Raw genomic sequence first — 254,632 nt, 5'->3', positions numbered from 1 at the left:
GTTCTAATTCAGGAAATACAGAATTGGGTAAAGTGTTTTTAAAAAAATATGAATTAGAATTACTTGGCAAGAGCATGGTAGAATTTAAGTGAGAGTTGTGATCACTTGAGTCAAAATCGCCCTTGATGTGTTTTAATAATATTGAACATAAGCCCCATAGGATACTTTGTTTGAATATATGAATTTTCGCCCTCAATTTCCCTCTTCTTGAAATTGATCCAGTTTTGATAACTAAAAAGGATTTATTGGTGACATCTACAGGAAGATGACCAAAGAGATTCCATGTTCAATTTTCAGTCCTTCTGTCCCTGGAAGTTTGGGCTGTTACTGGTAATCAGTGATTCCATCCCTGGCCCTGGCTTACTGTCTTCCCGTGTTTCCTCTTGATCCTTCACGGCACAGCCAGATCTGTTATCTAGGTAAAAAGAGGCATGGAAATAACATGCATAATCCAAAAATCATTCAGTTGGCTCAGAAGTCTGTTCTCTGCTGGCTGAGACTGATGATTTTGTAATTTGTGGCCCTCTTTAGAGCCTCAGTTTAGGAAAAGCATGTTGGGAAGTGATAAACGAGTGAGTCAGCCAATAAGGGCTGTGTGTCTTTCAGGGTCCAGCACTATTAGGGTGTGGAAAGCATAACAGTCATCTTACAAAGCCTGTGGTCTGGTTATAGAGATTAAATTAGCCCACTTAACACCATAGAAAGATAATTTAGTACTAAAATGTATTCACACTAACCAGTTAGGTACAGCTGTGAGAGAACTTGTAGGTAAAATGGGCTGTGGTGAAGCTGGGGGGATGTGAATGTGCCTTCAGATAGTGGAGGATAGACAGTACACCACTATGTAAGGTGACATGGTCTTCATGGACTGCTACCTCTAACCTTGGGCATTACTTGGAGCTTTTTCACTTCTGAAATATAATATTTTAATTCAGAGGGATGTATGAAGCAAGCATATGCTATGAATTCAAGGCAATGCACTTTGATGTAATGCCTTTCTGCAAGAATCTTGACGTGAGTCCTCTGATGTGATGTATGAATTCAGTATTATATGGTGCCTGTTAAAGGCCACAGGCCTAGAAGACTTGCCAAAAGCCCAGTGAATCAAAACAAAAAGACAGTATTTTCAAAGTTCTGAACAAAGTTAGAAGGACAATATAAGAACAAAAAAATCTATCATTAGAGCTTCATGACTCATCATTTCCACATTAGTTCTCTCTTTTCTATCTCAGTGATTCTACTTAGAAATGTTCATGCTCAGATTTTCTTCTAGTAGGCAAGGACTTTTTAACAGAATGATGTGTCGAGCTTTATATACTAAAATATGTAACATAGGTAATGTAAGATTAAAAGGAGACTTGATGAATTGCTTTTAAATTTTAATATTTCTCCTAATTTCCATACCTCTAAAAGGTCTGAAATTGGACAGAGAGGAGATTAAATCTCATGAGTATACAAAGCACATATTAAGTAATGGGAACTAGAGCCAATTTATGGCGCGTAGCCATGTGCCAAGCATTGCAGTAAGCACTTTATGTACATTGTCTCATTTAATCCTTATTACTTTAGTACGAGGTGAGAATTTTTACTGTTCAGTCCATAAAGAAACTGAGGCTTAGGGATCAAGCAAATAGTTAAGATTATATACCTACTAAGAAGCAAAGCTGGAAATTAAACCCAGTCTGAATCCAGAGACCCATTCTTTTTGTTTATATTTTTATCTAAAAACTTCCAACATACACAATAGTAGGGAGCAGGATAATGACCCTCTGTTACTTAGTTTCTAACAACACTGGCTAATCCTGTTTCATTTAATTCCCATCCCCCAGCTCCCTACTGCATTACTTTAAAATCAATTCTACATGTTGGATTCATATTTCAGTATATATCTAAGAGATTTCTATTTTACATGTGTATAAAATGACACACCTTTAAAACTTTAATAATTCTTTAATATCATCTTCTCTACACTGAATGTTTATGGCCCTCCCAAGTTCATATGTTGAAAGCTAACCCTCAAAGGATGATATTAGGAGGTGGGCCCTTTGGGAGGTGGATTGGTCATATAGTAAAGCCCAGCATAAACAGGGTTAGTGCCCTTGTAAGAGTTCCCTCGCCTCCTCCACCATGTGAGGACACAGCCAGCAGACAGCTACCTATGAACCAGGAAGTGTAAACTCACCAGACACCAAATCTGCTGGTGCCCTGATCTTGGACTTCACAGCTTCTGAACCATGAGAGAGAAATTTCTCTTGTTGGTAAGTCGTCTAGTCTATGGTATTTTTGTTGTAGCAGCTGAACATCTAATAATACCCAACTAGTGTTCAAATTTTCTCAACTGTCACATATATATCTCATCATATTGATTTATTTGAATTAGGTCCTAAAGTCCATTTATTGCCTTTGACTTTTATATCTCAACTATTTTCTAACCTATGCATGGCCCCTCTCTCTTGATATTTGTCGGAAAAAACTGGTTGTTTAACAGTATTATTTTGTAGATTTTAGATTTTATTTAGATTTTATTTTATTTTAGAAATATGTCCTCTGTCTTTCATGTTTCCTGAAAACTGTGGTTGTATCTGAGGCTTGCTCACATTCTGGAGCCTTTTTTTTTCTGATTAAAAAAAACTTCATAAATGGTTCTGTGTATTGAATTCCTATTGAATCTCATTAGAAGGCACATAATTGTTTTTCTCTTTGTAACATAAGTCAGTGTTTTTTCTGTTTTTTTAATTGAAGTATCATTGATATACATTCTTATATTGGTTTCAAGTATACAACAGTGGTTCAAAAGTTACTCATATTATTAGATCCTCACCCCCACTAGTGCAGTTACTATCTGTCAACATAGGAAGGTATTAGAGAATCATAGTCTATATTCTTCATGATGTACTACTATCCCCATGACCAACTTATGTTATGATTGAGAATTTTTGTGCTCTTTTATCCCTCTCACCCTCTGCACCCATCTGCCACAACCCCTCCCCCATTATAATCACCAGTCACTTCTCAGTGCCTATGAGTCTATTACAATTTTGTGTATTTTGTTTTGTTTTTATATTCCACAAATAAGTGAAACATACAGTGTTTGTTTTTCCCTACCTGACTTATTTCACTTAGCATAATGCCCTCTAGGTCCATCCATGTTGTCACAAATTGCAGGATTTCTTTCTTTTTTTATGCCTGACTAATATTCCATTTTGTATTTGTGTTACATCTTATCCATTCAGCTACTGATGGACACTTAGTTTTCTTCCATAACTTGGCTATTGTAAATAATACGGCGATAAACAGAGAGATGCCTGTATCTTCTTGAATTGGGTTTTGTTTCCTTCAGGTAAATTCCTAGAAGTGGAATTACTAGGTTGTATGGTATTTCTACTTTTAGTTTTTTTAGGAAGCCCCATACTGCTTTCCACAGTGGCTGCACCAATTTACATTCTCACCAACAGTATAAGATTGATCTCTTCTCACCCTCGCCAGCACTTGTTACTTCTTGTCTTTTGGATGGTGGCCATTCTGACTGGTGTTAGGTGATACCTCATTATCTTTTTGATTTGCATTTCCCTGATGATTAGTGATGTGGACCATCTTTTCATGTGCCTGATAGCAATTTATATTTCTTCCTTGGAAAAATGTCTGTTCAGGTTCTTGGCCCGTTTTTTAATTAGGTTATTTGTTTTTATCAGTGTTTTTAATTTAAGTATTGTCAGCCTGATCCAACCATTATAAAGTTCATATCAACCGTTCATCCAGTGTTTTAGCAGCTCTTGATGTTTGTTTCCTAGATTCATTATTCATTAGGGCCTGAAAAGTAGAGATTATCCTATTATTTCTTTTGTATTTATTAGTAATACTTTATAAAGAAAAACCTGTATCAATTGTTTGATTATCTAGTACAACAAGATCAGCAACAAGTGTCTGATTTTTCATGCATCAGTTTCCAGAACGAGTTACACTCAAGCACTCTTCAGAGCTGATCAAAGAAGTCTTGCCCTCTCCTGATATTATCATGAACTCCTGGATTTTTAAACATATATCTAATGTGCTTCTATTCATTATAGTCCTTCCTAGTTTTGGCCAGTGAGCCCCTTCGAATCAGCTCCCGTGGGCTTCTGATATAACTCCAGTATTACTTTGTAGCTTCTTTGCTTTCTGGCATGTCAAGATGTCCAGCCTATCCTAGACCAATTAAACATTTCCAGCCCTATCCTAGACAGATAAAAGTTTTTTTGAAATACCAGGTTAAGATGTTTATAAAGTATATTTAATAACTCATTTATTGTGATACGTTTACTTTTCTTTAGAATGAAAATTTTAGGGTTGGAAATCTAAATTTACTTATGGAATCAATTAAACCTACACTCTTAGACCGAAGGACTGAGACCACATTCTAGAAAGATCCAGTCCTCTCTGGGATGAGACTGTAAATAATGACTGTAGTTAGGGGATGTGCAAGAGTTCTTGGAACCATGGCACCCACGCTTCTCTCCGTGTGCTCCCAGACTGCGTGATTCACCCAGCGTAAGGGACATCTGGATAATTTCTGCAAACCTCACTGAGGTCACCTTCAAGTGAAATTGCAAGCCTTTCTGAAAAGAGGTACCCAGTGGTGCCCAGCACTGGGAAAGGAGTCCAGCTGGCCAAAGGAAGCAATTTCTCCAGATAGCCTTGGTCTTTTTGAATAGGAAATGGTATTTAGGTACTGCAACTCTTCCCCGGGTTTTAGCCTGCCAGTCTGCCTTACAGAATTTGGACTTGCCAGTCTCCACAATTGCATGAGCTATTCCTTAAAATACATCTCTTTGTTTATGCATACATCCTATTGGTGCTGTTTCCCTGGAGCTGACTTACTGGATCTTCCACTTCTACTGAACATATAAGAGACACTGGATTCGCCTTCCCACCTGAAAGAACTAAAAAGCCAGATAAAATAAATGAAACAATGACACGAAGACAATGAATAACGGGCTGTGAAGGTCAGTGGTCCTGGGGAGACAGGACAAATGAAGTAAGCCCTGTGGTTGTCCAGCTTGCTGCCTGGAGAGAATTGTCAGGCTGTCCAGCTCAGGAAGTCTGGTAATCTCCGAGTTGAGGAGACGGAGCTGAGAGTTTGGGGATGCCAAGGGGCCCACAGTTCTTAGGGCAGAGTCCCGGACAGGAGAGCTGCAGGAAGGAAACGAGGTCTGCGAAGGTGTCTTGAGTATTCAGCTGAGTGTGACCAGCCCTCACTGTGTATTAAGAAACTGCTTGAGGCCAGGAAATAATCATCTGAAAGTGTCAAGAGCAGTGCCCGGAGTGGAAAGCCTCGTGATCCCCGGGGTCTTGCCTAGACTGAATGCAGTTCTTGTCCAGCCTAACAAAGCTTAAAAGCAAGACCTGCAAGGGCCTGTTTCCACGTAATGCAACAGTGTCTGCATTATTTTGTTTTTATTGCTGCAAACAACACGTGTTCGTTTCCTTAGTTTCTGAGGATTAGGAATCCAGGGAGTGGTTTAGCTGGATGGTTCTGGCTCAGGTTCTGTCACAAGGTTGCTGTCAACCTGTCAGACAAGGCAGTGGTCTGAAGGCTCAACTAGGGCTAGACAATCTGATGCTGGGTTCACTCATGTGGCTGTTGGCGAGAGAACTTAGTTCCTTTGGCATGTGGGCCTCTCCATAATAAAAACTAACTCAAAATGAATCATAGACCTAAATGTAAAACCTAAAACTATGAAACTTCTAGAGAAAAACAGGAGAAAATCTTTGTGATCCATTTATAGGCCAAAATTACTTAGCTCTAACACCAAAAGCATAATCCATAAAAGAAAAAAATGGTAAAAAAATTATTAAAAATAGAACTGCTATTCTTTGACAGACCTTGTTAAAGAGAATGAAAAGGAAAGCCATAGATTGTTAGAGAATATTTGCAAATACATATCTGATAAAGGGCTTGTATCCAAAATACAGAAAACCCTCAAAAGTCAATAATAATACAACCTAATTTTAAAAATGAACAAAAGATTTGAACAGGAAAGAAGATACATTGGTGGCAAATAAGCACATGAAAAGATGCTGAGCATCGTTAGTTATTAGAGAAACGGAAATTAAAACTGTAATGATGAGGTACCATGACACATATATTAGAATGAAAAGGACCGATCATACTAAAAATAGGCAAGAATGTGGAAGTCTTACACGTTGCTGGTGTCAATTTAAGATGGTACTGCCATGCTGGAAAATAGTTTGCCAGTTTCTTAAAAAAATTAAGCATATTGCCTAGTAAAAATTTTGGGAGAAAGAAGTCAGACACAAAAAGAGAACACACTATACTATTCCACTTATGTGATGATCAAGAATTAGCAAAACTAATCTGTGGTAATAAAGGTCAGAATAGTAATATCTATGGAAAGGGTATCTACTGAGTTAGAGTACATGGGAGCCTGCTGGGAAGTGCCAGAAAATAATTCTGTATTTTCACCAGTGGTGGTTACAGAAGGGTGCACAGCTGTAAAAATTCATCAAGCTGAACACTTAAGATCTGTTCATTTCACTTTTTGAAGTTATACCTCATGAAGAAAAAACAGATATCTTCCCTTTGCATTGTGTAGTTATAAAACACTTTTAAAAGTCATTGGTCAAAGAGAAAGTTTCAATAACTTACCTAAGTTTCCATAATTCAGTAGATGGCAGAGTAGGGATTAAAGTCCAAGTTTATTTGATTACTGTACTGTTTGCTTCCTGCCACATCTCCTAATACCAGCAACATTCTGAAAAATGCCATATGCACCAACTATAGCTTTTGGCAGAGAAATGAAATAGTTGTGCGTTGCAATTTTCAAGCCATCCAGGTTGAAGAAGAATAGAAAAAACTAGTAATTAAGGGAGAGCAATTGTTTCCAGCAAACTTCAGAATTAGTAATTCAAGTGAAAGACAACGTGGTAAGAGATTGGTGCAGCCTGCGGTCTCAAAGGAGGACAGTCATTAGCACAAGAGAAAGACCAGATGATGATGCGGGCCCGATGGCTGCTTCCTCGGCCACGCTGACACTAGTGTGAAATGAGGGGAACCATGACAAGGCTATGCTACACCAGCCCCAGGCCCACTACTCTTCTGGGCCTATGCTACATTTCCTCCTGGTTTATAGGAAAGTTGTGTGGGAGCAAGTGTGAGTCTATAGTTGAGGGGATAGCAAGGAGCAGTTCTGGGAATGACCAACGTATGTGAGTAGAATTGGGCTGTAAGCATAGCTGTTTCAGAGGAAATGTTTTTCTCATATTCCCCCCCGCCCCCGCCCTTATCACATCTTCAGTGCATGTCTGTCCACTGCTCATAAAGGACATACTGAGGGGCAGGGCATGTGGCAGGCTGAATTTGGCACTGGTCAGTCTCAGCAGAGAAAATGGTAAATTCTATTCAATCCCATTGACTGAGCTGCTGGGACATGGGATGAGAATCTTGATGACTTGCTTCTGGGGAGTGAGAAGAAAAAACCACAGCCTACAATTTGTGCCTGGGTTGCAGGTGCAAGTTGCAAAGTACCCTCGCAGAGAACAAAGTTGTAAGACTAACTGGTTGGCTCACTGGCCTGTTCTCAGTCAGATCAGTATCCCAACGGTGATCAAATTAAAGACCCATAGCCCTCTTGCCTAACACCTATTGGGAAAGAGCTGCTTTTCCCTCACTCCTCTAGCCTCTTGTCCGTATTTCATTGGCTTCCCAACAGCGACACTCCAGGGGACTTGTTTCTGTAGCTGTCTGGAGTTCTCAGGAATGTGACAGCGGCCCTTCTTCTCCTGCCTTAATCTTCTCTGCTGCGAGGAGGGGCGGAATAAGGAACACTGGGGGGTAATGATGAGTTCATATCTGAAGCCCTGAGCAGAAGGTATTTGCTTAAGCAGATTTTTATGGCTTGATTTTTCACTTGTTTTCTGAGTATGTTAGAGGCTAGTTCCTGTGAGTCAGCCTGCCTCCCTGGGGGCCCTGTCCTGGCTGGCTGTGGTTGGTGGAGGCCTCTGTAGCCTTCCTGATGGGGCTATTTCTGTGCAGTAGAGGGCAGCAGTTTCAAAGGCTCAGGCCTTAGGAGAAAACTGGAAACCGCAGGTTCTAGAATGTTGGGATATGTAGGTTTATGTCACAGTGCCGGCATGAATGCTCCACGAGCCCACTTCTCACTCCAGATCGTCATTTCAGGAGGGATCCTGACACAACTTGGCCCACACACACACGTCCTGTGGGCACCACTCTCATCTGTGGGAGGCTGGAGAGATTGCTTAGTCCATGTACTTCATTTTACAGACGAGGCCATAGAGGGCCAAACAGGACAATGGACTCCCTCAAAGTAGTATGACTCGCTAGTGACAAAGTTCAGAGGAGATTCTAGGTCTGAGATGGAGTAAAATTTAAGTGCCATCAGTTTATTGAGAATAATTAAAGGTCTAGGTGTGGGTAAAATGGTAGAGACTATGGAGTAAAGAAGAGCAGAGCCCAGGACTGAGTCCCAGAACTAATACTAGTGGTTCAGATGATTGAAATTAGTAAAACTTTCCTTTTTAAATATGTTTTCTCCAGATTTCACTTGAACAAAAGACCTTTTTGAAAAAGGGTCTGATAAATTCATTAACACTAAAACATAGCTTGACAGTTATGTTACCTCTCCTGATATGTTTAGAAAATTAGAAGATAGCAAAATAAATGAAAAAAAAATACCAATCTTCTGCCCCATCCTCCCCGCCTTAGTCCTGCTCTCTAGAAGTAAGCACTTTAAATTCTTGTAGCTTTTTCTTCTGGTATTTACTTCCATATAGCTATATATATATATCTATATGTATATTCTATGATTTATTTATCAATTTTAGATGTTATCTTTTAACTTTCTATTATGGTACATGAGGGCTTAGCTTCTGATACCTTCTCTTATCATCTGTCCTTCATCCTCCTAATATCCTCTCAGTATGATTATCATACAATATTTGGTCAATATTGGCCTTTACAGTATTATGATCATATAAATATAGTTGCTCCAAGTAGTATGCTGTGATTCTGCTTTCTTTTATATTCAATATTTTGCTGAACCTTGAGTTAATACTTTCCCCATTTTTTCCATTTGCTAGTTTTTATTTACCTTTTGCTATTTTATCCAAACGCTCCAAAAGGTGTGTCAAATGCAAAGCAATAGTATTTTCAAAATGCTCAAACACATCAGACATGCCTGCCACCGCTTCTCTCTATTCCCCCCAACTTGAACTGGTGGTTCTCTAAGTCTGCTTCATGGCTTTGTCCCAGTTCTTCCTTTTGTACCTTTTCTGTGTTGGATCCTCTGCATGTCTTGTTCATTAGTTTACTTCCTGGCAATGAGGGAGAACATATTCCAGTACCTTCCCAAGAAAGAGTGCATGACAGGTAGGCTTTTTGAGTCCTTGAATACTTTAAAGTAATTTGATTTACAACCGTACTTGATAGCTAGTTTGGCTAGGAGGAGTGTTCTGGGTTGAAAAGATTTTCCTTCATATTTGGAAGTCTTTGATTCCTTGCCTTCTGGCTTCCAGTATTGCTATTGAGAAATCTGATGCATATTGAGTCTCAGTATGGATGTCTGTGTGCAGTGTGTTCTCTGTCCAAGCTTTGAGGATCTTTTATCTCTGTTGTTCTGAATTCATGATAAAATTCCTTAGGATGAGGTGTTTTTTGTTAATTTTTCTCTTTAAGTTTGCTGGCTTCTTGAGGATGCTTTCAAACTTGAGATAAATGTCTTTCAATTTTTGTATATAACCTTTGATATTATTTCTGTGATAATTTCCTCCCTGTCATTCTCCTTGCTCTTCCTTTTTCTGAAACTCCAGGGAGATTTTGGACCTGCAGAATTTATCCTCTACTTTCTTAGATTTTCTGATTTTTAAATTTTTCTTCATATTCTATTTTCTGGGGGATTTCCTTGTATTTAGGCTCTAACTCCTTTTTTCCTGAAATTTTTTTTATCTTGCCTGTAATATTTAATTTCCAGGAACTTTTTCTTGATCAATAATGCTTCTTAAAAAAAAAAATGTATGTTGTTTTTTTTTTTATATAGTGTCATCTCTCAGCTTACTTCGATAGTAACAAAGTTTACATTGAAGGCCTTGTATGTTGTTGGTATTACCTCTTTTTTATGCATTATGTCTGTTTTCTCTAAATTCCTTTTTTTCTTGTTTTTTTTAGTCTATTTCAAGTTGGAAGCTTTCATCTAACATTTATATATAATATTAAACATTTGTTTTATTTATATATAAATTTATTTATTTTTAAGAGTATAGAGCTTGATAAAGATATGGGAAACTCCACGTGCACCATGAGGCTGGTGTCCTTGACATGGCAGGATCTTGAAGGGTTTTAGCTGGTCGTTTGTTTTCAGGATATACACCTTGACCAAACTTATTCCGTTTTCAAATCTATGCCTTCTGCTGTCTTATTCTCTGCTTGATGCTCTTGAATCCAGAGTCTATCTGGTTAAATTTCCCTGGGAATAAACTTTGGTTCTCCTGGCAGAGCAGGCACAATTTGGAGGTCCTGACTGCTCGGGCTGTGAAGGCAGTCTAACTCCCCTGTGAGCCCCGTGCATCATCGTTGCCCAGACGGCTGCCTGGGGCTTCTCAGTCCTGAGGCTGCCCAGGGCTCTCTGGGGACTCTCTGGTTCTGTGTGAGTTAACAATCTAGTTAAAATGAATACCAACTTAATTTTAATAATATACAAAAATTAGTATCCATTATATCTCTGCTTCTTGCTGACTCTTTTCTTCTATTATTATCTATATAAAAATGATATCTTTATGTAAGTCCATTAACATATTTTTATAATTATTGCTTTATTCAGTTATCTAAATCAATTAGAAGAAAAGGGTTAAGAGCAAAAATGCGTTTATACTGTGTTTACATATATTTGTGTAGTTGCTTTTACCAGTGCTTTTTATATCTTCATATGGATTTGAGTTTCTATCTAGAGTTCTTTTATTTGAAGGGCACCTTTTAGTATTTCTTGCAGAGTAACTGCTAGCAATGAATTCTTTCAGTTTTTAAAAAATCTGGTAATATCTTAATTTCTTCATCAGTTTTGAAGGACATAAAATTCTTGGTTGGCGTTTTGTTTCAGCACTTCAAGGATGTTATCCCACTGCCTTCCGACCTCCATGGTACCTGATGAGGGTCAGCACTTAATCTAGGTATCTTGTTATGATGAGTTCTTTTTCTTTTGATGCTTTCAAGATTCTGTTTTAGTTCTGAGCATCAGTAGTTTTACTATAATGGATCCAAATGAGTAGATCTTTTACATCATTCTTCTTGGGGTTCTTTAATTTTGTATGTGTAGATTAATGCTTATCATCAAATCTGCTTTATCCTCAGGCATTGTTTACTCACATATTCTTTTTGCCCCTTTCTTACCCCTTTTCTCCCAGGACTCCCATTAAGCATGTATTGGTGAGCTTAATAGTATTCCACAGGTCTGAGATTTGGGTACTTTTTCTTTATTATTTTTCATTGTATTTCTCAGACTGAGTAGTCCCAACTGACCTATCTTCAAGTCCACTGACTCTTACTTCTGCCAACTCAAACTTCTGTTGAGCCCCTCTAGTGAATTTTTTATTTCAGTTATTGTACTTTTTCATTCCAGAATTTCTAGAAACTTTTCTCCTTTTTATTTAAATCTTTATTTGTGAGACATGGATTGCTCTCATATTTTTAATTATTTGGTTATGGTTTCCTTTGGTTTTTAGGAAATATAACCCACTGATTTAAGGTCTTTGACTAGTAAATTCAACATCTGGTCTTCCTCAGTTTTTATTGGCTGCTTTTTTTCCTTTTGAGAGCCATACTTTCCTGGTCGTAAGCATGTGTCTTTTTTTTTTTTTTAATTGGACGATCAATACAGTATGGCAACCTAGAAACCTGGGTCCCCTCTCTCCCCAGGGCTTGTTGTTATTGTTTTTTTCTTGGTGCTGTTTGTTTATTTAGTGACTTTTTTTCAACTGCTTCTGCCATCTATAGTCTTTACATGTGTGGCCACTGGAGTCTCTGCTATATTAAGTTAGTGGTCGCTTAATGATTAGACAGAGATTTCCTTAAATGTTTTAAACCAAAAAGTTTCCCACTCTTTGCTGAGGGGCTTTGTCTTGGGCACACCTTCAATGCACTGTCCAATAGTTTACAATTCTTCCTTAGTCTTCACTTCCTACTTAGACAGACCCTCAAGGTTGGTCAGAGGTGAAAGCTCAGGTCTTTCTTAGATCTTCCCTTTGTATGCCTACAGAATTATACATGTGAGTGACCTTCTAGATTCCCCAGGAATATGTTGGGGCTTTTCAAAGTCCTCTCTGGACATAGCATATACAGACTTTCATTTAAAATTTCTTGCCCAGCCTCTTGTTTACCCCAACTGTTAATGCTTCCTTACATCACTGCAACGTTAAACCATTGACACCAGTTGTATTTGAAAAATGTCCCAGGGATTGGGTTACGGAGTGAGATTTGAATCAGATCAAGCCCTTTTACAGAGAGTTACCAGACAGGTAAATATAGTGGCAGTTTTCTGGAAATGTTGCTTTTTGGGGATCTCCAATCTCCTATGTCTCTTCTAGTGGCTGCTAGATTGCTTATTTTCATAGCTATCATGGTTTTTGAGGCTGCTTGTTTTCAAAGCCATTGCAGAGCTAGAGAGAAGCAGATAAGAATAGAACAAGTAAAAACTCAATAAAGCTCATTCTTACCTAGTTTTAGCCATTTTTCTTCAATAAATACTCTTCTGATTGTTGCAAGCCTTTGGTTGATATCCAGTTTTGAATAAGTTGATTTTGACAAAACTTCCAGTGTTCTTTTTGCTTTTATGGTGGAGTAGAGTTTGGCAGGCACCCCACCATTCTGTAAGAACTTTCGGTAACATCTGGATGAAACTCAGGTGGAAGGAGGTACAAATACATGTAAATATGTCATCTTGAAATGGCTAACTTGATTTTTTAAAAATTGCATCTCCACAATATTATTCCTCCTGTAAGAAACTGGCCACAAAACATTATTTTATAATCATGTCTCAAGGTATGTGACCATAACCTCAAAACCTGGCGTTTTAGCTTAAAAAAGAGCACACCTCATAAATAAGCCAATGACTTTGATTTTTAGAGAGAATACAAGCGGGCAGATGGTGATGCAGCCAAATGTCGTGTTTTTAAAGGATACAAATATTTTTCTTTCTTGACAGTTCCCTTAAACACATATAGGCATTGTTCTTGTAGGGTTTTATTTTTATTGGCAGACGAACTGAAGTCTCAAATTTCATAGTTGAGACCAGATTAATTTATAACCGATGTTAGCTAAGGACCATGGTTCTTTGGGCCTTTATTTGTCTTGATTAGGTGAATGAACTAAAAAAGATTTAATGAGTGATTAAGTTGGACCCCGAATTTTGGTTCACTTTATAGGAATGCAAGAGATGAGACCCAGAGGCCCCAGTCTCTACTGTCACTTAAAAAAAAAATCTCCCAATATATTCCTTTTCTTACTTCCCATACTCTGCAGAAGATTCTCTATAGGAAAAAGCTGTTTAACTCTTAGAGCAAAACCCTTCCTAGTATTTGAATGAAACCTTGATGAAACCATAATGAAAATAGCAATTTTAAGTTGGCAAGCCAAATAAAAGTTCTACTTTAGACATTTGTTCTCATTTTTTTTCAAGTGTACAACTGAAATTATGATGATAGTTTCATATTTCTATAATCCCTTTCTTTGGCCCCAAACCCAGAACACCAGTTTTATTTTCATTTGATTTTTCTTTACTCTGAAAACTACAAATTAAGTCCCTTTATATTTTTCCAAAAACGGGCTTCCTTTCTTTTTCCATCCCTGGTTTCTCAAGTAATTGCTCCTTTGTGAAAAACTGAACAATAGCAAACCACAGGTAATCTGTTACTGGTTTAAGTCCTATATTTACCCGGCAAATTGTTTAATCAGAAACATAATCTGACTTACTGGGTAACCAAATTGTGTTTACTATATCAGAATAATATATCGGCATCTCTGACTGAGACATTCTCATCTAGCTCTCCATAGATAACAGACTTTAGAACAGAGCAGGTCACACCAAAATTATATCATTAGATAGAATTTGAAAGTGGAAAATTAAGTTTAACTAAGATGTTATTTTTATTTTTATCATTCCATGAAAGGGTTTTTTTGTGTGGTTGCTTTTTCTACTTTTTTTCATTTATTCTCAAATGTACACTTTGGGATATGATTATATTGTTTTCAGATTTGGATACTTTGTGGGTTGTTTCTAGAGACAATGTCTTTTAAACTAATTTCAGAATAGAAATAAAAATGCTGAAGAACTGCGATGAAGTGTAGGAGGTCATCTTAATGCAGTTGGTCGTCCGTGACCTTCACTCCTTGACTTCTCTGGGTCTCTCTCTTATTCTTTTGATAAACCACTGCAGATTTTGACCAACTTGTTGGGTCACCTTTACAGCATTGTCTGTGGACTAGTTGCTCTACACTGGATTAGGAACTGAGATGCGTGGGTCCTTGTCCTGCCTTTGTTATCAATCAGAATGACCCGGGGCCAAGTTACTTATTCTTTCTGAGCCTCAGGTTTCCTACTCTATAGAGTGGAGCTGAGTGTGTGTTGGTGAAGAATTTGGGCTCAATGAGCTTCAAATATATTTTTCTACGACTGAAAAGAGAAATTTTCTGGTTGTGCAACATGAGTCTTACTTACCTAGTGATTCCGACTTCTGATTTTCTCAAGTCTTCCCCTTCTTAAGCACAGGTTTCCCCTGCTATCCAAAAGCAGAGAATCCTATGAAAACCTTCATAAGCTACAATGGAATAAAGTGAAGAAACAATTACCATTAGTTTATACAGAAAAGTTTTGAGCATTGCCAGTCCCCCAAAATAACCTCTCAGGCATTTCTGATACCCTGGGACACATCTTGCTAATGGATGCACAGAATAAATCAGGAAAATGCACCGATGCCATAGACACAGTTCAAGGCCGTGGAAACTGGATGCTGAGATACCGAGTGTGGCTCCTGGGGCAGGAGCTCGGCAGGGCTCCTCTCGCCGCTCGGGGTGTGTACTGCCCCCCCGGAGCGGCTCGCTGCAGAACAGACGCTCAGTGCTTCTTTCCTCTTCAGATTTCTTGCAGTTGGGAAACAGGTCCTAATGTAGGCCTCTCATAGAAGCGAACGTTTGAAAAGCTGGGGATATTTCCATATTTTATCCATATATGTATATATATTCTGTCTTCTGTCTTCTAGCTAGTTAACATTTATTGAGTGGTCATTATGAGGCAGATATTGTTGTAATGGCTTCACATTCATTAGTTCATTTATTCCTCACAGCAACCATCCACACTACATTACCAGGAAAATGGGGCACAGAGAGGTTAAATAAGTTCTTCAAGATCACCCTGATAACAAGTAGCAGAACTAAGATTTGAACTCAAGTAGCCAGGTACCAGAATCATGTTCTTAACCACTGCACAATACTACCTGTTGTGTAAGAATCCTATGTTCTCCCTTAATATACCTCCAAGCTGCTATCTTTTCATTCTTCAACTTTCAATTTTAAATTGTATAAATATTATTCCTCATTCACTGTTGTTCCTCTTCTCCACATACTCATTCCTCACAGCCTTGCACGCTGACTTCATTCCCGTCTTCAAGGATGTGGCCCCTGGCTCAGTGTCTCTCTCACATTCTGCTCTTCTCTTCTCTGACCACATAGATACCCGGTTTTTACCTATGCTCTGCCTTATCGTCCATAGTTGCCTTCCTCTCTGCTCTATTTCAGATGCACACAGGTACCAACATTTGGAAACTTGTCACCATTTTTTTTTTGTTATGCCTCTGGAATGGGGTCTTCACTTTCTGGCCTTGATGTCTTTGCTGGCTTAGTTCTATCTTACTGGAATTCCAAATTGTATTTGTTCTTCAAGACCTTGAAAAATACTATTTTTTCAATGAATCCTTTGTGAGTCCTCCAACAAGAAGTCCTCTCTTTCTCTAGACTCTTATAATGTTTGATCTAGAACTCTCTGATGGCATTTATTTTCTACCATGTATTATAATTCTGTTGACATGGATTGAATTCTGATGGAATATAGAGGACATTCCATCCAACAGTTGCAAAAAATTTCTCAGGCTCACACATGATATCGTTCTCTGTGAGCCGGAGATACTGATGATACAAAGATGGTACAAAGCTGAATTAGGCATAACACCAAGTTTCAAGAGGTCTTGGGCTGATGGGGGAGACACTTTTTTTAATATTTAATATGGAGAGGTGGGAAGAGAGGGAGGGGTTACTGTGCCAGTTAGGCTCTGAAACTGAAGCTTCACTGCAAATGTGACCCTCTCTACGGGAGGGTTTCCTGGAGAGACTAATGGATCCCAGTTTGTCATTATGCTTTGTAACTGTATAGAGAATTCTCTTTCTTTGGAAAAATTTCTGGAAGTAATGCTTGAGGCTTACTGTAATCATTTAGGAAAGTAACTGTTGTTTCCAGGTGGGAGCAGTTAACAATTGAAAGACAATTAAGACACTCTAATGAACTTAGATATGGGTGAGATCGAAGGAAATGGTGAATGGAAACCTGGAGTGATCAGAAAGACCATTAATCAGTCAAGCTTGCATTTAAGAATAATAATTATAAAGGTAACATAAAATGGTAATAATGACTAATACTAACTGAGGAATGCCAGCACCATCATAAACTCTCAGTGTGAACTAATTCCTTTATACCTGTTAATAGTTCCACAGGGTATCTCCATTTTACAGGTAAGAAACTGAGACACAGAAAGTTTAGTCTTAGGTGTAATGGCTTCCTCTTAAATTACGTTACACAGGACCTAGAATGGAAACTCACCTTGCTCATTCTGGGAATTTTGGTAAATTTTTGCCCAAATTCTCATGGCTAATACATGGCAGATGCAGGAGGGAGATTTGGGTCAAGAGGAACAAAGTTTCAGTTATGTAGGATGTATAAGTTCTGGAGATCTAATGTACAGCAATGTGAATATAGTTAATGATGCTGTATACTTGGAATTTGCTAAAGGGTACATCTTAGGTGTTCTCACCACACACAGACACACACACACACAGAGTGTATGAGGTGATGAATATATTATTAGCTTGATTGTGGTGATTATTTCACAGTGTGCACATATCTCAAAACATCAAGTCATGTAGCTTAAATATATATATTTTTAATTTGTCAATTATACCTCACTAGTGATGGGGAGAAAATGGCAGAAATTGATCACAATTCTGGAAGTCCCATCGATCCAGGGACCCATTGGGAAAATATCTGCTGAAACTAGTCTGTAAAGATTGGAAGAGGTATCCATTCTTTCAAATTCATGGACACCAATGCAAAACTACTTCATGGATCATGAAGAGCTAGGCGAACATGGCAGTGTCAAAGGAAACTAACAGAGCTCCAGTAGCCAACCCTAAAGAAATGGAAAGCCAGGAACTCTAATAAATAATTTATAATACTTGTCTTATATAATCTCAGTGAGCTACAAGAGAATACAGACAAATAAAATCAGGAGAACAATACAGGAACAAAATGAGAAGTCTAACTAACAAATAGAAATAATAAAAAAGAGCTAAAGAGAAATCCTAGAGTTGAAGAATTCCAAAAAATTTCAATAGCTTTAACAGTGGACTCAATCACGTTAGAAGAAAGAATTAGCAAACACAGACAAATAACTTGAAATTGTCCTGTTAGAGGAAGAGAGAAGATGGCCTACATGACTTGTGGAACATCAGCAAAATCTATGCAGTATGGGAATCCCAGAAAGAGCAGAGAATGAGAAAGGGGTAAAAAGCTTATTTAAATAAATAATGTCAGAAAACTCCTAAATCTGAATCAAAATCCAGATTCATGATGCCTAGAACTGTAAATAGATGACATCAAGAAATCTTCACTGAGACATATTATAATCAAATTATCAAAAGTCAGAGACAAAGGGAATATTAAGAGCAGCAAGAGAAAAACCAGTCATCATATAGAAGGGAATCCCCATAAAGCCGTCAGCAGATTTCTCAGCAGAAACTTTGTAAGCCAGGCAAGAGTAGGATGATAAAGTGATAAAAGTAAAGAACTAACCACCAAGAATACTATATATGGTGAAGTGACCTTCACAAATGAAGGAGAGATAGACTTTTTCAGACAAACAAAAGCTATAAGGAAGTTCAACACCTCTAGACTCGCCTTATAAGAAATGCTAAAGGGAGTTCTTTAAGTAGGAATGAAGAGACACTAATTAGCAATATGAAAAGTATACTCACTGGTAAAGGTAAGTATATAGTCAGATTCACAGTACTGTAATACTGTAATGGTAGTAAGTTACTTTTAACTCTAGTATAAGGGTTTAAAGAAAAAAGCATTAAAATAATTATAGCCACAATAATCTTTTAATGGGTACCTGATGTAAAATGTGTAAATTTTGACACCAATAGCATAAAATATGGAAAAGTAAAGTATTAAGATTTTGTATGCTAAGCTTGAGAGTAAATTGATATCAGCTTAAAATGGATTGTTATAAATATATTTTATGAAAGCCTCACAGTATTCACAAAGGAAAAACCTGTAGTAGCTACACAAAAGATGAAGATAAATGAAAGCATCTCACTACAAAATATCATCAAATCACAAAGGATACAGTAAGAGAGGAAGAAAGGAACAGAGGAAATACAAAACAGGAAACAAACAAAAAAATGACAATAACAACACCTTATCTGTCAAAAATGACTTTAAATGTAAATGGATTAAATTCTAAAATCAGAAGAAATAGAATCTGACCCAACTTTATGCTGCCTATAAGAGACTCACTTTAGATTTCAGGACCCATGTAGGATGAAAGTGAACAGATGAAAAAGATATTCCAAGAATGTGGTAACCAAAAGAGACCCTGTGGGGCTATATTTATCTCAGAAAAAAAAAGTCAAAAACTGTCAAAAAAGACAAAGAAGATCAAAGTATGATAAAAGAGCCAATACATCCAAAGGAAAAATCATAAATATGTAGGCACCAAACATCAGAGCATTAAAATATATTGGGCAAATATTAATACAACTGAAGAGAGAAGTAGGGCCACGATAATAGTAGGGGATTTCAATACCCCCTTTCAACAATGGGTGGATCATCCAGACAGGAAATCTATAAGGAAACAAAAGATTTGAACAATACCACAGACTAAATGGACCTAACAGACATATTCAGGACATTCCGTCCAACAGCAGCAGAATATGCATTGTTCTCAACTTCTCACAGATCATTTTCTAGGGTTGATTATATGTTAGGTCGCAAAGCAAGTGTAAACAAATTTAAGAAGATTTAAATCACATCAACTATTTTCTTTGACTACAACGTATGAAACTAGGAATCAATAATAGGAAAGTTGGATAATTTGCAAACATGTGGAAATTAAGCAACATTCTTGAACAAAGAATGGTTCAAAGAAGAAATAAAAAAGAAATAAAAATCTTGAGATAAATGAAAGTAGAAATACAACATCAGAATTTATGGGATGTAGCAAAAGCAGTTCTGAGAGGGAGGTTTATAGCAATACATGCAACATTAAGAAAAAAAAAATTCAAATAAACAACTGAACTTTATTCTTTAAAGTACTAGAAAAAGAACAAGCTAAGCCACAAGTTAGAAAGCATGAAATAATGAAGATCTGAGTAGAGATAAATGAAATCAAGAATGGGAGAATAATAAAATGTTCAATGAAACTAAGATTTTTTTTAAAGTTAAACAAAACAGACAAACCTTTAGTTAGACTAAGAAAAGACTCAAATAAATAGAATTGTAAATGAAAGATGAGACATTCCAACTGATACCACAAAAATACAAAGATAGAAATAAGAGATTACTGTGAACAATTAAATGCCAACAAATTGGATAACCTAGAAGAAATGGAAAAGCTTCTAGGATACTACAAGAAAAGAAAATTACAGGACAATGTCCCTGATGAACCTAGATACAATAATCCTCAGCAACATACTAGTAAATCCAATTCAAGAGCACATTAAAATCCATGATCAAGCGTGGTTTATCCCTGAATTCAAAGATTGTTCAGTACCTACAAATCAGTACATTACACGGCAAATGTGATATACCATATTAACAGAGTGAAGGATAAAAGTCATATATATGATCATTTCAATAGATAACAGAAAAAAAATTGACAAAAATTCAACATCTTGTCATTATAAAAACTCTCAAATCATTATATAGAAGGAGTGTACTTCAAAATCATAAAGGCCGTTAAGACAGCAAACATCATACTCAATGGTGAAAAACCGAAAGCTTTTCCTCTAAGATAAGGAAGCCTACTCTTGCCACTTCTATTCAGCATAGTACAAAGTAACTAGATAAGAAAAAGAAATAAGAGAAATACAAATTGAAAGAAGTAAAACTGTCTGTTTGTAGAAGACATGATCCTATATATAGAAAACCCTAAAGACCCCACCAAAAAACTATCAGGACTAACGAAAAAATTCAGTAAATTTGCAGGATACATAATCAACATACAAAAATCAGTTGTATTTCTAAACACTAACAATGTGCTAACCAAAAAAGAAATTAAGAAAACAATCTCGTTACAATAGCACACAAAAATAGAATATTTATGAATATATTTACTGAGCAAGTGAAAGATCTGGATACTGGAAACTACAAAATATTTAATGAAAGGCACCAAAATGCCATACTACCCAAAGCAATCTACAGATTCAAAGCAATTCATGTCAAAGAAACAAAAAACCTGATTAAAAAGTGGGCAAATGATCTGAATATCTCTGAAAACTCAGATTTGAGACAATTTGAGAATTCAATTTGAGACCTCTCTCAAAAGAAGACATACTAATGGTCAATAGTTACATTAAAAGGCGCTCAACATCACTAATCATCAGGGAAATTAAAATCGAAACCACAATGATATGTCAGCTCATGTCTCTTAGGATGGCTTTTATCAGAAAACAAGAGATTGCGAGTGTTGGCCAGGATGTGAAGAAAAGGAAACGCTTGAATACTGTCGGTGAGAATGTAAATCGGTACAGCCGTCATGGGAAACAGTATGTAGGTTCCACAGAAACTTAAAAAGCGAAGCACCGTATGATCCAGCAATCCCACTTCTGGATATACATTCAAAGGAAATGAAATCACTGTCTTGAAGAGACATCTGCACTCGTGTGTTCACAGGAGCATTATTCACAATAGCCGAGGTCCAGACACCAACAGTGTCAATTGGCTGATGAATGAATAAAGAATATAAAAGGGATGGGATATTCTTCAACATTTAAGAAGAAGGAAATCCTGCCTTTTGCAGCAGCATGGATGAACCTGGAGGTTATTATCATGGTTAGTGAAGTGAACTAGACACAGAAACACAAATACTGCGTGGTCTCACTTGTATGCGCAACCGAAAAAAAGGTGGACCCATAGGAGCACAGAGTGAAATGGTTTCCAGAGACTGGGAAGTGGGAGAAATGGGAAGGTGTTGGTCAAAGGTATAGAGTTGTACAGAGTGAATAAGGTCTAGGTATGTAATGTGCATCATGAAGATTATAGTTAATGCTGTACTGTATGTTTGAAATTTATGAAATGTAGATCTCATGTGTTCCCACCACACACACACCAGGTAAGGCTATGTCATGCTGATTAGCTTGACCATGGTAATCATTTGACATTGTATAGGTACATCAAAACATCTTGTTGCATACCTTAAGTATATAGTCTTTATTTGTCAATTATACTAACATAAAGCTGGAAAAAAGAAGCCCTATAATTCTCACTCTAGAGCCCCCGCTCCTTACCATATGGCCACTTCCTTCTATTGCTTTGTGGATTTCCTGCTGCTGGTGAAGTGAGGAGACTTTGTGGTGCTACGTAGTCCCACATACCAGCTTTTATTCCTCTTGGTCAGAATACATTGGCAGGTGGGGAAGAAAGGCGAAGTTTTGGGAGGCAGAGAGAGAGGAGAAACAGGGTTCAGTGGTGAGCCCCCTTAGGGAAAAACTAGGACCAGGTTGGCCCTCAGTTTGGGTTTCTCCATCCCCAGAAGTCTTAGTTACTGTCACAAAGAGGACATTTCCTAAGCATTGCCGGGATTTCAGACCCCACTAGCACCATGCTTTGCCTCAAGCCATTGTGACTCACCCTCCAGTGGTGGGGGCATACCAGGGCGAATGATGCCTGGAATTCTTCAGTCCTCAGTGTGAAAATCACATGTTCTCCACTTATGCAAAAACAACTTGTTTTGAGGTAAAGGATCAAAGCTCCTTGCTAGCCTGGGTCTGGACTGGGATTTTCTGAAGGATGGATGCCCTGTTGCCTGCCAAGCCCCCAAATCCCTGTCTCATCCACATCCTGATGTCCCACTGTTCATGCCACCTATATGCCCCTGTTTCATCTTTACATTTAACAATTTGTCTTTCTCCACTCATTTAGATGCCTTGTGCTGTGCTAACTACAGCTCCTCAGGTGCATTGGAGGAAAAGCTGCTGAAAGAACTGGGCACTCTCGACCCCCGTGTCTTGTCCTTTCTAGTTCTCATTCCAGAGTGGCCTCGAGGGCTCTAGGAGTTGTGGTGTCCGTCCCTGCCCAGCTGAAGACAGAAGTGACTTCTGGGACAGGCAAGGGATATTCTTTCAGGTGTCTTTCTATCTTCTTTCTTTAGGACACACACACTTCCAGCTCTCTTTAATCTTATTGTGAACATTCATTCATTCATTCAGCATTCAATGAATATTTTATGAGTTCCTACTGCATGCAAAGAACAGTTATAGACACTTGGAAATATAGCAATAAACAAAATAAATGGTGTTTACATTCTAGAGTGTATAAAGAAGTAAATACATAGTGTGTTTATCAGCTCTAAAATAAAAAAAAGAGAAAGGCAGATGGGAAGTGGTAGTATGGGTAAAATATTTGAAAGGGTGAAAATCACTGAAAAGTGGCATTTGATTCAAGTCCTTTAGGAAATTAGGAAGCAATCCGGGTGAGTATGTGGGGAAGAGTATTCCATGCACAGGGAATAGCAAATGCAAAGTCTGCAGGGCTGGCTGTCTGACCTGAGGAGGCATACTGGCACACTGGATCAGCTGGAGCATGTTGGCACTGAGAAAGGCCACGGTTCAGGACTTGAAATACCCTGTGGAGAGGAACTGCTGCCCAGTACAGTGCGCCAGCTGAAAGAAGGCAACTGAAAGAAGATTTGGGTGGCACAGCAAAGACTGGAACCTATGGAAGGAGGACATGTGTGGGTAGCAAATGAGACAAGAGGCTGGTAGTGGGTGGAGAGAGTGTGTCCAACAAGTGGACATAGAAATAGTTGTGGTGATTTGCCTGTTGTCTTTCAGCCCTGAATCCGTTCTTCCTTACTCTGCTCTGTGAATTTGGAGCTGGGTCTCTGCGAACCACATTGAGAGGTTCCTTTGCCAATGGGCTTCCTCCTAGATTCTGCCAACAGGAGGCAGAAGAGAGTTGAGAGGCAAGGAGCAGAGAGGAGAGTCATTTCCTGTTTCTCAGTGTTTGCGTGGTCGCTGCAGTGGTGGCACCTGTCCCAGCAGCAGCCTTTCACACCATGGCAGCCTGCTGAGCTTCCAGCCTCTTTCCGCACCCCAAAACCAGCTGCATCAGGCCTCGGCGGGGCACCAGCATACACCAGACTGCGCCCCACCTTGGAGATCTGAGCGCTAGTTTCACTGTGCCCTCCAGCTCCTGAATACTCTTGGCACCAAGTCCTCTCCTTTTAATCCCTCGGCCTTAAGGTGGGGCTACCTTCTGAAGTCATTCTTTCTGAATGGTCAGCCTCCCACACTTGTGTGATCAATTCCTTATAGGAAATCCCTTCCATTGAAGTATCTAGTATGTTGTCTATTTTTCTGAGTGCATCCTAGTTTGATACAGGGGTAGAGCTTCAGGCATGGAACTCAAGAGGTGGGGATTACTCAGGAATTCAGGCAGGTAAGTGGGTCAGGATGTAGCCACAGAGTTGCTGGGAATGCCCATGTGAGTGTCTGACCTGGTTTCTTTGTCTGTTATAATGGGAATAAGGATACCTATCTTCCTGTTAGTTTATCAGGATAGACACCTCTACAGAAACCTGAAAGGAATGTGACTTCAAACTACGGCCTGCTTGACACAGTTTAAACAACACATGGGGATTTATTATAAGGTTACAGAGTGTCTTATGGGATCTAAGAACAGGAAGAGCATCTTGACCTTGGGAAGAGCTTGGGACTGGGAACTAGAAAGCTGTCAGAATTCTCACTCACCTTTGCCTTTTTTCTATAGCATCTCCACCTTTTCTCCTTGCAGACCAGCTTTCTTTGCTTCCGTAGCAGCCATGTTATGCAGAGAATATTACCGTCTATGGTTTTAGAGTCGATATCTCTTCTTCCCGTGAAACTACAGTTGACCCTTGAACAACACAGGTTTGAAATGTGTGGGTCCACTTATATGTGGATTTTTTCCAGCATGTATATTGGAAGAAGAGTTTTTTAGGTTTGCAGCAGTTTGAGAAAACACTTGCTTTTCTCTAACTTACTTTATTGTAAGAATACACCATATAATATATATAACATACAAAGTATGTTCATCTATAGTCTATGTTATGAGTAAGGCTTCCAGTCAAAAGTACGCTAGTAGTAGTTTAAGTCTTTGGGGAGTCATAGGTTATAACACGATTTTTGACTGTGCAGAGGGTTGGCCAAGGGTCATCTATCGTGCAGACAGGACCTCTTGTTCCACTTTCAAATTTTATGAAGGAATTTCTTGCATTCTATTAAATAAAATTCAAACAACAGCTTGAATCAGCTATCTGTTCCTGATCCTTTCAATTATGGCCAAGGAAGTGGAGGTTATGTAATACGAGCATGGATTCTGGTGGCCCACCCCTCGAGGGGTGGGGGCAGTACTGATGTCACTGTGGATTGAGGAGACCTACAAGTATTTACTACCCTGGCCCTCAGGAATGTTGACAAAACTTGGAGTCGGGGCCATGACCAGATGTCGGTCTTCAATCCCAGACAGACCAGCCGTAACTGCACAGATCCTCCATGTCAGGCCTGGATGGATTCTGACAAGGTGGGTGGGGGGGGTGCGGTCTGCTGGTGAAGGTTCAGGAGCCTTCCTTATAGGGAGTGGGGGACTAATGCAGACCCAGGACCCATTTCTCCATCTAGCTCTGCCCGATGTCCCTCAAGTATATTACAGATTTCTCATGAAAAAAAAAAGTCTATCTTTAACCGTCATTCTATTGCAGAGACTGGGGCTCCAAAGAGTGGGCTGAGCAAGGCACGAGGGATTGCAGGGCTTGGTCTATGTGCTTAGAGACTGCTGGCATCCTGTGGGGTGGTCTTCTCCAGACTCCATTCCCACATGGCCACTCCCCTAACCTCAGTGGGTCTAAGGATGCTTTATGTATTTCTTCCTATTTATTTTGTCGGCCTCAGAGCTCTTAAATGTTTAAAGTAAAAGCATTGTGGGCAATTGCAATATTGGAAAGAGTAATGGATGGGGACTTAAGACATGGGGGTTCTATACTATGCTTTCCCTCCCTGTAATGTGTGGCCTCATGGAAGTCACTCAACTGTGCTGAGATGCAGCTATAAAATAAGGGAGCTAGACTGGCTGACCTCTGAGGCTCCTTCCAGTTTGCACTGCACCTGAGGCCGGGGAAGAATGTGCCCTTCTTTATGCTGTAGTGCTTGCACAAGTGACACATCCTTGTTAGTTGTGAGCACTCTGGCAAACGGCCACTGCAGAATCCTGATGGAGCCTGGCTTGGTATGAATGATTTCTCTCTGGGGCATGAGGACCCCAGAGAAGGCAGTTCCCATCCATAAGACTGGTATCTGAGCCTTCCCAGAAACACACAAGGATTATTACATAGAATCAGAATCTGGTCTTTATCTTGAAAGGCAACTTGAGTGCTTCTGGACATTCCAAACTGGAATTGCACATGGAAAAATAACATTGGTGTTATAAATTCCTTTCTGCTTTGAAATATGTTGTGTGTTAGAAACAGAGAGGTGGTGTCCATGGTGTAACTTAGGGCAGTGGGATGGAGGTGTGCTTTGAGAGCTAAGTGCTAGGACATCAGGCAAACAATCTCTAAAGTGGGAAGCTGTGAAGGATAAAAGGGACACTTAATCCTTATGTAGAGGCTCCGTCCCAGAAGGAAGTCACAGATACTAACCTCTCAGACGTCTCCATGCCCTCCTGAGACCACAGGAAGAAAGGAGGTCGAATCCCTAAATGCAAGACTCAAACTAAAAGTGCTTTGATTTTCCAGACTTCTTGGACCCCTAACAGGACAGTCAGTGGGGATTTTATTGCTTCTCTTCCAGACGCTGAAAAAAACCCAGCCCGGAAGCGAGGCAGATGAGGGTCTTCAAATTTCATAAGCAGGGTTATCATTATGTATAAGACGGTTGCTCCAAACTGGGCCTGAGCATGGAAAAATACTGCTGCTGCTCCAACTCCAGTCTGCCCTGAAATACATGCATATGAATGTGAGGAGCTGGAAGAGCATTTAACTAGCTGAGGGCTGTTTCCACTGAGTGCAGGCAAGGATGAGGCAAGGTGGTGGCAGGAGAGATTCTGGATGAATATAAAGCAGAACTGTTGACACTGAATGTCGATAAACTCTCAGGCTGTTGAGAGAGCCTGTTCCCTGGAGACTTTTAAAACTAAGTTGCTTTCTTATCAGACAAGGACAGTTTAGGTTTCCAGACGTTTGCCTGGAAAAGAGTCACGTTCCTGCAATGATGATGGGAAATACGTTGTTTTGAAAGCTCCTTTGGTGGCCCTCGCTGCCCTCAGAGAATCCAAAACCGAGTCACTTCTGAGTTTTCTGCACCTAGTTTTTCACCCCTCAGCTCAGAATCTCTGCCGAGGCGAGGATTTGCTGTGAACAATGAGGTGGGAGAGCAGCAGAGGAGGCAGGGAAACCAGGGGATCTGCTTCACTCGCACTGGGCGTGACTCGGGAGTCTGGCTCGAGGTCTGCTGATGTCAAGTGGGCAGGAAGAGGGCTGGGCATCAGCAGAAACGGATTCAAACTCGGATTCTGCCATTTACCTGCAAGATCTCTCCAAGAAGTTCCTTCTTCCCCGAGCTTCCCTTGCCTTATTTGTGAAATGAGGATATTAATATCTGCCCTGAGTACATATTGGGGCTGTCTGAGGATCAGATGAAGTCATGTCTGTGAAAGCGCCCCTTCAACGGTGAAGTACTATACGCAGCGTTGTTAAAACAGGCAAATAAGAACCTGATCTTGGCCATTCACCTCGACTTCCTCTTGACTTGACTTTTAAGCTCATCTATGGAAGAGTCACAGACAGAATGCTTTTAATTCTTAAACGAATTTCTTGTTTCTTTCTCTGGTGGAAGTGCTAAGAAGCAGGGCGCAAAGATGGGCTTCAGGGGGAAAAGGATGGGAAGGGAAATGACGTGGACGGTTCTCCACAGGCATAACAAGACTTGAGTCCCTGAAAAGCCAAGGGTTGACTCTTTGCTACCTGCCCTGCGTCTTCCCCGTTCACCACATAAACACACCCACTTTCCTGTCAACAGATGCACATATATCCATGCACGTGTTCTGGCTCTGCAGGTGTGATCATGTGTGTGAGCTTCTTTATGTGGCTGTTGGGGAAATAACAGCCCTTAAGGTTCTTGTGAGAAGAGAAATAATAAATGTGACATTCTTAAGGGAGAACCTAGCACATAGTAGGTACTCAGCAAATTAGTCTTTTCCAACCTCGTTTATCCTCACAACCCTTTGAGTTGTCAGTTCATATCATCTCCCACTTTACAGATTGAAAAGTTAAAGACTTATTCAAAGTGACCCTGCTCTCTCATTGTTTGAGCTTGGATAATTTTCCACCAAAGTCCATCAGAGAGAAATAGCATCTCGTAACATGCAGGCTCAGGACCCAGCCCATAAAGGGAAAAATTTGTTAGTGTTAAGATAATCTTTGAAAGACCTTTAAAACACTCATAAAGCTAACAGTCATTCTTTTGTGGATACAACTCCATAAGATAATTCTTAAACACACCAAGATTCTTGAAGCATGAGCTAAGCCCAGGAAAAAAAACAAAGTTTACGTGCATCGATCGGGACATTTAGACCATTCTGCTTTAGAGAAAACAAAGTATGTCTACTGCCTTGTAGAAATGTGGACTTCCTCCAAATTGGTTTAGGAAACTGTAAGCCTTCAAGCCTTACTGTATGTCAGTCGGTTTGTCTATTGTAGACAGATTAACCAGTAACAAGCCATCTTATTTTAAGGGTTAGGTTCTAAAATTGGTGTATGTTAAATATGTGCATAATACGATTCTACTGTATACAGCATTCTCTGGTTTTGTTTGGTGAGGTAAAATTTCTTTAAAATCCAGGATTGTCAGGCTTTGTTCATTATGGATGGAGCAGATACTTTTGGCCTGCCTTTCAATGTATGATGCCACTTTTCTGAGAACTGACCCCCTTGTGAATGTGATGGGGACATAGTCGTATTCCACGTTGCCCTCCAGTGTAGAGATGGAGGGTGAATCCATGAAACACACCTGGCCCATCAGATTCTTCATCTCTGGGCCTCAATTAATATTCTCTCCTGTTCACTGGAGGTGAGGAGATCTCATCTGAGAGCGAAGGTAACATTTTATTGAAGGCATCTCCAGTAATTTGTGAAAAGAAGCAGAAAAGGCTGGTCTGCTGAAAAAGAATAGGTTAAAGCAAGAGATGAGCAGAGGAGAAGAGAGACACAGAGAGAAGTAAGAAATGAATGAGAGAGAAGCGGGGGATTGGTCAGGAGAGAAGACGGTTAACTAGGCTCTAGGTTACAGTGGCTAATTTCCGATTTTAGTTCCTTGTGATGCTGACATGTACCGACTGGGTTTGGTTTTCTGTGTATATTCTTAAACTGGGTTAGTGACATTCTTCCCTTTTACTTCCTAAGGCATCACAAGGGTGTCTAACCCTGAGCCATTTGGACACAGAAATTCTATAGTTATTTTAATTCCTAATGCTGGTATTTACTGGAACTTTTGCTTGTAGACTGGAAAAGGTCTTGAAAGGTCATTTTGCACATTTCCTTACTTCTAATTAATACTGTATCTTGACCATTCCAGATAGGTCTATCCCATTTTCAGTGAGGTCCAGGGAATGGTATTCTGTACTGTTTGTCAGTCATTCATTTTCAGGGTAAAACAGTCCTCATAACCAGGACGTATTACCTCCTATGGAAGATAAATCATTCTGATCAGTGTGACTCATGTTTCCCAAGCCAAACCAGGGGGCAAAATTTGTTCATAAAAGAGGAACAAAATGAATGGTATTTCTCCACTTCTGTTACCACAATTTTAAAAATTCCAGCCTTACTCAAAACTCTATAGTTCTGAGAGGCTGCAGGAAAATTTTTTTCTGTGTGTTCCATGAATTACTCCTCTCAGCTTTGAAGTGGCCCTTGCCATTTTCTGTCTGTTCAACTGCAGCTTCAGCAGCCATGGCTGCTGTAGCTGAAGAAACATACCCTCTCCCCCAGCCAGAGCTGTCTTCTAACATGGAGGATCAAATCTGATGATTCCTCGTACTTGCTTTAAATATCCCTCAGATACCTTAGGAACACACCTCTTCCAGCTTTCCTTGCTCTTATTTTTTGGTAGCCCCTTTGTCCTGGAGTTCAGTGGTGGACCCAGATTTGGCTGAGAATAACCTGAGCGACAGAAGTGGTGTTTTTCTTAGAGCCTCTCCTTACTTGTGACACAGCTCGGTGGTGGTCCCTTGGCTCTCTCTTCCCTCGATGACTTCTTCCCAGGACCCTCCTTGGTCTGAGTACAACAGGCTGTTGGTAGAGTTGCCCATCCCTCCTCAGACCCCCCGTGAGTCCAGGTTTGGGAGTCAACATCCCTGGCTCAAGCTGGAGTGCCAGTTATACACAAATGCAGACAGACCCACAACCTGCCTCTGGGGGAGAACCACCTTGAATACTGGTGTTTTAGGATGCATGCTTACCCTTAACAGGTTCCTTATTAGATTCTGGTTTCATGAAATGAAACTGCCCCACCTGAACTATAGTGTATGAAATTATAGGTCATACTATCAGTACATTCTTTATGGGAACACCAAAGAGGTAAACTACTGCAGGCCTAGATATTTGGGGAGTGTTCCAGGACTGTCTGTCCCCTCAGGTGTCTGTAATTGTCTCAGGCTAGCACCCAGTACAGTGCCTGATAAATGCTCAATATGAGTTGAACTGAGTGTCCTGGCCTCTGTCACACTCAGCCTGACTTCAGATTTTCCAAGTTATTTGAAGAGTCTTCTTACTGGGTTTATGTGTGTGCTGCTCTCTTTTCTGTGTGACATGACCCCAACTCTAGTTTCTTCACTCAGGCCCTGTTTTCCACCTTGAACCTCTGTGTGGCTGCGCCCTGAACAGTCGCCAAGCTCCCCGTGTCCTCCTCTCGCTGGGAAGCACAGATGCAAAAGGCCACTTTCTGACTCAGCCTACGGGCCGCTGGGGACTCAGCGCCGACAGTTTGGCCCTTCACGGCCATCCCAGCTGGAGGCCTCCCTGCCTCCCTGTCCCTCTTCTACAGCCTCTCCCGCCCACACTTACTGCGGGAATGGCCTTCCGGCACCCCTTCGCTCTGCTCTTCCTGTCTGCCCCACCTGTTTTCTTGCTCGTCCCGATGGCCTCCAAGCAGAGAGGAGCTGGTGATGGCCCAGGAGCCTAGAGGAAGGAGGCCTCTTTTGCCCTCCACCTTCCTCCACAGATCCTCCAGGTTTGAGGCTTTGCTTGTTCTGCGTTTCCTGTGCTCACAGAGACTCAGGATCTCCAGGGAGGCGGCCCATGCTTGCTCAGGAATGATCCAGGCTCCAGGGGTTGAGGCCAGGAGCCTCGATGGACGGACGGAGGGGGTCATTCCTCATCATCTAGAGAGCCCGGGAAGGGTTCTTTCCTGTTGCCTACACTCCTCTTTCACATGATCTCTGGCCATGCCACGGATTGAAAAAAAAGGAAAAGGGGGGAAAAAAAGGTTTTTGAAATAGTTTAGAAAGTCCTTGTAAACGCTTGTGTTTTCATTTAGCGGCATGAATCCAGGACAGGAACAGACCCTTGTAGGCAGCAGCCACTGGGAACTGAGTGGAAAAAATAGGAATCCTAGACTCTCAAATTGTCCAATTTTTTTGTGGGGGGAAGGGATTAAATCAAACCTTTTTGAGGGAGGGCTCAGCTGTGGGCTTTTGTGGCTAAAACACCAAAGATCAGCCCCATGTGTGTGACCCAGCTGTCCTGGAAGCCTCAACTGCAAGAGACTCCAAGCCTGAAGTTGTGCTTATAGCTTCAGCTCAAGTAAGAAAAACGAGGTGGGGGCTCAGGGTGGGGACCAGGTCTTCAGGGGAAGGGGCGGGCTTGGGGATGGATGCGGTGGGGATGAGGCGGAAGGGACCTGTGTCTTTAAGTCTGTCCTATGGTTATACATATTTTTTTCTTCTATGAATGGGTTTTGCTGTAAATTATAGCTTTGCCCGTGGTCCCTTGGGTCAAAAGAAATAGTCTCTAAACAGAAAACAGCTCTGATTGGTGACTTTCCTTCTTCCCTCCCCAACCCCCTTCCTAATTGAAACCAAATGTGCAATATATTGGATGCTGGGATCCCTGGCGCTTTCCCAGGAATCCTCAGAATGTGAGGTTTCTCTCAAAGGCATCTTGCATCAGCCTGTGGATGTATGCCTACCACCGGGTTCCTTCACCGGCAAAGTGGAAAAAGAAGCGTTTCACAACAAATTCTTCCTTTTGGGTTGGGGGAACACCGTGGATTATAGCTCTGTTTTCTTCTTTCCTGATCTGTGTATTCCTGGATGAACGTAAGTTATGTGTTTTTTTTTTCTTTAATTTTCTTTCTCTTCTGAAAACGAAAGCTCTGAATATACTTCTGGTGTCCCAGGAAACGTTGTAAGAAGGAGGCAGAAAGTGGTTTCAAGTCAGGCAAGGAAGAGAAGGGAATGGGGTACCATAGACTCAAGAAATCAAAATCTCAGATTTTGGGGGTGTGGATTTATGTTATGGAGGAAGAAAGAACCCTAGTAACCAAAGAAGACTGAAGCCGAACAAACGAATCCATAGCAGCTGCAAGATACAATAAACAGCATTAGCAGGCTCGAAATTGTTGGCAGGCAAGACAGGCCGATTGCAGAGCTGGGCCCGGGATGGGTCGGAGGCGCCTGGCAGTACTGCTGATCTCCTGTGTTTCGGAAGGGACAGCTTTTCAAACTTGGGTTTTCTCAGCAGAGTTGCTGACTTAATTGTGAGAAGGGCGACTTGGGGTGAGAGGTGACTCAGCCCCAGGTTTGGGGTGGCCGGGCATGGGGCCGGTGGCCGGGCCTTTTCAGCTGGGGACAAGGAAGTGCAGCCGGCCAGCCTCATCTTCCCCGCCTCGCCGGCCCGGTCGCCTTTCTCTTTGTTATTGGATGGCTTGGGACTGTTTGTTGTGGGGACCTCTGAGTCCTGGCTGGGGTTCAAGAGCCCCATGGAAGGGGAAGGAGAATTTTTCCAAGTGGCTGAACGTCTCAGGCCGGCCGTTTGAGGCGGGAGTTGGTTCAAGCCAGGAGGGGTGCAGCACCATTTTGCCGACTGCTCGCCTTCTCAGCCCTTCCCTAGAGGAACAGAGCTAGCATCCTGGAATGAGCCGCGGAGATCGCATCCGAGCCCTCATTTCAGAGGGGTCAGAAATAACAGAAGCAGGAAGGACACGTTCAGGGTCACACAGCACACTGGTAGTGGAGTGGAAAATGAAATTGGGGTTTTCTTTGCTATTAATCCAGTGCTCTTTCCACCGGACACCTCTACATTCATGTGCACTTCATGGTTGGGATAACAGAGGCAGTGCAATTATGAGTCACTGCAGGGACGTTAGATACCAGCAAGGGAGGGTGCTAACGGTGGCTCATCAGAGAGTGCTGTCTATGGTCATACTTGCTTGTATGTGTGTGGAAAATGTTTGAAAAGCTAACATTTGAGGACTTACACACCAGGTTCCATGCTCACAGCTTTGCACACATTACTTGAATCCTTGTGGTTCCGTAAGGCATTTCTCCTGCTTGACAGAGAGGGATATTAAACCTTGAGAAGTGGAATGATTTGCTCAAGGAAATGTAACTAATAATTTTGAAACTCATGTATGCCTGACTCTAAAACCTGTGATCTTTTAAAAATGTTGTTTGCATTTTCTTTTTTTTTTTTAAATTGTGGTATAATTTTGATATGTAGTTTCAGGTGTGTGAATCATGAGTTGATATTTGTATTTGTTATGAAATGACCACCACAAAAGTCTACCTAACATCTGTCACCTTATATTTACAAAAAATTTGTTTATATGCAATAATACTCCCTCACCTGCCTCCACACCACACACTTTCAGATGCTTTTTGAGTCAAATCCCACATTTCCTTCCTTCTGTGACCAGAAGGGAAAGGCATCAGGTGAGAAGAACCATATGGATTCTCTCCTGAAGGCCCTTCTGCACCTGGGTGAGGATTTATCTGGATATCGGAAGGGTCTGCAGGCCGGCACCCCTGCAGGTTAATTTCTGGGTGCTGGGTTTAGACTTGCCTTTGCTACGCGAAGAGCCTGGGATTTGGATTCAGAAGACCCAGATTCGCGCTCTGGCCCTTCCTGTACCTCAGCCTCTGTAGGTGTTACGTGGGTGCTTCTATTGTGTTAAGAGATACTGGACATAGAAGCGTTCTGGAAGCTGTGAAGGGCCTAACCACGCCATTTCTGATGAGGACCAGCGCTCAGCATGGGGGTGGGGTAATGTGAGGTGGCCTCCACAATGCAGGTACCAGCCGTGTGTGTGGCTGCATTTGGCTGGGAGAGTAGTTGTATTTGGCTGTGGGTGGACTTCTGAGATGGGTGGCTCAGTCTCAGCGACCAGCTCCTTTGGGTGGAAGCAATCCCTCCACACGGGAAATGCCCCTGGGGTCTGTCTGGAACGCCTGCGGCGGCCTGGCATGGCCGGGATTCCTCAGCCCCAGGAGGTGTGGACCCTGGGCCATGCTGTCCAAGCACGTTCAGAGAGTCTGGTCCCTGAACAAGAGGGGCTGCTCAGGGTCAGTCCATCTGCTTCCTCTTGGAGACTGGCCCCTGAGGTGCTCAGGATACGTGCCTGTCCCAGGACCTTGTCGCTGGCGGGCAGGCACACCTCACCTCGTCCCTCACCTCATGTTCCCTGCTCTGTGTCTGTGGTCAGAGCACCAGCAGGCAGTGCGGACGCCCCTGCCTCTGCTTCTGGTTAAGTTCTGTTTGCTTTATAAACACCAAAGGTAAGGGAAGTGGGGAAGGTGTTTCCAAAATCTTTTATTTGAATCCTCGATTTGAAACTTCCAACAGCGTCTAGTCTGTGAGGTAGTGGATGGTGTATGTATTGGTCCCTGCCCCCGATTCCCAGCAAAGGGTTCCTAAGAGTGCCAGGAGCATCTTCTGTTATAGTCCTTAGTCTTTGACCCCAGTTCCTGGCTCAGAGTTCCTAAATCCATTGGAATTTCCTGGGTGACAGGAGCATCTTTTGTTCTAATGAGGCAACTCTGGGTGGGCTCCTGGATGGGAGCTGGTCCCCAGAAAGACGACACCATGATTAGAAGCTTGGCATTTGCAGTCCTGCCCACCAATCTTCAGGGAGGAGAGAGAGGCTGAAGGTTGAGTTAATGATTGATCATGTTGATGTGATGAAGCCTCCATGAAAATCCCGAAAATATGGGTTTGGGGAGCTTCTGGGTTGGTGAACACATCTATGTACTGGGAGGGTGATGTACCCCAGCTGCACAGGGGCAGGAGCTTCTGCACTTGGGACCCTCCCAGACCTCTCGCTACTTATCTCTTTGGCTGTTCATCTGTGTCCTTGATCATATCCTTCATTACATAATAAACCCGTAAACCTAAGCCTTTCCCTGTGTTCTGTTTCGGAATGGACAAAGCCAAGCAGGGGGTCATTGGGACCTCCCACCTGCAGCCAAGTCAGACAGAAGCCATGGACCTGCTATTTGCAGTCTGCTTTGGGGCATGGTCTGTGGAACCAAGCCCTCCACCTGTGGGTCCACACTAACTCCAGGTAGTTAGTGTCAGAATTTTCTTGGTGTACAAAACCGACAGCTGGTGTCAGAAGTATTGTGAGTGTGTGAGAAGAGGAAAGCAGTGAGTTTTTCCCAGGCAATGTCCAAGCACAGAGTGGGAGTGCCACCCAGAGGGCCTCGTCATTGCCCCCTTCTCCAACTGCCTCTCTGTTAACTTGGTTTTCTTCCCTTCTTGTATAGTTAGTTTCCAGACTTTAAGTTTTATGAATTATCAATCACGTGTAAGGAATCTAGGTCAGACCTTTCCATATGATTGCGTTTTTAATAGACACGCTAAAAGTTGGAGTGGCCACCCCTCCATATATTAATATCACACCATTTTAAAATTAACAGAAACCCTCAGACGCCCTTCCATGGTTCCTTTGTAAGATCCACTTTCAGCACCTCACATCATCCACACCTCGAACATGCACCCCAAACGCACATCTCACAGGCACCCAGAAATCTAACACCTGTCTAAAAATGGGCCTCCACAGACACGCTGAGGTCTTGAGCCAGCCAGCTCACGTCAGTGGTGTCCTGTCCATATGCAGACACACTGGATTCTTTATATGCCTTGCCCTGTTCGAAACTGTGCAACATATGAATTGACTCTCTCAGCAATGACGACTCAGTTCAGAAATGTGTCCAACACCCCCAGGCATCCCAGAGCTTCTCTGAACTCAGCAGCCATCACAGTGAGGGCTGCTCACCCATAAATCAGAAACCTCGGGTCGACCTCGAGCGTCCCCAGACCAGTTAACTCAGAATATCTGGGGGTAGGGGCAGTACTTGAAGTGTTACCCAGGTGATTCTAATGTGAGCCTCCACTGGTAAGTCTCTAAGTGTTGCCTCAGCTTCTCCAGTGTGAGTTGAGGGCAGGCTTGGGAGAGACACCCACGGTGGCCACCTCCTCCTCACGGTGTACACAGTGTTCCTTTTTCCCTGAAGTGGAAGCCTGTCCAGGCCTCAGAGGCTTCGCAATGTGAAGTCAGATACTGCCCTGACCGCGCTCTCACTGGCTGTGTGGCCTCGGGCCAGCTCTTAGACTCTCTGCACAGGAAGGATTGTAATTCCCACCTAATGGGCATTGCAGATGCCGCTGGCGAGGACTTAGCGTGATGTCTGGCATGTACTTAATGAATACTGTTGATGATTTTTGCTATTAGCTCGGCACTGCCACCTCAGTTCACCTCATTTACCCCAGCTCACCTACTTTCCATAGTCCATTCCCCAGTCCAGTGACATCTACCCACCAAAGTCCACAGCTAGCTGCCAGGTTGCTTCCTGAAGTACTCACACGGTGGAAAGGACACGGGTTTAAATTCCAGCTTGTCCACCACTTACTGGCTGTGTAATTTTGGACAAGGCACTTAACCTCTCTGAGTCTTATTTTTCTCATCTCATAGGTTGTTAGGAGGAGTAGGTGCCATTAGCTACGTGAAGAGCCCAGCGGAATGCCCCATACATAGAAGATGCTCAGAACAAGTGAATGTTACCTCTCTTACTTTTTCTGGTGAGATCTTAGATCTCTAATGGTCTAAAAGCCAATCATGTATGAGCCATGGAAACTGGTATCTTAAATCAACTCCTTTTCCTTTAAGCATTTTGATCATGGATGTGATTTGCTTGACCTTGGCCTTGTTGATATGAAAAGGCAGTTGTCATTTCATCTCCTCGCCTGACTCCTCATTCATCCCCACCCCACCTGTGTCTACCACCCCTTCCCTTAATGTTCATGACAGACTGGCGCATGCTATCATCTTTTAATGGGGAACCAAGCACAAGACTGGGTTCCTTGGCTGGGGGTCTACACACACCAGAAGGAAGAAGAATGAGCAGTTCTGGCAGATAGGGAAGAAGGGAGGCTGTGTTGTACATGGGGCAAGATAATCCTATTACAATGGAAAGATTCAGAGGGCGGTAGAAAACAGCATGGGTCACAACTGCAAAACGCACTCAGGAAAGGGACAGGTGAGCTAAAGAGGAATCTGGTTTTTGTGCTACTGTAGAAGTCCTTCAGTAACAAACTGGTCCTACCAAGGGTTCCGAGCTGGAGGGGCCACTGGGAGAACATTGGCCTTGACTTGTTATGTTTCTTGTTTTTCCCCCTTCCTACTCCTAAGGCTCAAGTCTCCACTTTGCCCATTCTTTCCCCATTCTGGTGTTTCTCAGAAGTTTCTAACCTGCTCCTCTCTCTCATGGTTCTGGGATCCCTCAGTGCCTCTATTGGGTTTAATTCTATTTAGCAAGCTCTTATTGACTGTCTGCTAGAGGAAGACACTCTTTTAACCAGCTTCATAAAGGAACTGAGAGCCTGTTCAGGGATGTTCACTGGAACACCAGCCTCCTAATCGCTGCAGTAATGGTCTCTCTAAACTTCCACCATCTCTTTTCATTTTATTTGTGTGCATTTGGCTATATTATGACTGAGCCTATGTTATTCAGATATGATTTGGTCGGAAATAATTCTCTTCCCCTTTTTGATTTTCTTTCCTATTTTTGCTTTCTGTCCTTCCCCTTTCACATAGAACTACTCGGTATTTCCAAGTTTCTGTAATTCTCCGAGCAGCGGCGATTCCCAGCCTTGGTCAGGTTATACGCTCACTAGCTGGACTCTCACTTTGGCTTCTGAGCACTGAGAAAGGTCAGCTCTGGGCCGTCCCAAGAATCCTGGAAGCCCAAAGTGTGATGAAAAGGCATAGATGTTCTGTAGTGGTTAGACTTCCTCAAGCCCCTGGGCTCTGCAGGGCTTCTGGAGACCAGCACGGTCTAGAATGGATTCACTCATTCAGCCGTCCTTGGGTGTACCTTGTGCTTAGAGGGATACCAAGGAAATGTCATCCACGGCTTGTTCCCGAACTTACTTAGTCACAGTTCCTCAGGGAGAAATACTATGTTACTGTTGAAAAATACATTCAACTCCATCTTTATGATGAAGAGGGTATTACAGTTTCTACTGCATGATTCAAGAAATGCGTAAGGAAAGAATACCCACCCCACTGATCGTGGGGTGTTGAAACACTTTCTGCTGAATAAAGGAGGGCTGGGGGAGCGTGGTGACAAGCGTGCTGATATCTAGTCATTTCCTGTGATCAAACTCAGTAATTCTCACCACCACCACCGACCACACTTCTTCAGGTGAGGTAAATGGCTCTAAGTGTAAGGCAAATGCTTTCCTCATTGGAAGAGGATGCTCTCCTGACCTCCTCCCTCTCCCCTCACCCCCAGATTAAGAGCTTTGCAAATGCTGATTTGGGTTGCAGCTGATGGAACACTGGCCCAAGACTGCAGGGAGCAGATACACTGCAAGGGTGGCTTCAGGTATGGGTTTCCGAAGGCGCAGATTCTCTGCTGCTTATCCTTGGTGGAAAGGCAGGGACAGGCTCCGCCAACGGAGACAGTTACAGACAGATAGACTGAGCTCTCTAAGCAGAGTCCTTTGGGATTGTCTAATTTGATGTTGCTCAAACCCACACAGTATATAGACCTATTTTATAGGGAATTTGTTGCAGCTCCATGGGATAATCAATAACTTGGCTGTTGTTAAATATGTACAAACCTAAAACTAGGGATATGCTTCTTATGCTTATGGTTCTTTTGTAACTATAAAGGCAAACCAAATTTATAAATAAAGTCAAATAACTGTAAATGCAGTAAAATAAACTAAAAAATTATTTTAATGTGTCAGATGGTGTGGTTTGCTGAAACTAATCACTAGCATGGAGGTGGAATCACGTGACCTCAGGGCCTGGTCTGTGTTTAGTCTGGTCTGTTATTTAAGTGTAATTAATAGTCATGCAGAAAATGCCCATTAGAGTATGTTAAAAAAATTGTTATTAATAGCTTCAAAGGTTTATAAGTCCAAGAAAATCTGGTCTCACAGTTAACCAAAATTCTGCTAAGTAGGAAATGTTAAATGTCAGTTTTAATCAGGTCTCATCTGATAATTTGTTGAATTGTCCATTCACTTGAAGATAAGATTAGCAATTGTGGTGATACTGAAACTGTTACTAAAGGAGTATCTAATCCATTACTAATAGATTTAGGGACAGAACCATTCTGCCTTGTGTACTTATGCCTCAGGTTTCTGTTTATGGTGCTCATGTACAAAAGGTCAGAGGCCACATCACATATCTGGTAGGTGTTAGTGGGCAAAAGGTGAGAGGCCACGTGACACATCTGCTTATAGCATGAACATGGCATTGACCTCTATGGCTGAGTAGATTGAACTTCCCCATGCCATTCACTGTTTCCTCTCTTTCTGGATTGGTCCTTGATTTGATCTGGTCTCATATGACGTTGGTACAATTCAAACACCAATGTGAAGAGAGGCGCTGAAATTGCACAATAGCACCTGGTTAACCTAGTATTAAAAAGGTCAAATTTTAGAATTGAAGATACAAAATTTAAAAAGTTCTAGAAATCTTGTGGGCTGGAGACAGCCTGCTTTAAAATTAAATTCAGACCACCTTTTTTTTTTTTTAAGAGGCCTTTCTGATCTGCCCCTTTTCCTTTAAATTTCATTAATTATTACGAATAACAATCCTGATGAGTTCAGAGTGATGAAGTGACCGAGATTTATGCAGGTATTTTATATACATAATCTCATTGAAATCTTGCAATAATTGTATGAAGTGGGTATTTTTCCTGCTTTATATATGTCAGACACATGACACCGAGACTGGGTCGGTCACTTAGCAAGTCAGTGGCAGGGGCAGGATTTGAATCCAGGTCATTCTGATCGTCACACTAACCTCTTCACACTACTTCCTCTCCTTGCACCTCTGTTATGCATTGTGAATTTCTCTCATTTTAAGTGGACACCATTGTTTTATAACTATCTATTTGCCTGTCTTTTCCATTGGGCTGGTGGGCCTCAAACTTGAACATGCATCAGAAGCACCCGGAGAGATTTTTAAAAATGCAGATTCCAGGCACCACCACAGGCTTAGTAAGAAATTTTCTGAGCAGGGTCAGGAAACCTGTATTTTAACAACCTCTCTCAGGTGATTTTGCTGCGGGTGTTCCTCTGAGCACATTTTGAGTAAAACTGCATCAACTCTGGGTGCCTCAAGGACTATGATTTTTTTTTTTTAATCTACCTTTTTATCTCAAGGAAGGAACAGTGGTCAATAGGGATGATGTTTTTGGGAAGAACACTCTTTTTGGCCAGATCCTTGGAAAATTTAGAGATACGTCTTTAAATATCACCTAATATACTCCGTCTAGACTCTCTCTCTGGAGGCCGAGTGTGGCAAGGAGCCTGCAAGAAGGTGGCAGAAAGCACAGCTCTGTCCACACGAAAAACAATGAGAACTTACTGGTCCTCCAGGATAGGAGAGAATCAATCTTCTTTTTTTGTAAAACTAAGATGAATTGAACTAGAAAGATCTACATGCCTTGGAGACCTAGAAAGAGGTTCATGCCTCCAATGTTCTGTGTAGACATGAAGTTTTCTCCCGAGCTCATAGTTCTGAGGTCAACATGGATTAATTCCTGTATTCAGCAAGGGTTTATTTGAATACTAAGTGCCTTGAACGTCATAAGGCATCATCTTTTTGCTTCCTGAGTTTGTTATCACTTGGAAAACTCAGGAGATGGTAAAGGAGCAATACAAGTAGATGTGGGGCTAGGGGCCCAGTGTCTGCAAGGAGCGGGTGGGGAGAGCTCCTGGCAGGGTCTGCAAAGTCAGGACTGGAGCTGGATGCTGGAAGTCAGATGGCTGGGCTCAGTTAACGTGAGGTTGGGAGCCTGGGGCTGCGAGGAATCTGCACTGTGGAGCACGGAGAGACAGCATGGCGTAGATACGTTTTCTTACCTTAAGGAGAGCTTCCAGGTTGTGGAATTTTATTTTAAAGCAGGTGAAACATTGTGTTTTAAGAAGGTTAATATGACTGCAGTGTGTAAGGTAAGTTACTGGGCAGAAGAGCTAAGTGGGGACTCATTAGAGGCTGTCTCAGTCATCCAGATGTGAAGTGACAGGTCGGATCAGGGTTGGGGGGCAGCTGTGGAGGTAACCTGAAGGACACTGACCACGTAGCAGTGCTGCTGACCATGGGGTAGGAGCAAAGCGAAACCCACGTGCTAGTGACGAGGAGTGCAGGAGCCCCTAAAACCCACTTTCCCATAAGAACACTCGGTTGGAGAGGAGGGCCCTCAGCTTATGACCAGGATCCCAAGTGACAATGTCCGAAATAGCTGTTCTGGTCTTGGTGCTCGGCAGAGCACAGGGCTCTGGAAGAGACTGGAACTCTTCCCTGTCTCTCCTTCTCTGTCCCTCATGGCCTCCCCACCCATTCCCACAGTGAGGCCTTCTGCTTGGGCCCCACAAAGGAAATCTTACTAATTAGGCAAAGGTGGTGTTTCCCAAAGTACAATCCTTGCAGACCACTGGGTTTTAAGTTAGATAGAGGGGCAGGGCAAGGGCCAGAGTTCTGTGGTCAAGTAAATTTGGGAAATATTCTTGGATAATTAAACACGTTTCTTTACTGCAAGACTTCCCATGGTTTTAATAAGGGAATAAGCATTTTGACTGTCCAAAAGAGGGTAAGACACCACGCAAACGATTCGGACCGTGGAGCTCTTTTGAGATGAAGCGTCATGAGTGGGGAGGGCTAAGTAGCGCACGTTTTGAGAAACCAGAGAGCAAAGAGCTTGTCTTAAACACAAGTCTCTTGCCCTGAAGGCTGGTGGTGTGATGGAGAGAAACAAGAGTGGACCCTGGGGCTGGGTCCTGCTACTAGCTGGCCACCTGGTCACTGAACTTTTCAGGGTCTGTTTCTGCCAAGGTCAAACTAATAGTAGATGAACTCTAAAGTTCTTTCAACTCCAAAAGCCTATGATCATGTGTGCACTTAAAAAAGGAAACTCAACTGTAATTTCTCTGCTCTGTAGTTGCACTGGTGGAGGAGATGGTGGTGGGAGAGTGAGGGTGGAGGGACAGAACAACAAGGTAAATAACAAGTGGTTTGAGGCCCTGAGCTGCTTACGCAGTCGAGCACAGTCACAGTGCTGGACTGATGCAGCAGAGAGAAATGGGGTTTCTACTTTGTTCTTGGGCTTCTCTGAGTCCAGCCGTGCCACATGAGGTCGTGCAACCGCGTTGCTAAGGCAAAACTAATTCCCAATGGTCACTTAATCCACCTGATCTCAGTTTTGCTGTTAAGCAGCTGTGAAACCTTAGATAAACCTGAGTTATTCCTTTGGGTCTGGGTTTTTTTCATCTGAGAAAAAAGGAAAGTGGGTGAGATCAGGGACTCCTGATGTTTTGTGAGAAGGAACTATTTCTGAGTTGTCCTGGGTCTTATCTGGAGATGTTCTTCTACCCAATCAAGGCGGATGGGCCCCGAGGTTCTGTCTTCAGTTCCCTTCTCTTCTTCCCTGATCATCTCAGCTGCCTTTGACCTCATTTCCTGCCTTTATGCCTTTATGTTCAGATAGGTTTCTGTGCCACCAAACGCTCTCTCGAATACTGCACCCATGTTCTCCTTCTCTGCCCCATGTGGTCACCTGGCCCCAGTTCCTTAAGTTCCAACCCAAACTCACGATGCTCCCTTGCGCGCCAGCTCCCCTCCTAGGGTCCCCAGGTCTTACTGATGGTGACGTGTTCCTGTCACAGCGGCTGCACCTCAGGCTCCTTGGGTCCCTTCCCTTTCCCTGCTCTAGCCAGCCGCTGGCCAGCGCTCCATCCTCCCCGCGTCATCATCACCGCACCTCCATGTCGTTTCTTTCCCCTTCCTGGTGTCATTGCTCCAGGTCAGGCTCTGCCCCTAGTCTGGCCTCTAAAGCAGCCCGTGTGCCAGGGCGAGCCTTCCAGGGCCTCTCTGAAACTGCCACCCTCTCCTGAAAGGCTCTCCCGGGGTGACCATGCTCACCCCTGGCTGCCCTCCCAGCTCCAGCCGTCCGCCTGCTCTCTCTTCAGGTACCTGGACATGCCTGTCCTCCGGCCGCTGTTTACTGACCTCATCACGCCGTCACTCACCTGTTCAAGTTGTTCCCTTTTCTTAGACTCTTGTCTTCACTTTTTCTGACAAAACCCTAGTTCAATGTCAAGAGTCAGCTCAAACAATGCCTTCTCACTCCTTCAGGTCTTGCCTGGACACTCCACTGGCTGATTGTTCCTCCTTTAGGACTTTATTCTTTCCCTTCTTACTCCCCCACCAACCCAAATATATATGTAGTTATATCCATTGTGTCTTATAATATGCATTATATCTTCTTTAAGGCAAAGGAATACCTTTTCTTCAGCTATAGCATCTATAGCTCCTGATATATACTGGGAGCTAGAAACCTTATTGGATCCATTAATATCAAATTATTAATCTATGATACAAGAAAATCTGTAAATTATGACATCCTGCTAATCTTAACAATTGGTCTAATCAAATCCTAAAAACATAAAATAAATAATCTACAACTCCAACACGTCTAAAATCTTGTTTGTGGTGTCCTGCCATTCTTACTTTTGTGTCTAGTTTAGGGATGGTTTTTCTGAAGAAATTTGATTTTGATTTTGGTTGTGATATTGGGTTTAGTAAAGTCAGAAACTTAGAGCGAGGGAGAGTTTGCCCATTTTGTGAGACCGTCTCAGGGAAGCCGCCAGCCTTGCTGCACCAAGTGGCGACGGGCTCAGATACCTGGGCTTCGGAGCAGCACAGGCCTGGGATCGGATTCTGACTCTCTTGCTAGCTGGGCTGCCCTGGGGAATTTTCCTGCCGTCTCCAAACATTAGTTTCCTCATCTGTGCATGGAGGTCATAATATATCTGGCCTGTAACAAGTACAGGTACTGATTTCTACTCCTGGGAATCGTTCACAAGCAAATTTCTCTTACCCCATTCTCACCTGAAGGGCTTCCCCAAACCTGGTGGATTTTCTGTGGGTTCTGTGGACTTGGGAAATGCAAACTGCGCTGGCCTGTGTCATTTCAGAGGTAGACTGGAAAGCTGAAACAGAAATTCAGGGAAGGTTGGGGCCTGTTTTCCTGGCCTGGGGAGGAGGAAAGCAGACCTGTGTCTTATGTTGAATCAGTCAAAAAATGACAAACATTTGGCAAAATCCCTTTTTGTTGGAAAAAATATTTCTCTGCCATCTTCTCTTGCCCCAGTCTCTTGTGTCTCCAGACTTCCTGAAAGCCTAGACCCCTGGGGTTCCCAGTGAAAAGCCGGCTCAGTTCAGGACATAAGACCAGTCTCATGTCTCATTTCTGCTCCTAGAACAAAAAGAAGGAAGAGGGTTAAAAATCACCAAGCACTGAACACCTGCTATGTGGCTGGCACATTTAATTTGTGATTCTTTTTCTTTATAACTTGGTGAGATAGGAATCCTTAACTCCGTTTTACAAGTGGGTAGAAGATAAGTAATTCTTGAGATTATACAGCCAGGAAATCTCAGGGCGAGGAAGTGAACCCTCACTGGTCTGCATAAGTTGTAACACTGGAAGCCTGCGATGTAATTGAACTGAACTAAATAGGGAGGGAGGTTTTCCTTTAGGTGTGGGGTTTTCTGTGTCAAGAAAATTGTCATCTAACAGCGTGAACCTTTGCTGCCTTACCAGCACAAGGGAGTGGTGCTAGGTTTTTGGAAATACTGTTTGGGTTGGGGGCCCTTGGACCCTGATCCCTCTTTCTTCCCCCACGATGCTGTGACACCGATGATAGTATGTTTCAAGAGAGGTTGATGTTCATAAACATTTTTGTAAAAATGGGTACAGATATTATTGTTAATGTGAGTTTTCTGAAACAGTGAGGTAAGCCCAAAGTCTGAGGACTTCAGCTGTTTGCCTCACTAGGGACTAGAATGTGACGTCTATTCTTGCTCTGGGTGGCCATTGTATTCCCATCCCGTCTGTACCCTTCACTGAAGAAATTCGCAACTTACGGTAGCTGTTCAGCAAGCCACCTGCACATGGTGGCACTGGGTAGTCATATGTCATCCTGTCCATTCAGCAGAATACAATACATAGACCATGGAGAGGAATGGTGCAACTCCAGGGGCTAAAATGTAATGACCCCCAGCCTGTTTGACAGAAAACCCAAGGTGAAACATACAGGATGCGGATGCTTGATTGTTTTTAATGATAAAAACTCTACATCCATACATTTTTATAGGAGCAAAGGATAGTTCTAGTTCTGATCAGGCAACTAGTTCCTCTTGTTCAGGCAACTGATAACTAGTTGCATCAAAGTAGGTGAATGATCGTCTGAGGTGGAGGTGAAACGTATTTCGTTGTATGGAGCAGCAGCTTTGGCTTGTCTGGGAGTTCTTGAGACCCTGCCAGGGAATCCGCAAGAGCGGAATTATTTTCAGTAATACTCCTGAGGTGTTCCTGCGATTTTCACTCTCATTCTCCCACAAGTATATGGTGGTGCGTTCCGGAGGTGACAGGATATGCGAAATAGCAACAAATTGAGTCCGTAAGCAGATACGAGACTGTGTTTGATTAAGCCAGATACCAAAGAGGTATTTAGAAACATAAAACAGTGTCCCTTTTCTCACTACATATTTTTTGAAAAGCTTTTTCATATAAAAATATGTTAACATGTAATTATCATTTTAATGAATTAATAAAAAATAAACATTCTAAGTTTTAATTTCTAAATCAATGAGTATGATAAGTACAGCCCCCAGATGCAGAATCTCTGAGATCCTCTGGGATACGTAGGCTCCTTCAGCGCCTGGGGGGCTTCTGTTAGATACTGAGGGAAAGGAGAGTCTCACAGGAAAGAAAATGTGGAGCAGCAAACGCTGGTAATAAAATACTGCTCTCCCTTTTCTCTCCCTCCATAAAGGGAAATCTCCAAGTGGCCTGGGGTTCAATGCTCCGGGAAGTGTCCGGGCTTGGGGCTTGAAGCAGAGAAGCTGCAGCAGCCGAAGAGAAGCACAGGCCAGCCGCTGCTGAGGGTCCTGCTCCTCAGAGGATGTGCTGTACCCGTTGATGTAAGTGAGGCCGGTGACTGGAGCCCTGCCACTGCATGGACGTGGGGGCGACGGCAGGAGGGGGCACCATGTGCTCCCACTCTGGGTCCCCTGAGCCCCTCGCTTACCTCTGCTGGGATCCCTGGGAAAGCTGAGCCCTCGGGTTCTGAGCCTGGAGCAGATATCAGATGAGAAGATGGTGTATTTGATGTTGAAGGGAACCTGATAGGAACTGCAGCTTGCTGGTCGCACGTCGCTGGCCCCGCTGTGGCTAGCCCCAGATGAGAGGCCGGTTCTGGGGCCTTGTGGCCCAGAGGAACCCGGGAGATCGGCACTTCCAGGACCCGCCAGAATCTCAAGTTCCTGGATCAGTCTGGGTCTCCTCTAAGATTCCAATGTCATTTTTTTATTTTTTTACAAGTTGCCTTCTTCCAGCAATAATCTGAGGGGGTTTAGAGAAAAACAGTACTTAATAGAACTACTAAAACCAGACTAAGAGAACCAGAGTCCCGTACAAAGGTTTAGGGAGTTAAATGTACAAGGAAACCCAGCCCAGGGATACTTAGCGTGGGTAAGCGCAGCCCTGAGCTCCGGGTCTCAGTGCAGAAGGAGATGCATGGTGCACAGCAGAACGTTCCTGAGGAGGCTAGGGAGCCGTTGCAGACGTCAAGGCGGCCTGCTGTAGGGGGACTTTGGTGCAATGGGGCTTCTCAGTTCATCCTGTAACAGCTCAAATCCCACCAGCAGATGGAGAACCGGGGGAGTCCAGGAACGTGAGACCTGCCTGGAGCTTCCTGCAGGCAGACACTGTGCCTCCTGCCCAGCATCGAGCAAAGGGTCTGGCCCACAGAAGGTGCTCAGGCAGGACACCCTGACCTGCCTTAGTCTTATACATCCACACAGCTTCCGTAGTGCTTGCTGGGTGACGGACAATGAAGTTAATAATGTGGACCTGCGGGTTCTTAGGAGTGAAGCATGAGGGTGGGAGGGGAAAGCGGCATTTTACTCGTGTTCCCCAGGGGAGGTCTGACTGTCAGGATGTTCACTGGATCATCCACTCCTTCTGTTTCTCATCTCGGAACCGCAGCCTCCCCACATTTCTCCTTAGCCTCCTTGGGTTGAAGGAGGTATCCTGGGTCCCCCTCTTCCCACACATTGCCTTGAAACTAATTTCCCCCCTCCCCCGCCTTTCTTCCTCCCAATAGACTCTTGGGAGTGCAGGGCTAAGCGATCCTCACGGGAGGCCTCATCTAAGAATGACCACTAAGCACAAGTTATTGCTGGGTTTCTCTGTCACAGAGATTCCTCAACCATTACTTATCTGTGCATCTTTACCTTCAGAAAGTATCACTGCGGTCTTTTCTTCCCATACCACCCAATCTTAAGTGACTATTTCCAGAAATTATTATTCCAGTATCCAAGGCGTGGGCTATACCCAACCTTGGCTGGTGAAGCCCACTGTAGGTGCCTCCCCTGACCCTGGCACAGTATTGCACCTACAACTGTCTCAAGCCCTTCAGCCCCCCAAGGAGAGTGTCTCAGGTCTCTCTGGTCACGAATCCAGGCTTTCCCCTTTTCTGACACTGAGAGACGGACTATTTCAGTCTGTTTAAAAACTTGAGTTGCCGTTTCCTGTGTCTCTTATTAATAGGAAGACCAAGTAATTTGGCATCTACACTGGAACACTTGTGAAGCGAAGGCAAAGCTATTCATAGATCCTCTGGAGCAGGAGCTTAATCTGTACGTGTGTCACCTGCTTTTCAGAGGTCTTGCATTTTTTATGAATACTGAGAACAGAAGGTTAACTATAGTCTCTGGAGATAAACTTCCTGAATTCTGTCCACTGGTTGGTTCTGGGCACAGGGGGCTCTGGAGTAGATTTCACAGCGCTGAGTATTTATAATAAGCCGGTGGAGAGCCTGTCCTCCTGTGGGTGTTGGAGCTCCGAGGGGACACTGTCGGGATTGTGCAGAGCCGGTGGCGGCGTTTTTGAGACCTGCTGCCGTCCCGCGCTTACCCGCGCCCCGCCACCTGCTCCTCCCCCTTCCGACCCTCATCCTCTCCCTCTGCTCGCCCTCCTGCTGCTCTGTCTCCTCCTGTTCCCTTTCTGTCTCCTTTTCTCCATTTGTCACTCACACCCCCTTCCTTTTCCTCTGTCTCCCAAAACAGCCCTTTCAACATTGCTGGAGGGCAGCTCAGCAGCGCTGCCAACCTTAATATCTCCTTTAAAGGAGAACTTGTATTTCCAACTGTCACTTGATTTTCCTTCATGAGTTGGTGGCTGTCTTTCTGCCATTGCAAGGGGCTGAGGAGGGGTCTGTTTCCCATGAGTCTCTGACAGAAGGTTCTGGTTTTCCTGTGTCCTGGAGGAGGTTTCTCTCTAGCCTGAAGGCAGCCCGGCCCACGGTGTTGGAGGTGGTGGCTGTGCTGATGGGATGGGTGCAAGGTGGGCTGTCGACAGAACAAACCTAGGAAGCATCCCCTGGTTACAGCACTGGCGTAAATGAGACACTGTGATTGCAGTGCTGTATAAGCCTCGACGTCTAAGATTTTGGAATTTGGCTGTGCCAGGATCATTTCAGAAAAGGCTACGTGGGTGTGCCAGTGCAGGAGACGAGGGACCTACTGGGAACTGAGGAAACCAGTGTGCAAAGGGAAATGGAGGTAAGGCGTGCTGGAGGTGGGCTCAGGCCCTTCTGGGTGAACAGGGCTCCAAAAACTATATGAAAAATGAAAGCTGAGAAGGGCCGACAGTACTGGGGGGAACCTCCGGGCAAGAGAACAGCATGCTCTTATTCGCTCATGGGGTCCAAGGATTTGGGTTAGGAGTTTATGAAATAATAACAATGCTTACTGGGTGCCTGGGGTATGTAAAGGAATCTGGAAGTGAGCTGAAGGGGTGCAGTTATAAATGAGGTGATTCCAGCCTAGGTTGCCCTTAATAGGAGAGAGAAGGAGCAGAACACAGATCTGGGCTCAGGTGAGGTAGGTGTGTCCAGGAGTGACGTGGACCCAAGGAAGGAGAGAGCACTTGGCGCTGGGGTGGTCAGTGCACATATGGGGAGCGTGGGGCTTGGGCCAGACCCAGGAGGTGAGGCAGGAATCAGTAGGCGAGAGAAAGGTGGGGGTCAGCCACCATCGGTGGAGCCGGCCTGAGCCCGCCTGGGTGGCAGGGATGCAGAGGGACAGGGACCGAGCGCCTCACTGAGGAGTGGGTGGTGGGGGAGGAGGAAGCAGCGACCCGTGGGGAGCCGAGGGTCAGGGTTGAGGAGCAGCAGAGGCGGAGCACGAAAGGAGGGCAGCTGCCAGATGGGGCACCTCTGGCTGCTGGCTGGGCGAGGGCATCTGGGCACTGTCTTAGGGACTCAGCATGTGCACAGACCCTGCTCTGGGTGGGAGGGAGGCCTTGGCTTCTGGAGAGGCTCATTTCCGGTGCCCCTCTTGCAGAGAGTGGGTGCAGTTCTGACCCAGATTTTAAGGTGCTGTAACAATACACTACCAGGGGGATATACTAAGGGACCTAAAACAGATGTGAGTGAGACACTCCGAGCCAGTGTTCTCTGAGGCTGCATCTCATTTTTGCTTTGATATTCATGGCTTCTAAGAGATTTCAAGGGTCAGCCACAAACCCTCAGAATAGATGTAGGGTTGCTAATGAGAGTCTTATTTCCATTGTTTGGGTCTTCATTGCTTATGACTTCTCAGATTACACGAGCTCTTTTAGCCTGAGATTATGGGCAGCAGGAATGATGCCAAGTGTTCCTGGATGGCGGTGTTCACTGCATTTCCTCCCGAGTGTGAACCTACGCGGAGTCCTGCTTCTTGGGGCTCGGCACTCCTGGTCCTCCTTTTATGATGGGTGGGAGGTGGTGGGCTCTCCCTTGCGGACATTCGTAGCGTTTGTCAGGATTTCTCTCTGATGTCTGACTGTCTTATAAGAGACATTCACACGCCTCTTGTATTGATTAGTTTTTAGGTGTCTGAGGTTTTCTCTTCCCCTCAGGGTTGTGAGACCCTCTTAGCCAGGGCTTCAGTCTCTGTCGGCTGTTTGTTTTTTGCAGAACACCGGGCACAGCATCATGCATGCAGTACTTCGGGGTAGAGAGACTGGTTGGTGGTGGTGGGATGCTGGACCCACCCACTCCCATGTTCCACCCCCTTATTGGGTTTTGTAGCTGAGGCCCTAAAAAGATCTTTGCTAATTGGAGGATCATCCACTGACAGCCTCATCAACCCCCAGGAGTTTGTTGAAAATACAGAATCTCAGCCTCAGACCTCACAGTCTGGAATTTGACTGGTATTTGAGACACACTGGTCTCCAGGTGACATGTATGCAGACCACCTGGGATCGTGTTAAAGGCAGGTTCCGATATTATCTGAGGTTACTTATGTGACGGTAGAACAACTAGGCCTTGAAGTTGTCTTGCAACAAAGCAGTGACCTCCTTCCTAGGGGTGCCACTGAACATCAGTCCCTCCTCAAGCTAACAGTCCTGCACACGACAAGGGGTTTATGCCAGGAATTGGCACACGAAAGCCTGAGGTCCAAATCCAGCCCATGGCCTGTTTTTGTAAATAAAGTGTTTTGCGAGCACTGCTGTGCTCATGTATTTGCAGATCATCTGTGGCTTCCTTTGTGTTACATAGGCCGGGTTGAATACTTTGGCTTGCAAAGCCTGAAATATTTACTATTTGGGCCTTTACAGAACAAGTCTGTTGGCCCCTGGCTTACGAGATGAACCCTAAACATTTTCTTGAAGAGAAGAAAATAACTACAGTCTTTTACCTCAATGGCAAAATTTGCAAGCCTTTCTCAATCCATCACAGAGAATCTGAAACATAAATCATGGTTCCCAAGTGGGCAGTGAAGGGTCTTGAGCCCCAGATTGGTTCCAACAACGGTACAAAATAATCAGAGATTTTTCAAGGCCCATTTCATACCTACCTCCTTAAAGAAATAATCGTAATTTTCTTGAGCTGACCACTTCCTCCACAAATGGATTCCACTTTAATTGTTCAAAATAAGTTTGACTTCCCTTGGAAAGTCAAAGCGTTGGAAAAAGCCAAGAGGAAATTCTGAGTGGAAATGTTTGGGACCAAGGAATAAAAGTGGCCTGATATGGGTTGGGTAGAATCCACGTTTGAGGCCTGAAGTGGTGGCGTCAGCCCAGCTCACCTCTGGGCTGTTCACCGGGCAGCCAGAGTCACACACTGTGGGCTTGTAGTCCTTTTAATTCCCCAGGAGAATCCCACACCTGTCTCTTATTTGGGGTTTTGAATTCTGAAACGATGGCACACACACGCTCCCAGCTTGCTGCGTGTGTATGCCAAGCACACAGAGGCAGAAGGCAGATGGGCTGAAGAGCCGGCAGTGAGGAAGGGGGGCTGCATCTGCTCCACACCCGTGGCGGGGCGGGGCGGCTGTGGGAGGAGGCAGGGCCAGGCCATGTGATGGCTCAGGGATGTGGGCGCACTCCCCTGACCTTCAGATCTTGGAGATCCTTTCTCTCCTACTTCCAGAACCAAATTTCAGAGGAGGTGGGTGTGGGAGAATTATGGTCGTTTTTCCTTTATCCAGCGTTACCTGGAGCCACGGGGGTTAGTGCAGGATTCCATGGGAATCTTGGCTGTGGGTCTGGGAGCTCTAGTCTTGTTCGGCTTCCTTTCCCACTGTCTGACGGCCTAGGATGCTAACAGGGTTTTTATGAGGAGGTGGAGTAGACAAAAGTGGGGCGTCCTCTCCTCAATTCTAGACTCTCTTACCTCCAGCCAATTCAGAGAGACTGTAGGAGTGAAGTAGGTTCCCTCATGTGACAGCCTGCTCTGTGGCCAGGAGGCCCTCCTGGCATTCCCTAAGGTGCATTAGCTAATTAGATCAGAAGGTAGGGAGTGGAAAGCAGACTTACAGTTTGGGCTGACATTCCAGTCATTCTCTGTTGGATGGAGTATAATGTATTCATTCATTCATTATTCATTTCTTCTTTCATTTCATGAATACCCACTGAAAACCTACCATGTAACAGGATGGTGGAAAAACATGAATTGGAGAGTTGGACAAACCTGGGTTCAAATTTTAGTGTCCCCACTCTGAGCTAATTATTCCTCACTCTGGTTTAGTCGGTGCGTTTCTTCTCTCTTCATCCCACTTTGCCTGAATCTTCCTGAATCTGAGACTGGCCTAGATGATCCCTTCTCTGCCATTGCTACGAGTTTGGCATCGTCTGTCCCCAAACCATACTACGTGGAATGTATCTGCTCAGGTGCTTGTCTCCCTCACCAGATGGCAAAGTCACTGATTTCATTAATGTTTTTTGCCCTTAGTTCCTGACGTATATTAGAAATTGAACGTTGTGCCCTGAAAGGAACTTGGTTGTATGATCTAACTTCCCTAATGCATGGTTTTCTCATCTGTAAAATGAATGTGATGAACACATACCTTGTGATCTTGTTGTGAGGATTAAATCAGGTATGTTTGGAAGAGTGTTCTGTGCATACAAAGTGCTCACAAATATTATGGTTGTTCTAATATCGATTGCTTGGGATTTGGTAGAAGATAAGTACAAGAGAATCATAAAAATGTATGAGGATGTCTTAGTCTGATTTCCTAAACTGAACGGTTGGGTGGGGGAGGGTCTGGAGGCTGAGGCTTGCATGCACGTGTTGACAATGGACGGAAGCTCCATGTCTCCCCCTGCGGTATGCTCACAGCACTGGGGTATGTCCTATTTATTTCTGTCCCTTTATGCTCCTCAGCACAACTCAAGGTGAATATAAGTAGATAACCAGATTTTAATGGCACCACAAAGCCCAAATCTCCTGCTTCCCCACCAAATCTTCTCATACTCCTGGCTTGTGTCTATCTTGTCTTGAGAACCTGGATAGTGGAACCAATGTATAGAGAAGCAGAGATTTGGGGAGAAGAGAGTAAGTCCAGTTTGAAACACCTCAAGTGTGCAACGTGGCTATCAAATATGCAGGCTTGGAGTACTGGAAGGGGGTGGTCGCTAGAGCCTTGTTTTTTACTTTTTATGGATCTGTTCTGGCTCTCAAAGTTAGACATAGACCTCATGATAGAGCTCCCGTGATACTTAATGCCCATCCATTAAAAAAACACATGAGGAATATTTATTGATCCATTGTAAATCATTGGACGTTGTTTCCTATGTAAGTAACACAGAACTTCTTCAGATGATCGAGCAGTTTTGTAAGATGATAAGAATTTTGCTCCAGGAAGACCAGATTTTACTGCAGTGCATCAGAAAGACTGGAGGGAAAGGAGGCAGAGGAGGGGGGACTTGTCAGCAGAGCAGCAAAAGAGCAGGTGGGCGGTGGAGGAGGTGGAAGCAGAGCTATGCCCCAGGAGTAGAGGGGAGGGGACTTTGGCTACACACGACTATACATGGCATTAGCCCTGGAGAAGTCTCCTTGCTCTGGGAGAAGCAATAACCAGCTTCATGTGGCTTGGGGACAAAAGCCAGTGATTGCGTCCAAAAGATGATGAGAAACACACAGGCCATGAAGACCAGGAAAGCACCATTCATCTTTTTGTTGCAAACTTTATTTTCCAAAGCCCTGGATAAGGGAGCAGAAGCCTCTGCCTGTGGCTGTGGGCCTTTTCTTAGGAAATGCAAGATGAAATTCCCCTTAGTAAACCATGGAACTGATAGTACCCAAGAATTTGAGAGTCTTGCAGTGGACAGAGGAGGAGGTTGTGAGGAGAGGGATGGGGACACAGAACTGATCAGAGACAGAAGAAAGCAACAATATAAAATGTGGTCAACGGTGAGTCCATGTTAAACTTCACATAAGCTGTTTTTTCCTCCACAATCTAATTTTATGGAGAATTTTTTTGCCTTCGAATATGAAATATTCTTGTAATGAAAGAAAAGCCATTAAAATGGAGAAACTACTTTTGGTTGATAAAAACTCTAGTAATTCTCTCTATATAATAAACCCCCCAGAATTATACATTTGACAAGATGTATGAGTGACCTTAAAAAAATGTCCATACAATTTGATGTACTAATTTCACTTTTATGAATTTATTCGTAAAAGGAAACACTGTGAAAGGGACAAAGTTTATACCCAATGATGTAGCATTAGGCACAAAAAAGAGATGGTTTAAATGGCCGGCACTGAGGGTATTGTTAAATATGTAGGTAATAAACCTTTACAATGATGGTTTTGAGAATTTTAGATAACACAGGAATGTGTTTGTGGTTTTATAGTAAATGAAATTAGAAGTCACAAAGTTTAAAAAGGTATTAAATTAATTATGTAAGAAGGCACAGAAAAAAATGAGTGAAAACATGTCAAAATATTAACTATGTTTGATTTTAGGTGAGGAAATTATAGGAACATATTTGGTTCTTCATACAATTGAAAGTTCATAAATAAGCATGCGTTATTTTTATATCAGAAAAAGAGATAGAAGTATGTAATCTTTTTTTAAAAAGGGAAAATATTATAAAGGAGTATTTGTTGTTTTCAGAGAGAATATATGAAAAATCTAACAATCTCTTTGCTTCCCTGGGATTCTGGGATGATTTTTATTCTCAGGAAGATATTTTCTTGCTCCGAGTTAAATTCTCTTCATATGTCAGTCTGTTCCTGGGACAAAAACATAGCAGGTTTGCTGTCTGAGCTCTGTTTCAACATGTCCAATAGTCCTCTGTTACCTACATGGAAAAAAAGACCCAAACCATTCTTTCAGAATCAAATTCCAACTGATTTTTTCAAATTTACTTCCCGTCCGTCCCTCAGTGTATTTTCTACTCAAATCAAACCCCCTCTCAGACTTGCTATTTCTTGTATGTGTCCTCAATTTCCATTTCTAAACCTGCTTGTCTCCGAGAGAGCATGTTCTCAGAGCATGTATGTATCAGACAGTCAAGTAGACAGGAGCCTCCTTTGACATGACCAGGTTGAGACTGCTGTAGGGTCTTGGCAAACCGTTTCCCCTTTCTGGCTCCCAGATGGCACCCCTGTAATACTGGCCGCCAAGGCCCCTTGCAGCTCTGGAGTGTGGCCAGGCTCGCCGCCTTACTGCCGAGCGCGCTCATTCTGTCTTGTCTCAGGTTGGGACCTGAAGTGTCCCCTTCCCTCCTTTCATCCTGCCAAATCCTTCACTTCCTGCCCATGTTGCTTTCCCTTCATCATGTGTTCCCTGTGGTTTGAAAGAACAGGGACTGTTTCTATCAGTCCTTTGGCCACTCAGATGCATTATCATAGCCGTGGTTTATGCCAAGGATGTAACAGATAATACCATTTCAATAACAACTCAACTCCATGGGGAACAAAACAGAACAAATCCAGTGAACTTTCTAGGTGAAAGTTCTAAATCCTTGGTTTACAGTTCAATACAGCCCAACCTGTCATCCCCACCTATGTCAGGGAGAGGGGTATTTAGACCATCTACAGTATTTCCAAAAACCCGAGGAAAAATCACACGTGGGCCTACTGCAGTTCTGTGTTTCTTTATTTTGAGTGAAAGGATTATTTTTCTTCTTTAGCCAGCATAGAAATGTGAATTTTACAGTATCCATCAGAGAAGGTTCTCCTCTTACCAACCACTGGTTTATTCTTCAGTTCATACGTAACTCCTCCTGCGACCAGAATCCTCCCCCTTCAAATTTCTAGCAGTACATTGCTCCCCTCCTTTCTGTCCATTACCTGCATGTCCACACTGGACAAAACTAAGAGGCTGGTTGAGAAAATGGAGCATGTACCAAAGTGCTGAGAGCACCTTCGCCATGTTGTGGCACGAGGGCGTTTTGGAGGGAAGGGGTCAGAGGCGTCTTCTGACTCATGCTCACAGGAGCAGCCAGAGCTGAGACTACGAAGTGCTTAAGGGCAGAAATCTTGCCTGGTTCGTCTTTGCGGCTCTTTCTGGAACCAATATGGTTCTAAACACAGGGGCAGGCCTTAGTAAGTGTCCGTGGAATGAGTGGACGAGCAGATGAAGGGCAGGCATACTCCAATGGCCAGGGGAGCTTTGTGGACTCTGGCAAGAGTACAGGGTCAGAGCCAGAGTGGATGATGGTCACCGCTCCGGCTTATGGTTACGTAACCCTTGGGCATGTGCCTTCGTCACTGTGGGGTCAGTTTCCCGGCTGTCAAAGAGCGTGTATACGTGTGGGTGAAACGGTTAGCTATTGAAAATGCGTGTGGATCATTCATAACATCACCTGGCACAGTGCTGCCTCTGAAGAGCATTTGAAGAGCATTTATGTAGCACTTTTTTTTCCTTAAACACTTAAATTAAAAACCCTGAAAATCACTAAGTAAATATAACCCAGAATCCCATCATTTAAGAATGATCTAAAATAAAAAGTAAAATTTCCCTTCCCAGCCATCTCTCTTAATTCCCCAGAGATAAATACTTCCCTCAACATTTAAGGTTTTGGTGCTTATCCTTCCCGATAGTTTCCAAAGTTGCATTAGGCATATGTATGTGCTTACATTGTCAAAATAAAACTACTGGTATCTATGTGTCTATCTGTCTAACACCTATCACCTCTAAGTCAATTATTTTTTTGGATGAGAGCAGAATTATTTATGGTTTGAATATACCATAACTAACCACCAGTCCCACATGATTCTGGTGCTCTGTGATGACCGACGACACTGTGGTGAACTTCCTTACACATGTATGTTTGTAAGCTTTAATGTCACACTTGCTAGCAGCCAGGCCCCTAAAGGTTTATTATTCCCTTGACTCAAGCACTCTGAGAAGGGTGAGTAGATAACATTACTCCGTTTTACAGATGCACAAACAGAGGGTGAAAGGAAGCAAGCACCTGGCCCAAGACACACATGGCTGGACTGTGACAGAGCCCGGGTTTCCCAGTGCTCGACTTCTAGTCCCAAGCTCCTCTTATCCCAAGGGCAGCGGATGAATGTCTCAAATCAAGCTCTAGTCAGTAGGGAACAGGCACAGCCAGGCAGAGCCGAGCGGGCCACTGAGCAGGCAGCTGCATTACACTATATTAAAAACAAACAGAAAAGAAACAGAAACACACACAAAAGGACAAAAAAACTCAAGGCCAAACATTTAAAAGCTACCATTTGGAAGAAATATGCCAGTGGTGAGTGGGGCCTAGCATCGGATGAGCTGTTCTTATCTAGGTACCACTTCTTGTGCGATGTTCTCAAGGTGATATCCGAATGGTGAGGCGGGCTTAGGATGCATATATGTAGCAGGAGAGCTACAAAGGACACCTTAACAATCCCCAAATAACACTGTCCCCCCATCCTGTAAGTGTCTAGAAAGGGCCTCTAGGCATCTGGTTGGGATTGGCCTTAATTGACATCTTCCTCAATTATTTACAGGAAATAGCTGCTATTAAAATCCACAGATGCAATCAATTGGCAGGGTCACTGGAGACCACGAGTTATTTCCCAGGCATCAAGAGCATTTGAGAAGGGCTGGTAAGAAGGAGAACAATTCAGCCTGGAAAAAGGCACATTCACGAAAACAGGGCGAAGTCTCAGGGGAACAGGACTGGGCCTGGGTTGAGACAGGGTGAAAACTCAATGATGGAGATAAATAATACTGTAATAGTATTAAAATAATCAGATTGGCAAATTACAACCCAAGGGCTGGCAGCCTGTTTGTAAACAAAGTTTTAGGTAATTTAATCATGACAGAGGTCAATCCCCACTCTACTTCCAGACTCCTGTAAATAGATAATGTGTTTTTGTTGCATCTAAATGAAATCTCTGCTATTTAATAGTGTAGTGGGTTCAGTTATGTCCCCCACCACCCCAACAAAAAGATGTGTTGAGGTCCTAATCTCTGGTACCTAGGAATGTGACCTTATTTGGAAATTGAGTTTTCCAGTGGGAAAGTCACTGGAAGTGAAGGTAGAACAGCGGGGGAGTGCCAGGCTGGGAGGACAGCGGGGGAGTGCCAGGCTGGGAGAACAGCGGGGGAGTACCAGGCCTGGAGGACAGCTGGGGAGTGCCAGGCTGGGAGGACAGCGGGGGAGTACCAGGCTGGGAGAACAGCGGGGGAGTGCCAGGCTAGTTATTGGACATATGAAAACCCTGGTTAAGCAGCCAATGTTAGACAGTTCAGACCGTGGTCTGTGATTTATGGGAAAAATACTTCAGAAGAGAAAGAATGGGTGGATTTGACTGTTTCTATTAGTCTCCTAGGGCTGCCTGAACATTTACCACAAGCTGGGCAGCTTAAGACAACAGACTTATATTCTCCCAGTTCTGGAGGCTGGAAGTCCAACATCAAGGTGCCCGCCAGGGTCGTGCCCCCTCTGAGGGCTGCAGGGAAGCGTCCTTCCTTGTCTTTTCTGGCTCCTGGGGCTCCTGTGGTCACTCCAGTCCCGCCTCTGTGGTCACATAGCCTTCTTCCCTGTCTGCGTCTCTGTGCCTGTGTCTGAATCTCCTTTCTCTCATAGAGATGCCAGTCATTGGCTGACACCCTAATGTGGAATGATCTCATTTTGATAATATCTGTGAAAACTCAATTTCCAAATAAGGTCACATTCCTAGGTACCAGAGATTAGGACCTCAACACATCTTTTTGTTGGGGTGGTGGGGGACATAACTGAACCCACTACACTATTAAATAGCAGAGATTTCATTTAGATGCAACAAAAACACATTATCTATTTACAGGAGTCTGGAAGTAGAGTGGGGATTGACCTCTGTCATGATTAAATTACCTAAGGAAATGTTTAAGGAAATACAGTTGAATTTCTTTGGGATTCATATGTTATAACCTCTGCTAATGGACATGGTGACAAACAGGTACAGGATTTTAAGGGTAGTCCTGATTTCAAATGTTCAGGTAACAGTGACTAGAAAACATTTTTGCTAAATTTTAAGTCTTTGGTTGATACTTTATTTTTTCAATACGTTTATTTACTAAGTAGCAATTTACTAATTAATTGCTAGTATGATAGACTGTGATACCTTTCAGAGATTTCGTTTTTGCATAAATTCACAATTTAGGGGAAAAATGTCCTCCGCCAGACCTGACATTATGACTTTTAGTTCATGAAATTTGCTGTTATGCCTCTGAGCCCTGCTAGAAGGTGGTGAAAGAATGGGGATTATTAGATGCTGTTTGAATTTGAAGTAAGTTGAGATGTAAATGGGAACAAAATCTGTTTTCTCCCATTTTTCAGATACATCACAGCCAAGTTCCAAAACATGAATGTGTCATTGTCTTTTAGTAAATTTTGTTGTTATAAACATACTTGCGTAAGTGTAGGCCTAATTAGTTGTACCAGCAATAATAATAATAATACTAGTTATTGCGATTACTGTATTACTAACCCATAATTACTATGTGATCAATAACTGCAAATCATTATGAAATTAATAACTTAATAATTATTAATATGTAAGAGGGCACCCTGATATCTGGGTGCTTGTTATGTGCCAAGCACAGGGGTTGATCGATCCCTTTATGTGCGTTATTTCACTTATTCGTGCAGTCATTCTTAGGAATGATATTCTGCTTACTTGGGTTTGAAATATCATACTTTTTTTCTTTGTCTTGGTTTTGGTTGGGGGCACCAGCCCATGTAAAGATAGTTGCATCTTTCTGTACATGGGCTGTTTTCTGTATGAGTACATTAACTTTAACAGGTGGAAAGCACGGCTGAAAGGGCTGCTAGCACAGGGGAAGGGGTCCTGCTTTAACGGGCAGTGAGGAAGTGATTGTCCCAAACATTATCGCCGACACATACATTAAACTACAGAAGCATTTTTTTTGGGGGGGCGGGGGGTTTTTTTTTTTGAGACGGCATCTCTCATATTTATTGATCAAATGGTCATTAACAACACTAAAATTCTGTATAGGGGACTCAATGCACAATCATTAATCAACCCCAAGGCTAATTCTCAAGAGTCTCCAATCTTCTGAAGCATAACGAACAAGCTCTTACATGGTGAAGAAATTCTTACATAGTGAATCAGTTCTTACATGGTGAACAGGGCAAGGACAGTCATCACAGAAACTTTCGGTTTTGATCACGCATCATGAACTATAAACAATCAAGTTAGATATGATTATTTGTTTGATTTTTATACTTGATTTATATATGAATCCCACATTTCTCCCTTATTATTATTATTACTATTATTTTTAATAAAATGCTGAAGTGGTAGATAGATGCAAGATAAAGGTAGAAAACATAATTTAGTGCTGTATGAGGGCAAATGCAGATGATCAGATGATCAGGTGTGTGCCTGTAGACTAAGTATTAATCCAAGCTAGACAAGGGCAGCAAAACATCCACGGATGCAGAAGATTTCTCTCAAACAGCGGGGGTGAGGTTCTGAGCCTCACCTCTGTTGGTCCCCGATTTCTCACCTGATGGCTCCCCTGCGACTGTGCCTGTCTTAGGTTGTTCCTCCCTTGAGGAATCTTACCCGTCTCTGGTTCAGAAGCATTTTTTAAGAGCTTGAAAAGAGTTTGCTTTTTAAAAAATGCTGAAGTTCTCCCTGTCATCTGGTTTGTGTAAGTGATTTGCTTTGTAAACATTTTTTATAGTAGAAGGTAAAATTGAATTTATTTTATTTCAGTTTATTCCTTATTATAAACTAAAATCAGTGAATCTAAATAAGTACGTAATTTTAGAAAGTGTCTAAAAATACACTCCTAGAATTTGACTTAAGTGACTAGAGGAGTTTGTGGATTTTTTTCATCCCTGTTGAAATTGTAAATTTGCTTAAATATCCAACATTTATCTAATTGCTCTAAGTATGAACTTGTCTAGGGGCAGGAGAATAGACTAAAATAAGGATTTTAAGTCTGATGTTTACATGAGAGGTCTGTGAATAGAATTTGGAGAAGTGGTTTATAACCTTGGTTGGGAAAAACATTATATACGTATTTTTTAAAACTGTAACCAAAATTTAGCATTTCTTCCAATTAATAGGAATCAGTGGTATTTTTATATCACATTATAATTGTGGCCGCTATCTCATAATATTGTATATACTCATCCCCACTTTGAAACTGTAGTGTTAGCAGGCTCTTGACCAGATCTTGTTACTTAATGATAAAGTGCACATATATTCCTGTACCATACATATTTTAAATTTTTGGATAACTGCATTTTGCATATTTAAAACCAATATCATTGGTTTTCTTTGTAACCCTATGTTCTTTATGTATTTGACAACATGATTCCTAAGAAAGGTTCAGAAGCTTCACCAGACTGAATAAAGAGTCCACAGCATAAAAAAAGGTTAAGAACTTCTGGGATGGAGAAACCCCTTGGGGCCCTACTCATTCTTTGGTTCCGTCCGTGAGCGCACGAGGGCTGGGGGTGATGCTGTGTTTGGAATGTGTGTGGCAGCAGGATGTGGCCATCACATGGCTGATGGGTCAAGAGGAAGAAAGTGAAACAGATAGACATGCTTCCATTGTGCGCCTCCTGCTTTAAGATGCCACTTTGCTGGCCGCCCTCGCCACGGCTAGTATGCAGGTGTCAGAAGGGCATCGACTTGGGATCACAGAGGCAGGGATCTTATCTCCACTTTGCTGCTTTCTAACTGTGTGGCCTTATCTGGTCCGTCAGCCCCTCTGTGCCTCATCTGTCAGGAGTACCTTTCCTCTTCCGGTGACTGATTGCTAGTGGTGATGAAGCAAAAGAGAGTGGAAAAGCACCCCTAAACTCTGAAGTGCCCTAAGAGCATGAGGGGGTCTTGTTGGCCGCAGGTAGCCTGGGTGCTTCTCTCGTTTGACCCTGACACCTAGCGCGGTGGGACAGGCACAGGAAATCGGGGCAGCTCTGCCTGGAGGCTCTTTGGCCTGGGATGATGGGGGCAAGGGGATGGGCAAGGGGCTTCTGGGGGGCTAAGCGATGGCCCCCAAGGACACCCTCGTCCTCATCCCTGGAGCCTCTGAATGGGCCGCCTTACAGGGTAAAAGGGACTTTGCAGATGTGGGTGAGGTTAAGGACCCTGAGGCGGAGAGGTCATTCTGGGTTACCTTGGGCTTGATGTGATCACAGGGTCCCTAAAAGAGGGAATCAGGAGGATCAGAGTCAGAGCGGGATGATGTGAGGATGGCAGTGGGGTCAGAGGGGAGAAGCCGCACCGCTGACCGGGGCCGGGGGACGGCGGGGCCGCCGGGCGCTGGAGCGGCGTGGAGGGGGTTCTCCCCGGAGCCCCCGGACGGGAGAGTCTGGCCGCACGCCGACTTTAGGGTTTCTGGCCACCAGGTCATGAAGCCATGTTCGGAGCCTCTGGTTGTGATGATCTGGCCCGGCAGGAACAGGACGCGGAGGCAGGCCCTCCAGCACCGCGGTGCGGCGGGGCGCCGCTGGCCGGTACGCGGCCCTCCTTGCCGCCCTGCTGGTGTTGTCTTAGAGTTTTTAACTGTGGCAGTTCAATATTTTTAATATTTTTCTCTCGTTTCTGTAGGCTGATTGGATAAGTGCTGAGTTACTGTAAAAGCAAAACTGTCTGCAACTGGAGAACGTCCAGCTCTTTCTCTTTTATGGCATTAAAATCCCTTCCAGTGGCTGCAGGGATTCTTGGGGGCATGTCTCTCATGCACCCCAGGCAGCTGCACTCTCTGCCTCCTTTCCTGGCTGTGGCCCCGGCCCCGTGTGCCGCTGGCTGCGGCGGCCGTGGGGGCCGGGCCTGCCGCCTGGGACGGGCCGGTCACAGCTGCCTTCACCGGTTCTCGGCAGCCGCCCCACCCCGCCGCAGGGTCTTGTCCATGAGGGTCCATCCCAGGCAGCTGCACCAAAGCCACCCTGGGACAGCGCTGCTGTGCCCAAGCTGCCAGGTGTGCCAAACCCTGGTCCTGCTGAGGCCACAGTCGGGCTTTTCAATGAGAAGGAGTATCGGCCTTTCCAACCTCCTGTATGGCCATGATTCAGTTCCATCTGGTATTTTCTATCTCCCTTGTATTGAAGCATATGTGACATACAACACTGTGCAAGTCTAGGTGTACAACACATTGACGTGGTACCTTCACAGTGTGACTCGGTCGCCAGTGTCGCCTTAGCTACCACTTCTGTAGGGTCACATAATTGTTCTTTCTTCTGTGCTGGGAACAGTTAGGATCGAGTTGAACCTTTGTAGCGTGATTTTGTCCAGTGACTGGTGTTTTCAGTGCTGTGTAAACAATATGTGTCGTTTTTCATGAAAGCAGAGTTTTTCAGGCTTACTTTGGGACCCCTCTCCCAAGCGCCCAGCCCCCAGGGTTGCCAGCGTGGCTGGCGCCAGTGAGGGCAACACTGTGCTGAAGTCATTGCCACCCTCTCTGCCAACACAGGACAGATGCTCAGCCCGAACTCATGACTTGATTCTCTCTTCCTCAGGACGAGCGAGTTCCCTGGGGGAGCCTCAGTCCCTCATTGGACAGACTTCCACCTCGGAATTCCTCCCCACAGGCTAGGATGTGTCTGCACCCACAGGGGGCCCCACCACATGGGCTTCACGCCGTGTGTCTGCAGGCGGATTCCACATCTGGAACCCCAGCCCCCAGCAGACCTCTGGTTTCATATGGAAAACCTGTGGGAGACCTAAAATTACTAGAGACATATTAGAATGCTGGCTCTTCTGTTCTTCTTAATTTGTCTGAGTGTCAAAGTGTTAGGGGTCCAAGTGCATGCCTCAGATTTATAACCTTGAAAATATTTGCCTTCTTTGATGCTAAAAATTGTCCAACTTTGCAACATATCCCCCCTGCAACAGTGAGAAGAACCTGTGAAGTTGTGTGGTGCATGGCTGGCTCAGGTTTTCAAAGGCCTCAGTCTGGCCTGGCCTGGAAGAGAGAAAGTTCATGTTAAGGGCCCTGTGTCCCCAGATACCTGCACTTTTCTGTGACTGCTGATCCGCTCCTCTGAGCCCTGTACCTGAAGGCTGCTCTCGGCCACCCCCTCCTAACTCCACTGCTTAGAAACGTGTTGCTCTTGTGGAGGTCTGCCCCTCTTAGGAGAAAGCTCTTCCTTTCATCTGAAGGTTTTACTTCTGTGAAATGAACCCTGTTTCTTTATTCCCTCAGTCTAAGTCTATCAGACAGTTGAGAGAGCACAATTCCAGGTCCTGTATATGCATTTAAGAGGGTTTGCAAGCAGCCACCAGTGCCTAAAGGCAGGTTTCCAAGCTGGGGGGAGGGCCCCCTGGTGAGGCAGGCACCTTGGTGCTCACACACCACCAGGTGCAGGCGGCTGGCCCTCCACCTGCCTTTACGCTGTTGTGTCTCTGCTGTGTAGAACAGGCCATGACACCTGGTAAACGCTCAATGAATATTTATGGAGCGGATCCATCTATTCAGGGGCTATCCTGGATTGTGTCATTCAGGGTTCAACCAGAAGAACAGAACCCATAGGAGATATATAGCAAGAGACTTATTGCAGGGACTTGGCTTAGGCGACTGTGGGGGCTACCTCGGTGAGTCCCAGATCGGTAGGGCAGGCTTCCAGGAAGGGCAGGCTGCACGTCCTGGATACAGGCTGAAGCTGCTGTCCAGGAATTTCTTCTACTAGGAAGTCTTAGCTATGCTTTTCAGGCCTTCCAATTGATTGAATCAGTTCCATCAGATTATCTGGGATAATCTCTCTTACATCAAGTCAACTGACTTTGGATTTTAATAACATCTATGAAACACCATCACAGTAACAGCTAGATTTGTGTTTGAATAACTGGGGACTGGAGCCCAGCCAAGTTGACAGATCAAAAAAAAAGACAGCCATGATTAAAGAAACTGCTGCCCTCTAGTTTCCCCGTGGGCACTGGCAATACAGCTGATTCAAGGGTCCGACAGTAATGCCTGGGTTCAGCTCTGTCACCGCCTCTGGCTTCAGCGGCTTTACCCAAGTGCAAACCCTGAGCCGCTTCTGTCATCAGTTGATACTCACAGGCTCACGTGGTCTGGAAGGGTAAGTGGCTCCTCTCTCATTTGCCAGAAACCTGTGGTTATGTTCGCTGAGGAGCTGGAACACTAATTTCAGTGATTTGACCCCGGAACACGTTCTGCGGGGCCAGAGGACGGGATGACACTTTGATTTCCCTTTGGCCCTGGTAAACATTTGATGCTTGTTGTGGTGGTTGAAATGCCGGATTTGCTCCTTTGTTTATGTGCCAGGAGGTTCATGTTAAATGAGGGGTGTGGTCTGTCGGGGGAAAGTGGCTGTGGCTTGGCCCCTGCACCCTGTCAGCACGCACACATGCTCTGTGACACGTGACTGCGCTGTGGGGCTGAGGGGGCCGCCCTGAGGAAATGGGCAGTGGTCTGGGGGAGGCGGAGGGGTGAGGCAGGCACAGGCCCAGACTGGGAACGAGTTCCTCCCACTGACTTGTCACCACGGAAGCTTCTGCAGCCCTACTCGCCCCTTCCTCACTCAGGACACGTCTGTTCTGTGCCCAGTTAGGCAGCAGGCTTTCAGTATCCAGTAGTGAACAAGGCAGATCAACCCTCCTCCTTCTAGAGCTTCCTGTTGAGCCGTTGCAAAGGGTACCCCTGATCATATCTTCAGTGTTTACTGAGGGTTATTGTGTCCCGAGCGTGCGGACTATGGTGGAGGAACAGGCATCAGCAGGGTCGGGGGAGCCTTCGGAAGGAGATGACCGGTTATCGGTACCTTCCCACTGGCAGTCTGGTCCTCGCTCTGACCCTCTCTTCCCCTCTGTGTCCTCTCCCTTGACCATCTCAGGCCTCCCCCTGAGAAGTCTCCACGCTTCAAAGACCTCTCTGATCAGCTGCTCTAGGCTGGCTTCTGACCAAGCTGTTGTCTGGAATCTCCAGCTGCCTGATGGGACACCACCTCACGGAGGCTCTCAGGTGCTTCAAAGGCGTAGTGTGTGGGCAGACTCATCATTTCCATTGTATTCTTCCTTCTCTTTTCTGTCTCTGATCATTTTATCACCATTCTTTTTTTCACTTAGATCAAAAACATAGTCATCTTTGACCTGCCCTCTTTATCATCCTGCCAGTCACATGGTCCTGCCCTTTCTGCGCCCATTATGTCTCTCATCTCTCCTTCCATTCATCTGTCACCCCCAGTGCCGGTCACACTGTCATGGCCACTTTCCTTGGCGATCGCTCTAGCTTCCTGACAACCTCCCGATGTTAGTCCCCCCCTCTTCAGAGCTACCAGAGCACACTCTCAGTGGGTCCCATGGTGTCACTCTGCGGCTCAGAGGCCTTCAGCGGATCCTTGCTGGGCTCAGCAGCCGGACGCCTGGGTTCTAAACCCGACTCTGCCCCTCGCCAGTGGGGTAACCTTAGGCTAGTTATTCACCATTCTATTCTGCAGTTACTTCACCCATAGAGGACTTTACCCCACCTTTCAAGAAAAATAGTACATCATTCAAAAGGCTGTGCATGGAAGGAGCCTATGGGCGTTTTCATGAGAAGGTCCCTGGTTTGGGAAGGACGTGGGACCAGACCCCGCCTGTGTTCCCCATAGACTGCGGCTTCACGTCGGAGAGACATCACTCTGTCTAGGGCAGCAAAGAGCTCTTCTCATTCATATAGAGCCAATTTCTCTTGACTAGAAAACTCCAAGGTGACATGAATGGCTAAGGAATCATGGAAGAAGAAAGATGTTAGAGCAACTCTGGCTTTTTGTTTCTTTTGTGACTTATTAAAAGGTGAAAAGATGAGGCATTTAGATTCATGAAGTTAATTTTTTATTGTAAATGGGCAGCTGATTATATCTACGTGAGAGAGAGAGAGAAAGGAGATCAAGGAGAGAGATTGCTTTACATTTTTAACAAGCACAGATCTTAAACTAGAAACCATTTTATAAATATGCCAAGTAATTCATGTTTCTCTTCATATTTTTTCCTATCTACAGCACTTTAGTTAAAAAAAAAAAAAGACCTAACTTCAGGGTTTTGCCCCATGGATCATGCTATGTCCATTTTATCCTATATGATTCTATTTAATTCCTATAATTCTGTATACAGAATACATACTCTATGTATTTATCTATTTGCCTCCTTTTATTAATCTAAGCAAAATGAGGCAGTGTGGTGGAGGTCCTGTCCTTCCATCTTCTCCTTTCTGCGCATATATTCTGTGGGTGAGATCTCACTATTCTCATACTACCAATGCTGTCTGTGTGCAATTTGCCTTCATGTTTATGTGTCCAGAGCTGGCCCCCCTCTGGGCTCCAGGTTCAGATAACAATCCGAACTCTTGCTGTTCCCAGTTGGATGACTCAGAAGTTTTTAAAACTCAATGTGTCCAAAACTGAATTTACTTCTCCCCCAAACCCTTTGCTCTTTTATTCTTTCCAAACTCAATAAATGCCAGCCGTATCCACTCATCTAAGTCAAGCCAGAACTCTCACAGCCCCTAACAGCTCCTCCTGGTCTCCAGAACAGACCTGAAATCTGTCCAAGTCCCTCTTCCTCCAGCCCTGTGGCCCCAGTTCAGCTGCCATCACCGCTTGCCTAGCCGATGGCAGAAGCTGCTGCTTTTCTCCTCTTCAGTGCTTGTCCCTCTCTCCATCTTTCTCCCCAGTGCCAGCAAAAGCAACTGTTATAACAAGTGAATTAGTTTCTGTAATTCCCTGGCTTAAAATTTTCATTGATTTCCTTTGTATAAACCTCAAACCTGTTACCGTGGTGTATCGGCAGGCTTCGCTGTTGTAACAAAATGCCGCAGGCTGGGCGACTTAAACAACTGCAAGTTCATTTCCGCATGGTTGTGGAGGCTGGAAAGTCCAGGATCAAGGGCCAGCCGGGTCTGGTTTCTGGTGAGAGCCCCCTTCCTGGCTCGCAGACAGCTGCCTGCTGGCTGTGTCCTCATGTGGCAGAGAGAGAGAGGATAAAAGTGGGCTCTCTGGTGTCTGTTCTAGGAAACTCATCCTATCGGATCCGGTGCTCACCCTTATGACCTCATTGAACCTTAACTACCTCCTTATAGGCCCTATGTCTGAATAAAGTCACATTCAGGGTTAAGGCTTCAACAAATGGATTTTGGGGGGATGCAATGCAGTCCACAGCCCTGGCTCCACTTGCCCTGGTCATCTCCAGTCCAGCCACTTGGGGATCTTTTTTGGTTCTTTGAATAGGCTAACGTGCTTTTGCTTAGGACCTTCATGCAAACGATTCCATTTGCCTGGAGCAACCAGCCTCACGCCCTCCTCCTGACTTTTTCCCCGGTGATTTCTTTTCATGCTTCCTGCCCGAGCTTTCACTTTCTGAGGAGGGCTTCCTGGTCTGCAGAGGCCCTTATTCTCAATCGCTGCATGCTGGCCATTTCTTTCACAGAACTCAGCATGCTTTATAATTATTTCCCCCAACATGTTTTAAATCCCACTAGAACAGCAATTCATATATTCTTAATTCACTGCTAGGTTATCCAGCATTTAACACAGAACCTGGAACATATTTGACACTCTGTAATATATATTGGGGAATTAATGTGTAACAGAGACTCTGCCTCCTAGGAATTAATAAATCAGAGCAGGATTAACCCACTTTCATAGGTAATCAATGAACATGGTACACTGTGACATTTATCTTTTGTTGAGAGCAGACCACCCCTTTTGCTTTAGTGTTTTACTAACAATTTTTTCCCTTTTTTTATAGTGTTAAAATACACATACAAATGTCATCTTAGCCACTTTTAAGTATACAGTTCAGTGATATTAAATACATATGAAATGTGCAACCATCCCCACCATCCATATCCACAGCTCTTTGCATCCTGTAAAACTGAAACCCTATATCCATTAAACAATAACTCTCCATTTCCCCACCCCCAAGCCCCTGGCATCCATTATTCTGCTTTGTCTCTAAAATCCCCCTTTTGTGTTTACCAGTTCTTTTGAACACACAATTGAGTCAAAAGTCTGAGTTTGAGCCCTACTTCTGCCACTTGCTGTATAAGGGCCAATTGATGTGGAGCGCTGCACAATGCTTATGTATCACTTACTATTTACATTGTAATTATCCTTAGTAAAGCTAATATCAATGTTGGAAACCCATACACTTTCCTTTCTAGAACCATTTTAACATGGGGAGGGATAAATAGCACAAACCAAGTTTTCACGAGTGGGAACAGAGAAGAAACAGATTCATTTAGTCAGACGTCCTGACTGCATCTCATGGTCCAGGCATGAGGCTGGTTGCTGCGGATGTGGAAGTGAATAATACAGAGACGCAGATGGGCTGGCATATGGGCATGTAAACAAATGGGTGGAAGAAAAGGATGCTGGTGCTGGTGTAGACCACAAAGGACATGTGGTCAGTTCTTTGGGGGAATGATGGTGGGAAAGGAGGGTTAGTGGCCATGGCGTGTTGGTGATGAGTTTACCTGTCAAGTGAAACAGATAACAAACGGTTGGAGATAGGCTGGGGCTTTCAAGGAACCACATTTTATGTGGCTTGCTGAAGCATATGTTTCAAAGAGAATGTGCCTGTTCCAAAAACTTGCACATAGTAGGTGATTAGTTAATATTTGCTAAATGAATGAGTGGATAAGAGTGGCAGGGGAGGCTAGAGGCACTGGAAGAAGCAAGGCCATGGAGGGTCTAGTATTTTGTCTAGGATTGTTGATGGCAGTGGAGAAGTAGCCGGTGGGGTTTCCTTTAAGCAGGGAAGAGACCTCACTGATTTGAATTTTAGAAAAACCCCTTTTGCTGCAGAACAGAGGATGGATTGGGGAGAATGAGACTGAATCCACAAGCACAGACAGGAAGAGTAACCGTTCATCTGGTGGGAGCTGAAAGTGTAGACAGGACGGGCATTCAGAGATGATATAGTCCAGGGTGAGTCCTGGGCCTGGCCTAGAAGTGCCCAGAGGTAGAGACAGGCAGGTGGAACATCCTGATCTGGACACCGATTAGGATGTGTGAGCACAATTAGGTTGAATGTGTGGGTTAGAGAAAGTTGAAAAGTGTTCGCGTGCCTGTGCAAGTTGGAATGTGTGTGTGTGTGTGTGTGTGCAGTGAGTTGAAAAGTATGCACTCAAGTTGGAAAGTGTATGTGCTTGTGTGAGTGAATTGGCATTGTACGTGTGTGTGCAAGCGGTTTGGTGTGTGTGGGGGGCGTGTGCGCATGCATGAGGTCAAGCGAGCAGGCAAGAATGAGTTCGACTAATACCTATTTGGCCTGAAGACTCATCAAGTACTCCTTATGCCTTACTTCTGATCACATGCTCTGAATCACATGCAGAAAAGGGCAGAAGAGCTCAGCCCAGTGATTCCATCCTGACTCACACTAAGCTGTTTCCAGTCAATTTGATTAATTGCTTCTTTCTTATGCGCACACAGCACTTTCCTCTGTAACACTTGTCATACCACTATTTTTATGCGTTTATGTACCACTTTCCTGTTGCTAGCCTGTCAAGTCCTTAAGGATGGGAAAGCATGTCATTTATCTTTCTATTTGCAGAGTCTAACTTCTTCAGGCACATAGTAGGTTCTCAGCTATTGTTTGCTGAATAAACTAAAGGAAAAGCAATAGTTTTGCAGCTTACTTACCAAAGCATGAAGTCTCCAAAGCAAACTATCATTATTGCCTCCTGTTTTTTGGAAACAGCAGTAAGAGTTACCAATTTTAAAGAACCTACCATGTGCTCGGTACAATGCCAGGTATACTATGTACACTGTTTTAAAAAATACTTGGAGTTTCAAAAATCCTAGGAGGTAAATGTTATCAACTGCCTTCCGCAGATGATAGAAGGAGGCTCCCTAAGGTTAAGTGACTTGTGACATCACACACCTAGAATGCAGAGAGCTCCAGTCGGAACCAGAGCCTGTGCCCTTAATTCCTGGGCCCCATGGCGCCCCATCCCTGGCTCTCTGTCTTTGGCACAATGGGAAAAGTCACTGCCCTTCCTATGAGAAATAAAAGGGTTTAATGTGGTCAAAAGGAAACAGTGTTTCCTCTGTGCTCCAGGGGGGTTGGCCATTCACAGAGAGGGAACCAAAAACAATATTATCCCAGAGACATGGCCAGTTTGGGTGAGCTCCAGCTCTGGGTCCTGGGAGCTGGTTCTCAGGAGCACAGGACCAATGATAATCGTTCAGTTGAGATCCAAGCTCCAGGAGGGCTGAGGGTAAAGATTTCCCTTCCCTCAAATGTTTGCCTTTTTCTTCTCTTCCCCAAGGATCCAGGCAGGATGCGCTCTACCCCAGGGGAGCCACTTCCAAATACTGCTTTGTTTCTGGGCTGAAAACTTAACTTTTCTCAGGGTCTTGTTATTTCCAACTGAGTTAGTTGCTATGGCAGACTTAAACAAAAAGGCGAAGACCTTCTGTCTCCAGATTGCCTTGCCTGAAGTTGGTAGTCTATTAATATTTTGTTTGTTGGTGGGACCTATCTGGCCGGTTACTCTTTGCAAGGATATCCATTCAAGAATGAATCACAGTTCACGTTTCCAGGCTCCTCAGCTCTCCTCCCAGGGGGCTTCTCAGGGTCATGGGTAATCCAGGGAGAAGCTGGCAGCACAGACTGGCCTCTGCTAACGAACAGGTGCACGTCCTTCATCTGTTTGCTTTCCGTCTGACTTTCCTACACTCTCCAGTTGGGACGGCTCTTCCATACAGTCTTTTTATTTAGCGTTGTAGAACTGAATAGCACTCCCAGGCAGCCCTCGGCCCTCGGCACCAGGCAGGAGTGGACATGGAGGTTCTGTGTTTCAGGGGAGCCAGTGATTTCAAGGCTCCAGGATGGTCTCCTGCTTCTGACACCACTCTCCCCATCTTATGGATGTTGGCTTCGTGCCACGGCTTTAGGTTTGCATCTCTACTTGAGATGCACTGCACATCGGCGTTGCCATCTCATGGTATTTATACCTACATTTTTGGGCTTGGCAAAGGTCTTTGTTTTTGTTTTTACATTTCCTAGAAGGGAAACCATGAAGACTTTGGGCATCTTGTAGGGAAGGGGAGAGTGAATTTGGTGAAACCCAAAGTCAGGTAAGATCACCCACTGGGGAGACACTGGGTTCTGCAGGCAGATCTTTCAACATAATAGCTGTTAAAATCATGGCCCAAACTGACTGAGTTCAAGAGTTGACTCTGTAACCTACTGGTTGTGGTAGGTGACCTTGGGCAGGTGAAGTAGCTTCTCTGAGCCCTTGTTTACTCATATGTAAATTAGTGATAACAATAATTCCTACCTCACAGGGTACAGTGAGGGTTGAGGCCAATATATGTAGAATAATAAGAATAGTGCATGACACATAGTGAACACTCACTAAAACGAGCTTTTATGTATATAAATACCTGGTTACTGAGGTTCTGTCCTACCTGAAGCATCAACCTGCCTCACATTAGTCCTCCTGAATTTAACACTAGAAGCCTAGGCTTGCAGACAGTTAGGGCTGGGAGGAACCTCAGAGATCGTTTAATCCAAATTCCTTTTTTGTAGATGAGAAAATGTAGGCCTAAGGCCACGGAGCAAGTCTTTGAGGCAGTAGAAAACTGGGTCTGTGGCCAGAATGCGACTTCCCACAAAGCTGCTCATCCTTGGCCTGTGGGGTAGATGGACCAGCCCTCCAGATGTGACCTCCTTTCTCCCTGTGAAGCCATCTCCCCTCCAACGGCACCACAATTTCTGTGGGAGTCCCTCAGGTAATGGAGTAGGTTGTGTGCATAGACCAGTGAGGCAGAGAAACAGCCCCAACCCTGGTCTCCAGGTTGACCTTGGGGAGGAGAGCTCGGTGGGGTTTGGGAACCCTGGAGACCTGTGGGTAAAGGAGAGGTCTTGAGGTAATTTGATATGAAATGAGAAACATGGAAATTCTCAAAGGCGCAGATGAACATTTTCTTTTTAAGTTGAGAACTTGGGAGACTTTCCTCACCACGGTTCCTGCCATGCTGAGGGGTGTTCATCGCGGGGGACACCTCCTGCTTCCTTCTGTTGTCAGTGGCGTCCGGGCACCGGCCTCAGGCACACCTGGAATGCCACTGGGAAAAACGGACTCCTTTGAAGAAAAGTGTAAAAATCTTACAACCCAACCTTAGAGAAGGTTTCTTTTCTGGAGGAGAGGACTTTACTCATAATCCCATCAGGTGAACACATTCCAGTCGTCCTGTATAAACACAGATTTTTATAAAAATTGAAATTGGCAAAGCTAGGTATTTTAAGAAAGCTCCAGCCCCGTTCTTGGTTCAGTCAGGGGCTTGCTGCCTCCTCGCAGGGAAGTCAGGGCGGCTTCGTTTTTGGGAGGAGCGTGCCGTCCTGACGGGTGTGGGCGCCGGAGCCTCTTGCTTCTACGATGGGGTCGGCAGGATGGGGAGGACGTTCCTCTGGAGCCAGAAAGTCTGGATTGAAACCCGACTTGAAGCCTGAGCTCTGCTTCCGCATTTGCTGGATGACCTTGAGAAAAGGTCTTGACCTTTCTGGATCTGTTTTCTAGCCTTTCTACACTAGATGACTGCCACATGGTACTTTACCATGTGCTGGGCTCGGCCTGGACACAGGGGAGGGTTTCTGGGGACTCGGTAAATTCTCTTCTCTGTGGTCGCTGACTGCAGTGTGGCTGACTGATCTGTACAACCTGCAGTCGTGGGTGGAGTGAGTCTCTGCTGCTGTTCCTCACGCTGGCTCCCTCGGTCCTCTCCTGTCTGTGGTGACAGGCGTCATTTACCAGAGCATTTTGTCCTTCTGTTTCCATTGATTAGGCCAGTCGAGCCCCCCAGACCCCAGGAGACCCTGCAGAGCCGGTGGGTGGGGTAGGAGAGCGAATGTCCCCAGCACAGGGTGTGCACAGGAGTTGTGTGCAGAACTCCGCTGCCTGGCCCTGAGTCATCTTATTAGCTGCTTCATTTCAAGGGAGGAAGATTAATTTTGGGTCCCCCTTGGAACATTCGGGGGACTCTTGCAAAATCCAGGGTAACCTCGAGCTATAACCTCCTGAGGCCTCCTGGCTGTGCCTGGGTGTCTGCTTTGGACCAGGCCCCAGGTGCCACCCCAAGCCCTGGCCACAGTGAGGGTGGAGGGTGGGGGTCAGTGTTTTTCTTGGTGGGCCTCCCCTGAGCTGGGCGCTGCTGCTTTTCTGGCTCAGGCTGAAGAATGCCTCTCCTTTTTAACTGGCCAGGGACTCTGTGCCAGGCACTTGGCCTTCCAATGATTTTGGCCTCTACTGCTCAGGCGCTTTGGGATCATAAGGAAAGCAGCACCTCCCCCTGCCTGCCCAGACCCAGCAGCAGGCAGTTATGACCAGCATGCACCGCTGCAAGACTGTCAGGCCCAGCGTCTCACCAGTGAACTGCGCCTTCACTGCTCTCCCTCCTGGGGCTGAAGCTCCCTGAGCAGGGAGACCTGTCGGAATATGCAAAGCCTGAGCCAAACAGCAACAGGGGCGAGACCTAGGCAGCCTGCTGGTGAGCAGCCAGCTAGCCTGGGCTGGGGAAACAGTGGGTGCAAGCAAGCATGCTGGAGCCAGACTGGGGGCAAATACCGAGTTCACTGCCACATGGGGGTGTTAACTCAGGCAAATGTGTCTCAGCTTTCTAATCTGTAAAATGGGACTATTTTGACGGTTTGGAGGAAATTGTGTTGAGGAGTAAACAAACTAATATATTAGATTGAAACACAAGTAATTGCTGATATTTTAACTGTTTTGAACTTATAAACATAACAAGGACTAGCAGACTGTTATGAAAACATGACCCAAAACTATATGCTGTCTATAAGAAAATCACTTCAAATATAATGATATAGACATGTTAAAAGAAAAAGGATGAAAAAGCTATATTATGCAAATATTAACCAAAAGAAAGCAGGAGTGGCTATATTAATGGATGTGAAAATCCTCAACAAAATATTAGCAAGTAGATACAACAATGTATTAAAAGAACTGTACGCTATGACCAGGTGGGGGTTTACTTTAGGTTTGCAATATGCAAGGGTGGTTCCATATGAAAAGTCACAAAGTCATATTAATTAATGTAGAAAATGCATTTGACAAAATAAAAAACCCACTCATGATAAAATCTCTCAGCAACTTAAGAATAGAGGAGAATTACCTCAACTTGATAAAGAACATCTGTACAATGTCTACAGCTAAGTGTATACTTAATGATGTAAAAGACTAAATGCTTTCTCCCAAAGACCAGGATAAGGCAAAAATGTCTGCTCTTGACACTCTTACTGAACATAATTCTGAAGTTCTATCCATTGCAGAAAAGAAATAAATGCAAGCAGTTTGGAAAGGAAGAAATCAAACTATAGTTGAAGATGACAAGATTGCCTACATATAAAATCCCCCCCAAAAAACCCCTCCTAGAACTAGTATATGGGTTCAGCAAAAATCATAAGTTACAAACTCAACAAGCAGTAAGCTTGTAAATACAAAATCAGTTGTATTTCCATATGTTAGCAATGAACATGAAGACATCAAAATGAAAAATACAATGCCATTTATGATCACTCAAAAATAGTTAAGTGTGAATCTCATAAAATATGTACAGAAATTGTATGCTGAAAATGATAAAATCTGAGGAAATAAAAGAAGAATCAAATATATGGGGAGACATACTATGTTCATGGATTGGAAGATTCAGTAATAGCAAAGATGCCAATTCTACCCTAACTGATACACAGGTTTAAAAACAACTCCTATCAAAATCTTAGTAGTATTCTTTCTTCTGTGAGTATAGAACAGATTATTTTAAATTTAGAAGGAAAGGGAAAGGAGCTGTAATAACTGGAATAATTGTGAAAGGATAAAGAGGGAGGAATCAGTTTATTCTGTTTGAAGACTTACAGAGCTATAGTAATCAAGACTGTGTTGTACTGGTGGAAAGGCAGACACAATAGACAATCCAGAAATGGACCCACACAAATGTGCCTCCATGTGGCTTGATTTTGCAAAAAAGCTCTAGACGCAAGAGTCAGGGGGCCCAAGATTAGGACCCAGGGCTTCTGTTCACTTGTTGTGTGGCCTTGGATGAGTGATTTCTTCCAGTTCTAGAAGTCTTTGCTTGTCTTTGTCTAAATCACTTAACTTTTCCCATCTCAGTTTCCTCTCCTATTTAATGGGGACATCCAGCCCTATCTTCCTTCCAGGCTTGACAAGGGATGACAAAATACCTTTCTTTTTTATGCATAAAGAGTTCCATGAGCCATAAGAATCACTACAGTGACCAATATTAGTGATACATCTCAACCCTGTGGTAACTCAACTCTGCACCTGAAGGCAAATGCCAGGAGCTTTGGTGGAAGGTGCTCATTTGCTTGTTTTCTTCTGACGCTATCACGTCTTCATTTGAACTTCGTTAAGGAGCTTGAGGTATGGAACTCATTTTTTGGAGCTGTTTTTAGAGTTCTCTCAAGCCCCAAGTTCTGGGTTTGGCTGTGTGAACTTCTGCGAATATCTGTGAATTAGAGATTTGCACAGCAATTTAAGAGAGGTTCAGAGATAGATGCTCTTTTTCCCAGTAGACTCCTGCTTGTGTGGTTAGAAAGATCTCGAAATGATTTAACTGACCAAAAACCAACCACAAAAAGGGGATTATACCTAAATTCATGTTGTGTGTGTATTGGGAGCTTTGAAAACCACATACATGGAACACAGACATACACACACACAGACACCAATATTCTTTATATGATTGTTATCATAAATACTCATGGTTAAAACCAAGAAAGAAACTTCTAAAAATATGGATCTTGGTAATACCCACACTTGAACTAAGCCACAAGAGCTTTTCCCTCTCAAGCCAGGTTGGCAGTGCTGAATCGTGGTTAGAAGTATGACCTCTAGAGGCGGCCTGCCTGGGTTAAAATCACAATCACCATTTATAAGCCATGACATTGGACATATTACTTCAGTACTTTGTGCCTTGGTTTGTCTCCAGTATAACTGGAATAATACCTGTCTGATAGGATTGCTCTGAGGATTTGAAGAAATAATTTATGCTGAGATTTTATGCATAAAATACTTTTAGAACAGAGAAAGGCAGAAATAATTATATTCTTTCACATGTTGTACAAATGGACTGGGGCAACTGGGGGCCCACTCCCTAAAAATAATTTATCCGTGTATCTCATCCTGGTGCTGTGGCCACAGTACCACAATTATTCATTTCTTTACTTGAGACATTAAAGTAAAAATATGTTTTGAGGGGGGTCAGCAGAGTGATTTACAAACTAGTGTATTAGACGGGGAGGTAGTTCGAAGACTCGGGTGAAGGGCCCATGTCTAAACTCAGGGCTCCTGTTAATGGGAATACACTTGTAGACAAATCAGCTGGTGTCCCTGAACCTCGTGAGGCCAATCCATGTGATCACTGAGGTCCTTTCCAGCTCTGACATCTTAGGGGAGGGTGCCCATACATGAAGGGACTGTTTCATCTACATAAACACTGTGGAACCTTAATAACACCTGGCACTTATTGAGCACTTTCTCTGCAGTGGCCACTTTTCTAAGCCCTTTAACCTATTTAACCCTTGCATCAATCCTATGAAGGAGCTTTATTATTATCCCCATTTTATAGATAAGAAAACTGAAGCAGAGAGAGGCTAGGTGATTTGCCCAAGGTCACATGGCTATTAAGTGGCAGGGTGGGATTCCTATGCAGACAATGTAGAGCCCACACACCAGGCAAATAACTAAAGAAAAGGGACTGTGTCCTATTCCTCTTTGTCTTGTTTCCCCCACAGACCCGTAAGAATGAATACTGGAGCTTCGAATAGGTCCTCAGTAAATTTACCATCCTTGTTATTGATGACGATATGCTGATAACCATTTGTTGAGCTAAGTTGATTTCAACCTCCCACGTTGCTGAGGGTGCAGCAAAGTTGATCACGCTAAGTTTTCATTTCTTGATGTCATCCACACAAGGTGAAGGCTCTTGTTAAGGGACCGGAGGGCTCCTGACAGGGTAGGAAGTGAGATGATTTAGAGCAAGGTGACAGTGAGGCTGCCAGGCTCCGGCTGCTTGTGCCCTTCCCCTGTGGGCTGCTGTCTTCATTTCATGTTTGGCAAAGTGGTCTTGCTGTGTTCCCGTGATGTGGAGTGGTGCCTGTCCGGTGTCTCTCCAGGGTGCCTCAGATGTGGTAGAAGGAAAAGGCACTTCACTGCCTGGACAGGAACACTGACCGGGCTTTGCTCTTCCCTGTGTGCCCAATAGCCTTGTTTTAAGCCTGAGCACAGTGCGGCCACCACGGCCATCACAGAGCCCCACTGCGGGGCTCGCTTCCCCGCCCCCTGTGAGTTCAGTGTTGACCAGGGAGACTCTCCCTAGCAACTCTGAGAGCTCCCTTATTTCCAGAAGTGACCAGGGTAGATTAGCAATAGCGATTTGCTTTGCGTTCTTTCTTAAATTTTAATTAATTAATTAATTTATATTTTATTTCTGTACTGGAAAGGACATAATCTCAGACGTGATTTTCCCAGGCATCGCAGGAACAGAACTCTGATCGTGGAGCCAGGAGCCTGGGTGTTCTAGGCTCAGTTCTGGTTTTAACTGAGTGTGATGCTATCATGACACTCTGGCCTGTGTTGTCCCTCAACCCAGAGCTCTGGTGGGGACGGAGGAGGCGTCTGGTGCCCTGAAGCAGAGGTGGTATTACGTGGACCATGCGGAGGACACGGGAGAGGTTGAATTGTAAGACCTTGACCTCAGCAATTCTGGCCCTAATGCTGCTGTGTACCTGACCCCACAACAGATCAGGAGCATTAAGGGTACCAAGCATTAATGGGGTGTCATTTTTGTGGGTTGCTGGTTCTATGTTGGTGCAATGAGGGAAGCAAGACATGATGTAGGTGGGCATCTGGTGTTTTCACTCACAGCTTTTTGAAACTGCAACGCCACGTACTGAAAGTTGCCAGGCTGACTCAGTGCAAAGGTGATTTTTCGGGAAATTGGAAACATTGGTTCTGAGACCTCAGTGTTATACAAATAAAGGGGTGGGGCTGTTGAAAGAACCTCTGCTTCGGGCACGTCCATCAGTGGGCATACATGAGTGTGAGTGAAGAGTGAAGCCAGCGAGGCTGACCTGTTCCCCCAGGCCCGGCATCGGCATGCACAAATGGACACAGCTCTTGTTCTGTTCGGGTGACTCTGTTTCCCTTCTGTTCATTTGCACAGACAGCTGTGCCCCCTGCCCCCACCCCGGTGTGAGTGGTAAGCTCATCATAGCTAACCGTGGAGAATACTTAGCATTTGTGAGGTGCCCCCTAAGAGTTTCACACATTACCTCAGTTAGCCTCAGGGAAGCCATGTGCAGTAGATGTAATTGTCCTGTTTTCCTGGTAAGGTAGCTGAGCCACGGAGAGGTTAAGCATCTCACCCCAGGGTGGGTAAGCGGTTCAGTCAAGATCTGAACTCAGGCAGCACCTGGCTCTGGAGGCTAAGCTCTTAACCACGGTGCTACACTGGCTCTACAAAATCTACGAATGTATTGAGTTTAAGCTGCGTTAGATGAAGAGCATTTCTACTCTCTCTCTTTAAAATCTGAGCTGTGTGCGGGCATGAGTCTGTCCTGAGGGGGAACGGCCGTGACTCACAGGGGAGGGGCGTCCAGGGGCGCCTTAGTAGACACGATCACCCGAGAGCTGTCCTGGGTTGAACCGGGCTGCCGGGCGGCCAGAACGCCGGCTGGAGCAGGCCCAGGAAAGCACAGGGGCGGGCAGGTGGCCTGGAGCGCTCAGCTCCCCGCGGGTCCCTCGGCATCAGCCAGCCGTGGCTCGGCTGCCTGGCAGTGCCACGGGCCCCTCATACCCCTGTCATTGGGTCAGGACCGTGGCGTCTGTCTCCGCCGACGGTGAAGACCCAGGCCCCGGGCCCCGTTCACTACGTCCTGCCGGAAAATTGCCCCCACGTCTGCCCAGGGCTTCTTATTCAGTCTGGCCGGTGTCAGGGCTGCTCTGCAGGTTGGGGCTGTGGCTCTGGTGCCAGTTACAGTGTGGTCACCGCGGGAAGGTTAGCCTGGGGCAAGGCAGGCCACTGCCGCGCAGCTGAGGCCACGACAGCGCCCACGATCCACAGGGATGTGCGCGGTGCCGGCCGATCCTCAGGCTCTGCAAGCGCCGGTCAGGTTTGGTCCTCACCGCAAGCCTTCGGGCAGGTGGCTGTCGGGCTTGTTTTACATTTGAAGATGCGTAGGTCCAGAGAGTGAGTAACACCCTAGTTATTACGCAGCCATCCGGAAACAAATGGAGGAACTGGGGTTTAAATCTGAGCAGTTAAGGCCCAGCATCTGGCCTCGACCACCAGGCTACCCCACCTCTCCTGGGCTTTAGAGGGGATAGTGTGAGGAGTAAGGGCACCCTCCCTGCAAGGCTGTCTCACTGGTGTCATTGCTTTAGGTTTCCGGTGGCCTTTGGGTTTACTGTGAGCTGATGGGCCTCCGGAATAAACGCAAAGTGTCGTTTATAAGTCGTGCTTTAAATTTCGTCTCAGGTTGGCGTTTCTTTTCAAAGGGCTCACCACAAACGCAGAAGACAGTGTGAGCCATTAGGGACCAAGGTCGTTGGGTTCCCTCTTACCATCTGTGTCGTAATAATGATGAAGATTGTACACTGAGCGCGTCCTGTGAGCTGGGTGCTTTCTGGGTGCTTTGCATGTATGTCCTCACTTCACGCTCCTCGGTGCTGCCTGGGAGTAGACTGTGCCGACCCCCATTTTATGGAAACCAAGGCTCAGGGGTGTTATATAACCCTCTCGCGTCACACAGCCAGTACGTGGTGGGGCTGGTGTAGGAACCCAGGCAGTCTGGCTCCGGAGTCCATGTTCTTAATTAACCACCACTCCAGGGCGGAAAGATCACAGGGTTTGGGGTTAGGACACTCATGCGGGCGCTGCCAGAATGTCACTATGCGCAATGCTGACCCAGGCGCCTCTCTCCTCTGTCTCTCTCCATTCAGCAGCTATTCACAGCACACCTATTGGGTGCCAGGCATTGTTAGCCTGGCCACATACTCGGGACAGGGCAGACATAGTCCATGTTCCCGTGGGGTTTACAGCTGAATTTCCAGTTTCCTCATCTGTAAAAGATGAGAATTAAAATATGTTAAAAACATCTCTCATCCTTTTGAACACCCATGCCTCTTTTTATAAACATAACACATTACGCCTTCCTTAATGTTCTAAGTAAGTGAATTACCATGACTAAAAATAAATAAAAGCCATTATAATATTGAGTGATTTTTGTTTGAATCACCCTGGCCCTCATCCCTACCCTCAAGGGAAATTCTGATACGCTGGCCCCCCCAAAACCCTGTACATTCTTTTGGTTAAGAATCACAGGGAAGGTATTTTTATTCTCACACCAAAGGGTTAAATTTTTTAATTGCTTTGCAATGCTGGGGTTGTGTCCATTTAATTTGTATTCTTTCACCAGGCTTTGGCTCTTAGGTTTGTGTGGTAAATAAAACTACTTATGCCTTTTACTGAAAACCCTTTACGCCAGCAGGCATTGTTGTGAGTCATGAGTCCTCTGACCAGCCGACATTTCCCCATCCTGTTTATGGAGGGAACACCAAAGGACATGCCCCTGTGTCTGACCCAGCTGGCCCACCAGGCTCCTCCTCATTTAGTGGCTTTGTGAGTTAGAATCACTCTTGGCTCTAGGAAACGTGTGGGCTGTTTTTACTCTGAGATTTGCATGGGAAAAATCGATGCTTCACAGGCCTCTTGGCTGAGCACCTGATTCTAGCCGCCCCTGAAGGCGCGCTCTGGGAGGACCGGCTTCTCCAGCTCACGGCTGGCCCCCAGCTGTGTGTTACCCAGTGCTGCCCCCTGGCTGCTTCAGGGGCTCACGGGCGAACTCTCGGACAGGGCGTCCCCCTGCCGAGTGAATGAGCACCGTGGACTTGCCAGTAGTACTGAAGGGGGAGAGAACAGGATTCTTTAAAAAGTTTTTTTATTTTGGTAGCAGGAGACCTATCCTCTTAACAAATTTCAAGTGTACAGTACATTCTTGTTTACCATAGGAATGGCAGAGGGCAGGTCTCTAGAGAAAAATTCCACAATTAAATGAAATTTAACCGAAACCTTCTGCCTGTTGATGAATAACTTCCCGTTAATTGCCCCCCTTCCCCCAGTCACCACCATCCCAGCCTTTGATTTTGTGAGCCTGATTGTTTTAGATACCTCATGGCAGTGGAATCACGCAGTTCTTATCTTTCTGTGTTTGAGTTACGTCATTTAGCATCCTATCAATTCTAATGGGGAGAATTTATTTACCTGGGGTTCTAAAAGGTGTGATAGGTGTGAAAAAATGCAATTTAATTCAACAAACATTAGTGTAGACACTACATTCATTGCTATATGGAGATGCACAAGACCAGTGTCAGTGATGCGCTGACAAATACGTAACTGGGCTCTGTGGGGCCAGGGGGGGTGGCCCCCATCTGTAGAATCTGCTCCTTTACACTGTGTGAAAACACTCCCAGCGTGGGGGGTTTCCAGCTGCCAACGTGATGTCAAGGGGCTTGCAGGATTCTTGAACATGTAATAGTCAGCTCTCAGGAGCTGATACAAGTGCTGCCAGGCCCTGCGCTCCGCTGCCAATGTCTGCTTCCAAAAGGTCATCACTTTAGACTGGAACAAAGATAAATTGAAATGTATATATGAGCAGAGAAAGAAGTATGTACAGGATCGAAAGCTCTCATGGAGGGCAGTGATTCAGTTTTGGGGTGACCACATCCACAAGGTCAGCTGCAGGGACAGGAAAGCTGTATAAGGAAGGCCTGTAGGCAGGTGGAGATGAGGACTTCAGAGCAGCCCGCTGTCTTCAGGCCAAGGGGAAATGCAGTAGCGTCCTTGCGGTTGAGCCCCACCTACGGGACTAACCTTTTCTCCCACGTTCACTGGTGCAGACCTGCCCCTCCAGCCAGGCCAGCTCAGTCTTGAGAACACACCCCTACCTTGGCTCACACCGACCCCTCATTCAGAAAGCACTTTCCTTTCCACTCCACTTCCCCACTTTCCTCATCCTCTTTCATGAACTCTTCCAAGTCACAAAAAGCATGAACCCAAAGGGAAAAAGGCTGAGAAAACGGATTATATCTAAGTTAAGAATTAATGTTCATCGAAAGTCACTGTTAAAAAAGTGACTTTCTTTTACAAACACCAGTTGGGAAAAAATATCTGAAGCGCTTATGACCAACAAAGGGGCTGTATTCAGACATATAAAGGACCCTTCCAAATCACTAAGAAAAAGACAGAAGAAAGGTAAAGAACTTTGGGTAGAAACTTCATACAAATGAATATCTTGATGCTTACCTTCACTGGTCGCTGTGGAAATGACATCTTACTGTGTGCCCACCAAAATGGCTAAAATTAAATAGACTTGTATGCCAAGTACTGTTGAGGATTTGTAGCAATGAAACATAACATACATTGCAGGCAAGAGTAGAAATTGATGCAACTGTTTTGAAGACTTTTTGGCAGTAGCTGTTAAAATTGAACATATACATACTCTCTGACTCAGCAATCACTCTCCTAGGACACCCACCCCAGCTGCATACAGATTTCACCTACAGATGTGTCCTGGAGTGTTTATAGTAGCGCCAGTAGTAATGGCTCCAAACTGGAAACACCCAGATGTTCATCAACAGTAGAAAATAAGTTGTGGGCATTCATAAAGTGGAAGCCTATGCAGCCATGTAAAAGGAATAAAGTGTTGCTCCGTATAATGACACTGATGAACCCCACCAATCCGACTTGAGAGGGGCTAGACACTAGAATACAAATGGAATTATTCCATTTATCAAAATTTCAAAAACAGGTACAATTATTTATTCCATTGGAGGTCAGCTTACTGGTTATCTTTGGGAAGGAGCAAGGGGTAGTGATGGGGTGGGTCATGTTGGGGGCTTCTGACAATGGTTTACTTCTTGCCTTGAGTGGTGATAACACGAGCATGCTCACTTTGTTGCGATTCATTGAGCTCTGCATGTATGATTTGCGTGCCTTTCTGTACGTCGTATTTTCATTCCCTAACAAAGGAGCTTCTGAACAAAAGCTTTAGAAAAGAAGAGAGAGTGGGATTTTCTAGACTGCTTTTGTGTTTTCTCTTTTAGCGTTTTCTATCTTTATGAATTCAATCTTTAGATAGAGGTATATTGAGAGTGACCATGTGCCAGGAACTGTGTTAGATACTGAGGATAAAACAGGGAACAAAACAGAAAACATTGCTGTTCCCACAGAGCTCACCTTCTCTTGGGGACAGAAAGGCAGTTGAACATGCAAATGCGTACCAGGTGAGGTGGAGATACATCCACGAAGTGATGTTAGGGGCTAAGAGGATAGCGAGTAATGAAGCTGAGGTGAGGATGTGGGCGCTAATGAGATGTTATTTTACACAGGGTGGTGGGAGAAGACTGTCTGGTAAGTTAGCCTCTGAGTAGGAACCTGATAGGGTGACGGAGTGAGCCCAGCAGGTTTGTGGGGGAGCCTGCCAGGCAGAGAGAGCAGCAAGTGCAAAGGCCCTGTGGGGGAACCCCAGCTGCCCAAGCCAGAGTCTCAGGCCTTATTCTTGACTTCTCTCTTTTTCTTCTAAACACTCATATTTAAACCAAATCACCAATCCATTTATTTCCATACCTACATCTCTCTTAATTTTCCCACTGTTTCTCCATGCCCACTGTTGTTATCTATTTGGACAACAGTTTCTCAACTCCGCCTTCCCACTTCCCATTTTTTGTCCTCTGATGGGACTCCCATGTTTGCATAGAATAACTGCCCTCAAGATTCTGCTTCCCACTCTGGTCTCATTTCTTACTGCATGTGCTTTGACTCCCACGCTTGAGTGACACCAGAATGACTCCGTTTCCTCAGATACGCTCCCAGCCCTCTGGTCTCTGGGCCTGTCTCCATGAGGGCGCTCCTACTGACAGCTTCTTTCTCCTCCTACCTGCTCACTCCAGGCTTTGCCCATCTCACAGGTCTTAGATTAGATGTTGTTTATCCTGGAAAGTTTCTCCTGTCCCCTACCTATCAGCCAGGTGTCCTTCCCAGGGATTCTCATGATGCCCTATGTCCCCCATCTTGCTCTCTTATATCATTGCTCAACTGCCTTTTATTTTCTGAACTTCCCACTAAACTCTAAGATACCCCTGGGAAATAACTGTTTCTGTTTTGTTTCCCAGTGCTTAGCACAGTTCCTGACATTTAGAAATTGCCCAATAAAAACTAAATGAATGGGTGCATGTTTACCTAGATCCTTATGATAGAACAAGAGTCTAGAAGTATTTTTATTAGTAACTGATAGAACTGTTTTATAGTCAAAACAATATTCACCAACTCACAAAAGGGAGACCTGCTTTGTTTTTAAGTTCTTATTCTTGGTAACTTTGTGTTCCAAAATTTTTAAAAAACATAAACAGGATCTTCCAAATTTTTAATATTACCTTATTTCACTCAATTGTATGTATAACTTCAATTTAGGGAACTTTGCATCTGTGAAAAAAAATTCAAAAGCAGATAGAGATCCTACTCTGGCTGCAGAGCAACATCATTATCGTGACTTATTTCTAGAAGTGAGACTTAATTTCTGGAAAAAAATTCCGAGTTAAACTTCATTAGTTTTGCCTGGTTTTGGGAATGTGAGGTGGACATTCTTTCCAATTTATCAAAGCCCCTTCCTATGGAAATGGAAGCTTTGGACATGACAACAGAGGGGAGAGACGGTACCGAAGGAACCAGTATCCTCTCTTACGCTCCTGGCTTGTACGTAGGTGAGAAGTGATCCCCGATCCCTGCTGGGCACGAGCATTAGAAGAGATCTGAGCAGGGACTTAAAATGGGCCAAGGATGCCGTGCCAAAGTCTCTCAAATCAACTGAAGGAATTTTTTTTTAACACGACTATTGGAGAATTATAGATCAGCATCAGACATACAGCTACCATTTATTGAATGCGTGCTCTGTGCCAGCGAGGCACTATAGCTGCTTTAAATTGACAATCTTATTTAACTCCAATGCCAGTCATATGGTACCAATGCCTTTATGTCCCCATTTTACAGGTGAGAAGATGGGACTCCGAGAAGTTCAGTGGTTTGCCCTAGGTGACAGCAGGGCCCTGGTCATCCTGAGCTTTGAACCCATTCCCCCTGCTTGAAGTGGGCAGGACTCCTAGTCGTTAGGCTGTACTGCCTCCCATGCTGAGAAGCAAGCCAGCCGGCTTGTTCTAGCGCTGAGCGCATCTCACTTTCGGTCATCTGTTCTGTGGACCATCCACAGCATAGTCGCCCACCGTGCTCCAGTACTGGTTAAAGGGTAGGTGAGGGGTGGTAACAAATGCCAGGCAGAGCGGGCATCTGGCCTACAGAACACGCTGGAACAGTGTTTCCACCAAATAGCACTCAAATCAGCTTTTCCATGTGAGGGCTTGTAAAAGCAGAGCTCTGAATCGTGGGTGGGGGGAGAGGATACTCTCTGAGCAGAAAGAGTCTCCCCTCCCGGGGGGGGGGCTGCGATCCTGGAGGGAACGGGGGCGGGACTGGCCGGGGCCCCTCTGCGGCCTCTGGGTGCAGCGCATGGCCGAGGGTGTGTCCCTTAGGCTGTGACTCTTCCTCCAGCTCTTCCCTCTCGGTGTCCTGTTTCCTGCGCTCTAGGGACCAGCCTGCCGCAGAGCCCCACGCTCCGCCTGTTTTGGCCTGGGTCTCTGGCTTTACTCACTGCCTCCTTAGCCAAAGTACGGGGAGGGTTTGAAAAATGACACTGATTGGATGCACATTTGGTGGGGGCGATTGCTGGCCAAGCACCTCACCAATCCCTGGCCCAAAATGAAACTGACAGCGACAGCCTCCTGGTCAGGGCCCAAACCACCGACTTATTACCAGAGGCCCCTTTCCTCTCCCCTCCCACCCACACCCTTGCAGCTTGCCCCGCTCTTCCTGCTGAAATCAGAGGTAGGCCATGTGCCTCCCAGCCTTCTTTCCTGACATGCTCTCTGCCCAGCCACTGGTCTCCTCTGACCGAAAGTCCCCACTTGTCTAGCTGGGCCCGTCCTCTGCCCGAGGCTCTGTAGTCACTTCCCAGTTTCTGGCCCTTGAGTCCCTACACGAAGCAGGCCAGACCCTCCACTTCCCCGTGGAGATTTCCAGTGCGCCCGAGCCCTCTGCGTGTGTCTCCACACCTGCTTTTGCTGAGCCCCCATCATCACTTGGGGTGTGGGTGGGATTAGTGGGGACACACCCCTCTGGAGTCTGGCCACCCTCTTAGCGGGAAAGCACACAACACATTCCTAAGCAACTCTTTCTCTGTCCTTTTGTTTGTTGATCTTTGCAGAACTTGCAGATAAGAATTATTGGTAAGAGTGTGTGTTTTAGAAAAGATGGAATTAGAGACAGTTTTTAAGGACAACTGAGGACTGCCTCCCAGGAGTGCACAGAGCAGGCCCGCTGTTGGAGCCCAGGGGGTTTCCTGGGCAGGTCATAAAATCCAGGTCCTTGGAACTCCTGGCAAGGAAAAGCTGAAACTGCAGGATCTCACCCAGCCACTTGCTGAAAGCTGAAGTATCCCCCCAAATTTAAAACTAATGTGGCATTAGACATAGTTGGAGAAATGTATGCCAGGGAGAGAGCCAACCTGACAGCGTTGCATGCTGACCTGACTGCTCCTTTTAGAGCAACGGAGGCGGGACTTTTCATTGGCTTTTGGTGGGTTGGTTTTTGCTGCCAAGGTGTTGTAATGTCACCACTATTTAATATGCACAAGCCCTCACCATGTACTAGAGGTAGTCAAAGTATATTTACTATGAAATGTGATGAGCTCTAGTTGCTCAAACAGCTCCAATGTGATAATCACAATAGCTGAGACTCGAGGCCAAGTGCTGCTCTGAGTATTAGCTCATTTTTTCTCGTGATGGTCCTTTGGGCAGTCCTGCTGTTAGGGACCCATTTGTAAGATAAGGAAACTGAGGCATGAGCGTTATGCAACTTGCTTAAAATCACCCAGCTGGTAAGGGCAGAGCTGAGATTCAAAGCCAGGTATTGCGTAGCTTCCCCTCTGAGCTCTGCTGCTTGCTGTGGCTGCTGAGGGAGGGGCCGTAGCCTTAGACAGCCTGGGGGTATCCATTTCTAACCCTGAGAACCTATGCTTGTTGGTTATAGGGAAAGCAACTGCCGATTAGATCAATCTTCTGTGAGACGGGGAATAGAAGCTACAAATTTGTTGGTGACTGGTAATTTGGTCACCAATCACCAATACCCAATCACCAATAATGGTTATCTCCTTATCCATGTGCCTTCGAACTGTCTTCTTAGACTACTTTGCTGAATGCACTTGAACACCGGCGCAGGTGACTCGGAGAAAACTGAGAAGGTGGGAGAGTTGAGAAGGGAGGGAGATAAAGCAAATGGCGAAGGCTTGTGGGATCCTGTGTCCCAGCAGAATAGTCCAGGGATTCAGTTCTCAAAAGCTGCCCAGGTTGACGCTTTGCTTTCCTGAGGGGATCCGCCCCTTGCTGTGCACACACCCGAGGCTGGTGGGCGCACTGGGAGAGGTCTGTGACTCACTCAGGACGCTTCGCCCTGCTGCCCCTTTGGGCCTGCCTGGGGCAGAGAATATATTTCGTTTATCTTTCCTTCTCCTTTATTTTCACTCAGGGTGTCATGGTGACTGTTTTTCAGGGGAGACGGAGGAATAGCACCTAGCTCAGGTGGGTTGAGATCCAGCTCCCGGTTAGGGTGGGCTCTCCTCTGCCCGCCTCTCCCCCGCCTCTGGCTGAGTGGCCGGGCTCCTTCAGGGCTGGGAGAGGGTTGAGGTGATGAATGTTCCCACCCGCAGAAGCTGATCCCTGGGAGGTCCGCAGCCACCTTGCAACCCAGGGCTCTCCTTTTGAACTGCAAGGAAGCCTGAGGGGACATTTTAAGGGTTCCTCTCTAAGTGTCCCCCTTGCTAGTTTTGGAGGGCTTCTCCCGCAATTCGTGGCCTCTTAAGAATGTGCTTTATTCCTAAAAGCCTGTCCTGGGGTTTTCAGAGGACAGGGAAGAGAACTTGCTAGGCTTTCTCAAGCCTGAAATTGCTCCATTTGATTCATAGCACAGAGGAGCTTTAAATCTGCAATCCTTCTGGTGTTTTCTGTGTGGTGAGGATGTTCTCGGGGGTTCTCCAGATTCTTATGTAACGAGGATTATCTGCAACAGGACGCTCCTGTGGCAGGACGTGCAGGAGAAGGCTAGCACAGACTGGGAACTAACTGAAGGCATTTGGGTTTCTCAAAAACCGTTTGCTGCATTGCTCTGAAACTTACCTAATTAGCATTATAATTCTAAACACTGGCCCAGCTAGGCCATAACACTTTAATGACTGCTTTCTTAAGACCTGTGATGGTTCCCCTTGCATCCATTTATATCCCATTGCTGCCGTTCTGTGTTAATGCTGGTCCCTTCTGCCTCCCCAGTGTCCCTCACTTGAGAAATAGTGTGTATCTCATCATGGACAGCAAAACCAGATGGTTATGAAAAATGGGCTAGTAGCTGCCCTAAGCTGGGATTGCTTATGTTTGTGCACGCTGGTTTTGAGGAGTATGGAGTGTTGGAGAAGAGTCTGCTGCTCAAGGTAGTGATGGGATGTGGGTCCCACAAACTGTCCAGGGGCTGGTGGGATGCTTACCCCATTCTCCATTTCTTGTTTGATTCACTCAAAGGGTGAGAAAATAAAATCAAAGTGTAGTGTTTCAATGTACCCAACTTCTTAAGTTTGTTTCCTTTCTGTAAGAATCACTCATTATTGCTACAAATGCTGTCAATTTTATCCAAGTAAAAACCCAGATTGAGTCTCATCACACTGTGGATATAAGAACACGAGCCAAAGGTCTATGGTGCGATTCTTAGACATGAATGCCAAGCTCTTTGCATCTGCACATAAGTAGTTGAGATCCTACTCAGATCTCTTCCTCCTAATTCGCTTCTATTCTCACCTGTCCTATCAGCTGGCATGTGGCTGAATTAGATGGGAAAGTGATGTCCCACACATGCCCTGACTATAAGCACAAGCAGTTTCAAACAAATGCTGTTACTCACGAGGAAGCCCCTTTAAACTGCCATGGACCGCACGGAGCTGGGGGTCCGGCACATTCACAGTGAGCATGACTGCCCTAAGACTGTCTCACCGAGTTTCTTTTTCCAGTATTGCAGGATCCTAGTCTTAGAATCTGCTTTCCTATTTTCAGCCTTGTCTCCCCCTCACTAGGTGTTTAGCAGCAATACCTTGGCTTCCCCCCCCCCGGCAACACTATATTCTCCCACTTTGGGTGAATTTGTTCCTTCTTATCTATCAGCCCTGGATCCTAAACCCTTATGAGTGCTGTGTCTCTTGGGCTACTGTGGACCCCATGACCATGACCTAGATACCTTTGTGTGCCACATCCTTTGCAGGGAGCTCGGTCAAGGGCATCGTGCGACTCGTTTGAGGGCCATTCTGGAGAATCCCACCCAGGGGAATGTTTGCTCCTGGGCTGCCTGAGACTCTGAGACTCCACATTGTGTGGATAATGTTGAGCTTTCAGAATTTTTATCACATGATTTGAGTCTTGGGACCCTGGAGTACATGTAAACTTCTACACAAGAGGAATTATTTGCACTGAACGATGAGCATGCTTGGACTGTGTCTTTCTTTCATTAAATGTACATTAAATATATACATTATGAATCTTAAAATATATATTCTAACCAAAATTTTAGAAGCAATAGCCTCCAGGCTCCAATATTGGGGCTTGGGGTCATGACAAGCCATTAGGGGGGATATTCCTGAGAAGATGCAGCGATGAGGGGTTACTCAGAGTCACGAATCACTTACAGGGCACGATGGGGAAGAGGACAGAGTTTATGCCCTCAGCCTGCTTAGAGCTGAAGGTGGAGAGGAGAAAGAAACGATGTGTTGTGTTATTGCCCCAGTGTTTTCTTTCCCATATTCTGTCTCCTATGTATGTTGTAGTGAAATAAAGTAGGAGCAACGCTGCTGTATATTTCAGTGGTATTCAAGACCCTGATAAATAATGTAGGATTCGGGAGATCAGGGCATGAGAAGAGGAGCTGTTTTACCAGTGTAGTTTTCAGGTTTAAACACTTGAATAACTAGGATTTTACGACTGACCACAATAGATCTAATTATTCTTTACAACTACTAGGTGCATTAACTAAGTTGACCATATTTTCCTAGAAAAGTGATCCACTTTGCCCTCTAAATCTTCTAATGGAAACTCAAAAGTTGCTTTCAACAATTTCACTGTGGTAGAGCACACCCACGATATGTCACTTTTGCCGTGGGGTCTGGGCCGGATGGCATATGCATAAGATGGCAGGTGACAATGACCTGCTCTGATGTCTGCTGTGCAGGTGGTGTGAGCATGTGGGGGTGTCTGTATGTCTGCAAACCATATGACTTTTGGGCCACAAGGTGTCATTGTATGAGGCTTCAAACCTGTGTCAGCATAAAAAAGTAGTTCTTTCAACTCATGTCTATGCCCCTGTCCTCTGTATCAAGCTTCTGTCAGCTTACCCTGTTTTTGTGCTCTGATAAACAGACAGATTATTAAAACTGGAAAGGACTAGAAGTTGCTAGCCCAGTCTCCTCCACAGAGAAAGACTTTTCCTTACAGTCTTCTAAATAAGATGATTATTCAGCCTTTACTTGAACACATGCAGTTACAGGGAGCTCATACCCTCACAAAGAAGCCCACTCCAGTTTGGGATGGCTCTCCTGTCTAGGATGTCCCCCCTTACTCGGCATTGAATTTGCTTCTCTGTCTTTCCTTAGTTATGACGGTGAAGCTCTGTTTACGCTCTGTGTCCTTCTTCTACGGGACGGTGCTTTACATATTTGAAGACCCCCAGCCCCTGGTAGAGTCTTCTTTTTTCCAGGGGAACATTCCGAGGTCCCTCAATGAATCCTCTTATGTCCTGTTTAGGGAAACAACTTCTCCCCACTTTCTACCGGGTGTGTCTTAAGCTCGTGGAGCCTGTGGGTCCTGGAGGTTCTATGTCCTGGTCATCAAGGCCACTATGCCCTCTCTGAGGAAAGGGGATGTGACATCCCTTTTCACTGTTTTAACACTGAGGCTTTTTCCACTGAGCCACCTCATTCCCAGAGGTACAATTTTGAGTTCTTTTCTTTTTCTTCTTTGTCTGTTTTTCTTCCTAGCATCCCCATCACAGGTATTACTGTGCATCGAGGACTGAATCACATTTCCCTATCTCTGCTTCTTGGCAATTATTGTCACTCTCCCTCCCTTCCTTTTTGCATGATTTCTTCCACTTGCCTTTGCAGATATTTAAGTTTTCTCATTAGCTGTAAGAAAAAGAGACACTCCTTAGGTCCTCTTCTTTCTCCTCTGGCTATGAAACCAGATTATATTTTTATTCTGTGGAACCAGTGAGTTCAAAGACCAAGAACAATATAAAGGTCTTACATTCACTCTTGCTTTGTGGACATACCATCTGTCTAGCTAGATCCCCATGTGTGACTCCGAGTATAGACCGTTCAGCAAATGCCTGTCACTTCTGAAGACTCTGAGTATGTAGTGTGTTGGTGTGACCCTCAAAAGTAGTGGCATCTGCGTGTCGTTTAAATTTTACGTCCAGGCCCTTTCAGCCTTGCAACTCTCATTGACCTCTCCATAGCTGTAGCACCTTTATTCTCTACTTTAGATTTTAATCAGACAAGCTTTGGTACTGCTCATTGTGCAGAGGAGGAGAACAAACCTGCCCCTTTGTTTTATAGATCAAGCGAGAGAACCTCGGGGAGAACCGTGGGTTTGTCTGACTTGGGCCATTAGTTGAGCAGCTGGTCAGTTGCCTTTGCGGCGGAGCCACCGAGCTCGCGGACCCCCCTGTTTTTTGTACCAACTCGTAGGCTGTGGCATTTCTGAGCTATTTTGTGTGTGTGTGTATAAGTATACATCCTTTCCTCTTTCCCACATAAGTGGTGAAGTGCTGGTTAAGTGATACATAAAACCTTTTTTTTCCTTTTGAAAGTTGGGACTATGTTTAAGGGGAAAAGAATAGCGTGAGTAATGAGGAATAAAGGACAGCCAGGCAGGACAGAACTTGGGAGAGAGTCTGCGAAGTTTGCTCAGAAATGCGTAAAGTGCTGTGCAGGTGCCGTGGTGCCCACAGGGGATGTACAGCTCAGACCCTGACCTCAGTGAGTTGATGAGGGAAATAGAGTTGGCACTGTATACATGGGATGAAAATAGACACCAGACTGAATCATATAAAAGGAATTAACTTCCAGTCCGAGGCAGATTATAACCAACAACAGTGAGGAGACCAGAGAAGGGAAGGTGGCGGAGGGCCGGCCGCTCTGCTGGTCTCACTGACAGGCTGGTCGGTGAGAGGGGGGAGGGAGACCAGGGGGAACGAGAAGGGTGCGCCCCGGGGCAGCGCCGCCTTTTCCTGGCAGGCACGAGGGACAGGTCCGCTTCCCACTTCCTTTTCTGGTGAAGGCATCGCCTCTCAGGGGTCTAGCATGGGACTGGCGTGGTGCAGACAGAGCGGCACCCCGGCCCTGACAGGCATGGCCCTGCCTCACTGTGGCTGCAACCCCTGATCACCGGGGGCGCCCCGGAGCAGTGGAGGCCCAGCCTGAGCGTGCCGAGGGGCAGAGGAGCCAGGCTGGCGGGAGGAGAGCCGATGATGGGCCTTGTTCATTGTCTCGGGAGGGTTGCTAAACATGCATGACCATCTTACTCTGATTTAATACATGCAGCATGGGATAACTTTCTGATAAGGCCTCTGAACAGTCTGGACCACTTTACAGAACAGGACCTCACTGGCACTCTCTGGCGAGCTGAACAGCGCAGTCCTTGCTTCAAGGGTCCCCTCCTGGGGTCTGCAGAGCCCCCGCAGGTCTGCCCTTGGCTTTGGGGAGGGCCGGCTCCAGCCTCTCTCATTGCTCGTGGGCTCCTTCCCATCCGATAAATGTCTGTTGCTCTGCTTTGGGGCCGCCTCTGGGCCCCGGGAGGAGACTAGCCGCCTTTCTGTGGAGAGCTCTGGCTGGACTTCTCTGCTGCTCCCCGAGGTGAGAGACCGTGGTTCCTGCAGCCTCAGGCTTGGCACCAGCTCAGCTCTGGCGCATCCGGTACCCATTTCCCCAATCTTGGGGCCCCTGCGTCCCAGAGTGAACTTGCGGTCTCTCCCTCGGGCTGGCTCTTAACGGGCCCTGAGTTTTGTTCCACATACAGGCCCGGGGGTTCCTGAAAAGGCCTGTGTGGGCTCCTGCCCCCACCTCTGCTCTGGCTCCGTGGTCAGATGGGGAGGGACGAGGCACCCGGGCTGCCTGCTGGGTCTGCTCGGCAGCGTTTCAAGCAGCGGAGGCGCTCATTGCTGTGATGCAGCGTGTGCCTGGGCCGGGGGTGGGGGTGGGGGGGAGCATGCTGTTACGTCTGGGGCGCCCGGGAAAGTGGCCGGAGCCCCAGCTGAGAGAACTCCAAGTACCAGGGCTGAGAGGGGCCTCCGTCCTGGCCCCAAGGGGGACACAGAGGGCGCTGAGCCCGGCCCGAGGAAGGGTGCTGCTCGGGGGACAGAGCAGTTAGGTGACCAGAACTCTGGCGCGGGGCAGCTTTGCTGTCGGGGGGTGAAGCTCCTGCTTCTCTCCTCCTCACAGTTCGAGATCTTCCTGAAGCCTTGAACTTAATTTTGTATTTGTGATTTTATATTATATTTCTTAATAAAGTGGGGCCTTCCAATTGTCTCAGCTCCGAGAACCATAGAACCATCTGTGCTTGTGGGGACTGTCTGGCTGTGCTGCACAGACGGCGTGCGTGAGGCTGGGTGCCAGGGGCAGGGGCGGAGGGCGCAGAGCAGGCCCCGTGCCTGGCGGCAGGCCCAGCCAGCCACGAGGTCGGACTCCCTCCCCCAGGCAGCACAGAGACCTCTTGGGGGAGATAGAGCTGTCCCTTAGGCTGGCCACAGGGCCAGGTGGGGGGAGCACAGCGGGGCGCCACCCCCAGCCCGCCCTGACCGTCCTGTGAGTGGCCGTGCGTCGGCTGCTGCCATGCTGGAGAGCTGTGCCCCCAGGCAGATCATCGTTCCTCTGTGTCCCGGTCTTTTCGCCTGTACAATGAGGATAATGATCATGACCTCAGAGTCACTACGGGGGCCAGATGAGAGAAGTCATGTCAGCCTTAGCACAGCGCTTGGCGGGTAGCAGGCTCCGTCGGCGTTGGGCATTGCCCTCGTAAGGCCTGAGGGATGGAAACCATGCCTGCCCTTTAGGAGCTCGCAGTCTTATTGCAGAGACGAGATTTTCACCACATACAAGCACAATTAGGGAGCAACACGTCCCCGTGTGGTATCTGCGGAGTATGGGGTTTGATGCAGTGGAATCGGTAAAGTCCCAGCAACCCCTGGCTCTTCTCTTGGACGGTTTACTCCCACCCCTGATTTCCCCTGTCCTGCCCCAGAGCATCTTTCCCACCCTGCCTCCCGTTTTCCTGTTTGCTCCCCTATCCCACCCTCTACCCCAGGCTCCTCAGACCCCTGGCACATGTGCTGGGGAGCAGAGGGCTGCCTGCGTGCATTGCGGGGCACTGAGGCCTGGAGGAAGGGCCAAAGAGGAGTGAGAGACTAGTGGAAACGCTGGTGTGGTCCATTTCTCAACTGTCCGCAGCGAGATGAACAGGGCAGCAGACGCGCGTGGACACTGCAGACCCCTGGGTCATCTGTTCATTCCAGTGCTTGCGCTGACTGTTTCCAGACCCTGTGCTCTGCCCTGGGACTTGAAGGGGATCAGGGCAAGGGTGCTCCCTCCACAAGCTCACAGCCTAGCTGGCGAGGTGGGTATGTGTAGAAATACCACAACCAACAGGTGTTATACCCGTGTCTGCTTGTATCCCAAACCAGTCATTTGGGCCCAGTGGTGGGATGCGGTGAGTCAGGAGCTCAGAAACAAGAGTTGGAAGGAAAGCATGGGTCTATCTGGTGAAAAGGACAACTCGGAAGCCATGAGCTCCTGTCCAAAGGAGCTGGTAGGTGGTCCTTCTGCGGGAGAGGTGGGGTGGGTTGTGCTAAGCAAGGGCATTTCTGAGACTGAGCTTGAGAAGGCTCTGGGGCCAGGACTGGGCAGGCTGGCAGGGTGGCATCTTCCAGCTGGGCCAGGCCGTGGAGATGAAGCGACTCAGCCGACTGGAGAGACGGGGTTCTTTATACAGCAAGACTAAGTACCAGGCCCTGGTGACGCAAAGGGAAACTTCCTGAAGGCAGACGGAGTCCGCAGATGTTTCACGGCCTTAAATACACTTATATTTTCTGCATTGCTGGGTTCAGAGGCTGCCAGTGAAAGTCACGTAGAAGGGAACTGAGCCAGCGTGAGATGGAAAGAGGCTGGACTTCTGACTGGTGGCACTAATTCTGGCAAGGGTCGCAGACGCTGCAGGAGCAGAAGGAGTGGTGTGCCCGAAGGCAGGGGTAGGGGCCGGGAAAGGAATCTCAGGCACTGGGTCCCTACCCTCTGCGATGGGGCGGGAACTCCCAGGCCATGTGTGTCCAAGGTGGTGGAACCCCTGAGCCCTCACTGTCAGTGTCTATGTGTCCCTGGGCCAGTGGCTGTGTAACACCCCATCTCCCACTTTGCCATCCCTAAAGTCACAGCAGAGTGGGAACTTGCTCACCCACTGTCTTGTTTGTTTTCCAGTGCTCACATGCACTGTCACGTAAATCTGCTCCTGCCAAGAACTAAGACAGATGCCTTTGTGTTGTATTGCCCCCAGGCGGCTCAACCTGTGCGGGGTCCACAACAGATGCCCAGTATGAACTTGTCACCTTGATTGTGATCTTGTCTTCTTAGGCACCATTCTATTCATAATACACTAGGAACACCCAAGTGCTAATAAGCATGTACTGTCTCGCAGGCACCGTGCAGAAGTCCTTTATATGCTTCATTCCACTTTATTTTAGCAGTGACACCATTTCCTACTTCCACCCTGTCCCCTAAGTTCCAGGTTACAGAGAAGTGTCCTTTAACTCAGAAATTAGTTAGTATATGGTTGTTTTCGAAGTGCTGACCTACCTCACTGCTGAAATTCTCCCTGCAGCTGGCTTCTGCTGTGCCTCATCGTCCTCATCTGGAATAGAAAGGACTGAGAAAGATGAGCCCACAGGCCCTTCAAGCCTCACTCTTGTGGGTCTATAATTTTGAGGACTGGTATCTTTCTCTCAAAGCCTCTCGCCCATAGCCTCCATGCTGACCTTCCTGTGCCTGGCAATGCACGCAGGCGGCCCCTCTGCTCCCCAGCACGTGCGCCAGGGGTCTGAGGAGCCTGGGGTACGCAGGGGGATGGGAAAGCAAACAGGAGGCAGGGTGGGAAAGATGCTCAGGGCAGGACAGGGGGAATCAGGGGTGGGAATAAACCGTCCAAGTGAAGAGCCAGGGGTCGCTGGGGCTCAGTGAGGTTAAGGGACCTGCCTAGGAACACCGGACTGCAGCGCTTCGGTCAGATCGTTTTGTGTTTGGAAAGCACCCTGTCCCCATTTTGCATTTACTCTTCCTCCTCCTAGAGTCCCGTGAAGGTGCTAGAAATGACCTCCATCATGCCTATAACACAGAAAGGGAGGGAAGCAAATGATGCCAGATAATCGGTGTTCTGTGGTCTGTCCTGCCCTGGCAGAGGGAGTCCCTTCTGTGGCCTTGGTGGCACCCAGCACCCTCTCCTCTTCCTGGGCAGGGAGTGAGAGGATGAGGGAGCTGTCCAGTCCTTTCCCCGCCAGCTTTGGACGAACTCAAGTGTCTCCATATTACAGATGACAGAGTGAGGCAGAGGCCGGCAAGGCGCTCTTCTGACAACAGACGCCGGCCTGCTCGCTACCCTTCCCACCCAGAGCCCCAGGGAGGCCATCTGGGGCACATCCCGTGCGCCTAAACACATGCAGATCGGGCCATTTTGGGCCTTTGGCTCAGCACCAGGGGGGCTACTTTTTAAGAAGCATGAGGTTGGGACTCTCAGAGGGAAGTTGGGAATGAGGAGGACTTCCACAAATCCTTGGGAAGCAAGAAAAAACACACGGATGTTTGGGACGGCTGTGTGTGTGTGTGTGTGTGTGTGTGTGTGTGTGTGGTTGGGGGCTCATCTCTTGCCAAAACCAAGCTCATTTCTGCATATTTGTTTGCTGAGTATTAAATACTCCTGATTGCTCTTCTGATTGTTGAATCTGAAATGAAAATGACTCAGCAGAGGAAAAACAAGACTTGAATGCCCTGAATGAAAAGATGCGGCCTTAAAGTAAGTGGCTTTTCCTCACCCCACCAGGCCCTGATCCTCAGCACACACAAGCTCAGGCACCACAGGCAATTGTGCACATCCACACCTCCAGTATCCAGCCTGACCCGAGTCGGTTGCCTCACTTCCCCCTCCCCCAGCAGCCTTCCCAGGGCCCCGCCCTTTCCTGCAGGGAGGGCCTGTCTGTAGGTGGGGGGGTCCAGGCTGCTTTTCCAGGACGGCAGGCTCTTTTTCTTCCTCTATCCCAGGCTCCGCGTGAAGGTGGCGGCTGGAGATCTGTGACTGTTTCGGGGCCGTCAACTCAGATTGTCTCTAGTTCTTGAGTCTGGGAAGCCCGATGGTCTAGGGAGAATGACCACCTGCCAGACCAGATGGGCCCTGCTTTGTACATAAGCCACATTCCTGAGACGTTGACTGTCAACTGGATTTAGTGTATATTCCATCATATATTGGATGTTCTAGAAGGATCATCTATTTGGAGGAATCAAGTGCTGGATTCTTTTGTAAAGTGAAGAATTATTTAGCGATGTGGAGACTCACTCAGTGATTCATGACTTCAGTAAGTAGATGGAACATTTTAAAACTGAATGTTATTTTGAATGTGTGATGTGGAAACTTGTTATTCAAAGGTACCTGGCCCTGCAGGCTGGTGCAAAGAATTATTAGATAAACATTTCATGATTTGTGAATCTGGCAAGTTCAGACATTTCTCAAAGTGGGATGTACCTCTAGTTGTGCTTCAGAGAGAAAGATGGTTTTTTGCAAATATTCAGACTTGGGGAAGAAAAAAAGAATTCTACTATCTATAAATATGATCACCCCAAAGGGGTGTGGGAGGAACAGAGGCACTCGGACTCCCCATCTTGTTAGGGGAAAAAGTCCCAAGGGTTGGCTGCTCTGCCCACTTTCCGTATTATCACAGTGGGAATGACGGTGCTCTTTTTCCAAATAGATGCAGTTAACTAATATAAAAGTGTTTCTCTTCATATGTAAATCTTATTATCTAAATCTGCAGCTATCTATCTATCGTGTGTATTCATTTTCTATAGCACAACAGTAGACATTGTGGTAGGGTTTGTGTCCTGACGCACTGGAAGGCTGTTCGCCACCGATATGCACAACTCCATACTCTGGTGTCAGGGGGAGTGTGAGCTAGTGAGAGAGAGACCTGAGCTTCCTGCTCACCCGTTCTCACTCAGCAGCTCAAACGTCATTTCAGACTCCTCTCCCAAGTTCCTGTGCTCTGTCCTCATTTACCCTCCTGTTGGAGCTCTCGAGTAGTGCCTGTTACTAGGGAAATGGTCTGACTTTTCAAGGCAGGCGGTAGAGAGGAGGGTGGCCTGTGCTCAGGTGTGTATAACTGCAGCTGCAGGCGACACAGGACTGACCAGGAGGGAGCCCTCCCCGCGTGACCTCTTCACAGGGTGGGATGCCATCGGGCAGGGTGTGCCGATGACGTGCTCTTCCACGGTGATGTGGCCCTGACCTTGTTTCACGAAGAGGCTTTGGAAGCTCCCCCAAGGTCTGAGATAACTTGCAAGAAGTTTGACCTTCTAGGTTCTTGGGCTTTTCATTCTTGCTGATCTCTAGCTGTGGCTGCCACACTCCCAACTGCCTGACCTTCTATTTACTTCCGGGTTTTCTGGCTGACATTGACCCAGACCTTTCTGTGGGCAGGCCTGAGATGGACAGTCAGCCACCTCCCATCGATCTGGGCGGTCCTGAGCCAAGGCTCCCTTTGGAGTGAATTTGGGGGGTTCATCGAGCATGGCTGGGTGAGGGGGTTTTTACTGTGAAGGTGGAAATGGATTATTTATTATAAGGGACGCATATATAGCTCTGGGCTACATATCCGTTGATATTCCTTGGAAAATACTGACTGTGAGCAAAGAAACTGGCTGTGGAGTCAGAGGAACCAGAATCAAGTCTTAGCTCTGTGTCTTTCTGGTTTTATCACCCAAATTTCAAAATTCATCTGATTTGGATCGAGAGATGAGCAAGATCCCTCACCTTAAATGACCTTAACTGACTCATGATTTGGCTTGAGAGACAGATAGGTCAAGAAGCTCATGGAATTCAGCACGCTGATGGACAGTAGGACCAGGCCACACAAATCTACCGCTCAGGGCTGGGGTGACCTGGGCCTCACGTCCCTTCTTCATAGAGGGCGGTGGTAAGCTCTCTCCTCGGGATGGCTGCGTGACTCAGGGATCATGCATTCAGAAGCCCTGTCTGAAGTGCATGTGTTTTTTGAAAAACAAAATAAGGTATAAGCAGCAATTCTCAACTGTTTTTTTTTCTCCTTCTACTTAAGTCATGTGCAAGATGTGCCAATCAATAGTGTCTCCCAATCCCACAAGTGATTCTCGAGGCATAAGACAAGATCCCCCTGTACCCTCACCCTCTGGGGTGTGCCTTGCTGGATGGAAAGCACCCTCCAAATTCTGATAGACTGCCCACAGGAAATTGTTCTTTTGTCAGAAAAAACAACATAATGGCGTCAACAAGGAACATGTTTTCCATGTTAGAAATCAAAATATTACAAATAAGGCTTGAGTTCCCTTTTGATCATCTCCCCTGCCAGACACGCCAATCTCTGAGGGAACTGCTGCTATCAGCACTTGTCTCTCAAGGTTCCTTGCTGTATCCCCACTTACCATCCTAGGTGGGCACTAGAGTGAGCAAGCTTGTTGTCAGTGTGGACTTTAGCCTTCTAGATCTTTTATGTATTATAAGTGCATGTGAGTGGGTGTGTATGTGTATCCATAAAATTATATAGTAGTGTACTTTACATAAATCTTGTAACCTGCTGTTCACCTAAAAACATGTCATAGACATCTAACCATGTAAGTATATGGAGCTCTATCTCATACTTTTTAATTATTGCATAGCATTTCACAGTAGGAATATACCATAGTGTAGAGCATTCCTCTATGATAGAAAAATTTCTACTTTTTACAAGAAATTTTCATTATTTAAAAGAAATATTGTGGAGATGGATGGTAATTATAGATTTGCTTTGTTTATGTCACCGTATTCCTATTATGTTAATATGTGAGTGCAAATTAGTTGGTAGTTTAAAACCTATACATGCTTAAGGTACTCTACAAGAAGATATGTCAAAGAAATACTCAATCCTCCCATGTTTTCTTCCATATGCTACCTCTATAGCTTTTCTTCTTCCTTCCTAATTACAACCCTTAAATAGAATTCGTGCCTCATGTCGAATTTACCGAGTATCATAATTCCTCCAGGTGGTAAAGATACCTCGAGACAAGTGCTGGGCATAGAAGCCACAGGGCATAAATCTGCAAAGAAGTAAAAAGCTAACCTTTTCAAACAATATGGCTTCTCTCTCACTTACCAACTTTACATTTCCCTGTATGGCCCCGGAAGATGACTGGTTAGCCAGAGACGGGTAAGATTCCTCAAGGGAGAAACAACCTAAGACAGGCACAGTTGCAGGGGGGCCATCAGGTGAGAAATTGGGGATCAACAGAGGTGAGGCTCAGAACCTCACCCCTCCTGCTTTGAGAGAAATCTTCTGCATCCGTGGATGTCTTGCTGCCCTTGTCTAGCTTGGATTAATACTTAGTCCATAGGCACACACCTGATCAGCTACATTTGCCCTCTTACAGCACTAAACTATGTTTTCTACCTTTATCTTGCATCTACCTACCACTTCAGCATTTTATTAAAAATAAAAATAATAATAATAATAAAGGGAGAAATGTGGGATCCACATATAAATCAAGTATAAAAATCAAACGAATATTCATATTTGACCTGATTGTTTATAGTTCATAATGCGTGATCAAAACCGAAAGTTTCTGTGATGACTGCCCTTGCACTGTTCACCATGTAAGAACTTATTCACTATGTAAGAATTCGTTCACCATGTAAGAACTTGTTCGTTATGCTTCAGAAGATTGGAGACTGACGAGAATTAGGCTTGAGATGGATTAATGATTGTGCATTGAGCATTGACCCCCCTATACTGAATTTTATTGTTGTTAACAACCATTTGATCAATAAATATGAGAGACGCCCTCTCAAAAAAAAAAAAAAAAAAAGAAATATTGCACCAGCCATGTTCAAAGTTTCCAGTATCTCTATGTCCTCTGAAAGATGTGAGGTGGTATCTGCCTGTAGTTTTGATTTGCATTTCCCTGATAATTAGTAACGTTGAACATTTTTTCATATACCTGTTGGCCATTGTATGTCTACTTTGGAGAAATGTCTGTTCAAGTCTTTGGCCCATTTTGAAAGCAGTTTATTGTTTTTTTGCTATTGAATTGTAGAAGCTCCTTACATATTTTGCATGTGTATCCCTGATCAGGTACAAGGTGTGCAAATATTTTCTCCTATTGGGTGGCTGCCTTTTCACTCTGTTGGTGGTCTCTTTTGCTGTGCCCAAGATTTTAGTTTGATGTGGTCCCCCTGGTTTATTTTTGTTGTCGTTGCTTGTGCTTCTGGTATCTTATCTACAAAATCATTGCCAAGATCAAAGTCATGAAGCTTTTCCCCTTTGTTTTCTTCTAGGTGTTCTAAAGTTTCAGATCTTATGTTTAAGCCTTTAATCCACTTTGAGTTGATTTTTGTTTGTGGTGTAAGCTGAGTCCAATTTCATTCCTTTGTACGTGGGTATCCAGTTTTCTTAACACCGTCTGTTGGTGAGACTATCCTTTCCCTATTATGTTATTTCTGACACCTTCTTGAAGATAAATTGGCCACAGCCACAATGGAAAACAGTATAGAGGTGCCTCAAAAAATTAAAAATATAACTACCACATATTCCCCCCATCCCATGTCTGTTTATTTTTCTAAAAGGATTGAAACCAGGATTGTGAAAAGATATTAGCACTCCCATGTTCAATGCAGCACTAGTCACAAGAACCAAGATGTGGAACAAACCTACATATCTACTGACAGATGAATGGATAAAGAAAATATGGTGTGTGTGTGTGTATATATATATATATACACACACACACACACCATGGAATATTATTAAGCCTTTAAAAAGAGGGAAATTCTTTTTATATGTAACATTGATGAACCTTGAAGATACTATGTTATGTGAAATAAGCCAGTCACGGAAGAACAAATACTGCATGATTCCTCTATATTATGTAACTGAAACGGTCAAATTTATAGAATGAAAGAGTGAGTGGTCGTTGCCAGGGGCTGATGAGGGAGTGGGGAATGAGGAGTTACTGATCAACAGGCATAAAATAAAATTGAAAAAATATTGCCAAGCACTTCTTTTTGTAGACCTCATTGTACAAATACCTAAGTCTTTCTCTAGGGTAAATAATAAGTGAGAATATGGATCATAGGGTATGTGCATATCTTAATTTAAATTGTTGTTTGATTTATATACCCAGTGGCACAGCATGGGAGTATCTGTTTCCCCACATTATTGCCAAATTTCTTATTATTACACTTAAAAATTCTGCCAGTCTGATAGATAAAATTAGTATTCGTTGACAGCTTTGTTTGTCTTTCTTATTACTAGTGAGGTTGGGTATTTCCAGATGTTTACTGGCATTATATTGTCTCCTCTGTTAAATGCTTTTAATTGATTTGGCCTATTTTTATAGTGCCTTTAAAAATGATCTATAGAGATTATACACAAATTATTTTGTTAAAAATTTCAAATATTCATCTTAACTTGTTTGTTAAGTTTCATGTCTTTAGCCACAAAGACATTTTGAATTTTGATAGAAAAATTTATCATTCTTTTCATTTATGGGTTCTGCTTTCTATACCTTATTTTTTTTAGACTTTCCTTACCTTTAAAGTTCAAAGGAAATTCTCCCATATTTTGTTGAAATATTTTTATAGTTCTAATTTTATATTTGGGGCTCTTTGTTTTTTGTTTGAGTATGAATATACCTTTATTTATTTTTGAAAACAAACATTTTCACTGATTTTAAGTGCCCCTTTTATCATATAGTAAGTTTCCATTTCTATACAAGCCTTTTCTGTGCTATCCATTCTCTTCATTGTTCTGTTTATCTTTTTCTGTGGCAATCTCATACTCAGAGAGGACTTTTCTCACCACCTTACCTAAAATAGATCTCATTAACTCTCTGTTGTACCACTCCACTTTTTTCCTCATGGCACATATATTTCTTTAGGTTTCTTATTTATTTACTTATTTGCTAGTATATTATAAGCTCCAGGGACCTTCTCTGCCTTTTTTTTAGCACATAAAACAGCATCTAATAGACACTTAGAAAATAGATGCTGAAAAAATGAATGAAAAATGCCCATTGACGAGGGTTATTTGCATTTTGAGTTTTATTGTACAGGCTTGAATTAATTGTCAAAGGAATTTGTACTATTAAGCAAAGCAATAGATAGAGAAGAGCCTTCCCAGCTCCTTGAAATGTGTCCCTGTATGTGTATGGGTTCTGTTCACATGTCACATTGCTCAAATATTGATCCTATGGAAAAACTCATTCAAAGGGGCAGGAAAAGGTGATGTCTGCTTATTATAAGCTTTGAGGATACTTCCTTTTAGGGCATGGAATTTAGTGTGGCCAGATGTAACCACTGAATATGCGGCTCAAGGCAATCATTCATTCATTCTGCAAATATTTATCCAGCACTCTGGTAGGTGTTGGGAATACAATAGCAAGTAAAATAAACACAGGACTTATGGGGGGGGGGGTGTGGACACTAATTAGGTGACACAGCAATGAATATAGAATCCTAAACTATGATCGTTTCTATGCAGAAAATTCTAAGATGCTTTTAGTGCATCTAATAATCAAGAGAGTCCAAGAATATTTCAGAGGAAGCGACCATTGAATGAAGATTCGAACTAGATAAAGAGAGCATGCAACATCTCTGCACAGATCCTGAGGCAGAAGAACATGGCGGGAGGCAGTGGAAGAAGCCCCAGTGTGACTGGCGTAGAGGGACTGAGCCGGAGTGTGGCTTTGGCGAGGTGGCCAGGGGCCAGGTGAAAGGGGAGTGTAGCGCGACGACACACAGAACAAAACAAACACCAAAACCTATGTGGATGTTGGAGTAATATAAACCCAGGGTTCACGTAGGAGTTTTGGTGCCCATCAATAGTGTAAAGAGATCAGTTTCAGCCCCTCCCTCCTCAGTTACTTTACTGATGAAAACAAACCTTACTGGGTTACTGTGAATATGACATGAGATAGGCCTTGGCACATTTTGGCATAAGTGGTATAGTTACAGCACTCCAGGTTTGTTAATGGTTCTTGTGTATTTGTTAGCTGCTGTACACCCTAATTTTCAGCACAAATAATCATTAGTTTTGGAGATTCACTGCCTGAAATGAAGTAACATTTTCCAAAATGTCATTCAGTCAACGTTTTTTGAGCACCTAGTTTCTGTTTTACTTAGTTCAGGGAAGAACCATTTTTGAGCATCTGCTTTTTACGTGATATGAAGTATTCCCTTGAAGATGAGAACAAGCCATTTTGAAGCGAATGATTAAATGGGTACTTTTCTAACACTGTTATGGAGGATCTATGGAGGCAAATTCAGTGTCTGTGTTGGTGAAGGGAATGAAGTATAAGAGACATTCCTGTAGAAAGAAACACCGGGGAAGGTTGGGGGAAGGGATAAAGCCATGGCCAGGAACTCATTAGAAAGGGGCCAAGGGAGAATGTAGGACTCCTCTCCAAAGGCTGCTGGGAGAGGGTGGTTGGCCAGGCCCAGGTAGTTGCACACAGGAGCTTGAGTCTCTGTGGGACAGCAAGCACCCCGGATCACGGTCACGGGATTGTGATGGGTTACAGCCAAGAACCATGTCTCCAAGATCTGCTTGTGTTTTTCGTTCTCTGGGCATGCTTGTTTGGGGACTCATTTATGGAAACACAGTGTTCTTGCTGCTGGCAGCGACTAGACACGTGATGTGTTTTACTGCATCCGGATCAAGGCCATGAAACCAGGCCCCATCACCTTTTGTGGGCTGTGGATCGCCCACCTCTGACCCCTACCACGGGACTGAGTTAGTCTTTTGTATTTGATTAGTTTTGGCTCCATGCTCTTCAGGCAGAACCATTGGAATATCTGATTTTTTTTAAACCTCTTTGGGTGGGTCAGGATTCTACTGCCTAGAAAATTCATCATAGAAAGCTTCCGTTTCCTCGAAAAGGTGTCTTAGCTATTTCATCCTATTATTTATCCCATCCTCATTATTGCCCATAAAATCTTACTTGTCAATAAGCCCAAGAACCTGATCATAGGCTGATCTCTACACGGAGCCGCCTCTGATCTCCCCAGCTTGAAGGGATTTTTGTCTTTCTTTACAATTTTGTATTGCAGATTCCAAACAGTGGATCCAATGTTTGGTAGATTATTAGTGTTACCTGGCAGAAACTTTATTTATTTATTTATTTAAATAAACCTTTTATTCTAGAATAGTTCTACCCTTATAGAATCATTGCAAAGAGTCCATAGAATTCCTGTTTACCCAATACCTAGCTTCCCCAATTATTAACATTGTACATTAATAAGAGTACCTTTGTCACAGTTAATGAACCAGTATTGACACATTATTATTAACTGAAGTCCATACTTTCTTCAGATTTCCTTGGTTTTCCCGTAATGCCGCTTCTCTGTTCCGGGATCCTGTTGCTGATGCCACACTACATTTAGTCATCATGTCCTCCTGCTAGGTGTTCCTAGCTGTGACACTTTCTCAGATTTTCTTGCCTTTGGTCTTGACAGCTTTGAGGGTTACTCATCAGGAATTTTGTAGACATTCCCTCAGTTGGGATTTGTGGGATGTTCTACTCATGAGGAGGCTGGGCTAATGGCTTTTGGAAAGAAGACCGCAGAGGCCAAGTGCCAGTCTCGTCATATCACACTAAGAATGCGTGCTGTCAGTTTGACTTACCACAGTTGATGTTAGCCGTGATGACCTGGCTTGAGGTAGTGTTTGTTAGGTTCCTCCACTGAAAAGTTACTTTCTCCATTTCCATAGTGTATTTTTTGGAAGAAAGTCACCATATGGAGCTCACACTTAAGGAGTGAGGGGTGGCGGCGGTTATGCACCACCTCATTAAGAGCAGAGAGTATCTACAAAAAATTGTTTAGAATTCTTCTGCATGGGAATTTGTCCATTCTGCCCTATTTGTTTAATCAATTATTTATTTATGTCAACACGGACTTGTAGACGTTTATTTTATGGGTTGAGTTATAAGCCAATGCCACTTTATTTTGTTGCTCCAGTTGTTCCAGCTTTGGCCATTGGGAGCTCTTTCATTTGGCTCCTGTGTCCCTCTGACATGTCCCACCATTTTTGTGTGTGTACACTTTCTCAATTTCTGGCACCAACAGTTTCTCCAGGCTTATCTTGTATATTTCCTGCCCTAGTTCTGGAATCAGCCATTTCTCCAAGGAACCCTGGTTCCTTTTATTGAAGAAGGGTCTTAGAAACCAAGATCTGGGCACTAGGTTGCTTCTAGGCCTTCTCAGCTGATACAGCAAAGAGAAATGTATGCATACTAACTCAAATGCACACATATATCTGAAAGTATTTCCATATGTAACCATCCATTTCTCTGTTAAGCTGAACATGAGTTCACGCTGATGTTTCAATTCTAATCCATTGCTACATAGATCACTCTGGGGAAACTTAAAGACACAGAATCCCAGGTATCACTCCAGGACTAGTAAATCAGGACAGATTTTGACTTTACATCTTCCGAAAAGCAAACACGTTAACATCATTGAACGTTTTTCTGGGTTTAGTTTTGGAATCAGTATTTATATTGTGAAAACATCATTAATGTTTTACATTATTACCATCCATGATTTCAACGTCTCTTAGTAAAATTATTTTACCTGCCTATATAGTTTTGTTAGTTTTAATTCCATGAGTGTATGATCTAATAGAGTTTGAAACTTCTTATATTAGGTGATCGAATGTCCCATTCAGCTCTCAAAGTCTATGATTTGAAGGCTGAAATATAGACGTAAGCAGCGTAAGGACACAATGATAATGGTGCAAACTGTGTTCATTCATGTTTTCATGTTGATGGTATCTGCTCACTCATTTCTTCTCCTTCTCTTTCTTGTTTTCTTGAATTTTTGCTGGGCTGCAGCCTCCGGTTCCAACGCCGTCTCCTGAGATGATCCCAATTCCCAGAATGCCCTTCATGCTTCTCCTCTTACTGCCTATCTGGAGCTCCGCCAGGGCTCAGGTTAACCCAGGTAAGGCCACCCTTGCACGGCCACACGCGGGAAGACCCACTGAAGTCCAGCCCCACGATGTTCAGCTTGGGAAAGGCTCTGCCCAGGGCGTCCAGGGGTCCTTTTTAAAAAAAATCTTTTCCTGTAATCTCCGGGGTGAAACATGTCCCAAGCAGAAACAGAAACTAATCTATTCTCTCTATAAAATATCGAATGTTGTGAAAGGGCCTCTGATACAAAGTAGGGTGGAATAAGAGGGAATTTTAATGTTTTTAAAGAAAGGAAGGTGCAAGAAGCAGCCATTTGCTTCTTCACCTTCTGGGAAACAGAAGGAGAGAGTTTTTAGATGTGTTAGAGGACTTCTGCAGGTTGGTTTTCCAGTTATTTTTGGCTGGCTCAGGCCTCTATTTTACTTGGATATCCTGCTGTGCTTTTGGGCCCCTGTTCTGTGGGATTTCAGGCAGTCTCTCTTTCCTAGGGGGTGTGGCCATCTCAAAAATAAATGTTAAGAATTCTTTAGTTCCACCCCCAACTTGCAAAAATTGCATGTATATTAGAAATTTAAGCATGCAATTTTATCCCTTGTCTGTTACCACAGTAACGAGGCTTCCCAACCTGTGCAAGGGCTGGCGCTTCAGTCTAGGCCTGTTTGGGCTCCTCTGGTCTCCGCTGGTCTGTCCACGGATCTGGGAGCCAGCTGGTCTGTTGGCTTATCTAGGATGGCCTTGGCTCCGAGAGGGCGGCTTGGCTGTGCTTTCCTCCTGCAGACTCGTGTGGCTGTGTTTTCGTGAAATTGCACAGGCACAGGAGCAAAAGCAGAAATGTAGGGCATTTTTCAAGCCAGGGTTGTGTTTGCTGAGAGCTCATTGGCCACAGCAAGTCACATGGCCAAGCCCAGTGTCAGGGTGGGAGGGCACAAAGCAAGTACGTGGGGAAGGCCTGCATGCAGGGAAGGGTGAAGGACTGGGGTCGTATTTCATTTTGCCACGACTATGAATAGAGGAAAGTATACATAGCATAAGTGCTCAAGTGGATGAGATTCACAAACTGAGCACATCCATCTGAGTGTATCTAGGCTGAGAAACAGAAGCTTACCGGCCCTTCAGATGCCCCTCCGCACCCTCTTCCAGGCATTTTTCCACCCTCACCCTAGGGGTAATCATTATTTTGCTTCCTAACAACATAGATTAATTTTGCCTGTTTTGTACTTTCTATAAATGGAATCATGTGATGCATGAATACTGTTTTGTGTTTGGCTTCTTTCATTCAAGGTTTTATTATATTCATCCGCATGGTTGCATGCAGTTGGCGACTTTGTTTGAATGTTTTATTTATCCAGTCTACTGTGGATGGGAATTTGGATTTTTCCAATTTGGGGCCATTATGAGTGAAGTTCCTGTAATCATTCTTGTAAAGGTCTTTTGGTAGAGGTATTTACTCAACTCTTTTGGGCATGGAGTGGAATCGCTGGATCATATGGTACTTGTGATCTATTTTTCGACATACTGCCAAAGAGTTTTGCAAAGCCCACGGTAGTAGATGTGAGTTAGTTGCTCTATGCTGTATTTGAATTCCTAAGGGAATTTTCATTTTGTCCTCTTGAAGGTACATTTGTGAAAATGTTCACCTTACCCTCACAAAAATTCCATTTCCATGGGATATTCTTTATATTTCAACAGGAAATAGAGTGAAAACACCTTAAAATCAAAGATGTATTGGTTTAATAAATCCAGTGCCTTATCACTCTCTTAAAGCTCAGGTGGTACATCTCAGAACTGAGCTTGGACACCTCTCTTTCCTTTCCCTGTCCTGCATGCCTTTCACCCAGTTGAAGTTGGGTCGCCTCCTGTTACATTTAACTTGCTGAGCCCAGTGTCTTTCTCCCCGCTTTGGCCTCCAAGGAAGAGGGCACAACATGGTAGAACATTTTGGTTCTAGGCACACTCACGGAGATGGTTGTGACATGAGGACATTTAAATGAAGGAATGAAATGAAAACCAAAAAAGCTAGCCTTCTGTGTTACAGAACATTTCTGTAGTCCTGGAGCAGGAAACGGGCTATCTGAAGGGAGCAAACAGTTACCTTTAAAAGCATTTTCCCTGCATTTCTTGGGTCGACTATTTCTGTTGGCTCTTTCAGCCAGAGAAAAAAGAAATAAAGGTCTTGACTTGCAAAGATTTTATAGGAACACAAAATATTTGAGGTATGAAGGACTTATCCTTCTCTCTATCATTTCTTCTGTTTTACCAGTTAAACTGGAGACAAGCAATGGGAGATTTTCATCAGCGCTACAGGGTCTACTCACAAAGCCTGGGGTCCGTGGAGACCCAGGCCTTGCACACAGAGTAGATACACAATAAATGCCTGTTGATTTAAGGATGACTTCTCAGAAGTCCTCATTGTATCTACTGAGAGACTGAAAGTGAATTCTTGTCCATTAGGTTTTTCCTCACAGGTTGGCCACATGGAACAAATAGATGGAATGCTGGATTTAAGTCAAATCGGGTTATAAACCAATCTTACATATAGTTAATTGTTGGCCCACTGAAATAAATTTTAATAGATTATTGAATATAAAATATATTGAAATATATATTGAAACTATTGAAATATATTTTCATAGATTATTGAATATAAAGTATTGGCTGGCAAATAGTAAGCATTAAATGTAATTTATAATATAAAGTCAGAAACTCATTAATTTAAGCTCATTTTGAAGAGTTCACCATGACCGGTGGTCAATGAGCCTTCTGTATTAGCAGACTTCGTTGATAATAGAGATGATGAATATTAAAAATATCCATCTAGAAAAATCGGAAACCAACAAGTTTGAACAATATTGGTATTTAGAGAAATTGTCTACTATCTGAAACCATGAAGTCTCTTCCAGGTAGGACCTCTATACCTCAGAGAGGCTGCAGAGTAGTCTCGTGTGATATAGGCAGTACGTAGAAGAATGATGTCAGTGGGGCTGATGGCTCATTGCCCTAAAGCACCAGAACCTGTCAGAGAAGCAGGTAACGGGGCAGGTGGTGGGAGTGGCATTTAGTAATGGCAGTGTTGAAGGTGGCATTGTCACGGGGGGCTGCAGTGAAGGCTCAGCAGGTCCACATGGGAAATACTGACATGCAGGTGTGTACACACAGTTCTGAAGTGTAGGCCATGTGCCTGTCCATCTTCCAGCTGGAATAATGCACCTGGGACTGGGACCCAGTGACTCTCTGGTCAAGAGGGAAGTCACTGGGAGAAGTTGGAAGCAGCTTCCTCTGTCAAAACCATGGCTCTCAGGAGTATCATTTAGCTAGTGGCATCCACATCAAGCAGTCGCACCAACAGTTTCTGAAAAACATTCTACAAGGCAACAAACGATTTGAATGTTATTCGAACATTCTGGTGAATGATTTGCAGTGCATTTGGAAAATCATATTTAATTCACTTGGAAAATTATTTTGAGGAAAACCCTAGTTACCATCCTGGCTTGGTCTTAAATTCATTGTGTGACACTGAGCAAGTCATTATACTTTTTCTTGTACTTTCTTAATCCTTTTGCCTGTAGGAAGATGAAGTTGGATTAGATAGTCTATGAGATCCTTTCGGTTATAAATTCACTATGATTTTATGGTGCGGGATCTTTACTGCCCATATTGGAAGACATTTATGGGTTTTGGGCTAGGAAACAGGGTCTCTGAATGTGCGTGGCTGTTCTTTTTAAGAAAGCCTGCTTGTCCCAAACTCCCCAGCCCCTCCCAGGCTCAGAGATCTGTGGTCTGAACTTCAGGAGAATCTTGCCTTTGTGGTTAAGCACAAAGAAGATAACTGATAAATATTAAAAAAATTTAAGCCCTAAATGCCACCTACTGATAGGTTGAGTCCAGAAATCATGCCCCAGTCTCACCTATAGGGGCTTCAGAGTACTAGAAGCTTCTCTGTTCTAGAGCATCTTTTTCTCTAGAGGCAGGTCCAGGAAGAAGCCTTTCAGAGAGAAGAAATGGCAATTGCAATGGCTGGGAGGGAGGGAGAGGTACACATGGGGCTGCCTGGGGACTGGGGAGTGAGGGACCCAAAGGGGCAGCTTTTCTGTCCTCCTGTAGGGTCCCTGGGTCAAGTTTTCCCTCTTCCCAACTTGGGCTGGAGCTGCCGGGCTTACCAGGAGAGCTTGGGAGTTCCTCCATGGGAAAGGGAACTTTAGACTCTGCAATTATGTGCAAAAATACTCCAGGCTATCCTAGTCACTTCATCAGCCACCAGGATCAAGCTCCTCCAGAGGGTATAAGACCAGGGCTTCAGCGGCCAGTGGGGGCCCAGGACCTAATGGATTTCCAGGTACGAGGATGAGCAGAGGTAACCTGATCATCCTGAGAGTCTAGCCCAGGGTCTGAAGTCCTGAGGACTCACCCAGCCAGCTAGATGACCGCTGTGTGTGACCCTGGCCGGGCTGTTTGCCCCTCCTCTCCTGACCTGGCCTGTGACGACTGCTCGTGCTTGGCAAAAGGAGAGACGGTCCTTCACCCCAGCAGGCGACCCAGGCATTCAGAGTCCTCGGTACAGGGCCAGGGCAGGGCCGGGCGGGGGCTTCCCACCTCCACTCCACATTTCCTCCTCACCGGAAAGCAGGCTCTGCTAGCTGTTCTGAGCCGGGGGGTGGGGGTGGGGGTCCTTCTGTGGCGTCTAGAATGTTCCCACTTTGAAAGGAGGGACAAAAACATTAGGGGTTTGGGATTCAGAGTAGATGAGTTTTTCTCCTACCAACTCCAAATCAGTTTTAGGTTTGTTGCTGTGGTTTTGCTGTTTCCAGCATCAGCCCTACATCCCAGTGAGTTCTTAGGGTCTAGGCAGCTGGAAGCCTAGGCTGTTCATGTTGCAGTGGACCTTAGTGAGAGCTCCCTCCTTCTTCCTCACCTGTAACACAGGAGGTGATTTTTCCATGATCCCACGTGTAGCTAACAGTGCAGCTGAGACCCACGGCTCCCAGCTCCTAGCCCTGGGTCCATTCCGGCAGACCACCAGTCCCCGGGGGACCGTTTGAGGAAATGACCTTTCTCTAACAACCAGGTATAGCCGTGCAGCCTCGCGACTTCCTTTCTGTGACTTCTAGTGTACATTTATGGGACTGGGAGGTGACTGGGGTTTGAGGGCCAGCCTGAGGCCAAGGACTAGGGTGAGACTAACGGGGTCATAGAGAGCTCACACCTGGAACCTTGGCCTCATGAGCTAGGAGCCCCTTGGGACTGACTCACCCTCCCGAAGAAAGCGAGGCCCTAGAGATACTCTGGTTTCCTTCTGCACAGAGGTGTCCCTTTCTCCCTGCCTTCCTGTCTCCCACCAAGGCTGATACATGTTACTTTACCTATATGCGTCTCCACATTGGAAAATCCTTTTTGTTTCCCTGGGTTCTCATCACTCACGTACCCAGAGGTGTGCTGAGGGCATTCGTGTGGCCTTCCCTGTGAATGAGAATGTGGTGTTGTTTTCATGTTTCTGAAACCAGGCCTGAGGTGCTACTATTGTTGTGTGGTGTGTACTCGTGCACATGTGCTCACACGCATGCTTGCATGTTTCACATGGCCTGAGCAGAGCCCCAGGAGGAGAGAAAAAGGCTGGGAAGGGACCTCCCTGGTTGAATTTCTCTTAAGTGAGCAATGCTCGATCTTCCCAGATCAGCTCTTTCTTGCTTGTATGTTTGTTCTTTGAGTCTAGCCTGAGGGTGGCCTCTGGTGTTCTTCCTGCCAGTAAAAGGATCTTTCTCTGGGGACAACAGAAACCCATCTGCCCCGAAGCACTTTTGGTGGTGCCAAATAGGGAAAAGAGAACACAAAAGTTCAAAGAAGAGTACCAACTAATATTTAATGAGCATTTAATATATTCCTGGTACCATTCTACATGGTGCCAACACATTTGATCTCCACGATAATCTTATGAAGTAGGTAGTGTTATAACCTATTTTCACAGTTTCACAGAGGAGAAACTGAGGCCCAGAGATACTAGGTAACTCACTCAGGTCGCAGAGGCAGAGCTGAGATGTGATCCACTTGCAGGGGACATATTTTTTACCCCTGTGCTCTATGCTTCCAGGAGTATTAGACTCACAGAATGTTCATGTGTTACCCAGTCAGGCCAAGTCTCCAGTGTTTTGCTGGTTGAGCTACAGTGAGCTAGGCGAGCTGAAGAGGAAAGAAGAGCATTTGAGCTTAAGAAAAGGCACAAAAGAACAAACACAAAAATAACAACATGGGAATGGTTGTCATTGAGGCATCATGAGGGCAAAGGTGAAGTTAGGGTGGCACCAAAAACAAGAGCCACATAATTTTGGGATCCTCAGTATATGACAAGTACTCTTCTAAGGCTTTGTCTTCCTCCAATGAGAACAAAATGCTCTGCCATGTCCTTCCTCTCAGGATACAGGTTCCTCCCCCCACTTTTTTTTTACAGTTGGATTCTTAATTTTACTTAATTAAAAAAATTTTTTAAAAATAAATTTATACCTCCTTCACCCATTTCTCCCAACCCCAACCGCTGCCTCTGGCAACCACCAATCTGTTCTCTGCCTCTATCAACTTTTTTTTCATACATTCCACATATAAGAGAGATCATAGAGTTGCACAAGTAGTATTACTTGTTCTAGTATTTATTTCACTTGCATAATGCCCTCAAGGACCGTCCATATGGTTGTGAATGACAAGATTTCATTGTTTTTATGGTTGAATAATATTTTATATATATTTAAGTTCCTCATTCACTTATCCATTGATGGGCACTTAGGTTGCTTCCATGTCTTAGCTGCTGTAAAGAATGCAGCAGAGAACATGGGAGTGCATTTATCTTTTCATGTTAGTGTTTTCATTTTCTATGGATAAATATTCAAAAGTAGAATTGCTGGATCATACGTAGCTCCGTTTTTAATTTTTTGAGGAACGTCCATGCTGTTTTCCATAATGGCCACACTAATTTACATTCCCACCAACAGTGCATGAGTTTTCTCTTTTCTCTACATCTTCACCAACACTTGTTATTTCTTGTCTTTTGATAATAGCCATTCTAACAGGTGTGAGATGACACCTCATTGTACTTGTAATTTGCATTTTCCTCATGATTAGTGACATTGAGCATCTTTTCATGTACCTGTTGGCCATCTCTATGTCTTCTTGGAAAAATCTCTATTCAGATCTTCAGCCTATTTTTTAATCAGATTGTTTTTTTGTTTTTTTTTTTTCTATTGAGTTGTACGAATTCTTTATATATTTTGGATATAGCCCCTTATCAGATACATGATTAGGAAATATCTTCTCCCATTCCATAGGTTGCCTTTTCATTTTGTTGATAGTTTCCTTTGTTGGGCAGAAGTTTTTTAGTACCATGTAGTCTCACTCATTTATGTTTGCTTTTGTTGCTTTTTCATTTGGTGTCGGATTAAAAAAATCATCACCCAGATCTATGTCAAGGAGCCTACTGCCTGTGTTTTCTTCTAGGAGTTTTATGGTTTCAGGTCTTACATTCAAGTCTTTAATCCACCTTCAGTTAATTTTTGTATAAGGTATAAGATAGTGATCAAGTTTCATTATTTTGCATGTGCCTGTCCAGTTTTCCCAACACTATTTATTGAAGAGACCACCTGTTCTCCATTGTGTATTCTTGGCTTTGTCATAAATTAATTGGCCATATTTGTATGAGTTCATTTTGGGGCACATTGATCTATGTATCTGTTTTTTTGCCAGCATCATATTATTTTAATTATCACAGCTTTGAAATATAGTTTGAAATCAGTGAATGTGATGCCAGCTTTGTCCTTTTTTTTTCAAGATTGCTTTGGCTATTCAGGGCTTTTTGTGGTTCCATGTAGATTTTAGCATTATTTGTTCTAGTTCTTGAAAAGTATCATGGAATTTTGATAGAGATTGCTTTGGGTAGTATGGACATTTTAGCAATATTAATTCTTGTTTTTATTTTTATATACATTTATATTTATTTTTAAAAATATTAAAATATATTTATGTTTGTCCAATCTATGAGCATACTATGTCTTTCCACTTAATTGTATCTTCCTCAATTTATTTTATTAATGTCTTATAGTATTTAATATAAAAGTCTTTCACCTCCTTGGTTAAATTTATTCTTAGGTATTTTTTTTTATACAATTGTAAATGGGACTGTTTTCTTTATTTCTTTACCTGATAGCTCATTGTTAGTATATAGAAGCACAGCAGATTTTTGTATACTGATTTTATATCCTGTAACCAGGATGCAGGCTCCTCTTGCTATCATATTTTAACAAATCTGGGACTGGAATGTTCTAAGATTTAGATAGGCAATAAGCCTCTCTGGGCCCTCTCCCTAGACTGTTCCCCAAGTTGGTGGCTATTCTTGACCCTCTGGTCTCACTGTAGATGGTGTGGAGAGTGTGTATTGGTAACAGAGTGTGATGACAACGTAGTATGGTGAACAGACCATGACAATGGAAATGAGATCTAGATTCTAGTTCCTACTTTGTCAGTTTCCAACATTGTGACTTTCTTCTTTGATTAAGGTATCATCTATATACAATCTTATGAAGGTTTCACGTGAGTGACATTGTGGTTTCAACATTCACCCATATTATCAAGTCCCCCCATCAACCAACCCCACTGCTGTCACTGTCCATCAACGTAGTAAGATACTTTAGAGTCATTACTTGTCTCCTCCATGCTGTCCTGCCTTCCCAGTGACCTATTTTATATTATATGCCCCTTAATTTCCTTCTCCCTCCCTTCCCACCCACCCTCTCCAACCTCTTCCCTTTGTTAACCACTAGTCCCTTCTTGGAGTCTGTGAGTCTGCTGTCCAGCACTGCAACTTAAAGTAAATCTCTATATTTTACTTTGCTCACTTATAAAATGGGGAGAATAAATTCTGCTGTCTGCACTTCAGAGGTTTATTGTAGGGGGACCAAAGGAGACAAAGGAAGTGAATGGGCTTTGGAAAGTCATATGCAAATACAAAGGGTGGTGATTTGTTACTTTTGGAAGAGAAGGAAATTAACCCCAACATTGTAAAACAATGGTTTCTACCAAGCAGATAATGGAGGAGGAAAGAGAAAAAAGAGTTCATTCGTGATGATTATGGTGCCTTGTGATCTCTAAGAGAGACTCAAGTTACCTTTGGGGAATGGGGGCTTCTAGCAACCCTGAACTCTGGCCATCCTAACAACTCCAAGGGGATGCAGGGCTCTGAGCCCAGGCCAAGCATATCCACAACAGTGTATTTTTCTGGGGAGAATAGTTTGATTGTTGACTTAGCTCTTGGTCTTAGCCAGCAGCCCCTGAAGAGCCTGGATGTGGCAAGATAGGCCTCCCAGAATTTTTCAGTGGTTTGGGCACATACACAATAAAGTAAAAGTTAAGACATTCAAAACAGTGAGGTTTTCTGGGGGCTTAAATAGCGGGTGATGTTAAAGAATATGCTACTTTTTCCCCCCTGCCTCACAGACATTTATGAATTTGGCCTTTGTCTTAGTTGTGTCGGGATGATCTCTTGTGTATCCATGCCTGACACCTATCTCAGTGTCTGGCTTAATAAGCAATCAGTAAGTGTTTACAGAATAAGGAGAAAGTGGGAAGGTAGTTAAGGAGCTCCCAGACTTCTCTTTGCTTTCCTGTGAAAAAGGATCTAAGTTATGCCACATGAGACTTGATCTCACAAAGATGTTAGGAGTTGAGAGAGAGCTGTAAGAATGTCATCCCTTTAGGGAAGGGGCATAGAGCTGCAGCTACTGATGTGCCGTACCAGACGTCCAGCTCCTGGTGTCCAGGGCCGGGAGAGCCCCCCCTCGCAGAGGTAAGGCAGTCTCAGCGCGTATCCCTAAATGCCTAGGGTCTCCCTGATTTGACCTTTCGGCAGAACATTTCAGTGATTACAAATAAAGGAAAATGTACTTAAATTTACCCAAATATGTGTAAAGCTCTCACTCTTGGCATTTCAAGGGAGGAATATAGAATCAGTCTTTCGGTGCTGTGACCTGTATTCAAGATATAAGGTCTAACAGTGAAGTGTATCTTCTATGTACAAGTATTGCTGACTTGAGAAATGATTCATCCTGGCATGAAGAGCCCTGACCGTGGGGATAGGGTAAATCCGCCTTGGGAAAACTGTAATTTTAATTTGTTTATTTGCTTTCAGCAAATGAAACGAATATTTAGGACTTCGTTATAGCTTTTTCTGTTGAGGAACTGGCTCACTAGTGGCAGATAGCCATACATTTGGCGAATGTGCCAAGCAAGAGAAATGCTGCCCGCTGTTGGGATCCCAGGTCTCCTTCAAAGCTCTGGGGTGTTGCCCCGAAGTGATTCGCTATCAGAGCAAAGGTCGGTCGGCCTCTTGCTCCTGCTCCAAACTGAGCAATGCCTAAAAGTGGCTGCGGAAATGACCTCCGCCCGCAGCCCCTCCCTTCTCTGCAGTCTGAGCCCCTCGGTTCTCAGCCGCGGCAGCAGTCCTACTAAGGAGTTCTATCTGGCTCTCCCAGATCTTCTCAGGGGACTGCTGGTCACTGCAGACTACTCATGCCTACATGGAAACGGAAATTAAAAGTTAACTTTTACGTTGTTGCCATTGTGATTCACGTTAACTGATATGCTCTGCTCTTCACACTGGCTCGCAGAAAGCTCAGAGCCAAATTTGAGGCCCGTCACTAGCAAAAGGTATCAAATCAACTGTAGTAATTTTGGATGTTAACCTTAGCTGATCTTATTGTTCCTATTCTTTTCCCCCTTAACCAGTATTTCTTCATATTTTACAACTTTGGAATCAATTCTAATTTTTTTTTTTACATAGCAAGATTAAGAATAAGTGAAAAAATTTTTAACTAAAACCTTTAATTAATTAAAAACTAAATAATGCCTAACCTTTATCTAACATTAGTGCTGTGAGCATTACTCTGCTCTAAACATTACTGTCCAAGATCTTGATGTATATGAACTCATATTTCTTTACAGCATTCCCATAAACAAATTCTACTATTACCATTGAACTGAAAGGCTGAAAGCTTAATCAACCTCCCCAAGGCTACTAAGCCTCTGAATTGCTTAAGAAAGAGTGAATGTAATATTTAAAACAAATCATGCCCTCTACCTCCTCCTAGATGTCATTTAATGAGCCTTCCTTCCATGAAGTGTGCAAAGTTCTTTGTATACATTATATGAAATCTCTCCAACAATCCTCCTTGGTAGGATTATTAAGGACAAGGAAAGTGAGGTTTGGAGAGGTTTAGTAACTTGTCTTGGAGTCTTGTTATTTGGGAATGGCAGAATCAAGATTTAAGCATAGACCTGTTACGATTCCGAACCGTGCCCCAGTTCTCTTCTCAACTGACCTTCATGGCTATCCAGCCGCCAGTCTGACTTACATCCTTGTTGGAGGAAAGGACACACTGTTTCATGGCAAAACCAGGAAGGAAAATGCATCTTGTCTGACCCTCACCTCAGTCCCTTGACCCCTCTTCCAGAGCTGTGCACTAATTGCTTCTGGAAGTATTTTGGGCTTCTAGGAAAACTACAATTCTAAAAGGCTATTCCTAAAGGGTATATCAACTTCAGCAAAAGAGGTCTTGGCAAAATGGCCTGCCTCATCATGCTGAGAGGAACCCAAATCATCTTTCTTGGACCTTAGCAGGATTCCATTATTTGAATGTTTTTACCTGAATAATGAACCAGCCGGAAGTAGCCTGCAGTGTGGAGCTTGTGGGGATCAGGGGCCCGAGTGACAGCTTCTTTATTGCATCACCTTGTTCTCTCTGAATGGGAGGAACTCGATCATGGTGCCCTGGGGTTGAAAAAAGAGGACCTGGGTATGAGGAGCCCTCAGTTTCAGTCCTGGTTACATGAGTCAGCCGTGCATTCTAGGTCAGTCCACCGTTTCGGGCCTCAGAGCTTCTGAAACTTAACATGGAGCCACTGGAGGGGCTGATGGACTAACATCCCTTCCTGGCTCTTAACATTTATGGTTGCAGATGCTCCTTTAGACCATTGACTGTCTTGGGACCCCTGGCAGACCCCCAGAACTCCTCTCCTGGTCAGTCTTATCTTCTCTGTGCCCAGAGAGCCCCAGGTGTCCGCTCTCTGTGCCTCGGGCCTCATGTGTACGATGTGTGTGTTTTCCTGGAAGCTGCGTAAAGGACACTCATTGATGGGCGAGCCTGTAGTCTGGAGCTGGCAACGAGATGGGGCACAGCACAGAACAAGTAGCCCTTTCAGGCACTCAACCTTGGCGGCATAGTATGGAACTCATTCTTGGGTTTCAGCCTGCATGCCAGGCCCGGCCGGAGCCTGGACAGATGGAGCTGTGCCTGGGCATGCAGCGGCTGCACTGGTAGTTTTCCACTCTGGGAAACTGGAAGGTAAATTGGCTTTTCTGTCCAGGACATTGGTGGGTAGCGCAAGTGTCAAGACAGCAGCGAAACAACTCAGCAGGCAAAATCCAAGACAGCTCTTTGCAGCTGGGTCCCTTGCTTCCCTCGCTTTCTCCACTCTTTCGTGCTCCTCGTATTTCATAATGTGACATTCAGAGACAGGTTGATAGGGTCTGATAAACATAAAGAGGGCTTGGGAGAGAGCAGGAGGACCTGACGCTGAGGGCTTGGCAGTTCCGAGTGTTCACTCTTGGCTGGGATCCCTGCCACAGAAGGAGTGTACCAAAAATAGGCACATTCAATAGGAAAACCACACTGGGGTACTCTGAGAACTGCCACGTTGGTTGCCCTGGGCCAAGGCTTATCTGGGTTCCAAAGACCTGCTAGGAAGAGAAAGGCCATCCAAGACCAGGTTGCCTGTTCTCCTGTGCCCATTCTCTGAGGTCCCTGGGAATACAGATCCACCACGAAAGTGCCTGATGGCTGCTTTGCCGGCTCTTATCTCTGAATTCCCTGGACTCATCCTGTATTCCTTGGTCCTAGGTCTAGAAGGACCTCCAGTCTGAAGAGGCCCAGAGCCTCACCCTGGCATGGAGCAGGGATCCATATCAAGGCACAGAGCGAGACTGCTGCCTTTTTTTCCCATCCTCCATGCCCGCCCTCACCAAAGGCTGGGGATCCCTTCTTAGCACAGCTTGCTGGATGCGTTAGCTGGTGTCCACCGACTAATGTTCATTTCAGAGCTTTTCTTCCTCTGCTGCAAATGCACACAGAGCCCTTGAAAGAGCATCCCCTTGCTCACTTTCCCCCGGAGATGGCTGTGACCCGGGAACGGCGCGGTGCTCACTGTGACAGAACTTAACCCCCAGTGGAACAAAGCCCTGCCTGCCGACAAGCGGCTGAGCAGCATCCTTCAGCAAACCCGTGCTGGGTACCTGCTCCGGCGGGGCGCTCCCGCAGTTTCTGGGGCAGAGGAATGAGTGAATCACAGCACCTGCCCTTAACGGTCCAACATGTGGTGACGTTCTCATTCATCCTCCTCGCTTCCTTGTCATTTACTTATTTATTTATCAGTGTTCGTGGAGTTGTGTGTAGGTGCGAGAAGGAAGAATCTGACATAATCACTATGCTCAAAATGGCTTACGCTGTCAGTACGGAGGAAAACAAACACAAACAAAATGGAAAACCTCTGGTAAAGATTATTTACTCAGAGTACCCCCCACCCTAACTTTTATCCCCGCACCTATTTCAGTGTTTTCCATAACTTTGTCACACCACCTGAAGTAGTAGTAGTTAGTAATAGCCATTGTCAAATAGATCATTTGACTATTGAAAACAGATCACCTTTCTTCTGTCTTTTGTACCAAAATGTAAGGTCCATGAGATAAGTCATTTTATCTGTCTTGTTCACTACTGTATCTTCATTGTAGGAACTTAGTTATTAGATAAATATATGAACAGCCATTAAATAAGTACATTTGTTAGGCAAGCCCATGAACAAACAGATAAGTTGCAATAAACTATGGAATGACTCAAAGTTATAAGGGAATCTCACCTACCCTGGCTAAACACCATTAGTCTGAGACAGCCTTGCCTAACTTCCCAGGCGTCTGTTTTTAAGTCCTGTCATTATGAACAGCAGGAAAATTTTCTTTGATCCACTTTTTCAACAGATATTTCCTGAATACTGAGTTAATACTGAGCCAGGCCCCCTACTAGAAACTGAGGAGACAACAGAGAGAGATACAGCCAGCAGCCCTGTACCTGTGACACTCCTCAGTGGGGAGATGAAAATCCAACCGTTATTTATATTTCAGGTGTGGCAAGCACTGTCAAGGAAAACCAGGGTGTTAGGAGAACATGGAATGGTGATTCCTGCTTTACCTGAGGGCACAGAGGAGCTCCCCGGGAGAGGACAGGCTGAGAGCAGAGGGTCAGCAGGAGTTGGCAGGCGAGGCCGGCAGAGGAGAAGCACACAGAGAGACCTAGAGGTTGGAGGGGACCTGGTACGTGAAGCTCAAACAAGCCTGGTGTGCTGCGGTACAAAGAGCAAAGATCGGGGGATAGTGGACTGTGAGACCAGAGAGGTAGGCCGAAGCCCCATCACGTAGACCTCACAGGTCACATTAACCTAAGAATGGACAGCTGTTAGATGGTTCATGCGAGAACAAAGGCTTAGGTAGCTCTCTGGTCTGCTTAGGGCCTCTGTGCGGGGAGGGAGGATAAGGGAACCAGGACAGGAGCTGGAAGGCATTATGAAGTCCAGAGGCGAGGTGATGAGGTCGGACCCACATGGGAAGAGCTGAGGAGGAGAGAGATAGCTGGAGTCCAGGAATTTGCAGGAAGCGGTATCTGTGGGATTTGCTGCTGGACTGGGTGATTCTCTAGGTCACGTCTACCTCTCAGTTCTGGGTTGCCATTAGCAGGAATAACATCTCCTCTCCCAGAATTCCACTCTGGTCACCAGGCAGAGGCTCAGAACCACCTGTCTCGGCTCAGGGGAAGCGTTTCCAGTTCTCATCACGGTGTTGGCCCTGCTGTCCGCATGCAGGTGTGATGGAAGGTCTGGAGGTTATGAGGCGGAGGCCAGTCCCGACGCACTTGGCATTTCCTTTATGCGGAGAACCAAAGCCTGGCCTCACCCTCAGATCCTCCCTTACCAGACCAGAGTGTGTCTTCGAGTCCCTGGTTCAAACATAGTTGGCTGCACCTGACTCCAAGAATGTCTGATTCAGGGGGTCCGGGATGGGGTCTGAGAATTTGCATTTCTAACAAGTTCTCAGGTGATGGTGACACCGCTGGTCCTCGGATCACAGCTCTGGCAGGACAGAGAAGGCAAGCAGAGAGCCTTTGGAAAGGGAACTGGCACTCCCGCGACACCGAACAGCGTATCCTAGATGGGATCTCTCTCTCTGTAAATAGGGAAAATTCCTGTGGAGGTTTAGTTAGAACACACCGTAGAAAGGATTCCTGAGCCCAGGAAATATAATCAAACTAAAATGCTCCATAAAAGCAGCAGCTGCAGTTCTGTGAAAACTTACTGGCTGCTGTTCCCAGGAGAAGCAACCCCTTGGTGGGGCAGTTGTTTGCAACAATATCACGATTCACCCAGTGCAACCCTCCTTCCCCATTTCTGGTTTACTTTAGATATTCTGATAAGCCCAAGTCCTCATACCCCCATGGCCCTGTGACTAGACATGTATGACTGCCAGGAATGAAAGCCCCATGGGTCTGTGCACGGCTGTCTGACATGGTCCCGGAGAATCACCGCGTGTCCAGGATGGAAGGGACCTGGGGGCACTGGGTCCTGAGCCTGCCTGCACAGCAGAGTCACCCAGGAAACTTAAAAAATATTCAGGTTCCTAGGCTCTGTTTCGGTCACACCAAAGAGAAGTCTCTAAGAGGGGGCTCACAAGCATGTATTCTGGAACCCTCCCAAGCGATTCTAAAGCCATTAGTCCACGTACTGGCTTTTGGGAACCGCTGCCTTAAAAAATGACTAACCCAGTTCCCTTGTTTTTCACAAGAGGAAACAAAAAGGGTGTGGAGTTTGCTTAGATCCCACATGGTGTGAGTGGTAGAGCCAGGAGCGGATCTGAAACCTTTTTTGATTTTCAGAGTTTGTATAGCTTAGTGAGATCAGATTCTAGACTGAGTTAGTATTTACCCAATGAGTGGCCTGGGGCAGTTATTTAAACTCTTACTTGCAGAGTGGGTGATTAGTGGGAAACATGAAATAAGGAGAAAATACTTAGTGCATTGCCTAACACTTGATAACTATTTCTAAATGCATGTGATTGTTCCTGTGTTTCACCGAATTTAGGAAACTGCTGACCCTGAAAGGTATCATCACTTTGTGTAACTCTAAGGAAAAGGAGACAAACTATGACTCTTTGCTTGTAAGATGCGTTCAGAGTTCAGATATGTTAACATGTGAAAAAGGGGGAACTGTGGTATTCCACTTCTCTTTCCTCAACCCTGTAGAGATGATTCTACTAGTAAAGTCAATTCTTAAGCAGCAAGTGACAGTTCCTGAAGAAACACCCTTAGTTTGCTTGAGGAACAGTAAGGAGGCCAGTGTGGCCGATGGGGAGAGTGGGTGGACAGCCACCGGACAGCTGATGCCGGCTCCCGAGAGCGTGTGCAGATTCCAAACGTGTCTGTGCTGGAGGAGGGAAGCCAGTGGAGAGCTAAGAGCACGAGACGCCCACGATCTGACTTACGCTGAGTACATCCACGGGGCGCGGTGGACATAAGGGGGACCCGTTAGGAGTCAGTGTTCCATCCCTGGCAGGAGAAGACACAGAACTGGCATGAATGGTAGCAGAATATGTGGGAAGAAGAAGGTGGGATACGGAAATATTTTTCAGCGTAGCTAATAGGATTTTACATCAGCTGATGGCCTGGATATGGAGTCAAGGTGGCCTTAAGATTTTTGGCTCCAGAATTCGGGAGAATATCGTTGGCAGAAATGTAAGAGGCTGGTGGTGAGGTTTGGAGGGAGACTGTCTTTTACCCCACCATGTTCCTACTCCTCATCTATGTCTAAAGTTTGCCTTCTTTCATCAATGGATATTCTTGAGTACTTCTCTTCCTTGATGGGCATTGAGAATAAAAGTGAATAAGATGCAATCTCCCCTGTTTTCCTTAAAGTTTGCCATCTGTAGGGGAGGTCGGGCTCACCCCCGGATAATGATGTTTCAAAGCAGTAGGAGCCCAGCGCCCACAGAGAGAGATCACAAATGCGGAAGGAGGAGTTCATTGGAATCGGACTGCCCGTCCTCAGACGTGCTTGTGGCGGCTGAGTGCAAGTTCATCGCCTTGCAAAGGAGAATGCTGGTTAACAACTGGAGGTGGGCTTTCTCCTTCAGGTACGCGGACCTCCTGGCCGTGCCTCCCACAACCGAGGATGCTCTGTGCTGGCCCCTGCTGCCCCCTGCGTGAAACCTCCTCCCCTCGAAGAGGAGCCCGGTTGGCTGGCTTCCTTCACTCAGATCTCTGCTCAGCCGCCGTATTTGAAAGGCTCTGATCTCTTTACCTAAAAGAGCACCTACTTGCTTTCCATTCTTAATTTTCTTCACAACATTACCATCTTCTCTCCTGTTATATATTTCTCTGCTTATTGTCTGGTTCCCCACCCCTATAGCACTAAAAACTGACCATTAAATGAGTGAATAAATACAAATCAGAATTTTTTTAAAAAACATGGATATGGAAAGCACCAAGCAAATGAGTAGATTATCATGCTGGGAGTGAAGTTGGAGACAGGCCTGGATTCACAGACAAAGCTTTGGTTTCAGAAGGGAGGCACGGTGTGGGAGGGCAGCTCTGCCGCTCACCTGCAAGGCTTCCGCCACAGCGTGGCACGGTGCGAGGCACAGGGCACTCTTGCGGTTAAAGCAGAGGGGCAGTCTGGTGCATTGGGACTCAGGAATATGATCTAAGTCAAACCCCTACCACTTAAATAGCTGTGGGACTCCAACTGGCTGCCTCCTATATAATTTGAGAATAATAGTACATGCCTGTCTACCACATAGGGTTGTAAGGGTAAAAAGGAGCGGAGCAATGGACCAGCACTTTGCAAATTGTGAAGAACTGTATTTTAGGGGTCAGGATAGCAATTAGGGGTGCTGTGACATAGATGACAGCCACAGGAGTGAGGAACGCCTGCCTCAGCCAGCCAGGGACCCCCCCCCCAACGGGGAACCCTTGGGGGAGATATGCATGCAGGAGAAGGGGCAAAGGGAAGGCAGAGTTCTACTGCATCAGTAGCTGGGCTTGTGTTCCAGACGTTGAAGGCAGGAAGCTGGTACACTGGCCTGAGGCCTGCAGCATGTGGGTTAAAGGCATCAAGGAAGGGTCCAGAGCAGGTTCGGATCAGGGCAGGGCCTCCACCGCATGAAGGGATGGGGAGACGAGAGGGCTGCGCCCTGTGCATCATTTCAGACATGTACACTGACCTCACTCGTTGGCATCCTGTGTTAATATTTGCTCATCCTTACTCCTCCCTTCAATTTTTACATTCCAGAGAGTTTAGAATTTGAGAATCTGAAGCTTCATTCCAGAATGGCCCTTGAGATTCAAGCATAGTGATTATCTACAGAACCGATCACCTCAGATGCAGAAATCGTGGGCAAAGTGATGCGAGAGCCCATGTTCATCTCTTGAGTCAAATCTGACTTGGAAATGCAGTGGTCGGGCACATGGCAGTTTTTCCACTGGGTGTATGGCCTTCTTCGTGCTGTTTCTGGAAGTACCAGCTGACCCTTGGCCTGGAGTTGTCCCCTCTCCCCAGGTCACACAGGCACCCAGGCGCTTTGCTTGGGATGGTGCGGGCAGAAGGGCCTCTTGCCTCCGGCTCCTCATGGTTGCACGGACAGCCTCGTTCTCCATGCCCGTGATGTTCCTTAAGGACAGTTCTGCCGTTTCTCTGCCCAGCTTGGGCACCATACTCACGTGAAAGCATTTTCCCTTTGTTTGCTACCTCTGCAGGGTGCTTCCAGGAAACAGGGCTTGGTCTGTCAGTTCTGTAAAATGACTACCTTTGTCCCCTTCCTAGCCTAGGAAGTCTCACTTTTCTGTCCCTCACGGCTACCCCACCCGACTCCATCCCTTAAGAACCGCTTTCCAGGAAGCAGTTGTCTTCAAGCAGTTTCTTATTCCTGTCCTGTAAACATAAACCTCCCATGGGGTGAAGGAATGTGAAGGCCCGACTGCCTGCTTTGCAAAGGGAAGCGAAAATACACAAATAAAAATCTCCATATACCATCCTGTCCCAGAGTTACTTTTTAAAAAACAGCTTCGTTGAAGTATAATTGTTGCAATAAAATGCACACGCTAAAAACGCACAATCTGATCGGTGTTGACATTATATATAAAGCTGTGAAATCATCACCATAATCGAGATAATGACCATATCCATCCCTGGCAGAGATTTCTTTATACTCCTTTGTAATCCCCCACCGCCACTCCTTCCCCCAGGGAACTGCCGGTCTGCTGCTCTCTGTTGCTATAAAGTGACTTGTTTTCATTGTCTAGAATTGTATATAAATGGAAGCCTACACTCTGTGCTCTTTTTGTCTGACTTCATCTGCTCAGCATAATTATTTTGAAGTTCTTCTGGGGTGTAGTGTGTATCAGTAGATCATTCTTTTTTTTTTTTGCTCAGTAGCAGAGAGGAGGTGAAACAAATGAGGTAGCTAGGGCGTAAGATGCAGAGAGGACTCACTCTGTGACCCTGTAAAGGCAGCATGACACTCCCATCACCTGCGAGGAAGTCCTTCCACCGTGAACCCTACACTTCTCACTTGCTTCGTTCTAATCCCAGTCCTGCTGAGCGGTTTTCCATCGTACGGTGTATCGTAACTTGTTTATCCACTTACCTGTACATGGACATATTTGTTTCCTGATTTGGACTGTTTATTACAATAAAGCTGCTATGAACACTCATCAGTCTTTGTATGGCCACGTACCTTTACCTCCTTGGGGTGAATACCTAGGAGTAGAATAGCTCCATGATATGTAGGTATATGCAAATGTACATGTAATTGTATATGTGGGTCTACTTCTGAACTTTTTCCTGTCTCGCTGGTCTATTTTTCTATCTGTACACCAATATCACACTGTCTTGATTGCTTCCTAAGTCTTAAAATATGATTTTCATTCTCCTTTTATCTTCTTTTTCAAGGTTGCTTTGGCTAGTTTGAGATCTTTGCATTTCCATAGGAATGTTAGAATCATTTTGTTTAGGTCTGCAAAAATGCCTGCTGAGATTTTGATTAAGTAGAAGGGCCACCTAAATAGTATTGAGTCTTATGATTCGTGAACATTGTCTGTATCTCCATTTATTAATATTATTCTCTCAGGATTCTTGGATGGTTTTCAGTGTACAGATTTTTCACATCTTTGTCATGTTTCTCCTTAAATATTTTATACTTTTTGATGCTATTGTAATTCTTATCTGTTCGTTGCTAGTATATAGAAATAACAACTGACTGTGTGTCCTCAAGTGGTGGTAAACTCATTTGTTGATTCGGTGTAGTTCTCATTTATGGATTCCATCTGATTTTTTTTTAATATAACTGATTGTATTACCTGCTGTTAAGGATAGTTTTATTTCTGCCTTTCCAATTTGGGTGCCTTTTATTATCCTTTTCCCTTCCCTTATTACCCTATCTGAAAATTCCAATATAATATTAAGTAGACGTGTTCACAGCAAATATCTTTGTCTTATTCCTGATTTTAAGAGTAAAACATTCTGTCTTCCACCATCACATATGATGTTAGCCATGGGTTGAGGAAGTTTCTTTTAGCCCTAGTTTGCTGAGAATTTTTACCAGGAAAGGATATTTGATTTTATCAGATGCTTTTTCTGTGTTTATTGAAATCATGAAATAATTTCACTTATTAAGTTTGTTTCTATGGTGAATTGCATTGAATGATGTCTGAATGTCAAAGTAACCTTGCATTCCTAGAATAACTCCCACTTCGTCGTGATGTATTATCCTTTTTATATATTTTTTACATTTAACATGCTAAGATTCTGTTTAGAACTTTAGCATCTATGTTCATATGGGATATTGGTCTGTAGTTTTCTTATAATGTTCCTGTCTTTTTTTCTATCAGAGTAATACTCACTTCATGGGATCAATCAGGAAATATCCTCTTCTCCTCAATGTTTTGAAAGAGTTTGTGAGTGTTGGCATTATTTCTTCCTGAAATATTTGGTAGAATTCAGCAGGAAGGACATCTTGGCCTAGAATTTTCTTCATAGGAAGTGTGTTAACTATACGTTTAATTTCTTTCAAATATATGGGGATATTCACATTATCTGTTTCTTTATAAGTGAGCATTGGTAATTTGTATCTTTCAAGAAATTTGACTAATTCATCTGGAAATTGTTGACATAAAATTGTTTATATTATTTCTCTTACTATACTTTTAATATCTTTAGTATCTGTGGGATCAGTAGAGATTCACCTTCCCTTGTTCCTGGTGTTAGTGGTGTCTTCTTTTTTCCCCCCAGTCAATCTGGCTGGAGATCTGTCCTTTTTTTTCTTTGTCTTGTCAAAGAACCAGCTTTTGATTTTATTGAGTTTCTCTTGTTTTTCTGTTTTTTTTATTTCATTGATCTCCACTGATATGTTTATTATCTCTTTTCTTATAAGTACTTTGCATTTAATTTGCTCTACTTTTTCTAGTTTCCTAAGGGGAAAAGCTGAGCTCGCTGCTCTGAGACCGTTCATTTTCCCAACATAGGCTTTTAGTGTGGTAATTTTCCCCATTAGTACTTTTCAGAGGAAGGTACAAACTTTGTTATATTCTCATTATTTTACAGCACAGAATACTGTCTAATTTCCTTTTTAGTTTATTCTTTGGCCTATGGCATATTTAGGAGGGTATAAGTTTGCAAATATTTGGGGATTTTCCAGATATCTTTCCAGTATTTATTTCTTTAAATAGTCATTGCCTTACTATCAGAGAACATGTATTATATGACTTGACTTTTTAAAAATTTACTGAAACTTGTTCTGTGGGCCAGCATATTGTCTATCTTGGCAAATGTTACATGTGCATTTGAAAACAGTGTGTATTTCTGTGCTGGTGGGAAAGCAGTTCTGTAAATGTCAAGTAGGTAAAACTGGTGGATACTGTTTGAATCTTCAGTATCCTTACTCATTTTTGTCACTTGTTTTTTTCAAATCATTGAGATAAAAATGTTGAAATATCTAACTATAATTGTGCGTTTGTCCATTTTTTCCCTTGCAATCACTGTTTGTGAGGCTGTTAAGTGGATAAACATTTAGGAACATGATGTTCTCTTGAACTAACCCCTTTGTCATTGTGAAACACCATCTTTATTCCTGTCTTGAAATCTATTGTGTGTTACTATAACCACTTCAGGTTTCTTTTGATGAAGTTTTCATTATATATCTTTTTCCCTCTTTTTTACTTGTAAGTTTATCCATGTTTTGTATTTAAAGTGTGTTTCTTGAAGGGAATATACAGTGTAACTTTTTAAACAAATCTGGTCTGACAGTTTCTACTTTCTAATTAAGATACTTAGACCATTTATATGTAATGGGATTGTTTGTGTAGTTAATTTAATTTAATTTTAGTTTTTGGCTTTAAAAATTAAGTATAGTTGATATACAATATTATATTAGTTTCAGGAGTGTAACAGTGATTTGACAATAATATACATTATGAAATGCTCACCATGATAAGCTTAGTTACCCTCTGTCACCACACAATTATTAAAATATTATTGACTGTGTTCCCTATGCCGTATTTTTCGTCCCCATGACTTATTTATTTTGTAATTAGAAGTTTCTACCTCTTTATCCCCTTCACCTATTTTGCCATCACCCAACCCCCCATGGCAACCACCAGTTTTCTGTGTTCATGAGTCTTGTTTGTTTTGTTTGCTTATTTGTTTTATTGTATTTTTTCAGATTCCACATGTAAGTGAAATCATCTTTCTCTCTCTTATTTCACTTTGCATAATGCCCTCTACAATCCACATATGGTTAATTAAAAAACCTGTCTTATTGCGATTTGCTTTTTAGTTGTCATTTCTGTACTTTGTTTCCTTTTTTCTGCCTTCTTTTCAATTAATTGAATTTGTTTCCATTTTCTCTCTTGTTGACTTATTACCTGTTAAGTTTTAAAAAGTATATTATTTAAGTGCTTGCATTAGGGTGTGTTGTATACATCTTTAACTAGGTAAAGTCTGTCTTCAAGTTGACATGATATCCCGTCACATAGAGTACAAGAACCTTTCAACAGGTTAACCATTTTTCCCCATTTAGTCTTGATGCTATTGTTATGTATTGCACTTCCATATATGTTATAAACCCCACAATATATTGTTATTATTTATGTTTGAATAGTCAATTACCAGTTAGAGATGTAAATAACATGAAAAATTATCTTATATATTTACTATGTAATTACCATTTCCAGGTCATCTTTATCTCAGGTCCCCTGTTTACAACGTGTCCTTTTTTTCTGGATGCTTTAAAGCCTTTCTCTTTATCACCTGTTTTAAACAATTGGGTTATGTATCCTGTGGTGTAATTTTCTTCATGTTTCTTGTGCTTCAGGTCATTGGGCTTCTCGGGTTTATAATTTCCATCAAATTTGAAGAAAACTTTCACCATTTTTTATTCAAAATGATTTTCTGTCTCCCTCTCTCTTCTTCTTCAAGGAATTTATTTACATGTATATTAGGATGTTTGAAATTGTTCCACAGCTTATTGATGTTCTGTTTTTTGTTGTTTGATTCTCTTCTCTGTCTTTGTTTCATTTTGGATAATTTTATGGCTGTCTTTAAGGTCACTAATCTTTTCTTCAGTGTGTAACTGCCTTTAACCCCACGCAATGTATTTTACCTTCTGCATTCAAGTTTCATCCTGGAAAATTTTCCATCTTTTCCATATCATCTATAGTTCTTCTTATGTTTTTGAACATATGCAATACAGTTATAACAGTTTTAATGTTCTTTTCTTCCAATTCTAACTTCTATGTTAGTTCTGAATCAGTTTCAATTGATCGCTTTTTTTCTTGTTACAGGTTCTCTTTCCCTGCTTCTTTACATGCCTGGCATTATTTATTTTTTTATTCATTTATCTGAAATTTAAGTAGAGCTAGGAATCCTGAATTTTATCTGGCGACCCTATGTCCTGAGAGTTTTAATCCCCTTGAGCCCCTCCCCCTCCTGTCTTTGTCCCCTCCAGCCTCTGCCCGGGTGCTCACTCACTGGGTCACAGCCCGGGCCTTCTCCCCTGGTAGGAGGCTGGCATGACTATAGGACTCATTTTGTTTCCTGTCTCTCAGGGATCGCTGTCCTTTGCTCTCTGATATGCATTATACTGAATGCTAATTTTTCATATACTTTGCCCATTTTTTAGTTGTTTCACCCAGGAAGGTAAATCTGCTTCCTGTCACTTTATCTAGGTTGGAGATAATCTCATCTCCAGAGGTGATTATTTTTAGCCAGAGGCCAAAGCATGATACCCGTGGGGGCCAAAGCTGTGTGTTCAGTCCCTCCACGGGACCACCGGTGGCTTTGCCCCCCGAGTTTCGTGAACTCAGCTACCCAGAGAAGAAAGGGTGCAGTGCGTCCTCGGCAGTACCTGGTCATTACGAGGAGGACCCCGCACTGCGGGGAAACCAATCAGAAGTGTGCATCTGCTAATGAGGCCGTGGGATGGGCCGTGGGGTTGTCACCAAATGAAAGGATAAATTATGTTACTTGTCAGTTTGGACCAAAAGAGAGGTTTGACTGAGGGTCAGTGCCTGGAGGGTTGGATGCTAATGAATTGGGAGGCAGGGCCAGGAGGAAAAGGCTGAGAGAGTCGAGAAGGTCAAGCTGGGCTACAGGGGACTTGGGAAGGTTTCCGTCCTTTTCTTCCCCGTCCAATGAATTATATTCTTCCTGGGGTGGGGGTTGGGAGTCCTCTGGAAATAAAATAAAAGCATTTCCTCTGTTTTCTCTTCGGTTTCTCAGCCATATGCCGCTATCCTCTGGGCATGTCAGGAGGCCACATTCCAGATGAGGACATCACAGCTTCCAGCCAGTGGTCAGACTCCACAGCTGCCAAATACGGAAGGTGGGGATAGATACCCCCAAAAGCCTGAGTTCTTGTTTGGATAGATTTCCCGGCTCAAGGGGCTGGGGAAGAAGGGTAGTGCTTGGGGGGAGCCGGTGGGAATGGGGGAAGGACATCAAGTGGGCCTGCCCCGCTCCGTATGTTTTCAGGAAGAGAACTGAGGGCCTTTAACCCTCACACCCCTTTAACAACACGCGCTGGCCTGACAACCCCATCCCCACCAGAGCCCTAGAGCCGTCCAGCAGATGGGGGGCTTGCTTTGCTTCACCTCACTGTGAGCAAGTTTACGGAGTGGGCTCCGGGGGCAGATACGGGCAGGTGCAGACTACGTGGGACCCTGGGGGTCAGGAGACCCCGTGCTCTTCCCGGTCTGTGGGACGGTGCTCACAGTGAAGGGCATCAAGTCCTTAAACAGACGCTGAGGTCCCCAGCAAATTCTTGCCTTCTTTCAAGGGCTTCTTACACAGAAGGGCCCATAAACAGAGCACGGGGCTCCTCGTGGCCCAGTGTCAGGGGTCCTCTACAGTGATAAACACCCCCATCAGGAGCCACTCGGCTTGTTGGGGCCTGATCCTCATCCTCTAATCTAATTCTTTTGGTGTAAAGTATTTTGTTCAAATGGAATCACCCACAAGAAAAGCAATTCTAGTAAACCTTCTCCATAATTTCCATCTTAGTGTGCAAAAGACAGGAGCGGTGGTGGGTGGGGTCAGATGGGCTAATAGCCAGCGGGTGAGAACTGCGAGAAAGGGGCGTCCGGGGAAGAAGGGATGCATAAGAGGCCCCCCAAATAAACCTTACATTGATTTCACAATGTTGCTTCCTGGTAGTTCAGCCTGGAGGGAACAAAATGAAAGCAGATTCTTCACTGCTCCCGACACACCCTCAGCCCTCACGCCCCATGGTTTCCGTGGCTTGTCTCTGGGCCGCCTTGCCCGTCCTGTTAAAATTCCACTGCTTGTAGAACCCACACCGCAGAGCCTGTGGCTCTCCCTTGTCCTTCCTGTGACTTGGTTTCAGCGATGCTAGCTTCATTACGCGGAGACTGACAGTGGGGGGAGGAGTGCTGAAATGCCTCCAGGGGGGAATAGAGGGCAGAAAGTGTCATTCCCCTTGAGGTCTTTACATCAGGATGGGACATAAAGGCGACATCTGATCGGAAGGCCTCCGGTTCCCGGTGGTGACGGTCTCTCTGGGTGTCCTGGTGCCAGGGGAAAGGAGCTGACCTCTAGTGGGTAACTGTGGGGCCCTGAGTCAGACTTGGGGGGCCCCGAAGAGTCCTGGACTAGGACCCCAGCCTGCTCTCCCCCAGGATGGGGCGGCTGCTTGCTGGGGATTAATTGCTCAACAACCCTGGCCTCACGGTTCCTCTCTATCTCCCCAACTCCTGCCTCTCAAGGCTGGACTCAGAAGAAGGCGACGGAGCCTGGTGCCCTGAGATTCCGGTGGAGCCCGACGACCTGAAGGAGTTCCTGCAGATCGATTTGCACACCCTACACTTTATCACTCTGGTGGGGACCCAGGGGCGCCATGCGGGGGGCCATGGCATTGAGTTCGCCCCCATGTACAAGATCAAATACAGTCGGGACGGCACTCGCTGGATCTCCTGGAGGAACCGGCACGGGAAGCAGGTAGGAAGGAGAGACATCCCGACCCTGGGATGTCTGGGGCCACACCCGACTTAGGCTAGAAAAGGAGGCGCGCAGGTTGTCCTTGCCCGTGTAGGTGTGCGTGTCCACGGGCCGGGCATGTCCCTGTAAATGTGAGGGTAGGGAGGGGGTGCAGAGAGGAATATCACAGCTGCTGAGGAAGCTGACTGGCTACCTTCTGCTCCTTGAGTTAAAGAGAAAGGGTCCGTCAAAGGGGTGGTGACAAAGGGGGGATGACTTGGGGAAAGAAGAGTCGCCGTAACTTCACAGCATCTCCCTGCTCTTTCTCGTCTCCCTCCTCAGGTGCTGGACGGAAACAGTAACCCTTACGACATTTTCCTAAAGGACTTGGAGCCTCCCATTGTGGCCAGATTTGTCCGCTTCATTCCAGTCACCGACCACTCCATGAATGTATGCATGAGGGTGGAGCTTTATGGCTGTGTCTGGCTAGGTAGGTCTCTGGAGGGCCGGTGTACAGACTTTATTAAAAACCCCAACCCCTGGTATATAAAGGCAACCATGGCAGAAATGGATGGGACAGCAATCCCGAGAATTAAGTCATTCCCTCTGTCTCAGAGCAAAGTAGGGCACAGTATTCATCCGCCCACGGCTTGGGGATCCCTGCCTGAATAATGGATTCCAAGTCACTTTGCTGACTGCCACGGGGCAGACATCCTCAGCCGTGGTCCCTGTGTGCCCAGAGTGAGTCCTAGGTGGACACACAGTACCCGATGGCATGCTCACAGCGACAGGCGGCTCCCTGATTGCCGGTACGAGCGGTACGTGTGTCTCCTCCCCAGAGGCACTGATACGTGTGTGTTTCCTTTTGCAGATGGCCTGGTGTCTTACAGTGCCCCAGCTGGACAGCAGTTTGTGCTTCCTGGAGGCCCCATCATTTATCTGAACGATTCTGTTTATGATGGAGCTGTTGGGTACAGGTAAATTCTCAGAAGCTTTGGTCATCCAGATGGGAAAAGGGCCACTAGAAGAGGTTTTTTTAAAATCATGGTTTGGGATAAAGAATCAGTTGATTAACCAATCAGTGTTTATTTAGACCCTGCACTAAGCATTATAAGATAATTTATATCAAGTAGAACATGTAGTCTTTATTTGCGAGGGACTTAGAGCCTAGTTTGGGAAGACAAAGTAATCACAAGGGAAACAATAAATTGCACAGAACAAGGGCTAAACTTTGTGGTATGGCTGAGTATGGTAGCCGTATTTTTTGACCCTTAACAGGGCACAAATAATGGCCTATTTATGGAGACGAAGGACCAGAAGTACTGAATTTATAAGTATAATAAACTGGACAGGTCAATTCAGGAGCAATGAACCCCTTAAACATAAATGCTTTATGAATTGTGAAAAGGAGACTAGTAAGGCTTAGAAGGCAAGGAAACATGTAGGAGGAGATGATAGTTGGAGCAGCGGAGGTAGGTAGAAGGGAGCAGGAGAAAGAAAGCAGGGATGAGGACCAAAGTGGCCCGACTATGGCAGAAACTAGAGCAGAAGGGACCAGTGGGCTGTTCTGAAGTGGACCAGGGCCAGAGTGAAGTAGGAACCGATACAGTGGGAACTGAGGGCTGGGGAGGGTGCTCCCACCTGCCCCACTGCACTTTGAGCCTCCCCGTTCTTCTTCTAGCCAACTTTTCTGTCTTTTAATTTGGTCTTTGTCTGCAAAGATTGAGGCTGGGAGAGGGATGACTCCAGACTAGATGATGGAGGTGACTAGTGGTTGAGAGGAGATATTAGTAAGTCTCTGGAAGGGAGTGAGGAATGAGAGCCCTTCCGTTGTCTTAGGTGTGAGGAACAAATTACTGCCCCCAGCCGCCATCCCCTGGGCGGAGACCTGACTCATCCAGTGCTTGATCCCCGGGCACTTCCTTTCCACCTACTTACTCACTGTTCTTCCCCATCTGCTTAGATTTTCTTGGCATCTTTTCATTCAGTCACATCCCAACCAGCATATAATTAAGGCATAGAGGAAATGAGAGATTGAATTCAGTTTAGTTTCACAAATCTTTTCTAATCAACCGTTACTGTCTGTGAGGAATTTGACTAGCCTTAGTAGTTATTCAAATATAAAGAAGCCATTGATCTTATCTTTAAGAAGCTCACAGTTAGGAATGGACTTAAACCAGAATATAAATTACTATGACACAAGCATCTGAGTAAGAGATAGCTCATGAGTACTCTGGGGTTCAAGAGAAAGAGTCAGCATAGTAGGAAAGCCTGATGTTGGGAGTGAAAACATGTGGATTCATGTTATAAAAGTTACTTCTGCTTGCTGTGAGGCCTAAGTGATACAAGTATGTAACAGAAGCATTTTGTAAAGGTAAGGTGGTAAATAGATTCAAGTTATCACCTGACTGGAGGACCAGAAAAGAGATGATGGAGCAAATGCAATCTGAAAGGGGCCCCAAAGGATCGGTGGAACTTCACAGGCTAAGAATCTTGAAGGGGCCTTTTAGGAAGGGGGAACAGCATGAGGACAAAAGACTCCCAGTTGTAAAGGTGAGGGGAATGGCTGGGAAAGAGCAACAGTTCATTGACCCTGGGCCATATTTATGTAGCAGGGTAGTAGATGAGAAGGGTAACAAAGCAGATTATATCATATTTCAGAGGAACTTGAAGGTTTTGGGCCAGGAGGTGGCGGAGGAGGAGTTTTGCATCTACATAATCATCAACATAATAAGTCACTGAAAATTTCCAAAGCAGAGGAAGGACATGTTTGGAAATGTATTGTAAACAGGTTAATGGAGTAGCATGCAAAGGTTAGAGGTGAGAGGAAGAGAAGGCAGTGAGGGACGTTTTAATCCCAATTGTGTCACGTGAAAAGAATTAAGGGCCAAGGCCACCATGGTAACTGTGTGTAACCACAGGAGGAAAATCTTGGGGCAAAATACCTCTAACACTGAAATCAGTCAAAGGGAGAAGTAAAGTTAAGAAACCCGCTTATGTCTTACAAGAGTCGTGAGGTCTCTCTCTTCTGGACCAGGCTGCAGCAGAAGAGAGCTCCACCCAGCCTCTCAGGTCCAGATAAACCCTTGCAAGCCTTTCTAATGACCTATTGATATGTAAATGACTACTTTCTCCACCCCTTGGAAATACCTATTGGTATGCAGATGCACTAAAGCCAGGCGACAGATTCTGGAAATATTGCAATTTTACCCACACCTGTGGGAAATGGGAATGAGGATGGGACATTCATGCAGGGGAATTGGGAATCTGATTGGATGGAGGGGGCGAGTCAGTAGGGTGAGAAAAGTTAGATGAGACAGGGCAGCCTAGGTGATGGAGCCAATGGGCAGGACATTTATTCATTGAACAGGTATATCTGAGTGCTTTCCATGCACCAGGCATTTTCAGTGAGTATGAAAGACAAGTATAATCGACAGAAATGGGAAACTTCAGTGAAAGATTTAATTTAGAAAGGGATAATGATGGATCTAGTTTGGGCCTTCTAAGGAAAGATAAAAAACAGCGACAGAGATTTAGACACAATCAGCTTCCACTTGACATAACGAGATATATAGCTGGGGTGTGGCCAAGTGATGATACAAGATACTTAATTCTGCATCTCGGGAATAAACAGATAGTAACAGCAGCAAAAGTCCTTTTTTTTTAAAACTACAAACATCATAAAAGTGATAGATGCTTGTTATAGTAATTTGAACAATTCTAAAGTATATGAAGGAAAGTTTCCTCCCTTATCCTCTGATTTAATTTTGACTAAGGAGAAACTGAATAAGCATTCCTTTTAATTTGTGTTGCTTTTCATAAGACTGCCATGGGGATTTATTATTCTGGGGACAGTGGGAAGTCTATTGCAAGTAAACTTATGTCCTCCTAGCCTAGAGAGAAGAAAAAGTTGGCAAAACCTTGGAAGGGAGATGCAGGCTCTGGTCACTGTGGATAAGGCCAGGCACGTTTTATAATTTGCCAAACTTTTTTCAGTGAACAAATACATTTGAAAATGTATCTGTAAGGCTGGCATCATCACTCCTCATCATTTGTTTTTCTCTGTAATTCACAAACTTTACGTTTTTCTGGTCTAGCTGTGACCTCCGGGGTCATGTGCATTATTGCTTGAGTGTCCCAAGTCTGGGCAGATCTTCCAGAGTCTGAGCTGCAGAGCTTGAGGAGAGAGAAGTTCCACGTGACGAGTTCTTGCTCTGTTTCCCTGCGCAGAAGGAAGGAAGGAGGCCCCTTTACGTTCTTCAAGTGGCCAAATTAACATAAACACACAGTCATCCAATCAGCAGTCAGGCTTCCCGCAAACCCAGCCATTCAGAACAGAGCCTTAGGCTCAGAAGGGGGAAGGCTGCCAGGCTAGGAAGCAGAAACGGAAACATTTTACTTGCATTTTATTCCATGAGTCCGCTAGTTTATACATGTAACTAAAGTTAAATAGAAACTAGTATTTAAACTTGGCAGAGATTACTTAATTTTTTTTCCTCTTTAGTTTAATACCCGGTCGGGTTGTCGGAGATGCGGGGGTAGAAGGCATGACTGGCTTCTCTGGAAATGAGTCACTGAAAAGGAAACAGTCAAAAGGAGAGTCAGAAAAATTTCCAACAAGCTCTGGGACCATTTATTTAGCGTGAACAATAGTTACTACCTACTATAATGTTCATTCTATGCACGCATGCATTTATTCGCTCATTCGGACCAAGCAAATGCGTTTGATAATATGACTCATTATGTAAAAACTTAGCTATACTTAGTATATAAGAATAGGTAAGGATATGATACATTATAGAAAACTTCGTACAAAGTGATAAAATATTGCTGAGAAGTTTTGTTGCTACAGGAGTAAGCACCAAATATTTCATAAAATTCATTTATATGAAATTCTTGGTTCTCCACTGATGCAGGATAAATGAGTTAATGCCATAAAATATATTGGATTTCTCATAATCCTTCAGTCTTCAAGATAATCAGCCCTTACAAAACCTGGGGTGAAGAACCTGGGTGGAAGTCTTCCACGAATGTGCCACTGACCCCACGTTCCTCTCTCCCTGCCCCTCCTCCTCTCCTGGCCCGCCGCAGTATGACGGAAGGGCTGGGTCAGCTGACAGATGGGGTGTCTGGCCTGGACGATTTCACCCAGACCCATGAGTACCACGTGTGGCCCGGCTATGACTACGTGGGCTGGAGGAACGAGAGCGCCACCAGTGGTTACATCGAGATCATGTTTGAATTTGATCGCATCAGGAATTTCACAACTATGAAGGTCAGTGGGGTTAGGGGCGGGGGAACTTCCTCCAGGAAGCCAAAAGTCATGGTGGAGAGAAGAGGCACCCTGGAAACATCTCCGAGGTGTTTCCCAGAACTGGGTCTGGATTCGGATCCTGCCACCTCGCTGCACTCACTTCCCTTGTTGCTTTGCCTCTCTGGGCTTGTTTCTTTGTTTGTAAATCAGGGAGTTAGACTAGGTGACTGTCTGTCAAATTTTTTTTTTGTTCCAACATCAGAGTTATATATCCATTAGGCTCGGTGGGTGCCATGTCTGAGGCCCACAGGACTTCCAAGGCCCATGAAAATGTTTGAAGTTCTTTTAAAGTCAGAAAAAAGAAGAAATTTTAGGGTCCAAAAGTATCTCATCTTTTTAACAACACAGTTGTAAAATATAAGTATTTGTATATATATATATTTTTTGAGAGGGCATCTCTCTTATTTATTGATCAAATGGTTGTTAACAACAACAAAATTCTGTATAGGGGGGTCAATGCTCAATGCAAATCATTAATCCATCTCAAGCCTAATTCTCGTCAGTCTCCAATCTTCTGAAGCATAACAAACAAGTTCTTAGATGGTGAACGAATTCTTACATAGTGAATAAGTTCTTACATGAACAGTACAAGGGCAGTCATCACAGAAACTTTCGGTTTTGATCACGCATCATGGACTATAAACAATCAGGTCAAATATGAATATTCGTTTGATTTTTATACTTGATTTATATGTGGATCCCACATTTCTCCCTTTATTATTATTATTATTATTATTATTTTTAATAAAATGCTGAAGTGGTAGGTAGATGCAAGATAAAGGTAGAAAACATAGTTTAGTGCTGTAAGAGAGCAATTGTAGATGATCAGGTGTGTGCCTGTAGACTATGTGCTAATCCGAGCTAGACAAGGGCAGCAAAACATCCACGGATGCAGAAGCTTTCTCTCAAAACGTTTTAAGAACGTGAGGTTCTAAGCTTCACCACTGTTGTTCCCCGATTTCTCACCTGATGGCCCCCCTGCAACTGTGCCTGTCTTACGTTGTTCCTCCCTTGAGGAATCTTACCCGTCTCTGGCTAACCAGTCATCTTCCGGGGCCATAAAGGGAAATGTAAAGTTGGTAAGTGAGAGAGAAGCCATATTGTTTGAAAAGGTTAGCTTTTTACTTCTTTGCAGGTTTATGCCCTGTGGCTTCTATGCCCAGCACTTGTCTCGAGGTATCTTTAAGTATTCGTATATTTTTATATCATGGAAGAAGGGGACCACACAGGCAAATGCCAGGGATCTAGAGGAGGCACTGCAGGGCCTTGCCCAACACTGCCCAGGGCAGGACACGCTTTTTTCAGTGGAAAAGGGTGACTCCTGGCAGCTCTGATTCGCAATGGGAGAGGAAGGGGCTTTGTATCTTGAACCGTTTTCCACCCCTACGCTCTTCCACGCCCACAGCTCTGAGAAATCATGAGAGAACATTCCATACTCTGATGTATGTTTCAGAGAAAGAGGAACGGAAGGGAAGAGAACTCCATTCCCTCCCTGCAAGGAAACTGACCAGTTGGGATGCTAACCTGAATTCTAGGCTTGGGGAAATGCAGGACTTAGGGATAGGCAGGAAGGTCCTTTCGTTTTATGTACGAGAGACCCTTGGAGCTTTTGCGGCTCACAGGCAACTTGCTGGTTTATGAGGGGACTCCAGTGAAAGGCCCCAGAAAGAGAGTGGGCAAGTGAATTTGACCTGTTTATCTGTTCTTTTTCCCCAGTAATAGTTGGTACAGAATATTAATAGCCAACAAATTGGTGAATCTGCCTCTTTATACCCAAGCCTCAGCTTCAGTCTTTTGTTTCCTAAATTCATTTGTTCCTCTTTGTTCTGAATTTAGCAACATGATTTGGAGCATATACAACATTATGATAGGTTCTGCGGGTAAACTGATCAATAAGAAATGGTCCCTATATTGGGACAATTTGCAGTTCAGTGGGGGAAGGCACGATTTATTTGCAAAATGACGTGTGTGGGACACGAGGACCCTGTATTATCACTAAACGTCCCTAGTAAATCAAAATGTCTTCTTGGCACAAACTTGGAGTGAAAAAGTAAATGCTGTCTGTCGTACTACTCTCACAGGTTAGTGTGATAATATCTCCTAACTGAATTAACAGCTACTAGTTAAATGAACACATTTTTAAGATGAGAACAGAAGGATCAACTCACATCTGGGCTGCCAGTGTATTGCTCAAGGATGGCTCTTTGGCAGTTGTAAAATTAAGTCTGTAACACATTATTCTTTACAGGCTTTTCAGGAAGGAGGGGCATGGGCATAGCAACAAAATGTGCCTCAAGAGAAATGTATTTGTATTGCTGGATCATATTTATGTCCATATGCGCCTAGGAACATGTATAGCAATTTACAAATATATACCACTGGAAGGCATTTTAGTCCCAGAAATAATAAAGTTTATTTTAAACACTCCGTCAAGTTATAATATTTAGTCAAAACACTTTGATCTTCTTGAGTCTCTGGCAGCTCCTGTTTAACTAGTTTATCACAGGTCAAAATTACTCAAAAGCATATTCTCCAATGAGAAGGTGCTAGAAATTTCTAAGGAGTTGACTCAGGGCCAGTCTTCTCAAAGCCAAAAAAGGTCTCTAATGTGTTAATTTTAATTTTTCTGAGACAAATAAAAAATAAAAGATGCCTTTCAGGTCACTAATATCTTCTAGAAAGTAGTTCTTGCTTCCCAGGCAAATTACTGCCCATTCCTTCCCTACCAAAGTACAGTTAAAATATATTACTAAGATATATTTATGTATTTAAAAAATGCATTGTATTTACTAACTAAGTATGTAAACCCACAGGGGAGTGGAATCCTATGCTGTTTATTTGCATTCCAGGAGAATTCCCAAAGCATCTGTAGCAGTGATTATTATCCCACAGGCTGCTATCCAACACTGCACAGATTTTAGAACATCTGAAAAATCTACTGAAGCTCTAGATGGCATTTATTTGAATTTTTTTCTTAGCCTTGTCTTTGGTTCAGTAAACTGGAATGGTTAATTCATCCCAAAGAAGGTATTAACAGATGTTTTCATCATTAAAACATTTACAGGAAAACCCGAATGAAAAGGTTAAGCCAATTCGCTCCATTCCTGTGGGGCATGGTACATGGAAGGGGTTCTAGACTCAGTTCTGGCGTTGGCTGACCACTGGCAGGTCAAGCCCCTGTGAGCATGCCTTTCTCATTAGAAAACAGAGCATCGGACTAGATGATTTTAAAGCCTCCAGTTGCCCTAAACTAATATGGTTCTATTCTTTTAGAGTATCTCGGGTCTGTTTCTTTAGTCATTAAATTTCTATAATCATTATTGCTGCTTCTTGAGCTAAAAAGAAATGCTGAATGGTAGTCCTGTCTTGACTGTCCAAAGCAGAGAAGGGTATCAAAGAGCTGCAGGGTTATCATTCAGGGTCTAAGCAAGACATTAAAACGGGAACAGCAAATATATTTTGAGAATGACAGTGATGCTTTTCCAACCAATGGTCTTCAAATCCAGGGAATAGTGACCAGCACATTTCCCATTTTCACATAAGACTGCACCAAAGGAAATGCTACTGAATGTTACCAATATGTACATTCCACTGTTGAGGGATATTAAACAGAGCAAGGTGCTGGACGGGCTGTCGTGGAGTCTGCTCCCAAGGACCCTTCAGAGCCATACAGATATCCCGGCGAGATCACGGCAGCGGGCAAGAGGGCGCAAGCCACCTTCCACAAAGACCTTGTCTCACCTCAGAAAACATCTGAGGAAGATTTGATACCCTTGTCAGAATGGCCTTACCCAAACTGAATTTAATTAAAATAGATAATTAAGTGTTGTGTCTCCTGCAGACAAATGCTCATACATGGCATTTGAAATGAGCTTTCTAGAGAGAAAGATGAAATTGTTTTGGATTGGGTATTATTTTGGGTTTCTCAACCAAACCTGCTGGAAGGCATGGACCGGCTTTGAAATGTACCCAGGAGGAAGGGCAGCTGCCGTCTTACCCCAGTTCAGCACAGCTTGATTCTGGGTGGACAGCAACCGTGTGAGAGGGTCATAGACTTGGAGGTGCTTGGGGCAGGGAGAGACCCAAGAGGATGCTAGTGTACCCCTTGTGTCCCTCGTGTAACCGGTGAGGAAGGCGGCCGGCAGCATGAACTGAAGGGGCCACACAGGTGGCAGGGCGGCCACCCAGGTTTTTAAGGCCAGACTAAGGTAGTGCTGCCTCTGGGAGGTTCCCAGAAGGGAAAATGCATAGGCTGTAGAACACCAGCTAGTCACCTAGGGTGGCGCTCAGAAACAGGCGAGTCCAGGCTCACACTGGGTCCCCGTGTCACCTAGCAGTGTCAGCCTGTCACTCACGTACCTCTTTCTCCACCAGGTCCACTGCAACAACATGTTTGCCAAAGGTGTGAAGATTTTTAAGGAGGTCCAGTGCTACTTCCGCTCTGAAGCCAGCGAGTGGGAACCAACTGCCGTCTCCTTCCCCCTCGTCCTGGACGATGTCAACCCCAGCGCGCGGTTCGTCACCGTGCCCCTCCACCACCGCATGGCCAGCGCCATCAAGTGCCAGTACCACTTCGCTGACACCTGGATGATGTTCAGTGAGATCACCTTCCAGTCAGGTCGGGAGCTCCAGGCCCCTTAGGGGGGCGGCACTGGGGTGGCGAGGGGGGACAGCGCGCGTCTGGGCTCCGCAGTGGCAGCGCGCTGCCAGGGGGAGGGGAGCGCTGTGCAGGCAGCTTCCCACCGTGGACAGAGGCTAGTTTTGTGGGAGGGCAGGGATGAGCCTGGGGCAGACACAATATTTACTTGGCTCTCATGTATTGGTCCAAAAGAAATATAAAATACAGGACTAAAAAATGAGACGGCAGAGTGTTAAAAATTTTATATAAATTAAGCCAGGTAAGGGGAAACACACCTAACCGCTATGAAAATACTTAACTGAAAGCTTCTAAATCTACCCAAAGGAGAACAAGGAAGCCCACTGGTCCCTCCGCTGTGCTGACCGCCCACAGTCCGTCACGCTTCTCTCACCCACTTCTCCCTTCCCGCTGTAGTATTTCAAAGCAAATCTGACACATCATTTGATTTCATTACTAAAACATTTAAAATGTACCAAGAAAGTAATATCATCTTCATACAAATAATGCCATTATGATATCTAGCAAGATTTTTTGTAATTCCTTAATATCCCCTAAGAATCTGTCCACATCCAAATATCCCTGATTGGCTAATAATGTGCCCCAGTCGGCTTGATCCAATCAGGATCCAAACAAGGTTCTCTTGGGGTTTCTCCTTTATTATATTCCTAAGTGTCTCTGTAGATCTAAAGCAGTCCTTGAAAAAAAAATTCCCTTCTGGCGGGCTGGTTGCTTTCTGTGGTGTCATTTTACAAGCGCCTCTTCCCGTCATTGCCAGAGACTGCAGGCTCCACCTCTAGGCTAAGGTCGTTCAAGGTCAGTATTTACATTTGCCAGAAGATTTTTCATTGACAGGGCTGTGGGCTTCATGCCGGACCTCCTCGCGGGGATGTGATGTGAGATCCTCTCACTTTTAGTGATGCTAAGACTGATCTGTGGGTTCAGGTTATCCACAAACCTCCGTGAATGGTCACGGCTTATATTAGGTACCACTGGGGCCACTAAGTGGTGACTTTCTAATTTTTATTCCTTCTGCATTTATTATTTCTCCTGACTAGATCTATCCCTCACGCATTGTTCAACTGGAGATACAGTTCACACAGGAAGGGCAGGGTGCATAATTAACTTTTTCTCATCAATTTTCAGAGTAATGAGTTAGTTGATGCCCTAGTGATCTTCAATAACGTCTAATGAGTTTTGTTTTCCATCTTTGATTCATTTTTTAGTATCATACATTCATTGCTTTTTTATATATTCAGTATATTTAATCCGTTCCAATCATCATGCTCAAATTGTCCTCTGTTTGACCAGAGCATACCTCTGAGGTGTCTCTGTGTTCTTTGGCTCTGACCCTGTAAGTCTTTGGTTCTCTTGTTTTCTGAAAGAACACAAGGATGAAACCTTAATTTATAAATCAAGGGGCTAGAGTCACAAAGCATTGTGAAAATGCTTTTATTAAATGATATAATTTCCTTGAAGGATGGAACATCTTAGCATTATGGCTGTTGCATGCCCACTGAACCATGTATTCTCTCTGCATTTCACTTCTTATGCATAGTTTGTGATAAGGTGTGGTCATAGCCCTCTGAACCACTGTTTCATAAACATTTTTGTACTGTGATGCCTAGCATGTCATCATTTAAACAAAAATTTTGTAAAAGACAGCTGGCCTTATTATATAGATGAATGGTGATATTTTTTATTTAATCTATTATATGATTTCATTTTTAAGAAAGACTGGTGGCAACCCACTAAATTGATCTCACAATGTGCTAGGTCATCACCTGCCTTCAGAAAAACCACCACTTAGCTGTCTTCCCTCCAGCTCTGACCCACCCTTGTTTTCTAACAGATGCCGCAATGTACAACAACTCTGGAGCCCTGCCCACCTCACCCGTGGCACCCACAACCTACGGTATGTGCGATTCCTACTTAGAAAAATTAGGTTGAGGAGCCTGGTGGAAGATGAAGGAAGGTGATTTGCAAAGGCCTGCCTGCCTGTACAGGAGGCTTGGTGCCAGGTGGCTTTAGAGACAGAGTAGCCCTGGAAAGGTGGGACAGCCCATCTCCCAAACTAAGAGCCCAAACGCATTCTCTCCGCCGCTGACTCGGGCGATGCCTCAGCTGGGGTAGAGTCTGGAGTTGTTGTGATTGCTTTATGAAAGTTTGGGAAGCTTGGAGCAGGAACAGGGAAAGGGGCATTTCTTGGGGAGACCCATACTGGGGATCTCAATGATGGGGTGAAGTACATGAAACAAAATGCTAGACTCTCTAGCTGGAGGTATACAAGCAAAAATACGTCCATTGCTTCAGATGGTCATTTCAGACAAGGCCCTGTGAGACAGCAGTCTGGCAGGTGTGTGTGACCACGTGTCTCCAAGCACTCTCAGCTACCTTGGCGTGCCTCAAAGAGTGCAGAGAACGAAACGGTTTCTTCACCTGTTTGTCGTAAGGAGTGATTAGGGGCCATTAGACCCAGACCATGGTAACAAAGGAACAAAACTCTGGGAAGAATGGAAAACTTCTCCATCATGCAGTCTGATACATGAGGAGAAGGAGGCCTGTCCGATATGGGAGCAAAGTAACAAGACCAAGGAAAAGGCGTCTCGTGGAATTATCCTGAAGGAGAAGCTCTACCTCCCTGTCTCTAGTCCAGTCCCTCATGCTTTTCCTTGTCCCATGAGATGATCATCTTCCCTGTCCTGCTCTGGGTCCCAGATCCAGTGCTCAAGGTTGACGACAGCAACACTCGGATCCTGATTGGCTGCCTGGTGGCCATCATCTTCATCCTCCTGGCCATCATCGTCATCATCCTCTGGAGGCAGTTCTGGCAGAAAATGCTGGAGAAGGTAAGGGATGACAGGCAGCTGCCCCGCCCTTTCCTAAGCCACTGTTACCCCAGGAGCAGAAGGTAAATTAGAAGGACTTAGAAATGGTTAGAGAGTTAACTGAGGCTGCCCAGGGGCATAGGAGTGGAGAGCAGCTTGTTGCTGAAAGGAGTCAGAAATGAATAGGCAAAGCCCCTGTTCTCATTTTTAGAATGGGGATTTTGGAACCTCCTTAGAAAACTCAGAAAACTCCTTCTGCTACATTGAATCTCAGCTCAGGCATCTCCCTTTAAGATTCTGATGCACTGGGCTTGGGGGGAGTGCAGGCTCCTGTATTAAAAGAGATTACCAAGTACCCAATTTATACCTAGCTAGAATTTCTGGCAAGGCTGCTCCTTTCCTTCTTTTATGGTTTGCTTGTTTTTTGGGGCGTGTGTGTAGAAGAACATTCAGCCTCATGGATATCCAAGCCAAGTTTCTCACAATTCTATTCCTACTACTTTGTATACTTGGAAGTTATGGAAGTCCCTCCTCAGACTGATTTTGTCCAGGCCTAATTAGCTGAATAGTTTTTATAACATTTGTCTAATAGTAGCGGTCTACAAAGACTTTTTTCACATGTATCCTTCTACTTGAGCCTCACTGAATAATGGTGAACTGGGCATAGTAGTTAGATTCAACTGCTTTTCTGTGGAGAAAATGCGATGTGGTCCAGGTCACATGACCAATTTGTCGTTCCATTTGTCAGTTTTGAAATTTGTTGGCTTTTCTTCCAAAATATATACATTCCACCAAAGACGGAATATCTATGAGATTGCAACTCTGGGCGCTGCTGCCAAGTGTCTCCTGCTCCTGGGGTCTGCTCATGATTACGGGTTTCTACATGTGGTCTTGGACATCCTCCCTGGATGAGGACTGTGAGAGGTCATGGAGACGCTAGACTGTGCGACCCGTCGGGGGGAGCAGGATGGGAGAGGAGCTGGCTGTGTGCATAGCCTCTGTGCTAGGGTGGATTCTCCACGGAGGACAGTGTCTGTGCCGAGTACATGCCAGGAGAAGGGAAATGTCACCACGAGAATGGGCCTGGGTCTCCAGAAGTCTCTGGATGGAAGACAGGAGGGAAGGGCTTGAATCAGGGAGGGGAGGGCAATGACCCAGACAAGCAGCCAGCAATTTCTTCTCATCTCTTCCATGTTCGGGTTCTGAGATGAGTGAGGTTTATTTTGAGGTTTTTAAGGCAGGAATATTTCACAGAAGAGAATGTCTCCTTGCTTCCCATAATGACCTCCATCATCAGTCTGAAAACACTTTACCTAATAAATTAAATCTTTCAATCCACAATAGTGACTGAAGATGGAATGGCAGAATCTGCAGAGAGCTCTCCCACTGGCAGGATGAGGCCCTATCAAAACCGTTCTTCTTTTAGAATTCTTTAAAATGCTGGAACACATGGGGATCTAAAGTCCAGGGTGAGGGGTGCAGAGAGTGGTGATGTTAGGAGAAGGTGGTGGACAGAAGGTTCGCCGGACAGCTTGAAGCCCCTTTGTGACCTTACTGAACAGACACATCTTAGTTTGCGGGGAAAGTCTGTGTTCCCCACCCTATGGGCTGTTTTTCTCTTTCTGTAAGCCAGAATTCACCACACTTCTGAGGGTCTTTCTTCTGAGTCCCCTTGGAATCTGTTCATGGGCCTGGAGAGGAATGCTGGGTCAGAGACTCTCCAGGTAAAAGGGAGAGTGAAAATTTTGCCCTTAAGTGTTGAAGTCATTCCTTCAAGAAATTCTTTCAGTCCCTGGACGTCCTAAGTTAAATAACTCAGGATACTCTGGAATGACCGGATTTCTTCCTGGGGCCAGAGTTTTTTGTGGAAACCCTTAAGCATACACACATGTTCTAAGAAACAGTACTCAGAATAGCTTTAGACTAGAGCATTATTTGTAGGACACTTTTGAGAATGTCCTCAACATTCTTTCTTTGAGAGAGTCAAGCCTTATTTATTGAGTACCTACTATGTGCTGGGCTCCATGCTCAGCACTGGGAATATTACTGCAGCAAAGAACCTTTCACTCTGGGGGGTGAAGCGGGCATCTGGGTTTCTACATTGAGCACCCAAAATGTGTTTGTTGGAGTGGAACATTTTACATGTTTTATATGTTCAGATTCTGGCCTCTTCCTTTTGAAGAAGCAGGCAGGCTACGTTATGTAGGATGCCAAAACAATTAGTTATTTTATTGTTATTCCTGTGTTAGGTGTAATTCACCTCAGAATCCTTAGACACCTAGGGCCTTCCTTTCCCATTTTATAACTCTTGTATTTTTGGTTAGTAAAAATGCAGGGTTGAGAGGGTATTATCCTAACGCACAGTGCCAGAAGGGGCGGGTGAACTACTGCCTTGTCCTGTCACAACACGCCTGTTGGGTTAAATCAGCGTTTTAGTTTATGTCTATGCAAAATCAAAGCAGTTGAGTGATAAGATCCCTTACTTAATAGAACATGGAAAGCTTTGCAAGATGCAGATCTTTGAATAGCTACCGATAGGTTCTTACAGTGTCATGTGAGTAATGAAAGATAATGAATGTGGGCAGCACAGCCATCAGGAGGTCAAATTCTGCTTTGAAGAAACGAAGGGTTACTCTAAGTTTCTGCAGGTTTGTGGCACCAGACTGCACCCCTGTCACTCGCGGTGCTCCTGGAGCTCAAGAGCATTATAGAGTCACTTCATCGGGGTGGAGGAGCAGGGTTTAAGAGGAGGAGGACGGGATGACCCCCTGTGTGGCAACGTGCCTTTCGCCCGTGTCCTCCTCCCCCAGGCTTCCCGGCGGATGCTGGATGACGAGATGACAGTCAGCCTTTCCCTGCCCAGTGAGTCCAGCATGTTCAACAACAACCGCTCCTCGTCGCCCAGCGAGCAGGAGTCCAACTCCACCTACGATCGCATCTTCCCCCTTCGCCCTGACTACCAGGAGCCGTCAAGGCTGATACGGAAGCTCCCGGAATTTGCTCCAGGCGAAGAGGAATCGGGTGAGGCTGAAACAGTGAGCAGAGGGTGCAGGAAGGCCTTGTGACCGTGTGACTTGATTGCTTCTGCTCAAGTCCAGCTCTAGTCTAGAGAAGGTCCACAGTCTCTCGATCGGGTCAGCTGCTCTTCCTACCCTACTGAGCACCTCTCCTCGGCTCCTGCACGCAGCAGGTGTTCGAAGGGACCCACGTGTCAGACGAGGTGTTACTAAGGTGTGATACCACTTAGAAGCTAACGGTCCAACTAGTCCCCTCTCTTCATTTTCCATAGGAGGAAAGTGAGAAGGCTCAGCTAAGGTACCCCCAACACCGAGCATCTTTAGGGTCAAATTCAGGACTCGGATTTAACCTGGAGAAAAATAAATAAATGAAGCCAAGGACATCCTAGAATTCCTTGCTTTTTATCCACATAGATAACTGAATCATCTAATCTTTGTGGATTTCTCCTTGGTGAAAATTTGTTAGAGCGATATAAGATTTCATTATTGCCAGAGTAAATATTTCTTGCCTTTTCTTAATAAAAGCATCGCTTTGGTAAAACAGTGCCAGTTGGTTCATATCCCAGTGTTTTTAAAAAAGTGCTGCAGAGTGACATCAGAAGGGACTCTGGGGTCATCACTGAGGCTCAGAGCCGCTTTTCCGTAAAGTCAGCAACTCGGCAGAGTGAGCCGAGGCAGCAGAAGGGGACTTGGTGTCGAGAAGAGAGACAGATGGAGAGGCGGAAGGGGCCAAACTCACAGTGACAACACTGGCTTTCAAGGGATCTTCTCTAGCAAGTCTTTTATCACTCAAAGGCTAACAGGCACTGAAGGAGGCACTGAACTTCGGGAATTTTACAGAGATAGTGAGAACAGAAACAAATTTATTTCCTACGCTGAACCAAAGTAATTTCCCTACTTTTGGAGGTCTAGAAGATTCCACCCCCCACCCTGCCTATTTTAATGTTTTTTAAAGTTAGGATGTGTCTCTTACCCTAGATCATATAAATTCAATCAGAAAGTTTTTAAATTCCTAAAATAGATGATTAAATCGATGAGGGTGTCTTAAAATTGAGGAAATATGGGAGATAAGCTATCAGATCTTCACACTTTAATACTGCCACCCTTAAATAGCATGAACTTTTCTGTGGCTTCAGCCCAATTCCACAGGTCGGCTGAGGAAGTTGTTAATGATCCCACAGTATGAGAAGAGTGAGGGACAAAAGGGTGATGCACCCTGTGAACGCAGGAGCCCCCGGAGGAACCCTTCTGCAGGCGAGGGTGGCACGGAGGGGGTCAGGCTCTCCTAGGACCACCTTCTCTCCCTCCTCGCAGATTTTCTTCCTTGAAGGGGTCTCCCTACATGCCCCTGGGCCCGGGACTCATTGCCCCTGTCTTCTCAGGCTGCAGTGGCATCGTGAAGCCGGTCCAGCCCAGTGGGCCAGAGGGGGTGCCTCACTATGCGGAGGCCGACATTGTGAACCTCCAGGGGGTGACCGGAGGTAACACGTACTCAGTGCCTGCCGTTACCATGGACCTGCTTTCAGGAAAAGATGTGGCCGTAGAAGAGTTCCCCAGGAAACTCTTAACTTTCAAGGAGAAGCTGGGAGAAGGCCAGTTTGGGGAGGTGAGTTGAATCTTTTAGCAGAGCCTCCAAGCCTTGGTAGCTCAAGGGTGGTGGTTGGACGGAAATGGCTGGAAGAGCAGAGCGACCCTCCCAGAGTGACATTCCCCCTGACATTTCCTGCACCTGTCTCTCCTCGCATTGCCCTCCAGACGCCTGGTATTGGGTCAACCTCATCTTTGCCAAATTCCTTACAGCCCCTAGGTCTTCTGACTTCCATATAGTAGTTTTTAGAGCAGGCAGGTCATTCGACTTCAGATATCCTGAAAAACAGTGAATATTTTCACAATTTTTTACAATAGGTTACAAAGGGTGGGGCCCTGTAAGATGTGATCATCTTCTATAACCCATCCAAGAACATCCAGAGCTACTTGATAGGCACTTTGTGTTTTTCCCTTTAATGGGAGTTATGTGTGCAATGGTGAAAAACAGCCTCGCCCCGACCTCTGGTCCCAGCACCAGCCACTAGGGAATGAATCACCACTAAGATAAGGAGCAGCGCTCTTCCCAACTGCCCTCAGAGGGATGCTTGTAATACTTCTGAGAACTCAGGGTCATGACTTAAGTGGCAGAAGGCGCTCTTTTGCCATCTTAGCTCCAAATGTAATACTTGGTTTCATAAGAATGTGTTACTGGTTTTCAGTGGGGGACATGCTTTGCCCTTGGGCAGGCTTGCTGTTGGTGGAGATAGAAGGGTCCGAGGTATCTAGTTGTGGTGTTGTATGTACACATCCTGTCCCCTGGGTTGAAAAAACAAGCTTGTTATCCTGTTATTAACACATGGGGTTACTTAGAATATTAACCCCATAGTGAAGGGTTACCTTAGAGAGGAAAATGACTTACGTTTTGTACGATTCAACAACTAAACTTCCATAAATCAATGTTCCAGCATTTAAACCAAATGACATTTTATAGCAGACTATGCTGTAATAAGATGCTAATGTTGTAGATTCATTCACTTATTTAATGTTCCAATCAATGTATATTTCTTTTATAAAGCAATGACATATATTAGCTGGGTATTTTACTGTTTTCATCAACTATTCCAACTGAAGATATGTTAACATGTATCTTCTTACCGGTCTGTTGATTATTTTGCCTGAGTTGTAAGAGTTAGTTTATCTCCAGGAAATGCCCAGCAAGAGTACTGAGCCATCTTCAGGAGAAATGATGGTGCTGAGACTAGCTGACTTTTGTCTAGGTTCATCTCTGTGAAGTGGAGGGCATGGAAAAATTCAAAGACAAAGATTTTGCCCTTGACGTCAGTGCCAACCAGCCCGTCCTGGTGGCCGTGAAAATGCTTCGAGCAGATGCCAACAAGAATGCCAGGTCTGTGGTCTGCATTTTGCATTTTCCTTTACGTGTTTTTCACCTTCAGGATCAGGAACCCTCCTGGAAACTTCTGAGCACCTTTTCTCTTTGAAATGGGAAGGTCTGTGAGCTGCCTCGCGTTTCCACGTTACGCTTCATTTTTCTGACGGGTCTGTGGTCCTCATCTTTGTTCTCCATCTCTCGCAAACAACGAATGTACATTTCCCATTGTGTTTACTACGTATTTACTTCCTGACGCCCCTTCCACAGCCCTGTTCCCAGGCCGGGCACGTACTTCTTGTCCTCACACACACACATACTCCTGAATGTCATTCCTTCCTCTGGGTAAACTTTGCAGTCACACACATCCTTCTCGCTAAGTCTGTCTGCTCCTTTCTCTCACATCTCTTTTTTTACTTTCTCATCCTTTTTTTTCTCTTTTATGCTCCTTCTCTTCTATGTCCAGCAATCCCCAAAATGAGAAGCTACCTCTACTTGGAAAAGTATCCATGGACCTCAAAGCAAAAGGATCCACAGTCCTTTAGCAGTTTTCCAAACTGGCTAATAATCTCTTGGATCCTTTACTACATAAATTGCAGTTTCAAGCCCTACTCCGTTGTGTGACAGCCTTTCCATTACAGTAATGGTGAGTTAATCCTCACCCAGAGAGGCATGCTGGTTGAAAGCTGGTTGCATGTGTCTCAGAGCTCTGCACATCTGGGTAACATTATGCATTTTCCCATTTGTGTCAGCTTGATTTGTCTCACTGATATTCAAAGTGAGAGAAAGTTTATTATCCCCACTCCCCAAATTATTGTAAACCCCCAGAATGGTGATGGAGTCTCATTAAAAGTCTTGCAATGGACAAGATGTGCAATGAAGAAGAAAGAAAGGTGAGGGAATGAAGCTGGGGGTGTCGGAATTTTAACTGTGAGAATTGCAATCTTAAGCATATTAGTGTGAATGAAAAGTGACACCCTCTGGGCCCCGTAGAGAGATGGAGTATTCCTAATATTAGTGCACAGATGGAGCAAGTGGCAAGGAGCAGAAAGGAAGCCACAGGCCTTGGCAAAGCCTCAGCCTCAGCTGCTGGTTTGGCGGGTGAGGTCGGTCCCTCTACCTGTGTCCAGCCCCGTTTGGCAGGGCTGGATGGCCTAGACTCTGGGCCCTCCCAAGCTGTGGAACCCCTGGTTAAGGAGGGATAGAGGCAGGGAATGAGAGAAGAGAGATGTCCCGCCACGACTACATTGATTTTAAAGGTTTTATATTGACGTGTTATGACTCTCCATCCACAGTTCCTGGAAAACTCACAGCAGACTTAAAACTGATGCACTCTGACAGTTTTGAGCATGTGGGCTAGTGGTCTCACCCCAATACTGCCACTGGGAGGGTGAGAGCCTACTTTGTGGCTCGGGTGGCTGTCGCCACGTACTCAGTTACTGGTCTTGACCAAGTGAGTACTTCTTTGAAATGACCCCACACTGCCACCCTGAGTTCACTTGGACAGCTGTTGTGAACAAGCTACTTAATGAATGTTTCCGCTGATACGCCCTGGACTGGGACAATCCGGCACGGGAAAATAAAGAATTAGCAGATAAACCAGAGGGTGACTATTCACTTTATAAGAAGTTTCTTTGCTTTATTAATGGAGCGATTCCTTGGCTTTTTAAAAAGGTAACCACAGTGCAGTGGAGATAGTTTCCAGTGAAAAGCTTCATGTCACAGACTAGTTTTCAGCAGCATATATGTGCTTATGATTCAGCAAATATTAATCACTCTCTATGTGGCGGGCTGTCTGTTGGGTACTAGGGATGCAAATATGAATGAGTCAGGGTTTGTGTTCTCAAGGAGATTACTGTTGAGTAAGATGCATTGCAGCCTCTAGGTACCAATTTCTCTGCCCTCTCAAAGGTCACCCAAAGGGAAACGGGCCTTAGCATAATGGGTAGGACTAGAATGCACTGTGTCTTCCTCTCCCTTTTGATTCTAACTCTGGGTTTATCTATGTCTGTGTCCTCCAAAGGAATGATTTTCTTAAGGAGATAAAGATCATGTCCCGGCTCAAAGACCCAAACATCATCCGTCTCTTAGCCGTGTGCATCACCGAGGACCCCCTGTGCATGATCACTGAGTACATGGAGAACGGGGATCTCAATCAGTTTCTTTCCCGCCACGAGCCCCCAACGTCCTCCTCCAGCAACGTCCCCACTGTCAGGTAAACAAGTCTCTGTCTCTTCCCTGTGTTCACGAGACTCACCTGGGGGAGGAGGCGAGGGGGGCACAGGGAACCTTAAAGTTCACCTGTGTTCCGGGATGGGGGAAGGCTGGTGTGCAGGCAGGGAGTCAGGGATCAGCTGCCTTCTGGGGGAAAGCGGAGACTCACTAAGAAGAGAGGGGTTGTTGAGGTTGAAACCCATTTGTTGGTACCAGCTTTAGAATGAGTATCTTTCACTGCTTCCTCTTTCCTTTATTTCTCCTTTTTTTTTCTATTTTTTCAGCTATGCCAGTCTGAAGTTCATGGCTACCCAGATTGCCTCTGGCATGAAGTACCTTTCCTCTCTTAATTTTGTCCACCGAGATCTGGCCACACGAAACTGCTTAGTGGGTAAGAACTACACCATCAAGATAGCTGACTTTGGAATGAGCAGAAACCTGTACAGTGGCGACTACTACCGGATCCAGGGCCGGGCGGTGCTCCCTATCCGCTGGATGTCTTGGGAGAGCATCTTGTTGGTGAGTTCCCTGAGTTTTTAAGCCCTATCCTAGCAATGGACGGACATGCCAGCAGGGGCACACGGCTTAGAGAGACAAGCCTGAGACAGCGGAAGGCCAACAACAGGCTTTGACGTTGTCTCTGACTTGAGGTGATTTACTTTGTGCACTAATTATTATTATTATTATTATTACTTTTGAACATGCCTATTTCTCCAGGTAAAATGTAACATGATTATAGAAAAAATTGGGGGGAAAAGCTTAAAAAGAGATTTAGTAGTATTTTTTTCTACCCTTTCCACCTATTAACTGGGCTTCATGAATTTAGAGTATTAAAAATCTTATCACATAAAGAAATGTTACCCACACAAAATAGTTTTCTTCCATATTAATTTCATAACCATGTTTCTAGCTAATTATTTAGATTGATCTATTTTTATTTCAATCATTATCACCACTTTTTATTTTAAGTTCATCCTTCTTTGTTTTATAATTTTTAGTACACTCTTGGTATGCTAGACCACCCATGAATAATTTTTTCCAAATGTCTTTCTTGGAGGTATATCCTTTGACCATGCATATTTGAGGCATTTTCTTGTTGATTTTATACCATTTAGCTAATTTGTAGAATTATTAGACTTTAAACATATACTTCCTATAATGCTGTATATATATATATAATTATGTCTTTTGTCACTTAATATTGCAGAGAAAAGCCTGAGAGCAATCTAGTTTTGTTTATTTATAGTTAATCTGTTTATTTCTTGTTCACATTCTTATAGGATTCATTAATTAATTCTAAAATGAGAAAATGTATAGTTAACCCTTTCTCTCACCAAGATTACCACTATTAATATTTTGGCATATTTCCTTTGAGCATTTTTTCTGTGTGTGTGTGTGCGTGTGTATACAGCAGTCTCCCCTTTTCCATGGGGGATGCCTTCCTCCAAGATCCCCCATCCCCAGTGGATGCTTAAAATTGCAGATTGTACTGAACCCTAGAAATACTGTTTCCTCCTATACATACGTACCTATGATAAACTTTAATGTATAGGCACAGGAAGAGATTGACAACAAGGGCTAATAATAAAATAGAAAAATTAAAACAATATACTGCAATAAAAGATAAGTGAATGTGGCCTCTCTCTCTTTCAAAGTCTTAGTGTACTATGCTTGCCCTTATTCTTCTTGTGATGATGTGAGATGATAAAATGCATACGTGATGACATGAAGGGAGGTGACTATTTTAGGCATTGTGATATTGATATAGTGTTAAGGTACTATGAACGCTCTGTCCATACGTCGGAATGAGAATCACCTGCTCCTGTACCACGGTGGACCACAGATAACTGGCAGGGGGCTACTGTATATAGATATGTATGTTACATAATTGGGATGATACTATGCACATACAACTCTTTACCATTGGCATTTCCTATATCACTAAATATTTTTCAAAAAGGTGCTTTTAATGGCTGCAGTGTTCCATTCTGTGGATATAGCCTTTACTTTAATAGTGTCTCTATAATTTATTATTGAATTACTTTCCAATTTGCTGCTATATGAATGATGCTGTGATATATGCTAGTTTATATCCTTATAGAGTTTATAATCCTTATGAAGATCCCTGTCATCTATGTGAATCACCTCTTTTTCCATTTCTAATGTGATTATTAAACATTGCTCCCTTTAAGGTATTGTATGGTGTTGTAAAAGATGATGAGACAGATTCAGAGGATCTGGGTCCAATCTCAGGGTTCCATTGCCCGTGGTCTTACTACCCAAGGGAATTTAGGAAGGCTCTTCTTTGTTGCACCTTTCTGATCTGAAAAATAAGGATAAATGATATCATCTACTTCAGTGGTTTTTTATTAGGAATAAATTTCTATGTATTGAATAGGAAACGTGCAAGTATTTAATGCATTCTGATGGGATCTGAAATCTGACTGCTGTCCCCCTGTTAGTCTACGGTTCGAGACTGTGGCTAGCACTGGCCTAGGAAGGGAGAGTCCTGGATTCGCCCAGGGATGCCTCCGGGCGTCGAAACAACTTCATGCCGTCTTTCTACAGCTGCACGTGCACCTTCGCAGTTCCAGCGTTCCTTACCCTGGGTGGCGGAGGCAGTCTAGCTCCAGATCCTGGAAATCTAACCTGCCGCGGCTGTGCATGGGCTATTGCGATTTTCTCTTCTCTTTCCTGAACCAGGGCAAATTCACGACCGCGAGTGACGCGTGGGCGTTTGGGGTGACGCTGTGGGAGACGCTCACCTTCTGCCGGGAGCAGCCCTACTCCCAGCTTTCGGACGAGCAGGTCATCGAGAACACCGGGGAGTTCTTCCGAGACCAAGGGAGGCAGGTGAGGAGTGCGGGGGGCGCACTGCCGTCTGTGGTCTTGAGGGAGGGAGAAAGCAAAGCCCTCCTGGCAGGACGGACGTGGGCTGGAGGACAGGCTGCCCGGGTCCCAGTCTGTTACCATAATCGTCCAGATGGTGGGAAAGCCCGAGGCCCGCCGCAGGCCCCCAGGCGCTCTGCTTGACCCTCGCGTCAGCCCGTGACCATCGCAGGGTGCCAGGGGTCGCACCGGGCCCCTCCCCGACTCAGAGATACCAGGAAATAAAAGCCTCCCTCTCATGTTTGATCTGTTTCTTGATCTAGATAGACTACGTGGTTTGTTTTCTTGATTGAAAAACATAAGAATAAAATATAAGTTTAAAAGTAAATAAGGGATTTAGTAGCATTCGTTGAAAACCTGACTTGGACCAAATAGTTAGCGATGTTCCTAGACTTACAGGCCCAGGACAGTCAGACTTGCTGCTCCGAAAGACGCCTCTAGGCCCTCCTGCTGTGGCCTCTCAGGACGCGGGAGACGCTGAGTTCCAAGCGGACGGGGGTCCCGTGCAGAGGCGTGTTACTCTGAGGTCTCTGGCTGGCTCAGTTTTTTAAGTTCCTGTGAGCTGTGGGATTTAAAGCTTGCTCATGTGGCCGGAGCCCTAAAACCTCCCCAAGTAGCCAGGAAGCACCGTTGGAGTGGATCTCAACCAGGAAAATTGCAGCAGTTCGGGAGAGGGCAGAGGCTCTTGCGGAGAATAAAAGTGGGTCCTCTGGTGGCTTAAATAGATCCAAGCAAGCAAAAGATAAGGGAATGACCCGCAATAATGCCAAACGCAGGTTGGAAATAGGAGGAAGGCGTTCTTGAATTTAATCTCATGTTGATTCTCTGTAGATATTTTGGTAGCAGGGGGTCTAAATTATCTATCTTGGTTATGAGATCATTGCTTTCTTACCACAACAAAAGGCAAATCTACTCCTGTGTGCAGGAGGTAAGTAGACCAAGAAACCATGTTTTTTTCCTGCACTAATATATCATGACCACCAGGTGGACCTATTGACGTTCCACGGCCAACTGAAAGTTGTGTTCAATTAAAAAATGTAATCTTATTCGTGATAACAGTGGTTCTAACGTGAATATATCCTGGAATTATAAGCAAAGGGAGGGATATTGCAAATCTTTCAGTCTCACTCAGCGTATTAGTCAGTGGCTGAAATACTCCAGGGAAAAGAAAGATACATGAAGCAACACAGACCATCAAACATTCAGGAAAAGAAAGGCTTGTCCATCCCCCTTTTATGTTCATGGCCTGCTTTGCATTACAAATATTTGTATTTGTTATTGTATTGTATTGATCTTGATATTATATATCTTTGTACTTAATACTAAAATGTTATAGATGATTCAAATGTTTTGCCATTCAGTTTCACGAGAACTTTCTTATCATTTAATGGAAGCTTTAATTTCTAATACTTCCGGGATTTTATTTTTATTATTTATGTTTAAATGCTCAGTTTAAAAGGGTTTACCATTTTAACCTGCACTAAATACTAGTGATGAACCACATATATTTTGAGCAACTACCAAATGGTCGAATAGTAAAGTCAAGTATTTGAATGAAGCCAAGGCTAAAGCCAAATATTACCATTATCACTTAGTAAATTTCTCACTTATAGGCAAAAGTTTAAATTTTTGATAAAAACTTCATTGAACATATTAACTTGCTAAACATAGTTCGTTACATTTATACCTTATTACATTTTATGAAATTTAATTATTCAAATTTCAATATTCAAATTTGGAAGTTTGACATTAGAGTGCAGGGACAGTAATTTTTCAACATGATCATCTGCTGGGTGGATTCTGTGGTCAGTAGATTACATGTGTGATCGGACTCATTTTCAAATGGCACAGTTAAAATCACTAACTTATTGAACATAGCAGATATAATACAGAAGACTCTTCAATAACACGAATTCTAGAAGGAATTTTATACTTGAGGCTTATATAGCCCAGGCAAATCTTAAATCCTTTGTATTCCATTGACAGTGCTTGGAGATCTATAACAATAATTTCAATAATTAAAAAATGTATTTGACATTTTTGCTTCCAATTTATCTTCACAAAATGTGAAGAATTCCCAGATAGCACTTTTCTTGTAGAGCTCATAGTCTAAATAGAATGAAATAACTAAGTATTTAGTCCAGATTTAAAAGCCTATTTAATGCATGGGAAACAATGCTGCAAGGCTGTATGAAGGGGAAATGTCATTTGCAAAAAAAATATGTACCTCAGGCACGGAGGGATTTTGAATAGAGGGTGGACACAGGGAAAGAGGTCAGTGGAAGACAGGTAACAGAAAGGCTTGTGTTCAGTGTCACCAGCAGTAAACAAGAGTGCCTGTTATCCTCAACCTGTATGTAGATTAGTAATATTTCCTTTTAGATACTTGGCATTTATAGCGTAGTCATTTGTAACGTACTGAGTGGATGCTGGTCATATCTCATTCGAAGTCACCGGTATTTGCCTTTGCATCTGTTTAGAGTTAGTGGGCAGAGGGAACGAGGAGACGGAGACGGAGTGAAGGCCAGCTCCTGGGCTGTGTGATCCAGGCTGCTGTCCATATGCGACAAGGCAGGCAGGGGGCAGTGGGCTAGGATTAGCCAGTTGCAGATGTTGAACCCCTGGTTAAAAGCTTCAGAAATTTAACTACGTTCAGGAATATGTCAATATATCAGGTTATTCAAAAACACAGGTATAGGTCGAGGCAAGCAGAAGATGACTTGTGGATCACAAGAGCAGCATCTTGCGTGTGGAAGCAGCTGGTAACTGGCACAGTTGGGAACAGAGCCATGGGTAGCCCTGGGCGGGACTTCAGGGCAGAGCTGCGGGGAGGGCAAATGCACAGATCAGTGAGTGACACCGAGGGACCCAGTCTCGTCCACCGGACAGGAGCACAGGGAACGTCACGGTGAGGAGCCACAGGGGTGCATCCTACCGCCCAGTTTCCAAACCTGGCTCCGATCGTACTGCAGCGGAGGAGCTAGGCGACTAATGTGCTTTCTGCCCCTGGCATGGTTGGCTCAGCCAAGATACACCCCGACTTGGGTGGGTCCCAAGTGGAGGACTGGTGGTCTAACCACTTGCTTTCCAGTCTGCGGCCTCTTTTTGCTTCAGTTTCATCTTTTGCATGACGGTGGGGACCACAGAACAGCCCGCCAGTGAATTCTGTCCAGACAGTGAGGCAAGCGGAGGGAATGGGAGAGGGACTGGGGAGCTTTAGCATTCCTGCGAAATAGGAAGACCAGACACCACCTCATTTGTGTTACCAAGTTCAGGTGGGGAGGGAGGCAAATGAAATGGATGCAATACTCTCCCTGCCCTTCCTTAATATTCCCCCTTTTCTTGTTGTTGTTCCTTTTTGTTTCCAAAGATTTACCTCCCCCAGCCTGCCATTTGCCCTGACTCTGTGTACAAGCTGATGCTCAGCTGCTGGAGAAGAGACACGAAGCACCGCCCCTCGTTCCAGGAAATCCACCTTCTGCTCCTACAACAAGGAGATGACTGACGCTGTCTATGCCCGGCGACATTCTGATGGCCAGGGTCCTCCTCGCAAGACCTGCGGCTCACCCGCACCTAAGCCACTCCATCTGGACAGTGCATGGGTCTGAGAGACAGAGCTGTTTGCCCTCTTCTCTCTGTCCCCCGTCTCCCTCCACTCCACTGCCCTACTCTCTACCCTGGAACTCATATATACTCTTTTTTTTACATTAAAGAACTAAAAAAAAAAAAAAATAAAGCCTAGGGCAGATAAACATCTAGTAAAGAAACTTACTTGATATGCCAAAGTGTTGGATAACAGGCTAGGTAATTTAGATAATTTATAAAGGTTAAATATGCTGTCTTATAAATGTGCAGATTCTGCAATATTTTTTCCATGTTACCTTTTAAACCAATTTTCAGAAAGAAAACCTTGAAGAATGCTAATGTCTTGGGAAACATGAGATCAGGCTTCAGGGCAGCCCTTGGTGAGTGTGGGGATCTGATGAAGTGCGTGCGAGTCGGGAACTAATCACAGATTATTTAGTGTCCTGATTTGGCCTCTGGACATGGCTACCCTCTGCATTTCCCTCTCCTGTCAAAGTAGAGGATACAGGCTTGAAAACCTGAAGCTTCTTGGGGTGGGGTTTTGTTCATGCACAGGCAGGGGTCAGGGTTCAGGCTCAGATGCATGGGAAATACAGATCATGTGCATGGGAAAGACCGCTGCAAGGCTGTATGAAGGGCGAGTGTCATTTGCAAAAGAAAAGTGCACCTCATGCACGGAGGGATTTTGAAAGGAGAGTGGACCTAGGGAAAGAGGTCAGTGGAGGACAGGTAACAGGTGTGCTATTCACTTGCGATTTCTGCACAGGCTTCTCCACTTTAGCTGGTTTGGACATTTTCTGGTGTGTGTTTCAGCGAGAGCCCGATTTTGGAATCAGTGAAGACCGGTGTTTTGGTATCTTGATCCTAGGCTCTTTGGGTCATCATCTCCAAATCTTCCAGCTCTTTTAATGGATGAATTTCCTCGGGGACCCATGGGCTAGGGGGTTGAAGTTCTCAGGCATGAATGTATGAAGCCCGTGTTTGGGCTTCTGAGTGTTCCCAAGGGGCTGACCTAGGACCAAGGAGGGGCAGTCCCAGGAAGATGATTTCCACTCCTGAGGCAGAACGTAGCCAGAGGCAGGATGGGCAAGGATGAATGGCTGCCTCCTGAGACAGGGGATCCTTTGTCACTGGAGAGGTTCATTGTAGGCTGGAGAACCAGGAAAGAAAGACGCAGGCCTTCCCACACAGGATCAGTGGTTGTATAGACAGCATTTAAAGGCCTTGGTTTCAGGCCCAGGGTGAACGTGATGGAGAAGTCGTCCATTGCTGCCGCTCGGTGTGGCCCTCGCCGCAGAGATGGTACAGCCAGCAGCAAAGAATCACGAGGCTCTGGTTTCAGAATCCATGGAAACTGATACAGGGTCAAAAGGGAGTCCCCTCAGAACAGACTGGGAACTTTCATGCTGCACAAATGCTCCGACTTCGTGGGAAGCAGGACAAGGGACCCCCTCAGTTCCCACTGAGGAGAAACAAGAAAGGATTACAAAGGAAGCCTCCCAAGCTGGGAAGGAGTAGTCTTGACCCTTGGATCTGCTCTCATCGCCCTCACCCAGTCCACCCTGTACACAGTGTCTCAGAAACTTGAGTGTCTCCTCCTGTCCAGCCTCCGGCATTGCTCCAGGACACAGCAGAAGCACACCTCCCAAGTCCCCACGACTCCTTTGCCCATCATCCTCCAACCCTAGCAGATGCCCTGTTCCCTCAGCTGTCTTGCCATCCTGGGCTCCAATCTCTCCCAGGACTCACTTTGGAGAGATCGTTGGCCTGGTTGTCAGGAGAGCATCGGTTTGGAAGCTTTGACCCCATTTCTGCCGCAAGCCAAGTGTGCCTTCTTGGACAAGTCCCTTTACCTCCCTGGAATTTTCTTCCCTTATCTGTAAAATGGGCAAATTGGATGAGATGGTTTTGAGTCTCTCCTAGTTCTGGCATGTCCAGGGCTACCTGGGCGGTTAGATCTACAACCAGTAGAGCTTCAGTTATCCGGTCATCTCTTGCTCTGAAAACCCTGGTCCACAAAAGAGGTCACGTGGGTCACTCACTATTACACAAGTACTAGTGACATCTGCCACTTGTACAGCACTTGAAGGTCCGCCAGTCATTTCCACATACGTCACCCCACTGGCTGTGGGCAGCATCAGACGTGTTCTCTTCTGCCTTGGACCCGCCATGCCCTGCTCTCAAGACCAGTGTTGACTTCACGTATCAGAGAGTTCTCTGGACAAACAGAACCAGTGGGATATACACACATATATATGGTTTATTGGAAGGAATTGGCCCGATGTTTATGGAGCCTGGAAAGTCTGACAACCTGCCATCTGGAAGCCACACACCTGGGAAAGCTGGTGGCAGGGTCCTTCTGAGGCCAGGAGGGCCCATAGCGTCAGTGCCCATCGGGGGCAAGCGAAGGCTGACGTCCTAGCTCAGGAGTCAGGCAGAGAAAGCAAAGGCCCCCTTCCTCTGCCGTCTGCATCTGTTCAGGCCCTCAGCAGATTGGACGAGGCTCCCCCACTGCAGAGGGCAATCTGCTCAGTCGGCCAACTCAGTCACTGAGCTCACCCAGAAACACGCTCGTGCACATCCCGAAATACTGTTCAATCTGGGCATCCCATGTCATGTGAACTGACACATAAAACTAGGCATCATCCTTTAACAGATTTAAAGGGACTTCAAATCAAGACCTGCAACCTATTGTCCCGCATCCACATGCCTGTGGTGGGGCCTCCTCCAGGCTGTGCCATGACTTCTTACTGGCAAGAGAAAATAATATCCTTTCCCCTTCCTTTGCCTAACATCGCTCCACTTACTTCTTTTGACAATTCTGCCTCAGTTCTTTGCATTTCACAATCCCATTGAAGAAGTCATATTTCAAATAACCTTAGTGTGTCTGGGCTGTCCTGGCCTTGAATCATAGAAGTGACCTGCCCCCAGTGGCTGGCAAATATGTGTTCTCACATAGGTATCCTTTTCTGGGAGGAGGAGGTCTCCATTATGGCACTGGGACATTTATATTGCAGACGTAGGTTTCACTTCTAGCCTAGTCACACCGATTGAGTTGTGCAGCACAAATCTAAGCAAACCAACAGAGTATATGGCGAAGGCTTTGGATACAGAACTCAAAAGTAGCTTGAATCTGAGAAGAATGAAGCTAGGAATTATTTAGAAAAGGAGATAGGAAAAGGGGTGAGAAACTGTGGGGCCTTGTTACCTTTGTGGTATGTCATCCTCCTCATGACACACGTGGAATATTTTATATCCAGATTGTGTTTTTGGATCATCAGATTTAAACGTACGCTTCTGCTGGTTCATGTCCAGATACACATGTGATCAGTCAAGATCTGGAGTGGCAAGAGGCACCCGAGGGGAAAATGGGGTTTTGATGCTGTGGACAGATCACTTGCAAGCACATATGACAGTGTAACAAAGAGCATGGTATGGAAGTGGAGTAAAAATGAAGGAAACGAATGTGCATGTGACTGAATGGGGAGGCAGAAAAAAGGCTGCATAAAAAGAGGTGCCCGGAAGGACGCGGGAGGTCAGGGCAGCGAGGCAGGAGCAGGTGGTGTGCGGAGAGTCCATTCTGAGGCATGAAAGCCCATCTGAAGGGAGGGCTGAGAAAGGGCAGAAAAAGTAAGTGTATTGAGGATAAAAGATAAATGTTTGGAGGGAGAGAAGTTCTGGATGATAAGGATTATAAAAATATTTATTAAAAAATGAAAAGTCAGGTGCAGTATATGAAATGGAAGGGGGATTTTGAGAGTTTTAAGAAAGGGAAACCCTTTGTGAATATAAGCTCACATAAGCAACCATCAGAGAATGACCTTGTCATTTCAGGGGAAGTGGGTGAAGGAGGCAGGGGAGCATCCGTGCCTGCCAGACCACTTCAAGTGCTGGGGATAATGGTGGTCAGAAGAAATCAGCTCTTTGCCTGAACTGGACTTGGTTTTCCAAATGCTGCTGTGGAAGTGAAGACCGAGAGTTGGGACATTTATGATAGTTCATAAATCTTTGAGTTCTCTCTCTTGCTTCTGTTCCCTGTCATTGCTGTGCCCAGAAAGGTCACTGGGGGACAGTGAAACAATAGGCTTAAGTCAGACAGGACTAAACCTTTTCTGATATCTGCAGAGAAGTATGTGCCACATTGCAACCATGTGTTTTTCTCGTCCCATCCAGGCTTCCCACAGGAAGCCATGACGTGGGGCTAAGCCATGTGTTTTAAGCAAAGGAGAACAGAAGAAGAGGCGTGTATGAAAGAAGGAGAGATGAAGATATTCCAAGGAAATACTCCAAAACAGAATGGCAATTGCTATGCCTAAAACTACAAAAAAAATGCAGAAAATCAGAGTTAATGCTTAGATTACTCCCAACTTAATATGGCTATTAAGTCTTTGATCCTAGATTGAATTTATAGGCCTCCATCTTAGTCTTTTCCTTGAGACCTCTGACCTCTGGCAGTGCATCTGGTAGGTCCCTAAATGTTTTTGCAAATTGCACGTCCTGATCTACTATGGGAAATTCTTCTGAATTGAAGTTTAGCAATATTACAGAAACAGATGAATGTCTTTTCTACTTGGTAAATGTCTTGGAATGCTGAATCAGACAGAAAGAGACTTGAATGGTCAATGGTCATTGGATTTCTGGCATGTTGAGTTCTCTTACTATTCCTGCATTGCTTGGTGGCAGGCAAGGGTTGTGTGTTTGTTTAGTTGCTGTGTCCTTTGTAAAACTCATTATTTTGAAATACTGTAGGAGTCACAAGAAGTTGCAAAAATAGGACAGAGCATCCTTACCCTAACCCAGACTTTCTTCACTGGTAACATCTTACATAACCATAATCCGTCTTCAAAACCAGAAAACGACATTGGCATAATACTATTAACCAAACTACAGACCTTACTCAAAGTGCACCAGCTTCTCACATGTACTTATTTTGTTTCTGGATACTTGTACCCCACGCTGATTTGTAACCTGGCATGATTTGGACGTAGCAGGACGGACCCCGTCTAGGTGCAATTCTACAGAATTCTGAAGAGAATGTAACAAATTAACCTGCTCCTTTACCAATGAGCAGTAGCTCCTTAGACTGCTTCCACATTTTCTGGCTGGGCTGGCATCTGGAACAATCCAAGAACAACGTCGAAGGATTTGACAATACAAAAGACAGTAAGACCTGCCCAGAGCTTGCTGGCTAAGAATCAGGTAGAGAAGGACATCCCAGATGGTTCCAGCAGTTGTGACAAGTGAGTAGGATTGTAGTGGAGGCAAGGGGAAGGCTTAGGGTAAACTGGTATTTATTTGGTCAAGACCTGGTGGCCCTTAGTTAAAGGCACCAGGGATAGTTTGTGGAAGGAAAGAGTGCAATGGTGGGGGGCCCTAATGTGCGATGAAACACTGTTTTCAGAATAGTACAGATGTTTCATTTGCTTAAATACTGATTCTTAAATGGAATAACAACCACACTGGACCAAATTAAGTGCGAGCAGAGCAGCAATTTAGGGGGAAGTTGGCATTTTTAAGCTGCCCTATTGAAGGGTCACGAGATTATAACTGTGTTCACACTGCATACCCCACGTTCTACAAAGTTCCCAGCCCACAGCTGGCATTTGATAAATATTTGCTGAATGCTGTTTTTTGAATGAATATAAGATAGAAACAGAATCCTACCATCCAGCAAAACTGGGGTGAATTTAGGGAGAATTACTTTGCTGTCACCTAGAGGGTTTATTTTCAAATGAAGAAAGAGAAAAAAGTGCCTAGACTGGTACATGGTGAAGTACATCCTCCGTTTGTGTATTTTATGATGGTGAAATCGATCTATGAAAATTCCTCATCTTCTGAGGTATTTAGACAGCAATGCAAAGCAGTTGTCTCCAGGATGCCCCCATCAAGAGCAGGGACAGAGACTCCAGCCCCAAACCCAGCCCTCTGAAACAACCTTCTTAGTTACTCCTGCAGATACCTTGTCAACAATTTCATGGGCCTCGACAGGAGAAGGCTCAGCATCCCAGCTAGCCAGGGCTTCCCCACATTCACAGCTGCATGTAAAGGCAGGGACTGCAAAGGGACTCGAGGGAAAGCACAACGGAATAAGGTGATGACTTTAAGTGCACACTGTTTTCTGGACGAGAGGCTTGAAAATAATGGGAAGTGGGGGGCAGTCGTGCAAACACACCAGGAGCTTGTAATGTAGCCTAGTCATTTTCTGTCCTTTTCCTGTTCACAATGTCCTGTTCCTTTGTCCTGTGGTCGGGTAACTTTTTCCAAGGACTGAGTTTCTGAAGCAATGTGATGCACTCTTCCTCCCAGGGGAAGCTTCGGGGCCTTACTCTGTCGGCGTTGAAGGATGTCTTGCAGAGGGGTAGATAACAAACTGATTTGATTTCTGCTTAAAACTATGGTAGTCATTCCAAAAGAGAAAACGTAAAACTTCTCTGTATTAGAAAAAGAAACAAGATACCAATTGTATATTTTCTTTTCTTTATTTATTCTCTGTAAGTCTGTCAGATGATAAATTGTAAATAACAATGATTAAAGAAATTGCTACTGATGGATCCTTCTTTCTGCGTAAACAGCGCCAGTTTTCAGCTTTGTCATCTTTACTCCTTTCATCCTTACACCAGTTGTGGAGAACTGAGGGGGTGTGGGGACAGAGCCCAGGGTATGTGTGGTGGGGGGGCCTCTTTGTTAGGGGGTAGCCAACAGGGTTATCTACATGGGGCTCTCACCTACTAGCTGGCTGTTTACTCGAAGAAACGCATCCTGGTCTGACGTATCCAAGCATACTGGAGATTGGCATTTTATGTTGTCAACCCTAGTCCAGTTATGGGGAATCCAATCCAGGGTTAATTGAGATCCTTTATTGTTGTTTCAACATTGTCTGGTTTGATACACAGAAACCCCTCTTAAATCCAAATATCATCTGTGTCAGGACTTAGCCAGATACAAAAAGCAACAAAAACTAGGAATAGTCAGAATACAGACTCAGTCTTCATAACAGAGATTAAGACAAAACCACGCAAAACAACCTGCTTCCCTGAACCCTGAAGAATAAATGCATGCTTTTAATTTTCTTAGTAATATGGACATATTTCTTTCAGTGGCCGTCATGATAAATAAGGGAATGGGTATAAATCCTCAGGGATAGCCAGAGGATTCAGGAATGCACACTCCGACCCCCAGAGTGTCCGGTGGGCTCCATCCAGGGCTACAGGCCAGGGACACAAGTGGGGCTGCAGGCAAAGGACACAAAAAGAAAACAAGGTCAGCAGAGGTGTTCAAAGTGGGAGAGTTCTACTGTCAACACCTATTGCCAAGGTTTACAGGTGGGTGTGAGCGGTTAAGTATTTGTACAAGAGATGGTATAGATATATGTTATGCATGTATCTGAATATATAATTTGTTACTGAGGACTGAGATTATGTCTGCTGTCTTATTGTTTTATGTTTCTTTTATAGTTTTATGTTCTTTGGTGTTGAAGATGAGCAAACTGCTTTATCTCCCAGGTAAAATTTTATATTCATTTAGCATTTGAAAAAAGTAGTATACACATTTACAATATCTTCTGATCCTTGAGTCCTACAGAAATAACTTCTTATATGTATAGGCAACATATCACTTACCTAATGAAATGGGCAAATTCCTGCTCTCAAAATAGATTTGGGCCAGGCTGGATGTGAAGCGATTTGAAGAGGAGACAGCAGACAGCTGCCGGAGAAGGTATGAGGCCCCACTGGCAGCTGTTCTTTGCCCTTGTTTGCAAAGCAGAGGCAGGTTCACTTTGGAGAGGTTTACAAGGACCAGAACAGAGCCTGTCACGTGGGCTAAAGATACTTTTCCTCATCTTTGTTTACCTAAGGACCGCTTCAGGCACCATCAGAGGAACCAGAGACCCGTTTCAGCATTTAGGGTAAAGGCAAATTTATTATATGAACTAGTGAGCAGTCAGAGATAGAGTGGCTACTTTTACTGTTCCGATCAAGGGCCAAAGTTTGTCAGGGATAAACAGGATCATTGTGTACCATACTGTTCTGGTTTCCAGGGAAAACAGCCTAGGGACAGTACAAACTCAAGATGACTAGTCTGGGATGATAAAAGCCATACTTTCTCATATGACTGTTACAAAACTGTGTCCTTTGTGTTATAAAATATTTTAAAATACAAAATTAAATGGCATCTGTCATCAGCAGGGTTCTATTCCCCTGATCTCTCTAGCACCTATAGCAGTTCAGCCTTCTCTTGAAGGTCAAAGAACCTTGAAAGCAGAAACTCTAATTAAAGGAAAGAAGAAGACGCAAGGTTTCCTCACCTGGCTTGGATGGCCGTCACGATGGAAGGAGAGATTGCTGGTCTTGCGCTGAAGTCGTCTGGCCTTCGTTGAGCTCACAGCCAGCCTCACAGTGGTTGTCACCCCAAGACTGGTGACACTGAATCAAGTCTGGGACTCCCCTTTCTCTGCAGGAATGAGTTTTTCATAGGACAGCCACACAACCCTGTGTCCCCTCTTACTCCTTTTCTATGTCACTGAGCTCTAGGACACTTTAAAAGGAGCCTTTCAGTCTAGACTCTAGAGACGGGTTAATTTTACTCTAGGACCTTCGGAAAATGTAGTTAAATTTTGGTCTCTTTAGAATAGTTGCAAGTGGGCTAAGGGTAGGAGCTGGATTCTACCCAAATAGTAAATTTTGATTATGTAGAAATCTAATGGTCAAATAATTGGACTTATTCTTTTAATTTTATTGAGATAAGATAAATGATCACTAAACTAGTTGATATAAATTAATCAAAACCTCTAGGATATTCAAAATCGATATAGATTGTCATATTGCTCATAAACAGCTAAATGCTAATTTAATTCATTCATAAATCTAATATCAATGATTCTTAAATTTTTATTTAATTATTATTCATAAATAATTAAAACTTTGAACCACACCACAAAGAGGGTTAAAGTATAGAAACTCAAATCCCCTAGAGTCTGATACACAATGTGCAGCGTTTGGTAGTGTGGCCCCAGCCCGGTGATGGTCGCGCTGTTACCGGTCCACCCTATGTACAGAAACCTAAGAGAGAACACCAGAAAATTAGCAGTTTAGCAGAGAACCCTTACAGGCACTGCATCCGATAATACAAAATTGGGGCTTGTGTTTTGTCTTTCTCTTTTTATTTCATATTTCTACTAATTGATTTTTATTGTTTTTCCCAAAAGTGCCCATGTGGGATGGCTTGGAGCAGCAGAACAGGTCCTTTACCAGAGTTTGGAGCCCTGAAGGAGGTTCCAGTAGGCTAACGATAACGTCCTATGAAGTTCTGAGAAGCTCTGGAAATTGGTAATTCATGCATGATTCTACATCAAATCCTTAATCAAATCAATGTTTATTTTTCCAAAGATGATTTGTTTAGCGGATTGGTTCTGGGTGTAAAGTGGCACAGTGCCTGGATCAGCACATCCAAACAGGGGTGGAGAGCTAAGGAGATGACCATCCGCAAATGTTTAACTCCTAGACCCAAACCTTTCCTCTAAAATAAGGAAGTCAGGTGCAAACTGCCCGCCTTTCCGCAGAGAAGCGCCCGCGTGAGGCGCCAGGGCGCAGTCCCAGCCGCGTCACTGAAGCGCGACGCGAGCGCACACGCCGCTGGCGGGCGGGGACACCTGCGCCGCCGGGGGCGGGGAGAGCCAGGATTGGCGTGGGCCCAGGCCCCGCCCCTCGGCCTATCTCACCAGATACGTGATCCGAGGGGAGGCGGGGCCTCGCCGGCCTGGGGGCGGGACCGGCCGGGGCCTGGGCGTGGCTCGGGGCTGCCTGGGCTCGCGCGGCTGCGGCCCCTGGGCAGTCTCCGCCGGGCTGTGGAGTGCGGAGCCATGCGGAAAGTGGTTCTGATCACCGGCGCGAGCAGGTGGGCCTCCTTCGCCGTCACGGCGGGGGCGGGGCACGGTCCGTGGGAGCAGAAGGAATGGGGCCGGGACCACCGGGCACGCGAGAGCCTGCCCGCTATTCCCGGGCCCCGCACTGCGGGGGAGGGGGCGTCCTCGGCCCTTGGGGCGCAGGAACGGGTGCTGTGAGTTAGACGCGACCGCGGGGAGGAAAACCAGAGCGCCGGTGGGCGACGAGCGCGGCGGGTGGGCCTTTGACAGCCGGGAAAGGGGCGCTTTCCACGCGGACCCCGCCTCTCCCCGGCTCGTCAGCCTGTCCCTCGGCGTGCGGCTTGTACTTCTGGCGTCTCCTCCTGCAGGACTTTGGCCCGCAGGTGGCTCTCGGCATCCCTGAGCGCTTGGGGGGCAGGGGATCTCCCCCCACGCAGCACGGTGCTGGATCCCTAGCATGCACCCCAACTCGGAGCGGAGGGGCCTTTAACTGTCAGGGCGCGGGCGCAGGGCAAGTCGCAGGCCGAGTTTCTGAGGGGTTAGGACAGGATATGTCAAACGTCATTCAGGAGCAGTCAGCGTGCCTTCACCTACCTGGCCACATCCCCATGAACTAAACCGGCTCGGTAGGTGTCTGCGCTGGTCAGTTTTTTTAGTGTGTCTTCTGAGTGAACTTAACTGACGGCGCTTCTTGAAGTTCTTTAAGGAAATCAGAATTGATTTTGTGTATCTGTTTCTTTTGCATATATTGTGATGCGTGCCATTGTATATTTATAGTGAAGGCCTAGGATTCTCAAGTGAGAGTGAGTGAACCTGAGTATATGTGATGCTTTCTTGGGGGCCAACAGGTTCCTGAGGGCGCCAGGCTCTTTCTGGGCTTCGGAAAACGGCCGGAATCCGCGTAAATCTTGGAAGAGCGCTTACTTGCCCAGGTCTTCGTTGCCACCAGCCACGTGGCTCCGACTGCCGCCCCTCGGAGGGTGCAGCTTCGCAGTGCACCCCGAGGTGGCTTATCTGAGTCGTGTACTCCTGCTTCTCTCTCCGCCCGCCCATCTTAGGTTTCCTCTCCCTGCCTTCTACTGTCCACGTCGGTCCTTCGTCTCCTGTGGGTTATTTGATCCTAGTGCTGAGAAGCACCTGTACCTCCTACCGTGTTCCTGATACCTCCGCCTGGAAGTTTCATCCATGCCCCATCAGGCGTTTCTGGTGCCCCTGGCAGTGGCCATGAGCCTGGGTAGTAGATCCTTGCCCTTGAGGCACCTGGTCAGCAAAGTAAAAGCTGGGCACCGCAAACACCTAATCGGCTGCTCTTTTCGACACTTGCTGACGATGTGTTTGGCCACTTTTGTGTCATGATAAATACAAGACAAAAACCATTGGCAGGATAAACTCTGTGTTCCAAGAACTGATCACACTCAGCTCTCGCTGCAGTCCGGTTATTTGTGTCATTGAGCTTTTGCAGAACAGAGAGAGACACAAACTGGACAGCATCCCGAGCCAGTGACAAGAGTGGGGACTTAACACCTCTTTCAATAAGAAAGAGGCTTTTTTATTTGCCTGGCCTGCGGATTAGAGCTCAAGTTGACAAAATCAGTTCTCTGAACCAGAGGGACGCACCTCTATTTGGCACCATCTCCATGAATGCGTGTTCTGTGTCTGAATTGTCCTCGCAGCGGCGTTGGCCTGGCCCTCTGCAAGCGGCTGCCCGAGAGAGAGGATGCGCTTCACCTGTGCCTGGCCTGCAGGAACATGCGCAAAGCCGAGGCCGCCCGGGCCGCTCTGCTGGCCTCTCACCCCACCGCCGAGGTCAGCACCGTGCGGGTGGATGTCAGCAACCTGCAGTCGGTGCTCTGGGCCTCCACGGAGCTCAAGCGAAGGTACACCTCTTGTTGGCGGGTCTTCTTGCATGTGATCGCGTAACACAACAGCTAATAAGCTGAGAAAGGGTGGGAAACCCTAAAAAGAAACAGGTGCCGTGTAGGAAGGTATACTGAGGTCTGAATAGAGCCACCCATTGTGTCTCAGTACCACATTTCCATTCTTGATCATAATCGTGGTCATTCTTAATTTGAGTACACTGATGTGTGGTCAGTTTTAATGCTTTATACTAATGTAAACCTTTGATATTAGGATGCATTTTTGGCAAGTTTCCTCCACATAACTTCATTGAGTAGGTCGGGCAGGTACTAATATTTAACTCGTGAAGCAACTGAGACACGGAAATAAAGAGTAATATGCCTAAGAAGGTCATAGGACTGTATATTGGTTGGGTCGATTCCAGAACCTAGATCTCCACCCTGCTTCCTCCATAGATTCCCCCCCCCCCATCCCTCCAGGCTAGTAAAAATTTGTCCATTTGTTCACATGTGCACAGTAATTGGCCTCTAATAGGCATTTCATCAATATTTAGTGTATGAAGGAATAGAATCCTTGGATGGATAACTCCCCAGAAAGTGTGGGCAAGATGGCATAGAGGTGCACCATGCATTTTTTTTAATTCTAAGAGGAATTTATGATCAGAAAAGGTCAAGAGCCCTACAGAAGCCGTGCTGAGCCCTAGGGACATCCAGAGTAATTAATTTTGAAACAGTTTTGTAATTGAGGCTCTTCAGAAACAAGAGCTGCCTTATTTCCTTGGCAGGTAAGATGGAGTGTCATGGGAACACGGAAGGCCTTGGGAGGACATTTGCTAAAGAATAAAACCTGGCATTTTGTTTATGTGAATTGTTGGCCCTCTGCATTTCCCTGTCTCAAGCACCCCTGCTCTTCTCATTGCAACTGTAGCCCCTTGTGAATGTGGTTTCTTGCTCCTCTACTGCTGAGCTCCTAGATTTTTCTGCTACATCATCATCTTTGTAAGAAACAGGAGATTTTCTAGATTCTGCATCCTTTACTCTCCCATAATTTTTAGAGTCTCTATCTGGGAAGCTGCACAGTCAGTGTCCTGAATTGGAAGTCCAAAGTCAGGAGAGAAGTGAGGAGTTTTAAACCAAGTTCACAGACACTCTTTCCCCAAACCTCTCAGCCTGCTGGCTGTCTTACCTGGTTTGTATATATTTAGTTGTATTTCCTTATTTAGGAAAAAGGAACCTTCATCCTTGGTTAATAAGAGCCCATTCTGACACCACTGACTTTTGAGAATTAAGGTTGTAACGTTCATAGTATTAACTGTTCTCAGTTGCCTTCGGAGGTTCAAGATAGTTATCACAAAGTCAGTAATTTAGTATTTAGTAGGCTATTTAGTTACTTAGCACACATTTGAGGCCATGTGGCTAAGGCCCTGTCATCAGCGTCATAGTGCAGCTTTGAATGTGTTTGTTTATCTCTGAGATGGGTGGCCTTAACCAGACTTAGGAAATGATAGCTGTAAGGATATTCACACATTGGGGAATATGTGACAGTGTCCAGATACATCTCTCGGGTATGTTAAGGAACTCCTGCACTTAATGGCCCAGATAGACCTTTGATTATAGACCTGAAGCAAATGAGAGCTGAAGAGAGCTTGGTCCGGATCCCTTTAGTCGGCTAACACAGCATTCCTGACAACCTGGTCTTTCCATTCGTAATACTTGGTTCCATTAGATATGTGCGGATGAAAACCAGTAAGAAGTAGCAGTCTGTTTTGTCCACAGTAGAACGGTTGTGTCAATCATTTGATCTTCGAGAGTATAAGTGTGCCACTTTAGAAGCCAGACACTAATTTTGTGTTCTGGCATAGTTTCCACTCTTTGCCAAGCATTTCCTCTCTTTTCCTAGCAAACGTTGTTAATAAGAACCAATAGTAGATGGACCCACACTGACTTTGTGATGCTTGTGTGCATGTCCCAATGCTATCAATATCAGCATTTTAAATAGTTTAGTAATTAATCACTTGGCTATTGAACTTAGTTCTAAAGGATTACACTTAGATTAATCAGGCTTAAGTAGGTTTAATAATTAAAAAGCTCTCTCAAGTCAGCATTTCACAATCCTCTCTGTGACAAGTGTCTGAGAGGGAGCCTTCAAAGACCAGTTTGTCCCCATTCAGCTGAGGCCGGCTGGTGGCTCAGAAAGTAGCTTCTGTCCTCATAGACCTTATTCTGGTGGCACAGAGATGACTACCAGTCTTGTCTTGGTGTTTTCCTTGCAGGTTTCAGAGATTAGACTACGTGTACCTAAACGCAGGCATCATGCCTAATCCACAACTGAATGTCAAAGCACTTTTCTCTGGCCTCTTTTCAAGGTAATTTCCATTTTCTAGAGAACTGATTGGAAAGAAAGTTTTAATTTTTCTGCCTAGTTTTGCCTCTGGTATGTTAAGTTTGGGAGTTTGACCACAACCTACAGTAAGGAAATAAGTCTTATTTTGTGACGTGGTGAACTTATTCATATATAAATATTCTTACTTTTGTTGCATGCTACTTACTACCCTGCTATTTCTGTTTTACTCTCTTACAGTAAACACACACACACACACACACACACACTCCCACACTGGTCTGGAGTTATTGAATTGATCTTATAACTAATTACCATATTAATATATTCTGCAGTTAAGCATCAGATTTGTCAAGGGGGGAGACTTTTTCTGTCTGGCATGGTTATTAGTCCCCCGAAGAAATTTACCCGTCACATGATCTGGAGAGAGCCAAAGAGTTTTAGCCATGGGTTTGTGAGAGGCTTGGGTTCCTGGTGGCAGTAGGAGTGGTCACTGTGTAAATACTCCTCTGAATCAGGGGCGTGGAAGCACTTTTTAATACTCAACAATGATCCAGTCTGAGAAATAGGTGCTTTTATTCCTGTTTATTACAGAATCAAGGAAAATGCAGTTCGGGGTGGGCAGGAGAGGCCAGCAGGGTGTGTCTGTCCAGTATCTTCAGTTAAAGAAGCTTTAAAATGTCATACAATTGTCTTCTGCTCTTCCAGAAAAGTGATCCACATGTTCTCCACAGCTGAAGGACTGCTGACCCAGGAAGACCAGGTCACTGCCGATGGGCTTCAGGAGGTGTTTGAAACCAATGTCTTTGGCCACTTTATTCTGGTAAAAAGGCTTTGGGTTTAATAAGCCAACACTTAGTGCCACAAACCTGGAGGCCTTCCTGGACGCGTCTCCGTGCTGTTTGGTTAAGCTCACTTCAGTGTGGCTAGCCTTCAGTCTTTGAGTATTGAAATACAATGGCCACTCTTCAAAAGCGTTGCTTCCCTAAAGCAGCCATTGACACATTATTTTTTCCTTCTGACATCAACTCTAGAGAATGGAGAGAAAGTGAGAAAGAAACACAGAAATGGCATACAGAACTGGGGAAGAGCTTACCAGACCTGTTCTGAATGGTGTTTGAAACTGGACTTGGCAACAGGCAGGCTGGGATAGTCAGCAAACCATTAGTAAGCAGTAATTCCAGTTACTCTTTTATACTCTGGATCTCTGATTTCTTAAGCAGGCCTGTGTGCTGCAGTTCCAGGCATACAGGTAAAGTTAAGCAAGGGATGTGGTAGCTTGTCCGGCTTGTTCTGTGCTCTCTCCTCCGCTTTAATGTCAGAGCACAGCTCCGGCATCTGGATTAAGTAGTGCCCGACTATGTTGCCAGTTGGAATTATTATTGTCAAATTCCTTGGTGCTGGAAGAACTTCCTCTGATGCTGGGTTTGCTTGTGCAGAACCTGTATCTCTGATGCCTTTATAGTAACTTTTCTTCACCTTAAACCTAATTTCTCTCCAAACTGGACCTCCTTGAGGACTAGCCTGTATTTACAACAAATTAAGATATATGCAAATGTTAGAATGTTATGAAACCATTAAAAGGAAAGAGATAAATATTTTGTACTTACACGGGACAGTCCCCAGTATTTTATTATTAAGAAGAAATATGTAGCACAATCTCATTTGTATAAACAAAAAAAGACATATCTTTACATATTATATATACTATACATATTATATATATAATATTTTTAGAGTGATACAAATGCACTTGAGAGCACTGGCCGCCTTTGATGAACTGGGGCGCCAGGTACTGGGGATTGTGGGAGCTCCGGGTTCCATTCTATGTCCTTCACCATTTTTTTAAAATGATGTGGTTTTACCAACGACCTAAGTTAATTAAAGTGTAAAGTCAGGATGGGACTGAATTCTTATCTGGTCATTTTTTATAAGTTTATAGAAATCCATTATCTACTGTTTCCTTTATCTTTTTGTAATCCTCTCCTTTTTCTTTGCCCCCTTTTGTAGTATTAAATTCACTGGTAATGGGAGGATAAATTCTCTATTCATAGTCTTAATTTTATGATGAATCTAGTGTCTCAACAAATGAAGCTGTTAAGAACATCAAGTGTCTGGGCAGTCTGGGTTGGGGAAGGACAGAGGAGCATTGTGGCGTCCGCACAGTTGTCACAGGTGTCCTGGTGACGCGGTTTAACCTTGTGCATCCTCAGATAGGTGGGCATATCAGCTGGGGTTTGGGAATTGGTTTATCAAATGAAAGAATAGGCTTATAATGCCATCCACTCTCTTCAGGTTAGTTTTAAGAATCTCACCACTTTTTATGGAATGTAAACGTGGATACTAGGTTCAGGCACAAATATATTATATGAATGGATCCATCCCCAGTTTGCTTATATGTAAATTGACCACAATTTTAGGGTAATTATAGAGTAGAGACAATTTCTGTAAAGTTTGAGGAACACTGCCATACTACAGTGGTGAACCAGTTACCTGATTTATCTCCTGTTTAGGAGCTGTCTTGATTGCATTTGACTTATCTGCACCTGTTGCAGATACGGAGCGCAGCCAGAATCATCCTAGATTTTTCTTCAATAATCTTTTTATTTCAGAACAGTTTTAGATGTACAAGATTATTGCCAAGAGAGTACAGAGAGAGTTCCTGTATGCCCCGCACCCGATTTCTTGTAATACTAACATCTTAGATTAGTATGGTACATTGACACAATTAGTAAGCTAATATCGATACGTTATTATTAATGGAAGTCCGTATTTTATTCAGGCTTATCCAGTTTTTGTCTAGTGTCCTTTTTCAGGCTCAGGATCCCATCCAGGACACCACGTTGCATTTAGCAGCCAAGTCTCCTTGGGCTCCTCTTGGTGGTGGCACAGTCTCAGACTTTGCTTGCTTTTTATGACCTCAGCGGTTTTGAGGATTACTGCTCAGGTGTTCTGTAGACCGTCCCTCAGTTGGGATTTGTCGGATATTTTTCTCATGGTCACACTTGAGTCATGTGTTTTGGGTGACTGCAGAAGTAAAGTGCCACTCTGACCCTTCCCATCAAGGGTGTACATACATCATCAAAATGACTTGTCAATGTTGACATTATCTTTGATCACCAAACTTCTGTAGTGTTTGCCAGGTTTTCCACTGTAAAGTTACCCTTTCTTTCTCCCTTACTGTATGTATTCTCTGGAAGAGAGTTGCTACATATAGCCCATGCTTAGGAGGTTGTGCTAAACCTCCTTTAGGATAAATTAGCTACATAACTTATTTGGAATTTCTCTGCAAGGGAGATTTGTCTAATCTCCATTTAATTCTTTATTCACTCATTTATTTATTGGTCAGTTATGCCTCACTGAAACTAAACGAGTCATTTATTATATCCTTGTGGACTCAAGGATATGTATTTTCTACTTTGAGTTATAAATACTACTTTGATTTATTGTTCAGATTATTTCAGGCTGGGCCTTTGGGAGCTGTTTTGGTTGGACCTCTGTATCTTAGACCTACCCTCATCATTATGGTTTTCTGTTTCTGTTTGAGTCCATCCTTTCTGGGACTGTGAGATGCTTTGGGCTCATCATGTATATTTCCTGCTCCAGTCCTAGAATCAGCCATTTCTCTAATGAGAGCTGGCTCTTTTTATTGGAGAATGGTTTTAGAAACCAAGATCTGGGTGCTCACTGCTTCTGAGATACCAGTTGCTTCTAGGCCCTCACAGCTAACAGAGCAATGAGATACATATATATATATACACATGTGTGTGTATATTAACCTGTGTGTTTAAATATCTATAAATATTTTTGTATGTAACCATCTGTATCTTTATTAAGCTAAACAGGAGTTCATACTGATGTCTTTAGTCCATTCTAGCCTCCTGCCCTGGCTTATCTGTAATGTCCCAACCTAACAGTACAAACCTATTCACTTCCAATATACATTTGTAGTAGTTTCAAAATTGTTACCCTGTACTCCCCCAGTAGTTTTTGACACATTTTTTGTTCCCTTTTTACCTCACTCAGATTCAGGAACTGGAACCTCTCCTCTGTCACAGTGACAGTCCCTCTCTGCTCATTTGGACTTCATCTCGCAATGCAAGAAAATCTAATTTCAACCTTGAGGACTTCCAGCACAGCAAAGGCCAGGAGCCCTACAGCTCTTCCAAATATGCTATTGACCTTCTGAGTGTGGCTTTGAATAGGAACTTCAACCAGCGGGTGAGGCCTGTCTCAGTGGTGTAGAGGCGGCAGGCAGTGGTTTCTGAACTACCATTGACTTCCTTGCAATGTGGCTAGCTTTCTAGGAACTAATGGAGTCTAGAAGGTACAGTATTGTCTCCTGAGCAGGACTGGTCTGAGGACAAGTGCGACATGAGTAAGATTGACAGTTGGTATGTGTCAGAGTTTAGGGCAGAGATCACTGCTGACTGACTTTCTGCCCTTAGGGGTCCTTCTTGGATCATGCACTAGGCACAGCAGGCTAAGCCTTACGTGATGGTCCAGGCCTGATTTATCCTGGAATGAATACCTTTACCAGGTGGAATTCTCGCCTTGGTGACCTGGCTCTTAGCATCATGCTCCTTAGTAAGGGGGATGGGGTTATAGTAGACACTAAGTGCACACTCTTTGGCACTGGATTTGAGTCAGTTTTGTAACCTTGGACAAATTATTTAATCTCCTGATGCCTCAGTTTCCTCATCTGGAAAATAGGGATAAAAATAGCACCTGCCCCACAGATTTGTTGGGAGCCTTGAATGAGGAAATCGATATGAATCAGTCCCAGTAGTGCTTTGTGCTCAGAATGTGTGTGTGTGTGTGTGCGTGTGCATGTATCTACCTCCCTGTGTACACGTGGGGGGGATGAGTGTGTGTGCCTGTGTGATGCACACACGTGGGTGTGCATATCCATATGCTCAGAATGTGCATGTGTGTGCATAAGCATGTGTCTGCATCCCGGTGTACATGTGGGGGGAACGAGTGTGTGTGCCTGTATGCATGCATGCACTTGCGGGTGTGCGGATCCACATGCACACATGGGTTTGTGCACGTGCATGTGAGCATGATTGTATATGTGGTGCGTGTGCACATAGGTATCTGTGCAGGGGGACATGTGGTCTGCGCATGTGTGTGCATGTGTGTGGGCTCTTCTCCTTTGAACTCAGTGTGTTGGCCCAGTTGAGAACCTCCTGAGGTTTCTTGAGATGTTCAAAACTTGTCACAGCTTCTTATCCTCTAGAAACTCCCTGTTGGGGGCATAGAAACTCCCTGTTGGGGGCAAGGTCAGAGTGGATTAGCTTCCCTTTCCATAAAAATCTCTGGGATTGTATTTGAGCTACCATTATCAAGTAAGGTTCAGGATTTCATCTTTTATAGAAATGGGAGATTTAGCTAATGCTGCCCCTTCTAAAATCTGGTGGATTGGTTGTCAGCCCACAGCTTTTCCTCCTTGGCTTTTCTGAAGCCAGAAGCAGCTCAGAAAGAATGATGGCTCTGAAGCCGGCTATGACTGGAGCTGGTCAGGTGCACAGGCTACGTGAGGGGGTCTCACTGCCTTTTAATGACGCCTCACCTGAGTCCTCAGGAAATGCCCAGGTCCCCACCGTTCATTCCTGGAATCAAGCACATGGAGGGACTGCAGCTGCACTCAGACTGCCTCTGTGTCTGTTTCATTTGTTGTTTAATGTCCGAGAGTTGTATGTGTTAGAGATTCTAGATTCTAGTTCACAGATTTCTTCGTTTAGACTGAAGAGTCCCTACCTTCCTAACTAGCTCCCAGAATAAAAAGTCTCCCTTCACTATCTTTGAGGAAAAATCAGTTACTTTCTTGGGAAGAATATCCTCTATGATGCGTCCAGGCTCTTAGCTGTTTTCAGAGGACTGTTGGTGAATCAAGGGGATGCTCAGGGATTGTGGGTTCCCCGAGGTTCCCCGCGGCGGGTACTGCCAGGCCTGCAGCCCTGGATAAAGGGGGGAAAGCTCCTAGCTCCTGCTGCTCCGGGAGCTTTCTCCCACTAAACTGTGTGTGTCACACTGGCATGTCCTATTCTTCATTTAAAAGGAAAAAATAAGATTCAAATAACAAAAATAGAAGTTAAAATGGCCAATATCAAAATAAGGTGAAATGTAGTAAAAATGAACTAAATAAATGAATCCCAGGAAATCTCAGTCAAACAAATCCCAGTGCTCCAAGGATTGCTGCAGACCACACAGGGCCTTTTCTGTTAACGTACACTGGGTGTGAACTGGGGCTTCTTGCTAGGACAGATCTTTCTGAAATGGTGAGTCCTACTCAAGGGACCTGATTAAAGCTGTGCGGGTGGAAGAGGCCTGGGAACCGCATCCAGCCTTCATTCCTCTCTGATGTCAGGAGCTCCCACTCTAGGCTAGAGGTATGGGTCCAGTGCAGGGAAACACGTACTTTAGGCTTAGCTGTCCGCATTTACTAGATCAGAAACTTCTTGAAGGCAAAAACCGTACTGTATATGTTTTTTAATCTCAAATGCTTATAATGACTGATAAACTGACCTTCGGTTAAGCCAATAACATGAAAAACTCAGGTTACCAGGCCCTATTTTCTCCTCCAGGTCCAAGCTTGCTTATTCTTTGTTCTGTAAGTGTCTGGAGAATAGAGGCTTTGTCTTACTAATTTTTGCACCCTGAGTGCCTCTCATAGTGAGTTCTTACATACATGATTCTTAACCTGAAATGGTCTACACAGCTCTGGGGACAACTCAGAGCTTACATTCCTCATGTCCTGCTTCCTGGCTTATTTGTGAAGCTCCTTCATTAGCCAGCATGTCAGTGGACTGAGTCCACATATGCTGAGGGAAAATTCTCCTGCCACCCTCCCAGGGCCTGTACTCCAGTGTGGTGTGCCCAGGTACAATGTTGACCAACCTGACCTACGGAATCATGCCTCCCTTCATATGGACCCTGATGATGCCAATGATATGGCTGGTAAGTCATGAACACTTACTCTCTTAGTTTACTTAAGCTGTTAGACTTGGGGCCAAAAAGATGTATGTAAGGGTTGGGAAATGATATGGGAAATCGAGCCTGAAGATGGCAGAATTCACTTCCCTCGAGGTTTTTGAAGTCACTTAATATGTAACCTCTGCTTCCCGTGGCCTGATGTTCCCATTGTGCCTCTTTGAGTATCCGTTTTTCTTTAAGGGGGTGTTTTTCTGATCCTACACCACAGATTCCCCCAAATCCTATGAATATGTAATTTTGGATAACTTGTGTTAAGTGATTTTAAGCTGGATTTCACTGATCTTCCCATGTGATCATGTGCATGAAACTTTCCAGAGAAGAGGATGATTGTGCATTAACGGCTGTAGAGCCATGTTTTTGTTCTGCTTTGTTTTATGTTTGGACCGTCTTGCAGCACCAGTGTTCCAGCAGCATTAGAAAATGCTACTTTTAGGAAATTTCCCTCCCTTCTAAAGTTCAGGAAAACATGTCCTTCCATTATGGGAAGCATAGGAAGAGAAGAAAACATGCCTTCCTGTTAACACTGGTTGACTCAGAGTGGTGGACATTGAGGGATATTTCTGTTTTAAGCTTCTTTATTTTTTGAAACCTAAAAGATGTTCTATGATTAAGATGCAGGTTATCTTTCTTAACACATCTACACGAGTAATGCTTTTGTGACTCAATTTGGTGCCACCACAAAATGACTATTGTTTTCTTTTCCTCAGCTTCGCTTTTTTGCAAACGCTTTTACTGTGACACCGTACAATGGAACGGAAGCACTGGTACGTTCCTGGAGTTTCAATAGCTTGTACCATCGCTTAGTGGAGGTAAATTGCAAGTTCACTGGTAGGAGAAACTATTCCAACAGAAAAGACAAGAGAACAGCTCTGTGAGTAATCAAGGTCCTGTTTAAGCCTAACCTGGACCACAAGGCAGGTGCAGAGCATGGGAAGGGAAGTTCGATGGCACCGGACACCGTGGCGTAGCTGTAGCAGCTGCCCCTGCAGCCGGAGGAGAGCAGAGCCGTGCAGTACTCGCTGCAGAGCATGGGGTGGCCGGGCAGTGGGTGTGCGATCCCCAGGGGGCAGCTGCATCTTACAGGCCACAGGAGAGGCAGCAGAGTCCAGCTCCATTTCTTTATATGAAGATGCTCTGTCCTCTGCGAATATTAGAGAATCAAGTTGTTACATAACTAGAACACCAGTGCGTTTCCTTAAATCACGCGTGGCAGACAGACGACATGAGCTTACTCATCGATGGCGGGCATTGCTAGTAGATCGTACTATTCTTTGCTGTTGCACACAAATGTCTGAAGACTGTTCAGCCCACAGCCCCACAGGCGTCGTTTTCTAACGCAACAGAAATGCCAACAAGATACAGCCTGTTTGTCCTCTCTTCTTCACGCCGTGTGGTTGGAATCCCACCGGGTCGGGGTCAGGTCTTCGTCCTTGTCTCCCCCACTCGGTGTAGCTCCGTCAGCGCTTTTGCTGTTCATCTTGAGAACTCGAGAGCCTCGCACTGTAGCACCTCATAAACTCAGCAGCTTCTTAAATCTTGGCTGAACTGGAGTTAACTAAGGAAGACATGAAGGGAATTGGCTTGACATTCTTGTTTGGTGAATCTGCAGCATTTGGTGAATACTGTAGGGACACAAATTGATTATAGGAGGAAGTGCTTTTAAACTAATTTTAGAAATAATTAGAAATAACGAGTGCCCTTTGGGGATTACTCACTCTGTACTTCGACAACACGGGGAGCCAAGCAGAGAGGCCAGGAGTGTTGGTGGCGTGAGGAGTAGCTGGAAGACAAAATCTCTAGTTACTAAGGGGCCCAGAGTCGTGTTTGGAAAAAAGAAGGAATATAGAAAATAGGCAAGAGAATAAGACATTCTGTTATCAGGTGATGAATACTCTAGGAGTGGTCAGAAAAGAGGACCAGTGGGGGCTGGACTGGCCGGAGCAGGCTCTGCCTCCTGAGTGGGGCTTGATCCAGGCTCCGAGGGCCAGGCTGGATTAGGACAGCCCAGGGAGCGTGACCCAGTGCCACCGTTCTGGACACATGCCCCCTCTCACGATTTCCTACAATGTGGGTGGGCAGGAGACGATCCCTCTAATCACCACATAGTTGTGCTTATGGGTGCTGGGGGTACAGGTAAGGATTTAATTTGGGGCTTAAGGGAAGAGACAGCTCAGGTGTGAGGGGGTTTTAGGCTTTAAATAAATTCTGGAAGGCCGCTCCTGCAGGCTGGCCTGCCTCTGGCCTCAGATTCCTTTCCTGGTCACGAGACATCACAGCTGGCTGCCGATGCTCCGGAGGGTTCTTAGAGTTTGTGGGAGCTCCTAAAAGTCCCGATTGTAAATCCCCACCTGCCTCAGGCACATTGGGCAGAAATAAAAAATCCTTGACACCCTCTTCCTTTCCAGGTGTGGCTCTTCCACCAAAAGCCGGAGTCTCTCAATCCTCTCACCAAATATCTGAGTGCCACCACCGGCTTCGGGAGCAATTACGTGATGGCCCAGAAGGTAACTCAACGTCGTCACCTCGATGCCGGCTGCTGCCGGGTGATAGACTGGCCCTGAGCCCCCGAGCAGCACCCCCAGCTCCCCGCTTCTCTTCCCTGGGTCTCCTCTCCTGTTCGCTGGCACCTCGCTGGCCTGTTTTCATTTCTGTCTCCTCTGTCCTGCCCCTGAGCCTCTGCGCTTCCTTTTGCCCACCTCAGCTGCTGTCTTCTTTCAGTTGATTGCTTTCCACTTAGGCTGAGGATCTCAGCTTGCACCTCAGCCTTCCGTGATCCTCTGGACCAGGCCAGGGGCCTCCATCATAGGCCTTCTTGACCTCTCCACCCCTCGTATAGTATCCATTCCGCGCCAGGCTCCCTTGTCTGAAGATAAGCTCTGTGAGGACGAAGGTCATGCCCCCTTTCCTAGCATGCTGCCTCGCATATGGTGGGTGCCCAGAAAATGTGTTGCAAGTTGGATGAAAGTGCCCTTCCGAGTGAAGTTAAGTGCCCTTTGAATGTTCAGTGCTGCTTGTGACCATGCCAGCTTTAGCAGGGGGCGGTTTGGAAGAGGCAGGAGATAGAGCAGGGGATAAAAACCCCTCAGTGCAGTTGCTGTGTTCTTTAGACTCTGCAGAACTTTTAAAAAGGAAGTCAAATAGAGTTACATGTTAGGAAATGAGAAAGCGTATTTTGAACCTATAAGAACTCTTTGTTGTATTTGTATCATGAGTAAGCTTTATTTCAGCCTCCCATTTTTCACTGCCTCACGTATTGTGGGAGGTATTGGCATAAAATAAAATCAGATTGAGCCAAATAGGTCATCTCGGCTAAGTGAAATCATTGGCGGCGGTCTTGTCTATATGCCAGCGGCCTGAGGTCTAAGGAGAGCTGTGGTTCCTGCTTCCCATGGTGTCAGCTCACTAAAAGTGGACCCATGAGCCTCCGGTGTTTTCCAGAATGTGTTCTGCGGGATCCTAGCTCCTTGAGAAAATTTGCAAAAAATTGTTCATCAGCCAGGTCATTGTTTCACAGGATATTCTCCTCTTTTGGAGACTTGTACAATGTACATTTCCCCAGGGAAGGTTTGTGAGAAGTTGATACAGTTAAGAACTTTGTATGAAATGTTTTTAATCCTGCTGTTTCAAAACTATTCTTGACCATATAACTTTTTTTTTCCTTCAAAATAAATTTCTTTTTTCAAACTCTGCTGTGGTGCATCCCAATTTCCTTCAGATTTTGTAGAACACTTAAAAACGTCCCAAAGAACACACTTTAAGAACTCGACTGGAAATTGAGAACTCAGTTTACTTTTAGGTGCTCAGAGTTTGAACTTCCTAGCCATCAATCCTTAGGGAATGTTTTGTTTACCAACAGGAGAGAATGTTTAACTCTATAAATCAAAGTATTTTATTATCATTTTATGGAAGTGTATTAAAGTATTTTAACCCTCAATTAATCTGGAGAAGTCAGCTTTCTCCTCTGTTAAAACGTTGGGTCGAACTGAAGAGATCCCTTATGTTTCTGCCAGTTCCAATATGGAAAAACTCTAGTGTGATTGAATGAATATAAATGTTATTTCCAAACTGTTTCAAAGTTTTCTTTGATGTTTAGCCTTTCAGTTTTGTGAAGAAAGAGCCTTGTTTTTGAAGTTAGGCTCTGCATTGACTTGAAAAGAGACATCACTTCATTTTATAGGAGCTGAAAGGTGCTTGTACATACTCTGTATCAGTTAAAATGAGGTTTTCTACATGAAACAGAAGAATGTAAGATAATCATGGATTAAGCAAGATAGAAGCTTAGATTTTTTTCCTGTGAAAGCAGTTTGGAGAGAGAGAGACAGCCTGGGGCTGGTATCGCAGCTCTGCAAGTTGTCAGGTTCCCAGACCCCCTCAGCCACGCTCAGCCGTCTGTAGGGTGTCGGCCTCGTCCTGATGGCTCAGGAGAGCGGTACGGATGGCGGGGGAGAGAGGGATGCCCATTCCTTTTAAGGAGACTCCTGGGGTGGACACCCAACACTGCCACTTACATCTCCCTGGCCGGAACACAGAGGCGTGGTACTCACTAGCTTCTGTGGCAGCTGGAAACGTGGCCTTTTACTGGAGGGCCGTGAGCCCCGCTAAGCCAGGGCTCTTGTAGTAAAGATGATGGATGTTCAGGGATGAGTAGCAGTTGGGATTTCAAAAAAACTCTTGGTTTTTCTCTTTTGTCCTTTCTTATAGTGCGGTCAGTTGAGTTCTTCTGCTGCTGGGTACTTAGGCGTCCTGGGAGAAGCTCAGGCCCGCTCTCGGCTGTGCTTCTCAGGGAAGTCCCGGTGGGTTGGGTCAGTGTTGCAGTGCGGACCTAGAGTCAGCGTGTCCTCAGGAGCTCAGAGCTGGGAAACCTCGGTGCTTCCCTTCCGGCCCTGTTCCTTTTCCTTCATTCTCTTACGTATCAGTTGAATGCCTTCCTTTTACACACACAGTTTGTTTCATTTTTCCTTTCTAGTCATCCCTGTCTCTCCTTCCTTTCCAGATGGACCTAGATGAAGACACTGCTGAGAAATTTTACCAAAACTTACTGGAACTGGAAAAGCATGTTAGGGCCACCATGCGAAAACAAAGTCAGAGCTGACACCAGAGCTCTGAAGCACGGAATATATCTCGTGTGCATCCCGGCGCACGCGGGCTTCCGTCGCGCCGGACGGTGTGCGTCTGTGGTACACTTTGAGTGGCGATTGTCACTCTCCCTCCATTGTGGAGTTATCTCTAAGGCTATGTAGGTGTGTGTGTGCAGGAGGACACGCTTGATAAAGAAAAATATCAGTTAGATACTCCCCAGAATGGTGTCACATCAAAATTGTGCTAGAGTCCGCCAGCAGAGCGTTGATCTGCTCTGCCAAGTGGAGCCCACTCCCTGGGGTGAGGTGTAGACGTGAATGGCCATGAGACAGGCACACTGCCCTACTCCCGGCCTGCCCCACAGGAGGAGTTACTGCCCGCTGCCCAAGGGGCAAAGTCAGCTTTGTCCCTTTACTTAGGAGCAATTTCTCAGGTCTTGTACCATATTTCTTCCTCCACTTGCTGTTTCTAACAATCCTGAGATTGTCAGAGCCTAACACTCCGAACACAGACACCCGTTAGTCCCAGGAGCAAATGTACATCTGTGTTTGGGCCACTTGAATTTTTTCTTATTTCAAGAGTATCTTTTATTGATATTGAGGTCACCCATGTGAACACTGGGCTTCACCTTTGACACCATTTGCAAATTTGTTCATCACTGACAAACCCGTTTTCGTGATCATATTTTAATTGATGTAATCCTGCAGCAAAAAATTGCTTTGCTCACATTATTTCAATAAACTTTTCCAACTGAATAATTGCTGGTGGGGTATCTACTCGTATCCGCGGTAGTTGAAAGTTGTTAGTTCTTAGTTTGCATGATACGAAGATGAAATGCTAACATGCTTAGATATTTTTACCCTGAATATAACCAACACACAAATATATTTCTGAATTATAAAAAAATAAAATTTTGAGTGAGTTACTAAAAGTGAAAAATTATATATATTCCTATACATTTTCAAAGTCGGAATTTTTGTTATAATTTCTCTCATTTTGTTGCTAAAGATATTTTAAATAAACGTGATAAAAGTAAGCATTCTGTATGTGACAAAGAGGTTTGGCCCGCACTAGGGACCCTCCGCTGTGTGGCAGGGCAGGTGACGGAGCTGGGAGCCGAGCTGGCATCCGCCCTTCGTTCACCCACCCTGTCGATTTGGAAGAAGGACTTTATACTGTGACTCTCAATCTTCTCATCTGTCAAGTGGGGTTATCGGCTTTCTGCTTCCTCTGCTCATGGCTATGGAGTGAGCATTAGTGCAATAATATGTGTGAATGAAGAAAGAGCATGTTTTGAGAATGGTGACAAAGTTTTTAATCAGCCAGAATGTCATGGATCAGATGCCACAGTGTAAGGCCCTGAGCGACCACCTCCCACCTGACTGAGAGGTGAGGTCTCACTGTCCTTCGATTTGCTTGTCTCTGATGATTAGTGATGTGGAGCATCTTTTCGTGTGCCTGTTGGCTCTCTGTATGTCTTTTTTTGGGGGAAATGTCTATTCAGTTCCTTTGCCCATTTACTAATCAGATTGTTTGTTTGGTGTTGAGTTGTATGAGTTCTTTATATATTCTGGATATTAACCCCTTGCTGGACATATCACTTGCAAATATATTCTATTGAGTAGGATACCTTCTCATTTTATGGATGGGGTCTTCTGCTGTGCAGAAGCTTTTTAGTTCGATGTAGTCTCACTTGTTTATTTTTGCTTTGTTTTGCCTTGCCTGGGGAGTCATATCCAGAAAACATGACCAAGGCTAATATTCAAGAGTTTACTCCTTGTTTTCTTTTAGGAGTTTAATGGCTTCAGGTCTTCTATGTAGGTCTTTAATCCATTTCAAGTTCATTTTGTGGATGGTGTAGAAAGTGGTCCAGTTTCATTCTCCAGTGCGTGATATTTCTGTTATGGTTGAGTTCTCATGTTTTTGGTTTCTACTTATGTCCATTTCAGTAAAGTACATTTTTTCTAGGAAACATTTTTGCCAAATATATTTCAAATAAGTACAAACTTTTTTTCATAGTTTTTTCTCATTTAAAAAAAAATCTCTACTTCTATAGTTGTACCTCCCTTTTGGTCCTAAATTATTCTTAGTGTCCACTCTTTTTTCATATATCCACCTCCCCAGAAGTTTGCCAGAGCAGAATGCCAGCCAGAAAGGCTAGTGTGTGTATATATATATAAAGAGATAACAAATGTTGGTGAGAAAAGGGAATCCTTGTGTACTATTGGTGGGAATGTAAATTGGTGCAGTCACATGGAAAACAGTATGGAGTTTCCTCAAAAAATTAAAAATAGAAATATCATCCTCCCCAGAAATCCCACGCTTGGATTTACCTGAAGAAAACAGGGTAAATACATAATTTGAAAAGTATATGCACCATTTTATTTATTGCAGTATTATGTACAATAGCCAAGACATGGAAGCAACGTAAGTGTCCGTCAGTAGGTGAACAGATAAGAAAGACGTGGGGTATATATGTGTCATGGAATATTTCTCAGCCATAAAAAATGAAATCTTATTATTTGTGACAACATGGATGGACTTAGAGGGTATTAGGCTAAGTGAAATAAGTCAAATACCATATGATTTCACTATATGTAGAATCTAAAAGACAAAATGAAAAAAGTCATAAAAAGAGAGGACAAACTGATAGTTGTTACCATAAGAGGGGGCAGGGGAATGGGTGAAATAGGTGAAGGGGATAAAGAGGGACAAACTTCCAATTCTAAAATGAATAAGTCACATGGATAAAGAGTACGTCATAGGGCACACAGTCAATGATACTATAGTAACTTTGTATGGTGACATGTTAGCTACGCTTACATGGTGAGCATTTTGTAACATGTATATTTGTCAAGTTACTGTGTTGTACACCTGAAACCTATATATTATTATAATGTCTATCAGCTATATTTAAAAAAAATACAATCAAAAGCAATATCATGCATTAAGATTATATTCCTTTTCCTCTGAGTTTATAAAAGTGCAATACAAGAGATACTTGTGATGATGGGACTGTTTTGCCTTTTGATTGTGGTGGCAGATACACAAACCTACAAATGAAATCAGTAGAACAAATACACACACACAGGTGAGGACAAGCAAAGCTGAGGAAATCTGAGAGACTGTATGATGTCAGTATCCTGGTTGTTATATTGTGTTACAGTTTGACAAGATCGTATCAGTGGTGACACTAGTCAAAGGGTCCGTGGGCTTTCAGTTTCTTACTCCTGCATAGGAATCTACAATAATCTTAATAATTTCAATTAAAAAATATACACCATCCTCAAATGCCAAATAAGATTATTGGTGAGTTCCTGGGAACACCAAAAAAACAGATCTTAATCCTATGCAAACTATTCTAGATATTTGAAAATGAGTGCCTGTGTCCAAGGTATTTTATGAAGGTAGCATAACATTCACATCAAAACCAGAGAAGCGCAATACTTGAAAGGAAGATTCTACGCTAAATTTACCTACCATAGGGACAAAGATCTTATTACTGAACATAGCAACGTATTAAATGGAACTAAACATGACCACGTTGTACCTATACTAGGCATACAAGGATAGCTCAGCAGCCGATGAGCTAATAATGTAATTCCTTATGTTAAAGGAATAAGGAAGAAAAGTAATATTATCCTCTCGGTAGATTCAGAAATAATAAAATTCAATACTCATGCATAGTAAAGATGTCTTTAAAAACCAGTAATAGAAGGGAGCTTTCTTAAGCAGACAAAACTAGCAAATAAAATTTTTAACAAGTCAATTGCAGAAACATTTAATGACCATAACAAGAGAAAAGAGGGTTATAATATAAAATTCTATGAAGCAGTTTATAGTTAATGACCTGGAGATATTTATACTGATAGGGATGAATCTAAAAATGTGTAATAGGGAATAAAGACAAGTTTCAGAAGGATGCATATGGTCTGATTCCTTGCATAGTTTAGGAATACATTCACACGCAGAAGAAGCAAAATCTACAGACGGGATAAACACCAAGTTAAGGATACTGGTTACTTTTGACCGTGAGGTATGAGGGAGCAGTGGGTGAACATTATGTGGGGGTTCGCGTTGGTATCCATAAGGCTTTATTTCTTAAGCTGGATTGTGCGCACGTAGGTGTGGTTCACATCAGTGCGTAGGGTTAGTTTTCTTCCCTCCTGTCTATGTTTCCATGGGCGTGGTGGGGGATAGGAGAGGGGTAACTATGGCTGTCAGCTGAAGTGTTCTGATTCCCATTTTGTTTTCACTTCTTGGTGTGGCCCCTTCTGATCACCTCATCTAAAATTTCAGCTTGCCTTTCTCACCGACATTTTTTAATTTTTATCATCTTTTAGTATCTATCGTGTGTGTTTTACTGATCTGCCATGTTCATTGTCTTTCAGCTCTACCGAAGGGAAGCTCCAACACGGTTGGGACATTTGTGGGGTTTTTGTTGTTATTCATTGTTTATCTCCAGCCCTAAATCAATGTCTGGCACATAGGAGACTCTTGACAAATACTCGTTGCATAAATAAACATATATGAACAATTGATGAAGCAAAGGTTTATTTGAGTAAAAGTACCCTGCTCTTTGATGTTCCTCTCTTTATTGCCTTCATCAACTTCCCATCCTTAATCTGGAATGGTGTTGGTGAGGCAGGCCGGACGAGGGGGCAGAGGGGCTCAGGGCTCAGATCGGAAGGTATGGGGTCAACAGGATGCTTGCAAAGACACGGGATGCACAGGGCTCAGAACAACCGGGAGAGAACAATAGGATGCTGCAGACCCGCGCATACCAAAATAAAGTCCCGATGGTCGGCCTGCCAGGTCAATTTCCTCTTAAGAGGAGATGTTCTCTCTCTCCCTCACTAGGCATGCGCGACCCAGCGCATTAGGCAGTTACTCGCCCTGCATCCATGGATATTCACCCCACAGTTAATCAGGCCCTTTTTAAACCCCACCCACTGTACCTCCGGGCTGCTCACCCCCCAGCACACCCGCACTCCCTCTCAAGGTGTATCCTTGTGCTTTAATAAGCTCCTGCTTGCTTGCATCTGCTTGACCCGCTCTTGAATTTTTTCTCACCCAGAGCCAAGAAACCTCTTGGAGGTCCCACCAGGCTGGCGGGGAGGCCTCCCTGCACCAGATTTCCCAACCACTTGGGGGTGCAAGCCAGGGTTCCCGGAGCCTCTCTCTGCTGCTACCGTCATCTCAGAAGACGCCTTGTGCTGACACATGCAATTCCTTCTCAGGGAAAACACAGTACGAAGAACAACCGGAAGGTAGAGTGCACTTATTTCTAGTAACGAAACGCCACAAAACAATTGATGTTTCTTATCTGGCACCTGAAAATCTGAATTATTTCCATTATCTGATAAACGGCATTTTTTATAGATGTGACGATAAAAAGATGAGAGACTGCTGACGGTGGACAGTAGCCACTGGACAGAGGGCCCCTCTCACCTTCACAGGGTTTATTCCTCCCTGTCTCCTTTGACTCCTGCTTCAAGGACAGGAACTCTAGGAGGTTTTATGGAGGGTTTGTTGCGGGGAAAAAAATCCCAAAGACTCCATGTCCAAGAAGTTTTTTTGTTAGTGAGTCATAAATGGGTTTAAATGTGGATAGATGTCATACGGACATACAGATATCATAAACTATGCATAGATTTCTTTTCTTTCTTAGCCTGGGATGTAAGTTTCCCACTCTACATTTAACAGCCGGTGTGATGCTATAGTTACCGTCTTTGATTGCAAGATGATTTCCATTTATAACTGTCATTTACATTATGTATTTGAAAAACATATTCTCACGCACTCATTTTCTTATTTTAGAAGCTTACAGAGGAAAAAATGATTTTTTTAATTTGTGGCTTGTGCGTAAGAATTCAACACTTACCATGTATAACAACATAAAAAAGCGGTCCTCTCTCACGTATTAGTTCTGAGCCAGACTGAGAATAGATGTGAGGGTGGAGGGAACAGAAGGGAAAGGAGGGAACCTCGATATCAAGGTGGCACTTTCCCCCCCTGCTTGCAAGTGGAGGTAGATCCACTGCAGAGAGAGCTACAGAGAAGTGGAGGTTCTCTGTATAAAGAGCTTGGGATAATTCATTTTATTCTTGGCCACCTATGACATAGCTTCGGCACATGAAGAGAATCAGAGCTAGATCTTCAAGTGCAGGGTAGAAATGGGTGAGAAAATAGCAAATAACCAGCCAGAGACAGAGCTGGCAGACTATTATTAAAAGAATGGATCAATAATGGTGCAGAAGTAACATTATCATGGCCAGGCTGTTCTTCTCAGTGTCCAGAAACTAAAATATCTACATCAACAAAACAAAAATCAAGATGAAAACATTGGAGTTATTGAAAGCACAAACCGAAACATGGGCAGAGTAATACTATGACAGCTATCCTATATGTAATTTATAATATGTTTATAATATATAAACAGCAGCTTCAATAAATGACTTCTTCAGTCACTCCAAGTTCTGTCCTGGTTTCTCCATCACTTTCAGCAGTTCAGCCAGTTGTCCAAGGGTTGCAGCAACTTGAAAGTAACAGTAGTTGGACGTTGCCGTGTCTCTGGAGATGTAAGCGACTAGATCTTTCTTACCTGGTGTAGATGGACGTTTGATGGCAGGGAGAGGCCATTGACCTTGTTGCAACCCCTTCAAGCCTCCCTGGACCTCAGTTTTTCTGGGGTTTTTTAACTCTCAGGTTATGAGAACTGAATCCAGACCTCGTGCGTGCTTCATGGACCAGCCACACACCTGAGTCTCCACTCACTCTCTTTCCTCCGACGGCACCCCTGAGCCCAGGACTTCCATACCGACTCTCTGGAACTGGCCCCAGAATGGGGCTATTCTGACTTGCGCGAGTGTTAGAGTTGTCAGGCAGTCATCTCTCATCCTCTGAGGAGCTGGAGCGCGAGCCAGGTAGGCGCAGAGTTCCACTCAAATCATTGACACTTCTGAATTATCCAGAAATCCAAATTTCAAAAAACCAAGCAAATAGGTACCAGTGATTTATTCAAAATGATTTTGGGACAACTAGGTAGCAATCTGGAAAAACAAGTCAGAGTCTTCCTTTATTCTTCCAGGAGGCAGAATTCCAAATGTCCCCCATGATCTTTGCCCAGCGTTTCTCTTATGATTGTGTTGACTTGTGTGCACAGGAGGCCTTAAAATAGGGAGATTATCCAGAATCATTCAGAAGGGCCAGTGACCAGCCTAGGGTCCTTGAGCTCCGCATGCTACAACATTTAGCACCAGGCTCCCAGTCTGGCTTGGCCAAGGCTTTATTACCCTGGAACAGAGGGAGTCAGGACGGAGGAAAGAATCCTCAGCTGACTCTCCGGAGAGGAGGTGGGGAAACGTTTCTAAAAGGTCACACAGCTGCCGATCCTGAAGCCAAGATTCTCCCCAAGCAAGTTTCACTCCAGGACCCGTGCTCTTGATTGCTGTTACACTGCCTCGGCCCAGTGATTGAAGAAAAACAAATGAAAATCTTTACATCCTCAGGCATCCAATGAGCAGTAATGGGGATGACTCAAAGTGACACATGACTGTTTGGTCAGTACATGGGGGACAGACTCAGTCAGATTGATCATGAACACAAAACAAAACAACCCACCAGAGGCAATAAGGGCTCCTGGTCATTACAAATTACTTAATAGACTGGGTCTTTTTCTGTTCTGTCTCAGGCCCAGGGTCATCACATGGGTCTTTAAAAGCAGAAGAGAAATAAGAGGTCAAGCCAGATCTGAAGCCGCAGTACCGGCTGTCCTGTGGATTCATCATGTTGTGGGTGGGACCGTGTGACGGGAGATGGGGAGTGGCCTCCTGTGGCTGAGGCTAGCCCTGTGGCTGACAAACAGCCAGGAAACAGAGACCGTGGGTCTACCGGCAAGGAGCTGGATTCCACCAAGGGCCTTAGTGAACTTGGAATTGGGTTCTACCCAGAGCCTGTGGAAAGACACCTGCCTGGCCAGTGCCTTGACTTTAGCCCCCTGACACTCTTGAGCAGAGCATCTAGTCGGGCTATGCTGGACTTCGGATCTACAGAACTGAGAGAGGATACATTTCTACTGTTGCAAAGCTGCCGACTCTGGGACAGGTTGTTATGGCAGGCTGACAATGCCTGGCATCAAAATAAATTCCAGAAGCATCAATGATGAATAAATATAATGATGAAAGCATCAAAACTTGCTGCACAATAAATCATGAATAAAATCAAAATACAAACAACAAATTGGGAAAAAATATTTATAACACATATAGAAAGCCAAGGGTGTAATTAACCTAATATTTAAAAAATATACACAAATCCGTTGTAAATTTTAAGGATGCTTAATCTCTCATAATAAAATGAACTCAAGTGAAGACTGTATGGATCATTATCACTTTTCACGTATTGTGTTAGGCAAACATTGAAAGGTTTGTTCAGGGTGTGGAAAAACAGGCATTTTCATTTGATATTGTTGGTGAGGCAAGTGGTTCACTCCTTTGAAGGGCAATTTGATGATAGGAAATTTAAAATGCGCATACTTTTAGCAACTGTACTTTTTCAAATTTATCCTAAACATATAACTCATAAATACGTACAGAGATATCAGTATTAGTGTCGCCATCACATATCTAAAACCCTTAGTGCTGAATATGCTTCAGAATTTAAAACTGTTTGGATTTCAGCAAGATAAGTTGGCCGGAGTCCCAGCGCCGCAGATCCAAGCGATGCCCCGGGGGCGGTGCACACAGAGCTGCAGACCCTCCCCGACTCCGCGCCCAGCCCGGGGGTCCTGCCACTGGTTGGATGGGCCTATAGCTTTCCTTCCAGGAAGCTTTGATTAAGCAAAGCAAGAACTGGGGGTGCGTAAAGGGATCTGCCCCTGAGAGCATCTGTCGATTCTCACTCATTGACTAACTGATGGAGGGGAAGAATTATTTTCCTATCTAAATATGGAGAGGATCAAACACGAGCAGACCTCCGGAGCCTCAGCCTGTGGCCTCTTTGGGTTTCTGGATGCTTCCCTTACTTGCCTGCCCAGCTCAGAGGGCATGAAAAGAAACGGCTAAAGATATTAACCAACCCACTCTGCTCCTTTGGGAATCTGCATTTATAGTCTATGCTGGTGCTTTAAAGGTCTCAAACAAAGTTACCCAGCTTTGATTGTATTTGTCTACACTCTATTAACTCAGGTGTCTGAGAGCATGTCTGCCCAGGTCCTCACCACTTCCCTTCCTCTCCACCCCTTCAACAGCTGCCTGCCACACAGCAGGGCCTGGATGAGGCACCCCAGTCAAGACAGAGTCTTGTTATGAAACTACGCTAAACAAGTAACCCTGACCAGGTGCCAGGCACTGTTCTGTGCATATTCTGTATATTTTTCATGTAATCTGCATGCTACAGGGGCAGACACCATTATCATCCTGATTTTACAGGTAAGGCAAAGAAGTAATTGTCCAACATTCAGAGGTAGTAACGTAAGAGTCAGGATGTAAACCTAGGAGGTCCGCAGTCGGTACTCACAGCTACTCCACTCAACTGCCTCTCCCCAAGTCATGTACGTACAGTTTCTTTCCTTCCCCCTCTCTCTTGGTGTGTGTGTGTGTGTGTGTGTGTGTGTGTGTGTGTGTGTGAGTGTGAGTGTGTGGGGATGTACATAAAAGTAAGGCAAGGCTTCATCTTTCTCAGCAAAGGGAGATAACACGATAAGTTGTTATTCTGTACGTATTGGGACAGACTGCTTGAGGGCGAGCATCACAAGGTGCTTTCGAGCATGTTTAAACATTTGTCCCCATGTGGGAGGCAGATGGGGAGAATATATTTAATGACAGGTCATGGCTTTTGTCTTATAAATACACAATCCTGTTTGCTTCCTCTGAAGACCTGCCTCCCTTTGAACACCTACATCCTTGAACATCTTACTCTTTCCTAAGTTTCTCCTTGCGAGTCCCTAGTTTGTGTTCCCTCCATTCTTCTTTCTAAAATTCCAGTATCTTCAAGGAAAAGAGAGTTTCATAAAGCTATGCACATACCTGATTGCACTGAACTCCCCTCTTTATGTGAGTTATTTGCACATAGTGAAAAGTGAATTCTTTCAGCCATTTATGCAGAAAACGTGTTGTTTGCTCCTGTGTTGATACTTCATCAGGACACTGTACGTGCCCCTGAAGAGCTCGAAAACTGGCTGAGAAAATTAAAAGTGCATGAAATGGTTGATGAAGCTGCTGCCTTTAACACCTGCTATTGATGGTTTCTATCCCCCTCAGTTATTAGTCACACAGTAGGTGCACGGTGATAACCTGCCTCAGGACACACTCCGCAGAGCTGTGGAAAAAACACTCATTCGTGGACAGTCCCTTAGTGAGTGGTTTATTAGAGTAGGAGCGCTATTCCTCCCTTGCATTAAATAAGTTTTGAGCTTTTTAAATCTCTCCTGGGGCTCCTGATTGGAGCTCAAATGGTAAAAGTCAGTTTTTCTGACCCTGAGATAAATGTCCCTACCTGATACCATCCTGAAGTGAGGGAGGTTACCATCCCAAAAGTTAAAGGGAGGATGAGTGGTTAAAGAGGAAAGGTTGGGGTGTCCTCGACCCTCACTTGAGTAAGGGAGACAGCCAGGGCAAGGGGCATGGGAGCCTAGGAAAGCCACTCACATAAACCGGTTAGAAGCCCAGGAAGGGTCTTTGCTTCAGATGGGGTCCCTCCAAGATATCACAAATATGTCTGAATGAAAGGCAAGGTGCTTAGGGGCAGAGAAAACCCGATGATACTGGAGGTTGATGTCTTTGGCTGCCTTCTTCTGCGAAGAACAATCTTCTGTTTCCTTTTTGGGGGGCCGTGATCATGTATGGGGCTCTCCAGTTGCAGCTCACAGGGCTGCGTTTGTGTTTTCACGTGTTTCGGGGACTGGACTGGGCGTATCACGTGCTGGAATCGTGCCTTGATCCTCCACTGAGCAGGACACACTTTTCTCTGGCCTCTATATTCTAGATGCAGTCACTGGAGTGAAAGTCTGCATTTTTGTACATAGTTTTGTCTTTGATGTATAAAGTAGTGCTGGCAAAATGCGAGGAGATGCGGAAGAGGATGAATAAGTAGGAGTAGGTATTGTCATAATATTATGGAAGGAAAAGTTCTATTATGAGAAATGCTGTTAGGCATGGATGTTCTAATGGGATTCAACATCTCTAGGACGCTGCACAAATTGGGCTGTTTTTCAGGATGGCATGGGAAATTAGCAATTCTTGTAATGAATGAATGTGTCAGCATCTTCCTTCTTTTAAAAAAATCAGTTGAACAGAAAATGCTTTATTACCCCATTTCTGCAAGCAATTCACTTCTCCATTGTTTTCGCTCTTTTTGTAGAAAGACCTGTCTTGAGTCTCTGTCTCCGATGTCTCTCCCGCCTTCCTCTCCTAAATCCACTCCAATTAGCCTCTCTCTCTCACGCTTCCACCAACACAGTTCTTATCATCGACCACACGACCTTCTCTGCTTCTTGAGGGGATCCACATCTTACCTAACCCGTCAGTGGCATCTGACACTGTTGATCACATCCACCCCATTGAAGCACTTTCTTCCCTGAGCTTCCAGGGTGCAACCCTTCGTTCTTGTCCTTTGCATACACCTCCAGGGCAGCATCGCTCCTTCCTCCTCTCTGCTCTGTGCCCCGGGATGCTGACACTACAAACAACCTACTGGATTCCCCTGCCCTCTGACTTCCTGTTGGTTTTGGCCACCGGAATGAGGAAGTAGGGATGCAAGGTGGCAGGAGAGGGAGACTAGAGTAGTAACTGCTTTGTTTCCCTCCCCGCTGGGCCAAGGTTAGGGAGAGGCTGTTCTCCTGAACCCCGCAGCTTCAGCCAGGTGCCCTCCATTGCCTTAGCTGTGGCAAGGGCTCTCAGTGGATTCTGGCATCTGCTGTCCCTTGCTGCCTTTCACGTAGGAATTTCCAAGGGTTTAGGAGCTCTGTGCCAGGAATGGGGGATGAAGATAAACATCTATTTCTTATTATAAATCACAGTATCACATTCACATATCTAACAGGGAGCTGGCCCCAAGACACAGTGTTGTTTGTCCTCAGCTTTGAAAGCTGGGACCTCTCCTTGGTCACCCTGACCATCCATCTCAGCTCGCCCGCACGTCACCCTTCAGGTGCCTTGGGATTTAACGTCAGCCTCAGGACACCCAGCAGCAAAGGCCAGGGACCTTCCAGTTCTTCCAAATTCACCACTGACTTTCAGCAAAGGCCAGGGACCTTCCAGTTCTTCCAAATTCACCACTGACTTTGTGAACTTCAACCAGCAGGCAATGCCTCTCTCGGTGACGTGGAAATAGCAGTGAAAGCATCTCTTTATTGCTGTTTCATTCCTGATTATGAGACTGACTGTGAACCTGCCACAGTTTGAGAGAGCACATTACAGCCGCCACCCAGGACCTCTGTGAGGACAAGATGGGACGCCTGGGTTGCGAGTTGCATGAAGGAACATCTTAGAGCACTGAAGGCAAGTTGATGGCTCTCTGCCTATGTGTCGCTCGTTCTCCTGCATGCCGAAGCTCTCTGGAGATCTCATTTAGCGAATGAAGGCTAATAAAGCAACAGCTATCTGCATGGCCCTGTTCTGGACTACTTGTCTGGGTCACGTCATGAGCTTTGGGGCAGCTGTGATCTGTCCATTCCGGAGGAGGTAAGTAGGTACAGAGAGGACATGGCTTACCTACAGTCACATGTTGGGGTCTGAGGCATAAATGAATCACTGCAACACTCTAAGTTCATGCACTATTTGAGTGGCCTATGTATGTGGACTACCAGATGTGGATAAAGTGAAGGTTCCTGTGGCCAGGATTCTCACTGGTCCTGGTCAGCTAGCTCACAACACACGTGGGCAATACATTGTTATTGACTCTCTCTCTATATAAAGAGTCCTGCCCAGTGCTCTGGGTGATACGATGGCGCAGCTGCAAGGCCGCAGGAGAGCAGAGATGAGACTGGAGTGGTGGCAGCACCAAGGATGGAGACTGAGATGGCTGTGCGGGCAGAGAGGCCCAGAGGCAGAGCCCAGCCTGCTGCCTGCAGACTTGCTCCGAGTGGATGGGAGTCTGGTGATTGACCTGCCATCGTGGGAATAAAGTTGGGTATAACCCTTTCATCCCAAGAATGTTCCATTGTCATTTTTCTGTCTCACTGAATCCATAGTGAACTTTCCCAGGGCTGAAACCCACTGGCAAGAAACCAGATTAGCTGTATTTCTGGAGAAATTGGAACTAAGGCTAAAATATTTTTCCTTATCTTTTTTCTGTGAATTAACATTACCCTGCATGCACAGAGGACGGCAGCCTCCCCTCCGGTGGCAGATGTGCCTTACTGAATGGAGGCAGGAAAGAGAAGACACAGGCTGCGTGTAGGCAAGCCGGTTCTGAAAGGGCTGAGCCCATGAGCCCATCTCCTTTACGTGTCTCACACACACGTCGCCCCTCCTGCAGGGAGAGCCCACTCAGGGGTGGAAGCTTCCGAGCAACGTCATGGAGCCACATGTGTGGGGCTTCGAGAAGCTTTGGCTGTATGCGTGTGAGAGAAAAGAGTGAAAAAGGCAATAACGTATTATTGGGAAAATAGTTTTGACCGCAGAGGCCCCTGAACCAGCTTCCTGGGTCACACTTTGAGAGCCCTTGTTCTCATACCACCTGCTGCCTCTTTGTGTATCAGTTCCTCAGCTGGGGTCTTAGCGTTACTTCTAAAGATAAGAGAGAAACACAGCTCTCTCAGCTCTTGTAAGCGCTGCTTGGATAGGGCTCATTATTCTTTTGGGGGGAAGTTCTGGGTCAATATTTATAAAATGCTTAGAACAGTATCTGGCATATAGTAGCTACTGCTATATGAGTGTTTATTAAAATAAATAAATAATGAGTTGCTAAGGGCCATGATGTTGAGTCTAAGGCTATTTACCTGACCTTCCCCAGAGGATCTTAGGAGTTTCTTATTTAACCACATAAGGAAGTTGAAAGATCTGCTCTAAGGGCTAACAGACTTCCGTACTGCTGACTGCGGGAAGAAAGGCAGAGGGCTTCTTTTATTTGGGGCACCCAATATGATCTCACTCACCTTGGCATTTTCTATTCCTCACTCAGAGGAGTAAAATTAAGATAAAAAATTAAGGTGAAAATAACTTGTTCTTAAAAATAACGATACGACTAGAGATGACCATAACTATATAACATGATATTGTAATACTTATATAATTATTAATTTATATAACATTATACTTATTAAAAATAATTTAAAATTAAGACTACAAATAATATGTTCTAAGAAGAAATGATCAAAATTAAAATAAGTCACTGAAAATTAAAATGGAGAAAATGGTGAATCATTTCTGCTGTGAGTAACAAATCCCTAAAGATCAAGCCATGCCTTTATATGGGATAAAATAGCTGAAAGCCAGCATAAATTTCTGCAGACTGAGATTTGCTAGAGTGAAGGGACTTGGGGTGAGCAACTCATTTGCAGGCTTTTTGGGCACCGAAAGCACCTGTCTCAAGCTGGAGGTGATGGATTTTACACTTCTGGGAACACTGCTCCTTTGCTAGCTATTTTTTAGGTAAAGGCACAGGATAGCTGTTCACATTGTTATGCCAGACATTTTTGGGGAGTAGAAGCTTTCCAAGCTTTATATTCCAAGCTTTTTTCATATGGTGGATACTTTATATGGGTGTTAAACTAAACAGATTTCCAGTTTCAAGGAAAATTAAGAGAACGTTTGGTTAGGATGGTATCTCGGTGGTGATAGCAGCTTAGTACATATCTGATGTCTTAAGGTCCCCACAGTGCCAGCCTCTGTGTCCTCGGGGCCTGTCCTCCAGTGTGGGGTGCCCGAGGGCAGGGGCCACCAGCCTGACACTTGGGATTCTGCCTCCTCTTTTCATCTGGATGCTGCCGGTGTCCATCATCCTGTTGGAGAGTAAGAAATATGTCTGAGTCATAAAAAATGTATTCGCTTTGGATCATGGAAATAAATGATCCAATTCAGGTCAGATACAAAATACAGATCTCTATATAAATGGAAAGATTTAAGAGTTTTCCAAGTTTATCAGTTCTGCACTTCGGTTTTATCCTACCAATTCCAAATACAGTCTGGTAGGATTTTATCTGGCAGTTTTGTTCAGCCCACGCAGTGTTTTCGGAGGGAATATTCCTCAGCAAGTGCCACCAGGTGTAATGAAAGCATCTTACCTCTTATTGCCTATGGGCAAAGTTGGGGTTCCCATGGCCAGGATCCTCACCTGAACCTAAACTGCTTAATGATGTAATTGGCCAGCTGCTAGGGTACTGCTTCCACACCTCTAGGCAATTAGCTATTATTGACTGAGTCACTATATAAAGAGCTCTGCCCGGCTCTGGGGAGGCAGAGACGAAGGAGGATTACAGACCTGCAGACTGTTGGACGCAGACGCGATTCTAGTGCTCGACCTCCTGCTGGAAGAACAAGACAGGTAATAAACCCCTTCACTCCAAGACCGTTCCCTTGTCATTCCTCCGTCTCACTGAACCCATAGGGAACTTGCCCGTGGCTGAAACCCATTGGCAAGACACTATCTTACCCGAGGTAGGCCTGCTTTCCTTGTGTTGGCTGCCTGGCCCTGGGGAAGCATACGAATGCAGAATCCTGGGAACATCAACTGAGAAAGTATTTCCCAAGTGTATTCTGCAGGAATGTAATTCTGTTGCAAGATGTTAGCTGGTAATGAAAGCAAGCAGGAAAGAAAGGAGAGGGAGGGAAGGAAGACAGAAGCAAGAGGAAGGAGCCGTCTCCATGGGAACATGCTTGTTTACCGTGAACTCCTCAAGGGCTTTGCTCTGCTGAAGCCACATTGTGGCTGCTACGCCCCTGGCCGTCCGCTGGGGGATGCAAGGTGCAGGGCATCCCAAATGTACTTAAACCCAGGCTTCTTTTTTGAAAACCTCTTGCGGCCAGAGTGCACTATGAATACAATTTTAGGAAGTATTGTTATCCCTAAACAGAACCCAAAAGGTAAAGACTTCTCTTTATCTTTATTGTTGTTGTAACATTCCTCCTTTTTAATGATCAGAAGATGCATAAGAAAAAGATAGGGAAGAAATCTGCTAACATGTTTACAGGGCTGCCTCCTAATGTGGGGACTATGCATATATTTATAGCCCCCATAACACTTTCTGTGTTTTCTGAAGGTCTGTAATGAACATACATTATTCCATCATGAAATGATTAAATAAAAACTTTGTCCTTATGACCTTGGCTAAACTACCAAACTACCAAACTATTGCAGGTCATTAAGGAGCAACTTGCATGCCTTTGTATAGCCACCCTTTTGGTGAATTCCTTTCCAATGATGCTTACAATGGGGCAGATACGCCGGTAAGTGCTAGGGCCTCAGAATCCTCCTCAACACAGTCATCCCAAAGCAGGTGCTATTATGGACCACGAGAAACAAATGTTATTTGCCAGGTCATCCCTGCATTCCCTGACCGTGCCCCCTGAGCAGACCATGGTGCCTGTTCTTGCCGGGTGTGTGCGGTCCCCTCTGCCTCTCCGTGAGCAGCCCCGGGCCCTCGTCTGGCACAGGATGAATGTTCACTGAGCATTAGCTCTTCTCTATGTAGCTCCAGCACGGGGCCTAGTCATGCCGACTCCTCGTTGGTGCGTCATAAACGTTAGCTGGATTAAAACTGAATAAAGGATTTAGTGGAAGGGGAATTTGTAATGAGAGTGAGAAATCTTAAAGTTGATTTTCCTATAAGGCCTTCTCTCCTTTTGAAAATCACCGGGAATGCCAATCAGCCCTTTGGGAGGACAGGGTAGTTATGGATATTCATGCTAAAGCTCCCGGGCAGATACTGGGAACGTGATCGCCGGGACCCCTCCCTTGTCACAGACGCACTGCAGGGGCCCTAACTCTTGGGGAAACACAGCTGAGATACAGAAACAATGTCAGGGCCCCACAAGACTTCCTGTGCTCAAGTCTGTAGCTGTGTGGTATGCGTGGGAGGTTTTCCAGCAGTGATGGGGGGCGGGGGTTGGCTGCAAAAGGCACCTTGCATTCAGGGCCACTTAAGTGGGAATAAAGGAATTTCAGCATCATCTAGATTTTCAGTTGACGCAATCTTTTCCTGATTTCTTAAGATTTGGGCAATAGGAGACCCACACTCAACGTCATTTTAGTTCTAACGTCATGTTTGGCTGTTCATTGATGATGGACTTAAAAAAAATGCGTATGTGGGTGTCCATACAATGCACACATACAGATTCACCTCATTTCATCAATTCGGAAATTTATGTTTTTGTATTTTAACTTCTTTAGAGCTGGGAGGCATCTTACATGGCATTGTTTAATTGGCAGCATTTTTTCCTTATCAGAAAATAATGGCACCCTGGGTCAGATGAAATTGGGTAATGAATATGGATGTATAAATGTACATGCGGGTGCACATCCATGTTTGAGCTTTAGGGATGCAGTTCACGCTCATTCAGCCATTTAGACAGGATGAGCTTCTCTACTAGGCGTAAGGCTTGGCCCTTCGTTACCTGTCTAACCTGGGGGTGGGTGTGCCTGCTCTCCAATTCATTTGGAAAACTCGACTAATAACAATTCTCTGCCAAACAACGACTACATATTGGAGTAGTTACGGCTGAGGGTCTGTTTAGATCCAGAAGTCGCCACGCATTTTCCAGGTCCCAGGATCTATATCCTGCGCTGACACAAGGTGCGCCAGATTGTACTCCATGGGGCTTGGGAGGCAGAAGGTGTAATGGGATTTTTTTTTCCTTTAAATAATGTGCAAAAATGCTGCTCAGCCGTTTCTTTCATTTCCTCCCTCAGGCTTACATTCCAGGCATGTGCCATCCCTGGAGAAATACTGAATGAAGGCCAGGGACCTGGAAGGCTGTTGAGCGACCTGGCCAGGTGAACAGCGCCAGGGCCTCCGTGGGTCGGGTAGCCATCAGGCACGTGCATTCCCATTTCTTTTCCGGTTGTGGCTAATCTAGCAACAGCCTGAGTCTCCGAGTCCACTCACCAAATATCACAGCGCTACCACAGGCTTTGGAAATAATTATGTAAATCTCCCAAAAGTAAGTTATTCGAGCATGGTTCAACCGAAGACCTCAGCAGCGAGGCCCCTGCCTCATCTCCACCCCTTCCAGCCCCTTCCCTGCCCTCCCTTCTCTGTCGGAGCTCCAGCCACACAGCTCTTCTTGCAGGACCCCGCGACCGTCTGCTCCCCGGGGCCTGGCTCGGGTTCCTCTTCTTTCCAGACTCCCTACCTCGCGCCATCCCCTGCCCCCCACCCACCTGGTCTCCGCTGAAGCCCGGGGCCCTCCTGGAAGCTTCCCCTGTTTCTCCAGACTAGCTCAGCCCCGGTTTTGGGCTTTCTTAGCCCCTGTATTTCTAGCATTCATCATCATTGTGATTAAAAATTAACTGATAATTACCTTCTTATTGTTTGGTTCCCCTGCCGGAGTAAATGCTCCCAGAGGGGACGCTCTGTCAGCGTTTTCCGTGTCCCCAGCACCTGCATCAGAGCAAATATCGCAGCACCTGGCACAGAGCAGGCAATACATAGGCCCTGCCTGGCGGGCCCAGGGGAGGCGGGCGCTGATGAACAGCAGACAGTTTTCCCTCGAGAGATGAACTACTTTTTAAGTCTCCCCGAGGCCGCTCTCACTGTGGCCATTACCAGCCACGGCAGTTTATAATCAACACTGTTTGTTTGAAAGCACTGAGGGTGGAGTGCAGAGAGAACGAATGTCTTCTGAGAAAAAAAGAAGCTCATTGTTAACGTACAAAAACAGCATGATTTTACGTGGGTCACATTCACTGCTTCCTTCAGTTATGCCTCCTCACGGTTGGCTCTTTGGTCCTTGCAAATTTTACCACGAGGTCATTGACGTGGAGGGGAAGATGGGAGGAGCCCAGAGGGGTGAGGGGTCCTGATGAACACTGCCTCTTGGATGCTGTTCCGGGATTCGGTTCACAGGCAAGAACAAGCCGCCTGGAAGCTGGCTGGCTGGGGACTGATCATGCCTGTGTCCCATCACACATCGGGGCTCAATGGAGATGTTCCTTAGATGGGTGGATTCATGATTTCCCGAGCAACAGGACAGGGGACGTTTTATCCCCTGGCCAGCAACCGCCACATTGCATCATTACCTTAGCTGTGTACTGGAAAGCTTAATGAAAGTGTTGGAAGGCTTTATGAGGTCATCTATTCATATTAAAACTGGTAAAATAACACGAGTGTAGAGAGAGATGGATTTTTGGGAGAAAGATCTGACTGGAACCATGCGTGGTACAGTCACCAAGCCACGCAGGCTGGCTCCTGCCCAGGAGGGTGAGGGTTCTTTCTGTCTGTGTCCTGTGCCTCAGACCCATGACAATCTCTGGTGTTGGACTTCCAGCCACTAACTGATTCTCTTCCCTCCAATTCTTCTCTCATTCTTGATTTTTGCCAGAAAGATTGAAAGGAGAACTATGACAATTCCCCATCCCCCAATTGTCTTCCCTCAATTCCCACCAAGATGGCATCTTATGCACAAGCCTTTTCTGTGGGTCCAGGTGAGCTTAGGCTTCCACACCCTTTTGATTTTGGGTCGCTGAGGTGTTTCCAGGGTGTGGTGAGGACTGTGCTCCTCATGTGTCTCCAGTCCTGGGAAATGGCATCAACTTGCCCGCAGGTGTCCAAGCCAGGGGGCAGGGTCCACCTGAAGCTCTCACCTTACCTCCTCCGTCCAGGCCGGCTTGGTCACAAATCTTCTTAGTTACTCGCCTCTTACACACTTTTGGAACCTGCGGCTCCTCTTCATTGCTACTACTTTTTTTCCTTTGGTCCCTCAAACTCTCTCATATTGACCAGGCGTCCAGTTTTATCCCCTGATTCTGGTCCTGTGCTCATGAGTCCCTTCTCTCCATTGTGGCCAGTAAGACGCATCTAACACGCAGCTGGCGCTACAATCCTCCTTCCCTTACGAGCCCAGGAGTCAGACCCACATGGAGCGCACGCCCGTCAGCTGGCTGCGTAAGCAGACTTGTCCGTTCGACACCCGTTGTCTCGGCAGCATCCCTTTCCACTCTCAGACATGTTCCCACTTGGATGGCAAGTGATATTGTCATCCTAAATATAAAGCCCTTGACGCACTGACTTCTACCACCTTCTCCAGCTCTATTTAGTGCTCACCATTTCCTGTGCTTCCTCCTCAGCCCGGACCGATGCGGCGGCAGCATTTCAGGGAGCTGCTTCCAGATGACAGTGTCTGAGAGATGAAGGCAAGCATTTTCCCATCCTTGGGAGTGGGGGTTCCTTTCCAGAACCCCTTGGTGGACTAATGTCTAATTGGCCAAGATCGAGTCACAATGCCTTTTCTTGAATGAGTTCCCGACCATCAGAATAAAGCGACCATGGCTGGTTTTGTTTGATCATTTGGGGTCAGAATAGATGGTAGGGAATAGATAGCAGCTGCAAGTGCCGCCCAAGTTTTAACTGGATCTGTCCTGGGGGTCTGTTTATTCCACCAGATGGCAAACTCCTCGGGCTCAGGTGCCCGGCTGGAGCCCGAGCACAGTAACTGGCATTAGCATTTTTTGTTGTTGCTGTTGAATTTTTGGATGGAAGTGAGCAAGGTGGTGTGATGTGGGGAGAATGGAGCCTTTGGAGCTCCGTGGAGATGGGCTTGGTCCCCACTCTCTACTTAGGGCCTGTGCAGAATCCAGGGGGACTTCGGACCTTCAGGTTTCTCACCTGTCAAGTGAAGCAAAGCTGTCTTCTGACACATATTATGTATTTATGAAGCCGCTGAAACAGCCACACACATTTCCTCATCTTCATGCCATTTCTGTCATTTGATACAAAATTTTTTGAGTGAGGCTGTTGCCGCATCGGTGTGTATGTGTGCACCCGTGTGAGGGTGTGTATGCATGTGCTTGTAGGAACGCCTATAAAGAAATTGAGGAAAATAGTCTCTAAGAAAAATGTCGTTCCTGCTATTGCTCTCTGGAACTTGTGAGATCTTTGCTATTTGACCTACGTGAGATAAAGAACTTATCTAATCTAATTTTTATCCCCAGCCAGTGTTTCTCAAGTGTGTTTAGTGAGTTATCACAGTTCCGGAAGATGATTTATAGATGAAATTTCCATGGTCTTGTTGTTTAGGGGAATTCAGCATAACATAACCCCCACCCCCACCCCCAGTATTCATCCTAGCCATAGCATATTAAAGACTTAGGTTACAAAATAGGAAAATTTGTTTTCATTGTTTAACTTAGGTTTCCCCAAATTTGTCTTAGCACAGAGTCCTTTTTCTTATAGCAGCATCTTTTGGAACACCCTTTGGGGAATCATAGCAGTCTAATAACTGATTTCCTGATTTCAAGGTCACTGCTCGAGCCTGCCATCTTCACCACGAGGGAGGGTCCTTGCTTCACATACGGTGGACAAACTTCAAACTCTCAACCAAAATCATTGGTGGAAAATTCATTGAAAACAAGTGTTTTCACTTTCTGTTTGTTTTGAAGCAGTCATTTCATACCTGGGGACTAAGGTTGAACTGGTTAACCCCTAAAGCCTTTACCAACTCCAGTATTCTGTGGGAAAACTCCAAGATGACTAGTATAAACAAGATGGTTATTTCTATGTTACTAAAAACAGATTTGTTTGTTTTTAGTGGTATTTAGGACAAAATGGCAAAGAAGGGGTGAGATGTAGAACTCTCCAACTGAGGGATTTTGATCACTCTGAACAGATTTCAGAGAGTGTATTCACCTTCTCCTGATTGTGAATTATTTACAGTATCTGGAGGGCTGGCTGGGAGGTTAAAGTCAGGTAGCTATGGATGAATAATTATTGTTTGTTTTCCACAGTGAAGGAATGTTGGGAATCAGTCGTTACAACAGGAGAAGAAGTTATTCATCTCCTTGCTGCTCAGATAATTATGAGAGTTTTGATTTTAGGATTAAGGCAACTGTTGTGTTTTTGATGCAAGGGCTTGTTTATTCTTTGGTCAGGATGCAGTGGCTAGAGCTTCTGCTACACGGCGATTAGGGGCAGCAAAGCCCAGACGGGTCAGCTCTTCTGTTCAGGAGACGTCCCAGTGGGCTCAGTAAGGGACAGAGGTGGTACGAAGAGAAATGCTTCAGATCCCAGGAATTCCCCGAGGAGCCCTACATGCTGAACTCTTCCTGTCCATAACTTTTGTGTCCATTCTCTTTCCATGTGTGTGGTGTGTGAAACGCCTTCCTTTGTGACCCCAAATTTTTAAATCTCATTTTGCTTTAATATTAAGACCAAGAAATACTGCTGTTTTGCTTTTGTAGCCAGATGAGCCTGCATGAAGTCACTGCTGAAAAATTTTACCAGGTTTGCTAGAAGGTGAAAAATATTAGGGTCACTGTTCAAATGTAATATCTGAGCAGAGGCCGAAGCCCCCCTGAAACACAATCCCCCCCACTCGCCTACTGACAGCTGCTATGTTGTTGGTGTGAGCATTTGGGGTGAACCACCATCTGTGACCATGGGGCACCTTGCTATCATGGCCAGTTTCGCAGTGTGACTGCACCCCATGAGGAGAACGAGGGAAAATCCTTTCAGTAAAGTATCATTGATATATGAATTTTTATATGTATTCTGTAAAATTCTATCTAGCTTTTAATTTAATATATTAAAATAACTGTTGGAATCAGTGTTCTGCTTATAGTATCTATTTGCTGGAGCTTAAGCTCACGGGAAATAGGCTGAGGACTCAGTGATGGGTCTGTAAGCCATGCCCTCTTCCAGCGGCTTCTCTGCTGCCGTGGGATGCGTCAGTTACTCGTTGGGGCAGTTCTAACTTCGGTTCTCGGCTTTTGATCATAGTGCCTATGCCCTTTGCTTATTTTGAACCGTTCGAGTTTAATTCCATTAAAGTTGCACCACGACCCTAGGCAATGAAAGAAACCTTCCTGGTAAAAGGTTTCCCATTTCCTGGGTCTGTGAACAAATAGTCTATAGGAACAAATAGTCCTGGGCAAGAGTGTTAGAAAATTCCCAAGGTAGTGAATTGCCTAATTAAACATCTTTCTAGACAGCTTGCACACATTTTTCTGTTTATCCCACCCCTTTGAAATATTTTGTTAACACTGCCTTTGGGACGAGAGGGTCTGTGCTAGTCTCGGGTTTGATTCCAAGCACCGTTGGTTCAGCATATCTGGAGTCTTTGTATGTATGTGTACATGTGTCTTCTTTTTACCAGGAAGGTTTTTTTCATTGCCTAGGGTCATGGTGCCACTTTAATGGAATTAAATTCGAACCGTTCAAAATAAGCAAACTAATTACGTTAAGTTTCATTTATAGTTTCTAATTGATCCATGCCTCCTTTGACGACATGGAGCAGCAACATCTTCAAAACAGTGGTGGGAAGATGGGAAAATCGGGGCACAGTTCCTAGTGCATCTAACTAAGTAAAGCCTTCTCCGCTCTGAACCTCAAGTGGGCCACACCCAAGCCCACTGGCGATGAGGACCGTGTCCTAAATGCCTGTGTTCCTTACGGCGAGTGCATCTCGGCACAATGCCTCTCCATAGAGATCAGATGGGGAAACCTCGCCCTGGTGAGGGGTAAGCATGGTGCAGGTATCTTTGCTCTCCCCAGAACTGCTGCCAGCTTTGCTTACTATGCCCTCCATTGGATCCAGTAACTTCTGGGTTGTTTAAACGTCTTGCTTCTGGTAGATATTCTTCCCACCACACTAGGTACTATTACTCAGTTGCTGTTGAAAGTCAGCCCCCCACCCCCACCGAACTTCTGGTCTCCCGCACCTTGCTTCAGGCCGAAGAGCAAGGCCCAGCCTCCCTTCTCTCTGGCCTTCTGCCCTCCGGGTGACATGCCCCCCAACCCCCCTGGGGCTGAGGGAGGAGTGAGGTTCATATGTAATGGTTTACACATCTCCGCCTGCCCTGATTTTGGCAGCAGTCCCTGCCCCACTGGCTGTCCATGGTCCTGTGGGGCTGTTCACCTCTGTGGGCCTGGAGCCAGGCGTCCTCAGCTGCCCTGGGCCCTGGCTGTGGGAGCAGAGCACGCCCCCTCCGAGGAGGCTGCCTCCCCCTCAGAGGGGCTGGAACCCCCGTGTTGCCGGAAGCAACTTGCCCATCACTGAGGGTTGTGGGGACATTCAGTCCCCCTTAGCGGCCCCCAGAGCCTTGGGGCCCTGGGTGAGAGGCTGAGTCAGATCTGCAGATGCCTCCGGGAGGGAAGGGGACTCCCTCCCCATTGGACGGGTTCAGGGAACACTGAGAGCCCCCTATTGCTCCTGAGGGAGTCGATGGAAAAGACACCGTCTTCCCTCAATGCATCTCTTAATGAATGCATGAATGTAATAAAAAATGTCATGTTCCCTCAAAATTTAAGTATGACTTTTTCCTTTTTACCATCTCTTTTAATTGTATTGTTAACGAGTTTCATGTATAGGGCTGGAAAGTATCTCACAACTGGGCACAAGCCCCTGGATGTTGCCTGGCGCCCCTTCTCTAAGAGAGAGGCTGGCAGGGGCTGGGCTCCGTTCCCGTGCATGTTCTGGTACGCAGAGAGCTATTGTGCCGAGTGTGGGCTTCAGTTTTCCTTTCTGTAAAACAAGGGCAATTATCTCACTGATTTCCTATGTCAGAGGGTTTTGTGACGATTTAATGCAATGGCATATAGCTTGGGTCTTTTAACCTCCACATCTGGGTCATGACGACAGAAAACGTTGGGATGTCTTTGGGAAGAACATTTATGCCCAGGTGAGACCCCCTGGTATGAATGTCTAACTTTAAGCTGACTGGGTGCAAGCCATCCTAGAGGCTTGTGAAAATTAGGGATTTAAACCGTTCTTTAGAATTTAAGGAGTTAGGCCGGGTGAGGCCCCCCAAGGCAGATTTCCCTTGATTGTATTGAATTGTACCAATAAAAGTATTGCATCCATTGTCTTTAAGAAGGAAAATGTATTAGACCAAATGATAACCATAAAAGATCTATGGGTTAGAAGATTTGTAAACCCACAATTTTGTGGTAATGCATGAGATATCACTTGAAATGGAATGCAAAAAATATTGGAGTTGAAAGTACAGGCAGATCGGGTTAATCAGAAAAACAAAGATATGTGCACTCTAACAAGGAATGTGCAGAATATTAATTTCTCAAGTTCACAGGTCCGAGGTGTCCTTGGAGGGGGAAGGGGGGTTGATCATGTGGAAGAGAGGGCAAGCTGAGGCCGAGCTCCCTGCCGCTGGGGTGCTGGCCCTGCCCTCCAGTTACGGCTAGCATGCAGAAGGAACCCATTTAGAAGTGGGGTATATCATTTGGAGAACTCATCCTTGGAGGGTGTAATGGAGACAGACAGGATTGAAGTAGAAGAACAAGGAAAAAGAACCTATAATAAACTGCTTGGGCAGTTTGCACAGAGAGTTCTCTGAACTGTGGGTCCCTAGTCCTATGAGCTCAGTCATAAATCAAGCATTATTTAAGTGTAAATTAATTAAGGACTCATGAATCAATTTTGTCACCCCCTGGACTGCTTTCACCCCTTGCTTTGCTTCTTGGGAGAAAATGTTAGGAGCACATCTCTTATAAATTGTTCATTACTCTTATTAGGATCCCCAAAGTTTGATAGGAGCACGTTGCTAGTGGGAATGAGAAACTAGAATGGAACCGTCTAGTGCCTGGCTGGCTCAGTCAGGAGAGCATGAGACTCTTACCATGGAGCTACCCGGAAATGAAGGCATAAAGGAAAGACTTCAAAAATAAGCACAGAGCTGTGGCAGGAGAGCAGGCTTTATTTATAGACCATATTACAGTACATATTTTCACTTGAGTTCCTATTCTAACCTTTTTCTATGAAATTAAAACAGGCAGAAGAGTTCTGCCGTTATGTCAGCAGGTGGCGCCCTAAGCATCTCCTATAAGGAAAGGGTGGCATATGTGAGCGGGACCCTTAATCTTTCTCCTTTCGGGTAAAGTCTAGTCATGACGACACGTTCTTCTGTTTGATGATATTGGCAACATGTGTGCGTCGATTAAAAAGCATTCAGAAGGTTCATCTCTCATATCGTTTTCCATATGCTAGCATTGCTTATTCAATGAAAGATTATAATCCTGTAAAAGGGAGAAAAAAAGCCTAAGGGTTTAAAATAAATTGCCATATAATGTGTATGTATCTGTATTGCGCACCGCAGTCAGTTGAGGAAGACATTTCTTTAGTGATCAGGATGTATGTTACTGTGAGGTCAGAGCAGGTGGCTAGAGAGGAGAGCTTAGGAGGCCACCCTGTTCTCACACTCCGCTCCTGCGCGGGGCTGCAGGGATTCCTCGTGCCCGAATATCTCCCCGATGCTAAGCAATCTCTCTGACTCGGGGGGGACCCTGTGCCGGAGGTAATGGGCATTTTTGGCCTTTTCAAACAACTCTAAGTAGGTTGACCTCGTAGAGTCGCCATTGAAGTTTCCAGCACATTCTGCGGGGCTCAGGTCTGGCTTTAGGTCGGTGTCGTTTGATCGGGACTCAGCAGCATGTCCCGCTCTGCTTTCACCTCTTGGGCGGCAGCTGGGGCCTTGGTCTGGGGTGTTGGCGGAGACCTGGTCCTGACACAGGACAGAGACGCCCTGGCTGGGGTCTTTGCCCGTTGGTGGGTTTATAGAATCTGTCTCCTGGGCTTGTGGTTTCTCTCCTGTGAAAGGGGACGTTCTGTCGTTTGGAGGTATTGACTTCCCTTTGTTTGTCGTTGGGTCCTTGAGGCCAGTGTGATGGAATCGAGGCACCTGGGACTTGGCTTTGTGTACTTCCTGCGTCCTGACGGTCACCGGTGCCCTGGGAAAGGAGGAGAAAGGGAGGAGGAGCTCTGAGTGTTGATGAAGAGGCCTGTATTCCAAACCCTCAAGTTATGAGACCACGGCCCCCTTCAGTGTGGTCTCAGCCGAGGTGGTCCAGCGGGTGAGAAGCAGGAAGGTGGGAAGGGGTGGGAAGGGTATGGGAAAGGTCTCCTGTCTTCAGAGGGGGAAGGCAGCGTGTTCTCAGGGACAGGAGCCTTCAGTGCCATCTCCACGAGTCCCGCGTGCACTTTCTCACCTCACTTCACGAGCCTGCGGAGCTCTGTGCGTCTGCCCTCCCCGTGGTGAGAACATGAGAGCATCTTCTGGTCTCTTCTGATTTCCATTCCCGAAATAAGAGGACAGCTTTTTCTTGATAATATCTGCTTTGAGTTCATTAACAAGTGTTAATGAAAAAGAGAAATTTAGACCCTGAGACACAGGTAGAGAGACGACCGTGTGGAGAGCCACAGGGGGAAGACAGCCTCTATGAGGCAAGGAGGGGCTTGGGACAGATCCCTACCTCACGCCCTCAGAAGGAACCAGCCCCACCACACACCTCGATTCCGGACATTAGCCTCCAGAACTGTGAGACAGTCCGTTCTGCCGACTAGGCCACTCAGTTTGTGGTACTTAGTTAGTGCAGCCCTAAAAAACTCATACTGAAGAGAAGAAGGGAAAGAATGTTGGACACTGGAGATGAGTCCTCTTGGCCGAGACCTAGTATATGAAAGCCTGTGGGTCCCAGGCCGATCTGCATGATGAATGGACGCACGAAAACTTAGAGCAGCTCCCCAGTGTGTACCTAGAACATGTTAAAGAGGATTTGGAAACAGCATGATCGGAGGTTTCATCTCGGTAGGCCCACAGAATTTTTGTTTGAATGTTTTATTTGTGTTTTCAAAACAAAATAACTGGGTGCGAGCTATATGTAGAGATGGCGCCCTACTGTTTCACTCACCTCAGTTACATGACTTCTACCCGCCGGAGCCAGGGGTTGCACCTGCTGACTATGATTAAGGGGATTTTTCGCTCTTTGAGTTAATGTTTCGGCACCTGGTAACCACAGCTGCTGTAGAGGACCTGTTAGTTTTCAAGACATCTCTTGGGCTGGTCACTTAGGGGTAGAGAGCCTTGCTCCAGTTTGTTCTACTGGGAGGGGGGCTCCTTGAACCCACAGGGCGGGCGATAGGCACCAGGCCGAGGAAGCACGGATTCACACCAGACTCCTTATACTCTTTTTCATCTGATTGGGTATTTTGTCAGGTAGTCAGGACAATGGATAGTCCTCTGTGGGCCCCTCCTCCGCTTGTGTCTTCATGTGTGTGTGTGTGTGTGTGTGTGTGTGTGTCTGTGTGTGTCTGTGTGCACATGCAAATAGGTCTTGTCTACATAAGATCTTCATTTATTCCCTATAAACTCTGAGATTTTGAGCTACTTGCCCCAGGTAGGTCAGTCTCCTGCATTTTAAATCTATAGAGCCAGCACGTTCAGAAATGAGTGTCTCTTTTCTCCAAAATGTGATCTTTCTCCAGTGTCCTCTCTGTGAAGACAGGGTACCTGTCACCACCCAGTTGGCCCACTTGACAAGTGTGTTTCAGTGCCTGCTTTGTGCCAAGTAATATACTCTTGACTCGGGCTTGCTTTACTCTTGGGCATATAATCAGTCCTAAAGCTCTGACAGTTCCGCTCTCTAAATATCTCAAGCGAACTCATTTTCCTTACCTGGGCAATGCCTTAGTTTAGGTCTTCAAACCCGGGCCCCAACTTGAAGACCCCTTAAAACAAAACCTCAAACAGTGCAGCCAGTGACCTTCTGAAATTTGACCTTGTAATCTCCCCACTCTCAACCCTTTTGCAAGACCTGTGAAGCTGTTCATGGTTGCAAACACTGCCTACACTGCCTGGCCTCTCGGCACACACCGATACTGTGTCCTGGCCCTTTACGCTCCTGCAGTTCTGAGCTATTTGTAGCCAGTCATGCCTGCACTCTTGAACACACTGTTCCTTCTGCCAGCAGGGGCCTTGGTCCACAGGTCCTCATGACCAACTGCCCACCTCTTACCGCACTCCCTGGCCTGCTTTGTAAAAGAACTTTAACAATTAACATTTTCTATCAGACCTTTTCGCAAGCATGGCTGCCTTCCAATTGAAATATGGGCATCTTAAGGGCGCAGACCACGTGTCGTCACATTCCTGTGTCTATCTGAGCAGCAGTAATAGTGTTTTGTAAAGTCTGGCCTGCAGAATGCTTGTCCCAAGATCATTTGCCTTAATTTCACCTCAGTTAAAAATGTGGGTTTGTAGCCTAATCTCTCCAGAGGAGGACTGAGAATATGCATTTTAAGTAACCTACTAACTGCATGCACTTGAATCTCCATAACAATTTTGTCACATGAATCATGGAAAAATGTTGCCTAACAGAGTGCCTGATAAATATTGAGCCTTAATACGTATTATTGGTATGTGTTATTTCCTTTCTGTTTCCTTAATTTTACTGTCGAGGAGTCTGAGGTTCAGAGAGGGTATGACTTTCTAAAGACCATAGAGACAGAGGCGTCTGAAGCAAAGCTTTCTGCTTCCTGATCCAGACGCTTCCTACGCTGCCTGTACAGAGGCAAGCTCTCTCTACTCAGCACAGGCAGCCTCTGACCTTGGGCCTGACCTTCAGTGCCCCCTGCTCAGAGTAGGTATCTGGTCTTTAGTGGCCCTTTTGAGAACTGAAGTGGGATTCACCAAATGGATCCTAAGATCCCATTCCAGAATATAAGCTCTCATTCTAGTTGATTTAACTATTTATTTGGGATGGACACTTACTTGCTGAGAGCCATCCTTCAAACCCAAAGCTGGAGGTTAGAAATAATCCCCAGGCCAGGTGTTTGGACAATATTCTGGGCTCTTGTGTCCATATCTTAGCTGTGCAGACCTGACGATTTTGTAGCAAACCATGGCACCTGGCTTTCCTCTTGAACACATGGCATCGCTTTCAGAGCTCCTGAGTGCTGGCACCACCTGCCTTGAGGAAAGGGACTGTAGTCTTGCAGAGCTGAGATGGATCCATTCTGTGCTGAATTTTGAAGTAATGTTAAAATCTAATTGTTTTAAGGATGGACACAGGAGCACTAGTTTCTACAAACTGTACCACTGTGGCAATTTTCAACCAAATAGAAAACTTCCAGTCCTGTAACAGTCTTTGTTTCTTTCATCAAACACTTACATAGCTCTTATTGTGTACTTAGGTACTGTTCCAAGTGCTCGCTGACTGCCCAGATAACCTCCCAAGGTAGGTAACATCATTTCCATTTTATAATTGGGGAAACTGAGGCACCAGCAGGTCCAGTAAGCTGCCCAAAGGCTCCTAGCTTGTAAGTGATGGAGTCAGGATTTCAACCCCGACAACCTGGGTCCAGAGTCTGTGTTCTCACACCCCTTTTAATGGATGAGGAGGAATCGCTGAGCTGGCAGCGTCTCTCCCTGAACCGTGTCGACGGCCTAGGAAGGCCTGAGATTCTGTGTACCATTGCGTGGCCTTCCCATTTGGGATGGTCTGTAGCTACTAACTAGAAACTAGTGTTTGAAGTTAGTAACACTCTTCTTGCAATAAGCACTTAATTTGTAGTCTCTGTTAACTGGATAGTCTCCTTAGTAGAATATATTTGAAAAGGGTGATTCTTTGGAGATAAGAGGTTTGATGGAGCGGGATTATCATGAAAAGTCTGAGCACATTTTATAGGAAAAGAGGCTTGTTCAGGGAAGTGACAGAAATACTTGTCCTTTGGCTTAAAAGACAAGGGAAACACAGTAATGATGCACAATTGCTTGTTTGAAGTTTTCTAATCTAAGCAAAATCTGCAGGCTCCAGTGTGAATAACACCATGGAATACGATGAGGGTGGGTGAGAAATTCACTTTCCACAGAAGGAAGGGCCTGAATCTCAGCTTGGTGACTGTGGAAAATTGCCAAGTGCTCCCTGCCCAGCCCAGGGCCAGCTGTCGCCCTATCCTGTGCTCTGGTCACTGGTTCCAGGGGACTATTTTTTAAAACTTCCCTTTCATAAGGTGACTTGCACATTCATAGTTGCTCAATGAATGGTCATTGACCGGGCATAAGAAAGAGGTGAAACCAGGTCAACCCAGATACAGCCAAAGGGAAAATAATGGAAAATAAGCAAGTAGAAAACTAAGGGTTGAAGGAAGAGCGTGTTCATTGGAAAGACTGAAGTGTTGGGACGCCTGAGCGGCATTGGCTCACCGGGCTCGCGCACGGGCTTCTGCAGGGAGCCGGGAAACGGAGGGCGGGAGGGACACGGGACGGCTGAGGCGGGAGGGTCTTGCTGCCTCGGTATCCGGGTCTCCGAGAGCTCCTGCCCCCTCAGCCGAGGGACGGCCTGCTGCCCTGCCTGCCCGCCTGCCCCGCACGGGACGCCTCACCTTGCTGCAGCCTGGTCAGATCCTCCTGCAGCTGTTTCTGCTCCCTGGCCAGCAGCTTCGCCCGCTGCAGGTGGACGGCCTCGAGTCTCTGCAGCCTTTGGCCCAGCCTGGCCTCGGCCTGCTTGGCATTCTTCCTCTCCCAGTCAAAGCACTTGTACAGTGATGCCCCGGCCGTGGGCTTCTCCATCCCCCTCACGGTCTAGAGACAGTGAAACAAGGTTCTCCCAGGCACCACGACTAAGCCCATGCAGCAAGGCTGGGACCCGGACCCCGGCTTTAAATCGGAGACCACTGCTTGGATCCTGTGTGTTTCTGGACCCACAGGGCCTTGTGAGGTGAACCCGCTCTACCGGGACACGTTGCCTTATTGTGAAATGAGCTTCTGGGGTGACACAGAAGGATTGAGGGTAACGTCATTCCTCTGAGACTCGGTCTCCTTGCCAATAAAATAGTGATTGGCGATAGGTGCCCTACAGAGCCCCCAGTCAGACTGCTGTGAAGATGAAGAGAAAAGTATACAAACAACTCTTTGGGGAAGGAAAATAGAAGCACTTCCCATATATAAGACATTATTTGCCCAATAAGAGAAGTCCCTTCTACTATTCTTAAAAGGCCCCCAAAAGCCTGCTCAGGGGTCTGGAGAGGATTGGGGTGGAAGGCAGAGCCATTCTGAGCCCCTTCAGGTCGCCCGCTCACATACACCTGTGGGCACCCAGCCTGTGATCCTCCCGTGTGCCGGGGCCTGCGCAGAGAGCCGAGGGGGCAGGGGGTGACACACAGTTCCTGCCCTCAAGGAGCTTGCCTGTGACTGGCATCTTACAGTGCATGCCAGAGCTGAGCCATCACTGTTTCAGTGAGTTCAAGGGTAGGATCTACTGCTCACAAAACAGCCCAGCAATCGAAACGGGTGGTGCAGGCAGCCAGGAGTGGGGGGCACTCGGAGAGGACACATGCTCAGTAGCTGCCCTCGCCCCTGTGCTGGGAATTCCCATCTCTCCCCATGCCTGGTGCCTGATGACCATGGCCTGCTGAACCTCTTCCTGTGGGCTCTGCAGCCGTAAAAGGCAGGCGCCCACCGCTCCTCTCCGAGTCCTTCACCGCACCTGCTTCAGAGCTAAGGGTGCTCTCGGCACCCAGGATCTAAATGGATTGCTGCCGATAACGCTGGGCAGACAATAATCCAGGAAAAAGCTTAGCATTAAAGGGGAGGATAAGGTCAGGACACAGGGAAGAAATTTTAAGACAGCTTGCTTTAGAGTTGTAAGTGTTCACTAAACTTTTATTAAAGAACGTGGAGGGCAGCACTTACCTTCCAAACTCAGGGTTCTCGTGGTGAGGGGGCTGCTGGCTTAGTTTGCTTTGTCAGGGTCAGTCTGGATTAATAAGCTTGCTTTTCTGCAGTAAATTTAGGAGTTTGGCGTTGGGAGGTGGGAGGGAGGGGGCCTTGGGGAGGGCCGTGGGGGAGAACGCTGAATGCACTTGAAAGCTCTCTTCCACGCCACCTCCCTGGGAAGGAATGCTGACTCCCCGGGCACGGGCACCAATCCCAGAGCTCTGGCCTGCCAGCTTCCAGCCCAGCCCCAGAGGGGCCCCCAGTGCTCCTTCTGGGCTGTATCCATGGGGACAAAAATAAAGCAGCGTCTTAACATGTTCTCAGTCCCACTCTCCCTCCCCCTCTCATCCTTTCCATCCTCTCCTGCCCTGCTCTCCACCACCCCCATGCCCACTCCTATTTCTCGGAAACCAGCTCAGGCCCCAAAGGCAGGCACCCTGTGTTTCCGTCAGACTGTACACATTTTGTGCAAGAGAGTAGTTAATTTGTCTATTTTGCTTTATTGCACACCGTACCAACTTTTCCCAGGTTTCTATCCATATTTGTGTACTTCAAGGCTTATTAGGATTTTCAAAGCTGTGACAACAGAATCAGGCAAAGTGAAATTTAAGTCACCCTTCGGGATCATAGTTTGGACAGCTGCCGCACAAGGCCAGTTGAACTATTGATTATAGAACAAGATATTAAGTGGGATTTTTACTGTTGCCTTGGGGCTTAGTCTGAAAACAAGAGGCCCTAATGTGCCGCCGTCTGAAGAGCCAGCACCAGGGCCCATCTATGCCCCCAGAGCTGTGGAGAGGCAGCCACAGGCCCCAGTGCGCCATCACCTAGCAAGTGGACTGTTACAAGGCGGTCACTAGGAGACCGGAGGGAAAGCCTCTGTTCTCTCAGTGGGAGGTGGTTCCCTCTCAGCCCTTCCCAGGAGGCAGTTCTCTCATGTCCAGGGTTTAAATGACTGGAGTGGGGTTCCGGGAAGTCACAGAAAACAGGACACCCACACAAGGAGAGACTGGCACCCCACTGTCCCGGAGACTTGGTGAGCCAAGGAACCGCAGAGAGGCTTCCGCCCTAACATTATGCTGCCACCAGAGCCGATGACAGTGAGGGAACTCGTAGCAAGTCTTGTTCCTCCATGTCATCTTGAGGGAGAGCTGACAGGGGGGCCTGGCAGAAGCCGCCCAAGGCTGAAGGGTGGGAAGGAGCCTCAGGGTGGTGAGCCTCAGAAGGGGAGGGTCACCCAGCCCACGCCAGCTCCCCTTGGTCCTTGGCAAGTGCCAAGGGCCTCAGCAGTTTCCTGGCTCCCTGTGAAGGAACATGGGGGGTCCCTAAGGGAACAGAAGCCTCTAGTCAAATAAGGTAAAACTTCCTCCACAGCAGGGGTGGAACCACAGGCAGGGCCAGAGGGGATCTGACTGATGACAAACCTCCTCACGGAAACAGCACATGCTAAGGGCAGAGGGCACTGGGGGCATCGGAACAAGCCTGGTCAGAGGCCAGTGGCATCTCAGCACCACAAGCACAGCTCTTACATGGGAGGACCTCTGCCTCTCCTAGGCCCTTGTTATCCCCACAGCCTCAGAGGGGTGAAGCCTAGATATCATCTAGGGATGAGAAAGAAAAATCAGCCAAGAGAGAGAATGGGAATGTAAATCATGTTCCCAGATCCTGTCTCCGCTATCGCCTCTAGGGAAACAGGAAGGTTCAACTGCTCATTGAAGTGGTCATGATGGAAATGAACCTTAAAGAGTGGATTTTATTTATTTGCACTCATTTACTTTCCTTAGCATCCTTTTGTGGTCAGACACATTTGAGATCAAGCAATTATTATGTCGTCAAATAGGATATATGACTTTATTCATTAATTCTGTCATATCCCCAAGTTTCCTCATCTGCAAAAAGGGTTCACAGTATCTCCGACATAGGACTTCTGATAGAACTGCATGAAAGAATGAATGTAAAGTGTTTGGTGCATAGTAGATGTTCAATAAAAGTTAGTTCCTGGTTTCTAGCAAAGATGGTGTAACAGAGACTAGATATACTGTTGTATATAAAACAATTTAAAAATCAGACAAGATTTATGAAATAATGTAGATTTTTTTTGATATTGGTATTGAATATCATGCAGTTAGGATGGTGGTCCCTGAGAAAGAGACACAAAGCAGGGGATCCCTATTACTGCCACAGCTTTCTGCCTGGAAGGAGTTTCTGGGCCACATGGAGGGGGTGGCCAGGCAGCGGATTCCCTGAGTTGAAGAGCTGGCATCTAAGGTCCAGCGAATCCAAGACAGCGCTAGCAGGCAGGGTACCAGGTTCCAGAAGCTCAGTGAATTCCAAGCAAAAGAAACATGAATAAAATTACTTCAAGGTTATGTAAAATCAAATTGCTAGAAAAAGAAATAATCATAAAAACAGAGAGAAAAAAAACATGTTATAAACAAAAGAACATGGGCAGGAAGGATAGACAGCTTCCTGTCAGAAACAATGCAAGCCGGAAGATAACAGAGCAAGAGTTTTAAAGTTCTAAAAGAAAAAGATATTTACCTAGAATTCTATACCCCATTAAAAATACCTTTCAAACACAAAAGCAGATTGAGAATTTTTTGGTTACAGAGAAGCATCGATAATTCTTCATCAACAGATCTACTATTCAAAAAAGGTTGGAGGCAGTTCTTAAACAGAAGGAAAATTATACCAGATGGCAATTCAAATCTACATAAAGGAAAGGAAAGCTCAGGAAATAGTAACGACATGGGTAAGTATAAAGATAGTTTCTCTTATTATTTAAATCTCTTTAAAATATAGTTGACTGTTCAAAGCAAAAAGTAGTAATGTATTGTGAGATTTATAGCATGTATAGATGCAGAATTCATGGCAAAAATAGTACAAATTCTGTTGGGAAGAAATGGAAGTACATCGTTATAAGGTTCTTATACTTTAAAGGTTCTTAACTACATGTGTGCAGCAGTATAAAAACACTTGAAGGTAGATTGTAATAAATTACAGCTAGGTACTAAATTCTATAGCAACCACTAAAATAATACAACAAAGAATTGTAACTAACACTTCAACCAGTAAGATAAAATGGAATCATAAAAATAAAAATTCAAAATAAGGCAGAAAAAAAGAGGAAAGAGGGATCAAAGAACACCTTGGATAAACAGGGAATAGCAAGATGATAGATTTAAACTAAAAATGATTAAGAATCACAGTAAAAATAAATGGTGTTAACACCCCATTAAAAAGCAGAGATTGTCAGGTCAAATTAAAGAACAAAACCACGTTATGTCGTGTTGAGAACAACACAAAACAAGCACAAATTCAGTATAAATACATGTATAGGTGAAGAATTGAAGGATGGAAAAAGATATATCACACTAACACTAATGAGAATAAATCAGAAATGGCTACATTAATACATAACAAGTAATTTTCAGAGCCAAGACTATTACCAGCAATGAAGGGGACCATTTCTTAACGATGAAGGCGTTAATTCATCAAGAAGGCATCCACAATAGTGCCCCCAAATACATGACTACCCAAAATCAATATACCCACAATCATGGTCAGCAACTCCAACACTTCTTTTTTAATAATTTGTAGAGAGAATAGAGAGAAAATTCATAAGAATAAAGGAAACAAACACTGTCAACCAACGAGCTGATTGACACTTAAAATATTCCATCCAGCAAACACAGAACGCTTATTCTTTCCTAGTGCACAAGGAATATTTGTCAAGAGAAGCCATATTCTGGGCCATAAAATAAGTTTTAATAAAAGTAGTAAAATAAAAAAATGTATTCTCTGGCCACAATGAAACAAAATTAGAAATCAAAGCAGAAAGATGTCTGGAAAAATCTCCCTACTACTTGGAAATGAAATAATGTAATTCTAAATAATTCACAGATCAAAAATGAAATCAAACAGGCAATCAGAGTACTTTGAACTGAATGAAAATAATGACACAACATCTCAAGATTTGTGAGAGGAACTAAAGCAGTACTTAAAAGGGAATTTATGGCACGAGAATGCTCATATTCTGAGGAAGGACATTAGATTGATTAGCCCATTTTCTGTCTGATAAGATAAGAAAAAGATGAGAAAATGTAATAGAAAGTAAGCAGAAGCAATGAAATAATAAAGGAAAGAATATAAATCAATGAAATTGAAAACAGAGAAAATGGAGAAAATCAGTGAAATCAAAAACCAGATTTTTTTGAGAAGATCAACATAATTTATAAATTTCTATCCAGACTGATCAGGAAAAAGAGGGAAGACAAAAATTACCACCAGCAGAGAGAGTGGGGGCATCACTACAGACTCTACTGATACTAAAAAGCTAGTAAGAGAATATTGCAAACCAGTTAACACCAATAAATCTGACAAATTACATGAAAAAGACAAATTTCTTAAAAGACATAAAGTGCCAAGGCTCATTCAAGAAGAAATAGACCATCTGTATAAATATCCTCACAGAGATGAAAGAAATCAAATTCGTAGTTAAACCTTTACCACAAAACAAAATAAAGCTGAGCATTTCTACCAAACATTTAGAGAAAAAGAGGTACCAATTTTACAGAAACTTCCCCAGAACATTGAGGAGGAGGAAATGCCCCAATTCCTCTTCTGAGGCCAACATAGTCCTGATACCTAGTTAGAAAAAGACATTGCAAGCAGTAAACGCTACAGAACAACATTCTTCGGGATCTTAAACAAGAAGGTTTTTAAACACAGTGTATCAAATCAAATACAAAAGTACATAAAAAGGATAATTCATTATGATCAAATGTGGTTATCCCAAGAATGCAAGGGTGATTTAAGTTTGAAAAATAAATCATTGTGGGTCATCAGATTAAAAGACTAAAAAAGAAAAAGTATATGATTAACTCAATGGAAAGAACAAAAGGGTATGACAAAAACCCCAAATCCATTCTTGATAAAATCTTTCAGCAAACCAGAACTAGAAGGGAACTTTCTCAGTCTTATAAAAGGAATCAGTGAAAAGCTGACAACTGACATCATCCTTAATGGTGAAAGACTGGCTTCTTTTCCATCAGAGCAGGAATAATTCAAGGGTATCTGCTCTTACCACTTCCATTCAGCATTGCACCAGAATTTCTAGCCAGTGCAATAAGTCAGAATAAAAAAGAAACCAAATGCATGCAGATTTAAAAAGGAAGGAATTCTGGCAAGACCTTTTAACATGAGATCTACCCTCTTAGATTTTTCAAGTGTGCAATACAATATTGTTGATTATAAGCACAATGTTGTAAAACAGATCATTAGACCTTAATCATCTTGCATTTCTGAAAGTTTATACTCATTGATTAGCAACTTCCCATTTCCCCACCCTGTCCTGGGCAACCACGATTCTGCTCTCTGCTTCTAGGAGTCTGACTCTTTGAGATATCTCATGTGAGCGAAGTTATGCAGTATTTGTCCATCTGTGACTGGCTTATTTCACTTAGCATGGTGTCCTGTAAGTTCATCCATGCTGTTAAAAATTGCAGGATTTCCTTCTTAGTTGAAGGCTGAATAATCCATTGTACGTATGTACCACATCTTCTTTATGCCCTTATCTTTTGATGAACCTTTACACTGTTTCCACATCTTGGCTATTGTGCATAGTGCTGCCATGATCATGGGACAGCTAATATTTTTTCAAGATCCTAATTTCAATCCTCTTTGGGTAAGTACCCAAAAGGGGTATTGCCAGCAAGAACCCATGGGCATACACCTGCCAAAGAACCTGTATCTGTAATATCTAAGTGGCATTTACAATTTAATAAAGGCATAAACAACCCTGTTCAAAAGTGGGCAAAGAAGTAGTCCAGATAATCCAGAAGAATATGCAGACAGCCAGTAAGCAGATGACCATATGCTCCATGTAATTAGTCACCAGGATTTCCAAATGAAAACCACGAGATACCCTTCATGCTGACTAGCATAACTTAAAATTTAAGAAGTGGCAAAACCACGCTTGGTGTTGGTGATAATATGGAGCAACTGGAACTTCCGTGCATTGCTGTTGGAAATGTAAAATGGTGCAACCATTTTGGAAAAGAGTTTGGTGATTTCTTGCAAAATTCAACATATACTTACATGCCACCCAGCTATTCCACTCCGAGCTATTTAACCAAGAGAAATGACGTGTATCTGCAAAAAGCCTTGTGTAGGAATTATTCATCGCAGCTTTATTCCTAATAGTCCCAAGCAGGACATTATTCAAATGACCATCAACAAATGAATTGGTTTATCAACAAATATCTAACAAACGTGGTTCACTCATACAGTTGAATACTACTCAGCAATAAAAAAGCACAAAACATTGACACATGCAATCGCGTGAATGAATCTTATAGACATACTGGTGAAAGAAGCTGGATACAGAAGAGAAACCGATTCCATATATTTGAAATATCACAACAGATACAATTAATCTTTAGTGACAGAGATCAGATAAGTGGTTGCCTGGCCTGAGAAGTGTGGATGAAGACTGATAGCTAAAAAGAATGGGGGGCTTTCCCGGGAAGACAGAACTAGTGACTGTATGTTGCATACATTTGTCAAAACCAAAAACCTGTAGAACCTAAACTGTGAATTTTCAGGTTTATAAATTACACCCCAGGAAAGCTGAATGGGGGAAAGAAACCTAATTTCATCTTGTCAGAAAGATGCAGGAGACTTCTGCTTCCATCATGAAGGATTAGCTTCTAGGGGAATTGCCCCCTCTCCCTTCAAAACCTAGAAAACCAAACACAATAAATAAAACACCTGTTTTCAGATGTTGGAAGCAGGCAATGCAGGTTTATGATCCTGCTGAGGTAAGGAACAAATAAGCTGAGCTCCCTGATTAGGACCTGGAGGCAGTTTCCAGGCAGCGGTGCAGGAAGGGAGAATCAAAATAGAACCCAATTATGTTTGTGAGCTGAGCATACAGAGCACGGATTTGGGCAGGCTGAGGTGCCCGGAGATTGTAGGGCAGAGTACCAGGTAGGAGGTTGGCGCACACAGGGAAAGGGGGTGGGGGGTAGGCTCCCAAGGTCTGCAGAGGGGTCCCTTCAGTCTTTGGCTGAGTACCGATCTCATGCAAGGGTGAAATGTCCGATGAAATTGTGAATTAATAAATAAAATGTGGCACAGTCACATAGAAAACTATTCAGCAGTGAAAAGAACTAGTGATGCCTGGAATGACATGAATTACCCTCAAAAGCATTAGGCTAGGAGAAAGATGCCCTTACAAAAATCTAAATCTATATGATTTCACACATAGGAAATTCGGGAAAAGGTAAACTTAGAGTGATGGAAAGCAGGTCAGTGGTTGCTTGGGGCTGGAGAGCATGGACTGACTTTAAAGAACAAGAGAAAAGTATTGGGGGGGGGGATGGCCCTGGAGATGCCCTGTGTCTTGCCCTATGTCTATCCTGTCTTTTCTGTATAAACCATACTTTCAGGGTGACTAAAGAGTTGATGGGAGAAAGATTTATAGGCCTGCAGCTAATAGATGCAGAAGGAATGAGAACAGTAGGAAAACCATTCATTCTGAACCTGTAATGAGGTCACGAGTCTGGGCAACAGTCCTCGGTGGTACTAAACCTTCAGTGGAAGGTTGGGAGGAAACTTGATAATCAATCAGCTGACATCGTATGAACCCACTGATCCATCTTTGAGTCACTAAGAGGAGGAAAGCTAAATGTTTTATTCATCATGAATCCACTGAAGAGGTATACTTGCCTAAAATATATTTAACCTGAATTTAATCAAACCTCTAGGTCTGACTGCCAATTCATAGACTTATGAAGAAATTAATCAACAATTTGAGAGAACCAAATCCAAAAAGTGGGTCTTTCTAGAGAATTAGCCAGTGTCTTTCACAAATCAGTAGCAGGGAGAAAAATCACAGGAGGGCCACTGGTACTAAAATAGTCTTAAGATAAATAACAACCAAAAGCTATGTATGGACTTGTATAGATCCTGATTCCCACAAACTGCCTGTGAAAAGCACCTTTCCAAAATTTGAATAGAGGATGAATATTAGAAGATATTAAGGTATTCTTGTTAATTTTATTCATTGTGATAAAAGCATGGTGCTTATATTAATAAAGTCCTTATCAGTTTGAGATGCATGCTGGAGTGTTCACAGATGAAAAGATGTGATCTAATATTTAGTACGAGCTCTAAAATACTCCAGCAAAAATAAAATAATAAAACGAGTGCATAAGGGTCTGCACATGTGGGAATGGATGACACAAAAGGTGCAAAGTGTTAGTAATTGTTGAAGCTGGGATATCAACACAAAAAAGGCTTATTAGACGATTCTTTCTCATTTTCAACATGTTTCAAATTTTCCATAATGAGTAGTTAATTTTTTTTGAGGCAGCCAGATTGAAAGGAAAATATTATATTCAAAGGAGTGAGTATTACACTTTTAGATGACTTCTAAACAGTAATTATGGAAACCAGAAAGCTGGAATATCTTAAATATCCTGAAAGAAAATAAATACCAATCTAAAATTCTATATGCACTAAAATAAAGATACTTTCAGACACATAAACATAAGTAGACTTTGTTCTCCACTATTAAAAATTGTAAAGGATGTATTTAAGGCAGAGAGAAATATTCCTAGATGTGGGACCAACAGGGCAAGAGGGAATGAAGATTTAAAGGCAGTAGTAGATTTGTGGGTACATCTAAATGAACACTGGCTGTATAAAACTGGGATTTGGAAAATAAAATATTTAATGTGCAGTAATAAAGCACAGAGTTTTCAAAGCAGAATAGTAAAGTATTGTGAGGTTCTTTTATTGCTCAAGAGAAGCATTAAGACATTAATTAACATACGTCCATAAATTAAGATTCATGTCATCATTTCTGGGTTAAATGAGAGGGTGTGCCATACAAACTAGTACAGGGTGAGAATTTACATGGTTCAAAAACAATAAATCTAAAAAGGGAGAGAGAAAAAAGGGAAAACAAAGTACAAAATACGATGGAAATTTAAATCCAGTATATCAGTAATTATATATGTAAATGACTAAATGCTTCAAGTAGAAGTTGAAAATGGCAGGGTGGATTTTTTTTTGAAATGGCAGTGCTATTTGACACCAAAATGATTATAAAAAAATGCAAATAGAAACAGTTAAGTCATGTGAGATTTTTCACTTAAATGATGGTGACTAAGATGGTCTAAATATTTTAATATTGTTCCCCCAAACATGGACTTGAAATATGTAAGGTGAAAATTGAAACAAGTTTAAGAAAAAAAACAGAGACCCAGAATCACAGTGGAAAATATTAATTTGCCTCCATCAGTAATTAATGGAATCAAGTAAGAATCAGTGAGGACACAGGATCTTTGGACAACACGATGGCAAAGTCAACCTTATGGACACAGAGAAAATCATCTTGCTTTTAATAAAGGTCCCAGAGGTGCCACAAAGATTCTTCTCTGCCTATAGGTCAGTGACTTGAACTTACTCCCAAGGCCACTGCTAGCTTCAGGGGGGCCTGGACCATGTGGTATTTTTTTTCCTGGACAGCTATGTACCCACCTTTGGGGTTTCGACACTTTGGATGAAGGAGACACTTCTATTAGGAAGTTTGCTAATGATGCTACTACTCAGGGACCCCTAAGAGCTACTGAGTGTTCCCCACTCTCATTACGTGACAGGCTACAATCAGGCACTAACTGGTACAAACATCAGTACAAATGCAAAGTCTAAAGTGGCCGTACTCAGGAGGTGGTTATCCAGCTGGTCAGAATCTGTTAATATGAATTTTTTTTAGTTTATATTTGAAACAAAACGCAAGCTCATGGATGCATATGTTTTTATGGAGAAACTAAAAAATCCCTCCATTCTACTTATGTGCCCTGGGTTGAAAACAGCTGGCCCAGTGAATGATGCTCACACAAAGGTATTCAAGACGTGGTCCCCGCCTGTCTCCCACGCTCTCCCACACCTCCCCTGAGCTGTTTGCATTTCCCCAAAGACAGCGTGACTTCTCAAGGCTTAGGATTTGGCATAGACTGGTTCTTCTCTTTGGCCATTTGCCCCCCTCGGAGGGCAGGAGTTTGCGATGAGGGCAGGCAGGTGGCCTTGTCTCTCCAGGGGGAGTTAGGCGCACGTTTCTCTCTGCTTTCTTAATGCATGTAAAACACACACTACGCCTGCCGTTATTATTCCTATCATTATCACATCCTTCAACAGTAACCACTGTTACTCTGCAACTTAAAAAAAAAATCTCAGTCCCCTTTGACTACGTATTTGTCTCTTTCTCCCACCGGGGTCCCAACCCCTGGAGGGAAGAGATTTTTTAAATGTTAAGTTCTTCTTGGTGCCTTCAACGAGTAGCGCAGTACCTGGCTCCCGAAAAGTGTTCACAAAATCTTTGCTGAATGAAGGATTCATTAGAAAAAAACAGTCAGCAAGTTAAGTAATCTCCCCTGGAACCTTAATGCAGCTCAAACTTTTAATTTTCCTATTAAAGTACTGGCCAAGAGCCCTTTGGTACTTCGTTGATCAAACCCCAAAAGATGGAAGTGTTTTTAAAATAATGCCAATGTTAGGCTGGGAAAATCACAGCCCGCGGGGTGAACCCAGGCTTGGGTCGACTCAGATTCTGCTTTTCTGCTCCTTCAGCTCGTTCATTCTTATCATAGTTGAACTTCTCATCCTTTGTCTTTTCATTTTATCTTGAAATACGCTTGTTGTGAGCTTGTCAGTTTCCTGAAAACCAGCCGCCTTTCCCAGACTCCTAGGAGGGAGCGCAGGAGGTGCCCCGGAGGGGTTTGTCCGGTGGGGTGTGCCAGGAACACGGCTGGGCAGCACCTCTTTATTTCTGGTAATGAGGCTTCGGCCTTCCTCACACAGTGATAACAGCAGGGCTCACCTTATCGCGGAAAAAGCACACAGAGTTACTGAGCCAGCACATTCCTTATCTCCCCACCTCCTTAATGGGCAACTTTACCCAGTCGGTGCGTCTCCATAGTGACCCCGGTCTGGGACAGCCCTCCCCCCACGAAAAGGAACACCTGCCTCCCCTCCCCTCCTCCGAGTGCTGGGGCGGGGCTGCGGGGGCGCGCTGGGGCCGCCGTACCCAAGCACCACGACCTGGGGGGTTTGAAACACCAGGGATGTGATGCCTCACCGTCCTGGGGGCTGCAGGGCTGAAATCGTGGTGTCTCAGGGCCGTGCCCGCTTCTGACCTCTAGGGGGGGCTCTCCCTCGCCTCCTCCACCAGCGGGTGGCTCCAGACAGTCCTCGGCTTGTGGCAGTAAAATTCCCACCTCTGCCTGCAGCTTCTGGCTATCTTTCCTCTGTGTCCGTTTTGGTGTCTTTTTGTCTTCTAAGGACACCTGTCCTGTTGATCTAGAGCCACCCTCATTCAGTCTGAACTCATCGTAAGTGGACTACGTACGCAAAGGCCCTGTTTCTAACAAGGTCACATCCACAGGGACTAGGGAATAGGACCTAACACGTCATTTAGGGGCCACGATCCTCATGATACGGGCTTTTAGAGAAGCCTTAAGGGGTCTATTCTTTGGGGTCCATGTTACCCAATTTATTTCCAGTTTCTGCAAATAGATAATTTGTATATTTTTCTAAATTAAAATTCGCTGTTATCTTACTATTCACTGCTGGGAGTTAACACTATTGTAAAAACCAAACACATCCTAATCTACTGCAAAATTTCCAGCAGCTGCTATGTGTCTTATGTACCATCTTCAGCATTTGATTATGCACTTAATTTCTGTCGCCAATACTCCCATTTTTTCCAGCTCCCGGGCGTGTTGTCACCATCGCTGATTCCTCTTTTTCCCTTGGCCTGTTTATCCAGTATTAGATCCTCTTAACGGCCCTGGTAGGGGATTCCTCACTTCCATTTCCTTCCTCACGCTCACGACCACCCTGCTTTGACACCTTGCGTCTGCGCCATGATAATGGACTTCTCTGCTTCGGTTTCTCTTCACGCCAGTGGACTGAGAGTCATGTGACCCCCTTATTTAAGACCTTTCTATAATACATCTTTGTATGAGAAATAAAAGAAAAATGTTTTAACCTGGGGGAATGGAAAGTTTGGTATGGAAATAGCTCTATGATGTGGGTGATAGAAAGGTTCGCATTCCAGCTCTTAAAAGTACTGTGTCTTGAAAAATTATACTTATAGCAACATACATAAGGATCTCCAACATGCCCAGTCATCAAAGAAGGGTTAAACTTTGTTCCCAGCTACTTACAAGGGTAGAAAATAGGAATCCATATAAGTTAGAAAGATATTAAATAAATATTGGTATAAAAGAGAGTTTTGTAAGAATGTTTAATATTTGGCAGGCAGGAAATTAAGATCTGCTTAGTGCAGAACATTTGCAAAATACAGAAAAGTACAGGTGAAACAGTGAGAGAACCAGCTGTGATCTCAACCTATTGAAATGCTTCTGTCTAGTCTTGAAGGAGAAAGACTTTCTAAGTGAATGCTGCTCTATGCAGGCCACCAGAAACCTCCCGGCCTCTCTTAGTATCTCTGCCCCTTTAGTCTCAGCCTTTTTGTTATTAGCTGGAGCATGCCACGTCCCTCCCTTTCTTTCCATCCCATCCTTATTTCCTCCAGTTTCGCACTGGGGCAGCAGTTTAAAGGCTATGAACTTCTGGATTAGCTCTCAAAGAGGTTGTTGAGAAATGGGAGTCTTTTTTAAAGATTTTTTCACTTCTTGCCTTCACATAAGGAGTCCCAGAGCCAGGGATCCTGCTTTTGTCCCTGTCACCTACTCTGGAATTCTGTCACCATGGCGATCAAGGAATTTCCTCCACATCAACTGTCATTCCTTTGGGTTAACACGACATACGTGCATCAAAGCATCACACTGTGCTAGCGAGAGAGCTACTGAGCGAGGTCAGACAATCCTTGCCTCGGGGAAGGAAAAAAATCAAGATGAGGGAATGAAGATTCTCCAAAATTAAGTCTGTTCCTCTCTTTAAAATAGTCTGTGAACAAAGAGCATGGGACCAAACAAAACAAAACAGGTTGAGACAAGTATGACCAGAGAGAAATGACTTGAACCCAGTGTCATTTGTTCTAAATAAGCAGAGGCATCCCACAGATATGGGGACAACTTGTAGTTAAAACCAAGAAAAGAAGAAACCAGATTTACTTTTAACACAGTAGGATCAGGGTCATTATCTTGCAAGTAGAGGTAAAGCCATTTGTTCTCATAAGGAATACAGAGGTTGGTTTATATGGTCATTCGAAGAAAATTAATTTCCGAAACAGTGAAGTGTTTTCGCATTTTAGGTGAAATAAGAGGGAAATGCGAGAGAGATGGCTCTGTAGGGCACCTGCTTTTCTCTCTGTGCTCCTCTGTGTCCACCACACTCCCCATTCCAACACCGACATGCCCTAAGCCATCTTCTCTGTCTTTTCTCCATCCCTAGGACCAAAACTCATCCTTGCCTGATCCTAAATGCAGGAAAATTTGAGCCAAGAAGAATCGCTTGGAGGTTCAAGTGCTGCCTGAGCTGGCAGAGTTTTTTTAGACCCAAGGAGGGTTTGGAGGGAGACCGTTACCCTCTGGGGGGGTTGGGTCTAAGGATGGGGAGTGTTCGAAGACAAGGACCCAAGGCACTCACACAGTAAGAAGTGAGAGGGCTTCCCCTCTGAAAGACCTGCATCGTCAGCCACCGGTGTGGTCAGGAAAGCGCCTACGAACGCCTGATGATGGTGGTGGGCGTGGTGCTGGTGCTGGTGAAATCCAGTCGCATGACTCTATTTTGCTTTCGGACGATTTAATGTTAATCTAATTTAATTTTCAAATTTTAAAGAATTTTATTTATATGTTTATGGAGGTACATGCAGCAAATGCACAAATCTTAGTGTACAGCTCAGTGAACTTTGGACATACGTGGACCCGTCTGTAACCATCACCGGATCAGGAAAGCCAACATTCTCGCTGACTTTTTTCCCCGTCACCTATTTTGCCGCCGCTCCCCCATCCCCACCCCCACGGCAACCACCCCGTGTGCTTCTATGGGTCTCCTGGTCGGTTTATTCCTTTGTTTTGTTTTTTTAGATTCCACATGGAAGTCAGTCATATGGTATTTATCTTCCTCTGTGCTTTCATACAATTTAAAAAATCATCCAATAGAGAACGATAAAATCGGTGTTGGATTTAAGTTGCATGAGTTACAGAAATAACCTCAGGACCGAATGAAGGGGGTCTGACTCTCCGCGGGAGACCTCTGTTCCAGGGACACTTGTAGTTTCTGAGCCTGACACGCGGTGGCGCTCCGACACCGTCCGCTCTGCCCTTAGTCCAGTGCCCGCTGAGCTGGGGCCTCTGACCCGCCTTGCCACTCAGCACGAGCCTGTTTGCCTGTTTGACCCGACCGGGGGGCCCTCTCCTTCCTTTCACCCTCCTTTACATTAAACATTTGCTTGTCCTAAAGCCCTCCAAGTCCCGTTTTGTTAAATTGGGATTTCATTTTTTAATGTGATTTCTGCTGAAGCTATTTTTTTCATGACAGAAGGGCTCATGAATAATACTTTCCTAGAGGATAAACCCATGCTCCTGATTCAATTGCCTCTTCTTTGATGTTTAAAGTGAAATAAGACGACTTTTCTGAATCGATAAAAAAATTTTTTCTGCTAGGTCCTGTCCAAAGGCTCACGTCAGCATTTCACTCCGAACCGCCAGTCATTTTGAAGTTAAATTCATAAAATAACACAGTGAAAGGGCTTTTCAAAAACCCTAAAATGCCACATGAATGTGACTTGTGATAATCTGCATCATAAAATTTGTGTGGGCAAAGGACTTAGGTTTTTTGGATTGCAGGGGAACCGGCCTCCATTTCACCTGTTCCGGTCACCAGCAACCTTTCGGGGACGTGCGATGCCCACCTCCTCAGTGCGATGCCCAACTGTGGTACAGTTTTCTGTTTATCTGAACACCGGAGGTTCCCCTCTTCAACTTGAGAAAAAGAGCTTCCTCTTGTCTCTGCTTGATCCAAAAATTTTCCTTTCTGACATCGGTCCTCACAACCCAGGCCCTCCTGGAAGCAGACTGAGCTTCCCAGTGAGAGGGAGACAAGAGACACCCTCCGAGAGACAGAGAGAGAGTATACAGAGCACTTGGGTTTGTGCTGGTCCCTTTTATTCCTTTTTTTTCCATTATATTTTAGACATATGTCTGAGTGACATACATTCCTCTTTTCCAGACTTCAGTCTGTTAGTTGACGTTCCGCTGGTCACACGGAATCAACTTCTTTGTGTTAATAGCTCCTAAGGACGATTCTCGGACGCCCTCTCTATGGAGGACCGATTGTGTCTTTATTTCTGCTTCTCCAGTTTTTCTGTTTGTGTGTTTGATTTAGGTCCTCAGACTTCAGTTTATAGTAGAAATTTTCCTTACACTTCTGAAAAATAAAGTTGTGAGTTATAAAGAGAAGCGTATATGAGATAAGATGTAAAGAGACTATTTATTAAAACAAGTACATTTCTTAGGCACATGCCTAGCACATAGTTACACTAAACGAAAGGTATTATTGTTAGTTTCCATCCAATTTAATTTAATACATTTCCCCCCCCCGCACATACTTGCATGATGCCAATCACTGTGCACTGGAGATGTGAAAATCAGAAAGTCACCATCTCTTTCCTTGAGGGTCCCCCTATTCCTTGCACGACTAAGGCAAGTGACTGGCATTTAAACTAGTGACTGAAAAGCAATGTGGTCCTCTAACTTGCTGGAAATTGCTGGAAAGAGAAATGGGAGAGAGTGAGGGAAGAATCAGGGAGATCTTCATGGAATAATGACTGGCAACCATTCATGTTTAATATGGACTGGGGCTGTTTTAAATGTTTTAAAGATACCAGCTGATTTAACTCTAAAACACCTGTGTGCAGTAACCGCTGTGCCATTATCCGCATGTTACAGGAAGGAAGAGTCGGGGTAGAGAGGCTGGAACCGTCTGGCTAAGGGGGGCGAAGGTGGGATTTGAACCTGGGCGTTCTGGCACTCACAAGTGGTGTCCTGACCACTCTCCTGGGTTAGGAGGAGGGGCAGAGAAGGAGGGCAGGGGGCAGGGGGCAGGGGGCAGGCAGTGCTTGCCATGGAGGCAAGGACTCATGTGGGGTCTTCACAAAGCCCAGTGAGGTGGGGTGGGACATGGCCAGGCTGTGCAAGGAATGGGGGCACCATTGGGACTTCTCAGGCATCGTTTTCCTGATATCCTGTTGGGCCGAGGGGCGCCCTGATGCAGCCTCGGGGAGGGGGCACATTTGGGCGCTGTGCCATCTGGCACGGAGGACAGTGGAATCCATCCTCTGTGTCTCCTCCTCTGAGAGACCGTCAGCCCTTCTGAGGCAACACACGGCCCTCCACAGGTCCCCGGGAACGGCTGTGGGGTGAATGTGGTGTGCTCCCCGGGGCCCAGGCCCAGGGGCACGAGCAGCCTCCTCTCATCCAAGGCCTGGGCTGTCTGCGTGCTGGTCCTGGACTTCCCGGGACCCCACATCTGCTCCTGCTTCCCGGCCTGCCCTGTATCCATCACCACCCCTGCGAAGGCGACCCTCGGGATGTGAGCGTGTGATCCTGATGGGCAGGGAGAGGAGGCGGCAGGGCAGGGGCGGGATGCCAGGACAGAGCCTGTGCCCCTTGCCCAGCAGCTGCCCTCTGCCAGTGGCCTGCGTGCCTGAGTCCACATCCCCACGCCCTCCGCCCTCGGTCCCCACGGGAGCGGCGTCTGGAGCCCCAGGCAGATGCCTCCTAAGTGTGTGATTTCAAGCCTGAGACAGGCCGGCTGGGAGCCGCTGTCATTCATAACTAGATTCCACTGTCTGTTTCGGCGATAATGGGCTCTCAGAGTCCAGATGGCCGCCCCCCTGGCCACGCATATCTGGCTGGGAATGCAGCGCAGCACGTAACGGCCTGGGCGGCGGGCTTGGCCCCGGGGGTGTGAAGGCGGGGGGACTGGAGGGGGTGTTTATGCCCCTCTCCCCTGTCTGTGATACTTCCGCCCCTTCCCCCCACCTCTGACCCAGGGTGCAAAGACCAAAGCTAAAAGGAGCCATCAGACCCGGCCGCCTCTGATCTCTGCTTCCCTGTGGGGTGGCAGGTCACAGGGCCTGCCTTAGGACAAGCTGCACAACTCCCAGGCATGCTCAGCCCGCCAGTGCTCTCGAAGCCTGACATGGGCACGTCCGTAGTCGAGGCCTTGACTGTGCAGGCCTGGAAAACGTTTGGGAGATCGGCAGTGACAGGCAGCCAGGGACAGGCCGGTGTCCCACATGATCTATTTTCCATGGATCTTGGGGAACATACCTGTTTGGGGATCTTGGGGAACATACCAGTGGTTTTTAGAATCGAGACTCCAGAGGTCATTTTGCCTGCTTGGCCTCACCTTCCAGGAGAAGGCCTGAGATGCAGAGGCATAAAAGAGCAAAGCCACGCAGAGGCGGAACGAGGACCCAAATCCAGATTTTCTAGCCCGTAGCTGGATGTTTCTTTACCCGAAGCACTCCTGACCTCACATTTCACCCTCCAGCCCATGATGGATTCATTTCTAACGGAGAGGGAGGTGGTGGAAGACACGCTCTGGCCGCTGGTGGAGAAAGATACGCAGTTCAAACCAGGAATAGTTTTGAACATCTATTCATTCAACAGACCAGGTTTGACTATCTCTTGTGCGTAGTCCCCTGCTACCCCAGCCCACCTGGGCTCTGCCCCTTGGTTCTCTGTGGCTTCCTTGTCCTTCTATAAGCCAAGTCTGGTTTCAAACAGAATCTGTTGATGTTGACGGAGTTTGATAACTATGTTCTTATTTTTTTTTAAAGGAGTAATAAATCCATGGTAAGTATCTGCTGGGTTTGGGCACAGGGTCCCACCATGGACTCAGCCAATGGGAACATATTGCCTACCACGTGGCCAGCATAGGGCCCTCGCCTGGGGTGACCTATCTATCTAAATTTTTCTATTGACTTTTGAAAGGCAAGTAGCTCTTTGAAAATTTACTCTTCAAAATTGAAGTGACTGCAAATACCAGGCACAGGGAACTATCAGAGGTCTGTGTGGGGATCAATTCTTGAGTCAGTCCTGTGGCTTGCAGACTTCGCTGGACTTTAGAATCACCTGGGGAGCTTATACAAAATGCCATCGTACCCCATACCCAGTACATGAGAATATGTAATGTTCTCCCGCCCTGGGGGTGGGAGGCAGGCATCAGTATTTCCCCAGGCATCAGTTAACCTAGAGCGCCTGTTAAAGCACAGATTACTTGGTCTCTTCCTGAGTTTCTAATCTAGATTTGGGGTAAAGCCCAGAAATTTGCATTTCTAACAAGTTCCCAGGGGCCATTGATGCTGACCTGGGGGCCACACTTGGATAAGGACCAAGTTCAAAACTGTTCCCCTGCTCCAGAGCAATCAAAAGCAATGGCCCTAGTATTTATAATATTTTTGTTATTACCAGTTGATGTATAAGCCCTGTGTTGAATTGACTTCTGTCCTTACACCCTTTATCTGCTGAATATTTGTGCAAAAAACAAATTATTGGTTACACCTGTTAGCTATTCTGTGTCTGGGAAGCTGGGAAGCTGTAGCACATACATGCCCTTTAAAGGAGGAACACTACATTCAGAAACTTAGAATTGAGCTTTCCTATCTCGTGTGCATTTTCCCCTAAAGGCAAGACATCTGTCAAGCGATGGTATCACAGACTGGTGTTTCTAACATCCAGTTTATTGCTCCTTAGACAACAATGATGCATTCGTGCTGTAGAAATGCTCATGTTTTCTAAAACTAAATGTCTTATTACGTTTTCAGGAATCTTGATAGAACTCATTTTTTGGAGGGTTTCTGTCTGGGTTGTCCCTTGGTGGGAGCTGTTTACCTCTCTCAATGGCTGTGGGTGGAAGGAGACATACATCAAGGTCCAGTGGAAGCTTTCCCACTGCCAGTAGGTTGCAGGGCCTGAAGCAAGCACATGGGCTAAGGATTCCAGTTTCCCCCGGCCTGCACTCTTTTCCTGTTTCTATTTTGGTACTTCCTGTCAACAGACTAGATCAGATTGATGGTATCCATCCTCTAATCCTGGCCTGTTCGTGATGGGAATAATCCAGCCTCCAAACTGATGGGGCAGGTCTGTGTTCTTTCTCCAATGGGCCAGAGCTAAGTTCTACTGTGAGGCTGCCCTTCCCAGGTTCAAACCAGGAGCGTGTTTGAAACCAAGCAGCAGCTTTGACGTGTTAACCATTTGGATGGATACAGTCTCTCTGACTAGGCATGTGCAGAGATGGGGTGTTTCCAGGTCTCCTCCGTGCTGGGCAGAGCACATCGGTATGTCATTTAGAGCCCCCAGACCTTATCCTCAGGCCCCAGGGAAAACAGAGAGAGGGAAAGTAAGTGGTCGAGAGAGACTGCTGAGTTCTGCGGCCCCTCCTCCAGGCAGGTTAACCCTGGCTGGCTTGTCAGCACCTTCCTGCTCACCTACAGCCAGGAAAAGTGGAGGTGCCGGCCAGGCTCAGCAATACGGGAGCCTTATGTGGGTCCTGCCCCTGAAGGCAAAGGGCTCACTGGTGTAGACTTGACTCTGAGATTCCTGGGCCTCTGCAATTTGGTCTTCGTCCTGCATCCAAAATCATGGATAAACAGTGGAGTCCGGCTATGCTAGTAAGGGGCTGGTGGCCTGACCTGGCTCTGTGGTCATAGGAGGTGGCCCATTTTCACTTCACAAACAGTCATTGACCTCCTACCACACGTCTTGCACCATGCTCGGTGGTGAAATTACAAACGTGCGCTGCCTGACCCCCAGAGGCTCGCAGGCTTCAGTTTTACTGTGCTTCTGTCTGGGCTCAAAACAAATTTCAGAATTCTGTAAAACTAGTGAAGGGGAGCCTTATTCAGAGAAAAGAGAACCCCGCCTTATTTACCTTCCTGTTGTGAGGCTGGGCACCCATTCTTTCCTCCGTGCAGAACCTTTACTCTGCACCTAATACATTTCAACGTGTGCTCTGTCCAGGTGATTAACAGATGCACAAAACACGTTTCCTACTCTCACTGGGGACATGGTTTGACCCGCAGGTGGCACAGCCGTGACGCCTTTAGGACTATTAGGACTTCAGCAGCTGGTAGGTAGAGTCTGGGAACTTTGCTGCTGGGAGTGGCAGCCACCGTCTAAAGGAAACAGGAATACTCAAGTTTATTTTAGCCAATATCCCTCTGTTCCTCCCAGGGCTAGCAGCTCACTTTTTCAGCCCATTCTGTTCTGCTGCAGTCATGTGACTGGTCCACGGAAAAGGAAGGGTGGCCAGTAGATAGTACAGGTGGCCAGTTCACCTCATCAAAAACCTCACTCAAGTATGCGAAATGGACATCGTGCAGATGTGAGACGGTGATGCTGAAGACCGTTCAAAGCATTGGAGGAATTATTTGCCTCTGGATAATCAATAGCAGTAGTTACCTCTTGGAATGAGTTGGGGACAAGTGAGATGGGATGGTTTGGTTGGAGTGACAATCGTCTAGGAGAGCCCAGGACTCCTTAGAGAGCTCTCCATCCGCCCCACCTGGTGAATGGCTGCCTTAGTTCATTTTCAGATGGAGACGTCCTGTGTGCGAACCCAACTGGCTCCCCGCACCCACGGGGCAGTGCTAGGGACCAAGTGACATGCGATACTGTCTTGAGTCATGTTCCTGGTGCAGACAGGAGTGGGTGCTTCCATGACTATGTAGGCTGCCTCCTAGACGTTATGGCTGAAGAAAATACCCCCAGGGTTGGCTTTGATTCAATTAATTTTCTGTTTAGAAAACTATTCCCCTGCTCAAAATTTTCCTAAGGCTCTGTGGAGCTTATTGAATTAACAAGTCCCAGCCTGGTATGCTCGGCCCTCCCATTCATCAGAACCTCCCTGAACAGTGTTTTCTCTCATTGTTTCCGGTTGTGTGAGAACACTAGACCATCCGTGGTTCTCGGGTAGCCTTACCGTCAGTATGATCATCATGGAACCCGAAGGGCCACTTTTTGGAATTTAATAGTATATCAAGCCCATAGGACAGCATGGTTTTGTGTTTGCGTGGTGCTGTTATCTAAGATTCAAGGCCCCTGGCTGTCCTGCCCAGGCCCCGATACCCGCCTGCTCTCCCCTTGTCCAGGCCTAGGATGCCCTGGGGATAAAGGTCAAGTGGAGGAAGGCCTGTCCCCCCACCCCCTGCCCAGATGACCTGTCATCCTGGGCAGAGGACAGCAGGCCTGGGCTGGGAACGAGGTGGGGAAGTGACAGGGGACAGGGCACCCAGCATCTGCTCTGCCATCCTGTTCGATTCCCTGACAAAACATAAATTCAAAGATAAAATTATGTATCTTTAATAAGTGTTTATTTTTAATAATTACTGATCTTTAATAAGACTTTCAAGATGGTCACCCAGAGCATTACGCCCCAAGTGTGGGGCCTTCCAGGCCTGGTGGGACCTGAGGAGACTATATGGATCCCATGTTCGTGAAGCTGGCCCTGGCTTCATGGGGAAGAGGCGGGCTGGGCATCCTCCTCTCCTGGGCCAGATGCAGGTACGAGCTGGACGCCAGGGTATCGGGAAGCTCATAAAGGCTCACGCTATGCGGTAGCTGATGAGGACAGAGACAGGCTGACTTCCGTCCCAACACACTCAGGCGGGTCCCAGCTTACGCTACAGTTAGGGGGGTCCAGGCCGTGCTTGGGATGGTGGGACGCAGAGGGAACTGTGTGCCCTCTGTGATGTCGGGGTGCATGCAGTGGGGGAAGGCTGGACAGTGCTGGTTCAAACGGGCTCCCTGCAAAGGGGAGCATGGGGTGTCTACTTCTTGGCGGTGGTATTTGCAGAAACAGTGGTGCCGACATGTCCTGTGCCAGCCTCGGGGTTGGCTCCTGTGGCCTCCACGAGGATTACGTGAGCCTCTAGGCTTCACGCTCGAGCTGGAGAAGAGTGAGGCGCGATCATGTTACATGTGCAACTAAGCACACAGGGAGATTGGGGACTTACCAGGGAAGGGGAGCTCTGGGGAAGGACTGGCTTCCTCCTGCTCCTGGCAGATTGGTGATGAGAGCTAACGCTTATGAATGCTCATCATGTGCCAGACCCTGTTTGCAGAATACTTTAAGCCTTCATTCCATCCTATGGGATAGGCCAATTGTTCTCCTCATTTTACGGACAGGCAAACTGAGCCAGAGGGTGGTAACTTTCCTAAAGGTCACACAGCTGGTAAGGGGCGGAGCTGGAATCTGGTTCGGCCACTCTGGCTCCAGAGCCTGCACGCCGAACTACAATCCTGTGTGACCCCTGCCCCCGAGGCACTGGGTTCAGTTCTTTCCATTTGGACTTGTATTGTGATGTATGGGTTGGGATACTATTGTTTCATCCCAGGAAAGTAAAATTGAGCTGATTATATCCTTTATAGTTTACATGGTATTTTTGCATACCTGATCTCATTTCATCCTTCTAATCATCTGTGAGAGAGGTAAGATAGGATTTACTCTGAAGCCTTTGCTTCGCCACATTCTGCTCTGTGACATCCAGCAAGTTACTCAGCTTCTCTGAGAATCTGTTTCCTTTATTTTGGCTCCTCCTTGCAGGTCAATATGCTATTTCTACTTGCATTTTTGAAACTCAGAAAAAAATAAGTTTACGAGCCTCCATTCTTATCCTGGAGGAACCCTTAAACCTTGGGGTTCCAGACTGGTGAAAATTGCTTTCTTCCAAACTATGGCAGCAATTCTGTAATATTTCCAGCAGTTTCTCTTTTGTTCCCATCTTGCCTTTTAGGGGACATCATAGAGTCACTGCTGCTCCCACTGTCGATTGTCCCGAAGTTTCTGCATCGGGAATGGTGGAGTCAGGGCGTGGGAGGCACAAGAGGGCACTTCCTTACATGGTGTCAGCCCTGCATGAGTGCAGACAGGAAATACTTGAACAAGCTCTTAAGTATGGGTTTATTAACCACATCAGATGCAGTTTTGCTTTCTCCAAGTCCAAAATTCAGAGTGCTTTTCTTCTTCATGCTTAATTACAAGTGTTTTTAATTAGATGAATTCCATTAATGGCCTATTAAGTTTCAATTTAGAGGTCACAAACACTGGCAGCCCCGCCACAGCTTGGGCTCTCTGCACAGTGACCGGGGTCCGGGCGTCCATCTGCTTAATGTTGCTCTGCCCATTAAGGGGCGCTAATGCTTCCCTGATCATTTGCCTCGGAAGAGGAGCCCAGTCCTGCCCTGCCCCCGACAGCCTGCTTTCACCGTGGTGGTAGAGGCGCTGGGCAGGGGAGGGAAGAGAATGAGGGGTGGGGAGAGGAGAGGCCTGGGTGCTACCCAGAGGGGAAGGGAGTCCAGAGAGATGACTTCCCAGAAAGGTTTAGGGTGGCTCAGGTTTGAGAGCTGGCAGGGACTCAGCTCATGACCGCATGTCATGAAGATGGTGACAGTTCAGGTCCCTCAGGCCAGTACCTAGAGGAGGGCCGTCACTTCCTAGGTGGTCTGCCAGGCATTAGCACATACTGCACGTCAGCCGAGAGGCCTGGATGCTGCTGGTGCCATTCTGCTGACTTGTTATCTCAAATTACTGCAGTAAGACGAAGCGCACTGGGGATGTTCCATATTAGTGCCTTTTTACTATATGATAGACACTCTTATAAGTACCTTACCTGAATGATCTAATTAATTGTCACAGTGTTGGGTAGTCGGTAACATTATTATTCCTATCTTACAGAAGAAGAAACTAAGGCACAGAAAAGTTGATTACTTACTGGAGGCGTAGAGAGGGGATATGACACTGCACTCCCACCTCCCTCCACCGCTGCTGTCGGCCTGCTTGCCGGTCCCCCCAGGCTGCATCTCTGTGATCCTTGGGACCGTGATGAGTTCACCCCATTACAAAGCCTGAATGGGTGAAAAAATTACTGAGTCTTTTCATTGAGAGGAGTGAGATGTCTATTTCTAGCTAGTAGAATAAAAAATGCAGAGGTGGCTCTAATTTCAAGCACTGAAGCCACACGACCTTCACCAAATTTCTACACAAGGTAACTCTCACCTAGATAGATAGCAGGAGGAAAGGGGATAAAGGGACATAAAAGGATCAGAATGGCATGTAAAAAACCCTCTGTAATATGGAAAAGATTCTGGATTAATAAAATGTGTGTCAACATTAACTAAACACAGGGCATTTATTGAAAAAGCAAGCAGGAAGCTCCCCGGGATAGACTCGCTTTTCAGTCACCAGCGTTATTTCTCTCCTTCCCTCGCATAGGCTTTGCGATCTGCATGTGATTTGCACGTAAGGATTCCATTCAGCCTCCCACCCCCAGCCCCTGTGAGGTGTGCAGCTCTATCATCCCATCTTCCCAGTGTTTTGCAGAATTCCATCTCACTTCATTGCCCAGTGGAGAGAGGAGGGTGCCTGTGAGATGGAATGAGCAGGGGGCCAAAAGGAGGGGTCCCAGGCTGTGGTGGAGATAACCTTGAAGGTAGGAGTTTGGGTGAAAAATCAGCAATAATTTACTATCAGCATGCAAGGACTTATTCCATATACTAGAAAAGGGGAAGAATGCCTTTGGAACTTGGAGATCAAAATATTTTTCTTGTTGTGTAAACCTACTTATTTATGAATTATAAGCATAGTAGTCATGAATCCATATGCTGTGATTTCAAGAAAGCTCAAGTATTAGAATCACGGAAGATCAAAGTCTAAAGGTCCTTAGAAATCGTTACATTACCCTTTGAAATTGGCAGTGGGAGAAACAGACGTCCGAAATGGAAGAGCGATTTGTCTGGAGTTTGAAGCTGGAGTGGCAGCGTAAGCCAGCGCCAAATCCCAGAGTTTGGGGCTAGAGGCCGGTATTCTTCCCATTTTGCCACACTGTCTCCACCCACATTCTTGATCAACGTGATCTTTCTGTACAGAGAAAAGCTTATTTTTTTCCCCTTTCTGTCTCTTTCTCAGGTACTGGGGACTGATTTAACAATAATATCACTATTAGTATAAAGGACAAAGCCCAGCCTCCTCTCACCTCTCCATTTCCCCTCTCCTCTGCTCCTGTACCTCTGGAAGCTAAGCCAAGCGATCAAAAACCAGTAGCACACTGCTTAACGTTTACCCTAAATCGCAGATTCCTCATGCTAGATCACTTGAGAATGGGCTGTGGGAGGCAGAGGACTCCGGTGGGCAGACAGAGGCTCAGAGGGCAGGGAGAGCAAAGGCTGGGACCCTTCAGCTCCTCCCCCTTTGTGAGAGTTTTGTGGTAAGTCTGCCTCAAGGTGTCAGATCAGACTTGAATTGTTTTTAACTGAATGATTGATCCTCGATGGACACGTGAGCATGTTTAGGTAGTTATATTTAAATCTATAAATTAAAAAAATAAAATCTATAAAAAAATAAAATAAAATCTATAAAAAAAGATCTATAAATTAAAAAAAAATTCATAAGACTTCATTAGCCTTTATATATAACATACGATAGTTGCCTGTGCTACAAACTGATTATCGTAGGAATAAATTAAATGTTGAGTCACAGACTCTCTCATGTCATGACTGCAAACACATAAGCCTCATTACGATCAGATTTACAAATACCTTTGTATGTTTCCGGTCATTAGAGGATGTCTCCTCTTCTGAAAACTTGGCACGACCACGTCTGCTGCTTCCACATTAAGAATGAGATTGGTGAGCTCTTCAGAAATTAGATGCTTGGCTTTCGGTAGAAGCAGAATTTTGGGGACTGAGCATGTGCTTTGAAATCAGACATCTGCATTTAAATCCTGGCTCGACCGTTTACCCCTTTGCTGTGTAAAATTTCGTAATGTTCTTAATTTATCGGCATCTCAGATTTTCCTCTCTAAAATGAGAATAACAAGACTTTCCTGTCTAAAATGATAATAACAGCATTTCATGGGGCTGTTGTGAAGATCAAATTAGATAATATGAGACACACACAGTGAATGTCGTCTAGAAAGCCTTTGAAAAATGGTGTTTTTACTCCCTTCCTTCTTTCTCTCTTCCTCCCTTTTGTTTACAGATAAAACTCTGAGACTAAGTGATGCTGAATGACTTCTTTAATAGCTCAGAGCAAGAATTGCTCACCAGAAAGACTGAGAGACAGTTGTGGTTTAATGACCCTCATCTATCCTGTCCTGCTTAGTCTCAGGGCTGTTCAATTGCTGTTCTTAAATGTGGAGAAATTCGTGCCTTCTTGATAAACAACCACTCCCTTAATGACACTCCAATCTTAAGATTTTAACTGCTGTCAGATGTAGGTGTCAGCCATTGGGTTTCTTTGAATATCCTGGGACAAATAATAGTCAGAGATGAGACCCAGCAAACATTTTCTTGTCTCTTTTCTTCCTCCCTTCTATCCTTTCCTCTCCTCTGCCCTTCACTGCCTGATTAACTGCCGATTTCATACTGGCTACATCTAAACTAGGCTTTCTGTGCAAGAGACAGGACCAGGGATAAATACCACTCCTGATATTTTAATTGTTCTTTTTATGCTTTCCTATATTCTCCAAATTTTCTACTATAAAAGATGTATGTGTGGTTTAATTAGAAAATTTTATGTTAAAAATGAAGAAGTAGAAAGGGTATGTAGTGCTTTCTTTCTGATTTAATGAGATGCAAAATATTTTAGGAATCGTTTTCAAAAATCTCCCTTATTCTTCTTGTGGCACATAAAATTGGCATAAGAGATGATTTAAAGATTTAAACATAAAAATAACTCACAACATTTCCAAAAGAAAGCATTGGTTGATATATTGATGGTCTTGGAAAGAGCAAAAACTTGTAAGCAAGAGAGAAAAATCCAAAAGTCACATAGAAAATGCTAGATAAATTTGACTACATAAAAGCATTAAAAAACCTGTTTGGCAAGAAGAAATGCCTCAAATAATGCCAAAAATCAAACCAAAACCAAGAAGGAAGTATCTGTAGCATATGTGAGAGTCAACTAATATTCTTAATTTATAAAGAGACCATCTAAATCATGAAGAACAAAAGAGATGATTTATCATTAGAAAAACATGGACAAATGTGATTTCTGCTTTTAGTAATAGCAGATTGTTTGCTTTAGACCCACTATTTTGCTTTAAGTAGAAAGTCTATCTAGAGGTAATAGGAAACCTTAAAAAATGTCGAGTGATTAAGGGTGAGATCTGGGAGAATATGGATTTGTATAGCGGTGAGCCCTTATTTTCCCCTTGGGGCAGTGGCCATCTGGAAAGGGCAGAATGTGGAATCAAGCTAAGGAATCAGATGACTGATTCCTTAGGTGTCTTTAATGTATTGGAGAAAGATAATGAAAGGGTGAGGGTAACCAATCATCAGTTTAAAGCAAACTAAGACAGAACACAGATCTTTTCTGGTACAGAAGGAACTGAGAATAAGGTCTGGGACTTGATTATAGGGGTAGCAGAGGTCCAGAGAAAACTGAGATCAAAGCCGAGGCTCTGACGTGGCACCTTTCCTTGAGGAAACCAGGCAGCTTGTGGGCCGTGAGTCTATTACAATGGACTCTGTCCCTCCTTCTCCTGCGTCGCCTCCGCGGCACATGTTACTGCCTGTACCACCTGTTGTCTTTCATGTCCTTCACTCCAGTACATCACCTGGTCCCCTATACCTTGCAGCCTTTCCAAGATGTTTATCATCTGCCCTCAGGAGGTGGTGAGATGTAGCAGAAAATGTAGGAAGCTTGTTCAGTCCAATTGGTGTGGTGTAGGTTACTTAATAATAGTGAAAATGTTTATCTAAGGCCAACTATACACCAGACACTGGCCATACATCTGTCTCTCTCTCTCTCTCTCTCACTTCCTCCTTTGAAATTTGGAAAAACAGAGATTTAGAGGGGTTACAAAAGGTGCCCAAACTTGTGTAGCTAGGAGGTGGGAGAGTTGGGATTCTAACACAGATTCACCTATATCCCAAACTTATGCCCTATTGTGTGATTTAAACAGCTGGGTTCCAGAATCCCCAGTTGTAAAATGTGGAGAATTCCCAAATGTGGAACTGGGGGGAAGAGGAAATGAAATACACAAAGTGCTTTGGAACTTACAGTTCACTGTGGCAATAATAATAGGTAGTATTTACTGAGTACATATCCTATGCCAGGCATTGTGCGAAGTATGGTATCAGCTCATTTCATCCTATGAAGTAGGACTAGTGTTATAGTCATTTCACAACCGAGGGGACTGAGGTACTGGAGGTTGAGCAACTGGTGGCTTCCTAGCTTCTGGGTGATGGATCCAGGCTCTGTCCACGTGCAACTTGGTGCTTAAGCAGAGAGCCTGAGGTTGGCCACGGCACCTTACAGCCTGTGTGAGGTGTTGTTACCCCTTATTCATTAAATCGTGGGCTTGTGCTGGTTTGTTAGGGCTGCTGCCACAAAGTACCTCAGACCAAGTGGCTTAAACAGCAGAAATCCATTGTCTGGTGGCTCTGGAGGTCAAGGTGTTGTCCTCAGCACTGGTTCCCTTTGAAGGCTGTGAAGGGTACTCTGTTCCCTGTCTCCTGGTGGACTGCTGACCATCTTCAATGTTCCTTGATTTGTAGAAGCGTCACTCATCTCTGCCTTTATCCTTGTGTGGTGTTTTTTCTGTGTCTGAGTGTGTGTGTGTGTGTGTCTATGTCTATCCAATTTTCCCCTTTTTGTAAGTACGCTGGTCATATTGGTTTAGGGACACACCCAACTCTAGTATGGCCTCATCTTAACTATTTACATCTGCAAAAACCTGCCTTCCCAACAAGGTCACACCGGAGTACTGGGGGCTAGGACTTCAATACGTGAATTCTGGGGGCACCTCATCGATCATAACAGGATAACCTTCTGTTGTCGTTCATTACCTGCACAATGAATAGACTTTTCTGCGGGTGGTGGTGGGGACACACCCAGGTCTCTGATTTGTGCCTTCAGAAAGGGGGCTGCAGAGCCTTCACCTTTTGATTTCCCAACACCAAGAGGCGGGGTTAGTGGGTCTGGTGGCTGGAGCAACACAGCTGACTGGGAGGCTGTGTACACATTGTACGCTCCGAGGGATACATGTGATTGACATGTTTTTCATCATTTCTGCTTTATTGCTCTTTGTTCTGGTCAACGCCAGCATCTAAATTAAGTTCAGTCTTTACTTAATTTGGTCTTGTTATGTAAAGTCGCAGAAAGCTTTTGAGAAGGGTCCTTCTGCCTTTGAGCAGGGCCATTGCCAAGGGGACTGGGTGAAGGTCTGGAGACCCCAGATTTGGGGAGGGCCTTTCCTTTCTTGTGCTCCACTCTCCTCATTCTGGAACCTTCTTGGGGGGCTCACTGTGCCCCTTTAATCCTCTAATCCAGCCCGCTGCTGTTGCCCACGCACCACAATTTCCTGTGCTAGTTTTCTCCCCCTCTTTAATCAATCTGACGCAACCAATTTTTATGAATTATACACCCCTCCCCACCTTTTTTTGAAACTCAACTGCAGAGGGCTGGAAGCACCTCAGGTTACGGGCACTGTCATCGTCCGTCTGTGCAGGGGCCCTCAACTTACCCTCAACTTACCTTGTTTGCTTTTTTCCTTTTAAATTAAAAGAAATTCCTTTTTGCTTCTGTCCACCCCTCCCTCTGAAAAAATCGCTCCGGTGTATTTGTCATTTCATTGAATTTTTGTGTTTATGTATTTTGAATTTACAAAGAGTATTTTGCTAGAGAGTCCTTTAAAACTCTGTAGAGGTTACTTGGGGGGTTCATTAATCCAAAATGTTTTTTTATTCTCTCTCAGATTCAGAAATCCTAGATTTTATTGACCTCAGTTGATTTTTCAGAGGAGAGTGAAGTGACCCCTCAGTGCCAGAGCCCATGAGGGCAGAGCAGGAACCGGACACCAGTCCTTCTGTCACCCTCCATCAGGGCTCTGCCTACCGTCCCCTGTGACCTTACATCCTGGGACTCTTCAGTTCAAAGAATTTCTTGTACTTTGGGGGTTCCTCATAGTATAAGTATCTTAGTAAGGGAAGGTACAGGAGCTAAGTTAAGGGGAAGGAGAAGGAATGGAAATCACAGCATATTTCCAGAAAGGCTGCACCAACTCCCAATTCAATTTCAGTAAGTTTAACAAACGTGGCTCAGGCCTTAGGCCAGAGCTGTTACACGGTCAGACCCATCCCTGCGCTCAGGGACCTTAGCATTTTGGCAGAGGCGAGCTTGGAAAGGAGAACCAAATACCGTCTGAGAGGCTCTAGTGGAAAGAAAGGTCAGAAGAGACGCTGGGGAACAAAAAGACAGAGGCTAGGCCTCCCTGGAGGTCAGGGCAGGCGGTCAAGCCCGAGGAGAGCATTTCAGGCGAGTGCAGAGCCACGGAGGAATGAAGCAGCCCGGCCCGGTGTGCTCAGGAGACCCCGAGGGTTTCTTTGTGGTGGACGGGAACCAGGTGATAGTCGCCCCGTCCTTTCCAGCTTGAGCTGCTCATCTCAGAAAGCAGGTCCTGAAACGGTATGTTCCAGCTGTGGTCTGCGGTATAGATAATTTGTGCTGAGCCTCAGTCCAGAATAAAGGAGTTACTTCGGGGGAATACTCAGGTTTTTCACGTTTGGATGCATTTTAACCTGTATTGCCAAGGAGCTCCATCCAGTTACTGATGGCTGGGTGTGTGATGAACCTGGTGACCTCTGCCTGGACCCCTGCTCTGCTCATGCCATTGTCGCACCATCTGCCTTGGGCTCATTCAACTTCCTGTAGAACTAGGTAAGGATCCAGTCCCATTCTCTGTCTTTGATGACACAACTGCGTAACCGTCAGCTGACGTGGTTGTAGGTAGGCCGGAAGCCTAGGTCTGGGATCCCCAGGAGGCCCCAGCTGCCAGGACGGATGCCTGCTCGCTGTCCTGCTCCCTTACTGCGATGCCACTTCCCCCTTCCAGCAGTATCCCCACCGCCCTCCTTCCCACCTAATGGTGAGCGCCATGGCTCCTTCTCCTTTTCTCTTCCTGGAGGAATACCATTTCCTTATCTTTTCCCATAGGCAAAAATCCCATTTTAGCCACAGCCGAGATGTCCAGTGGGACACTGGTCCATTGTTATTCTCCTCTTCATGCCAGACCCAGTATCTCCCCACATTCTTCAGAACAGCCCCAAGCCCCAGCGCACTACCATGGGTGTAGTGGGGATACAGAGGGATATTGTCATGAACATTTATATATGCACCAAACAACAAAGTGTCCTAAACTTTCTGCTTAGATATTAATTTTGGCCCCCAGTTCCCTTCTGGATGGCAATTTTTCTCTTCCTCCACAGCCTCTAGCCTATTCAATTTACAACCTCTGCTTGCACATAAAGAGAGCAAAGCAGAATTCTGCCCAGCATACGAAGATATTCATCTCCTGAATAATTACATTCTTAGGCGCAGATGGATAATCTGTTATGAAGAAAATAAGATTTTTAAAAAACTCTCAAATTGACTCTTGTAATTTCATTTGCCATTTTTGATCTTGTTAGAATCTCCATCCAATGTTTACAGCTTTTAAGGACAATGATTCATTCAACAAATATTAATTGGAAGCCTACCATGTATATTCTTGACTAGGTGTGGAAAATTTGGTGGTGTTCCTTATCTTTATGGGATTTTACTACTTTGGTGGGGGGCAGATAAATAATAAACAAGTAGTCAGTACATGAGTGAAGTAACTAGGGGTTGTGATAAACTCTGCTTAGGGAATAAATACCAGAATACTTACTTATACACCCCATCTCCCATGTGCCAGGCCCCATGCTAAGGGCTTTGCCTGTGTTAATTCAATCTTGAAAGTTCTTTAGAAAAACTTTGTAGGGTAAGTAGAGCAGATATTTTTATCTTTATTTTGAAATGTCGTCGAGAACCACTAAGCCAAAGCCACAGAGGTAGTAAGGACAGGGACTAGGACTTGGATTCTGGTTTCTGTGGCACTAAATAATGGGGTTTTGGCCACATCAATGCCGGTTTCTGTGTTGATGGGTTGATTAAAGACCGCTGTGAAGGGAGAATAGAGACTGGAGAGGTTCAATAGGGGTCTTATAACATCGCACATCCACGTTGTGTGGCAGCTTGCACCTGCTTCCTGACGTTACCACTGTTTGCGTGTGTGTCCACCCTCTCCCGTGATCCTAAGTTCCTGGAGTGAGAGATCGTGCCCACTGTGCATGTAGCCCTCTACCTGCGTCTGGGTGTCCAGCACAGTGAGAATTGACCTGAGCAGCTCTATCAGCACCACCCAAAAGAAACATGATACAAGCTGAGGATCGCCTACCACGTTCTATCAAAGCATCAGCTTTCTCCGTGTGCTGTGTTAACTGAACATAGCTGGGCCTTGGACCTCCCAGGCCCAGGCCAGAGAGGTGTGGATCAGGATTTGAAGTCAGCTCACAGCAACAGCTCAGGAGGTGGGTCAGGGAAGACAGGGTGTGCGGTAGCCGAGAAGACAGTTATAGGAAGACCTGCCACATCTGCCAGTGCACGGTCACAGGCTGTATACTAAGGAGAAGAAAAATTCAATGGTAATGCTGGAGGGTATGGGCAGGTAGGGGCCTGCAAGGATGCGTACAGTGGTCAGTATGGAGATGGGGGCCATGTGAGTTGTGAGCGGGGGTGAGAGCCGGTTCTGTGTGTCCCGGCGCGGCCCTCAGCTCTGCCTACTTTTCCCTTTTCATGTGTGGTCTAGGCCTAGCCCTAAAAGGCTGCCACATGCTGAATTAAAGACTAATAAGCAACATAGAGTTTTTGATTAATCTATACGAAAATCAGGCAATGCACAACACATATTGTCAGACAGATAGTATTTTTTAGAACAACGTGCGTACTTCACGGAAGGACAAGATTTCTGAGGAGTTCTTCATAGTAAAAGATTTTGGTGATAAACCAAAGTACAAACTAATGATCACTAAGATCTTTCCCATTTTAACATTGTTTTTTTCTCATTTTTCGTATTCTTTTCCTGCTGTGGCTTGAAGTCATCCACACACTGTTCTTTAGTAGGAATTCTGGTAAGCATTCAATAATAGCTATCCATTAATGTTAATATTATTCTTGTTATGTTATTATAATAAATAAATAGTGGAACGGTATTCTGAAATAGTGGGGGGTTTTCCCTGGTGTTTCCAGTTACCTTATAATTCTTCCATCATTTGGGTAGCTAGACATTGAGCGTTAACAAATGCTATACTAGAAGCAGAGAAAAGGGTTGAATTTTAGAAGCTTAGGCTCTGAGAAGTACATAGCACAGAAAATACAAAATGAGGCCGGTCTGTTTCCCATAGCCCCAGACTATTTAGGGGTTATTGGATTAGCTGGGGCAGCGGGCGGGCATGAAGCAGGGGAAGCGTGAAAGAAGCAAGAGGTAAGATCTGGGAGATGAATTTGGAGGCTCCAGCTGCAGAGGGGACCCTTGGTCCCTCCCTTGGATGGGGAGCGTGAGGCAACCCCCAGAAGAGGACGTGCTGCGGGAGGGAATGGTCTGATGGGCCTGAGAGGGCCGAAACCCCTCCATTGCTCACAAGCAGGCCCTGAGAGCAGAGAACACGAGAGAAGCAAGAATTTGGTGTGGGACTAGGCGTGGCCCTACTGGGTTTTCACAGCTCACGTGACGTGGTGTCAGCAGC

General features: G+C 45.0%; 3 protein-coding genes and 1 long non-coding RNA gene across 10 annotated transcripts; 3 read left to right on the top strand and 1 right to left on the bottom strand.

Annotated features, from left to right (window-relative positions):
* Positions 1-30,728: 30,728 nt before the first annotated feature.
* Positions 30,729-168,847, top strand: DDR2 (discoidin domain receptor tyrosine kinase 2). Of its 6 annotated transcripts, none has more exons than XM_073221776.1 (18): positions 30,729-30,808; positions 45,931-46,078; positions 108,229-108,337; positions 133,201-133,303; positions 134,703-134,934; positions 135,256-135,403; positions 135,785-135,890; positions 140,005-140,188; positions 144,602-144,845; positions 146,716-146,778; positions 147,582-147,712; positions 150,502-150,712; positions 152,091-152,314; positions 153,513-153,640; positions 155,646-155,837; positions 156,121-156,355; positions 158,540-158,689; positions 162,096-168,847. In XM_073221776.1, exons 1-18 carry the CDS (start codon positions 30,744-30,746, stop codon positions 162,228-162,230), a joined length of 2,808 nt encoding a protein of 935 aa, XP_073077877.1. In that variant the 5' UTR covers positions 30,729-30,743; the 3' UTR covers positions 162,231-168,847. The 6 variants fall into 6 exon arrangements, with proteins under 6 accessions (XP_073077877.1, XP_073077880.1, XP_073077881.1 ...); XM_073221780.1 differs by lacking the exon at positions 30,729-30,808 and adding an exon at positions 31,713-31,895; XM_073221775.1 differs by lacking the exon at positions 30,729-30,808 and adding an exon at positions 38,371-38,462.
* A 3,201-nt stretch (positions 168,848-172,048) lies between these two features.
* Positions 172,049-189,202, top strand: HSD17B7 (hydroxysteroid 17-beta dehydrogenase 7). Its single transcript, XM_037023832.2, has 9 exons — positions 172,049-172,204; positions 173,846-174,049; positions 176,302-176,394; positions 177,078-177,192; positions 180,396-180,590; positions 183,225-183,329; positions 184,073-184,129; positions 185,771-185,869; positions 188,359-189,202. The coding sequence occupies exons 1-9, from the start codon at positions 172,170-172,172 to the stop codon at positions 188,455-188,457; spliced, it is 1,002 nt and encodes a 333-aa protein (XP_036879727.1). The 5' UTR covers positions 172,049-172,169; the 3' UTR covers positions 188,458-189,202.
* Positions 189,203-203,849: 14,647 nt separating this feature from the next.
* Positions 203,850-223,827, top strand: LOC140846196 (uncharacterized). Its single transcript, XR_012125131.1, has 3 exons — positions 203,850-203,930; positions 218,519-218,562; positions 223,653-223,827. It is a non-coding gene; the product is annotated as an uncharacterized lncRNA (long non-coding RNA).
* CCDC190 (coiled-coil domain containing 190) lies at positions 214,231-221,178 on the bottom strand. 2 transcript variants are annotated; one of them, XM_017659592.3, is made up of 4 exons: positions 221,019-221,178; positions 219,710-219,908; positions 215,539-215,665; positions 214,231-215,280 (listed from the first exon to the last, which is right to left on the bottom strand). In XM_017659592.3, the coding sequence occupies exons 2-4, from the start codon at positions 219,894-219,896 to the stop codon at positions 214,728-214,730; spliced, it is 867 nt and encodes a 288-aa protein (XP_017515081.3). In that variant the 5' UTR covers positions 219,897-219,908; positions 221,019-221,178; the 3' UTR covers positions 214,231-214,727. The 2 variants fall into 2 exon arrangements, with proteins under 2 accessions (XP_017515081.3, XP_017515082.3); XM_017659593.3 differs by having other exon boundaries at positions 215,539-215,662.
* Positions 223,828-254,632: the final 30,805 nt, after the last annotated feature.

Source organism: Manis javanica, chromosome 14 (genome assembly GCF_040802235.1).
Source record: "Manis javanica isolate MJ-LG chromosome 14, MJ_LKY, whole genome shotgun sequence".
In the NCBI taxonomy this organism is placed as follows: domain Eukaryota; kingdom Metazoa; phylum Chordata; class Mammalia; order Pholidota; family Manidae; genus Manis; species Manis javanica.
Note: the sequence above shows the minus strand (reverse complement) of the source record. Positions and strands in the feature narration are given on the sequence as shown.

Bases quoted from the DNA above. Each gene is read 5' to 3' on its own strand.
- DDR2 (XM_073221775.1), top strand. From the start codon at position 38,386: ATGCTGATTTGGGTTGCAGCTGATGGAACACTGGCCCAAGACTGCAGG. The intron at 144,846-146,715 runs GTCGGGAGCTCC...GTTTTCTAACAG, and splicing joins TGAGATCACCTTCCAGTCAG to ATGCCGCAATGTACAACAAC. The intron at 147,713-150,501 runs GTAAGGGATGAC...CTCCTCCCCCAG, and splicing joins GGCAGAAAATGCTGGAGAAG to GCTTCCCGGCGGATGCTGGA.
- CCDC190 (XM_017659592.3), bottom strand. From the start codon at position 219,896: ATGGAGAAGCCCACGGCCGGGGCATCACTGTACAAGTGCTTTGACTGG. The intron at 215,666-219,709 runs GTGAGGCGTCCC...ATGAACTCAAAG, and splicing joins TCTGACCAGGCTGCAGCAAG to CAGATATTATCAAGAAAAAG. The intron at 215,281-215,538 runs GTGAGAAAGTGC...CTCCTTTCCCAG, and splicing joins CCGCAGGCTCGTGAAGTGAG to GGCACCGGTGACCGTCAGGA.
- HSD17B7 (XM_037023832.2), top strand. From the start codon at position 172,170: ATGCGGAAAGTGGTTCTGATCACCGGCGCGAGCAG. The intron at 174,050-176,301 runs GTACACCTCTTG...TTTTCCTTGCAG, and splicing joins TCCACGGAGCTCAAGCGAAG to GTTTCAGAGATTAGACTACG. The intron at 180,591-183,224 runs GTGAGGCCTGTC...CCACCCTCCCAG, and splicing joins ATAGGAACTTCAACCAGCGG to GGCCTGTACTCCAGTGTGGT.